General features: G+C 46.9%; 74 protein-coding genes and 2 non-coding genes across 76 annotated transcripts; 37 read left to right on the top strand and 39 right to left on the bottom strand.

Moving 5' to 3' along the window:
* Positions 1-7,982: 7,982 nt before the first annotated feature.
* Positions 7,983-8,147, top strand: F5147DRAFT_543483 (uncharacterized protein; the record flags this gene model as incomplete). Its single annotated transcript, XM_041430287.1, has 1 exon — positions 7,983-8,147. A coding segment is annotated over one exon (165 nt), but the record flags the coding sequence as incomplete, so codon positions are not given.
* Positions 8,148-8,749: 602 nt separating this feature from the next.
* Positions 8,750-11,182, top strand: F5147DRAFT_743657 (uncharacterized protein; the record flags this gene model as incomplete). The annotated part of the gene is made up of 7 exons (XM_041439615.1): positions 8,750-8,926; positions 9,052-9,178; positions 9,266-9,343; positions 9,400-9,404; positions 9,519-9,767; positions 9,930-10,008; positions 10,854-11,182. The coding sequence occupies 7 exons, from the start codon at positions 8,750-8,752 to the stop codon at positions 11,180-11,182; spliced, it is 1,044 nt and encodes a 347-aa protein (XP_041296882.1).
* A 10,039-nt stretch (positions 11,183-21,221) lies between these two features.
* On the bottom strand, positions 21,222-22,362 carry F5147DRAFT_820265 (uncharacterized protein; the record flags this gene model as incomplete). Its single annotated transcript, XM_041443664.1, has 5 exons — positions 21,222-21,535; positions 21,587-21,670; positions 21,729-21,876; positions 21,936-22,205; positions 22,261-22,362. The coding sequence occupies 5 exons, from the start codon at positions 22,360-22,362 to the stop codon at positions 21,222-21,224; spliced, it is 918 nt and encodes a 305-aa protein (XP_041296881.1).
* Positions 22,363-23,755: 1,393 nt separating this feature from the next.
* On the top strand, positions 23,756-24,757 carry F5147DRAFT_769617 (uncharacterized protein; the record flags this gene model as incomplete). The annotated part of the gene is made up of 3 exons (XM_041441052.1): positions 23,756-23,884; positions 23,912-23,940; positions 24,565-24,757. 3 exons carry the CDS (start codon positions 23,756-23,758, stop codon positions 24,755-24,757), a joined length of 351 nt encoding a protein of 116 aa, XP_041296880.1.
* A 24-nt stretch (positions 24,758-24,781) lies between these two features.
* On the top strand, positions 24,782-26,059 carry F5147DRAFT_649568 (uncharacterized protein; the record flags this gene model as incomplete). The annotated part of the gene is made up of 6 exons (XM_041433352.1): positions 24,782-25,115; positions 25,169-25,210; positions 25,257-25,539; positions 25,571-25,599; positions 25,653-25,742; positions 25,923-26,059. 6 exons carry the CDS (start codon positions 24,782-24,784, stop codon positions 26,057-26,059), a joined length of 915 nt encoding a protein of 304 aa, XP_041296879.1.
* A 1,327-nt stretch (positions 26,060-27,386) lies between these two features.
* Positions 27,387-28,166, bottom strand: F5147DRAFT_649567 (uncharacterized protein; the record flags this gene model as incomplete). Its single annotated transcript, XM_041433351.1, has 3 exons — positions 27,387-27,820; positions 27,898-27,976; positions 28,014-28,166. The coding sequence occupies 3 exons, from the start codon at positions 28,164-28,166 to the stop codon at positions 27,387-27,389; spliced, it is 666 nt and encodes a 221-aa protein (XP_041296878.1).
* Positions 28,167-33,187: 5,021 nt separating this feature from the next.
* F5147DRAFT_676458 (uncharacterized protein) lies at positions 33,188-34,485 on the top strand. Its single transcript, XM_041436031.1, has 6 exons — positions 33,188-33,209; positions 33,282-33,488; positions 33,543-33,743; positions 33,791-33,881; positions 33,944-34,067; positions 34,119-34,485. The coding sequence occupies exons 2-6, from the start codon at positions 33,282-33,284 to the stop codon at positions 34,159-34,161; spliced, it is 666 nt and encodes a 221-aa protein (XP_041296877.1). The 5' UTR covers positions 33,188-33,209; the 3' UTR covers positions 34,162-34,485.
* Positions 34,486-34,947: 462 nt separating this feature from the next.
* On the top strand, positions 34,948-35,844 carry F5147DRAFT_649565 (uncharacterized protein; the record flags this gene model as incomplete). Its single annotated transcript, XM_041433350.1, has 4 exons — positions 34,948-35,265; positions 35,320-35,520; positions 35,569-35,659; positions 35,717-35,844. The coding sequence occupies 4 exons, from the start codon at positions 34,948-34,950 to the stop codon at positions 35,842-35,844; spliced, it is 738 nt and encodes a 245-aa protein (XP_041296876.1).
* Positions 35,845-37,003: 1,159 nt separating this feature from the next.
* On the bottom strand, positions 37,004-38,994 carry F5147DRAFT_629902 (MFS general substrate transporter; the record flags this gene model as incomplete). Its single annotated transcript, XM_041432763.1, has 10 exons — positions 38,745-38,994; positions 38,672-38,691; positions 38,517-38,624; positions 38,382-38,467; positions 38,321-38,333; positions 38,049-38,270; positions 37,623-38,000; positions 37,461-37,577; positions 37,267-37,407; positions 37,004-37,202 (listed from the first exon to the last, which is right to left on the bottom strand). The coding sequence occupies exons 1-10, from the start codon at positions 38,904-38,906 to the stop codon at positions 37,004-37,006; spliced, it is 1,446 nt and encodes a 481-aa protein (XP_041296875.1). The 5' UTR covers positions 38,907-38,994.
* A 937-nt stretch (positions 38,995-39,931) lies between these two features.
* F5147DRAFT_676451 (general substrate transporter) lies at positions 39,932-42,129 on the bottom strand. Its single transcript, XM_041436030.1, has 6 exons — positions 41,696-42,129; positions 40,905-41,626; positions 40,533-40,838; positions 40,451-40,477; positions 40,335-40,403; positions 39,932-40,281 (listed from the first exon to the last, which is right to left on the bottom strand). The coding sequence occupies exons 1-6, from the start codon at positions 41,772-41,774 to the stop codon at positions 40,057-40,059; spliced, it is 1,428 nt and encodes a 475-aa protein (XP_041296874.1). The 5' UTR covers positions 41,775-42,129; the 3' UTR covers positions 39,932-40,056.
* Positions 42,130-42,209: 80 nt separating this feature from the next.
* Positions 42,210-47,204, bottom strand: F5147DRAFT_758606 (uncharacterized protein). Its single transcript, XM_041440408.1, has 10 exons — positions 46,792-47,204; positions 45,847-46,641; positions 45,448-45,798; positions 45,189-45,399; positions 44,060-45,140; positions 43,762-44,000; positions 43,450-43,704; positions 42,879-43,400; positions 42,729-42,824; positions 42,210-42,675 (listed from the first exon to the last, which is right to left on the bottom strand). Exons 1-10 carry the CDS (start codon positions 47,130-47,132, stop codon positions 42,490-42,492), a joined length of 4,077 nt encoding a protein of 1,358 aa, XP_041296873.1. The 5' UTR covers positions 47,133-47,204; the 3' UTR covers positions 42,210-42,489.
* A 224-nt stretch (positions 47,205-47,428) lies between these two features.
* Positions 47,429-48,431, top strand: F5147DRAFT_411617 (SFT2-domain-containing protein). Its single transcript, XM_041429667.1, has 7 exons — positions 47,429-47,656; positions 47,703-47,776; positions 47,831-47,886; positions 47,940-47,960; positions 48,010-48,099; positions 48,149-48,161; positions 48,217-48,431. The coding sequence occupies exons 1-7, from the start codon at positions 47,523-47,525 to the stop codon at positions 48,312-48,314; spliced, it is 486 nt and encodes a 161-aa protein (XP_041296872.1). The 5' UTR covers positions 47,429-47,522; the 3' UTR covers positions 48,315-48,431.
* Positions 48,341-49,774, bottom strand: F5147DRAFT_411697 (beta-lactamase-like protein). Its single transcript, XM_041429669.1, has 6 exons — positions 49,350-49,774; positions 49,264-49,289; positions 49,120-49,212; positions 48,957-49,066; positions 48,633-48,903; positions 48,341-48,585 (listed from the first exon to the last, which is right to left on the bottom strand). The coding sequence occupies exons 1-6, from the start codon at positions 49,638-49,640 to the stop codon at positions 48,510-48,512; spliced, it is 867 nt and encodes a 288-aa protein (XP_041296871.1). The 5' UTR covers positions 49,641-49,774; the 3' UTR covers positions 48,341-48,509.
* Positions 49,775-49,860: 86 nt separating this feature from the next.
* On the top strand, positions 49,861-51,389 carry F5147DRAFT_411676 (uncharacterized protein). The gene is made up of 2 exons (XM_041429668.1): positions 49,861-50,016; positions 50,071-51,389. The coding sequence occupies exon 2, from the start codon at positions 50,135-50,137 to the stop codon at positions 51,251-51,253; it is 1,119 nt and encodes a 372-aa protein (XP_041296870.1). The 5' UTR covers positions 49,861-50,016; positions 50,071-50,134; the 3' UTR covers positions 51,254-51,389.
* A 1,338-nt stretch (positions 51,390-52,727) lies between these two features.
* On the top strand, positions 52,728-55,485 carry F5147DRAFT_676439 (SRP54-type protein; the record flags this gene model as incomplete). The annotated part of the gene is made up of 13 exons (XM_041436029.1): positions 52,728-52,761; positions 52,812-52,999; positions 53,056-53,307; positions 53,360-53,435; positions 53,486-53,645; positions 53,695-54,182; positions 54,232-54,487; positions 54,542-54,693; positions 54,748-54,809; positions 54,864-54,887; positions 54,938-55,123; positions 55,172-55,237; positions 55,292-55,485. The coding sequence occupies 13 exons, from the start codon at positions 52,731-52,733 to the stop codon at positions 55,352-55,354; spliced, it is 2,004 nt and encodes a 667-aa protein (XP_041296869.1). The 3' UTR covers positions 55,355-55,485.
* A 137-nt stretch (positions 55,486-55,622) lies between these two features.
* F5147DRAFT_834274 (uncharacterized protein) lies at positions 55,623-59,569 on the bottom strand (the record flags this gene model as incomplete). The annotated part of the gene is made up of 7 exons (XM_041443903.1): positions 55,623-55,950; positions 56,007-56,087; positions 56,147-56,227; positions 56,284-56,364; positions 56,421-56,501; positions 56,565-58,265; positions 58,301-59,569. The coding sequence occupies 7 exons, from the start codon at positions 59,567-59,569 to the stop codon at positions 55,840-55,842; spliced, it is 3,405 nt and encodes a 1,134-aa protein (XP_041296868.1). The 3' UTR covers positions 55,623-55,839.
* A 578-nt stretch (positions 59,570-60,147) lies between these two features.
* Positions 60,148-60,219, bottom strand: F5147DRAFT_t40. The gene has a single exon. It is a non-coding gene; the product is annotated as a tRNA-Asp (tRNA).
* Positions 60,220-62,850: 2,631 nt separating this feature from the next.
* On the bottom strand, positions 62,851-63,212 carry F5147DRAFT_676428 (uncharacterized protein). The gene has a single exon (XM_041436028.1). The coding sequence runs from the start codon at positions 63,182-63,184 to the stop codon at positions 62,915-62,917; it is 270 nt and encodes an 89-aa protein (XP_041296867.1). The 5' UTR covers positions 63,185-63,212; the 3' UTR covers positions 62,851-62,914.
* A 2,489-nt stretch (positions 63,213-65,701) lies between these two features.
* F5147DRAFT_t43 lies at positions 65,702-65,783 on the top strand. The gene has a single exon. It is a non-coding gene; the product is annotated as a tRNA-Ser (tRNA).
* A 2,223-nt stretch (positions 65,784-68,006) lies between these two features.
* Positions 68,007-69,036, bottom strand: F5147DRAFT_569679 (cyclin-like protein; the record flags this gene model as incomplete). The annotated part of the gene is made up of 4 exons (XM_041430958.1): positions 68,007-68,286; positions 68,346-68,692; positions 68,749-68,830; positions 68,891-69,036. The coding sequence occupies 4 exons, from the start codon at positions 69,034-69,036 to the stop codon at positions 68,007-68,009; spliced, it is 855 nt and encodes a 284-aa protein (XP_041296866.1).
* A 100-nt stretch (positions 69,037-69,136) lies between these two features.
* On the top strand, positions 69,137-70,965 carry F5147DRAFT_676421 (uncharacterized protein). The gene is made up of 2 exons (XM_041436027.1): positions 69,137-69,799; positions 69,850-70,965. The coding sequence occupies exons 1-2, from the start codon at positions 69,151-69,153 to the stop codon at positions 70,590-70,592; spliced, it is 1,392 nt and encodes a 463-aa protein (XP_041296865.1). The 5' UTR covers positions 69,137-69,150; the 3' UTR covers positions 70,593-70,965.
* Positions 70,966-71,267: 302 nt separating this feature from the next.
* F5147DRAFT_676419 (uncharacterized protein) lies at positions 71,268-72,177 on the bottom strand. Its single transcript, XM_041436026.1, has 3 exons — positions 72,004-72,177; positions 71,541-71,947; positions 71,268-71,492 (listed from the first exon to the last, which is right to left on the bottom strand). The coding sequence occupies exons 1-2, from the start codon at positions 72,113-72,115 to the stop codon at positions 71,586-71,588; spliced, it is 474 nt and encodes a 157-aa protein (XP_041296864.1). The 5' UTR covers positions 72,116-72,177; the 3' UTR covers positions 71,268-71,492; positions 71,541-71,585.
* Positions 72,178-72,263: 86 nt separating this feature from the next.
* On the top strand, positions 72,264-72,731 carry F5147DRAFT_676415 (ribosomal protein L49/IMG2). The gene is made up of 2 exons (XM_041436025.1): positions 72,264-72,404; positions 72,454-72,731. Exons 1-2 carry the CDS (start codon positions 72,285-72,287, stop codon positions 72,607-72,609), a joined length of 276 nt encoding a protein of 91 aa, XP_041296863.1. The 5' UTR covers positions 72,264-72,284; the 3' UTR covers positions 72,610-72,731.
* Positions 72,732-74,637, top strand: F5147DRAFT_676412 (SOR/SNZ family-domain-containing protein). The gene is made up of 13 exons (XM_041436024.1): positions 72,732-72,892; positions 72,943-72,972; positions 73,020-73,055; positions 73,110-73,202; positions 73,252-73,341; positions 73,407-73,788; positions 73,844-73,882; positions 73,936-73,961; positions 74,023-74,064; positions 74,118-74,153; positions 74,208-74,248; positions 74,310-74,528; positions 74,593-74,637. The coding sequence occupies exons 1-12, from the start codon at positions 72,761-72,763 to the stop codon at positions 74,353-74,355; spliced, it is 993 nt and encodes a 330-aa protein (XP_041296862.1). The 5' UTR covers positions 72,732-72,760; the 3' UTR covers positions 74,356-74,528; positions 74,593-74,637.
* Positions 74,638-75,259: 622 nt separating this feature from the next.
* F5147DRAFT_834268 (ribonuclease H-like domain-containing protein) lies at positions 75,260-79,433 on the bottom strand. Its single transcript, XM_041443902.1, has 23 exons — positions 79,166-79,433; positions 78,944-79,116; positions 78,781-78,887; positions 78,621-78,722; positions 78,475-78,567; positions 78,366-78,425; positions 78,097-78,313; positions 77,793-78,044; positions 77,609-77,743; positions 77,396-77,552; positions 77,234-77,289; positions 77,054-77,185; positions 76,986-77,003; positions 76,879-76,934; positions 76,522-76,825; positions 76,349-76,472; positions 76,221-76,299; positions 76,130-76,159; positions 75,966-76,078; positions 75,853-75,913; positions 75,723-75,802; positions 75,654-75,661; positions 75,260-75,591 (listed from the first exon to the last, which is right to left on the bottom strand). Exons 1-23 carry the CDS (start codon positions 79,311-79,313, stop codon positions 75,436-75,438), a joined length of 2,661 nt encoding a protein of 886 aa, XP_041296861.1. The 5' UTR covers positions 79,314-79,433; the 3' UTR covers positions 75,260-75,435.
* A 234-nt stretch (positions 79,434-79,667) lies between these two features.
* Positions 79,668-81,009, bottom strand: F5147DRAFT_676406 (P-loop containing nucleoside triphosphate hydrolase protein). The gene is made up of 7 exons (XM_041436023.1): positions 80,858-81,009; positions 80,679-80,798; positions 80,499-80,511; positions 80,366-80,449; positions 80,183-80,313; positions 80,026-80,129; positions 79,668-79,972 (listed from the first exon to the last, which is right to left on the bottom strand). Exons 1-7 carry the CDS (start codon positions 80,921-80,923, stop codon positions 79,876-79,878), a joined length of 615 nt encoding a protein of 204 aa, XP_041296860.1. The 5' UTR covers positions 80,924-81,009; the 3' UTR covers positions 79,668-79,875.
* Positions 81,010-81,671: 662 nt separating this feature from the next.
* Positions 81,672-83,792, top strand: F5147DRAFT_820193 (aspartic peptidase domain-containing protein; the record flags this gene model as incomplete). The annotated part of the gene is made up of 6 exons (XM_041443663.1): positions 81,672-81,793; positions 81,916-81,967; positions 82,023-82,212; positions 82,262-82,926; positions 82,979-83,020; positions 83,070-83,792. The coding sequence occupies 6 exons, from the start codon at positions 81,672-81,674 to the stop codon at positions 83,355-83,357; spliced, it is 1,359 nt and encodes a 452-aa protein (XP_041296859.1). The 3' UTR covers positions 83,358-83,792.
* On the bottom strand, positions 83,280-84,137 carry F5147DRAFT_676400 (uncharacterized protein). Its single transcript, XM_041436022.1, has 5 exons — positions 84,039-84,137; positions 83,968-83,985; positions 83,852-83,920; positions 83,670-83,793; positions 83,280-83,613 (listed from the first exon to the last, which is right to left on the bottom strand). The coding sequence occupies exons 1-5, from the start codon at positions 84,049-84,051 to the stop codon at positions 83,502-83,504; spliced, it is 336 nt and encodes a 111-aa protein (XP_041296858.1). The 5' UTR covers positions 84,052-84,137; the 3' UTR covers positions 83,280-83,501.
* On the bottom strand, positions 84,133-85,544 carry F5147DRAFT_676397 (EF-hand). Its single transcript, XM_041436021.1, has 8 exons — positions 85,187-85,544; positions 85,153-85,156; positions 84,936-84,976; positions 84,853-84,886; positions 84,638-84,802; positions 84,489-84,591; positions 84,382-84,436; positions 84,133-84,333 (listed from the first exon to the last, which is right to left on the bottom strand). Exons 1-8 carry the CDS (start codon positions 85,466-85,468, stop codon positions 84,313-84,315), a joined length of 705 nt encoding a protein of 234 aa, XP_041296857.1. The 5' UTR covers positions 85,469-85,544; the 3' UTR covers positions 84,133-84,312.
* Positions 85,545-87,285: 1,741 nt separating this feature from the next.
* Positions 87,286-90,227, bottom strand: F5147DRAFT_569826 (uncharacterized protein; the record flags this gene model as incomplete). Its single annotated transcript, XM_041430969.1, has 8 exons — positions 87,286-88,828; positions 88,874-89,049; positions 89,099-89,124; positions 89,179-89,541; positions 89,598-89,779; positions 89,828-89,893; positions 89,946-90,044; positions 90,094-90,227. 8 exons carry the CDS (start codon positions 90,225-90,227, stop codon positions 87,286-87,288), a joined length of 2,589 nt encoding a protein of 862 aa, XP_041296856.1.
* Positions 90,228-91,540: 1,313 nt separating this feature from the next.
* Positions 91,541-93,274, bottom strand: F5147DRAFT_676389 (ribosome biogenesis protein Nop16). Its single transcript, XM_041436020.1, has 4 exons — positions 93,064-93,274; positions 92,827-92,887; positions 92,132-92,514; positions 91,541-91,911 (listed from the first exon to the last, which is right to left on the bottom strand). The coding sequence occupies exons 1-4, from the start codon at positions 93,158-93,160 to the stop codon at positions 91,709-91,711; spliced, it is 744 nt and encodes a 247-aa protein (XP_041296855.1). The 5' UTR covers positions 93,161-93,274; the 3' UTR covers positions 91,541-91,708.
* A 264-nt stretch (positions 93,275-93,538) lies between these two features.
* Positions 93,539-95,179, top strand: F5147DRAFT_676382 (HAD-like protein). Its single transcript, XM_041436019.1, has 9 exons — positions 93,539-93,706; positions 93,808-93,899; positions 93,962-94,110; positions 94,168-94,211; positions 94,275-94,347; positions 94,401-94,608; positions 94,692-94,778; positions 94,829-94,869; positions 94,998-95,179. Exons 1-9 carry the CDS (start codon positions 93,671-93,673, stop codon positions 95,105-95,107), a joined length of 840 nt encoding a protein of 279 aa, XP_041296854.1. The 5' UTR covers positions 93,539-93,670; the 3' UTR covers positions 95,108-95,179.
* F5147DRAFT_676376 (ubiquinol-cytochrome-c reductase complex subunit-domain-containing protein) lies at positions 95,180-95,739 on the bottom strand. Its single transcript, XM_041436018.1, has 4 exons — positions 95,616-95,739; positions 95,489-95,554; positions 95,379-95,432; positions 95,180-95,313 (listed from the first exon to the last, which is right to left on the bottom strand). The coding sequence occupies exons 1-4, from the start codon at positions 95,664-95,666 to the stop codon at positions 95,263-95,265; spliced, it is 222 nt and encodes a 73-aa protein (XP_041296853.1). The 5' UTR covers positions 95,667-95,739; the 3' UTR covers positions 95,180-95,262.
* Positions 95,740-96,663: 924 nt separating this feature from the next.
* F5147DRAFT_743639 (uncharacterized protein) lies at positions 96,664-98,710 on the bottom strand (the record flags this gene model as incomplete). Its single annotated transcript, XM_041439614.1, has 6 exons — positions 96,664-96,704; positions 97,514-97,877; positions 97,931-98,028; positions 98,081-98,149; positions 98,172-98,350; positions 98,409-98,710. 6 exons carry the CDS (start codon positions 98,708-98,710, stop codon positions 96,664-96,666), a joined length of 1,053 nt encoding a protein of 350 aa, XP_041296852.1.
* An 81-nt stretch (positions 98,711-98,791) lies between these two features.
* F5147DRAFT_545291 (uncharacterized protein) lies at positions 98,792-99,085 on the bottom strand (the record flags this gene model as incomplete). The annotated part of the gene is made up of 1 exon (XM_041430315.1): positions 98,792-99,085. A coding segment is annotated over one exon (294 nt), but the record flags the coding sequence as incomplete, so codon positions are not given.
* A 65-nt stretch (positions 99,086-99,150) lies between these two features.
* F5147DRAFT_676371 (peptidase M24) lies at positions 99,151-101,272 on the top strand. The gene is made up of 8 exons (XM_041436017.1): positions 99,151-99,221; positions 99,272-99,336; positions 99,395-100,033; positions 100,086-100,221; positions 100,302-100,414; positions 100,470-100,659; positions 100,711-100,820; positions 100,890-101,272. The coding sequence occupies exons 1-8, from the start codon at positions 99,203-99,205 to the stop codon at positions 100,992-100,994; spliced, it is 1,377 nt and encodes a 458-aa protein (XP_041296850.1). The 5' UTR covers positions 99,151-99,202; the 3' UTR covers positions 100,995-101,272.
* Positions 101,273-103,387: 2,115 nt separating this feature from the next.
* Positions 103,388-104,847, bottom strand: F5147DRAFT_676366 (uncharacterized protein). The gene is made up of 4 exons (XM_041436016.1): positions 104,525-104,847; positions 104,081-104,394; positions 103,781-104,026; positions 103,388-103,726 (listed from the first exon to the last, which is right to left on the bottom strand). The coding sequence occupies exons 1-3, from the start codon at positions 104,743-104,745 to the stop codon at positions 103,842-103,844; spliced, it is 720 nt and encodes a 239-aa protein (XP_041296849.1). The 5' UTR covers positions 104,746-104,847; the 3' UTR covers positions 103,388-103,726; positions 103,781-103,841.
* A 578-nt stretch (positions 104,848-105,425) lies between these two features.
* F5147DRAFT_834258 (major facilitator superfamily domain-containing protein) lies at positions 105,426-107,562 on the top strand (the record flags this gene model as incomplete). The annotated part of the gene is made up of 8 exons (XM_041443901.1): positions 105,426-105,701; positions 105,762-105,819; positions 105,869-106,154; positions 106,213-106,369; positions 106,432-106,677; positions 106,727-107,010; positions 107,064-107,180; positions 107,229-107,562. 8 exons carry the CDS (start codon positions 105,426-105,428, stop codon positions 107,362-107,364), a joined length of 1,560 nt encoding a protein of 519 aa, XP_041296848.1. The 3' UTR covers positions 107,365-107,562.
* Positions 107,563-110,520, bottom strand: F5147DRAFT_676358 (long-chain-fatty-acid-CoA ligase). Its single transcript, XM_041436015.1, has 15 exons — positions 110,354-110,520; positions 110,284-110,298; positions 109,939-110,211; positions 109,805-109,888; positions 109,746-109,752; positions 109,503-109,690; positions 109,372-109,451; positions 109,299-109,320; positions 109,131-109,246; positions 108,803-109,081; positions 108,634-108,745; positions 108,377-108,583; positions 108,219-108,322; positions 107,874-108,169; positions 107,563-107,823 (listed from the first exon to the last, which is right to left on the bottom strand). Exons 1-15 carry the CDS (start codon positions 110,442-110,444, stop codon positions 107,652-107,654), a joined length of 2,046 nt encoding a protein of 681 aa, XP_041296847.1. The 5' UTR covers positions 110,445-110,520; the 3' UTR covers positions 107,563-107,651.
* Positions 110,521-110,850: 330 nt separating this feature from the next.
* Positions 110,851-111,946, bottom strand: F5147DRAFT_629837 (uncharacterized protein; the record flags this gene model as incomplete). Its single annotated transcript, XM_041432762.1, has 5 exons — positions 110,851-110,985; positions 111,042-111,066; positions 111,129-111,211; positions 111,289-111,607; positions 111,668-111,946. 5 exons carry the CDS (start codon positions 111,944-111,946, stop codon positions 110,921-110,923), a joined length of 771 nt encoding a protein of 256 aa, XP_041296846.1. The 3' UTR covers positions 110,851-110,920.
* A 1,290-nt stretch (positions 111,947-113,236) lies between these two features.
* Positions 113,237-115,039, bottom strand: F5147DRAFT_606539 (zinc-finger of mitochondrial splicing suppressor 51-domain-containing protein). The gene is made up of 3 exons (XM_041432346.1): positions 114,536-115,039; positions 114,272-114,484; positions 113,237-114,220 (listed from the first exon to the last, which is right to left on the bottom strand). Exons 1-3 carry the CDS (start codon positions 115,008-115,010, stop codon positions 113,295-113,297), a joined length of 1,614 nt encoding a protein of 537 aa, XP_041296845.1. The 5' UTR covers positions 115,011-115,039; the 3' UTR covers positions 113,237-113,294.
* Positions 115,040-115,085: 46 nt separating this feature from the next.
* Positions 115,086-116,004, top strand: F5147DRAFT_676346 (IGPD-domain-containing protein). The gene is made up of 5 exons (XM_041436014.1): positions 115,086-115,267; positions 115,326-115,413; positions 115,470-115,567; positions 115,617-115,801; positions 115,857-116,004. Exons 1-5 carry the CDS (start codon positions 115,130-115,132, stop codon positions 115,951-115,953), a joined length of 606 nt encoding a protein of 201 aa, XP_041296844.1. The 5' UTR covers positions 115,086-115,129; the 3' UTR covers positions 115,954-116,004.
* On the bottom strand, positions 116,005-119,826 carry F5147DRAFT_834253 (Metalloprotease). The gene is made up of 17 exons (XM_041443900.1): positions 119,727-119,826; positions 119,127-119,671; positions 118,982-119,081; positions 118,589-118,924; positions 118,431-118,534; positions 118,078-118,382; positions 117,578-118,026; positions 117,314-117,524; positions 117,150-117,261; positions 117,054-117,103; positions 116,943-116,997; positions 116,727-116,891; positions 116,669-116,676; positions 116,488-116,610; positions 116,370-116,433; positions 116,209-116,319; positions 116,005-116,159 (listed from the first exon to the last, which is right to left on the bottom strand). Exons 1-17 carry the CDS (start codon positions 119,758-119,760, stop codon positions 116,118-116,120), a joined length of 2,814 nt encoding a protein of 937 aa, XP_041296843.1. The 5' UTR covers positions 119,761-119,826; the 3' UTR covers positions 116,005-116,117.
* Positions 119,827-119,958: 132 nt separating this feature from the next.
* F5147DRAFT_676334 (CDC45 family) lies at positions 119,959-122,596 on the top strand. Its single transcript, XM_041436013.1, has 8 exons — positions 119,959-120,266; positions 120,316-120,543; positions 120,592-120,771; positions 120,828-120,976; positions 121,028-121,351; positions 121,404-121,850; positions 121,902-122,258; positions 122,318-122,596. Exons 1-8 carry the CDS (start codon positions 119,997-119,999, stop codon positions 122,463-122,465), a joined length of 2,103 nt encoding a protein of 700 aa, XP_041296842.1. The 5' UTR covers positions 119,959-119,996; the 3' UTR covers positions 122,466-122,596.
* A 934-nt stretch (positions 122,597-123,530) lies between these two features.
* F5147DRAFT_676330 (uncharacterized protein) lies at positions 123,531-125,367 on the top strand. The gene is made up of 3 exons (XM_041436012.1): positions 123,531-123,796; positions 123,878-124,201; positions 124,260-125,367. Exons 1-3 carry the CDS (start codon positions 123,725-123,727, stop codon positions 125,118-125,120), a joined length of 1,257 nt encoding a protein of 418 aa, XP_041296841.1. The 5' UTR covers positions 123,531-123,724; the 3' UTR covers positions 125,121-125,367.
* Positions 125,368-125,795: 428 nt separating this feature from the next.
* F5147DRAFT_743629 (initiation factor 2) lies at positions 125,796-128,003 on the top strand (the record flags this gene model as incomplete). Its single annotated transcript, XM_041439613.1, has 7 exons — positions 125,796-125,937; positions 125,987-126,046; positions 126,098-126,188; positions 126,239-126,641; positions 126,697-126,911; positions 126,963-127,492; positions 127,543-128,003. 7 exons carry the CDS (start codon positions 125,796-125,798, stop codon positions 128,001-128,003), a joined length of 1,902 nt encoding a protein of 633 aa, XP_041296840.1.
* A 45-nt stretch (positions 128,004-128,048) lies between these two features.
* On the bottom strand, positions 128,049-129,491 carry F5147DRAFT_410571 (chord-domain-containing protein). The gene is made up of 6 exons (XM_041429661.1): positions 129,320-129,491; positions 129,178-129,264; positions 128,788-129,117; positions 128,710-128,733; positions 128,549-128,659; positions 128,049-128,489 (listed from the first exon to the last, which is right to left on the bottom strand). Exons 1-6 carry the CDS (start codon positions 129,407-129,409, stop codon positions 128,094-128,096), a joined length of 1,038 nt encoding a protein of 345 aa, XP_041296839.1. The 5' UTR covers positions 129,410-129,491; the 3' UTR covers positions 128,049-128,093.
* Positions 129,492-131,401: 1,910 nt separating this feature from the next.
* On the bottom strand, positions 131,402-133,234 carry F5147DRAFT_676310 (uncharacterized protein). The gene is made up of 6 exons (XM_041436011.1): positions 133,020-133,234; positions 132,873-132,964; positions 132,410-132,812; positions 131,732-132,355; positions 131,567-131,685; positions 131,402-131,474 (listed from the first exon to the last, which is right to left on the bottom strand). Exons 1-4 carry the CDS (start codon positions 133,153-133,155, stop codon positions 131,889-131,891), a joined length of 1,098 nt encoding a protein of 365 aa, XP_041296838.1. The 5' UTR covers positions 133,156-133,234; the 3' UTR covers positions 131,402-131,474; positions 131,567-131,685; positions 131,732-131,888.
* A 32-nt stretch (positions 133,235-133,266) lies between these two features.
* On the top strand, positions 133,267-134,705 carry F5147DRAFT_676306 (uncharacterized protein). The gene is made up of 6 exons (XM_041436010.1): positions 133,267-133,672; positions 133,722-134,035; positions 134,090-134,177; positions 134,230-134,262; positions 134,328-134,485; positions 134,536-134,705. Exons 1-4 carry the CDS (start codon positions 133,388-133,390, stop codon positions 134,260-134,262), a joined length of 720 nt encoding a protein of 239 aa, XP_041296837.1. The 5' UTR covers positions 133,267-133,387; the 3' UTR covers positions 134,328-134,485; positions 134,536-134,705.
* Positions 134,706-135,843: 1,138 nt separating this feature from the next.
* Positions 135,844-137,168, bottom strand: F5147DRAFT_676297 (uncharacterized protein). The gene is made up of 7 exons (XM_041436009.1): positions 136,981-137,168; positions 136,648-136,914; positions 136,582-136,593; positions 136,326-136,520; positions 136,192-136,272; positions 136,086-136,138; positions 135,844-136,031 (listed from the first exon to the last, which is right to left on the bottom strand). Exons 2-7 carry the CDS (start codon positions 136,756-136,758, stop codon positions 136,001-136,003), a joined length of 483 nt encoding a protein of 160 aa, XP_041296836.1. The 5' UTR covers positions 136,759-136,914; positions 136,981-137,168; the 3' UTR covers positions 135,844-136,000.
* A 73-nt stretch (positions 137,169-137,241) lies between these two features.
* Positions 137,242-138,879, top strand: F5147DRAFT_676286 (WD40-repeat-containing domain protein). The gene is made up of 11 exons (XM_041436008.1): positions 137,242-137,372; positions 137,425-137,453; positions 137,514-137,586; positions 137,636-137,748; positions 137,802-137,842; positions 137,896-138,002; positions 138,053-138,130; positions 138,177-138,298; positions 138,351-138,499; positions 138,560-138,637; positions 138,687-138,879. The coding sequence occupies exons 1-11, from the start codon at positions 137,268-137,270 to the stop codon at positions 138,722-138,724; spliced, it is 933 nt and encodes a 310-aa protein (XP_041296835.1). The 5' UTR covers positions 137,242-137,267; the 3' UTR covers positions 138,725-138,879.
* A 3,646-nt stretch (positions 138,880-142,525) lies between these two features.
* On the bottom strand, positions 142,526-143,963 carry F5147DRAFT_820148 (uncharacterized protein; the record flags this gene model as incomplete). The annotated part of the gene is made up of 8 exons (XM_041443662.1): positions 143,700-143,963; positions 143,566-143,646; positions 143,456-143,512; positions 143,385-143,403; positions 143,255-143,356; positions 142,979-143,132; positions 142,837-142,889; positions 142,526-142,611 (listed from the first exon to the last, which is right to left on the bottom strand). The coding sequence occupies exons 1-8, from the start codon at positions 143,712-143,714 to the stop codon at positions 142,526-142,528; spliced, it is 567 nt and encodes a 188-aa protein (XP_041296834.1). The 5' UTR covers positions 143,715-143,963.
* A 598-nt stretch (positions 143,964-144,561) lies between these two features.
* F5147DRAFT_676273 (uncharacterized protein) lies at positions 144,562-145,991 on the top strand. Its single transcript, XM_041436007.1, is given in 3 exon segments — positions 144,562-144,615; positions 144,631-145,426; positions 145,479-145,991. The coding sequence occupies 2 exon segments, from the start codon at positions 144,641-144,643 to the stop codon at positions 145,869-145,871; spliced, it is 1,179 nt and encodes a 392-aa protein (XP_041296833.1). The 5' UTR covers positions 144,562-144,615; positions 144,631-144,640; the 3' UTR covers positions 145,872-145,991.
* A 1,023-nt stretch (positions 145,992-147,014) lies between these two features.
* On the bottom strand, positions 147,015-147,452 carry F5147DRAFT_569415 (uncharacterized protein; the record flags this gene model as incomplete). Its single annotated transcript, XM_041430953.1, has 1 exon — positions 147,015-147,452. The coding sequence occupies one exon, from the start codon at positions 147,450-147,452 to the stop codon at positions 147,015-147,017; it is 438 nt and encodes a 145-aa protein (XP_041296832.1).
* Positions 147,453-150,254: 2,802 nt separating this feature from the next.
* F5147DRAFT_569402 (uncharacterized protein) lies at positions 150,255-150,764 on the top strand (the record flags this gene model as incomplete). Its single annotated transcript, XM_041430952.1, has 1 exon — positions 150,255-150,764. A coding segment is annotated over one exon (510 nt), but the record flags the coding sequence as incomplete, so codon positions are not given.
* A 1,755-nt stretch (positions 150,765-152,519) lies between these two features.
* F5147DRAFT_649531 (uncharacterized protein) lies at positions 152,520-155,210 on the bottom strand (the record flags this gene model as incomplete). Its single annotated transcript, XM_041433349.1, is given in 10 exon segments — positions 152,520-152,740; positions 152,796-153,349; positions 153,395-153,570; positions 153,623-153,752; positions 153,814-153,914; positions 154,055-154,255; positions 154,306-154,509; positions 154,529-154,761; positions 154,804-154,824; positions 154,883-155,210. The coding sequence occupies 10 exon segments, from the start codon at positions 155,208-155,210 to the stop codon at positions 152,520-152,522; spliced, it is 2,169 nt and encodes a 722-aa protein (XP_041296830.1).
* A 2,152-nt stretch (positions 155,211-157,362) lies between these two features.
* F5147DRAFT_547370 (uncharacterized protein) lies at positions 157,363-158,296 on the top strand (the record flags this gene model as incomplete). Its single annotated transcript, XM_041430345.1, has 3 exons — positions 157,363-157,593; positions 157,788-158,006; positions 158,057-158,296. Coding segments are annotated over 3 exons (690 nt in total), but the record flags the coding sequence as incomplete, so codon positions are not given.
* Positions 158,297-159,433: 1,137 nt separating this feature from the next.
* Positions 159,434-160,268, top strand: F5147DRAFT_649529 (uncharacterized protein; the record flags this gene model as incomplete). The annotated part of the gene is made up of 4 exons (XM_041433348.1): positions 159,434-159,492; positions 159,544-159,668; positions 159,715-159,854; positions 159,906-160,268. 4 exons carry the CDS (start codon positions 159,434-159,436, stop codon positions 160,266-160,268), a joined length of 687 nt encoding a protein of 228 aa, XP_041296828.1.
* Positions 160,269-160,672: 404 nt separating this feature from the next.
* On the bottom strand, positions 160,673-161,830 carry F5147DRAFT_769572 (uncharacterized protein; the record flags this gene model as incomplete). Its single annotated transcript, XM_041441051.1, has 5 exons — positions 160,673-160,828; positions 160,882-161,204; positions 161,260-161,301; positions 161,349-161,730; positions 161,777-161,830. The coding sequence occupies 5 exons, from the start codon at positions 161,828-161,830 to the stop codon at positions 160,673-160,675; spliced, it is 957 nt and encodes a 318-aa protein (XP_041296827.1).
* A 138-nt stretch (positions 161,831-161,968) lies between these two features.
* F5147DRAFT_769571 (uncharacterized protein) lies at positions 161,969-163,989 on the bottom strand (the record flags this gene model as incomplete). The annotated part of the gene is made up of 5 exons (XM_041441050.1): positions 161,969-162,201; positions 162,248-162,491; positions 162,552-162,635; positions 162,694-162,923; positions 163,587-163,989. 5 exons carry the CDS (start codon positions 163,987-163,989, stop codon positions 161,969-161,971), a joined length of 1,194 nt encoding a protein of 397 aa, XP_041296826.1.
* A 4,539-nt stretch (positions 163,990-168,528) lies between these two features.
* F5147DRAFT_649527 (uncharacterized protein) lies at positions 168,529-170,566 on the bottom strand (the record flags this gene model as incomplete). The annotated part of the gene is made up of 7 exons (XM_041433347.1): positions 168,529-168,630; positions 168,691-168,802; positions 168,830-168,851; positions 168,904-169,256; positions 169,301-169,606; positions 169,924-170,448; positions 170,550-170,566. The coding sequence occupies 7 exons, from the start codon at positions 170,564-170,566 to the stop codon at positions 168,529-168,531; spliced, it is 1,437 nt and encodes a 478-aa protein (XP_041296825.1).
* Positions 170,567-172,448: 1,882 nt separating this feature from the next.
* Positions 172,449-173,302, top strand: F5147DRAFT_649526 (uncharacterized protein; the record flags this gene model as incomplete). Its single annotated transcript, XM_041433346.1, has 5 exons — positions 172,449-172,500; positions 172,564-172,694; positions 172,744-172,945; positions 173,003-173,118; positions 173,171-173,302. The coding sequence occupies 5 exons, from the start codon at positions 172,449-172,451 to the stop codon at positions 173,300-173,302; spliced, it is 633 nt and encodes a 210-aa protein (XP_041296824.1).
* A 1,503-nt stretch (positions 173,303-174,805) lies between these two features.
* Positions 174,806-175,112, top strand: F5147DRAFT_522999 (uncharacterized protein; the record flags this gene model as incomplete). The annotated part of the gene is made up of 2 exons (XM_041429945.1): positions 174,806-174,921; positions 174,983-175,112. Coding segments are annotated over 2 exons (246 nt in total), but the record flags the coding sequence as incomplete, so codon positions are not given.
* Positions 175,113-184,509: 9,397 nt separating this feature from the next.
* Positions 184,510-185,447, top strand: F5147DRAFT_769565 (uncharacterized protein; the record flags this gene model as incomplete). The annotated part of the gene is made up of 4 exons (XM_041441049.1): positions 184,510-184,593; positions 184,664-184,699; positions 184,754-184,973; positions 185,035-185,447. 4 exons carry the CDS (start codon positions 184,510-184,512, stop codon positions 185,445-185,447), a joined length of 753 nt encoding a protein of 250 aa, XP_041296822.1.
* Positions 185,448-196,147: 10,700 nt separating this feature from the next.
* On the top strand, positions 196,148-197,317 carry F5147DRAFT_769560 (uncharacterized protein; the record flags this gene model as incomplete). The annotated part of the gene is made up of 4 exons (XM_041441048.1): positions 196,148-196,327; positions 196,388-196,513; positions 196,568-196,756; positions 196,805-197,317. 4 exons carry the CDS (start codon positions 196,148-196,150, stop codon positions 197,315-197,317), a joined length of 1,008 nt encoding a protein of 335 aa, XP_041296821.1.
* Positions 197,318-199,649: 2,332 nt separating this feature from the next.
* F5147DRAFT_676271 (uncharacterized protein) lies at positions 199,650-201,362 on the top strand. The gene is made up of 2 exons (XM_041436006.1): positions 199,650-200,511; positions 200,564-201,362. The coding sequence occupies exons 1-2, from the start codon at positions 199,729-199,731 to the stop codon at positions 200,918-200,920; spliced, it is 1,140 nt and encodes a 379-aa protein (XP_041296820.1). The 5' UTR covers positions 199,650-199,728; the 3' UTR covers positions 200,921-201,362.
* A 410-nt stretch (positions 201,363-201,772) lies between these two features.
* F5147DRAFT_676266 (uncharacterized protein) lies at positions 201,773-209,190 on the top strand. The gene is made up of 15 exons (XM_041436005.1): positions 201,773-202,564; positions 202,641-202,852; positions 202,906-204,289; positions 204,345-205,645; positions 205,697-207,390; positions 207,442-207,626; positions 207,678-207,738; positions 207,787-207,948; positions 207,998-208,212; positions 208,271-208,323; positions 208,372-208,446; positions 208,505-208,689; positions 208,741-208,820; positions 208,870-208,957; positions 209,011-209,190. Exons 1-15 carry the CDS (start codon positions 201,870-201,872, stop codon positions 209,062-209,064), a joined length of 6,444 nt encoding a protein of 2,147 aa, XP_041296819.1. The 5' UTR covers positions 201,773-201,869; the 3' UTR covers positions 209,065-209,190.
* Positions 209,191-209,352: 162 nt separating this feature from the next.
* Positions 209,353-210,878, top strand: F5147DRAFT_410261 (uncharacterized protein). Its single transcript, XM_041429659.1, has 5 exons — positions 209,353-209,657; positions 209,719-209,811; positions 209,862-210,122; positions 210,175-210,258; positions 210,316-210,878. The coding sequence occupies exons 1-5, from the start codon at positions 209,538-209,540 to the stop codon at positions 210,733-210,735; spliced, it is 978 nt and encodes a 325-aa protein (XP_041296818.1). The 5' UTR covers positions 209,353-209,537; the 3' UTR covers positions 210,736-210,878.
* Positions 210,878-212,202, bottom strand: F5147DRAFT_410266 (uncharacterized protein). The gene is made up of 2 exons (XM_041429660.1): positions 211,610-212,202; positions 210,878-211,545 (listed from the first exon to the last, which is right to left on the bottom strand). Exons 1-2 carry the CDS (start codon positions 212,084-212,086, stop codon positions 211,021-211,023), a joined length of 1,002 nt encoding a protein of 333 aa, XP_041296817.1. The 5' UTR covers positions 212,087-212,202; the 3' UTR covers positions 210,878-211,020.
* A 40-nt stretch (positions 212,203-212,242) lies between these two features.
* Positions 212,243-213,560, top strand: F5147DRAFT_676257 (RlpA-like double-psi beta-barrel-protein domain-containing protein-containing protein). The gene is made up of 6 exons (XM_041436004.1): positions 212,243-212,725; positions 212,771-212,856; positions 212,906-212,913; positions 212,967-213,095; positions 213,146-213,195; positions 213,256-213,560. The coding sequence occupies exons 1-6, from the start codon at positions 212,310-212,312 to the stop codon at positions 213,350-213,352; spliced, it is 786 nt and encodes a 261-aa protein (XP_041296816.1). The 5' UTR covers positions 212,243-212,309; the 3' UTR covers positions 213,353-213,560.
* A 167-nt stretch (positions 213,561-213,727) lies between these two features.
* F5147DRAFT_676252 (glycoside hydrolase family 55 protein) lies at positions 213,728-217,188 on the bottom strand. The gene is made up of 19 exons (XM_041436003.1): positions 216,865-217,188; positions 216,759-216,812; positions 216,669-216,701; positions 216,504-216,619; positions 216,402-216,453; positions 216,195-216,343; positions 216,124-216,145; positions 216,010-216,075; positions 215,908-215,948; positions 215,832-215,855; positions 215,295-215,785; positions 214,924-215,237; positions 214,857-214,867; positions 214,689-214,801; positions 214,513-214,627; positions 214,333-214,409; positions 214,147-214,282; positions 214,059-214,084; positions 213,728-214,005 (listed from the first exon to the last, which is right to left on the bottom strand). Exons 1-19 carry the CDS (start codon positions 217,122-217,124, stop codon positions 213,790-213,792), a joined length of 2,316 nt encoding a protein of 771 aa, XP_041296815.1. The 5' UTR covers positions 217,125-217,188; the 3' UTR covers positions 213,728-213,789.
* Positions 217,189-218,009: 821 nt separating this feature from the next.
* F5147DRAFT_769553 (kinase-like domain-containing protein) lies at positions 218,010-219,368 on the top strand (the record flags this gene model as incomplete). The annotated part of the gene is made up of 7 exons (XM_041441047.1): positions 218,010-218,051; positions 218,116-218,283; positions 218,309-218,527; positions 218,607-218,734; positions 218,775-218,844; positions 218,894-219,082; positions 219,135-219,368. The coding sequence occupies 7 exons, from the start codon at positions 218,010-218,012 to the stop codon at positions 219,366-219,368; spliced, it is 1,050 nt and encodes a 349-aa protein (XP_041296814.1).
* Positions 219,369-229,161: 9,793 nt separating this feature from the next.
* Positions 229,162-231,424, bottom strand: F5147DRAFT_649518 (uncharacterized protein; the record flags this gene model as incomplete). Its single annotated transcript, XM_041433345.1, has 8 exons — positions 229,162-229,258; positions 229,309-229,335; positions 229,534-229,734; positions 229,783-230,167; positions 230,218-230,843; positions 230,891-230,985; positions 231,035-231,215; positions 231,378-231,424. The coding sequence occupies 8 exons, from the start codon at positions 231,422-231,424 to the stop codon at positions 229,162-229,164; spliced, it is 1,659 nt and encodes a 552-aa protein (XP_041296813.1).
* A 600-nt stretch (positions 231,425-232,024) lies between these two features.
* F5147DRAFT_548443 (uncharacterized protein) lies at positions 232,025-232,267 on the bottom strand (the record flags this gene model as incomplete). The annotated part of the gene is made up of 1 exon (XM_041430361.1): positions 232,025-232,267. A coding segment is annotated over one exon (243 nt), but the record flags the coding sequence as incomplete, so codon positions are not given.
* A 1,354-nt stretch (positions 232,268-233,621) lies between these two features.
* Positions 233,622-233,870, bottom strand: F5147DRAFT_547294 (uncharacterized protein; the record flags this gene model as incomplete). Its single annotated transcript, XM_041430343.1, has 1 exon — positions 233,622-233,870. A coding segment is annotated over one exon (249 nt), but the record flags the coding sequence as incomplete, so codon positions are not given.
* A 2,465-nt stretch (positions 233,871-236,335) lies between these two features.
* F5147DRAFT_531693 (uncharacterized protein) lies at positions 236,336-236,539 on the top strand (the record flags this gene model as incomplete). Its single annotated transcript, XM_041430094.1, has 1 exon — positions 236,336-236,539. A coding segment is annotated over one exon (204 nt), but the record flags the coding sequence as incomplete, so codon positions are not given.
* Between the last annotated feature and the right edge of the window lie 7,254 nt (positions 236,540-243,793).

Here is a 243,793-nt window from a genome sequence, read left to right as displayed (position 1 = left end):
ACACAGGGAGGCCGGTGACAAGGTCAACAGAGACCTGGGAAAAGGGGCGAGTAGCAGAGGAGGGAATGGGGACAAGGGGTGGCGAGACAGGGTGAGTGTCGGCTTTCATCTGCTGACAGAGAGCGCATCCAGTGACATAGGAGCGAATGAAAGTGCCCATGGCAGGCCACCAGTAGTCACGTTTGACAAGTTCTTCAGTTTTAAACCGCCCGGGGTGACCGGCCGTGGGGTGGTCATGGTGACGGAGCAATATGGCCGTCCGTTGCGGAGGTGGGACATAGGCGCGAGACTTATAATAGAGCACCCCATCCGATATTTTCCAGTCTGAGAGGGCCGATTTCATAGGGGGCAGGCAAAGTCCATCCAAAGTGTTGCTGGCGATGGAGAAAATGGGATCATCCAAGGAATTCTTGGTGAGGGCGGCAGAGAGTTCATCGTCGATCAACCGTATAAACATGGAGTCTGGAAGGAGTACACGATCCTCATTGTCGTGTTCACCGAGACCGTGGTCCGGGTGTCGAGAAAGTGCGTCAGGTGCCGCAAGTTTTGTTCCAGGGACGTGATGCAATTTGAGATCATAATTGGATAGAACAAGCTGCCAACGCGCTTGTCTCCGAGAGAGTTTCTGTGCTTTTGAAAAGTAAAGGAGGTTCAGGTGATCGGTGAAGACGAGAATGGGGTGGGGGTTTCCTTCTAGATAATGGCGCCATTCATTGAGAGCGTGAATTATAGCGAGCAGTTCTCGATCGGAGATTTCGTAGTTGCGTTCAGTGGGGTTGAAGGACTGGGAAATATATTCACAAGGGTGATAGACGCCATTTTCATCCGTCTGGAGGAGTACGGCCCCGGTTGCTACCAGGGAGGCATCAGTAGCAAGGGCAAATTGGCGTGTGGGATCAGGGTTTCGTAGCACCGGTTTCGTTGTAAAACATTGTTTGAGGTTATCGAACGAGGTCTGAGCGTCAGGGGTCCAGGCGAAGACTTGATCTTTTCGAGTGAGATTGATAAGTGGTCGGGCGATATCAGAGTAGTGGGATACAAACGCCCTGTAAAAGTTGCAAAATCCGAGAAAGGAGCGGACATCTTTTACGGAAGTCGGGATAGGCCAATCCTTTATCCCGTCGACTTTGGCATGTTCCATTGCAACTTCTCCAGGACGAATAACCATCCCAAGGTACTCCACTTCTGCTGCGTCGAAAGTACACTTTTCGGGTTTGACGAACAGTTGTTCGCGACGGAGTATCTCCAATACTCTTTTTGTCCGTTCACGATGTTCTGCGAGGTCAGAAGAGAAGATGAGCAGATCGTCCATATATATGACGATCCACCCTTCGTTGATTTCGTTCTGGAAGCGATTGTTCATATAAGATTGGAAAGTAGCGGGAGAGTTGGTTAAGCCAAAGAACATTACAGTGGGCTCGAACAGGCCTTCTTCGGTAGTGAAAGCCGCTTTCCACCTATCGTCAGGGTGGATTCTGATATTATTATAGCCGGACTGTATGTCGATCTTTGTGAAATATCTGGCTTTGTAGAGCTGTTCTATAAGAGTTTTGGGGAGCGGGAGCGGGTATTGGTTGCGTATGGTCCAATCATTGAGGTATCGATAGTCCTGACAAGGGCGTAACTCTCCGCTCTTCTTTCCTACAAAGAAAAATCCACTGGCTTGCGGGGATTTCGAAGGCACAATAAACCCTTTCTCTGTGTTTTCTGTGATAAAGGTCTTTACTGCTTCCCTTTCCTTTCCTGATAGCGGGTAGATCTTGGATGTCCTTGGCATGAATCCAGGCTTCAGATCGATTCGATGATCAATACCGGGCCGTTCCGGTGGTAACTTATTGAGACCGTCTTTCGCAAAAATATCAGCATAGGTGTGCAGGTAGGAGGGAACGAGTTCTTCGAAACTCTTCTTCATTTTTTCTTTCTCCCCAGCGACAGCGAATTCCTGAGCTTTGTTGCTAGTTTTTGAATAGCCTTGCTCGTGCTTTGACGTACCGTCTCTGGTGAGAGGAGTGTCAAAAGAGACGTCGGAGATTATTCTGACTTGAGAACCGTCAGGGGAATATTCGATTAAGACGTCTTCATCATTCAAGGGATAGAGGGAGGGGTCGACTACCGGAGGTGCATAGTTTTCCGACCATACATCTTCCTTGGTGTCGTAATTCGGCTCATCTTGATCCGGTACGAGACGGGGAAGTTCTTCGTCGGTAACTTCTTCAACAGAAGCTCGTGGATAGACGGGTAAAATGGGGTTTTTCTTTAATTTGGAATTCTTCCATTCACGGGAAGGCTCTTTCTCTGCAGGGGTGGAAAGGGGAAACAGCAACGGTAGATTGCGTTGCTTTCTGAGATAGTCGATGTTCTTTTCGATCTCGAGTGATCGCTCGTTTGGTGCGAGAGACAGTTCTTTGTTCGTCCAGTCGATTGACGGGTTTAGTGCTTTCAACCACGGGAACCCAAGTAAAATTTTGTCTTTCTTCGAGAGTTTGGTTATGTTGAACTTTCCTATCATGGTTCTTCCGTCAATTTTGACAGTGAGGACGCAGTAGCGAGAGATGAGTCCTCCCCTAGCATCCGATCCGTCTGCGGTTATAACGGGAAACGGTTTCGAGAGTTTATGGGTTTTGATTCCGTGTAACTTGCAGAATTCCTCGCTGATGAAGGTTCCACTTGCTCTGGAGTCGATAACCATAGAGGTTTCGATGGTTTTGTTACACTTGGTGGAAATAATAGTGGCAGGGACGCGAAGCTCCTTTTTATTTCCAAGTGATTGTACAAGCCATATTGGGACAGGGGGTACTGACATCGATGCAGTCTCCCTTCCTAAAAATCCATCTCTACGAACCGTCGGTTTACCTCTTCGTCATCACTACTCTCTTCTTTCTCGATCTTTCTTCGGATAGGCATTTTCTGCTTCTTATCTTCCCTGGGGTGGAATGTGGTATCGTTGGCACGATGGCCCGTCTGGTGGCATTTGAAGCAGCGTCCTTCTTTGAGGTGTCTTTTTACTTCGGACTCGGAGAGCTGGTCTATCTCCATGGCATCGCTTCTGCGGGGGGTAAAGTGGCGATCTCCGTACTTCTTTTTCTTATGCTGGTACTGAGCGGGGTTTTCTCGTTTCTGTATGGCTCTCAATCTTTGGAAGGCGTTATCCAGATTGATGCACGTCGCGATGACGGTTTCAAAGTCGTCTAAACTTTCTCCAGTGTGGTAGAGGTTGTTGCGAAGTCCTACATCAAGACCTTCACGGAAGAACTCTACTTTGGTGACGTTCTCAGTTATTCCCGCTTTATGGGCTAGGAGGCGATAGTTGGAGATATATGTGTGGAGGTCTCCTTTTATTTCAAGGGCTCGTACTTTAGCCATGGCCGTTCCGGCAGGGTCTATAGCTCCAAAGGCTTCCTTGAATGCGACTTTGAAGTCGTCCCAGGTGCCGTACCCGATGATATTTCCGGCGGTATTCTTTCGTTTGGAGTTCTGAGCGGTCTCCATGAAGTCTTCTTTCCAAGCGGCTGCATTGCCCTTGGTCATGAACGAGAGTGCGAAGATTACTCTCTTCTTATCGCTGTCATAGATCTTCTTGTTGATATCTAAATACGCATTACAGTTCAGCATGAACCTGTGCGATTCGTCGCGATCTCCATCGAATTCGGGGGGAGAACCAATCTTAATTTCTACTTCTTTGGTAGTGGTCGCCATTGTATTTAACGGTGGTATTGGCGGTAGCGCGCCTAGGTTCAAAGCTCCGATCAAAGGAGTTAGCGAAGTCGTGGTGTCTGCTGACGTCGCAGATGGTGGCGTCTATGGTAAGACTTTAATCTTTTGTTACGACTGGGGTATGTCGAGCTGTCTTAGTCCGAGTGGACTGAGATTCGGCGAGACAGACGTGGTTCTTCTCTCGAATGAGAGGTCAGAGGTTTCTGGCTAAGGCAAGTATTGGCGACTTCCTTAGAATAATGGTTCTTAGATAGCAAGGTTGGGGACCTTGCTAAAGGACTAGTTCCAGGTAGAACCCAGTAGATTAAAGTGAAGAACTACATGTGGTACGCTATGTATCTATATAGCGAGAGTTCAAGCGGAGCTTGTAAATGTGTATCAAGATAGAAGGCGGACAGCCCGCTTGGTAGACAATAAGAGATAAGAGATAGGAGATAGTAACCATGGTGCAGACAGCCCGCTTTGATAAGAGATGATCGGCTAAACATAATGATGGTTACTAGCATGGAAAGTCAGCTTGGCGACGATATGAGTAAGAGTCTGGAAAGTCATTGGTCGTTCATCAACAGCTGTGTTTAAGTACCATTGTCCGGTAACAAAGGAGAAGCGAAGAGAATTAGTGTGCCGTAACAGGTTGGGAACGGAAACTACAGCTGCTCATAAGATCTGACCTCTGTCCTATGGGAGACTTTGTAGGGCAAATACAAGGCACAGCCATTATGTCTTGGATTTGGCTGACACATGGAGTCTCCAACAGCAATGCCAAAAGTTTGCAAGACTGTAGGTCTGCTTTCATTTTAACATGCTCAGGGCTAATTTCAGACTGCAGCACTTCATGTTGAGTGGTGTAAAGCTAGGGCACATCAAAACTAATGGTCCAAGGAGATTCAACTACTGTTGGAAGAGATGCAGTGAGTTCTAGCCTTTTTTGACTAGCAGGTGCAATGGTGGGAGGACTGTACAAGTTTGTAAATGCTGGCCAGGTCAGAGGAGATGGAGGGCCTGATTGCATATGCGAAGTGGCAGGCATTCATTTGACACAGTCTGTCAGCATCATTCAAAGAAAAGTGGAAGGATGTTTCTGTGTTGGTAGCCACTGGGATGACTCACTGACAATGAAGATGAACATCCCTGCCTTGATATTCCTCCTTGAGAGGATCTAGTAGATGATGATCTTTGTTGATAAATTAATACAATTTGCTTCTTACTTCCTTTGTTGGTACCTAAGTTATGGCCTCCTGAAAGCTTTGTCATTGTCATATTAAATTTTGAGACCTTCGTGTGAGGCAGTGACTAGATCTACTTTGCAATTCACGGGACCTCGCCCAGTGCAGCCTCCAATGAAGAGGTGCTCACCAGGCACAGCCACAGATGGATAATTACACAGGAGGGATGTATCGCATGCATGGTCACCTCAGGCATTAGTTCTTGGTATCAATAAAGGTCTCTTAGATGTAGGCATATGCACGGATTTTGAAAACCTGTGCGGGTACCCCTTGGGTATGGGTGGGGGTCCGCATTTTGGGTACCTGGACCCTCACCCACACCTGCGCTCGGGTTTGACCAGTACATTATCTAATCGAGAACTATAGTAATGCTTACACTTGTACTGCCTATTGCTAATGCTTACACCTGCCTAGTACTATAGTGTGCTATGCCCCTCCATCTTCTTCAACACAACACCTACCTTCAAGTAGACAAAGTGAGTGTATTGGTCCTCCTTCAAGTTTGAGCCATGCTGATCCAAGTCATTGCCCACCATTTGCAGTGAGTGAGTGCATTGATCCTCATTGGAGCTTGAGCCATGCTGATCCATGTCGTCGCTCACTGTTCACAGGAAGTGAGTCTGTCGATCCTCATCAGAGCTTGAGCCATGCTAATTCAAGTCGCTGCCCACTATTTGCAGGAGGTGAGTGCATTGATCCTCATTGAAGCTCGAGCCATGCTGATCCATGTCATCGCCCACTGTTCACAGGAAGTGAGTGCATCAATCCTTGTTGAAGCTCGAGCCATGCTGATCCATGTTGTCGTCCACCGTTCACAGGAAGTGAGTCTGTCGATCCTTGTTGAAGCTCGAGCCATGCTGATCCATGTCATTGCCCACTGTTCACAGGGAGTGAGTCTGTCGATCCTCATTGGACCTTGAGCCATGCTGATCCAAGTCGTCGCCCACCATTTGCAGTTTGCGAGTCTGTCGATCCTCATCAGAGCTTGAGCCACGCTGATTCAAGTTGCTGCCTGCTGTTCACAGGAGGTGAGTGTTTCATTTTTATAATTTCTAACTTCATATTTATATGTATTACCCACAGATATAGGTAAGGGTACAAACTTGCCATACCCCCCAAAAACCCATACCCTTTATGCAGGTGCAGGTGCGGGTGAGGTCTCTGATACCCCAGGGTTTACCCGTTGTGACACTCGGATCCTCCTTGGGCTGCAAATGGGTCATGTCCATATATGTGTCAAGGAGTATAGAGCACTATGAGTTTCCTTATCATTGTCCATCATTTTTCCAGCAAGTAACCTCTGTCCAAACCCAAACCCACTTTTCCCATGCTTTGCACATCCGCTTATCCGCACTTTCCCGCGCATCAGCCACATCAGACACGCGTTCCCACGCTTCGGATACCTCGGAAACGCATTAGGAAGGTCCCTTGTCTATCCATAGTCCATCCAAACCCCATTGGTATGTGGATTTCCTTACCTCGAGGCTTGTAAAATGTGTTGCAGCCTTATTACATGTCCTTACATATTTCCTATATTTCCTATCCCTTCCTTCTCCAAGTGAGAGTCTAGATAGTATAAATTGGCTACTTCTTAGTATTACTTACACACTTCCCTCATACTGGATACCTCTCCCTATAGGTTTACCTTCGAAGTAGTCCCTTGTAGTGCGCGCTTTTTAGCCACTATTAGGTCCCTATACCTAGTCTTTCCTTACCTCGCAATATACCTTTGCCCTCGCTCTCTCTGAACCTCGTTCCTTAACCTCCCTATACCCTGTCCGCACTTTCCCGCACTTTCCGCACCTTCGGCCGTGCATTCCCGTGCTTCGGATAGCCTCGGATACATTCCTACACCTCACACATACCTTGTCCACTATTTTCCCACGCTTAATGCGCCCTCGGGTCGCACATATCCTCCGTTGTACTAGTAGCAATTCCCTTTAGGGTCGAATGTGTCTGTATAGACATAGCAGGTAGGCATTAGCTTGACCCAACCTTTTCTTGCCACCCAGCAAGATTGTTGTTTCCACACCATGTGGATCCCTACTTAGATGGTATTATTATGTAGGCATTATATAGTCTCACAGACCCACCCTCGTGGATGTTCTATTTATAGCACACACATAATATGCCTTGCAACCTCTTGCGGCCCTCCCCAGCACCTCCCCATTTATCTTGTATATACCTCTACAATGTTTGCCAATATCCTGTCCCATCTCGTTGAGCCCCCAGATAGGCTCCATGCATATGGTGCACCCATCAGATCTGGCAGACCTCTACTATGCTCTGCAGCTGCTTGTCATTTTTATTTCCCAAGTTCTTTTTGTTGCCTCTTGTTTTACACCACTATGTCCATCACCATGCTGCCTGCCCGCCACACATGTGGCACTCAACCGACATCTATGGGGCTAGGACACCACTTTGTAAGCCCAAAGAAAGCTCGAGACCCTAAAAAACACAGACTCTTGTTCACATTCCTGGTGTCAACTCCAAGCATCAGTGCCTCCTCGACCAAATGGCTGTGTTGATGCAGCCCCAAGTTTTGACTACTGAAACCCCCACCTCTACTGAATCTCAAGCCCCAATGGATATTGACCATACTGTTGGTCACATTGACAATACCCTAAGTTCCAACTACAATGATAACAATTACATCACCGATGAGGTAGCCCAGCCTGATCAAGTAGCATCTTGCCCTACAAATGTGCCTAAGGTAGAGCTTGGGTGTTGCCGTCTCTTGCCCAACAAGATGGCAAACAATCTATATAATGCTTGGAAAGTGCTTATCCCAACCCTGGTAGATCCTCATCTCAAATATTCTACAAGGACACATGGGCATGCTCTTCCAGAAGTCCATCTGGTCATATCCACTTGCACAAGCCATAGTAATTGTACACATCAATTTTCCATAGTTGGTCTCTTTTTTGACCATAAGTAGTTTGTTCCTCATCTGCTGCCTTAATTGACAGTTCCAGGTTTCATTTCTATTGATGTATTGGCTTGCTGATGTTCAACACTTTCACAAGTCCTCCTTAACATGGCCTCTTTCCTACTGCTCCCTCCCAACCACGCATGGCCGTTTCTACAGACCTACTCACATTCTATCATGCTTTGTTCAAGCATTCATGCAATGCTATCCATGCGCTTGCTCACATCCTAAAGACCCATTATGCCTGCAGAGGCTTTCTCATGACCAATGCAGATGTGAGTTTTGACTTTTCAGGCTTTGACAATCACTCATTAGTAAAACACAGGGCCAACTTATTCAAGAACCATTTCGTTGTGGACTTGGCCAAGCTGTCTAGTGGTTCGACATCCTCCAGATTGAGGTTGAACGGCAGACTGAAGCGACACTTCAAATTTGTTGTGAACAAGTGTATGAGGCCCATAAACTTTAATCTCAAAAGAACCCTGGCGTAACCACCCCCATGTGATCTAGTACAACATTGATCCAAGGCCGGTGCACCTCCATTCTCATGCAGCATTGCCCAGCCTGCTTTGGAGGTGTCCTTTTTGGTAGACCTCTTAGTGAAGGTGGCGACATACACGTTGCAACAGATGGCAATTTCCATCATTGACATCGACAATCTGTGGGTGACTGTCCATGCTTTTACAACCCCATATATTTTCTTTCCAAGGCTCAAGTGGACAACATTGGGCGACACATCCTCTCACAGCGTAAATGTGCACCGAAGATTTGCACTTCTTTAGTACCAGATGAGGCAATTGACCAATGTGAGCACTCATATGAGGCCGTGGATGGTAAGAAGCAGAAGGCTGTGATGGATTCCTTCAATGATATGGGTGGCATGGCTCTGATATGCCGTCACGATATCCTGCTCTTCTTTGCTAACATTGATTTACCTGGCGAGCAACAGAAATACGCCATAGCACTCATCGAGCATCTGTTTACTCTATTGCTGCAGGAAGCCACTGTCATTGCCCTGTATGATGTTGGTTGTGTTCTCTCACGGTCATTATCTCAAGTAAGTGCTTCTTTAATAGATACATTTTAACCTTATATCTATCTATATAGTATGATATTCTCCCCAATTCAGTAACTTCGCATCTTTGATTTGCAACCATGGCTATGCATGCATATGGCCACAAGTGGGTGTGTCAGCTCAAGTATAACCCTCGCATGTGCAATGGTCTTGGCCTCTCAGACAGGGAGGGAACTGAAAGACTATGGTCAAGGTTCGTCAAATTAATTGGCATTCAAAGGTCATCATCGGTGAGTTGGTGCTAGTACTCTGATGATTATTTGTTGACTGTAGTTCATGGATAGCACCAGAAGTGTCTGTGGTTGATAGACCGGCAAGCAGGTGCCATTGGTCTTGAGATGCAAACAGATCTTGGCAATTTGATTAAACAGTGGCTCAAGCATGGAGTTAATGGTCAGGGTGCAGCAGCATAAGAAGTTTTAGATAATTGCGGCATCAAAGCTCAAGACCTTCAGGAAAAGTGGGTGGATCAGAAGAAGTCCCAACTGTCCATTTGTGCTCATAAGTCCACGGGTACCACTTCCATACTAAGATCAACATATCCCCATTGACAGATGCTCCTGCATGACTGAAGAAGGAGCTTGACATTGTCCTTACTTTGCAGGCTGATTTAGATGCATTGGACAGGGCATTGCAACTCACATGGACCATTGTAGAGAAGGGCTCGGCTACTGAAGAAACCTTAGATGCTCTGGAGAGCCTCAAGCACAGCCATGATCACTTGATGAGCAAGGTTGAAACATCATATTCCTCTCTCAATGTTCATGACAGATTTCCAGAACTTCAGGGCATTGATTTGGATTTTGTTCGAACCCTTCTTATGGTGTGTGATCTCAAAATAAATATCTGGAAGAGAGTGATAGGAAGCTTTTTTGAATGGGACAAACTTGACTGTGCAGTTGGCAGTGCAAATCAGGCACTTGGTAATGTATAATCCTTCTGTTTTTGTGCCTCAGAATATTCACTCATTCTACAAGGTACGAAGCTACATCAGCAGACACGTAAGGCTATTGCTAAGTGCCAGCTGGCCTTGATGACAGTGATTTGCAAGTTTAACTCCTATTGTGAGCATCTGGAGAGCATCTTTGACCCGTTGTAGCACTCAAGCTTGCATTGAGCACATATTCATTTATTTCCTGATACACGTCTAATGCCCATTACTTTCTGATGTAACCCGACGCTAACCCGCACAACCTGACGCAAACCCGACACTTTGACTAGTGGACCCGACGTTTCGGCCACATCAGACCCGATATTTTCCTGTGCACTTGTCCTATCCATGTCCCATCCCATCTTGCTAGCCCCACTAGGTGCGTAGTTGATTATTTCACACATTACTCACATCATAGCCAGCGCTATTACATGTTTTCCCATCATCCGCAGCGCCTTGTGTTCATTTACATGTACTTCAGACCCGAAATCGTCGGCCGCTACTTTTGCCTATAGGGTTCCGGATTTCTATGTACTCATATATATATTGGACTGACTACGAGTATTATCATTATCCAAGTAGTAGGGAGCCGTTTCCCGATACTTAGTGGTCAAAACCTGATAATTCGTAGTTCTTAGTTGGATTCTGCAATATCATCCTTTCTTTATCCGAAACATCTGACAGTAACCCACCATTCGCTATCCCCAACATTTGCTACATTCCTGACGCTAACCCGATGAACCTGCTAAACCGAAACCCGAAAACATTGGACCCGACGTTTTTGACATCGGACTCGTAATTATACCTTTGGACTTTGTTTCCCGTGCTTTGGACTATCTTCCTTTTGTTATAACTGATTATTCTAATACCATACAGCAAACCCCTCAGGTCGAATGCACTTGTCTTGCAAGTATAGCAGACTAGGCTGTGCACAACCACAACACATTTTTTATATTGCTGGCTACTTACTTCGTGTAGTGTCCAGCAATTGTTGTATCTCTACACCGTCCTGGGGTGTCCTGCTTCCTACTCCTCTCCCTACTAAGCTCACTGATCTTCGCAAAGATCAGACACTGATGGAGGATGTTTGGATCACTCCATCTGTTGAAGATGTCCCTCGTTGGATCAAAGACACTGATGTAAGAGATGGCATTCAAGTGTTGCTTAAACAGGAACGGTGCCATGAAGAGCAGCACTGCATTGGGCTCAAAGCAGATAACCTTTGTCAATGGTTTGGAGCTGAGCTCGCTGTGCTAGAACTTGCTCTCCACTCTCCTACAAGTAAGCAATTTCATTTACATCGATGATCATTACTTATTTCACAAGATCATACATACATATTCCCACTCCAACAACAACAGGATCACCTTCTTCAGTTACAGAGTAAATGGGTTACCCCACTAGCATCTGCTACTCATTTCAACAGCAGTGCTAATATGGCAATCAATCTTGCTATTATGCTTTCCAAGAGCACAGGACCATCACAAGCTGTCATGTACAGGCTTGTACCAATTTCATTGGCACTCACAGATACCTCCCCCGAGGATGATACTGACAAACATATTGCCCCTGCACTCAAAGAGATTGCTGAAGAGGCTGACCTCTTGGACATTTTACCTGACAATGCCACTAGTGATGATGAAGACGATGAACCCATAGGATTACCTGAATTTCCGATTAGTTGGCAGCTTCCAAAGGTATGTCCTCATCTCTCCATAGGTAGCTGTACTCATCTGGTGTAACAATACAACAATGGCTGAGTAGGGAACATGTGGATAAACTCTCAGCCAAATATATAATGTTGTTGTGGTCTTGCACAGCCTAGTCTGCTATACTTGCAAGACAAGTGCATTTGACCTGAGGGGTTTGCTGTTTGGTATTAGAATAATCAGTTATATGAAAAGGAAGATAGTCTGAAGCGTGGGAAACAAAGTCCAAAGGTATAATTACAAGTCTGATGTCAAAATGTCTGGTCCGATGTTTTCAGGTTTTGGGTTAGCGGGGTTCATTGGGTTTGCATTGGGTTTGTGTCAGGAATATAGTGAATGTCGGGGATAGCGAATGTCGGATGTTTCAAAGTGTTTCGGATAAAGAAAGGATGATATTTGTGGAATTCAGCTAAGAACTACTAATATTGGATGACCTCCTCCTACTTGGAGGTAGAAAGGCAAGTAAATAGGTAGGAGGTATGCGAAATATACAGTGTCTATGTAGAATTTTGGAGTGCTATAGGCGAAAGTAGTAGTGCTGATTTTCGGGTCCAATGTCCTATGTAATAAGACACAATGTACTGCAGACATGTAATAACATGTTCTACAATGTTAGCGATGTGAAAACAAGTAACTGCACACCTAGTGGGGATAGATACGACAGGACAGGACATAGGGAGGACAAGTGCATGGGAAAATATCGGGTCCAATGTGCAGGAAACGTCGGGTTTGTTGGACTAGTGTCGGGTTTGTTGGACTAGTGTCAGGTTTCGTCGGATTAGTGTCGGATTAGCAGATTAGCATTGGGTTTAACGGATAAACATCGGATTGAGCGGGTGAGAGTCGGATAACATCGGGAAGTGATTCATGTGCGATGGGCATTTGACATGCATTGGAAAATAGCTGAATATGAGCCTAGCGCAAGCTTGAGTGCTACAGCGATGGAGCCAAAGAAAAGCATATGTGAGCTGATGTGTGCGCATGAGCTGTGGCCATCAGCCAATGATGGAAAGGATGCAGGCCATGTTAGTGGTAGCGCACACTGTGTGAGGACCTGAGGGACACTGCAAGAATAGCCTCTATGAGGCTACAAGGACTCCAAGTCCTACAGCGGGGACCATGAGCATCAAAAAAGTTGGGGAAGCTAAACAAGGTATGTTTTTATTCAATTTCAGTCTTTGCCTGCTTACAATTGATCTTTTTATATAGCTCAAGTCCTCACTTCGGAGTGCCTAGTAGTGGAGGGTGCACCTCCTGCAGCAGATTCAATTCATACTGCAGGATGTCGCCTTTTTGTGAACAGCAAATCGGTGTAGGACTTGTAGTCCTTGTAGCCTCATAGAGGCTATTTTTGCAGTATCTCTCAGGTCCTAGCGCAGCGCACGCTATCACTACCACGGCGCGCACCCTTCCTATCGTCGGCCGACGGCCACGGCTCACATGCGCGCTTCGGTTCACATCCGCTTTTCGTCAGTTCCATCGCGCATCCTCCTCCGTCCTATCCATGTCCTTCGCTTGTTCATTGGTGCGTATTTTATCTCATTCGCGTTAGACTGATCATATTTTTGGAGGTGATATTGCGTATGTTTCGTTACTTGCATTATAGACCCTTAATACGTATTACCATTATCTTCTCGGTTCCGAACAGCGCTACGCGCGCTACAATATATACTTTAGACTTAGGAATTTTCATGTATCTTCTTTTCCCACTATCGAAATTATCATCTGTTTGCACGCAAACACTCAGACTCAGAATCAAAAAGAAACCTTCGGCCGACTACATCGCACGCTGTATTAACGGTCGCGCTATCATTCACGCATCACTCATCGCTTCTATCGTCGGAACTCTCCTCCCTCTTTATCGTCGCGTCACATCTTCCTTGCATAGCCGCTAGACGCACGTCTATATAAACCATCGGCTTTCCTCTGCACCTTCGCGCTCCATCAAACTTTCGGCCACTCGGTCGCACATCGTATCACACCCTCGGCGGCTCGCTCGCGCTCGCGTCGCTTCAAGCACAATGTCGCGCACTCTTCCATTCTCAGTTACTCTTACCAGTTTCTAAGTTTCCCCTCCATATTTTTACTTAGAGGAATCATTCTCAGTAGCAATCCCCTTGGGCTGAATCTATACTCACGTCCAGAGGTCTATTTGAGTTTTACCCTGCTTCACCCTTTCTCCCCCTTTCACCCCTTCTCATCTAGCTATCATTCCTCACACACAACTGGAGCCCACCGCGAGGGGATCATCTGAGAAGACTAGTAGAAAGCTGAGACCTACGAAGGACCGCACTGCGCGCCAAGAAGCGATCAATAGTTTCAACCGCGCTTTCCCGCACACGCAGCTAACGCCTATCAAAGAGTTATTCACGACGCAAAATAAGCGCCACCCACGCAACGTTTCAGAACCGACCCGCCCTGACCTGGATTTATTCATAGCACGCAACCGCGTGCCCGCTTTGCCAGTCATGCCTTCACCAAAGGATTCAGTACAAGGTGAATTGTCCGACGATTTTGAAGCACTAGATAATCCTAGGAATTTTCTACCTGGCGCATTCTGCGCGACGCCCGAACAACCGGCACTCATTAGCACACGTAACATTGATAACCTAAGCGTGCTAACGTCCATCAGTGATTTAGATCGAGAATTCCCAAGTATCCCAACAACCAAAACAACCGCTGCCTCTTCTTTGACTATCCCGCACTACCCAACTGCCACTCAAACTGCACCAAACTCCATCCGCACTGCAGTCGCTATCTTCTCGCATGGCCCATCACCCCTCATCCAGCAACCCATCTCTCAAACTCCGCCCGCCGCATCGCAAACCATCATGTCCACCACCCCTACCTTCAGAATGCCGATCCGTGGCACAGAAGGCGCGCTGAAGTTTGACGGCACAACCAAAAACCTCCTAGCGTTCATCGACAACTATGAGGTCCTCGCCAATGAGGCGCGCCTCCAACATGGCGACCGCATCAAAGGCATAATCCACTACCTATCAACAAGCGAACGTGATATGGGCAGAAATGCCCGAGGCGAAAGGTAGCGATTATGACGCCTACATCAAAGAGGTAAAAACGATGTATCTACGTTGTGAAGGTGATTGGCAGTATGCCGTCGACGACCTAGTGACCATTGCGCATAACCAAAAGAGCATCCCCATGCACTCAGTCAAAGAGCTGGGTGATTATCAGCGCGCGTTCCTCAAGATTGCGCGGGCACTCATCACAAAAGATTGGATAGGTAAAGTGGAACGCGACCGCATTTTCATAGATGGCTTCCCAAGTGATATTCAGGCGCAAACACTTACCCGGCTAATGATTAAATTTCCAGATCACCACCCGCGGGACCCATACCCATTCAGCGATGTCGTCATGGCCGCAACATTTTTGTTGCTGGGCATTGGTGTTACCAGCATGGTACCTTCGAGTATCCCGGTAATAGCATCGCCGTACGTACCAATGGTCCCATCACCGGCGCCAGTACAGCAACAAGCCGCACCCAACGTTGTGGTAAAACAGGAGTATTTTGCAAAGTGTGGTGGCAACTATGGCCCCAGCGGCTGCATATTCTGCGGCGGATCAGACCATTTCATGGGTCGGTGTTGCGAACGCGACCAGTACATTGCAGCTGGCAAATGCAAGTTCGACGTCACGATCAATAAGCTTGTACTTCCCAACGGCAATTGGATTCCCGGCCATCAGAGCGACGGCACGCTCAAAGATTGTCTAGATCGTTATCACAGCAATCAACAAGCCAATGAGGCATTGCCGGGCACTAGCGTTACCGCCAGTATGTTTTACCGCGCGTCACCAGGCATAGAAGTCATTGTGGATGTTGATTCATCTGCATTCATCCATACCATTGCTGACCCCAAATCCGACGAGGATGAGGATGATTTAGATGTAGCGTGCGCGGCGCAAGCACTTGCGCTAGCAACAGCTCGGCGGGATCTAAAGTGCGGGAGCGCCAAAGACGACGCCAAGAGCAAGACCGTCCGATTCAACGGCATTGAAGTCAGCAGAGAAACTTGTGCATGTCCCGGTCCTGCGTCCAGACTAATAGCCATGGCTGAGGAGATTGTCTCTCCGGAGGTCCAAGCTACGTCGGGCAAAGGCAAAGGAAAGGCGGCTGAGACTTCGAAAACCACTACCGCATCACCGCCAACAGCATCATTCAGTAAGGAATCCGCCAAATCAACGACCACCGCACCATCGCCAGATACATCAAAAACCACTGCCAACCTGCCCGCCGCTGCTGCAACATCAACCGGTCAATACCGATACTCCCATGCATTGGAGGATAAGGAAGCCGACAAGCGCGTTATTGAGCGCCTACTTGACACGAGTCTCAACATCCCGGTTCAAGAGCTGTTTGCTGCATCACCCGAAATCAGGAAGCAATTCCGCAATATGATGGCCTCTAGGTGAGTAACAGTTGGCGCGGTATCCGTCAATGAATTATCAGGACATCCCGCAATGGAAGAATGGCTCAGCGCATATGATGGTGTTCGCATGTGAAGCGACGATGGCAAAGTCGTTGCTGACCACTTTGCGCTGCTACGTTGTATTTGCGCAGTGACTTATGGCGGTCAAGTTTTAACCTGCGTCCTTGACCAAGGCGCAGAGGTTGTTGTCATGCCACGCGCAATATGGCAATCATTGGGCGTCGGCTTGCATTCGGATCACAAGCTCAACATGGAATCGGTAAATACATCGCGCGACACTATGCTTGGCGTCATCGAGAATGTCCCACTCGACTTCGGCGGCAGTCCAATGTACTTCCAAGTACAAGTGACCAACCGTGCGACGTTTGAAGTTCTGCTCAGTCGCCCATTCTTCAAATTATCATCATGTTGCACTAACGATCTCCCTAACGGAGATCAAGATATTGTTATCACAGACCCGAACACGCGCAAGGAGTTGCGCCTCCCAACCATTCCGTGGGTCAAGCGCTGCGACCATTGTCTCAATGGCGAACACTGCGCTGAGCACTCCGCAAAGGCGAAAGCCAAGGAGAAGGGTTTTTAGGTATCGATGATCTGCAGTTGCCGCAGGGAGACATCTACCCGCCATTGTTATATTCCGCTAACCATGTTTCTTCTTCACATTATGTCTCGCATTCCCGTTCAAGTCCCAAAGCGCTGCAATATGCATGCGCCAAGGGCAAAGCATTTCCGCTCTTAAGGAGCAATATTGCATCGTTTTCTGTATCATCGCATCGTCTGCCGCACCTGTTATCTGTTTCTCCTTCGTCTCCGCTTCAATTGGCGCATTATGCGCAACTAACGTCCACCAGATCTGCCATTAATAAGGTGAACATCGCCGCTTTCAATGAGTGGTATTATTATGACTGCGATTTGCACGCGCTGGTATATAAACCAGTCGCGAAGAAAGTCTGCACGGTACTGACAGCTATGCTGGCCGAGTATAGAATTGTGCAGCAATTGCCTGAAGACCCGCTCGCTGGCTTGCCAGAATTACCCGCTCACCCTCCTGATTTTGTCCCAGGTACCTGCTTCACGAAAGAAAGAGCCGACAAGCTCGATCTTGATCCCACCAAATGGCTATGGCCAGAGGAACTCAAGCTAGTACGATGGCTTGTTCTCGTACACGAACTCGTGTTCACTTGGTGCGCCACCGAGCACGGCCGCCTTGATGAAAAATATTTCCCGCCATATAAGATACCTACAGTCCCGCACACGCCTTGGAATCAGCGCAACATTCCGATCCCACCGGCTATCGTCGGCGAAGTCATTCGCATTGTCAAAGAAAAGATCTCGTCAGGCGTGTACGAGCCATCAACAGCCGCATACTGTTCGAGATGGTTTTGCATCATAAAGAAGGATGGAAAGTCGCTTCGGCTCATCCATGACTTGCAGCCGCTCAATGAGGTAACAATTTGAGATGCGTCACTACCGCCGTTCATAGAACATTTAGCCGCTGCCTTTGCGGGCTATGCGATCTACATGATCCTTGACTTATACATGGGTTATGACCAGTGAGCGCTTCATATTGATTCACGTGACCTGATGACCTTTGGGACGCCGCTAGGCCCCCATCGGCTAACCACATTACCGCAAGGACATACTAACGCCGTGCAGGTATACCAAGGGGATACAGCTTTTATTTTGCAGCACGAGATTCCAGAGTTCACATCGCCGTTCATTGATGATGTGCCGATCAAGTCAGTCAAAATGCGCTACCAGAATGCTGATGGCACATACAAGACTATACCCGAAAATGCCAGCATCTGCCACTTTGTCTGGGAGCACCTCATCATAGTCAACTGCATCCTTCAGCAGCTGGAAAACATTGGCATGACAGTATCCGTGACAAAGTTTGTATTAGCCGCGCCATCGGCGGTAATTGTCAGGCATAAATGCACGTTCAACGGCCGAGTCCCAGAAGACTCCAAAGTCGAAAAGATTCATAATTGGCCAGAGCCAAAAACTCAGTTGCAAGTGCACGGGTTCTTGGGCACATGTGGTGTCCTCCATATATTCATCCATGATTTCGCGCACATCGCGCGACCGCTTACTAACCTCACCAGGAAAGATGTACCATTCAAATTCGAAGACGAACATCGCGAGGCAATGGACTTACTCAAAGCCGCTATCGTTAACTTGCCAGCATTGCGCCCGATTGACTATGAGAGCAGCCAAGAAGTTATCCTATCGGTTGATATGTCCGCCATTGCCATTGGCTATATCCTGCTGTAAGTCAGCGAGGATGGCAAGCGCTATCCAAACCGCTTCGGCTCTATCACGCTCAGCGAAGTCGAAAGCCGCTACTCGCAAGCGAAGCTCGAGTTGTACAGACTCTTCCGCGTGTTGCGCGCCGTGCGCATCTTCATTTTCGGCATCACCAACCTTACGGTTGAGGTCGATGCAAAGTATATCAAAGGTATGATTAATAATCCGGACTTACAGCCTAACACGACCATAAATCGGTGGATCGTGGGTATCCTTTTGTTCCCTATTAATCTCGTTCACATACCCGCCGCAAAGCACAAAGGCGCCGATGGTCTCTCAAGGAGACCGGCCGCTAAGGATGATGTTCCTGAAGTTGATGACCATGAGGATTGGCTAGACCGAGCCTATTCTTTTGGTTTGACTTTGCTTAATGACCGCTGTAGGGATTCATTTCTGGCTAGGCTTGTAGAGACTGTCTTTACCTTACCTTATGTTGGCACTTTGTAGCTTACATAATCAAGTTACCTTTTCACCAGTTACCAGTATGAGTCTGAGTATTCAGCAAGTTTCTATCATATTTCCTCTTCTCTGAGCCTTGAGCCTGGTCCACAAACCCTTTAGGGTTGAATAGCAGCTAGGTTCTGCAAGACCCAACATTGTTCAGACTCACCATCTGAATTGTTGTACCTTCACCGCGCATTCACAATAGAATCTGCTGGGGCACATATCACACGAGCAGCGCGCCTAGCGCCGATCGTGATGCCGCCAAATCACTTACCTATCCTCTGTGTCTTCCTAGATGTTGTCGCTCCGTCAACCGACGAGCAAATCATTCCGCGCTCGGAAGCTGCCATCATGCTAGACGCAAAGCTCCTGACCCTCAAACAGTTCCTGATAATGCGCAAGCGCCCATCAGGATTGTCGGACGAAGATTACACCATGATGGTCAACCAAGCAGCACAATTCTTTGTACTCGATGGCAATCTATGGCGCCGCAAGCGCCATGGTAAACACCAACTCGTCTTGATACTGCCGAAGCGCTATAGCATTCTCAAACAAGCGCACGATGACCTAGGTCACAAGGGAGTATACGCGATTCGCATTCGGCTAATCTTATGGTTTTGGTGGCCATTCATGATGAATGACATCAAATGGTACGCACGCACATGTCACGAATGCCAGATAAGGCAGACACGCAAGCTTCATATCCCGCCGATGATACCGACACCCGGTGGTTTGTTCCGCAGAGTGCATATTGACACTATGAAGATGCCCCAGGTGGGCGGCTTCGAGTATCTTGTCCAAGCGTGTTGCGTGCTAACATCGTATCCAGAATGGCGCATGCTACGCAAGGAGAATACCAGGTCGCTAGCAGCTTTCATCTACGAAGAGATCCTCTGTCAATGGGGTCCGGTGACCGAGCTGATTACTGATAATGCACCCGCTTACAGACTCGCCGCTGATATGTTAGCTGAAAAATTTGATGTCCATCCGATACATATTTCGCCATATAATTCACAAGCGAACGGCATAGTCGAGCGGCGCCATCATGACGTTTGCGAAGCTATCATGAAGACATGCGACGGCAATGACCTACAATGGCATCAAGTTGTTCATTCCATTTTCTGGGCTGAGCACGTCACCATTCACAAGTCTACGGGTTTATCACCCTACTTTATGGTGCACGGCATAGAGCCGATATTTCCTTTTGACCTTGCTGAAGCTATGTTTCTAGCGCTGACACCTGCGCGTGGCGTATTCACCACCGCTGATCTTATAGCATGGCACGCTCGCCAATTACAAAAGCACATCAAAGATCTTAGTGAGATCCAAGACAAGGTAGTAAAAGTGTGCTTCGCGTCGATCCGCGACTTTGAAAAGCGCTTCCGAAATACCATCCATGACTATGACCATGCGCCCAGCACCTTAGTGTTGGTGTGCAATTCCAAGGTCGAGTACGAGTTGAGCAAGAAGACAAAGCCGTGGTACTTGGGACCTATGATCGTAGTGCGCCACACGAAGGGAGGCTCATATATCCTGGCCGAGTTGGATGGCACTATATCACTCTTATGCTACGTGGTGTTTCGCGTCATCCCCTATCACCCGTGCAATGGTGAGTGCGTTATGGTAACAAGCATCACCGGAAAAGACGACGAAGCGCTAGATCAGCTAGCCAACGAGGACATTGAGGAACCAGACGAAGACGAACCAGAACGTGCGCAAGATGACTAGTGCATACACCCCTTCCCGCATACCACCCAACACTCTACATGTAAATCACCACTCCCGCATCGATAAAACCGAAAATACCAAAAACATCAAATAACAAGAAAACCGCAAAAACATACCGCTATAGTACATACTCTCTGTTTTACCCTGGGTTTCGGCCGGCGACCATTTTCTCTCATTCTCTCATATAACCGCACATAAGCGCATTGACCGCACATATTCAACAGACTCTATCGCTATCGCACCGCAAAACAATAATAAAGAATCAAGTATATATAACGCATATCATTTCAGTAGACGCGCGCACATAACTAACCCCCTAGACCATTCTCCTTCTAACGTGCCGCGCACATTTTACTATAGACTTACAGATCTCATCTCTAATCAGCCGCACCATCAGCGGCCAAAGCAGGAGTAGACGCAACAGCCGCACGAAGAAGACAAGTCGGGTGCGCAACCCGCAAATGTTCCGTATTCATTTCCAATTATTTTCCTTGTCGCTGCACTCAATTAATTATTACCATTTTAATCCATCTATAGCCCAATGGACTTAGCGGATTCGGACATGGACTTAGGATCGGACAAGGAACAGAACACGACAGGACTAATCTATTGAGCGCACCAGGCGCCAGAAGGAAAAGAGAGATGCTATAGTACAGGGCGCTTTAGTGCCGGCAAGAAATTCTAATCTAAAGAGTACTCTAAAAATCCCTCTACTCCTCCAGGATCTCCCCAAGCTTTTTCTCCCAAGTTCCCCAGTCGCGCGCAAAGGCATAAAGCTGGTTGCTCATATGCATCAACTCGGACTCTTGCGTGCAAGAGTGCTGGCGGATATCGGTCAGCGCGGTGCAGTACTTATCGTTTTGAGCGCGAAGCTCGGCATTCTGGGCGCGAAGTCGCGCAGCTTCTGCGCGTGCCTCTTCCAACTCCAGGTCGGCCTCCAGACGAGGACATTTCGCCGCAGGAGCAGCATCGGGGGCGAGTGCACGCTTGGGGCGCTGCACAATGATCTCCTTAGCAGGAGCAGCTACAGATTCATCAGCCAAAGCCTCACCCACAATCTCCACTTCCGACTCACCGGTGTCCGGTGCAGTCGTTTGCACGGAGGGTGGCGCCTTGCACTTGGGCGCAGCCGGCACGCGTCCCTTGTTCTTAGCCGCGACTAAAAAAAACCGCATCAGTATAAAGTGTAAGCAAAAGGGGGGACAGCACAGACTCACCAAATGAACAGCCTTTCTGTGCCTTGATGCACCCTTCGCACCTCCCACCCGCATGCACGACGACGCACTTGGCGCCGGACACGGCGCAGCGTTCACAACGCTCAGCAGGATGGGTAACCGAGGACACGGTCATCCACCCACCCAAATGCTAGAAGGAAAGTGTCAGCGCAACTGAAAAGTCAGAAAGAAACAGGAAGTAAGACTCACCGGTTGCCCCATATCAGTCGGACCAGACCCCGCCACCTTCTCAACTGCCTTCTCCTCTGCCGCAATGACTTCCTTACCCTTCCCCTTGTCGGCATGCGCTGGGCGCATGGTTACAGCAGACTCTTCTGCCTTCTCCTTCCAGCTCTTCACGGCTCTCGTCAGCGTCCTTGCGGCAATTTTGCCCTCGGCCAATGTCACCGCATCCATGTCGTTAAGAGACACGTGCAGCGAAGCTGCACGCGCCCGCTCGTATACAGCGGTCATATCAGACTAAAAGCGAATCATTAGCAAAAAAGTAAAGCACAAAAAGAAACACACCACTCACCATTGCGACATTCCAGTCGCGAAGCCAAGACTCCTGCTCCTCCAAGAGCTCTGGCTTGGAAGTAGGAGCAGTCTCAATGCAAACGCGGACAGTGTTAAGCATGGCTGCCCACGTGCGATCGATCCGGTGAAGGTTCAACGATACAGCTAGGCACGAACAGTGCTCCTGACTGTATCTATAATTGTTGTAAGGTCGCGCGTTGCCTAGTCTGCTATACTTGAGACAACAAGTGCGTTCGACCCTAAAGGGGAAGCGAGTGCAGCAAGGATCTAGAGGTATGCGCTGAAAGCGCTACTGGTTGGCCAATGCGAAGCGCGAGAAAGCGCAGGTGCGCGCGAGGCGCGGGAATGCGCGCGTGTATGGCACGAAGCGCGGGAAAGCATGCGCGTGTATACAGATATGAGAGAGAGTAAGAGTGAGTTTGCTTAAGTGATGGTATGATGTAAGACAAGAGAAGAGAGATGCGAGGTGTAAACAAATAGATTTCTACTATGTTCTGCTAGGTGAATAGTGGGTAGTAACCAGTAAGTCCTCTGTCGTTCTGGTGGGAGAGTAAGTTTTTTTTTTGTAAGTATGTACTGCTGGCGCTTAAGTATGGCGCCTAAGCGCTGTCATGCGGAGCCGAAGCGCTACCGAGTAAGGTATGTAAAGATATATGTAAGTAAGGGTCCATGATAAAAATAAAGATGGAACGATATGCAAATGTGAGAAATGGAAATATACGCACTAGGGAACTTGGTGGACAGTGGATGGATGCTTCTGGATGGCTGGCGCTATAGGGCGCTCAAGCGCGGGAAAGCGCGCGCGCATATACATCGTGAAGCGCGGGAAAGGTACGCGCGCATGGCACGCGTTGCGCGGGAAAGCTGCGCCTCATATAGAGATAGCTGCGGGTAGCACACAGAGTGATGCTACAAGTTCGTGCCATGTACTCCCCAGTGAAAACTGCCATATTGCACAATGAGAGGCATGAGTCTCTACACCGGTCGGATTCGGATTCCTCAGGCTCCTTTGGAGCCGCATCATCGAGAGTGGCATCGTCGATGGACGCGTTGCCACCCTCTAGCAGGCGCTCCTCAGGTTCGGGTGAGGGAGAGGGAGAGGGCGAAGCAGTAAGCATTGAAGGGTTAAAGATGACTGATGACATGGTAGATGATGGAAAAGATTATTGCGAAGTGGCGAATGAGAAGTTAAGAAGGAAGAGAAGCGCAACACACGACACGTTTTAATACATCAAAATTGGCCACAGTTCCCACGGTTGACGCTCCACATATCCGCGGTCCACTATTGTGCTCCACATCCAGCGCGAAACACACACGATCACATGACTTATCTCGTCAAAATTTCGCTAAGTCCCTCCGCTCTATAGAGGCTGACTGGGGACAGTCAGGATTTAAAGTTTGTATGTGATGTAGGACTTGTAGTCCTTGTAGCCTCATAGAGGCTATTTTTGCAGTGTCTCTCAGGTCCTAGCGCAGCGCGCGCTATCACTACCATGGCGCGCACCCTTCCTATCGTCGGCCGACAGCCGCGGCTCACACGCACGCTTCGGTTCACATCCGCTTTTCGTCAGTTCCGTCGCGCATCCTCCTCCGTCCTATCCATGTCCTCTGCTTGTTCATTGGTGCGTATTTTATCTCATTCGCGTTAGACTGATCATATTTTTGGAGGTGATATCGTGTATGTTTCGTTACTTGCATTATAGACCCTTAATACGTATTACCGTTATCTTCTCGGTTCCGAACAGCGCTACGCGCGCTACAATATATACTTTAGACTTAGGAATTTTCATGTATCTTCTTTTCCCACTATCGAAATTATCATCCGTTTGCATGCAAACACTCAGACTCAGAATCAAAAAGAAACCTTCGGCCGACTACATCGCGCACTGTATTAACGGTTGCGCTATCATTCACGCATCACTCATCGCTTCTATCGTTGGAACTCTCCTCCCTCTTTATCGTCATGTCGCATCTTCCTCGCATAGCCGCTAGACGCACATCTATATAAACCGTCGGCTTTCCTCTGCACCTTCACGCTCCATCAAACTTTCGGCCGCTCGGTCGCACATCGTATCACACCCTCGGTGGCTCGCTCGCGCTCGCGTCGCTTCAAGCACAATGTCGCGCACTCTTCCATTCTCAGTTACTCTTACCAGTTTCTAAGTTTCCCCTCCATATTTTTACTTAGAGGAATCATTCTCAGTAGCAATCCCCTTGGGCTGATTCTATACTCATGTCCAGAGGTCTATTTTAGTTTTACCCCACTTCACCCTTTCTCCCCCTTTCACCCCTTCTCATCTAGCTATCATTCCTCACACACATCGGATCGCCTGGGTGCTCTGCACCTGAAGCCGAGCACAGCTACTTCCGTAATCAAAGGCAAGATATCAAAGAAAGCATCCACATTGCCTCCTTCTGCGACATCTCTTGCTGACAAGTCTGATGATGAACCAGACATAGCTGCACCTGTCCACCCCCAGCCTCCCCCCTCCTGAGAATTCAAAGTCATTAAGTGCCCCATGGGCCAGAAGAAGGTCGACAAGGAGGTCATTTCCTTGGTGTCTAGTGATACTCTGTCTGGCTCAGAGGACAACCTGGAGGAATCAGTGGTTCTCAACTCCAATTACCAAGATGATATTTCCTCCAAGAAGCGAAAGGCAAAATCTGAAGGCACCTTGCGAGCATCCAAGAAGAGGTCACCATCTGTTGTGCCTGCAGAGAAGGCAGTCTTGGCAAAGAAGATGAAAGGTAAGGTACCCGTGAGGCCTAAGGCCAAGGTGCCTGAGAGGAGAGCACTGTCAAGGACTGCTGAGTCCTCCAGTGATGAACATATTCAAGATGTGATGGTACAAGGTATGTTTTTTCCCCTTTCATTTTCTTCTATAAGGCGATTGATGTATGTTTAGCTCAACCTGCTAAACATCTGCATGATGGTCTGTCAGCCCAAGGTATAAATTTGTTGACTGAATTTCCATTCACTAACACAATCCTTAGGGCATTCTGTGACTGCAGTCGATTTCATTGTGGATAATGATGCCACTGCTCCTAGTGGTAGTGCCATCACAAGCAACACTGATGCTACCAACAGCGTCCCCACACGTCCCTTGCCTCCCTCACCAACTCTTCATCATGCAGGATCTCTTGTGCCAGCTTCTAAGTTGCCTGTTGTGCGACCTCCATCCCTGCAGCGTGAAGAATGTCTGGTGCCAGCAGCTCAGGCACCTGTTGTGCAACCACCTTCCATCCAGCATGGGGCATCTCTTGGACCAGCAGCTAAGTCAGCTATCATGCAACCTTCATCCCTGCAGCCTGCAGCAATTCAAGACCAACCCATTGGGTGCAGAGAGCCTGTCATGGGGATGCCATAATCCTATCCTGACCAGCGTACAGAATCCGAGATGGTGGCTGCACCCAACGACAGAGACTTTGATGTCAAGAGTCACCCCATGACACGGGCACATGATGCAGACATGAGACCAGGTATGTATGGTCCACACCCAAGGGGTCCAATTCCATCATGCTATGGACAAGGCTTTGCCCATTACCCGCCGCCCAAATATTACCATGATTCTCATATGGCTCATGCCCCTCAGCCCCCCCATGGTCCTCAGCCTCAGTCTCACAGTGATTACCATGACACTCCCTACCACAACTCTCAAGATGGATACGACAGTTATGTTGAGACTTATTGGCACCCTCCCAGCAGTGCCTATTTTGGTCCAGGAGGCAGATATCAGCATGGGTATGGGTGTGAGTATCATAATGAGTACCCTAAGGACCAGGAAGATGGAGAATGAGCTCCTTAGGCTCGCAGGCCTCATTTTGGATCAACCATTTGGCTGCATTCAGGTGACTGCCTTGGCCGCGTATATATCAAGTTGTTTTATCATTTCTATCGTTTTTGGTTGTCATGCTTGCCATTGAACATTGACATATCTACTGTGTCCTTTTGTATCTACCATAGTATCAATGCATTATTTTGTATGTGCTCAGGCTAGTGCTGCCACAGTCCGGTTCAGTCCGGTTCAGGCATGGAGGGCGAATGCTGGACCGGACCCTTATGAACGTGTTCGCAAATGTTCGGTTTGAGTTCAGAATGTGTTCAAACGTCTGAACGCAACATATAAATTTCAAAAAAATTTAGCTGCTAAGTGTAAGGCATGCTCCATGCAACTGAATAGATGATAGACATTAGTAACATTGAATTGAATAAATAAATTACTTACCGCACACGGTGCTCGCCTGTGATCCATTTTGTACCGGAAGGGTCAATAGCATCTGTGACAGTCTGGATTGCAGTGTCATTGTTGGTGGCATTGTCGGCCGTAAACCAACCCACCTTGTTGCGAATACCATAGTCATCAATAGCTTTGATTAGAATTCTTCTGATGTTGCGGCCACTATGATTACTGTTGATAGTGGTGAATGCGAGCTGCTCAGACTTCAGCTCCCACTCCTGAGGTTTCCCAACCGGGGAGTCAATGTAATGTGCTGTAATCAAGAGGAAAGGGACACCAGGTTCTGAAGTCCATGAGTCAAATGTCATAGAAATATTGCTGTCAACTTGCTTGAGCTTCTCTTTGACACGCTGGACAGCAAGCTTGGCCCATTCGAGAATCTCATCGCAAGTTTTCGTGCGATGAGGAATATCTCTCTCTGAAAGGGAGGGCTGGAGGTATTGAAGAAGGCGGTGGAATGGTCCCTTATCAACGAGTTGGAATGCCTACGTATATGGCATAAGTGTAAGTGTCTTAATTACATGGTCGTGATCACATACCTTGTCCTCACAGACAATCAGCTCAACAATATAATCCATGAGGCCAGACTTGGTGGATTCAAGCACTTTAGGTGCAAGAGAGCCATCTAACATTTGTTGTGCGCCATCAGTCGATTTGCAGTTAAGAGGTACAGCACGATCATGCATCGGGATACCTCATTGCTTACAACTGTCTCAGTAGAGCAGAAAGTGACACTTTGGATTGCGAGCAATATGGGCGCGGCGAGTTGAGACACTGCCTTTGAAAAAACATTGGTTGGACGGTACATCATTGGCTCTGAAATTCATGTTAGTTATCAGTGTGATTGGTCTAACATCATTGAAACTTACTTGCATATCTTGCACCACTAGCCGTCTTCACGTTCTTGGGTGTGAGGGTTAACGCAGCCTTTCTCCTGCATAAATATTCCCTTTAAGTCTGCACTGCGCTCATCTTTCTTGGTCTGCTTGCGATCCTCGTCTCCAAACACCTTGGTCCTTTGGTAAGCTTCCTCTTCCTCTTCCTCTTCCTCTTCCTCTTCCTCTTCCTCTTCCTCTTCCTCTTCCTCTTCCTCTTCCTCTTCCTCTTCCTCTTCCTCTTCCTCTTCCTCTTCCTCTTCCTCTTCCTCTTCCTCTTCCTCTTCCTCTTCCTCTTCCTCTTCCTCTTCCTCTTCCTCTTCCTCTTCCTCTTCCTCTTCCTCTTCCTCTTCCTCTTCCTCTTCCTCTTCCTCTTCCTCTTCCTCTTCCTCTTCCTCTTCCTCTTCCTCTTCCTCTTCCTCTTCCTCTTCCTCTTCCTCGTCATCTGAAAAATCTTCTAGCACAGGCAGTTCATCATTGTCATTGCGGTGACGGACCAGACGAGAGCCAGTTTGCACTCACTTGGGTGCAGGCTGACTTTGAGGAGGCACTGGAGCTGATCGTTTGGCAGGAGCTGCATTGGTAGCCACACAGATTTTTTCTGTCAGTTTGAGAGCTGGACCTGAGTGACAAGACACAAAAGCAGTCAGCATGCCATTGGATGCAGGAAGCGGAGGTGGAGCAGGAAGCGGATGTGGAGCAGGCATGGGGGTGTCATCGTCCGGGTCATTGTACCAATCAATGGCATTAGCGTCTTTGAGTTGGCCATCGGATCCAAGGGCACACGACATTCTCACAGCCAGAAGGGTGAATATTGTACCTGTAGTAGCTCATTTATACCAGAATTTGTGGTAAGAGATTAGAAAAATGTGATGCACCTTGAACATATTGTTGCCATGCAATGACTGCGACAGTTGATCAATGTTGAAGCAAGTACCTGAACGAGCATCCCAAACATATGTTCTGAACATAAATTAAATTATAATCCTAATAATGATTAACATAGGGCTTACCAAAACGTCGAATAGATCACAGAGGAAGTCAGATGTCACTAACAGAAATGCATTCAGTCTTTTGGTCGTGAAGTAAGAGCCGTTCTGGAGATCAATGCTCCCAGAACTGCCAATGGCCATATGAGTTTGTTGCCAGGTGATCAGAGAAAATATTAGTATAGATGGATAGCAATAAGCTGAGGACCTCAAGTGGATCATAGACAGAAGGAAGAACAGTTCGAACACGTCTGGACGGGTTCGGTACTTTCAGGCATCAGCTGAATGCCAAACATAATAATGTGTTTGGTCCTGAGAGTATGTCAAATGTTGGACCAGACCAACGGTCCGGTTCAGAAGGGTTCAGGTTCGAACCAAAGTTCTGAACCAGACTCCGGCAGCACTAGCTCAGGCCTCACTCCACTCCTCAAGACATCCATGATCACAGAGGACTGGGTGCAGAAATGAAATAAAACATTTGAAGTGGAATATGGAAGTATGTTACGCACTCAAATAGGTCTGTTATGCGGAGCCCTAAGAGGGGCGTCGTCCGCTAACGGTCGTTGACGTAACCGGAAGGATCTGGTATGGCAAGTGAGACTGGTGATGATGAGTCGGCAGTGTTCACAGACACGCGTGTCACGTGACTTCTAAGATGGATGTCTGTGAAGTCACCAGGCTCAAAGTGAGGACAGTCTTGTCCGAACGATGAGTGTTGATCGAGGTGGACTTAGTCGCGATGAGCAACTAAGAAAAGATACTAGAGACTGAAGCCTAGGGGCGTTCAGAGAGTAGTATGTTCCAGGGAAGATTGAGTAGATTCAAGTTAGAGAATCTAGTACAGGGTGACCGACTACTTATACTAAGTGGAAAGGGTTAAGGGCAAGGCTACCATACTGTAGGTAAGGGCAAAGGGGAAACGAGAATGGTATAGGTGTGTTGGCAACAGAGCCAGATTAGTGGTGGATGGTCAAATGTGGAATGAGACCGAGAAATGTTGGAACAGTCCAACGGTAAGAATACAACGTGCGGGAATCCGCAGTCAGAAGGGAACTGGAAAGGAAAGCCACATTGGTGGCATGAGTCAGACCGAGTCATAGGTGCGGGACCACATTGGTGGTCGAGTCAAAGGAGGAACGTGCGTGCACGTGCATAGAGGCGGGCGATGCGAGGGATGGGAACGGTCCCAAGGATCCGGTCAACAGAAAGTTGGTAAAGGAGGATGAGCCGGTAGATGGTGAGGGCGAGGATGAAGGGAAAATGATAGGGGGGCCACATGACCGATGTTACTTGTAACAAAGTATGGAAGTATGGATAACATACAGATAGTACGGGAGGCTCTAGAAAACATCTGCTATCACACTTGCTGACATCATGGGGATATGGAGATGCTGACATAGGGAGGCAGGCAGGGAGCATCTGGAGAGGCTGATATGTTGAGGCTCTCCAGGGAACATACCAGGAGGTTGCACTCACCCTCTGTGACGAGGTTCTGGTTACATGCTCGCGAGGGATAGTCACACATCCTGGGAAAACTAGGGAGAAGCCTCCTGGAGGAGGGGGTCTCTTAGACTATATATTTGCTACATAATAATAGGGTCTGACGGTACATGGGAACATCTTGAAAGTGCTGCCAAGGGTGTGCATGGTTAGCCAAACTGGAGGATGTATCAGGGTTTTTGGCTAATAAGCCAGTTAGATATATCTTTCCCCCACCAACAGGTGTACTTACCCCGTATTACGGCCGTACAAATATGGCAACATATGGTACTTTGATATCCGTACACCGTAACCGTCAACTGAAGGCCAAAACAGCCAACAGTACGGATATGGAGACCGTATTACGGCCCTGTACAGTTCCCGACGACCAGTCCGGGTTCTGTTTGCAGCAAATGTCATTTTCTCTACAAGAAAAAGTGTGGGAACATTTATGTCAGCTCTTATGTCAGCTTGTGTGAAACTGCCTCTTTGTCATGCGCTGCCTGACACCAGCGGCCTTATCTTTAAAAGATTTCTGTGGCTCGTCAAAAATCTTTGCGAGCACACAGCACAGACTGGAGGCTCAATCCACATTGAGCCATGTACATAGTTTCAGGCACAATCTAAGGCCATTTGTTTGGGCACAATGCATGGCCAATCCCGCGTGCGGTCACTGTTGATCTGCTGCTCCTGAAGTATACTTTCCATCTTGGCAGTCTGTCTCATTTCCTTGTGATGTTCCAACTTCGAAAGAAACTCTTGGCTGAGTGAGTTCATGATGGGAACACCATACTCATATCAGTACTTTCATGAGGAAATCATCGTCTGAAAAATGGTCTGAGGGCGCAATTTGATGATATGTGAGATATACATCAGCAACATGAACTGGCCCACTGGCAACAAGAAATGCTGCGCACCTGCGGAGGAAATCGATCACACTATTACAGGACTTTTGCAGAGACCTCTTGTTCAGCGAAGGACGACAATCAGGAGGAAGGTGGGCGATGGATTCCGTAAGATCATTGATGGACAGGCGACGTATCCATTTGACTAGTGTCTCGATTGGGAGTGACAACCAAGCTAAAGGAGGGGGCAGCAACGAATGATGCAAGGAGGAGTGTACTTCTGAAGATATGCCTGCGGGGGGCATCCTGATGAGTTTACCAATGTCATTGCCATAGATATAGTCAACATATGAACAAAACGACTGGACACGAGTTGTCCCCTTGAAAGTATTGACACCCCATCATCAGCAGTAACCATCAATTTGGAGCGCATCCAATCAATGTGATCCAGAATGCAATCAACATACCCGGATTTATTTCGGCGTATCTTTGTGGATCGTTCTGCCAGGCAAGTAGCCAGTGATGAAAGGATACTTGAAACCAGTACCTGGAGACGAACTTTGAGAATGTCCAGGGGTGTAAACAACCATAACTTTGAAAGGATTCTCATGCTAGCGTGTCAGTACAAGTTCGCCAACAGACCGCATATGCTGAGAATAAAACCTTCGCAATGAATGTGCAGTGGTAATAACTGGCACACTGAAAGGACGAAATTGAACAGTGTATTGCAACAATACCTTGACAAATTATAATTGACATTCTGTCATAAGCGACCGCACCACCAAAGGGAGTTGAAGTGCAAGGACAGGCACGATAATGAGTTGACAATGATAATTTGAGCCTTGCACAGAAATTTACAGGACATGAGAACAAGGATGCATGATATTCAGGGTAATAGAGAGCATCATAATAATATGGATATTCAGAGACATCATGACATGTATCAAGAGGTGGACAAAGTCAGCTATCGAGCACACGAGAAACTGTGCAAGGCTCTTTGACCAAGAAAACCCTGATATGATAATTAAGCTCACTACACGCAATATTACAAACATGATGCTCACATATTTTTGTACACAGGGTGGGAGATTAGTATCACAATTTGTGGCCTGCTCTGTCACTTGGTGGTTTGAGGGAGATATGCAGATGGGTACTCGAGATAAGGAAACAGCACTATTTAATGCCGAAAAACAAGTGAGACAAGACAATGGACAACGATGCGACGTGAGACCAAACACCATTGAAGGTGAGAGATTCAAAACCGAAATGAAAGGAGAATAGGTATGTACGAAGGAAACATTGAGGCGGCAATTGAGGAAGAAAAGTCGAACCAAAACAGCATGTGATGGTGTCTGGCGTCGTCAGGAATTGGCGCGTACGCGGCGTTATGATTCCGTAATACGGTGTACGTCAAATAGCCCCACTAGATGTACCCGAGTGTTCGTGCATTTTTGACAGTTTCATGTATTGCTCTCGATCCACAACACAAAATAAATATTGGATAGTTATAGGTAGATAGATTACCATCTCAATAATATGGCCCAAATTTTTTTATACAAAAAAGTTGATGAGTTGTGTTACTGCAGCATGACCAAGCACCCTTAGTCTGTCTCACCTAGTGTTCGTGCATTTGTCACACTGTGTCACACGTTGCCGACGTTGCCGATTAAAAGTCCGCTGTACAACACGCAAGGGGATGTCCAGTGCTTTACTTGGTGCCATGAAAAATCTGTTGCGGCATGGCGGGATTTTAAAATGATGTAACGTCTTGTGGTAGATTGTCACGCCAGATAACATATCCTTCACTTGTGCATCAGTAGTCTGGCAAATCAACCTTGTATGTTGTCATTTTAGCTAGATATCTGTCAGAACTAATGTTCCAAGCACTTCCGAGGTCAAAATTGGTGTGAGTTTGCCTTCCCGACGCTGATCAGTGTGCCAAATTGTCTCCAAACGGTATATATTGTATCATAACATTTGCACAACACAATCATTCAAAAAATAAAAGACATAGAAATACTCATTGACAATGCAGGACCATTTAATTACTATAGACCAAAATGATTCGTGATGATTTGCGTGTGCTAGCTCAAAAGCACGAACACTAGGTGAGCACGAACTCGTGGGTACATCTAGTAGCGCTGAGATGATGTCGCTAATATAAGACAAACCCTTTCGGGTTTTGCCGTTATTTGCGCATAATTTGCAGGTCACTAGTATAGTCTATATGACGGTCCTATCTCCGGTGACCTTGCAAGTAATGTATCAAGCGCTCAGGAAGACCGGCGCCCGTAGGTTTGAGCGCAACTCCTAAACTATTATCAGAATTTGATTCACCAGTCAACTAGGTCTCCCTACAGCAGTCAGTCCGACTCAGGCCTCGTGATATGCGGCAACATTCCATTCTTGCGATCTTTCTGGACACGAGTTTTGCATGCGGTGATCTAGTGTTCTGATCCGGGTCGTTCTTGCAAAGTTTTCTTCTGGTCTGTGGAATAGTACATTGTGCATAAACGTTATACTAATAATATATAGTCTTATGGGTGCCCTCTTCTGGATGCCAGCTTTCAAAGCAGCTTGAGTCTTTCCCGCCATGACTCGGACGTCTATCCCTGTAAACTCCTCCCTTGAAACCGGCTATCAAGCTCCCAATAATCCTATCCTGAGGCTGGCGTTCAAAGTCTTGTGTGTTATTGCGGTCTCTCGGGAGTCTCTCGACCATTGGGACGATACAGAGAACAAAGAATGGAAGGACCATGTCTCAATAATGGTCAATCGATTTCAGAACACAAATATCACCGTATGTTTGATATGATCCGATGTTTATGGCTAGCGTTCAACAACTGGACTTCAGGCCGGGCTCGTACTCGCAACTGCTACTCTATTCCTGTCGTCCGTCCCTCCAATCGAGCATTTGATGGCTTATAACTTCTCAATATCGTACATCTTCGCCATGGTTTCATTTGGTGCCGCATTGCTCAGCGTGATATCCGGATCTGCTGTGCTGGTTATCTATGAAACTAGCACCGCTCACAAAGACATGGGCACCCTCAAAGTGAGTCTGTTTGTCCGTACTGCCTCACAATCTGACACACGGCACAGCGCATGCCACGACACCAAGTCATCGCGCTGCTGCTATGGTTGGCATATCCCTCAGTCTGTCTGTCAATCGCTACTTGCTGTTTGTTTATGTGTGAGTGAGGCACTAGATGTTGTTTAGATCTGCTGACGAGTATGGCGTTTGCTTTGGTGCAGCTATCTTTATCGCTTGCTTTTGGTCTGGCAATAGTGTTGTCAGCACCATAACCGTCTTGGCTTGTTTGGCCTTCCTTTCAAACGGAGGCCTTACTCTCTACGTTTTCAGCGTTGTGGGCGAAAAGTAACGTGGTAGCACTCTTGTTGGATTCGCCAGTCTAATTATACCTTACAGGCGGGTCGATGATCCAAAAAACCCCACCCACACAAGTTGCTGACAGGCATCATGCTAGTATAGGTGCTGCATGTCTTCGGCTCTGACAGGGATGACTGGGCGTGATAATTGTTATAGACCACTCAGGGTTTGGATGTTTCGGGTTGTACGTATCGGTCCGTGGAGTAGCAGCATCGCTTTCTCGAAGAACTTGTTACTTGCCATGTCTCGACTCTCCTTAGCCTAGTATCCGAGTCCATCATATGCCACACCACCTCCTGATCGCCCATGCGAACTGTTCACACAGCAAAGTACGTTAGAAAATAGATGCCTAGGGTCCACATATACAATCTTCAACTTGAAATTTATGTACTTGTCAATGATTCACATATTTGAGCTTTGAGTTTTTTCAGTGAAGTTTCTGTGCGCGATGTTCGAGTTGTGGTTGCTGGTAATTGTTCTCCAGTACCCAGGCAATTTATGCTGCGCAATACTACTCGGCGTTATCATCGCATGATTGGAATGATACATAATGTCGCATCAGTGGTTCCCCACAGTGTGCACAGGATAAGACAACGTTGCTGTCCAGCCACTCGATTTCGACGGACAAGGACGTCGGACACAATGATCCTGGGTCAAGGTCGCTTTCTTAGGAAATTTTGGTGGGTTCTTATATAAAAGCGGTGATGTCGCAGACTTCCAAGTAGCGCTCAAGCGAGATTCTCATTGGTGGAAGCTCAGCGCTCAGCGTTCATGTACATTGTCATGTACTCAGCATGGTCACTGATCCTGCAGATCGGCTTCCCGATGCATTCTTGCAAGCATTGCCCCCGAGTCTGGAACCACGAACATGTGCAAGTATAAGGGTCGTCCTCAGGCTGTACGGACGGTCCATTCAATAACGTCTCAACCTCACAACTTGAACACTCACGTTATGAGCTCCACCATCGATGAAACGATGTCTAATGATACTTCTAGTAGCTCAGCCTCTCAAGTCCTGAAAAACTTTCCGCTTCCCACTCATCCCATTCTGAATTCAGCGTTCAGAATCCTGTGCGTTGTTGCAGTCTCTCGAACGTCCCTCGAACACTGGAGGCACACAAATAACGAAGAATGGAAGGAGCATGTCTCAGTGATGGTCAATCGTTTCCAGAACTCAAACGTCACCGTGTGTTTGATACGATCTGGTCGTTATCACTAACATTAAACAATTGGAATTTAGGCTGGGCTGGTACTCGCAACTACTGCTTTGATCCTGACGACGAGTTCTCCTGTAACTAGCTTGATGGTTTTTGACACTGCAGCCTCCTACGTCTTCGCCATGATTGCATTCAGTGCTGCATTGCTCAGTGTAATATCGGGAGCTGCGGTCGTGGTCATCTATGAAACTAGCACTGTTCATAAAGACATAGAACACCTCAGAGTGAGCTCTGCTTATTTGGGGTGTTGCATGGTTTGACGCTTGCTGCAGGACATGTCACGATGCCAAATTATCTGCCTGTTGTTGTGGTTGGCATACCCCTCAATTTGTCTGGCAGTCGCCGCGTGCTGTTTGTTTGTGTGTAAGTGAGTTAGCAGAAGTGTTCCTGTCGATGATGCATGAAATTCTTTTGGTGCAGCTCTCTTTATCGCTTGCTTCTGCTCTGGAAATGTCCCTGTCCAAGTCATAACAGCCACAGGTTGTTCGGCCTTCGTTATCAATGGAATGCTTACGCTCCACGTTTTCAGTTTTGTGCGCGAGCCGTAAGCGAATAAAACCCTTGTTTCGACCTGTCTCAATTCGTTTTGTAGGGACGCCGCAGAAACCCGCCGACGGCTCGGGTGGAATGCGTTCTGCATGCATTGAAGGTGCATGATGACTTGGTCTGGTGTAGATCAAGGTTTGGGTGACACGGCTAGTACGATATATTAGCTAGTAGACTCGCAACGGATCGTCTTTTGCCATCGGCTTAGTTTCAGTATGCGGGCCCACGTTATGAATCCAGACTTAAATGAGCAGCCTTTCAAGTTATATCGGAAATTTCAAAATACAGACCATAATAATGTCATGCAAGTCGGTGACTCGCACGAGGGTTTGTTTGACCTGGTGCACGGTCACTCTGCTCGGATGTTACTCATGTGACTTGTGGGATTTCCTTCGGTACAGCTCTCCTTATCGCTTTACGAATATATCCTTATTCATGTCATGATGCCACCTCGGGGATCTTGTCTCGCCGAGTCTTTAAGACGCTCATCTGTGCAACATCTGTGGGCAGGCTACGGCAAGGCCACGGTAGGCTTAGCAAGGGATCCCCCAGGCCAAGTCCTTGAGGCTGTTTTGTAGACGCCAGCACCAGTGCCCCTGCCAGCCTGCCACCGATGGCCAAGATTAATATTAATTAACATTAACCAAACATGGAAGGACAGGATTTGCCCGAGGTCGAACGCTGCCACTGGCCGCAAGCTCCCCCAAACGAATATGCATATTGGAACTTCCCGTGTATTGGATGGTGCGTTGGGAAGATCCACGAGAGATCAACATGCATAGTCGATCGACGTTCTCCGCGACTTCGTGTTCTATACCATCCCTGCCACATTTGCCACAACCTGCTGTTAATCGTCGGGTAATCGCGAGATCTTGTTTACCCCTGCAGCCGATGAGGTGCGTGGTTTCCGACCCTTACTGTGGTACTTTTCATAGGAACTGTTTAGCCCCTTTATGTTCCCAGATGAATGATCCATCCGGGCCAGGGAAGTGAAACCCACTAGAACGCACACCATGAACGCTTGAGCATGACCATATCCGCTTTTCCAGCTTCTAGATCCAATGACTTTTACATTTCAAAAAATAATGTCTAAGATAGGCCCCCTCGCGCTTCAGCGGACAAAGAGCAAAAAACGCGCGGTCAGAAACGATCTGTCCTCAACTACACCAAATATCTAAAACCGACTGGGCCCCGAAGCTCTTTAATACCTTTCACATTCTCGTTCCTCTCAATCTGCTCATTCAGATGCTTCAAATAAAGATGCATCCCACCAAACATGGTGGTGGAAACCCCAATTGCTGCGATGCTGACGGCATAGGAATAACGATATGTTGGGCCCCATTTGGACGGCCATGCGTACCTATTAGAAAAGTGCAGTTGTGGATAATCAGCAAGAGCGAGGAATCGATGACAATGTTACAGACGGTCCAACAATATTGCCTATCTGCCCTATTGTGTTAATCAAAGCAATAGCAACGGCTCGCTTCGCAGGTTCTCTGGCGAAAGTGTTGTTGACCCACCCCCAGAGCACCAGATATCCAGCGATGAGCTGAGCCATCAGGAACCTGTGTGTCTCTTAGTACAACAAGTAACGCTTCATGAGTAGGGGCTTAATTACAACGAAATATAGCGCGCAGCTTTGTTCATCGTAAAGATCGATATGGTGAATGCAAGGGTACCGAGTGCATTTGAGGCAGCAAAGTATTTGTAACGCCTCTGCTTCTTGTCAGAGTACCTGATCCCCATGAGATGTGATTTCCGATAAAAATGGTTGACGGACCATGTAAGAGCAAATGCCACTATAGTCGCGAACGCCCACGGAGGAGCGCAGAGTAGCAACGTTGTAGTCGTGTCATATCCCAGTGTTGCGCATAGCGTCGGGAAGTAACCCATAAAAGAATGCGCTATGTACTGGAACATGAACGCAACTGAAAACCACCACACCTTCCAGTCAAATACAGCATCCCACAGTCCTTGTATGGTCGTCTGTTTCCCACTTTCGTCAGCCTTACCATAGCCATCTTCCAGAAGGCGAGAAATGGCAAGTGATCTTTCCTCTGGGGTGAGCCACCTAGTATTGTGCGGGAAATTAGGGAGTATGAATATCGCGCAAATCGCGATTAAGATAGTGACGCCGCCTTCAATGTAAAATAACCATCTACAGATCATTCAGTTCCAAGGAGTGACAGAGGCTATCGTTGCTTACCTCCATGCAGCTTGACCAAGTTTGCCCTGCATGCCATGAAGTATACCAGATGCAAAAAGCGATCCGAATGCAGAGCTGAATAAAAATCCAGAAAAAAGAAGAGCCGTTCTCATGGCGAGCTCGTCCCGTTTGTACCATCCAGATATAAGAAATAGGACGCCAGGGAGGAAGGGGGCTTCGACAAAGCCGAGAAAGAACCGTGCGACCAAAACTCCGGTATAGCTTGGGTCTGGCTATCAGAGATTAAAATGATGCGAGACTAGAATTTGTACTTCGTTGTGGTCCCTATGCAGAATTAGCAGCGATATTCGTAAACGATCAGCGTCGACAAACCAATTAACACTGATATTCCGCCCCATACTATCATACAAGACGGAATGAAGATAGCAGGTCTCTCCAGCCAGTGCAGAAACATGTTCCTAAATCAAATTCACGTTCACCTGTCCCTCGATGAAGGAGAAAACTCGCCCTGGCACTTGCATGATAAGGAATCCAACATATAGGATGGACAAGACCGTGGCGTATTGTTGGCCCCGCAGGTGCAGGTCTTTTTCAAAACCTTGTAGCCGAGCATTGCTGTGGATGTCATGAGATCAATACAAGTTCGACGATATTCAACGTACCTAACATTTGATCTGTCGATCTAAGATGCACGGCAAGTATTCGAGTAGAGTTTTACAAAAACCTCAGACTCACCATGTTCATGGTATACAAAACCAATATCACGGACATACGTAAATCAAGTTTCCTCACCAATCTCCTTTCGAGGTCATCACGGCTATGACAGGGTACGCCAGTGGGCAAGTCGTCGACCACACCGATAGCGCCACCCGTTTGTGTATCATTGAGAACGGGCATTGTCAGGAGGAGGGAGGTAAACGCAACACCAGGCTTGCAAATTATCTACTTCGCGACACGTCAATCATCAGGGAACCGATCTGAGTCCTTTAGGCTTTGGGGTATTACATTACGTTGTTGACGTCGTAATATGTGATGTTAGCTACGAAAATAAATTGTCATGTGATGGTATGTAACTTCCTCACCAGCCCTCTGAAATCAGTGAATCCACCGGTCCTAGGTATTGTAGCCCCATGCTAGGTCACATCTGCCAGGGTTATTAATTCATAACACTGGTAGCACCGTCAATTGTCCATGACTGGTAATTTGGTTTGGCTAATTGTTTACGCTGGAGGATGGACTCGGGAGAGGGATGTCAATAACGTTGCAGCGAAAAGCCAGCAGACGGCGGGCTAGGGTCAGAGGACATACAATCTAGAATGTGCATGGTAGACTGTAAGTCTATAAATATTTCATGGATATAAACACACCCTAAAAATGTAGTCATGTACATACAGCTTGGAAGACTTTCGAAGAGTACGGCTGCTGTCACAGTACTTTGACATAATTCTGCACCATCATGGTGCACCGCCACGAAGTACAGTTTCCTGGTACGGTCACGTCGTGACAAATATTGCGCTTACACTCTCCTGAGGCCTGAGTCCTCGCTCAACATTCTTGGCATCCGAGATACTGAAGCATCACTGCCTTTTGGCGTAACGGTTGGGCGACGACAGTCTTGACTACTTCAGTTTCACGACTGTCTGGATCCAAATATGCCGTGAACTCTAGTATCTCCCGTTCCTATGCAGCCCATTCCGAGTTGGTAGCTTCCTGATAGCGTCGCATTTGCATCATCCGTATTTACCATGACCTGTCTATGTTATGCAACGCATCGCTCCTTCGTCCCAGCACCCTGTATAACATCAAGTGTGATGTGTCAACAACCTAGACCTGAATGAATCTCTTCTCGCGGTAACATTTTTGTTACAGGTGCCTGACCGTTCGCGATTGACAAAAACTGACATTAATATCGAAGTCGGGGAGCCGCTGGCACTCTATCACTGTTGCGCTGTCATTGATAGAACATGTATGTGGCATACTGAGCGTTACCAGAATGATATGGAATACAGAACGAAGATGCGTAACGCAATTCACAAACCAGAGACAATCACGTTATTATCGATACAGAGTGACCCACCACCTGAGGTGTCTTCTCAAACAAGTCCTCGATCTCTTCCAAGCTCTTCCCTTTAGTCTCCGGCATCAAGAAATGGCAGACGGCTGCGGTGAACAGCGCTGCTGATCCAAAGAGGAAATATGGACCGCTTGGAGAAGCCCGTAGAAAAAGCGGCGTAGTAAGCGCAACAGTGAAATTGACGAGCCAATTACTGAGCTGATAGACGTCAGATATCATGTGCGGGCAAGCGAGAAGAGTACGTAACCTACCTGCTGGACAGCACATGCTTTTGCGCGAAGCCGTGTGGGTATTATCTCGCATGCGTATATTTTAATAATCTGGAGGAGTTAACTCGCGCGTGGTGAATGACTCTGAATCAACCTACCACAGCCCATGAGCATGAGAAACTCGCCTGGTGTACAGCTCATTTAGTACTTTATGTGTGGTTTGACATGCGCGATACATACCACAAACATGTATATGAGTATGATGACGGCCCATTGCGGCCCTCTGCCACTCAAGTACACCTGTCCATCGGTTTTTCCGCCATAGATCGCATACAAGGTACCGATGGCCATGAAGCAAGTAGCAATAGAAACACCGCCACCGATCAGAGGAAATCTTCGTCCCCACTTGTCGACCCACAGTTGAGCAGGTATCGTAAATATCAAATTGATTATTCCAGAAACACCAGACGCAAGGAATGCTGCCCGAGTTGATGTAAAACCAGCTTGAGTGAACAGGATCGGAGCGTAATAAAGGACCGCATCGATCTACAGACAAGGGTGTCAATCGAGACTCCTCAGGCCTCATCGTCGGTCGTACAGGACAACACATACCCCACATAACATTTGGGAAGACATCAGAAACACACCGAGAATGCTCCGTCTGATATAACGCTTTTGGAATATCTCACGATAAGAAGCATCTTCCTGGCTCTGCTCCTCGAGACTGCCTTTAATAAGACGCAGCTCGTCTTCTACAAACTCGCTGCTAGCACGGAGCGTCTGAAGAACCGCACGAGCTTCATCTATCCTCCCCCTCTGGATAAGCCACCGCGGAGAATACGGCATGAAAGCCATCCCGGAGACGAAAACCGCAGCCATACTCGCTTCCAAAATAAACGGTGTCCTCCAAGCCAACTCACCCCCAATTCTCGAAGACGCATACGCAACAAAATACCCCAAAGCGATCCCGACAGTGATAAGCAACTGTAGCACCGCCGCAACCGTTCCTCTGATCTCTCCTGGAGAAATCTCGCAGAGGTAAATGGTAACGACGGAGATACTCTGACCCTGTCCGATTCCCGTTATCAGCCGTGCGCATACGAGAACAGGGAAAGTTTTCGCAGAGGCGGAGATGATCGTTCCTAGGAGGACTATGATACCTCCTGTTAGGATCCCATACTTGCGAGATAGCAAGTCAGCTATATAACCGCTACATAGCGAAGACAAGGAAGCAGAGAGAAGAATACACGCGACATAAATCCCGAGGATGCCTGAGGAGAGATGGCCGATAGAGCTGGAGAACTGTTCCATCTGGGTAATAGGACCAATTGAACCTGGAAGAGATGACCATCATGATTGATTAGAGATGCCCGTCAACCCAGGTCCGAAATAAAACTGCATACCGGTATCCAACCCCCACAGCATCCCGGCCAAGGATGTATGAAGGGCAATCAAGTATATTCTAGTAGTTGCAGATACCATTGCTAAGATGGGGGTCTTACTGACAGCGCAAGCCTGCAGCTGTCTACCATAGTCAGTAGCAGAGCGGCGCCCGTACGTACAATCAGACGTAACCGAGCTGCAGGCAGAAGACTCCGACGGCCTATCTTCTACTAAGGGGGAAACGCATCGTGATCATAAGACGCGTTACTTTTGGTCATGGCCATGACCGAGATGAATAAACTTAATATACGGCGGCGCACGACATGTCATGGGACGCCCATACATAGCTGAGACGAATACAACACGGCGCCGCGTGATCGATAGGCAAATATTCCCTTGGCCAGACATGTGCACGGCTTTTCGGAGCAAGGAACGAATTGGCACTAGTTACGAGTAGCCGCATCGAAAATTAGGTTCGAGTGACTAATTACGTTTGGATTTTGAATTTCATATTTGGCTCACATAAGCTCAACAGAATTATCATGACATGTGATTCAAATCTGCACTACAACAAACGAAACACAAAGTATGTATGATAGTATCATGAAGAGCAGTCAAACAGTCAGTACCAAAAAAAACATGCGCAAGAAAAACTCATGAGCCTAACAGCATTCGTAACATTCATCATCGCTAGGGAAAAAAAACGGAATAAAAGGAATGGTGGTGTGCATCGCGTTGGAGTATGTTTTCATGTTTTTATTTGCATACGAATAGAGCAGTCCTCAGGACAACCCTCAGAGACAGAAATCAACCATCAAAGACCCCCCTGCGGTGCAGGCACGCCCTTCCGACCCAGAATATCCAGAATCTCAGAAATAGTCCGCGCCGCATCCATTGTTTGAGGTCCACCAGGGAGAATCGTCAATCGCTGCTTGGTAGTATTCAGCGTAGCCTTCACATTCGGGACTACTCGCGCGACGTATGGTGCGATCAGAGGTTCCTGAAGTCCACAAAAACGTCAGTACCTCAGCCACACAATGCACGGAGACATACATTAATGTTCAAAACAGTAGCAGTGCGTTGCATCCACCACAAAGAAGACTTGAAAGCTTCATCCACAGGAGGCGTCTCCGCAATTATAGTAGCCAGCTAATAATAATAAAATCAAAACCAATCAGCAAAGAATTTTCAAGGGATACGCACCCGATGCAAAATTGACAAAATAACAGCCATAGACAACGGCCCCTTCCTGTCCATAGGCATCACAACCTCCGGGCTCGATCTCGCAAGGAGCTCCCTCAGCTGCTTCGGATCCTGCGTACCCAGAACCGCCATATAGGTATCTTCCCAAGCATCATGTTGAACGGGAGGAGACCGCTGGGACAACGGTGGTGGGGGAGGGGGTTGGGGAGGCGCGATGGGGTGAGACGCTTGAGGCGCAGCAATCGTTGAAGGGTACCACGTAGCGTGTGTGTGCATCTGCGATGGCTGTGGTTGTTGGGAGAATGAACCGAGAGACTGAGAGCCGTATACTGGAGCCTGCGTCGTTGCAGGAGGGAGGTTCTGGGAGCGGTGCATGCCTTGACTCATAGAACTCATGTTTGAGACGCTAGGAACAGGAGAACTGCCAGTTGTTATCCGATGATTAGCAGCTGAATTCAACGACAAGAACTTGACTTGGTCGGACAGCATCCTGACAGAATGCTCGAGATCCCTGATTAAGGACTACCCAATTCATTAGAACGATCTCAATCTTGAGAGAAAGACCGCTCACCTCCTGGCTCCGTGCAGCTTCAGTCTGCCATGACATAGAATCCTTCTTTACATTCAAAATCTCCGCCCTCATCTCTCGAAGGATATCTTGGTGCATAGCCGAAGTCTGCTGAGAGTACGTAGGGATGATGTTCTTTGTGACGGCGTCCTTGATGTACCGCTCGATCAGAGGGTTCAAATTCGTCGAGAGGATACTAGCGAAATGGCTCGAGATATCAGGGCGTAAAAGCAGTTTCTCGATCTCATTCGGAAGGCTCTGCACACATCCAACAAAAGTTGAGTCAGATCAAAAACGGAGAACAGCACAACGTACATTCTGGATAAATTCTGTCAACCCTCTCCCAACATGCTCATTAAGAGCAGCCCGAACTTCCGTCCTCGTGATATGCTCCAGCGCAGGTAAAACCGAGTTCTGGACTTCAGCTTTAACGGCCATCTCAACAACCCTCGTCGTGTTTCTTGTAAGCTCCGTCGATATTAGCTTCAGAATCTTCTCCTGTCGATTGAAATCCTCAGCCTGCTCTTGAACGCGCGCTTCTTCCATCCGTTGGTCTGGGAACCAAAACCAGGATCAACGTCAAAACACCGCAAAAGGTACATCAGCCACTTACGTTGTTTATCCATCTCCTTCCCAATTAACCGTCCAATACGCGTATGCAAGCTCTCCTCGCTCTTTTTGATCTCCTTGGTGACGACTAGTGCAACCCCATTGTCAACACTAGCGCCCGCATCGCCCTTGAAGCTCGTTAATTTCTCAGTCTCTTTCAAGTTCAGATTCGCAGCTTCGCGATCCCTAAACGCCACATTCTTCCCTCGGATGTTCTTTCCCTTGCCTTCATGTGTACGGACTTCGTCGCGCGCGATATCACCCTCAAGTTCTTCAGAAGGAGGGGTTCGAAGTGTACGAGGTGGGAGAATGCTTCCAGACCCGGACCCAGAGGACTGCATGGCTGGCACGGAAGCAGGCCCAGGCCCACCGATGTTCACAGGCGCAGGAGGCATCTGACGCCCTGTACCCTTTACTTCCGCGGGGGCCGCAGGCATATAAGGTGGGAACTTTCCAGGCGCGTTTAACACAGCCGTATCATACCACTCTTTCCTGATCAGCACCTGATCAACACCGGTAGAATGCACAGAGAACGCGACGAGCGCGAGGTCTCCCGGGGGGAGCTTAGCAGCGACGCATGCAGCGTGCGCTTCGTCACCTGTGGGGTCTGCGTCTGCTGAGAGTATCACAAAGTGGATAGTCGGTTTCGGCCCGGAGAACTCGACGACTTGCTCGAAGAACCCGCCACGGACGAGTTCGCCCGAAGGCGAAGCGCTGACATCGAACCCGATGCGCAGGGAGATGAGACTGTCGCGCCGGTTGTTGGCAACCCAGAGCGTCTGGATTCGGGAGTCGTAGTTGACGTGTCCGAACATGTCGGGGTCTTCTTTGTTTCCGTTGACGAATTTGAATGTGGAGAGGACGTTCTTGGTGATGACAGAGAGGAGCTGGAACACTGTGCCGTTCTTCCTCCCGATGACGATGCCGTCGTCGATGAATGTCAGAGATGAGGGGACGTCGTCGCCGCGAACGCGGTGCGTCCAGAAAGGCATCTTGTCATGGACGTTCCACAGAGTAAGAGTGGAGTCCTCGGAAATAGTAGCCAGTGCAAAATGAGGAACATCAAAATCAAACGCGACCAAGCGCTGTTACGAAGGATAAGAACACACCAAAAAATGAAGCGATGGACTGACCGATGGCACGGAAAATACTTGAGAAATACGGTTCAATTCAACTTGTGGCAAAGGCTCTCCTCTAAAAGTACGCGCAGCGTCTGCTAGATCAAGTAAATACATTTTGGTCTCCGAAGCCACTGCCAGAGTGTCGGGTTGCTTGGGATGCCACTTTACGGAGTGAAGAGGGTCAGCGTCAGCACTGGGGACGATGCACAACAAGAGTCGCCCGCTGCAAATATTATTAGACCAGGAATATGTTGAGCACCGAGACACTCACGGTACATCATCAGTGATAACCTCAGGCAGTTCCCACACGACAAACCCGCCATCGGAAGTGACACCTGCGAGCCTGTTACCATACACAGCCATGTCAATGACCGAGGTGGAAGGTGCAAAGACTGTCGGCAGCTGAAGCAGAGTGCGATCACCACTCGACCGCGAGATAACACGAACACGACCCTTTGTCATGGCATACGCAATCCAATGAGTAGCGCCAATGGTCGTACCAGGTAAGAATACAGAGTCCTGCTTGACCAGAGCAATTGCAGTAGATTTGACGGCATCCCTAGGAGCCTGCACATCGTCCAGCGGCTGTGATACATCGAATACGATAGTTTGAGGTTGCGAGCTAAAAAGGAATGAGTGAAGGCACATTTTGAAAATATGAAAAGCTTGCCTCGGACTCGTCTGTGGCTTTCCTTTAGCAGTACCTTTGGCTCTGGATTCGTTCTTCCAGGTGTTGCGAGGACCGGGTGATCCATCCTTGTCTCGCCTCGCAGGTGGAGTGGGAGCCTGACCGAGAGGTGACTCGACAGGGCGTGGCTGTGGACGCGACTGCTGTGGAGCAGGCTTCGGAGGAGAGCCCCTAGGGGGCGACACACGGCCAGGTTTGGGAGGAAGAGGAGGGGGCGGGGGCATGGTACGAGGTTGGAGGGGTTGCTGCTGAGGGGTCGGCTGTGATTCAACCTGGGAATACTCGTCTGTAGTGCTATAAGGGTCATAGGCAGGGGATGGAGGCTGTGCAGGGGGGTAGGACTGCTGGGACCTAGTCAACTGGTCCATTAGGTTCTCGACAGACTTGCGCTTTGGGTCATTGAGAGAGCCTAGGGAAGCGGATGTCCAGGAGTCCTCGTTTGTGCTGGATGCACTTGCAGGACCTGCGATAACAGGTTTCTTCTTTACGGTTGAGGTGGAGTCAAGAGCATCGAAAGGAGAAACAAATTCAAACATGGACTTGCGGGGAGAGGGGGTGAGCTGCTGGGGCTGTTGAGGCTGGGCGATGGGGGGTTGTGTATCCCTTGGCTGCTCTTGTTGGATGTAAGAGCCCTCATTAAGATGGTAGGTGTCTCCGATGGAAGACTGGACTATGGACGACTGTCCCATGGAGGACTGAAACTGGGGACTAGCGGCAGGGGGTAAAGTCGACATTGGTTGTGGAGCAGGCTCTGAAAAATTTGAGCGGGAGGCGGTACTATCATAAAGATCAGCATAAAATGTATCAAGGAAATCCCAAGAGGTCATGGTAGAAAGAAATGGGAGGCGGAATGAAAAGAAATGGAATAAAAGGATTTTTTAAAAGAGCCTCGTGTATGAAGTGAGGCAAGAATGAAAGTTGACTGACCCCATGAGCTGTTCTAGGAGGATCTTTCCTTGAGTTTCACTGTTATTTGAGGGTGATTGACCTGATCTTATAGAAGAAGCAGGAGGAGACTGTTGAAGTGGCCTGATAGCAGGTATTGAAGTTGCGGCAGGATATAACAAGGAAAGGAGAGCGCTCTGCCTATCAGCTGGAGATGTAGAGACAGCTGGAACTGAAGTATCATCCATGCTTGGAGTAGCAGGGGCTGAATTTCCGTGAGATGCGGCAGATTGAAACAACGAATCAAGATAAGTTGAAGGAGGAGGAGGAGGAGTTGCGCTTCCTCTTGAGAAAAGCTTGTCATGAAGATTGGACTGTTCCATTATCAACCCAGCTAGAAGAGAATCGTTCGTTGAACAAAAAAACTGAACTCAGTCGGCCTCGTTGAACACACGAGGCGTGTTATCCAAATAAACACCAACTGAGCAACTCCGTAAGTAATAAGGTATAGCCTCCTCTCGTATCATTCCCTGCAGTACCAATAAAAATACACTTCATCTGATGGTCCAATGGGTGATGTTATATTTGGTGAATATCTACTACACGAGGAGCAATCTGAATGAAAATTGGTGAATATGAAGCCTCGTCTACAGGAGGACATGTATCAGATCTGAGTGACTTTACTACCAGTTCCCTAACCGTGGGAAAGCTGCGCGGGCCTCAAACACCTCTGAACCCTTAGCGCTTCAACCTCAACATCATCCTAATCCAAAATGCCCTCCAAAGGATGGTTCAACCTCGAATCCGCGGGTGGCATGATTCCCGAGACTCAGTTTTTCGAGGGCGACTCTGCTTTCAAATTCCTCGGCTTAACTCGTACACAAAGATTATACGGGTTTGTTGGCTGGTGCGTGCTCTAATTTTCCACTTATCCGTAACTGAACCTTTCCCAGTCTCATCATAGGGTTCGCCCTTAGTTTACTAGGCAGCATATTGCTTTTCTTGGGTCAGCTCGGTAGTTTTGCAGGTCCGTTTCACTCATTCTTCATCCAAGCACCACTATGACAACCTATTTCAAAAGTTTTGTACACTATTGGTATCATGGTGTCCCTCGTGGGCACTGGTTTCGTCATTGGAGTCAGTCCTCCCCCCCCCCCCTCTTTGCTATCATTGATACTGACGTCTCCTAGTTTGCCTCCCAATTTAAGCTTGTATGTTTCATGTCTTCTACCTAGCACAACTCAAATACTTTCCCCATAGATGTTTAAACCCGTACGAATTATTGCCACAATCGTATTCCTCGGCTCAGTGGGCCTCGTCTTCGTCGGTGCCTTCGTACTTGGGAACGAGGTTCGTCCTCCCTTTCCTGTACCTAGACTACGCTAACCCTTATCTCCAGGTACTATGCATCAGTAAGCCCTAGAACTCTGGAACTTGCCGACCCACGTAACGTTTTGATCCCATCAGTTTTTGTCGTCATCGAATACCTCGCCTACACCTGGTATAACCTATCATACATTCCATACGCCCGATCAGCGGTGCTCAAACTCGTCGGAATGAGTTAATTATGTGTATGTTTACGAGACCATCATTAATAATGCCTCATGGACTCGCACTGCTTTGCAATGTTATATCAATACATCTGTTGAGTTTGTTCCCTACCAGACGATCAATAAACACTTTGCTGTTCTTACTACCCGCACTAAAGCCTTGCTCTAACCCTATTCCTCAGTCGACTCAAACTACAGAAACGTGCTTCCTCACCCCCTAAAGTTGTTCTTCAACTCACGCAACTTGTTCATAACTGCACCAGGTTCCTCTGCACCAGTAGCCTTCCTGTACAAAAATCAGCATCATGGCTATGACCAACAAACACTGCATACATTATCGCAACTTTATCCAAACGCATAAACACATTCCACTCCTTCTCATCACCGATCGTCGACAGACCAGTGGTAACCTTGTTCTCTTGTGCAAGCTTGAAAAGCCGATCGATGGCCGGGTTCTCGGGCTCAATAGTCTTCGCGAACGCAACATTGCCAGCTGTATATTCGTGACCGTTGTATACGACCGTGTCGTCTGGGAGCGTTGCTAGTTTGGAAAGAGAGGCGTGCATTTGCTCTGCCGTCCCTTCGAAGAAACGACCGCACCCGCCTGGGGCGGTGTCAAGAACGTGACGAGTTACGGGACTACTAGCGCATACATACCTAAGAAAAGAGTATCACCAGTGAACACACCGCCGGACTGAGACTTGATGGATGTGTCCGTTGCATGGAAGCAAATAGAATCCTTGGTATGGCATGGGGTTGCCAAGCACCTGTCGTCGACATTTAGCTATGAAAGGAAAGAGGCGAAGTTTAATGAGCCCACCGAACATGTATATTATCACCGATAGTGAACTCGCCACCATCCTCGACGAGGTGTGTTTTAGCAGGCACATCAAAACCTCCATAAACGGGGATACTAGGATACGTAGAAACCTTACGTGGAACGAGGGTAAACCATCAATCGTACATATTGGGCACGTTACGCACCAGTGTCTAGTATAACATTTAAACCGTTAGTGGCCAGCACATCAGTGATGTCGGGAATAAACATGCCTTGTTTCCACCACTATGATCTTGATGGTGATGTGTAGTGATGCCAGCGACGATGCTCACGCCTTCTTTATCCGCTACAGCCTGTACTTTTTCTACGTCTAATACATCCACCACCGCCGCCTTCCTGGTTGGCTCGTCGATGAGGAGATATGCATAATTATCTGCGCTGACGAGAACAGGTACAACTCTCATCTTGAACGCTTTGACGGTAGACGCAAAAGTCCGGATACCGATAGGTGTCCGGCTACTAGTACATATAGTACTACAGCTACGGAAAGCGATGGAAAGCATGTGTCAGCTCACCGCAAAACTGATGCTGATGCGGAGCTCCAACGGGTTGACCTTGATTATTCTTAGCCTTGGGTACTGGAGCGTTTGTAACAGAGGCGAAGCTGATCACGCGTGCCGGCCACCTCGCATCTGAATCTGGTACAGCCTCAGATAAACGTCTGATGTGATGAGTTGGGCCACTCTCACATGTCAAAGCGGGTTGTTTTTACTCCCCCCTTGAGCGCTTTTTTTTCTTCTTTTTTGTCTCTTGCTTCTTTTTTTTTGATTGCCCTGGTGCTATTCGTTTCTTCCTCCCACCAGCCTACTGGGGTTCGTACTGAACATCTTGACTTTGGATGCAGGGCAGTACTTGTATTTGTGCCGGTCTTTGTTGATTGTGAGTGTTCGCTTGGTGTCTTTGAACGGGTGTTTAATATAGGTTGGGTTTCAGCAGTGTATCCGTGCATAACAACTCGCGCGCTATTAACTTCTCGACGTCGACTCTGCAGTGAAAGATGGTTAGACCAAGCCAAAGCAAGTCAGGGGGTGCTTTCCTTCCAACTGCCAGCACTAGTACTCCCACCTCTTCTCCATCACCCACCAACACCGGGTCCTCTTCTACACCCGACACCGCTGGGTCCTCTTCTGCATCTGACGCCGGTGGGACCTCTTCAGACTCTTCTACACCCGACACCAATGGGGCCCCTTCTATAACCACAACTTCTTCTACAATCGACATCTCCGGGACCTCTCCTATAATACCAACTTCTGCAACCCCCACAGCCGTGGTGACCCCACCGACATCACCCCAATCTTCCGCTGAACAAAATACATCATCATCATCTTCAACAGCTGGGGCAGCATCAACATCATCGGGAAATACGACCAGCTCGTTAGCAACTTCCTCCACAAATGTCAATACCGGCGCCATAGCAGGCGGCGTTATCGGTGGAGTCGTTGTCCTAGTATTGCTCGTCCTCGGACTCATCCTCCACCGTCGACGCAGAAAACATGTCGCGCCCTCCTCCGAATTCGCAGACACCATTAAACGCGGAGAGATGCCCGTCCTCCGCCTAGATTCCGGTGTAGAAATCGTTCCTTCATGGGCACGCAATGACGTCCCTCTACCACTACGACAAGACTCGTATTACACGAGTCCTGCCATGTCGAATATGAAACTCCTAGATGGGATGGGGATAGGAGGATCAGATGAGCAATCTACGCGTTTCAGTTTAGAAAAATCGTTGCAGCCTCTTCGACGCTCAGGTCAGCAGGGTTCGGATGAATCCATGATGATGGGCAACACGGCGCACAGGGTATCCAGTATTGGCAGCTCACAAGAGTTCTGGTCCCGTGACACAGGAAAGTTTGATACTCGGAAAGACTACAGATCTATATCCCCCCTTCCTACCGACACTAACTACGCGCCCTTGATGCAAAACACGTACCCCATGGAGCCTTCTCGCGCAGTGGAGACCTTGCAGAACGCATATGCTGATCTGTGGGAGCTCTCCGTTGTCCCGTTGACGCGCCCACTGCCAGATTTCGTTCGTAACGGTGCGGATACACAGCCTTTACCCCCGTTGAGACCTGTACGACCTAGTGTGGACATTGGGATTAGGAGGAAGGTTTAACGTTATTATTATTTTTCATATATGTTTACTGAACTTTTATTTCGGAGTCGGATTTTTGATATTGGTACATGGTATTCATCCACGAGGGTTTATGTACTGGTAATCAACCTTCTAGACTCTGAAGTTATGCGGCGAGCTTAAGTGCGTTGTTCTCCCTCCGTGTCGCCAAAGTCCGGCATACACCCATAGGGGATATGCTTATGAACAATTATTCAAGCTTTACGGAAGCTTCTTTATTCACTGAATAGCAACATCGCCTCCAGGAGATACGCAGGAAGCTAAGTGCTCGAAGCATATTTGCCCCTTCATCTCCTATCGTATGGTCATAGTAAAGCGGCGTCAGATCCAGTGTACCCTATACCACCTTATGGCCATACAATAGCGATGTTCATGGAGTGAACTCTTTCTATTCCGCTAGGTTTGTATCACGTGACTCCTCATCTCCCATCGTATGGTCATAGTCAACAGTTGGTAGATGCATTATGATTTCCACGACTTATGACCATGTGATAGCGATGTTGGTAAAATCGGGCGAATCCATCTTCTGCCTCGATTCAATCAACGGCAAAAGGGGCTGCTTCAGTAACTTGCTGTGACCAGTTCCTAAAATGGGTTATAGCACGGTTGTCCTATCCAATTATGCAAAGAAAAGCCCATAGCTGCCAGTTCCACGCTCTAGCATGGCACTGTGGTGCATAGCGAAAGCCAAGAATGGGCTTGAGGATGATACATCATGCATGACATCAGCCCGTGGCGCCACCGTATCACGGCAACGGTGCCTGCGGAGGTGGCATCCCTATCGACGTACTGTACCTTGCACTATTATTTATGGCTGGACTTGATGATATGGAGTCCTGCCAGTAGATGTTGGAATGAGCACATGCAAAACAAGCTCGTAGATCAGGAAAAGGAGTGGACTTAACGGTATTTGGTTAGCATTTGCATAGTGTCCTCGGACAATGAATGCTGACCTTGGAAACTAGCGGTGCGCAGGATGGGATGTACACTGACCAGGACGTGACGCAGGGCCTTCAGTGATCAGGCTGGATCAAAAAATGAAGTCCACGGCAAATGCACACACCGGATCGCAGAGATAGCCCAAAACATCCACATTGTCTGCAGGTACTGCGATCCATGAGAACGTCAATAATAAAAATACTAAGCACCAGGTGAATTTCGCATGGGCATGATAGAAAGGCAAGCTAGTTATAAGCCGAAAAACAAACTAGCTTCAAGTTGCATCTTATCCGCCGTTTTAATTGGCCCATCAGAATATTCCAGGCTGTTGTCGCGGCCACTTGGCTACTATTGAGCGCTGAGCAGTGAGCTGGGCGAGGTTGGGGCGAGGCTTCAAAACTTCCTTGTCGATGTACATATAGTGGCAAAGTCCATTTCCCACGCCAAGACCAAACCTCGCTTATGTAATCAATTGAAGTTATGATGCGGTGTCCGTAGTAAGTAAGCATTGCTTTCGACCATGCTGGACCATTGCTCAATCTCGCACAAAGGTCGGTCTAATAATCGTTTTGAAGCAGATGAACCTCACTATCAGTTCCAGGAGGTATTGTATTATGGTCACGCTCCTTTACCCCAGAGGCATCTTACTTGGCTTCTTCTCCTTCGTCTCCCGTAAATTCTCTCATACGTGAAGCCTTGATCGAAGGGCGGACAGCCGAGGAGAAATACGAGAAGGACGGATACGCAGTGAAGTGGACATTCTTTAATGATCTGGAGCTAATTTTTGTGGTACGTCCGCTGTCCATGCTGCCGGAGTAACTCTCGACTGACATTCAGAAATGCAGGTTGCATATCACCGCATTCTTCAACTAACTTATGTGGATGATCTCCTAGCTGCTCTCAAAGCACTGTTTATAAAACTATTCGAGCCATTCCTGGCTACTTTCGTCGCTTCGCTGCACGCAATAAAAAGCGGGAAACTCGTGTCAACTGCTGCGCGCGACTCTCCCAAGGCGTGGAACTTTGCAAAAGCATTTGAAGGCTGGGATGGTGTCTTCGAAAAGCTCTTGAAGGGATTTGAAGACAAAGCTGCCCAGGTGCGTGCTTGTTCTCGCACATACGTCGTACTTGCTCACACTAAGCTTGCAGGAACGGAAGTCTCGCTATAGACAAGTGGCTCCAGCTCTGCCCGACTCCAGTCCTCCTTCCGATGACCTCAGTACGGGTGAGTCTTCTATTTAATACATTGCGGATATATACATGAACGGCCTTCAGTCCCCTCCGAATCGTCGATTGCAGTGCAGGATGAGCAACAGATAGCTCGGAATGTACAAGCACTCAAGAATAGACTGCGTGGCCGGGGTGGCCGGAGGGGAGGACGAGGTGCGACGAGAGTGGACTCAGAAAGTGGCCGGGACAGCATGCCAACTTCAGAGTAAGTGTGCAAATCATTGTAATTCAAACCAATGTTTTATGTCATACAGCTCCGAGTCAACGAGCAAAAGGGCGAAAGGGAAGGCGCAGCGGAAATGGGGTGAATCGGCCCCGTCAGAAACAGAAATGGCCTCTTTGGACTTTAGCATCGACAAGCCTGACTCCGGCGCAAGTGGTCATTTATCGCACGACCTGCAAGCCCTTGTAGACAAGGCTTCTCTCGGAACTAGGACAAGGGATGGCTTTTATGAAGTAAAAGATTGGGACTTTGGTGGAAAGGATGACGAGGCGAATGGCGCTATCACTCGTGCTTTGAAGAACGAGGCTGCAAAGCAGCCAACAGGCTCATTGGGTGCTCTGAGTTCTTTGTTCTCGCGTTTGACAGGCTCCAAAGTTTTAACCGAACAGGATTTGAAGCCTGTATTGGAGGGAATGAAACAACACCTTATGAAGAAAAATGTCGCCATGGAAATTGCAGACAAGGTCTGCGAAGGTGTCGGAGAGAGTCTTGTGGGGAAGAAAGTGGGAGGATTCCAAAGTATGTCGTGTTTCGCATCCTTAACTCTTGTATTCTGACGTAGATTCAGCCACCAGCAATGCTGTTCGGACGGCACTGTCATCTTCGCTCACACGTATTCTAACGCCCAAGACCTCAACAGACCTATTATTGTCAATCAGGACTAAACTTTCTTCTCCCCTACCTTCCGCTCAACAAAGGATGCCTTATAGCATTACCTTTGTGGGCGTGAACGGCGTAGGAAAGAGCACAAACTTGTCAAAAGTCTGTTTCTGGCTCATCCAGAATGGCATGCGAGTGCTCATTGCAGCCTGTGACACTTTCCGGTAAGAGAGCCTGGTCAGTAATACTAGTTGCACTTATTCTGAACAATCGTGTAGGAGCGGCGCGGTCGAACAGCTTCGCGTACATGTGCGCAATCTTTCTATGCTTGGCGTCAACGGCGCAACGAATAGCAAAGGCCGTGTTGAACTTTATGAGAAAGGGTACGGGAAGGATGCTGCGGGCATCGCTAAAGAAGCCATCGCATATGGTAAGGAATTTCCATATTTCGAAGTGCATCTTTAACTCACGAATCCGTACCCAGCCAAAGATAATGACTTTGATGTGGTCTTAATCGACACAGCTGGGCGTATGCAAGACAACGAGGTATGCAACCCGGTACTATCATTGTCACAATCCTGATGGATCATTTCCGGCTAGCCTCTCATGCGTGCACTTGCCAAAGTATGATACGCCGTGGAAACTTCTTGGAACTCCGCTAATGAACTCCACAGCTTGTCTCCGCAAATAACCCAGACAAAATAATCTTTGTCGGCGAGGCCCTCGTTGGCAATGAGGCCGTCGACCAGCTTACTAAGTTCGACCGCGCTCTTCGTGACTTTTCGTCTGCATCCGGCTCGGGCAAGGGGCGTGGCATCGATGGCATGCTAGTGACCAAATGGGACACAGTGGATGACAAGGTGCGTGGTTTGCTTGCCGCAGCGATGATATCTAACACTCCCGCATAGGTTGGTGCAGCGCTCTCGATGACATATGTGACAGGCCAGCCAATCATTTTTGTCGGATGCGGCCAGGTTTGTTTTTATCTCTACCACTAACAAATAGCCCCATTCTGACTGCTTCAACAGACATATACAGACCTCCGGCAGCTGAGAGTTGCGAACGTTGTACAGGCGATACTAAGCGATTGATATTTTTGATGTAATTTTGCTATCTACTTGCTCTCTATATTGGATCAATACCAGTGTTGAAAAATTTTACGGCTGCCGAACATACACTGGCTATGTGATGAGTCGGAACTTTGAATCCTTTTCCTTCACGCATGAGGTTGAGAGACCACGTAGGTACTATACTATGTAACGGTCACCGACGCTGCCCAACAACCCCTATGCAATATACCTTCAATCCACTTGTTCCCATTCAGGTCTACTGGCTGTACTCATAATATTGGCTTATTCTTTCTACAGTTACTGTGATGCATTGAAGTTCACTCGGATGTGCGTACAATCCTGATTCAGACGTACCGCAAACTGGCACTTGCGGTGTAACTTTGTTTTACATCTTCAAAAGCACAACAGTATCAATACATAGTATAGACAATCTATGAAGCAAAGTAATCGAAAAAAGTAGCGGGCTCTGCAGCACATATGGCCTTACACGACTTATCACATGTTGTTTAACATTTGAACATGCGAAGAAAGGTGATACAAGACTGTACGACACGCTGCATAAGCCCGACAACTTCAGACTGGTCATTGAGATGACCCGGGGTTTGGAGAAGACATTCCTGTGTAGGTAGGTTAGCTTGTAAGTCTAAGAAGAAACCACTGTAAGTACACGGACCTTTGCAGGTTTCTCACCTTCGGAAACCCCGACAACTTCGGACTGGTTATTGAGACGATCTGGGGTGCGGAGAATATGTTCCTATATGCGTACTAGGTCGGCTTGCGAGTCTAGGAGGATACCATTGTGAACACACGTACCCTTGCAGGTTTATAGCCTTCGGAAACCCCAACAGCTTCAGATTGGTTATTGAGATGATCCGGAGCGGGGAGATGATGTTCCTGTGTGCGTAGGTCAACCTGCGACTCTAGGAGGATGACATTGTGAACGCACGTACCTTTACAAGTTTCTCGCCTTCGAAAACCCCAACAACTTCAGACTGGTTATTGAGATGACCCGGGGTGCGGAGAAGATGTTCCTGTATGTGTGGGTCAACTTGCGAGTCTAGGAGGATACCATTGTGAATGCACATACCTTTACAAGTTTCTCGCCTTCGAAAACCCCGACGACTTCCGACTGGTTATTGAGACGATCCGGGATACGGAGAAGATGTTCCTGTATGCGTAGGTCGGCTTACGATACTAAGAGGAAATCATCGTGAACACAGTGCACACACACCTTTGCAATTTTCTCGCCTTCAGCTAAAATGGTTAGGCAAGACTGTAGATCCTTCACACACCACTGTCTCTCGAGCCAGTCGAGGAGATGACGATCCCAGAAAGACTTAAATATATGGGCGAGTTTCTCGTCCCATGGCTTCGGAGCTCGCGAGGTATGGACAGCCCAGTTTTGACATGCGTAATTGAGAACATCGGAAGATGATTGACTTCGTTCGCGTGCTTTGTTTGCAAAAACAGAAAAGGTCTTCATTGCATGGATAATCTCCAAGTCTGGTAGGAGGTGGGGGTCTTGTGCGAATGTAGAGGTGGTGGAATGATCCTGGTGCCTTAACGCCAAGAACACAGGAAACATTAAGAAGTCCGGCAAGCTCTTAAACTGCTGAATGACTTGAAAAGCTGGCTGTGAAGACAATTCCGGGACGATCATGTGATGTTGTTTAATTGCTTCCAATGTGTTCGAAAATTCTTCCATTGCCACCCAAGCAGTCGTCAACCGCCACATTTGACCTTGTGGCGTCTGCAACCAGTCTCGCCCGTCTGGGGTTTGCAGCCAGTCCCGCGCACTCCGAGTCTGCAGCCAGTCATTCCCACCCCGAGTAGGCAGCCAGTCTTGTCCATCGTGGGTTTGCAGCCAGTCTTGCCCGTGCTCGCTTTGCAGCCAGTTTCGGCCGCCAAAGGCCTGTAGCCAGTCTTGGCCACCGAGAGTCTGCAGCCACTGTCGCCCGCCCTTGTTTTGCAGCCAGTCCGGTACCCCATGGGTCTGCACCCAGTGCCTCCCTCCCTGGGTCTGTAGCCAGTCCTTCCCCCCTTGGGTTTGTAGCCAGTCTTGCCCCCCCTGGGTCTGTACCCAGTCCTTCCCTACATGGCTCTGTACCCAGTCCTTCCCCTCCTGGCTCCGCAGCCAGCTGTTCCTACCCCGAGTCGGCAGTAATATTTTCTTGTACTGGGTCTGCGGTGGGTCCCACACAGACTGGCTCCGTGATCCCTCGGAATGTTGCATCTGCAATAGGTCCGGGATGGGCCCCATGTCAGAATGATGTATCTGCAATAGGTCCTGGGTTTGCGATAGGTCCCGGACCGGCCCCATGTCAGAATGCTGTTTCTGCAACAGATCCTGGGTCTGCGATAGGTCCCGGACCGGCCCCACGTCAGAATGCTGTTTCTGCAACAGGTCCTGGGTCTGCGATAGGTCCCAGATCGGCCCTATGTCAGGAAGCTGTATCTGCGATAGGTCCTGTGTCTGGGGTAAGTGTCGCAGAACTAACGACGGTATTCTTGCCAATATGGTTCGAATACGGGAGACTAAGTGTTGCCCACGCTGGGTCTGCAGCTGGTTGGAGATGTCCATCCAGCTTTGCGCCATCTCGATCTGCAGCCAGTTCTTCCCTTCCTGAGCTTGCAGCCAGGCACGCCCGTCCAGACTTTCCAGCCAGGCATGCCCGTCCTGAGTGCCTAGCCAGAATTGTAACTCTAAACTGCGAATTCCCCGAAGCCAGAGGAGAGTTACAAGCACTTGCATTGGTTCCGGCGGCTGGACGATGAAAGATAATGAGTGTGTTAGATTTTGGGGGTTGTGGGCTTCTATAACTTCTTCAATGCTAAGAGCGCATCCAACAGGGCTGAGCGGCCTGGGAGTTCTTGCACCATCAAGCGGAGAGAAGAATGTGCGAGTAGGGAGTGAGGTGAAGTGATATAGAGACTGCAGTTTGAGCGATGGGAAACATAGTCACGAACAGACGAGTGATAGATATTCACAGGGAGACTGCTGTTGGGAGGAACATCTATGACAGAGCGCAGTTGCACCAACACTTTCTCCACATCCCTGCCCTGACCAGGGCCAAGAAGTTCCGAGATTTGTGAGATCGGTAGAGGATCTGTAAGGGCAGTAACAATGGACAAGTGCAGGTATGCCAGCTTCGGATCAGCGCATGTGGAGAGGATGCGGTCATATAACTCGTACACCTCCGTTCCTGGTAGAAGTTCACTTGTGAGCTCAAGCATGAGGTGAAGCCGGTCACGGGGATCGTTGTGTCGATCGTCAATAAACTTCATCATTGTAGACGCCACAATGAAACGTCTGCCCGCTCGGATCGCCAGCTTCTCAATTTGATCCTGCGTTGGTTGTGGGAAGGTGGGAGAGCGATTTTGCAGCTTTCTGAATGAATGCTCCAAGAAACGATAGATATCTTCATCAACATCTGCGCCATCTAGCGAGATGATAGGAGTAACACCCTCCCCAGAAATCTTCACTGGTATCTCGCACAGCAACGGTCGCACATCTTCATTCTGCATGGCTTCACAAATATGCGCTTCCGAGCGACTCGTGACTAGAATATGGATCGAAGGTAGATCAGGATCGCGAAGAACTTGGGCGAGCAGGGAAATGAGTTCGGTAAGCTCGCTTTCAGATTCGTCTTCATCCCTGAATTCGGATGAGTATTCATTGGGGGATTCGTGTGTGCATTCATCAAGGGCGTCAACAACGAACGTCAAAGGCGGACACTCGCGTAGTCTGTGTTGAAGCTTCCGCAGAGGTTGCAGAAACAACCTCTCCATCTGCTTGCGAAGTGACTTGTCGGGGTCTAGAAGGGTGGGGTCCTTGAGGATAGCTCTGTTCACGTCTGTCTGAACGCTGGGAAAATTTTGAGCAAGTTGGTAGGCAAGTGTCATAAAGAAATAACCAGTCGTGCGGCGTTTCGTGTGCTTGCGCGAGAAAAAGAATGTTCCACCGAGCCGCGTTTCTACTTTCGTCTCCTCTGTCATTTTCAGACCTCTCATTCTTTCAGCTACAGTGAACGCTACAGCAGACTTCCCAACGCCGGCTGTACCATGCAACCAGATGAGTCTATTCATCTCTTTGGTATCGGATAATCCATAAATGTGGTTAAGAAGGACCACTCGGGTCCCTTCCAAACATTTCGGATGGGGCCGGCGTTCACGAGAGTCATGTTCAGCACCCTTCACAGCGACCTGGGAAAACTTCTCCCAGGTTCCTTCAGACATATCAAAGATCTGTTGATGATGTTAGAGAACGGGAGGGGGGGGATAAGAGATGGCCATACTGATGTTGGTTCTTTGAAGAGGGGGTGGTAATTATGACGATACAGATAAATGGAATGAACTTCGAGAAGTACTAGTGGGTACGACAGTTAGAAATCATAGAAGTATGGGTACCTCGCAACTTACGAGGACGCTGAATCGATGATTACAGGTTGACTGAGGTCGAGAAACAATATTTTGGCGTAGCTTACTGTGGAGTGATAAAGATTTCCAGGAGATGAATGCTAGTTCTAGCGCTGTGGAAAGCTCGCTGGAATCTGGTGGTGGGGTGTAGTGGAAGTTTTGAAGGACGACTAGGCGCTCGTCCGGTTTGCACGAGCGTCTTGCTCATCGGAGTAATCCCCTGACCAGCCTAGCCTTTGGCGCGGCACGCTAAAATTTTAGAAACATAAGTCGTGTAAATTGCAGCAGTTGGTTACAATAAGCTAGTAGGAGTCACAGAGCAATCAGAGACTACCCAGTGCCAGTCGCTGGGCGATTACTAATTTACGACGCGGTTTCGAGTCTAAGATGAAAAAAATCTCTCTGGCGGGGAGTCGAACCCCGCTCTCCCGCGTGACAGGCGGGTGTACTATCCGATATACTACCAGAGATATTTTAGGGCTCAAAACAAAATTATATAAACAGTCACGTCAATGAGGCTGAGCGGAGTTCGATCAGACTTCAATTCGATGCATGAATGAATGTGTGCTCAACAATATCCGCAGTCATCCTACATCCGAAAACGCTGCAACTCTTAAACTCCGAAAGTTTGTGCCCTCGCGTTCTCATTGTGGTTGTCCTATGTAAAAAAGGACTGGGGAATTACTACAGAAGGCAGATGGTAACACTACTTCTGCTAGGGAAGCACAATGATATCATTAGGTCCGTGGTTTTAGGAAAAGGATATCAGGCACGAAATACTACGTCTACTACGATCGTCCATCACAGTACTTCATCCATAAAGTGATCCCTAGCAAGCGCGGAGGTTATATTATCATGATGCGTAAGTTCAAGCCACGATTTCGGTTCTCACCTTTCTTGCTTCGTACTGCCATGCTAGTACTCACAAGTTCTGTACTGCTCGACTACGCTCCCATTTTGTCGCACCCAACCCCCTTCTAGTAGCTGCGTCTCGTTATTGTCTCTAAAGATTCATCATCCTGTTGCCGGTGAAACGTTACTCAACACATTACTTTCGATTCTGGCAGAATTGTCAAAACAGTCCGAACTGTGCTACGAGTTACTGTGGCCCCACCTGCCTATCAATACATTACAGTTCATGCTGGACTTTCTGCACATGTTCGAGACGATGCCTCGGGTCGCAAACCCTTCGTGTTGGAGCCAAAATCGCCTTACAACTATTGCTACTATTTCTAAAAATCAGATATCATTCCTGGGCGCTGATCTATAGATCTGATTTTTGCTTGGTAACACGAAAACTGACAGTAACACATAGAATAGCATCGGTAGAGAATGAAGGGAATTGGTTCTCTCGATAGAGCGATCCCAGTTGCAACGCGATAGCCACTACTGGTCTTGGTAACGGAATGTTCTGAAGACTGAGCCTCAAAAATATCTCGCCCTTTGAACATATGCAAGAAATTTGTATTCATAGGAGGGAACAATATATATCAATGAAGTAAACATAGATCGCATAGGTCCATAATTTAACTGACCGGACAGTCTATAATCGTACCAATGAAAGAGAACACAATCGAAATAACTCTATAGTATGGGCAGTCAATGTGTAGTAGTACTAGTGAAGGAAATCCGAAGGGATCAAGTTGGCCTGCCAGACATGCTACTAGTGTGCGGACTCTAAGACTGTAGGCGATGACCTTCAGCTTCCGAGTCGTAGGGAGCAGTGAAGGAGGCCGTTGTGCCGTATGGCGCGTCGTCGAGATATGGTCGTAGGGGACTTCTGACTCATCGAAGACTTACGGTATGTTGAGTGCGTAGTATGTGTGGGGGGGCCTGCAACCTCGTGGACAATGTGATTCCATGTCGTAGGGGACAGCGAGGGAGGCCAGTGCCATTAGGCGTCATCCGGATTGGTCGTAGGGGACTTTGACACCGGAGACATGTTAGATGCATCAACATCTGACGTTTTTGGTCATAGGAGACTCTAATAGTAAGATATCAGCAATGAAAGAAAGAGCATGAGTAGGCCACTCACTATCCGTAGATGTCGTGTGGAGTTCAACGGCTAGTACGGTATATTGTGACGGAAATTTTGGCGACTGCGAGGGGGTGCCGTCAAGAATAATGAGTTCCACATTTCGAAGTACGGTATCGATAGCATCGTGGTGTAGGGTGAGTCGTAATCGAAATTCCGAGGACTAAGAACGACTATCGTGAGTAGTAAGAGGTGCAATATTTCGTAGTATGATGGTGATGTCATGACGTAGGGAGTGTTGCGGTGCAAGTGTCGAGGGCCGAGACTGTGATTGGGACTGTCGTCGAGAGTAAACACTTGGAACTTCTGAAGTAGATTGTTAATCGTGTCATCATTATCATGTAGGGTGTGCTGCGGCTGCGACTGAAAGGGATCGTTCTCGAGGGAAAGAGCATCCATGTTTTGTAGTAGCATCTCGATAGTGTTATCGTGTAGAGTGGACTGCAGCTGAAGTTCTGATGACTGAGATGGACCATCGAGGGGGAAAGTATTTGTGTGGTGGAGTAGCGTGTCAGACTCGTTAGTGTTGACCTGTAGCACGTGTTGTAGTAGCTGAAGTTCTGATGCTTGAGAGGCATCGTCGCCGAGCGTAAGAGTTTCTGATTGTTGCAGTAGAGCGTCGATAGCGTGATTGTTGAGAGCAAGAGCGTCTGTGTTATTGCGCACCATGTCGATATCGTAGTTGTCGTCGAGAGTAAGAGTTGCTGATTTTTGTAGTAGAGCGTCGATGGCGATAGCATGGTTATCGTCGAGAGCAAGAGCGTCTGTGTTATTGGGTAGCACGTCGATATCGTAGCTGTCGTCGAGAGTAAGCGTTGCTAATTTTTGTAGGAGAGCGTCGATGCCGATAGCGTGGTTATCGTCGAGAGTAAAGGTTGCTGATTTTTGTAGTAGAGCGTTAATGGCAATGGCATGGTTGTCGTCGAGAGTAAGAGCGTCTGCATTTCTTGGTAGCGTATCGATAGCGAGGCCGTCGTCGAGAGCAAGAGCTTTTGTGTTATTTGATAGCGTGTTAACAGGGTGACAGTGTAGAGCAGGATGTGGCTGAAGTGTCAATAATGGAGATGGAACATCGTCGAGAGAAAGATCTAACATTCTTCGAATTAAGTCATCGATAAGGCAGTCGTGTACTAGGGTGCGTTGTGGCTGACATTTCGATGACTGAGGAGAATCGGGAGAAAGAGTTCCGAGTAGGTGGGCGATATTGTGATTGTCTGGGGTATGTGTTGACCGAAGCTCCGAAGGCTGAGATGGATCAGGTAGGGTGTCGATAGTGTGGTCGTATAGAGTGTGATGTGACGGAAGAGTTGACAAGTGAGAGGGTACATCGTCGAGAGAAAGATTTGAAATAGTAGAAGGTACACTGTCGAGAGAAAGGCTTGATAAGTGAAAGGGTACATCGTCAAGAAAGTATGATGAGATGTGAGGGAGTACATTGTCGAGAGAAAGAATCGATACATGAGAAGGTACATCGTCGAGAGAAAGAGTTGAAATGATAGGTACATTGTCGAGAGAAAGAATCGATACATGAGATGGTACATCGTCGAGAGAAAGAGTTGCCATTCTCCGGATTAGATTGTTGATAGTGTGAGAGTCAAATTCGGCATGCAAGGTGTGTTTCTGTTTGTCGTCCGTAAGGCACTGCGTTGTAGCCTGACAGGCATCCTACATACCCAAACTTTAGTTGTTAGAAGTTCAATCAATCGCGCCGCTTCTTACCTCGTAGAAAGTGCTTTCGTCAGAAAGCCACTCCGAGTCAAGGTCTGTGGTGTCTGAGACGCGATGACCTAAGAGGACGTCCTTGGCTAAGTCCTCATCGCGGGCTATGAGCGTCGTGTCGGAATCAATCATCGATAAGCCTTCGGTTTGGCCATCAAAGGCGGGCTGACTTGATTCAAGCATTGAGGATGACTGAGCTGGTGCTCCGAAAGCCTTGGTTATTGAGATAGCATCCACGATGTTGTCGCCAGAAAAAGCTGCGTTGGGCTCAGTGGTATCATCGACGTCCTTGTGAGCGGGGACGCCTTGGAAATCGTCGCTGAGGAATTGTCGAGCAGCTTTAGCGGTGGCTAGAAGAAGGACAGTTGTCGAGGAGTAGACAGTGGATGTGACAAGGCTTATGGAAACCTTCTCCGATCTGGACACGACCTGAATAGTGCGGTCGATGACGATTTCTTTGAAGAAAGCGGCTGTAAGATAACCTTGGAGAGCAACACGGGCGGCACGGGTTAAGGTAGTAGTAGAGATCATATTGGTGAATGAATGAAGGATCGTAAAGATATGCTGGCGGGCGTGAAATGATGGTAATGGCGGAACTGACTGAGGGATATCATTGCGACGACAAACACGATATATTTATACTCCAAGTTCAAACCTTAAGTTTGCACACCGATAAACAGAGCCGATCGCGACGCGGGGTCAGTCACGTGTTTGAAAAATCAACATATATAAGTTCGGGGCACTGGACAATAAATACCATGTCCCCGCCCGCCCACTGCATAGTAGGATGAGAACACAATCTAGGCCATCTTGAGATTATTCAGTGTACATAAATACCGCCAAAATCTGGTACACCGAAGGTGCTTCGTCAAAAGGAAACCGGATCATTACGATGACTGAGACTGGACGAGATCAACGTACCGCCGTTTCATATACCATGGTTGCAAGTATCTTCTTTCATGCCAGGCTTATTGCGAGAAAGTAAAACTGAGTCACAATATTCTTGTGACAAGTCCTTCAACCCTCGATACAAGGTGTATGGTACTCCATAGCACATAGCACCCGCTTTTTGTAGTTCCGGCAGTCCTGGAGCAACTCAGGGATGTCAAGGTCAAGATACACCACGATACAATGAGGTCTTGGAGGCCTCAGGCTTTAAACGTCCTTATCATAGTTTATGATCAACCCAGCAATGGAAGTACAACGTACCTCCTGAAAAACAGAGACTGAACTAAGTTTTTCTTTGTTAGTGAGCTGCTGCACAACCATTCAATCACTCGAAGAATCTCTATGACAATGGCATAACTCACCAGGTCAGAACGATGGACACAGGCCAGTGTGCCAACCAAAAGGCGTTGGTTAACCGGTGAATACTGACTCGCGAACAAGTCTAAGATACAGTCTAAGGAGTTGGGATAGGAATTGGATGGGAGGCTCACTCATGATGCATTGAATGAGCATGAAGAGGCGAGAACAAAATGATCCAGAAGGTATTGCCGAAAAGAAACAGACGGCGTTTGTGTAGACTCAACCCAATGCCCAAGCTCCTCGTAGATGCATTCACAGATAAGGCAGCTGCGTACTTTTCCATGTAGGTGATTTTTCTTTCATTCTGGGTTGTACATCGTCGAGCTTCGGGAATATAAACAGACAGGACATATTCCATCGGTTCCATAAAGACAACGGCCAGCTCCACAACATTAAGGTGACGGTATTGCTAGTCAAAAAAGGTGCGACGAGGGACAAGGCAAAGGTTGTGGAACGCATTCTTTTGGGACACCCCAAAGGTTAGATGGTCCAATATGCGGTCTCGGCGCATTCCCGCAGCTGGAAAAACGGAGAAGTGGTATGACCGTTTTTCGTGACTGAAGGTGCCAGAATCAACCGGCGCAGAAGAAAGGAAGCCTGTGAGCAATATTTGCAGGTCTGACCTTCTGCACAAAATTGGTTTCGAAGATCTCAAATAAAAATACTTGATTTCTTGAAAACCACGATTTGAGCAGGGGTGACTTTGAGGAGCGTTCATGTCGGAACACACACAACACGAGAACCTCCAACCTGCACAAAAATTGTATATTAGTTCAACAGTTTAGCCTTGGTGCTCACCTTGCCCGGAGGAATCAGGATGCAGTCAAGTTTTCGAGTAGAAAAAATTCAAAGAAAGATAATCATTTACAAGTCACTGTATAACCTCCTAGGGCGTCATAGCCAAGTGGTTACGGCGACAGATTAGAAATCTGTTCCTCTTTGAGGGCGTAGGTTCGAATCCTGCTGACGTCGCTCATCTTTTTCTCGGTGGTGGATCGGAATTTGGTCCTAGCACTGGCTTTGATCATTATTCATCATGGTCGTGGACAATACATGACACAAGATGCCACTGAGTCAGATTGAAACCAAGCACGACGGCAATACCGTGTTACCAACTACCGGTCCACCCATTTGAGACAAATGTCGGAGGTCGGATTTTATTTGTCGTGATCAATACGTAGCGGACATAAGCTTCTTTCAGATTCCAGAGGAGCCGAGCACGCCGCAGATACGTGGTGAAATCAGATGTAGTACCAGAGGGCTAATACGCATCGACATTCAGAAAATTGACGATTACTGGCCCCACTCAACCACTCCGTGAACTAGGCTAAACAGGGACTTCAACAATTTAATTGTCACGGCTGCCGCTTCTGATCAGCAAGGGCGATGTGACAGGCAATCGGACCCGCGATCACGGAAACCGTCTTCCTAATTTTCTATCAACCGAGTCGGGGTCGACAGAAAGCATGCGGCATACGATCGTGTTAAGGATTCCGTGGTTCTGAAGAATGATTGCGATGTACGTACAGCATGCTATTCGCTTTGACCTGATATGACCGCTTCGGGCGCTCCGGGGCTGATTCTTTCCGGACTCTTCTGTCAATATAGCCGCTGGGCAGACGATCCTGTGCAACGTGCATGAATATTTATTAATTTTGTCACAAGTACTCCATGAGGACACTTTGATGCTTCTTTGGAGGAAGCGGCCGGCAATTTGTGAAGTGACGTAGTAGGGGAATACTCTGATTCATAACCGATGTCAATAATAAATATGGAAGAATGTGTAAGGAAAATCATCATACCGCAGGCACGCAAATATCTTGACCCCTTCTAGCTGTGTGAGCGGTGATCTTCAAGTTCACAGGGAGTCCGTCCAAGCCCGGTGTAGGCTATACGTCCTTAGGCCATCCTCTCGGTAATTAGCCTAGGTGTCGGTGGTTGAAAACTTGCAAGGGCTCCACGCTGTCAACATTGTCCGAGGGAGTAAGCTGCAGTTCATCAAGTCACATTAGGAGGCCCTAGAACACACATAATAAGTTTGATGAGCCACACCCATGTTTGATTGGACGGTCTGACTTCCAAACCATAGTCTAGAAGAAGTTCTTTCATGACTCAAAACTCCGTTAGCGAGGAAAAGGGAAAAAGGTTGACTCATCGGCAATACCCTCACCTTACGTCGACCATGATTTTTTTTTCATGAGAGCGAATCACTACTGCCAATCGAGTACTAGCCTCTCACAATTCCCTAGAAGCTCGCATAGAGTTGAATCGTTTCTGCAAACATGATCATGATCAGGGATGCGACCCTAGGGAACTAATCAAAAAAAAAGTTTGGCTCTTCACAGACCAAAGGAGCATACAGCGGTTGCAAACCAGAAGAGAGTTTTTTCCTTTTTGTATCCTTGTTTATTGTCCTGTGGGGAGAAGTCCTATTATGGACACTACTGTTCAGCTACTCGATGTAGAACGATTAAGTTCACAGCTTATCAGTAAATATACCTACTGGCACATATGCTGCGACAGATCGGACGTGCTCCGTGAAAAAAAAGGCTTGAAAGGGACAACAAGGAAAGAGTTGCTCACATATGTCGAGTTAGTCACCCCTAAGCAGACAATGAAGATGGTCGTTAGCGTCATGTGTGGAAAATAGGCGGACATGCTTTTGGAATCGTCGTCGAACAGTGCAGCTGCGAGAAGTGGAAGTGATGGGAACAGAAGTGCGACTTCACCTCGCCACTACAATGAGATTTGCAACCCATACAACATGCAACGATTTGGAACAAAATCCTCAAATACAGGGGTGAACTGCTAATCGGTGTAGAACTGAGGCATTCCTGAATGTGGATGCTGAGAACAGGGGAGGAGAAACGAAGGGCCGATGAGAAAAGAGGAGCATGATAAAGCCTGGGTATGTGCCGAGCACACACAGTGCAAAGCCTCCATTCAGAAGCGTCTCGGCGAAATGATGCCAGCGCCATCCTCAACGCGTTTGTGGAGCGGGACTATGATTCACAGAGGCGACAACGGTTCGTCAAAGGAAATAGCGATGCTGCGGTGACCTATGAATTGATAGGTGCATAGAAGTGCATGATCGCCTCGGACCATAAGGCTACTGCAATGTGCAGATCAGCAAGAAGCCGCACAGACCAAACCACATCCGCCCGGAGCCCAATCGCTAAGATCGCGCATCAAGATTCAAGATTGCACAGCAGCATTCTCTTCCAACCACCCCCTCACATCCTTCTTGCTCACCAATCTCATCACCCTCATCCTCTCCTCCGGCGTGCGCTCGCGATACAAACGCATAACATACCCACAAACGCTCCACACGTCCTCCCAAGGCGCATCAAAGAGGTCCCACCAGCAATGAGGTGGCGAAGAAGGCAGTGATATGTCGAGATGACGAGAAGCAAGGAGAATAGCTGCGCTCACTATCGTTGGGACTGCGTATAACGCGTAAACGGGCGTTTGCAGGCTACGCTCCCATCAGAACGTGCGACGCAATGCATCATATAGACCATAAGAATCACTCACGCATCATTAAGGTACCCCCACGCCCTCGCACAAGCATCCTTCCGGCTCGTCAACCCCAAAACGCGGAGATAGTTTATGAGCGTGCCATATGGCAGGACCACGTGGACGTTGAACCCCAGTCGCTTGAGGATCTGCATCTCAGCTACGACTAGTGCATCTTTGAGATCATAGAAGGTGTTGCCAAAGTAAGACATTGGTGCGTATTTGAATGTGTCTTTGTTTTGGGGCGAGGAGAGGGTGTGGGATGTGCGTTGGAGAAGAAGGTCGTAGATGTTGATGAGGTCGCGCATCCGGAGCGGACATTCTTCAAGTTTGGATGCGAGGTATAGGGCTCCCATTCCGATGTCCTGTGTGATGAACATGGGTGGTGGGTTGTGGGTGGGATCAAAAGCAGAGGACTTACACCGATACCGAACTGTTTCATGGAAGTCACATACCAGAAACGTTGGAACAGGATTTGGGCAGTGGCTACAGCAACTTGCTTTCTGTCCAAGGGTTTCATGATTGATTGACTACAAACGTTGCACTGGGGTATGAAGACGTACTGTTTTAGCAATATACCGGCTTCATGAATGAGCTTGCACCCAAATGCCCTCAGATCCTCCTCCAATTCCGCAGGTATACCATCCCCTCTAGAAGGTGTGCGTTCTATCTGAGACGTCGAAGCTAGTGGCACCAGATCGACATGCATGTCTAATGCTCCTCTCAAGCGTTGCACTGCCAACGCAGACTGGAAGATTACTGGATTCAATCTCCGCGGCACTAAATACACGCACAACTTCAGAAACCACAAAATATCTGAATCATGCAACTCCCCATGAGCGGTCTACCTCCCAAACCAGAAGTTAGCAGAACAGCAAATAGTTGGCCTGAACCTACAGACGACAGGAGGTATGTAGGTCGACCGGTGCCAATGGCTGCACCAGACCATTACCGTCCCCGACGCGACGACAGAGACAGAGAGAGAGACCGCGACCGTGACCGCGAACGAGACAGGGATAGAGACAGAGAACGAGATAGAGACAGAGACAGAGATAGAAGCTATCACCCTCCCAGGTCGCCACCACCACGTTCGCCTCGAGGAAGAGACACCTACACCTCACCTTCTCGAAACGACACCCATCGCGAGTACTACCACCGTGACGAGCGCCACAGGGGAGAGAGAGGATGGGAACCAGACCGAAGGGCTTCGGAGCATAGGGACGACAGGGCTTGGACGCGCGATGAGCATACAGGGAGGGGACGAGGGCGCGGGAGGGGTCGTGTTTCGCCGCGCAGAGGGAATACCTATCGTGGTGGAGGAGGAAGTTGGCGAGGCCGCGATTCGGAGCGAGATAGGGACTATGGAGGGAGGGGAAGGAGTCGGGAGTATGACAGGAATAATCGTGATAGACGAAGATTCGATGATAGGGAGAGATCGAGTATGCACAGAGCTCCGTATTCTCCACGTCAAGGTAACGCCAAAGTATGTTGTGCTATTGACTCTTAATTCTTGACTTTGTAGATTCAAATGAACGCCGTCGGGAGCACTATTCGCCTGCCAGGTCTCCTCGTCGTTCATACTCACCCAGGCGATACAGCAGGCCACCTTCCCCTGATGGCAGCACTCATCGACATTCATCGAGATCTCCGGTAAAGCGCGATCTAGGACATTCTCCCCGTCCACCTTCAGCGCCCCGAAGTCGCTATTCAGACCACCGCGGTGATGACAGGCGACGCGGGAGTCAAACTCCCAGTCCCCGTCCCTCAAAGCGCTCCTTGTCTCGAGATGTCAAGCCCGAGCCTACGCACGAAGAAACGCGTCTCCCGGCTTCCCCAACACACTCCCAACGCTCGCTCCGCGCCCCAGAAGAAAAACCAGCCACCAAGTCTGCCTCCCCACATGTCAAAGCTGAATCTAACGATGACCTACGCCACGTTCAAGATCTCAAAGTCGAGTCAATCCTTGAAGATGTTCGCTCTCCGGCTTCAAGCCCAAAAGCCAAGGAGGAGTCAGCAGACCAAGATGCCGAGGGAGACTTCAAAATGCGCGACCGTTCCCCCCATCCACCGTCCCACTCATCTTATCACGCTATTAAAACGCCTCCAACTCCAGCATCTCCCGCTCCATCCTTTAGACACCCAATACCGGAAGACCCCTCAGGTGATATGCCTAGACCCCCCACAGCACCTTTCCTCCCCCCCTTCACGCGCCGGGAAACTCTCAAAGACCGCCTAGGCCAAAAATATAAAGACGAGGTATTGTAAATTCATTCATTCCTATCACATCGCACGTTTAACACAGCACAGCTATCCCAAATCGAAGCTATCGAAGCTAGCCGTTCGCGTGCAGCATCCGAACAAGTGCAAAACTCCAAAGCCGTCCGTCGAGCGTTGCACGAACTGGATCTCACAACTATAGACCTTCGTGCTGCTCAGATACGACGCGAGCATGCGGAGAATCACCGGAAGAAAGCTGCGAGTGCGAATGGGTTTTTTGATTTTGAGGCAGAGTTCCCTATAGCTTGAGCTCCGAGTACTAATCCCTACTAGACCACTATCACGAGCTGTGTAACGTAACTGGAAGGCTACTGCTGGCTACCGCCACCGATGCTAATAATAACTGCCTGACGTACTATCTTGTGGGAGATAGTGGAGTGCCCTTGCTTCTGCACCGTGGTGAGCTGCGTTGATCGTGGAGCGTACATACCTTGAAGTAGATTGTATTTATTTTGAAAATGTGGTAGGGGATAAGGCGACAGTCACTGAAAGGATCCGGTTGTTTGATGTATTGAAGGCCGGGCTGTCAGGGACGCGCGCCATAACTTACGGAAATGAACGGTTGGCGTCGTCCACGTCGGAATGTGGCTGAAGACTAGTTGGCATAATGTTGGCAAGATGAACGTTGCCGTTGAAAAGCGGTAATTGTGTGGGGCCATGGCATGAGGTGATCATATGCTACGATTCCACTATCTGAAAAGGCTCAGATGACATGCTATGTAATAGTATACAGTGTGGAGTTAATGCTGGTAATTATGAATCTAACTTGCTGTGCTCTGGGTGTAGAGGAAACGTACTGTGCGAATTAAGCGGTGTGATGGAAGGGCGGCAAAATATGTGGCAAACATCAGGTGGCGCTATACATAATCGGATGTATACATATACTCGCTGAAGGCATGTTAGAAAGGGGTTGAGGAGGGGAGATAAATAACTGACGAAAGGGAAAAGCCGGAGTAGAGGATGGTGTTAATAAGGATGCCCCTAAGATGGGCGATCAGGCCGGGTGGCGGTATATACGTGAGAACGACCCTGTGTGTCGGTATGGTGGACACCGGCTGCCCAGCGTTGTAAATCGGCGTTGCGGCGTTTTACACGCAAATGATCACGGTTGTGGTCGTCATTGTGATCACGTTTCCGCTTGGAAGGTCTGTGTGTGTAGGGTGGATGTGACAGGTCTTGGTCAGGATCGGGTAAATCGAATTTGAGGAAAGTAGGAGAATGATACGGAAGCGGACGAGGAGCGAGCAGAGGAACGTCGCAAACTACACGTAGTGTGACTGGTTCTGGAGAAGGTGATAGATCGGTTGAGAAGGAAGAACATGTTTCAGAAGGAGACGGAGGAACTGAGAAGATGATATAATTAGGAGGTGAATTTGTTTGATTAAGAATAAGGACTTACAGTAGGTATTGTGTTTGTCGAAAGTATTCCAAGGGAATAAGTCAGACCAGCAATAATCATCTAGAGGGAAAGTTGCCGATGACCAGCAATCAGGCGATACTAGTAAAGACATGATGGTGAGAGAGGAAGAGGGAAGGATGAGGCATGGGTCTTATATGGAGAGGTGAGACCTTCTGAACGCGATATAAGGGGGTTTCATCATTACATCAATTTGATATTCATATTTTAAAGTCCGATCAAGTACTCATAAACTAGTTGGTCGGTATCACTCACACAGGAAAATGTCGCTCAGATACCTCATTCGCCGCAATTCTCGTGGTTCCTTACCTGTCTATACTGACATTCGTAATGGTGGCACAAGATACCTCGTATCAATCCGGAATGTTCAAGGACAACTCAGTGTAATTGTCTTTCTTTCCTTTTGTTTCATTTTTTTTGACACCCCTTTAGTCTCTTGCCAACGATTTAAAACAATCTCTATTCAGCCACAATTCTCCGGAGGCTGCTCGACTTAAAGTACAAGTCGTAGCACAAAGGCACCTTGTCATCTCGGGTGGCCGTTGGAAAAATGATGTGATCAATTGGCTCACGTCCAAGGGTTTTTGACTAGTCACATGTTAATCGTCGCGTACTAGCTAGTATTTACATGTCAGCTTCTTCCGTCTCCGGATCCGTTCCGTCCGGATAATCTCAAGAGATAATCATCATCATCTGTTTTTTTTCCATAACCACACACCTCTTACACTCGTCTGCCTAAATGTCTACCCCTCTCCCAACCACAACTGCCCCTCAACCAACACCAGCCGTTGTTGCTGCTGCTGCTGCTGCTACTGCCATCCCTCGATCAGCACAGCGCGATGCTGGAAATAGCAAGTTGGGAACATTTGGGGTTCGCCATCCAACATTTTACATTATACACCAAATACTCACCATTCCCAGGTCAAATCAGGCTTGGCTCAAATGCTCAAGGTAACACCACCCCCAAACACATACTCATTCGTCCTTATCTCTTCCAGGGAGGTGTCATCATGGATGTCATCAATCCAGAGCAGGTGCGAATTATCATTTCCTACCCCTGACTTTTCACTCACCATGTCTCATTTCAGGCACGCATTGCCGAGGAGGCAGGGGCATGTGCTGTCATGGCACTCGAACGTGTTCCTGCAGATATTCGCAAAGAGGGGGGTGTTTCACGCATGGTACACCTTGATTCCTTTTTCAAACATGTTTCATTGATCCACCCTCCAGAGCGACCCCGCTATGATCAAGTCCATCGTTGATGCGGTAACCATTCCTGTCATGGCAAAAGTTCGCATCGGTCACTTTGTAGAAGCCCAGGTCAGTCCCTATTTTCATCTTGATCCCAACTCGCCTAATTACATTCCTTGGCACTGCTATCCTAGATCCTACAAGCCATCGGCATAGATTACATCGATGAGTCTGAAGTTCTCTCTCCTGCAGACGACGAACACCACATCAACAAGCACAATTTCAAAGTGCCTTTCGTATGCGGCGCCCGTAACCTCGGCGAGGCCCTTCGTCGCATCTCAGAAGGAGCCGCTTTCATCCGCACAAAAGGCGAGGCAGGTACAGGTAACGTTGTCGAGGCGGTTCGCCACCAGCGATCAGTCATGAGTGAGATCAGAAAGGCTAGCGTTATGAGCGAAGAAGAGCTGTATGCATATGCAAAGGAGATACAGGCTCCGTTCCACCTTCTCAAGGAAACAGCCCGCCTCAAACGGTTGCCGGTCGTCAATTTTGCTGCTGGGGGTATCGCCACGCCTGGTATGTCCATCCGGCGATGCTGTAAAACAAGACAACTGAAATTCACGGATCTTAGCTGATGCTGCGCTTATGATGCAGCTGGGCTGTGATGGAAGTGAGTTGTATGAAAGCCTCCTTGGCCTTGATACTGATCCAAGCGGTTAATAGTTTTTGTCGGTTCGGGCATTTTCCACGTAGGTCCTCGTTGACTTGCGGCTAATCTCTATTCACTATCTCTACTCATTCTCTTTCCAGTCTGGCGATCCGGCTAAACGGGCGCGAGCCATCGTGCAAGCAGTAACTTATCTCCTTCCATCGATCATATCATCTCAACTGACACGACGCATTAGGTGACTCATCACAACAACCCCAAGATGCTTGCTGAGGTGGGTCTCGTTATTTCATCACGACTACGTGTTTCACCCTAAAATCAAAATTAGGTATCAGAAGATATTGGTCCTGCTATGGTCGGTCTCACGATGTAAGTTTCATGTTTATAATTACTCTTGTTGGAACAGATGTTGATGTCCATCATTCTTTAGCGATGCAAATCTAAAGGGGGGGAGACTCGCTTCCCGCGGGTGGTGAACCAAAACAAGAGCAAAAGGAAGCGATTCCACTACGCGATTGTGATTGTGCGTGGTAGACGTAAACTTATAGGTCTATGTATATAAACTAGATTGCGTATGGCGCAAGATGTTCGCTTCAATGTGTTTCTCCAAAAACGGCCAGTCGAGCGTCCATTCCATATACGTATTGGGGTAGGTCTTGTGTACACCTTTACTGGAAAGTCTGTGAGTGGCACTTATGGCTAACCGATTTCAGATAGACTCTGATTTTAAAAGTCCGCCTGTGGAGACAAAGGCCTTGACGTACTTCCCCACACAGCTCACTTCTTACCGCACGTCTTGATTGATACGGCAAAGGTTACTGCAGACCTTGTAGCGCTTTACCATGTCAACCAAGACTCGAGAGAAAATGTAATGACAAATCGGTTTAACTTGTCCGTTCTGTCGACGAACTCCAACTTGACACCTGAAGGCCTGATGCCATCATGATTTCGGTCGTAGTAATGCCTCATGACTTCAACGATGCTGTCACAAGCCAGACAACTGATACGAGTTTCTTGAAGGATGACCGTTCCCCTGAGTTCGGTCTGGACTCTGGGCTTGTCACTCACCACACGGACCTTTGATTCAGTCCGAATCCAGGTCTGTCCATGATACGTGGCTTTTTATCTAAAGGCACGATCGCAGGCCCAGGAACTTGAAACCATGCGCGAGCCTGAGGAGCAACGAGAATTAATAGTTCATTGTTGGTTCATTGGTTTCCTTCGAACAACTGAACAAGCAAACAAGACTGCTGATGCCATGCCAATGTTCTACATATAAACAATCATACACATCACTCTCATTCTACGAGCTCCAGAAGACGAACTTGAAGCTTTGGATTTGTCGCTTACGACCTCCCGAGCTGGGCTTAGTCACTTTGTCCGTGTCTATTACGTAGTTCTTTGTCTAAAGGCACGATTGCAGCCCCGGAGACAACACCGAGAGAAGACCACGAGTTCATTAATTTCCTTCAAACAAAAACTGCTGTGCTATATCCTACATGCATCCAACTGAGTCATTCATCAAAAGCGTTACGCAAATGTACTTCCACATCCTTTCACATGAAATGCATCTTCTTGGCCAGATTAGCGTGTTTGTCTTTAAAATTTTTCCTCCAGCGTTCAAGGTCGAAAGCGTCGTCATGGCTAGATATGGTAGCAGCGTCGAAACCCATGGCAGGGTTGAAATGGAACGCGCCACGCGCACAAACGATCTGTTGAATGGTTATAGTTAGTTGTGGATGCTGGGCGGCACGGGATGGGATGGGATACTTGCATCGGCGTCTTTGGGCGAGAAAAAGAACGTGTCAGACGCATGCACTGTAGATAAATAGATATAACTCACAATAAACGGGAGCCGGAATAGAGACGGAACGCGTCGCACGCGCGTAAGAATGGCACAACGTAAACGCGAGCTCTTGCAGGCTAAAGAAAGGTGAGGGGGTATTATGACAAACGTTAGGCTGCGGACTTACTCGTCTGTGTTGTGCTTATACACGTCATCCCTTAGCGTGATGTAATGACTCGGCCTGCTAGCTGTACAAGCAATCAGCGGTCGAAAAAGGTTGAGTAACTGTAATAAACGAACTTCCGAGGAGACCACCGTGCGATTGCAAGTAGAAGTCGCGCACTGCTGGATTTCCCACTCCCTGATCGGCAACAAATCCTGCGGGACAGTTACCAGACTTGTCCCCATCGTTCCTATCCATTCATAAATCGACTAGAAACGATGGTAACAACCGAGCGGCATACCTATTCCTTGGGAAGAATCGGACATGGTGTCTTGAAAAAACACAGCGGATGAGCGACAAAAGCGGATGCATAGAATAGATCGCGGACTTACCTTTTGCCTACGACGATGAACGTCAGTTCAGGTTTTGCGCCCTTTATGCCTTTGTCCCGCCAGATGTCATCAATCGCCCCTAGTAGACATGGTGAAAACAAGAAATGGCCGTCGCTGAACTAACTCACCTGTGATATCCTCAATCTCCTCTTGTCCCGTGAGCGCATATTCTCCTTCGGAAAGGCCATCTCGGAAGAAAATGATGCGTACGGGTGCGGCCCTGTTACGCTCGCCAAACTCGAAGATCGCACGCTTGTGATAGTTGAACCACGTGTACATATGACAGACGGAAAGAGCTTACATATACCAATTTGCGTAATTCGTCTATTTTTTCTTGGCGGGGGTGTTGAACCGACATCATCGATTCGTACCGTGCAGCATACCGATCAAACGAATATACGAGAGATGCCACAGAGGGCTGGTTGATCATGCCAGGTGCGGGATGCCCTACATCGGCACCTGGTGCAGGATGAACCAGCCTTCGATGAGTCTCCAAGGCCAAACAGGAACGGTACATACCCATAATCATGAATGGAGCGCTCATGAGCTTCTCCAACGCACCTGACCTTGGTAATGAATTGACGCCTCCAAGTTTGGCGTTGATCCTACCAAACGAGTCAGGGGTGCACATCGAGACAGAGAACAAAATTCAACGCACTTCATGCCTAGATTCGCACAGTACTGATCATTTGCTCTCTCGATCTTGTTCTCTCGCTAGATGAAGGAGATTATAATGGAGGTCGCAAACAACGCGACATGACTTACGACACACTGTGTTGGGAACTAGGCAAGATGTAAGCATCATTCGAACCCAATCAGGCAAGAACACATACACCAGCAATAACATCACCAAACGATTTGATGGCGTGATAAATGTCCGTTGAGCTTGTGGGCAGTATGGCCAATACCATCTCCGGATCTTTGCCTATCCTGCTGCTGACGGCATTTTTAAGCGATCTCATGTCCTGCTTAACATGAGCACGTGTTAGTGGATGAATCGATGTAGCACTTACGTTTACCACAGACGACGCGCCAGCACAAGATTGACTCGCCGCAGGCGGGGATACATCTGCCAGATAACGATCAGTAGCTAGAAATGAAATTCGATATCCCATTTACTCATTCCTAAGATAGACAAGGTTAGTTTGAGATACATAGAAGATAGAAACACTGATGCATACCAAGTTTCTTGCATGCGTTGAGCAAAGTGTTGACGAACCGATTAATCGTCTGGTCGTTGACCCTTGAGTAATTAAGAATGCCCCAGGACGATAGACCCTTCGGTTCATGGAAGATCTGGTCAATGACATTCCATGACCCATTTCGCGGTTGCTGTAATTCAAGAATCAAATCATTGCGCCTCATGCATGCTGACATCCTGGACTTACCACCGGTCTACTAGCGGCAGCATTGCCGTAGTGGATTTTCGGCGTGGGGAGGACACGTCCGGTGACTAGGATAGGGTCGGGAGATACAGTGATCCCCGCGTCTTGCAAGAAAGGAGAATTCTGATAATCTAGGGCCTGTACAAGCAGTCAATCAAACGCATGCAAAGATGAATGTGGCACCTACAGAGCGTTGGTCGGTCGTAATGGCGTTGCTGATGCCAGCGCTGATGAGTGCCAGGCGTTCGTGAGGGTTCTTGGAAGAAAATTTAACCATCGCCGGTGAGAATTCGGGAGGAAGTTTTCGCGTGTAACGTTGGTCGGGCGCGATAGCACACATTTCCGCTGGGATGACTTCATCCCGGTCCTTTGATCCAACTTGAATGCCGATGATATTTGGATAGTTTAGTGGGCGACTCCAAGCTTTCTTGAAGTAGTCCTACAATCGCGCTGAGAGAAGCTGTTATGGTGTGATTCGTATGAAAACATACCTTGACCGTCGTATTCTCGAACTCGAAGTTTCCAGCGTTAGCAACCAATCCCCGAATCTTTTTAAGACCCGGCCGGTGAACGAGCGTGACAGAAACGCCTTTGAAGAAGTTCTTCAACTGCCTGAATTGTGGGGAGTCTGGGCGGAGGTCCAGTGCACGGACGTCGTTCTGCTTGAGAACAGCAAGAGCGGCGGTCTGAAAGCTACCCTGCTTGAACCTAAGATTTACATGAGTGTTAACGTATAGTAATTGAGAGATAGCTTGCTTACATAACCGCTGTCGACACATCAATGTTCACCAAAACCTTCCCTATAGTAGGGCGAACGCTCCTATTGTATGTTAGTCAAATGTGCGTCGCCACAGGGATCCTGAGCTCACTGAAAGTATCCGCGCCACAATTCTAGACCTCCACCTAGGGTCTGTATCCCGGCGTCTTTGGTGAAAAACGCCCGCGTGTTGTTCGGATATTTCCTTTGGAAAACAATGAGCATCGCTACCCGAATACTGATAAAAGCCAAACGGACAAATTTGGTGCCTGGCGGATGATCAGCTGCAGCACGTTAATCGCAGTTAGAACTTGAGGAGTCTGCTTGGTCTGTTTTCCGTCGATGAATGCTTGCAAACCGCTGTAATTCGGCAGTAAGCGGAGGTTGAAAAAAAAACTCGCTCGATAGAAGTACACACCTGAAGTCGATCGGGTCGGCAGCGACCTTCTTCAGGTATACCTGCACGATCCCGCGTGTCGGGGCAGAGCCATCCGTTCGGGGTTTGTTCGACATGTTCACTTCGAACTTAACCAAAAGCAGATATTGATAAGTAGCTCCGACTTCAACACCCTGACTCTTACGGTTTGGGAGTCCCCGCCAGATAATGGAAGCTCACGGGGACAGTACATAATAACGGCGCCGTCGAAGATACAGCGCGGCGTAAATAATTTGGGGTCGGTGTGGTTTTGAAGGCGCTCGAAGACCTCGGTCCTCCTCCGAGGGTTCTTCATATCCTTCCCGCTACCGGAGATCGCTATACTCGAGTGAGATGCCGTCATTGGCCATCAGGTACAGATACTCACAAACTATATGAAGTTCAACCGCTGTGTCATTGTAGTAAGAGTGAAGCTTACCTTCATACTGATAATACCGCGTCCTAGTCGGCAGCTTGGAAATGACAAACGAGTTTGTCAAGACCTGTTGAGGAACACCTCTGCCTCGAGTAGACATTTGTGAGTAATTGTGGGTAGGTGATGTAAAAAAGAATTCGATTGAATTGACTGGAAACTGAGCGCAGGAAAGGGGGGTATATATACCTGTGGATTATCGATGATGATTTCACCAGGAGTCCAGCGTGTCAGCTCAATCCGACCGATATGGACGTGATCATTGACATACTGATCAGATAAGTTGATTCCTGGGGTGCTCTGATGGGCCGCATTGCGATAACGTAGGATAACGTTCATCTTTTCCGTGACGATCGGTGGGGTCAGGGCCGTCAGGCAGCAAGCAGCTTCTGATCAGTACTCAAGGCGACTCAAGGGGGATATGAGCACACTCAAGCTTCTCAGATCACGCAGAATAGGAGCAGAGAAGCCTAGAATTAGGACGAAGAAATTTGATAAAGCGCAAAAGAACATGTCCAAAGTAGCAGATGATATGTAGAAGGGAATATGATAAAGAACCCGCTCCTGAGTATTGGGTCATCATACAATTCTTGCAGCCACGAGACATCACGAAGGCGTACAATCTCAGCGGCGTGACCCCACCCCAAGCTGATCACAACCCTCCTTCAGCAGCAAGGGCTCGACTGCTGTTGCTGAACAGATTGACCTGGTGTGACTGTTGACGATTTGGCGCCACCAGCAGGCGTCGAGGTCGATCCCATTCTTTAAACAAGTCAGACAAGCTGCATAAGCGCTGGGTAATAAATTTTGCGTACCTATCCTTGATCTGTTTCGCCATCGTCAAAAATGATTGTTCAACGTTTGTCGCATTCTTTGCGGACGTCTCCAGGAAAGGAATGTTAAGCTGATCGGCAAATTCCTGTTAAGGTGGTTAGAATATCCCTAAACGAAATATTCTAAGCAAATACTCGCCTTCGCCACACTGTACTCCACCACCTTCTTACTGGTGAGATCACTCTTATTCCCAACCAGTAGCTTATTGACGCCCTCGGAGGCGTACCTATCTATCTCCTGTAGCCATTGCTTGACATTCGTAAAGGTGTCTTATTGTCGTTGGTAAGTGCTCAAGTCCGCGTTTCAGGCCAGCATTCTTACCGTTATCAGTAACGTCGTACACAACAATGATACCATGAGCACCTCTATAATACGACGACGTGATGGTGCGGAATCGTTCCTGGCCTTCTCACATCAGCCCCACCATTACACAGAAGCTAGCGCACGGACGTACCTGCAGTATCCCACTGTGACGCGTATACGAATGGTATGTAAGCAACAAGTCAACGTAAAAATGAATCAGGCGACTTCGCGAAGCAATGCATGTTGACCGCACTGGCGCACTCCAGTGCACGTAGTGGTAGCGTCTGGCTGCAGTACTCCAAAGGGAAGTCGTGAAAGACACCCAACTCACAATTTGCAACTTGACAGTCTTGCCTTCGAGTTCAATAGTGCGGATCTTAAAGTCAACACCAATAGTACTGATATAACTCTCAGTGTACGTGTCGTCTGCGAAACGGAGGAGAAGACAAGACTGTTGAATGACACGACGTCAGTGGATACTTGAAACTGGTGGCCGCAGTAGCGACGTACCTTTCCGACACCAGAGTCACCGATGAGGAGAAGCTTGAAAAGGTAGTCGTATTCGCTGGTGTGCATGGTGAGCTCGAGTATGAGATGGACGGTGGCAACTAAGGGAGACGAGGCAAGAAAAGACTTGGGACAAGGTGAATTGGCGGTTGGTGCTGTGTGACGCGTGGTGCGTGAGGCGTGACTCTGACAACACACCGCCCGAGCACCGCCACTCTCATTGTGCCCCTTCTCTGCCTCACAACAATAAATGGAGATTTAGCAGGCTTGTCTGCCTCTCATCGACATCTCCCGAATTATTGCACATTTATCTGGGCAACGAGAAAAATACCACTGGTTCTGGACATCCCCTTTTTGGCGCGTTCAGTATGTTTTGTCAGCGTGTTTCAAGTTATTAAACCTTGAAAGCCCCTACGCGTAAACGCCTAGAGCATTACCGTAAATAATGCCAGGGTAGCATGGCTGTAGTCCTTGATCATGATCAGAATTTCCTCATTGTGGACTACCCATTTAGTGAAGATGCGTATTTCATCAGTTCTTCTAGTAACGTCACACGACGCTGGCGTAGTCCATACTTATCGTGATGCGGCCGACAGTATTAAATCATGACCGATTACATTGACATAATGTTGGGCGTGGCTTACGGTCATAATGGATTCCCACTGGGACTAGTTCAGGTCAAATTCCAATCCAGACCGACCAAATAAGATTCCAGGGGACTTAGAATCGTCAGTGATGGAGAAACTTCTTAGGCCTCTTCCAATCTAAATCATCGCGTTTACTCATCATCAACTGTTCTCTCGATATAGCGACCATTATGAAGAGGTTAGACCGTCGAAGTGGCCCTTCCCAAAGGATGCAGCTCCGCTTACAACGTGGGCTCCATCAAGATCCATCTGTCTTGCTTAGTGATGTTTCGGTGGCCAGTAGCCAAGAGTAGTGGGTCTCGTGTTCTCCCACCTGCGTAATTTAACTGATGGCACCTTAGTGCGTATTTGATTCGTACCGAGTACGTGTGCTGGTATTATCCTACTAGTCCCCTCTCATACCGCCGATTATAGCATTGGGGGACAAGAATTTTGGATCACATTTGATACCGGCTCCTCAGACCTCGTGAGCCTGCCGTTATCTTTGTACTACACTTAGAAAGCCAAATTTTATCCCACAGTGGGTAGTTTCATCAGATTGTACAAATCCAGATTGTCAGGCCATCACGAGATATTCCTCCTCGTCATCTAGCACCCTGACATTATCAAATCAGTCTTTCGAACTGACATATCTGGTGGGTTCAGTGCTGGGAACAGTAGGCACAGAGACCGTAACACTCGGCCCGTATGAAATATCCTCCCAAACGTTTGGTGCGGTCCCCGTTTCATGTTTGTTGAAATGCTCACGATCACCACGCAGCCTTGGCTAACCAGACGAGCGGGCTTGCTCTTTCTTACACAGGAAACTCGGGAATTTTAGGCCTGTCCTTTCCACTCGTCGCTTCCATCCCCCTAACGTCTGGGACACCCATCCTGGACAATCTGTTCTCTCACTTTGACGACCAACACCGGTTTTTCGCGTTCAAATTAGGACGAAACGAGTCACAGGATATTTCGTATTCAGATTCATCGCTCACCATTGGAGAACTGGACTCCTCCTTGACAAATGATACGAGTCAGTTCGCGTTCACTCCGGTCTTCGCATCGACACCAGACGAGTATGACTTCTGGAAGCTTCCGATTCAACAGATTACTATCAACGATCAGGTCCTTTCTCTGTCGCGTTCGCTGGTCCGCGGTGCACCGTCTCCGATCGCTGTGCTTGATACCGGGACGACTCTCATTTTAGGTCCGACTGCGGACGTTAATGCGTTCTGGTATGCTATAGGAACGGGTGGGTCCACGAGGTACGACCAGCAGACAGAAACATGGCAAGTGAGGTGCGAGAGGGCTGTGGATGTGCGCATCAAACTTGGCAATTCCGATACTGCAAAGGAATATCCACTCCATCCCGAGGATGTCAACTGGGCTGAAGTTGAAACGCAAGACGGCTGGTGTACCGGCGGAATACAGGCGAACAACGGAGTGAGAGTGCTCTCAGACCGAATCTTGGTTGTGTTCTGACTTCAACCGACAGGTCGACTCTGGTGATTGGCTCCTCGGCGCTGTGTTCTTGAGGGTACGTTCAGGATTTTTCCTTCGATCGTACCTCCCTAATGCTCTTGTAGAACGTCTACGTCATACACCAGGGCAGGACGACTTCCAATCCACCGATGATTGGGTTGTTGAATACGACAGACCCGTCCGCTGCTCTCGCAGAGTTCACATCATCCAGAGGACAAGACCCAGCTCCCCCGCCTTCCCTACTACGCGCCGGTTCTTCAGCTACAGAATTGAGGGATACTCTCGCGACTTGTGTGGTATGCGGCGTGTGCGGATTTTTGATCGGAGCCATTGGAATTATGATCTACCGTCACCGACAGCGAAGGAGATCGCAAGGACAAGTCCATATATGATACAACTTGAGTAGATATCGTATCCAGCGCTACAGTGTCCAGCGTCCAAATAATAGTACAAAGACGCCTAGTATCGTACCTATCATCCTACAGGGTAACTCTCGCAAAAATAGTTAATGAGCCCTGACACGCTCGACATCCGGGTCACTTCTGAGGTTGGGTATACCCAGGCTCGTATGCAACGCTCTGAGACGGCCCATACTGGCCCTGCAACTGCGGATGCTGATACCCCGGTTGAGCCACCTGAGGCTCCCACCTGCCATCAAATAACCATCAACGACCCTCGCACATCAAAAAAAGAAACCTCCTCACCCAGGCTGCACATTCACCTGCAGCTGACATATCCCGCACATCCAAACATGCTTCGAGTTTAGAGGAATGAGCGGGACGAAACAGAGCTCGAACCAGGTTCTGGACTTGGCGGAGAACATCGCAGCTTAGACAGATGGGCTTTCGTTAGATCATTTTGGGGATGACCATGTCATGCGACGCACCGTTATGGCACCGAGGACATATTCTGGCTCCTTGGTTTCCTTCCGGCTTGATTTTTGTGGGGCAGCCGACTGTAAAGGGTGTTATAGATATCGAGTAGGCGAGAAATCCCACGAACATATGATTGGTAGACAAACTGTAGGGAAAGTATCAGAAACTGGTCGGTAGAATGTATATGTCTTGTCTTACAAAAGCAATCCATGCTGGTGTCGGCAGGGACGAACGATGGTGATGGGTAGCTTGGAGAGAGTTGTTGCGCAGTCGGTGGTCACAGGGGTCCAAATGGGGCTTATAACGCATGCAAATTGAAATTACAAGCGGTGGCGAGGCTCATATACATACATACAGAACGGTGAAGGTTGTATATACATGAAACATCGTATTTCAAAAGGTTATCATACATTTCCAACGTCCGCAACGAATGCAGAGGTTATTTATCGCATTGCATCACAGTCCTCACCAGTTAAGGTGCACTCAGCGAAATCTGGGGTGTCCAAGTCAGATAAGTGCGCCACAATATCGACCCGCTCACCTTCAAGAAATCTTCATAGTTGAGTTGAATCCAGCCGTCATTGTCACGGTCCTCCCTGGATAGTCGTCAATAACCGCGTGGCGTAGATGGATTTTTCCACATCATACCTTTGGAATGTTTCGGACAAAGTCTTGACGGTCACACACGCTCTCACGAAGCGGTCGAAAGTAATACCAGGAGGGGGGCCATACGCACTAGGCGCGCCAGATGCTATCGGACAATTTAGATTTTTAGTTGCAAAAGAGAGTTTCCATACCATATCGAATTTCTAGCGCTCGCAACAAAGGAGGAGATAGGTTGTAGCCAAAGTTGCGGAGGGCTTCCGCAAGTTCACGTCCGTCGATAGAACCAGAATGGTCCCTGTCAAAGTGCTTGAAGACTCGTTGCCATTCGGCGATATATTTCCATAATCCAGCAAATTCTGGGCCAGATCGGCGTCAGTGATGGTTGAGAATTTCATATATGGAGTACCATTGAAGCCGATGGTTCCGCTTCGATCAGTATCCTGCAGGAAGTTATATATGTTATTTCTTGCAGGGTGAGGTCATACGTACAAAGATGTTCATGAGCATCTTGACCGTATCGAGATCAAACTCTAAGCATGGTTTCAGCAATCAGTTAGAACGGGGTAAATGGAGAAAGAGGCTAGTCTGGGCATGAGCAGGATCGCTCAATGTCCTACCAGAGTTCGCGGTACAGTATTGCCAATCGCATAAAATCAAGATATCAACGAGGGGTGTACTCACTTGTCCAATTTCCTGGAAATACCAGTTGTAGCACGACTATCACCCGCAAGATCGCAGTGCCACTTACCGTTCACCAGGGCATCTTGAAGTTCCGTGACGCTGAGCGCGCCCGATCGATCAGTATCGACAGCGCAGAACCACTGCCAGAGCTGGGGATCAGCGCCAGCTGGAAGACCCTGTTGCTGAATGTACTGCCTGGGTTGGGAACTGGGGTATCGACCGAGGTTAGACGCGTAGGCATTGGGAGGGTTTGATCCATAGGCACCAGGAGGGTTTGATGTATAGTTATTGGGAGGGTTCGATGTGTAGGCACTTGGGGGGTTAGGGGTATAGTAAGACATGTGGGGCTAGATCTGTTGTGGATGTGGGTCAAGGAAAGAGTACGATGCCATACAGCATCGTGACTGGCGTCACTGAGTGGCAGGTGGCTGTGCCAAGTGGCGGTCATGACTTATGATTTTGATTTCGTTCAACACAGCTGTTGAAGATGCTCTTACATTGTATGCGCGGTCATCAAGTCACCCAGTCCAGACCAGATGATATACGAATAAATTGATATTGGACGGCTCAAATGAGTGATATTTACCGCGGAGGTCCGAGACTTCTGACATGTGACGAAGAACAGCCCAAACGGGTTGGTGCCGCAACGGTGATGTCCAAGGTTCCAGGGACGAGCGTCCAGGCAAGTAGAGTATACGATTCTCCCGTGAAGGTTCTAGCTTGGCAGTGAAGGTTATGCGTCCCCAAATGCCAAGTTGGTCTAGGTCGTGTCATTCATCAGGGACATTGATGGTCAGGCTAACCAGTATCGTACGCAGGAAAAGTTGCGGGATTTGCAAAAGTGGCGCACATGGTGCCGCCAAGTGACTTACGTTTGTTCGTACTCACATATTTGCAGAAATCTTTAAAGCGAGACAACCGGAATGATGATGTTGACAGCGGGGATCTTCGGACAGCAAGGAACAGTCCGGTGCAGAGAGTGAAGCCGCAACATGGCCAGCCAATGAGGATGCGAAGCTATGAGGAGTTTGCTTCGCTCCGGAAGACTTCTATTTGTTTTTATCGCAAAAAAGAGAACAATGAAAGCTGTGCGGCAGACGATTGTAGCCGCATCCCGGATCCGAGGTTGTGGTAGTTCAAGGGTATCGACGACTTACCACTTCAGCCTAGAATTTAGAACCCTGTAAGGATGGCCAAGCTTTGGTATCTGGAGTTCGGAGATAGGAGTCCGCATTTCGTAATGGCCTCACGTTATTCAAGTCCCCGTCTAGCGATATCATCATCATCATCATACTTGTTCCAAAGGCCTTGCTAGTATACATACGAGGATCATAATGGTTATTCCCAAGGATTATCCCCTTCGAGCTGTTAGCCGACCCTGGAATAGCGTGCATTCGTATTAGACACGAGGACAGGAGCTCATAATCAACGTGCGGCGGGATGACATCACTAGGACTCTGATATACTAGTCCTACATGGGGTACAAGAAGTTTGATACGTATCCGCAGTGTTCCTTTGTTGGAGGAATGGAAGTTTTTCTGCGGGATTAATGTGTCGTCTCACAGTTGCCGGCCGCCACTCCATGAACCACATGGCTAGATAAAACAGTAATTTAGAAACGTACCATCGGAGACTACTTGTAAGCGCCAAGCACTAATAGAAAAAAAAGTTTGATACTTGTAACACGATGCAGGTATACATAATGAGGAGGTCGACTTGAGGGCGTCGTCAATGCGCCCCTTCTTTGATCGGAGCCTACGACGATGTTGCTTCTAGCACAGATAGACAGGCGTCAGTGTCAAAAGTCATGATGGCATTTCAATTGAATTATATTCTAAAATGAGATGCATACACAAATGAAACTATGCTGTATATCCATCATATCTCCTCAGATCTTCTCATCACGTACTCATTAGAACCACCGATTTACATTCTCATGCATAATGATAATACATCTACTTGTCTATGATAATGAATGTTGAAAACGGGTATAAACAAAATTCTAATACATCCAGTGATAAAGCGGTAATATAATGGCTATGAAATGAACGTGAAGATGATGGATGCGCTCCACTCTCTGATGTAGAACTTAGAAATAATCAAAACTAGATAACATGTGACTCTCCAATAAAAACGTACACTAACGGCAATTACTTCTTTAGTGGTAGAATGTTTGGCAGTCTGCTCCAGTAAAGATCACGCTAGGGTCCAGATACCCGCTACCAGGCCCCACTGGATGTTGATATTGCGATGTCCATCCATGAGCGCCTCCAACAACTCCCGGGCCTGTCGCCCCGTCCACAGAAAATGAGAATGGATCAAGGTCCCCATTGTAGAATGAATCATTCTCCGTTTTCAGCGAGTGCTGTATAGGTGGCAGATGTTTTAATGATGACAGTGTGTGAGGCGATCCAGAATCCGGTGGCGAGACGCTGCGGTTGGTAGTGGCGTTGCTTGTCATTGAACTCGACGTCGTGGGTGGCGTATATGTGGACCAACTGCCACTACCATCGTCCGTGATAGCGGTGTTGGGTGAGCTCTCCACCGGAGAGAAGGCAACTGACAGTGGAGGAAGATGAGGACGAGACTGACCAGCGGCTGAGACAAGTGAGAGCGAACGAGGCGTCGCTCCCTGACCCCGAGCGGACGGCGGCAACGACGGTTTGTTAATCATATATGGGGAATGATCCTGCGAACGTTGTCCTGAGTGATAAGCCTGAGCACGTTGATCCTCAAGATAATCACGCTGACGGTTGCGTTCACGACGGCGCTCATCATCACGGATGACCCGTGCCTCCCAAACCATGCGAACTGTCTTCTCCCGCTCCTCGCTATTGGCGTAGATCCACCCAATCTCTCCTAGTGCGCGCAGACACACGTCAACACCGTCCTCGGCGTCGGCGTCCCAAGCGAGTCCGTCATCGCCTTTCAGATCACCATCTGCATCATGGTCAACGTCGCCTTGCGCAAGTAGCAAGGCTGCATAGTAGCATCCGTCTCGGATGAGCCCGGCATCATGAGCGAAGAATCCGCTCGAGGGAACAGCGAGGTGACGCTTCAAGATAGCGATGACGCGGGGAAGCACAAGGCGGCAACGGCGAGTAGCTTGGGCGAGCATGCGGCAAAGGGCACGATCAGCGGGAGGGGAACGACCGTTCGAGTCGGGGCTCCCCTTGGTTTGATTAACGATGCGCTGTCTCAAGGCTTCCCGGATGATGTTCAAGCACTCAAAGATGAACACTTGCCATCCGCTCACGAAACGCTCGACGTCCTCTCCACGAACAAGGCCACCACCCACGGTGCCGATGCCGCCTGCTCCACGACGGAGAGACTCAAAGTCCTCCCAGCATCGCTCGAGCCCATCCCAGATCTCCACGAGGGAGTCCTCGCGGATTGCAACACCAGCATCGGTGCGACGACGCGCACGAGGTCCAGTGAGCACCGCATGGACGGCACGACATACACCAGACACGGCGAGGGCGAGCGAAAAATAATGGGACGAGAGCAGGTAAGAGAGCGAAGCGCGCGAGTGACCACGAGGATCCTGCAACGAATTGACAGGGATATCGGACGATACTGGAGAAGTGGCGGTAGGAGAGGAGTGCGATGAAGCGGACGTAGAGGAAGGAGCGCTGCCAGATGCAGATGCACAGTATTGAGGAGGAAGTGTGCTTTGGAATGCAACAAGGTCGTCCTCGTCACTGGAAACAATCAGAGAATGTCACTCGGGGATGGCATGTACGTACAGATATAGCCGACCGCCGCGCAAGGCAGTGCGAACACCTTCGTGTACGTAAGCGTACCAGAAAACTCTGGCACGGACAAGTGCGTCACAATACGATCCTTGGCCACTTTGTAGCACAGAATGATTGCTCGAGCTGCAGAGCGTGTAAACTTGGGCAAGCGTTGCCTCATACATAGCCTAAACAAGGACGATCAGTCAATGTCATGAATCAAGCGCTGGCACTTACCCCTCTGTCCATGGAACTTTGTATACCTGGCGACGAGTGCGTCAGCTGAGGGTGCCCTGGAATTATTAATGGACACAAACCCTGAGTTAATGGAAGGATGAGCAAAAGAACCCTGACGCCGTCCCAAGTCGGGCGTCGCAGCACGGCATGAATATCGATGAGGTGTAAGATCTCCCTGATCATGGACTCTGTACGAAGAGTGCGAACGCGACGGTTGGAGTCAGAGTAATCATCATCGCCATCTGGAGAGAACTTGGGTCCGTCGGGTATAGTGGGGGAATGGGGCTCTGCTTCTTCTTCCACACCGTATTCATCGACGCCAAATGAGGCAGCCCAAGTGACAAGTAGCATCGCAATCATCTGGCCCTCGATACTGAGAGCGGAAGTGCCCTTAATATGAGCAAAGTATCTTGATGTGAATTCAGTGGGTTCGATTATAGGACCTAGATGAAGAAAAAATGGATGGGTGATAACTATATGACGGCAAATGAAATCTTACGTTGGATGCTAAACCTGCGGAAGAAAGATGAGCTAAGGAATTCTAGCTTGAGCAGGGGGATAGTGGTTTGTCTGGGTGCGGCGATCCCCGCGGAAAGCGTGGTTGGGATCGTGGGGTTTGATGGTGTGGACATGGCAGAAGACGAGTTAGATTCGTCATCCGTAACTTTGCCGTAGACAGCCCTAATTGAAATTAATTGAAATGGGACTAGTAGTGGGAGGACGACTGACTCTACTTGTTGTAGACGGCGGCCGCGTCTTAAAAGTTTCACAGCTTTGACTTCAGCAAATTCATCGCTAAAATAGACATGATTCAATTGTCTAAAGTGACATGCTAAATGTTACGTACACGCATTTGATCCCACGTTCTTTGCAGTTTGAGCATGAGGGATGCTGGACACCACTTGTAGTTTGTGTCATTGGGAGGTCTTTGAGGTCACATCGAACTCTATACGACAATTGAGATGAGTGTATGAGAAGAATGATGGGAGGCATACCTTCGCATGCGGCAAGCACCACAAGCGGAGAACTGTTGCCTAGAAGACTTTGGTTGACCAGCGGCTCGTCGTGGATATGGAGCGCTAGCGGCTGAAGCGGTTCTCGGTGCAGAGGAAGATGCTCTAGGGGACATTATGGTAGAAGAATGGGGAGTTGAATGTGCGGACAAGAAGGAGATGAAGAGTTTAAGTAAAGGATAACAATGGTGGTGAGATTTATAATAAGGTCGGAGAAGGGCCGATATTCGATGATGTGAGGGTAAGGGAAGATTAAATATGGTTTGTTTGACGTCGATATGCGGAAGTTCGATTGGCAGTTCAGACGGCTCGAACAGAACGCGGATAAAAATGGAAAAAGTGAAAGACACGAGAAAAGCGGATGTCGTAAGTCGAAGTCGATCTTTCGGGAACACCAGATTTGGGGCGTTTACCTTCGCTTGAACTTGATATTGATGCTGTACCTTCGGCGACCTTGTGAGCGCAAAAGACTCTCGTCATTTAGTGGCGTTGATCTGGATCATCACAATAAATCCAAGAACGCTATCAACTCGACTAACCCATTTCAATCCACGAGGTCTCCGTCGTAATCAACGTTTGTTAGATAAATGTACCTCATAGGCTGTGCGTATACCAATACATTCAGGACCACGCCAGTCTAAACGATTTTCTTGACTCCTTGCGGTTATACAGGCACTCAGTAAAGTCTCTTTTCCGCCAATCGGAGAGAAATCCATCATACCTGCCGTGAGTGTCACAACGCCGCCCACTCATTAACAGAGCAACCCTGACAGGTGTCGTATACCTTTTTCAACTTTGTTTGCACCTGACTTGCGTGCGCTGATAGGCCCGGTCTTGGCCACTTTGCCGTCTTAGAAGGTCGAAAGCTACAAACAACTTGTCACAACAACTTATTCAATTTCGAATTCCGACCTGCCGGATTTATTTAATTAGCTCAGATCTCAGATTATTGATCCCTTCGTAAGCTTTACGATGCCGCATGCGCGCTATATGTTTTTTCTATGATGGAAAATGTCACAAATCGTTACACATTCATGACTCAGGCCAGGGTCCTATTACTCTTCAACATCGCGCTCATAACTGGTATAACCTCGCACTCGCAAACTTGTTAATTCAACATGCGATTATAATATGGCAGTTTCCAAAATATACCCATGCCTAAACATTCAAGGCGTCACCCGCGTCGCCACATATTACTACAAGCAATGGCCGCTTCATGTCACCTGCTCACCGGAGATATCTTGACTCAAAGACTTAGTGATTTGCGTTGTGATATCACCCCTGACCCTGTTTAACGAGATTCATTCACGCGTGCTCCATGCTAGTCTTATACGTATAATCAGAACTTTCCTCCGATGTGCGTACACAGCCTTGCGTATTTTCGAAGCTCCGGCGTGACATATCATGACATATGTGACAGTCACACATGGTCAGTTCTTAATATCGGTGTCGGTTGACCCCACTTAACCGGGCGCTCGTCAACAATACTGAGCCGCCCTCCAGGTGCAGTGCTGGAGAAGTAATACCCACAGGTTTTTACAGACATGTATTGCATTTTGAACATGTCAATCTGCGATGATGCGCGCACATCCATCTATCAGAATGACTCCACCCCGCCCGCTTTACCGACCGCCCTTTTTAGTTCACCCACTGTCTTTTGTTCAGGATTTAGACGGCGATCAATCGCCATCCTCTCGTAGTTATCGCCATATTTTTGGATCAAGCGCGCCAGGTATGATCTTTCTCCACATGACGAGTGTCGCACAACCACCCTCCCCGAAGTCGACAGTTGCTCCAACACTATTGTTTCAAACAAAATTAACTAGTCAGTAATCGAAAAACACCGAATGTCATATGAGCCATAAAGAAGCGCTAGTGCCGTAGGCACCACACGAATAGATTCCAAGAACTCATCAACTATAGTAGGTACGTCGACGGTCTCTCTAATGGAGAACATGTTTGCGCCAGAAGGCATTGAACTTCAAACCGCGAGAACATTTATTTTGATAGCGGCACTCACCGTCAATAGGATGTGTTCCCTGCGCACACGATGAAGATAATTCTCGTGCATTTATGGTGCGATCTGGATGGTGTATTCTATTGAGACAACCGACCCAATCACCCATAGCTTTCTCATCTACATCTGCTTCTGCGAGCTCCGTCTTTTGTACAGTATTTTGAATTTCCTCGGATTCAGGTAGATCGATTCGTATCACATTACCAGATTCGTCTCGGATAATTCTTCCAAACCCCTTGGGTATAGTCGAAGGGCCAGACTCAACTGACTTGAGGGTAGCAGAGACTGACTCGACATCAGCTGAAGCTTTTGGAGGGATCAATGTCCGTTCGACTCCGCCTGATTGCGTGGGGGTCAAAGCAAATTGAAGTCCCAATGCAGCATAGCTGTAGAAAAAGATTTGTTCAGAGATTTAAACGACCGGTCAAGGACACAATTCATTGAATTAATTGCGAGCCGCGGAGCTGATGACAAGTCTCGCGGGGGTTGGCAGGAATCAAGACGTATTCCATTGGGACAGTTGTCCACGTGTTATGACCTGTCTCAGATATCTTACCACTAGAGCGGATAATCGACCAAGTCTGATGATTGGCAACAAAGTCCGCATCGCCGTAAGATTTTGATAAATTCAAAAACACCAGTCCCACCGGAACTCCAAGAGCGAAACAAATTGGAAATTATTGCGGAAGTAAACTCACTTTTGGTGAACCGTCTTTGATTTATCCCAAGCGTCCTGCAAGGCTTTTGGACCTCGTATCACTAAAAGGGAACTTCGTCAGCTAGGCACTTAGTCAATCACAATTATAATCTTCCACAAGCATAACGACAGCACGAGGCGAATCAGATACACCAAACAAGAATCCGCGAGTATCCGATAAATGAGCACATGAACGTTCATGTATCATGGATATAATTTAATATCATCGGAAACTCACCTGGCATCTTCTTCAGGAGTCTCTGTGCACGCCGTGAGTGGGATACGGTTTTATGCGTTGATGATTTGGCTTTACGACGTTGCCGTGGATTAGCCATATTCGGTCTTGCGAGTTGGTAACGATCAGATACACGGATGAACGCTTTGAACTGGCAGAGATGGAAGCTTCACTAGTATCTCGAAAAAGTTGTACAAGCAGTCAAGCAAGCAAGAGATATTTTCAAACTCCGATCGGCATAAGCAACAGTAATAATACCACGGATAGGTAGCCCTAGATGCTGATGCTGATACTCTTCGTTCTGACAAGTTATGGCATTGTGACATTTACTGACATATGGACACTTGATGAGAATGTTTCGCGGCACGACTATTAACTCAATTCTTCTCAGACTTCAAGCGTTCAGGATTGTGTCGAATTTGCCGCCGGGATGATATATGAACCGGTAACTTGTATGTTTAGATGCCGTACCTTCCCAGTTGATTCTTCTTCTTCATCGTGTCTCCTGCAGCAGCTTGTTCGGTTTGACAAAGCTTCGTGTGCTGCGGCAGCGATCATAGTCGGTTACCCATTCTGCCAATCTGAAGGAGCCGCCGGGTTCGCTTAACCGATGTCTTCTCCCCATCTGAAGGCCATTATTTTTGATGTACGTCCCGTTGGTACCGACGCGAACAACGCATGCGGTGCCGTCTGTCGCTCGTCATGGCTGCGGCTGATCATTGATCATCCTCGGGTAACTGTTCCCAGATTGGCGGCGTCGTTCTTCATAGCCCGTTCATTGCGATCGATGAGATCGAGTCGGAGAAGGGTCTACCCAAGAATTACCTGAATGTCTCGATGTCCGTCTGTCTACGCTATGTTCATCTGCGTATTGTGTTTCTCATGTTTATTCCGTGGGTAGAGCCTCTCGGGGGCCGGGTGGGGCCTGGGAGAGATTCGAACGTGGAGAGCTATCGCTCTTCCCATTCTACGACGAGTTTGGACGTGACTTGTCCGACACAGAAAATGGTAACAAATGGTATACGGAATACTGTGCTCGCAAACAAATAGGTATGGCATCATGATGGTACGTTTCTTAAGCAACTATTTTAATCTCTGTCGAGTCAGATCTCCCGGCTTTACCTGTGATGCTTGATATTGACGGCCGCGAGGTCAGTGTTGGAAACACCTGATGCAGTCGCTGCTCTGATTATTAACTCCGCCAACGCCACAAGGTTTTTGGTAGGATGATGCGACAGTCTACGGCCTATGATTGTCACATCCTGCGGGCCATTCACCGGATAAGAGGTGACTCTATCGCATCACGGTACACTCCGAACATACTCAGTGCCTTATCTTAGCGTCTCGAAGATGGCTTATCATCGCTCTTACTAATAATTACTCGAAGCACATCACAGGCTCTTCTTCTTCGATACCCCTGACTGCAGCACAACCTCCTATAGGAGTTTCCGACTCGGAGTTGCGATTCTTAGGGTGGGAGGATGAGGCAAAGCTTCATCTCCGTGCGTTATTCGACGACTTCTGTGACTCCAGCGAGTTAGGTATGCGGTACGTTAGGAAAATTTCAACCAAGATCTTCACAAGGTTCAGCGATAGTGATGTTGCTTATACTACTTTCAACCCATCAACAGGAAACCTGATCCCGAATTTTATCTTCTTGCCTGTCAGCGAAATGACATTCGTCCCGGAGAAGCCGTCTTTCTTGATGATATAGGAATGTGAGGACTGCGCCTACCACGTTGCTGGTGAAATTTTTGACCATCAACAGGAACTTGAAGGCCGCTCGCGTTCTTGGCTTGGAGACCATCCGTAAGTCGCGTATTCTAAGTACATCTGATCTGTAGATGCGTCCGCGGCTGCATTATCTTTGGCAGCTTAGACACCATGCGGCGCCGATGGCAAATCCTGGCAAACTGTCCTGACGAGTCTTCTTTTAGATGTTCCGATAGGTGGCACTCTCAATGCAGTCAAACAGTTGGAAGGGAAATTAGGCATCGACCTTACTAGTGACCTTGACCATGACAACACAACATCTGCTAAGCTTTGAAAGCCATGGTTACAGTTTGGTGGTATCGCAATCTGTATAGACACCTCCGCGGGGGATTTAGATAATCGAAGATGTATATTCTGGATGGCCGCATTCTACATTAAACGAAATACTGGTATCCCAAAGGGCGGTATGTGTCTATAATTGCGGACTGTTTAGAACGGCTTGTCCGAAGCAGGTGTTTTGTCCTCGTAGTGATTCCCAAGCTAAAGTCGAATCCGTCACGCGCGAGATCAGCAGAATGAATGTACACGAGGACCTAAGACCTCACCAGCGGAACATTTACGAGAAGACCCTTTTTCACAACCGGGGTAACAGACAGCAACTATTTAGTGAATCAGAAAAAAGGGTAAGAGAGGAACTAGCACTATCTGGACGCACAAAGAGAGCAGCGGCGCCGGCACCTACGCCCCATATGCCTAGCGTTGGACCCCATTGTTTGGCCAGCTGAATCACATCAAAAGCGGACTTCAATAACCGAACCTTGACTAGAAAAGATAATACACACCGTGCTGGCAAAACGAGTTGGCGAGGTCGGTTGGAACGATACACGGGCCATGGCTTGATAGATACTGAGAATGGCGAGGGTTTGAACGTTGAACTCTAAAGGTCGGGTGAGAGCGGAGAAACAAGCAAACGCCGCAGTGCACGTGACCTGACTCGACACGTTATAATAATACAGGCCGTCTCCCCTAACCTATTACTGGTATACATAATACCGCGGAGGATTCAATCTGTGATGCCCGTACGTAGCTGCAGCACACAGTAACGGTGATGGTGATCATGGATTCAAACATCCAGAAGACGGATCTGTCTCTATCAATAACTTCGTCGATGTCGGGCAGTTATTTACATCCGGCGGGTGTTCGAGATCTTGCACGATTGTCGCAGGCAAAACGTATCCAATGTGTACACAACAAATCCACAGTCAACCATCGATACCATCACACCGTCATGATCGTGAAATAGATATCCAAGAACACAACTAGCCAACCGCCCGGAGGGACTCGTTCAAATTGGGAAGCTGAATGCATGAGATAATTTTACCCAACTTACGATACAACCGCATCAAGTGAGGAACGTTCAATCTAGATGTCTTTTCTACTACTCAGGAAAGATGATGGCCTTGGCTAAACTCCCAAGATATGATATGATTGCGATCCCAGGATATCCGACTCTCCGACCCCATCTAGCATTTGCGCCTGGTGGCTTAGCGCGTGTCTGGTACAGCCTCAGGTTATTCAATTGGACTAGCGCAGAAGCATGATTATGGAAAGGCCCATTACATTCAGATAACAGAGAATTTAGTCAACAGAACGCTCTGAGAGCTTAATATAAGCGCCACAAACCCGGGGCTTTATGGCGGCTTTTGGAAGTAGTAGAATGTTCATAGGACTTGCACCCTGAAACGAGGACACAATGTCGCGTCGTGTTCTTCATACTGAGTACTCTGCTTCAGACAGATTTGGAAAGTGATTGTTTGTTGTGCAATGTGAGGTTTCAGAAGTTTTGTTGGCTCAAGTCCCTGTCTAAGACTGTGTAAGGATAAGCGCTAATCAGGGTGTGTTAATATGGCGGTGAGCCGGAGATGACGTCCCTGATAAAGATTGAATACTCCGTGTCAGACCCCCTTCCAGGAAAGCCAGTCGAATTGAGACATGGTAACGTGAACTAATTCAATCGAATTTGAGTGCGCCAGTTCAATTGTCAGAGCTAAGGATGGTCAAGACCTTACCTCGTAAACTCACCTGTGACTCGATCATGCCGTATGCTTCTTTACGTCCTGATCGACCGGTGGTCAATGGAATCCACAACTGTGGGATGAAAAACCGCGTGCTCCATTTCTGCCACCCAAACAACAAAGTCACTAAAGGTGTTCACACGTGCGTTGTGATGGCTGTGCTACAACACTCTGTGAATGGCCTCAAGGGTTCGTCTTCAAGCTCCCATGCGAATGTCGAGTTATATTTATGTATGATCCTGCGGGGATACCGTAGGAACAATATTATGATGTGGAAGCTTACCCGCGAGTTCTATTGCAATTCTATCACCAGGAAAGAGTCTGGACGTTCTTTGATGAGGTTACTGGAGCCTATGGCCGGCGAGTTCTCGTGCAATCTTGATATTACCAGAACACTATGGAATCCATCATCATTACCACATGCTTGGACTGATGGTCACTCCAAGTTCACCGCTCGAAGCCTCGGAGGTTTGAGAGAACTGGCTTCACGCTCAGCATAAACTAGTGATACATTTGACCTGTTGTTCCCGAAACGCCGGCGTTGTAAAATTTTCAACCCTTTCCCATACAATGATGCAACGAGAGTGACGTACCAGAACTTATTTGTGGATAAACTTCAGCGCACCCTTGGTACTATTCACGTTACCGTTCATTGCACCCCAAACCAGAAATGGTTGGCCCTCGGCCCTCAGCCTTCATGTCCATGACCTGCCAGAACGAGCACCCTTTTCCTTCGTTCTGTGCACCAGCGTGGCATGTCCACCAGTATTTGTCCGTCTGACCGTCATGTCTATTTTTCATATCTGGACGCAAAATTGTTGGTACACCGCAATTGCAACGCGGGATGCTTTGCGGCCTGAAGTCTGGTCGATAGAACCGGAAGGTTATATTGATACGACAATTGGACGGTTCTGATGGATGTTCCAGGCGAGAATGGTGAGGGAAGAGAGGCCGATAGAGGTCAAGTGTAGATTGAGGAGGAATTGAATGCTTGAACCTTTCCTGGGTGCTGGCATGCATAATGATCAACTGGATGCACGTCTGAGTATAGTTCTACATGGGTCACTAGCGCGAAGACCTACAGAATTATGAGGTAAAGGAATGTTAAATGTTTGTGCCCTCCGTGAGTGCATCTCTTCACTTGGCACGACCTCCCGGAGGCGAAAGTTTCTTGTCGTCCCTGCGAATGACACGGTATGACTACACAGGACAGCGAGTTTAAAGGTGCTCACCGAGACTCAGCGAGGCAATAGTTGGGTAGGGTCCTAGATATGTTAAGTGGTCTGAGTGAAATCCAACACCTGTCCTTTGCGCCTTCGTAACAATTTGATGCTGCTACATTGGCACGCCAGATTTGACCTTCTGAGCCCCTACCTGCCCATTCAAGGGGGAGTCGAGGTCGCATCTGCATCTCTTTGTTGACCATATTTTCTACATACAAGCAGGCTTCTTCCATCATGTCAGGAAAGACATTAGGTGAGTCTGTTTGTCGACCATTATACCTTTGGTGCGTCGGGTTAAATATCCATCTCTAGAAGACACAATACTCTTTTATCTCACCAATATTGTGCGGCCTCCTGCCACGAGTTATCAGACTCCACACCATCTGTCCTTCGAGCATAGAACGATGTGCGGTGAGGGCTCTCAACGACACGATCAAATAGCCACCATTTGTTCCTTTTCCAAGATTCCGACAGATCGAGCATGGTGTAGAATAATTTACATGCAAGCTCTGGTGGCAATATGGATAGATGCATCGTGCAAGGTGTGTGCTTGGCCACCATCGGGGGGTTCGTCAACGTCAGGGGAAGGAGGCGCGGTACAGATCGCGTACTCGATGGTGGTTGGCGTAGAACCGACATCAAGTCTACTTGGGGTTTGGTCGGAGGGCTGCTGCATACAGTGGTATCCTTGATGATCGCTTTGACAGGAGAGAGACTGGATTCCTTGACGTCTCGTTTCTTTCGAGGAGGACTGTCAAAGACAGTGTTTTCGACTTTTGAGTTGCCTGCATTTAACCAGCCTTGAAGACCCACAGAACGATCCTTTCTTTTTGAAACGCTGCTCACTGGCTTAGACCTTGTCTCATCGCCAGAATTAAGTAGTTTGGCAGTGGCATGAACATCTCCATCGCACGACAAGAGCGTGTCGAGAAGGATATCCAGTTCTGGAAATGGGACGGTCAGTAGGCTGCGGACCAATGCTAGCAAAGTTTCCGTGTCCTCCATGATGTCAAAGGAGGGATTCGTTAATTGTGTTAAGTTTCAAGTTGTGCACTGCCACCGCCCAGATGCAGTAGTCTCAGGTTACCACTTAGTTGGGAGCACCCATACTAGTAAGCGCCAATTCAAATTATGAAATCTGACAGTCATGGTTAGTCGCTATATTCTGTATTGCCTAGCAAACACTGAAAGATGAGCAAGTGGACAAGGAGATCGCTCAAACTTTTGTTACCTCCAAAGTAACACGGACTCGGAGCCTATCAAAGGTAAGCTGCTCACACTGCCACTGAGAGTGTTGCCATTCATCGGGACATAATCTATCAGTGGAGGCTTTTCTTCAGTCTTGCTATTTGTGCAACCATCTTCTACTTGCAGTTTCTCACTAATGACGGCCCCGAATCCTTATCAGTCGACTACGACCGCTGGACAGGCCTAGCAAGCCACTGCTCCGGTGCGCAGCCCATAAATGGTTCAGAAATTCTCCAACGCCAGGAAAACTTGGCAAAGATATTGTATGACAATGGCGCATCAGCATACATCGCAGAGCCTGGTGCAAACGCGCAGTACTTTGGTAACATTTCCGAGGCGACGTGGCACCTTTCAGAAAGACCACTGTTACTTATAATCTCTCCCATACTCGAGGAGGCCAGCATTGTAGCCAAAGTCACTGTTATCACACCAGCATTTGAGGAAACGCGCGCCAGACTTTTACCAGTACCCGGAATTGATGTTTCATTTGTTTCCTGGGCAGAAGACGAAGACCCATACACTGTCGCGCTTTCCACCCTTGAACTTGAACCTGAAAGGCCCATCTACGTTGATGGTATGATGAGATACTTTATTGTCGACGGTCTCCAGAAGGCCGCTCCTGGCGTCCGCGTTATGTCGGCCCCACTCGAAGTCACCCAGCTCAGGGCGCGCAAATCTCAAGCAGAGCTGGACCTTCTAAGATGTGCGAACGAGGTCAGCGGATGTGTTTGCATTTGAACGTGGCTAGCTCATCGCAGTCAACAAGGTCACCGTTCTTTGTATCCGTGCTGTACAAGCCCAGATGTACATCGGGATACGGGAATCACAAGTTGGAGTGATGATAGATGAGGCACTCGCTGCTGCTGGTCTCGCCGAAAGATGGGCGTTGGTACTTTTTGGCGGTGAGACTTTTTTTTTCAAAATTTGACAATCGAATTATAGGTGCCTGTGAGTGCTGACTTGTTGATCTCATTTGCTGTAGAGAACGCTGCTCTCCCGCATGGAAGCGGGAGCGATCGCGCACTGGGCAAAGCGGACTTTATTCTCATAGATGCTGGTGGCACGTTGCTTGAATACCACAGCGACGTTACACGTGTAAGCATTCATGATTCTGTCGTGAAACCACTCAGTTGGCTGAGGTTCTGCATAGACATTCATGCTGCATGATAGCTCCATTCCACCGGAACATACTAGGATCTGGTATGATGTACATGCCGCCCAGACCTTGGCGCATACAGTAGCTCGGGAGGGGGCAACTACATCTGCCGTAGACAAGGTAGCGCGTGATTGGCTGGACGGACGTGGGTACAAGGGATACTTTACTCATAGACTGGGTCACGGTGAGCACTAAATTACAGCAGACTTATAGTTTTAGGACTGAGTGTTTGAAGGAATCGGGCTTGAAGATCACGAAGCTCCGTACCTCCGTGGAGGAACCGACGACATCATTCAAACAGGGAACGCCTTCTCGAACGAACCAGGCATATACATTGAAGGCAAGGTATGGTAATTACGTGTGGAGCCACGGAGACTCCTGTTTAATTGGATGAATGTTAACGGTTATGAACAGGTCGGCATTCGCCTTGAAGACTGCTTCTATATCGACAAAGGCGGAAATTCTGTATTTCTGACCAAAGGGATTGGGGGACAAGCATCCAGCCCGCTCCACCCTTGAACCTTTTCCTCTGATGGGGTTTACGGATATGAATTTCTGGAACCGAAGTTACGTATTGATTCAGATGCGCTATCGATCCATCCTACTATCTTAAATCCAGAGTTTATGATCTTAACTATTTCTGGACAATAGCGGGAAGGGGTCTGTATATAAAAATAAGCCCTTAGTCGGACATGAAGCTACTACGTCATTGTACAGATTAGAAGCGTTCCGTCATGCCATACTTTGCACTCAACAAATAATTTTCATAGGGACGCCACCAGGGTCACACTCACAAATTATGATCGAACTCGATGGGAGGATAATTAACATACGTAAGCGGTTGACTTTATCTGCTATCGCCCCGGAACTTCATAGGCGACCACCAGTACATGCTGGAAAATTCAACTATGACCAGCAGAAAGCTATGCGACATCCACTGCTGGCATGTCCGTTAGAACGGCATTCGACTTGAAACCAATCCAACCCCGCATTGGAGATAGCACCGGCCATCGGGGTGGGAACCGGACCAGGAGTATGGCTCCATAGCCCGCCATGATTCGTAACAGCACATGGCACTATGTGTTTGCGCAGGAAAGACCATCATAGTACGAGACTAATCGAACCCTGCTTTAGAGATCTACCGGCCATCAGCGATGGGAGCGGGCGCCGGACCAGGGGTGTGGCTCCATAGCCTGCCATGATGATTCGTAACAGCACAAGGCACGATGTGTTGGTGCACGAAAGACAGGCATAGTGTCGGTCTATACGCGGAGAAACCAGAACGCAAAGAGGAATATTGGCAAAAAAACGAAGGCAAGAAGCACACACCTGATTGTGCGAACAACTACAAAAATACTATCGACATGAGCGAGCCCTGGGCCTGAAGTCGACTCGACAGGTACGCCATTGTGATTGGAAACAGAACTGATGCTATGCAGAGATGACAACAATACGGTCGAATCAGGACTCGAATCGTTGACACTGATGACAGCAGGAATTTCAGCGAGGACATCCAGAATTTGAAGACGCCGATCACAGAGCATGACATCATGTATGATTTAGTATCTTACCGGACCGCCAATCATAGTAGACCCACAGTGAACATTTCGGCCCCTCGGCCAGTCGACATGCTCACAAAAAGCAGTCTGACAGTCTAGTACTTTTCGGCGTGGACCACAATTTGACACACGACGTCATGCAGGGTGTTTTGTGAGAAACATCGTGGATCATCTGCGGTAGATAGATCAACAATCATAGTTGCAAGTATGATATCAGACCTTGAAGAACAGTCATTAATCATTCCTTTTTGAGAACGCTCTTTCGCACCTTGATTCTAGTCTCGTGAACCAGCCGCCTTGTCTGAGAAGGGAATGTGTAACAAGGCGCTTCCCTTAGAAGCAGTAGAGTACACTTTAAAGCCCGCATCATGTAGCAAAGAACGGTACCGCGTTGTGCGTCCTAGCTCATGAACGCGTCACGTCCTCTCCATCCTGCAAAACATACCAGACACAAGGAACGAGGACACAAACATGGAGCGTCGCGTGATGCTCCGCACGCGAGAAGGTAGATCATAGTTTGGAATTCGTTAGAATGTTCACTACGACTTTGAGCAAGCATGCAGAGTATAGATGTGAATATCTGCATAAGATAAACGAGGCCTGTGCATGATATATCAAAGACTTAGACCTACCAGTCCATGATTACGGCGTGTCGAGGTGAGGCTCTCATCGAACTCTCCCTGCTTCAACAACTTGCATAGAGTTGGTGCTATGTCTTGGGCTCTCGCCTGTATTCTATCCAAAGACCACCTGCCTAAAATCTCAGAAACATCTTCTCCACGAGACGGTCGCAAGAATTCTGCTAATACTTTGCCCTCCCTCGCCGAGTCGCAACCATGTCAGCAACAAAGTTGATAGCCCATACACGTATCACATCAGGACAACGTTGGTGCATAAGCGCGAGATTTTTGCCTCCATGTGCTCCGAGCATTCTTGATAACACGAGCAGACTGTTGCTGGTCTGTTGTTGACAAGAGAAGCTTGAATAAAGGAGTGAAGAGTAGGAAAATGTGAATCTACAGCGAGCAAAACAGCTTGAAGGTGTCCTTTGGATAGCTCGCTTGCTTTGGCGTTGGCTTCGGATTGGAGTTCGTTTTTTGTGCTTCGTTTTGCTTCCGTTCTGCTAGAGGTCTGAGTTGCTCAACCTGCAGCTCCTGAGCAGATAGCTTCACCAAACACGCCGGGTTCTCTTCTGTGGGGGTGCAGATGTGTCGAGAATGTTGAAGACTAGATTTTCATTACGTGTTTGCTGCACTGATTGTGACAAATACAGACGGAGAGGCTTGAGGCGGCTGGCTCACGGGACTACCTTGATTGATAACTTATAAGCATCGGTGACTTCCACGCATGAAATGATAGACAACAAGACTTTTTTTTTCTAGCGAACTCTCTGATACAGAAATCAACGGGAATTCGAGTAGTATACAATGCGATTGTGCTGAGAGTTCCTTCCTAGAAGGACTGACGCACACCGGGTAACACATGAAAAGCAAGTGAAGACAAACTTGGAAATGATCCTTCGTGATGTATAAATAACATGGTAATGAACGTAGGCAAAGCGAAAGAACTAGAGGGGGCATCGATGTGGAATATAAGTATGTGGTGAAACAAGATAGAGTAGTAGTGCGATGGAAGAGTAGACCAACAAATCAAAAGTGGTATCTTTAATGTAATCGGAGAACTGGTCTAAAGCTGAGTACCAGCTCGCGAGATGAGAAACCTAGCTCACAGTATTGAAGGACATACCATATATAACGGAGTAACGACAGGACGACGAGACGAGGATTACTGCGATAGAGGGCAGGATTCAGTAAACCTTGACCAACTCATCAGGGGTTGGAACAGGAAGAGGGACAGTCGCAGGAGACATAGGCGTTGCCGTTGCCGAAGTGATCGGAGGGGATGATTGGGAAAAATTCGAGATGCCAGAAAGGGCGATGTCATAAGAAGGGTGGCGTAAAAATGGATTGCGCGCACGAGATATTGGAGATGCTGCTCGAAGAATACTAATGAGCGGATTTTAGGAGAACAATTATTAGCGCTCACAGAGAGTGTGGGCTACGTTCCACCTTTGGGTGTCGAGGTCTTGAATGTCAAGGTTCTCAAGCTCGTCTCGCTCATAAAGGGTTTGAGGAGATCGTGTGCGAGGGACCCATTCACTCTCTTCGGTGAGTGTGATGCTGGAGATGTCACCCTTGGTGTGAATAAAATCTACTCTGCTCCTAGACCTGTAAGGGAGGCCAAATGTGGGCAACGGCATGGTACCGTTACGACGTGATCGCAATACAGGAGATGATGGGCATTTCCAGCCCATGCAGATTGACAGGAACTCTTCAAGCGCTTCTGATGGAAGGCTGGACCTGTGATCAGGGAAATCGATGAAATTAGTAAAAGAAAAGGTATTAAATGGGATAAGGTGGCAAGCCAAGGCGAAGAGTTGGTGCTCAGCAGACAAATACAGTTAGGATTAAACGTAACATAGATACCTACCGAGGTGATGCACGCGGAGAGGAGAGATCCTTATCGGACGAAACCGAGTCGATACGGGCGGGCTGTTTGTACTCGTCGACGTTTTCAGCGTCTTCGGACAGCTTTACATGATCAACTTGAGAAGCGACAAGTTTGAAATGTGTAGAACGAGCAAGGTGGGTGGTGATGCGAACGGGACGGGGAGCGACGAGAAGAGGATTATCGTTGACATTAAAATTCATGGTTGATAAGAGACTGATGCGAGCAAGTTAAAAGCAAGTAAGAGTAGATATAAAGCAAAGCAGATGAATGTAGTGGATGACAAAGTTTCGTGACTGCAATAGAGGAAACAGTTGGGAAGAACGTCTATCACAACGAGCTCCCTGTTTGTACATGTTATTTATCTCGGCATCGACCGAGTGACCAGACTCAGTCTTCTACTTGCACAGTATTTCGAGCCACTACATATATCAGATGGCAATACACCATATGCCCATGTCCCCCCCTCCCTACAACCACATAGGTATATTGAGGACAGGTGACACTGCCAAAAATACAGTAATATGCCTTTAACATGATGTAAATCGGGATCATCGGGCCTGTGTCCATAATTATACTCACGACCCTATCAAGTATTACTCTTCACCCTCAATTTCCAGACATATGTCCAATGACAAAGCTTGTAAGCCGTTCCATATGAGGCTTTTATGCGGATTACATTTTTGAATCAGTCATCCTTAGGTCCCCTTCAAAGCCCTTGCTTGCCATCTGGAGAATTAACATCGGCGGCAATGAGCAGTACACGTAAATTATCGTGTTCTATCTGTTGATCCAGAGAAATGTGACCCAGTGGAATTCTCGTCAGCTATCAATGCCGCATAAATATACAATTTGAATTCCCTTGCCTTTGTCATTTTCAACCATGACACCCGCCAATAGTATTGCCAACGACACGACCAATTATGATGAGACTTCTCCACTTCTCCGAACCACTTCCAATGCTCACAATGCTGAAGCTCAGATTGCTGAGAAACCCAAGTCTACTCCTCTACCAAAGGGTCAACTCACTGCACTCTGCATCGTTCGTCTAGTCGAACCCATAACGTTCACTCAGCTCTTTCCATATGTCAACGAGTTCATGAGCGATCTTCATCTCACAGATGACCCATCAAAAATAGGCTTCTACAGCGGGTTGGTTGTACGTCGTCTGATTTGATCCCACGATCAGATCACTCTTCTCACTGATCGTAACCACTAGGAGAGCGCTTTTGCTGTATCTCAATTGTGTTCCATCTACCACTGGGCTAGGTTATCAGGTACTTTTATCGCGTCATTCAGTCTACTTTTCATCTCACCTTGCTGTAGATGTTATCGGACGACGTCCTGTCATATTTCTCGGTATAATTGGGCTTGCCATCACCACGCTGATGTTTGGTTTATCCAAATCACTGGCAAGTGTCTTAGTGGCGCGTTGCTTAGGTGGGGAACATTCCATACCTGCACCTAAACTAATTTCTAATTCTGTAGGCGGACTATTTTCGGGAAATATCGCTGTCATCCATTCGGTTCTAGGAGAAATCACCGATTCCACAAACCAGATGGTGGCTTTCCCCATATACGGCCTCGCCTGGCCTATTGGCTCAATCATCGGGTACGCTCTTCATTTACATCTAATCAGATGTCAACGTTGATCACGTGTACACCCATAGACCACTTATGGGTGGAGCGTTCTCTCACCCGGCCTTGAAATATCCCGAAATATTAGGGTACCAGTTCCTCAAGGATTATCCCTATTTCCTGCCATGCTTCATTGCATCCACGTTCGCTATTATCGGTGTTTCCCTTGGATTCATTTTCCTTGAAGAGGTATGTTCCATTCTGCAGCCCACAAACCGTGTGTTATATCGAGAATCTCATGCCCATCTTAGACTCTGCCCAGCAAGCGCAACGGCAAGAAAAGCATTTCTCCTAATGCAAGTACCAATGGCGATAGCGTCACGACTGCACCAGCTCTTCCTGAGAAGCCTCTCAGTGTTTCAAAATTATTGTCGGTACCAATCATATCCGCTTTGGCACTATCTGGCTTTATGCTAAGCTATATTGGAACATCCTTTGACGTTGTATTTGTCTTGTTCTGCTACTCGCCAATTAAATCCGGCGGTCTGGCGTTCTCAGTGAGCTTTTCCCGCTCTGAACCAGTGTGATCAACTGACAATTGGAAAGGCATCACAAATCGGATACTCTCTTGCCATCGCGGGTGCTATCGGTGCTGCTATCCAACTTTGTATCATGTCCTACCTCCTTCGAACGTTTGACCCTGCGAAGATATACTGCTTCTGCATGAGCTTATGGCCTTATACTTTCCTCGTCTTGCCTGTTTTGAACCTTATCGCTCGTGCTGGCTTGGACGAGACCACTGGCGAACTTGGAACGACCGCTGTTGCTTTTCTATGGGTTGGTATCGCCTTCGTCCTCCTGTTGACCAAGGCCGCTTGTATTGCTTATGGGTACGTGTTCGTTTAGTTTTGGCTAGTCGTAGTGATCGACACATAATGTTTAGCGTTAGCATGATCCTTACCAAGGAGAACGCTCCGAATGCCGCATCACTGGGGCAGTCCAATGGCTTGGTTCAGTTTACGATGTGTTTCGCGCGATCATTCGCTCCCTTTGTGGTCAGGTATGTCTGTCCTCCTTTACATGCAGGATTGCCCTCATGTCCTTCTAGTGCTTTGTTCGCAACCTCTTTAGAGTACAACTTATTGGGCGGATACCTGTGGCTTGTCATTATGGTGATGGTCTCGTTCCTGGGCATGACGACATCGCGCAAGATCAAGCAGAGCAGTGTGAAGACGATAGGTTGATTGGTCCGTGTCCAACAAAAGACCTACCGCGATAGGTGGTGGGCAGTCACATTCTATATTCCCAAGGCATCACATATCACGACACCATCATGACTATCCACATCCATTTCAATCTTTGCTCATATACGTATCTCTCGTCGCTGTGATCCACAAGCTATGCTTTTCTTATAAGAACATCTCCATACCATCGAAACGTGTCTGTCCCGATAGAACCTGTATTCATTCCTGTATATTGACAAATATGATATACCACATAGGTGGATTGAAGGAGTGCTTAGGCACTTCAGCTATAGCTTGCTAGCATCGCTATTCGGTTCTCCAAGAGCGTATAGCGCCTGCAACTCCGTTGCATACTTTGCAAATGCGTCCTTGCGGCGGACCTTGAATGTCGGAGTCAAGGTATTATCCTCGATGGAAAACGGATCCAAGCTGATGTGGAGACGCTTAATCGTCTCAAATCTATTGAAGCTAGTTAGTGTGCCTTATCCAGAGATCCCAAGTCTTCTTACCCAGCCAGACGATTCTTCATCGCCTCTTTATTGAGAACGGTGAGGACCTGAGCTACTACTCGGGGGTCCTTGATAGCTTTCTCTAGTGCTGGGATGTCATCAGATGTTACCTTCTCGCCAAGAACCCTTGACACTAGTGGAGCCAGAGTCACTGGGTCTGGGATCAGCACAGCCAGCAGGTACGATTGCAATGAATCGCCATGGACAAAGATCTGCTGCACGAGTGGGCATGCAACGTACATGTTCTCGATTTTCTCGAGAGCGACATATTCGCCTTGTGAAAGTTTCATAATATTCTGTGTCATACAATGAGGTCAAGGCGATGGTGAATGAGAGGAAACTTACTTTAACACGGTCGACGATCTTGAATCGGCCTTGCGGGTCGACCTCAGCAACATCACCGGTGTGAATCCAACCGTCTTGCAAGGTGTCCCGGGTGTTTTTCTCGTCTGTCGTAATGCTGAGCATTTAACACCAATGCACGTGTTCGCACACGACCTCACCTTTATAATATCTTGTGAAACAATTGGGACCACGGACACAAAGTTCGCCTCGAGGATTGGGCTTGTCCTCGACCGTGTAATTCATAGATGGCACGTCGACCAATTTCAATTCGTTCACGGGCTGAGGAGGACCGATGGTTCCTCCACATTTAGGGTCCGCCTTGAATGTATGCGTGCAGACACCACAGTTCTCAGTCATTCCGTAACCTAATCCGTTCATCAGACGATAATTAACAATCGAACATGAGCGATCGTACCTTCTGTAATTTCGCAGAAGAGTGCGATCTTCAGGAAATCGATAACCTCGGCACTGATAGGTGCAGAGCCCGTGCTGACAAGTAGCAGGTTTCCGCCGAGCACAGCACGAACCTTTGAATAATATATCAGGTTGTAACTAGGAATGTGAGACGGTCGATGAGAACATACCTTCCGGAAGACAAGAGCATCCCAGAATGGGTGGGTACTGACACCTGTGGCATGATACTGGTCGAGTTTTGCGCGCACAGCTGCCCGGAAGAGAGCGCCCTTCAGTCCAGGGACATTGCCAGCAGCCATGGCAGACTGATAGACTCGATTCAATACACGAGGTACAGCAGGGAAGAAGTGAGGCTTCAGCATCTGCGCATCTTCAAGGAGACGCAAGTTATCGCCAGTGGAAAACCCGATACATCCACCAATGGCCAAGGTTGTGAGTTCGACCACACGCTGCAAGGAGGTCAGTATATAGAAGACGAGGTGATCAAGACCAACGAACCTCATAAATATGAGCCAACGGCAAGTAAGAGAGAACGCTGGTATTCGGAGAATATTCCATACCAAACATGTTGGAATATGCGGACGATGCAAGGTTCCCGTGAGTAAGTACCACACCTAACGAGCAAGAATTCAAGTGTCAAAAGGAAAGAGAATGGATGTCCCACACCTTTGGGTTGGCTAGTGGTGCCCTGAAAATACCTGGTTGATGATGCTTAAAATGTAATACGAAAGCTACGTACTGAAGTATAGCATAGGGATGCGACTGTGTCGGGTGAAACGGGAATTGGCGGCATCAATTGCTCTTCACCATACTTTTCAACTACGGAGCATGTAAATAGCAGGTAAGGTAGAAATCAGGTGAAATACTCACATTCCGAGAATTCTTTGACCTGCACACCGACAGTCTCTCCCCAAGCCACCAAGGCTTTGCGAGCATCTTGACTCAACTCGTCGAAGGACACGATCATTTTCATGACTGCAACCTTGGGAGCTAGTTTCAATAGCGCAGGTATGTGATCAACCGTAGTGAAAATGATACTAAGATGCGCATGATTGATACTAAACAATCACGAATGTTGAGAGGTTTAAATGAGATAGCGGCAACATTACATACATATATTCTGTAGCGAAGTCATCAGCACAATAGGAAATGGCCCAAGAAAATCAACTTGCCTACAGAATCCTTGCCAAGAGTATCGTAGAGACCAACCCCGACTTTGTTGTAAGCATGTAAAGCGAGTTCAACAAGTTGCCACTCTGTGGTGATTGGTGAGAACTGAACTTGGAGTGAGAAATGACATGCATACCTGGCCTATTTACTGACCATATACCAACGGTTTGGAGGTCCTCGCCCTGCAGTTCACCCTGCGAGAATAACCTGTGGAGAGCACTACCGATGCGACGCCTGCGACCATCCACCTGTTTGTACGTCTGCCACACATAAGGGCCGAATTTGAGCGGATTGTTTGACACTAACGGACGGTGACCGAGAAGTCTAGAGTCCGGATTGATGTTGTAACCATTGTCGAAAATATCAGGAAGTGTTGGTAGGACGTCGACGTCTACAAGACCATATAATGCTGAAGTGTCATGAGAGAAAATGAGCGATTAAAAAACACGCGATGCTCAATCCTGTACTAGATAGGACTCACCATTCCGATAGTGGGCTTTGAAAAGCTTCGATGTTAATGAAACGTCCGCTGACGAATACGTGGGACGTACCGGTTTGACCAGGACGTTTGGTGCCAGGAACAGCGATGGACTGAATGCTGTAGTCGAACTTGTCTGGAAAATCTATGGTCGTTACCGTCATTTTGAACTAGGAGATGGAAATTCAGGTTGTGACGGTAAGAAGACAAGGTACAAGCTGACAGTAAGACTTGTTGGATGCTTAACTTGGCAGACTCAATTAATATTCGGTTGGATTTCACCTGCAACCGGTGACGTAAATGAAGCCGGATTGCCGGGCGCGCAGTAGTTTGGTGTCAATGGCCGTTCATTCAAGTCAACTCGTACACCGGTCGTTGGCATCATCGCGTTCGCTTTGCAGATAACCAAATGCATAGTCTATAGATGCGGCTCTGGAGAAGTGTCGAAAGAAGTTTGACCGATATCGATAGACAACGATCCAGCCACTCGAGAATCACAGAATCACAAGCATTCGGACCGGAATCGTGGCTAATGCAGCCTATGCGCAAAATATCAGACGATATGTGTTGGCAGCATGTACGTATGTAGTGCCACTTCTACTTCTCAATTGTTTCCCATGTTCATTAAATCCGCGAAGCTCTAACTGGTGCTACCAAGATAGATATCCCCAAGTGTGTTAGGCTGGCCACTGACATCAAGAAGGTCTATGGTGATAGAAAGGTCATACTGAGACACGAGCCGCTTGAAGGGATGTTCTTACTGTAGTAGGAACCTGCCTCCTGGCGCTGCCATGATCATAAGTGCTATTAGCTCATGCTCTGCGGAAGCCGTGCCTGAAGATACTTACGTAGAGTGCAAACCAGGCATATCCTTCAATCCAATTCTGGCCATCAAGATAGGCTATTGCATTAGTGCAGAAGTCTTCCACCTCTATAAACGTAGGAGGTAAGTACCATCAATAAAAGGTACACGAAGCACTGATGCATCAGAGATCACAGACAACTCACCGTTAACGTTCGAAGAAGTAGACGCAAACTCCGTGACCCACACTGGCGATGAAAATTTGTCATAGAACAACTCGACATAGTCTTTGAAATTGTCGAGGCCATCACCGTACCAGTGAATAGGTATGAAATCAAACGTGCATTCAGTGCAGTTTCCAAAAAATTGAGATAACCAAGGAATTCCTGATGGTGCGCTGGACACAGCGGGACTACCGAGTCGGACGCCATGTGCCTTCAGAGGTTGAATATACTGCATCCATAATGACGCGGCAGTCATAGGTGTAATATCCGACTGTGAACTAAGGTCAGGTTCGTTGAAACCCTAGATTGTCAGTAGAAATTCGGCTGAGTGAGATATCTTCTCTCGACTAGGTGAACCTACTAAGATGGTCTTCGCATTCTGAGCCTGCACTTCGGCCATAAAATTATTGGCATTGTCTTCACCCCATTGCATGGGGATATAGGTCATGTCTGTGTTTTTTAGATAGCTTGGCGCGGTACTGCCCCAGTTATATACCCAAGAGACCTGAGTGCCATCAGCGACAGCAATGTCGCCAGTATTGTCGGAATCAGCAAACGCCAGACCGCGTTTTGTGGCAGCGAATGACCCACTCGCCAGTGCCACGACTACGCAAGACGTTGTAAAGGTGAAGTTAAACATTCTAGAGAAATGTGCTGGAAGCAGTCTGATCACGCCCTCGCTATTTGAATGCTCAGGATGGGAAGGAAGGCTATCGCATCTATTTGTAGTCTGCAGGCGATTCTCGATGGCTCGACCTCCCCTGTGTGAGACCATCCGTGCTGCTCAGGGATAGAAATGGAATGTTCTCGCCGCGTTGCCTGAGCTCGTCATGATAATGCATGACAGGTCGCACAACACACTGTAAAGTAAGATATGTATACTTGATATGGTCGTGAATCGATATGCAATGCATCCGGTGGGAGAATATACGCACCTACGAGAGCCTCGAGAAGGTCGGAAACTTGTTCAGGATCCGCGTCCACTGTCGCGCCCAAGTGGGTACAAATACTGCCTTTAAATCGAGTTCTTTTTGAGATGGCTGAAATGGCGCAACTCGCAAGATAGGTTTGGCCAAGAAAAGGTTCCACCCCTGCTCTATCTGAGGTAGGGCTCATGCACAACTTGAAATCACCTGTGTGACGCCTTGCTACTGAATGTGACCCGATGCCTTACTAATAAGTAAAAACGAAAAAAAAAAAGGCTGATCCCGCGGAAGCAATGCGCTTGACCTCCAGCACTCCCAGTGTCTGTGCGCTTGGCAGTCTGAGGCTGTCTTCCACTTTTTACGATGCGGAGAATAGAACCGCTTACTGGGACGGATCGATGCCAGAACAACGTTGGTGATTCGGATGAATCCGTCTATCCTTGACTCCACTTCCGAAGCTCCGTCTGAGTTTGACTGTTTGAGCAAGCTTACCCGGGCCCTCCAGGATCATTGCGCGCTTCCGCTCCCGTCTCTAGACCTCTGAAACTCCAATATACCCAAGTTCGTTCATTCCACGTCGGTTGTCTTCAGTAACCGGCCTATACTAACCACACTCCCCTGTTTGTTCACCTGTGCTGTTACCTCTTGACATAGAAGGCACTCGGTGATTATCACCGTTTTCATTTTCAACAGAAGACTCGGAAATGCGCCATGGGTATCTATTTTCTCAATTCTCGTATAATTACCGCAACTGATACCAAGATCAGAGTTAACTTCCTGTGGGCGAGATATATACTTCTCTTTCAATCCTTACACACGGTATGATGTCAGTACGACATTTGAACACTGTTTTGTAATCCATGGTAACGTCCCTTCGAATGTAAACGGGTTGCTTCTATATTTTTGTTCACCTTACATCGAACTGACGAGACGTAGTCGCTTGTCTTAAGGCTACTTGTAGATCATCAAATGTGATGTACCTCACCCTCATGAACGAGTTGCGATCCGCGATGAATATTAATGCATTAATGATCGATCGTATTGTCAGACATACGATACAATCTAGAATAATCTGAATGAGCTACGCTCCCTCACTTCTCGGCCCTTGCCCCTGATACCCCAAACACCCCAGTTCGTCTTCACCATGACTCTGGGGTCAAAGTCTGCGACCTCCCATTTTTCGCTCCCAAATGCATTCTCCCCTGGAGTAATCACCCATTCGAACTCACAAGCAACATCTGGTGCAGTCTCGATGGAACGAATGTCTCTCTCGACATCTGCAGGGGAAAAACCTGTTACGTAGATGGCACAACGGGTTGCGAGTAAGGCTGGCATGACAGGGCCCCACTCTGTTGGGGAAGTAATTTGCAAGTAGGGCTTGCCATCTAGTTCGGATACGGAGTTGGGCGACGGGAAGCCAAAACCAGGAGAGAACAGGAAAAATGCGTCTGTGTAGGGATCAAAGGTATCCTGAAACTGTGCGTGAACTTCAGCATAGTTCGCTTGAAGACCAGTAATGGTGAGCTGAGGGGTATAAGGAACGGTGTAAGAGGGAACGCCGTAGAGTTCGACTGATGATCGTGTTCGCTTAAGGGGCGCGATAGGTGCTGGTGTTGGAGGTTCATAGACGTTCGGCACGTAAACTGGTTTGTCCTCTTCCTGTTGCTTGACAGTGTCGGTAGATGTGTGCGTCGTAGATACATTTTCCGCCGCAGATTGGTTGGTGACAGTATCCTCTTTCGTTGCAGATTTATTGGGAGGTTTCGGAGGGGGAGAATTAGCCGGTTTCGGCAAAGATACTTGTGGCCCAATAAAGAAAAGGTGGAAGTGACAGGACGGGAACAACATGCAAAGTTGCTCCCAGACATGCGGTGGCAAAGAGGACTCAGCACGAGCGCCAAGTATGAATATACGAATCTGAGGTTTCGCGGCACCAGCCTCTTCTGTATCAGGTGCTCCAGGAGGGACATGCAGCGTGGTGCGCAGTGCTGGATGTGAATTGTGAGGGGAAGATCTGGAAATATATAGTACAAACTTACCTGCCAGTGAGCGACTTCCCTCAGGTGTAACTCTTTGATTGCTTAAAGTCAGTCCACTATTTTGATGAAGAATAGAACCAATAGTGAGCGGATAGGTGAGAATTCTGCTAGCGTGTCTTCTTGAACGTTCCGTGTCCATGGAGGGGAATCCACGTGTATACCAAAAGACGTCCCAATTTGCAAATGATATAGCCTCCTCATAAGCCTGTGGTCCTAGTGAGTGAATTAATTGGAATGTCCAAAGTCGAAGACCAAATAACGCACCGGGCATCTCAAATTCGCGAAACTTTCGACCACTTCGGAGATCATGGTCATCCTCGTTAACTTCTCGAAGTTTAGAGCAGTATTTTTTGTGCTCTTGATCAGCCATCCAATGCTCCTCTGAGCAATGTGTCGGGAAACCACAGTCGGGACATTCAAATTTTACTGCGAGAGACTGTGATTTCGTGTGCGCATGAGTGCTGCAATGACTTGAGGTGCACACTGGACATTTGGCCAGTGACTGTATAGCTTCTCCGCGAGCGCGTATTGCAGGAAATGGAGATTTCGAGAACGGATGAAATAAGTTGTCCTCGGTCAGCAACGGAACGGGTTCTTCTTGTGCTGGCTTGGCAGACCGGCGAAAGAAATTGAAAATGGTTCTAGCTCTAGGCCGATTGGCACATAGTGACCGTTGACAAGTCTGTGACCCAAGGACAGCTCGCAGTGCTGACCTTGAGCGAAGAAGCGGAGAAGCCATAAGTACATAGGTGTTTGTTGCTGTTGTTCAAGATCTTTTGGACGGTTGTTTGTTCTTGTTGTCCAAAGCCTTCTAAAGTAACCCAATTGGGTGACCGGTTCAGACTGTTCTAGTTGATCATGGCAGCACGAACAGCTACGATCTCAAGAAAGACCAACGAGACACAGATAGAAATATCTATCAACCTCGACTGTACTCCTGGATCTCAGAATGCTCAGGTAATCGAGATTTCAACGGGAATCGGTTTTCTGGATCACGTATGTACTATGAATGATATATTTGTGACACCAGACTCCGGCTGATTGAGTTTCCTAGATGTATCATGCCTTGGCAAAGCATGGTGGGATGTCTCTCACTATGAAATGTAAAGGCGATTTATGGATCGATGACCATCACACAGCAGATGAGTATTCTCACATGTGCTCAAGAATCACTGACCAATACATCCGCGGTATTTACAAGATAGCGCAATCGCCCTTGGAACGGCTTTCAAGCAAGCTCTTGGTGAAGTCCGCGGAATTCGTCGATACGGAACTGGATTTGCACCCTTGGATGAGGTGAGTGACCGATAGGCAGCGATGCATATGTCCATTTGACAATTTCCAGGCTCTCTCTCGAGCCGTTATTGATATCTGCTCTAGACCGTACTGTGTCACTGATCTAGGCTTAAAGAGGGAGAAAATAGGAGACCTGTCGACAGAAATGATCCCCCATATATTCTATTCTTTTGCCATAGCTTCTGGTGTGACTCTTCACGTCGACGTCCTACGGGGCGAAAACGATCACCACAGGTGTGTTTGCCCAATGCTCGTTAATCTAGCGACAGCACTCAGTCAACAGTTGCAGATCTGAATCTGCATTCAAGGCACTTGCCCTTGCAATCAAACAAGCTATCGAACGCACTGGTGGCGACGATATTCCGAGTACTAAAGGAGTTCTGTGACACGATAAATTTAGCATCAGTACGAACCCCGCGATCTTGATGCACAGCGGTATAAAAGGATAAAGAAGTGATTGCAATAGATAATGTACAGACTGCAGTGTTCAAGCCACATATTAACCAAAGGAAACGAATGTCATAGAAACAGGGCATTGAAAAACAACAGATCAAGACCAGAAGATACATCTTCTCTCTTGGGGTGGATTAAGCTGTCAAATAATGTGTTAGTAGAAGTCTGTGTTATGTGCTCGCACTTACCTTGGCATACTTTGAGCACTTGAAGGCTTCTGCAAACTCCGGAATGTTATAGACAGTGCCTTCAGTGCGATAACGGTTCGGCGAGTGAGGATCTGACCGGACACGTCGAACCTGTTGCAAGATTATATTGACATGGGTCTTGATATAGATAAAACACTTACTGCGTCAGCAGGACTGGTGTTCATCGCCCATGTACGAGCAAACGAGATGAAGAATAGCTGCTCCCTGAACTTAGCATCAGTGCCTGAATAGTTCACTCATAAATCTAGTATCGCAAACCGAGTGTAGCCAAGGCCGGGAAGCAGATATTCCGCTCCGGCGTCGTAGGAATCTTCGTATTGCGCCTTCCAAGCTCGATACGCCTGAATCAGACCCGTGTCTCCGATGTTTTCGCCAGAGGTACTTGGAAGTAATCAATTAGTAACGTTAACAAGATTAAACATCACGACCATAGACATACAGGTTTCCCTGTGGATCAACTGGTCAATCATTATACACAGGGAGCATAATGTACATACATTGACGTGGATGATCCCTCCTTTGCCATCCTCTACTGTATATGACGAGTATTGCTCCACGATGCAGTCCTGGCGAATTTGGTACGCGTCGCTAGTCTGGCGTGACCACCACTCTTCGAGTTTTCCTTGTTGGTTGTAAAGACGACCTGAGGAATCAAATGCGTGCTAATAATACTTAAACCAATGTTTATGGAAAATGCAATGCAACGAACTTACAGTCAATTCATGCGCGGCTACCATTCCAAAGGAGCCGTAGGAGAGGTATCCAGGCCTGTATATAGAAGTGTGTATGAGAAGGGGCTGCGAAATAGTGACATATATTTATACCAGCTCTCGGAGAAGAAAGGAGGTTGTAAGATGCCAGCTGGGAAGACGATCTTGTTCTTTGTCAGTCTAGCGCCTTGACAGTACGAATCCACTTACTTCATTGGCAGGGGGGTTATAGTATGCATTTACAGTTGCTGGTGTCATCTCCCACTCGTCAGGATTTCTTTCCTTGCCGACTTTCTGCCACATCTTGTACATGTCGGAGGCGCTGTACAATATACGGTCAGTAGTTGATTCAAGCAAGTGTCGGTGTTACATACGCAGCACTGAGCATATTTTCAAAGAAGGTATCCACATGTACTTTCACGAGGGTGTAGTAGGAGACAAGGGAACGTGGATCACGTGTGTCTGGGGATAGAGGGAAGCCGACCTTAACGCGAAGAGCTTCGGCTTTCTCGGCAGCTTTACGTGCAGACTCCTCATCCATCCATTCGATGCGGCGTAGGGATCTCTCAAAGGCATCGATGATGTCTGGCCAATGAAAGTTAGTAGCACTCCGAGAGCAACGTCTGTTCTTTGCTCACTATCAATGACCTGGGTCGCTTTCTCCCTTGATTCGCCAGGGAATGTCTGGTTCACAAAGTATCTTCCAGTACCGAAACCTAAAGCAACGTCGACCTTCGTCATGCAAAATTGGGAGCGTTCGCCAAATACACCAGGCTTGAGGCCATACAAGGACTCTTGCAGAGTTCTCACAGCCTTCCAAGCCTCAGTGGTCCGGCCCAGGTTGGGAGCATACTCCAACGATGCGCGCACAACAAGATATGCCTCGATGACATCTGCTGGCGTCTTTTTCAAGATTTCCGACAAGGAATTTGGGTAAGGTTTGTACGTGATGATAACACGGGTTGGGTAGGCACGAGGCGTGAACGTGGCAAAATAGTCTGGGAAGTTGATCTGCGAGAGCTCGGCCTTGAGGGTGTTGATGTTGGTTGGGTTATACGTGCCGAATGGATCTTGCTGCAGTTTGTCACTGATAGCGATATAAACGAGTTTGCCAGTGGTGGGATGTGAATCAACTTACAGGTCAAGCGTCGCATCCGCAATTTCAGTTTCGAACTGGACAACTTTCTGCGCAAGCTCGCGAGCGTTCTGGAAAGGATCTCCAGGGCTGCGTTCCCGACCATCGTCGTCGTCGTCGTCACCTTCTTCATCCCAAGGTGGCCATGGCCAGGGGGGCCAGACATGCTCGCTGTCTTCGAGTTCTTCTGTCTGGAGGATGATTCCTGGGTTCTCCTGACTTAGAACTCGGTCGTCTCTCAAGGATGATAAGAGGCGCTCAATGACGTCCTGGTATACGGTGAGAATACTCTTGTCCTTGTAATACTCCTAATAGTTGTTAGACGTATTGAAAATTCTAAGTTTTCAGGAGCTGACCTTGGATGGGAGTCCCAGGCTGGGTTGACTGAACCACAGAATCATATTGTTCGGGTCAGCACCAGAGTCGCCTTCAACGCTAAATTCAAAAAGTGCGTCGACACCTAAGTCATGATATGAGCGAACATGTAACATAAGGTCAAACGAACGACTCTTACCCCGAGAGTGCAAATAACCTAGGGCGTTGGATAAGCCCTGTCTCGGATTCATGGTATATCCTTGAGTAGTCCTCCCCCTGTAAAGCTTCCGAATCGTGTTGACGAATTTCTGCAAAGGCTCCTGGCCAAGATAATCAAGCCGCGTCTCATCCATGCATGAAGTGTACAGTATACGGATCTTGTGAAGTAGTTGATCATCCCACGCATTGTCTTGGATAGATGAGTCGCCCTCAAGTAATTTGAGAATAACGTGTGCGTTCTGTTCTGAAAGAACCGAAAAGGAATTGATGGCACCCTTGTCACCCGGAACGGGGTGCGATGCTATCCAACCACCGTCTGATATTGTAATTAAGCCATGCAGCAGACACGATACAAAACCACGTGCTAACTTACTTGCAAAGTCATAGAAATTTTCGCAAGGGTCTTGCGATGTGTCCAGGGAAGATAGAATGGAAGCAGCCAAAATAATGCAACTCGGAGTAAGGCACTTATCCTGTAAATGGTGAGGAATAGTTCGATAACATGTAGATAGACCTACCGATGGAGGCACCGGGCTGGGATTCTCGGGAGGTCCTGTGGGTTCTGGCCCAACGATCACCGTGTGCGTGTGAACATCTGTCGTTGTGTAAGTGGAAGTAGATACTGAGGTAGAAACTGATGTTTTTGTGGAAGTAGTTGTCGCAATTCTGGTCGCCGTGGTTGTGCCGAAGACTGTAGAAAGTTTCGTAGACACCGCAGTAGTGGTAGTCACAATACCAGAGATTTTTGTCGATGCAGCAGTAGTTGTGTGAGTCACTGTAGCTGTTGCGGTCTCGGTCAGGGTGATACTACCTCCACCTCTGTCTCCATCTCCACCGCCAGGGATACCATGTCGCAGGTTCAGTTTATGTTGTGCACCAGCGAATAGGCCAATAAAGACGGAACTTATGAGTAGCAATATGAGAACTTCAACAAGTAGCACTTTAGTGAGACCAGTGAGCGGTTCTTGGACGACGTCAGCAATCCTTCGGGACATAGATGGGTGGGGTGACTGGGCGCTTTGTGGAGGATCATCATCTCCACCTCGTAAAAGAGGTGCAGACTCTGTTCTCGAAGTAAGCAACAAGCGTGGATAATACTCGACCAACTAGAATCATACCTTGGTCAGTTGAGGGCCTTGGCTCGTACGCCATGGCGACTGAGAGTGTAGCCAACAAACGACGCAGGGACGGTCTTTAAGTACCTCGTGGATGCGTGCTAAACACGCGGCTAGAAATCTATTATATCCGTTCGGCAACCGGTCGAAACACTGTGACAGACCCACGGTGTGACGGCACGTGTTAACAATACGCGACGCGTCGCGTACGATGATTAACGTCTGTTTCGAACCCGAAGAGATTAGTCGTTCTCCCCACACTTCTTCAGTTTTATGGTCTTTCTTCCGCCACCGCACCTCGCATCTGCCTCACGACCTGCCTATGCTGAGGCCTACGCAAATATACTGGTAGCGCACCGCCGCTCCCCGCTCACATCTGCTTCGTCTGTCATAATCCTCGTCGCTCCTGATGTAGATGCCTTGTGTGCAGCGAAAATACTTGCGGAACTTCTCAAGCAGGATGATGTTATGCACAGAATAATCCCTGTTTCGGGTCTAGCTGACCTTGAACGAATGAAAGACGAGTTAGTCACATATGCGGAGGTGTGTCTATTGTCATCAAAGGTGCACCAGCTAGCTGAATACTCGGAAGCTACACACACTCATTCTGTTAAACATGGGTGCTATTCTTGACCTCTCATCCGAGAATTGGTTCGGCCAATTCAGCATGAAGCTCACGGTGCACATTATAGACTCAAACCGGCCACAGAACCTTGCAAACATGTTTGCTGGAGGTGAGAATGGCGAGAGATTTGTCGTATGGGATGACGGTGAAGCAGAGAATATGGGAGAGGAACGAAAGGCTTGGGAAGCTCTAACGGTGAATATGATGATCACTACACTGCGGACCCTGCTGACTTGAATGTAGTACGAACCCGAACCCGACTCTGATGAAGACTCGGAGTTGGACGATCAAGATGAGGTGCAATCAAATGAAGATGATGATCCTGACGATGGTGAAGAATTCTCTGAGCGAGGCCCTTCGGGCAAGAGGAGATCATTGGGAGACGGTGATCGAAGTCAAGAGAAGCGGCGGAAACTGGACGATGTGAGTCATTATCCAACCTTTACCCAATACATAGTCGCTTTAACATGATTAAGCAGTCCACTCGGCTGTCGCGAGAACAACGCGACGCATATCACGAACTTATCGCCAAATACTATGGGAGTGGGTCGTGGTATGGTCAAAGTGCGTCTGCAACAATGTACATTCTTGCCACTGTTCTTGAACGAGTGGACTGTGATTTTCTCTGGTAAACCCCTTGTTGATCTCCCATGGCTTGATTTACGACATCGTCCTTCAGGCTTGCGATCCTTGGACTTACGTTCCAGTATACCACCGCTCGAATATCCCGCGACACCTATGACAAATACCATTCAATATATTACGACGAGGTTTTCCGCCTGAACCCGCTGCCGCCAGATGTTGCTGCTAATACGACAGATGCCATCACAGCCATGAGCCCAGACGATCTATCTGTACGGGCAGCTGAAGAGTTGCGTTTTATGCTTTTCCGACATTGGACACTGTACGATGCAATGTACCACTCAAGCTATGTCGCGGGCAAACTTGGCATATGGAAAGAGCGTGGACGGAAGCGCCTCACCGGGCTACTCGCAAAGATGGGGTACACTTTCCTGTATCCTTTATTTGTCACGGCTGAAACTCTTCCTCTGTAGTTTCTCTATCCCGCAGACGCAGCAGCCCTATGCGCACATGGATCTAGACTTGAAGCACCAGCTGCGCGCGAAACTCGACTCAATCGCACCGGAATACGGCCTTGTTGAGTTAACTTATCCGTCTTTTGCAAGATGCTTTGGATACCGCGCTTCCCCTCTCAGTGCAGCGGATGCTGTGGAAGCAGTAGGCGCATTGCTCGACGTTGCAGGTGGCATCAGGATGGAGGTCGAGGTTGAAGGCGCACGGCACGGGGGTGAGTGGTTCGGTGGCGGGAGATTATGGGAAGGAGGGCGGAACGGAGAGGAGAAGCGGGAGAAACGGATAGAAGTTGGTAGCAGACAAAAGGATGGGGATGACGATGTAGACACGGATGTTAACGGCGAAGAGCGGAAAGAAAGGACATGGTGGGTGAAGAATTTTTGGGCTGCTTATGATGCTCTGTCAGAGTACGTGCTCGCTCCTCTCGTTGACATGTGTTCCGGAATAACTGTGTTTAGCATTGTACCCCTGAGAGATGCTTTGTCGCTTGCAATGTCGCTTCATCGTGCTATTATTCGGCAAGGGACGTCGATAATAGATAAGCAGGATATTCGAACGATGCGCTCCCATCGTGTCGTGGTGCTCTCAAAAGGGCCTGATCTTGCTCTATTCGCCCATCCTGGGGTTCTCGCACGCCTAGGACTTTGGCTAGTAGATGCGCTTCGTGACCGTCTCCCAGGGACAAAAATCGGCGGTCTCAAAGGAAGAGGAAAGAAGTCGCTCCCATTTGTTGTCGCTTGTCTAAATGAAAGGACGCAGACGTATGTTGTAGTCGGTATCATGGGGGCGCTTGACTTTGGGGACGTCAGGAGAAAGTAAGTCATACGTTCGCCCCTTCTTGTTAGTATCAACATCATGGTTCATCCCACTTCAGCGAGTTTGGTCTAGCATTCATTGAAGCAAAGCAACGCTGCAATGCACGGTCACGCCACAGTACCTTTGATGCAAGTGTGCTCGAAATCGAGCAAGAGGACCTGAAATTGTTCTTGGAGACCTTATGTGAAGTCGGGGAAGGGTATTGACATTCTCAGGTAGTTTTTTTGCATGTTGTTATCCTTGCCAAGCTCTCTTATATCATATTTGCATCAATAAACATGTTGTACTCTCTCAATGTGACCCAATAAAGCAGTACAATAAAATGAGCTCTACGAGTACCTTTATTTGCCTCAGTTCCACTAAATAGGGAACCCAAATCCCCAAGTAATCACAATCAATTTTCGCTAGTGGCCGCAAGCACTACATATCTATGATAGTTAATAGCGCGCAATGATTTAAAAGAATCGTACGATGGAGCCACTAGAAGTGATTCTTCATCACCGTGTGTCGCTGCGGTGTTGCATTGATATCGGATAGGTCCGGGCGTGTGGCGTGAAATATGTCCTAAGTTATCAGCCGCAGATCAGTATGATTGGCATCTCAGCGGTATGCAATCTGTCAGAACCTGTATCAATGAAAAACTGCGGAGAAGATCGTTGCTCCCTGACAACATTTCGAAATACGGATATTGGGTATACCGTTAACTTACCTTCCTTCCAAGCCGCGAAATGCCCTTAGGCACAAGGTGGTGAAAAGAGTGTACTTGGGCAGGTCTGAGCTAGCAGTTATCACATAAGTCTGAGTATTGACTCGGAGAATACTAACATTGGATTAACGTAAGAAAGAGACGCCAAACCGTCTTTGCCAAAGGTGCCACTCCTGCTGGACTTCGGCGAATGGTCCTCCTGGTGTACTTGTGGTTCGTGAAACTCTTTGGACAGACGTGAGCAGTGAACCTCCATGGTTTGAAGGATGTGGGTGACCGTATTCTGACTCGCTGGCCAAGGTGACTGACTACCGACCATGGACCGCACCCAGAGGATATGTGACCCATGGAGGCCCAAAACTAAAGCACGAAATGGACGATGTCCGGATCAGTATCATTGTCACTGTAGAAGATCAAAATTTTATTCAATGTTCGGTATACTACCGTAATAAATTACAACAATGCTACACGCTTTTCAAGTACTCGAGGATCAATCCGGAAGCACCCGGCCGGGCTTCGGGCGTTATTGAGTAATGATTGGGCATGCGGAACGGGCGCTTTCTAGGCTTGCTGCAATCGACCACAGCAAGCGACAATTCTTGCTACCTCCTCTTTTTCGTCCTCATCGTCATCGACGACGTCGACAAACATTATTTACATCGTCCAAGTCGTCAAGCCCATTCGACCGACTAGAATTAGTAACTGACCCCTAGTGCTCAAACTTCTCACTGTAGTCAGTTACTGATCGAATTGATCGCGATGCCAGCGCCAGTAGCGATGTACGTCGTTGCAGCTATCGCAGGTGCTGCTGCTGTTTTTGCTTTTAATGAGGTGACTTCCTGTTTTATGTCTACAAAAATCCTATTTCGTCCTCGCCCGTTTTCAAACACACCCTTCTAATATACTCTTCAGTTCGTCTTCGAACCTCACATCGCCCCTGCCATAGAGCGTTGGGCAGAGGACTTCATTGCCAGGCGTCGTGCTCGACGCGAAGGTGCTGTTCCTGTGCCATCCACCAGAGGATCTGGGGATGGAGACTCGGGTCCCAGACGTGCTGATCCGAAGAACAGGGCTCCTGCGAGAGAAGAAGATCCCATCGAACTGGAAGGCCTCAACCTCGGCCTCGTCGACGAATGGCGAAATAATGTACATCACACCGCCCAAGGCACGGGTGTGAGGCGGAGAGTCAGAGTAGTTCCTGATACAGAAGGGAGCATATCCACCTCAATAGATGATGTATTTCTTCCATTTCCCTTGTATCGCATCCTCTCGAATACTAATAAAACATGTACAGTCCTTTCCATCCCTCACGCACACTCCGCTCGCACCCACTCACGTCATCTCCAACGTCTCCTCCCCTTTCACAGAAACGCTAACTGTATCTACCAGCACGCCCAACCGTGCTCACTCTCGAGCCTCTTCCCACACCGCAAGTGACGATAACACTACTATTTTTTTCGCCCCATCTTCCCAGTCTTCTTCTCCCCCTCCTAGCCCGCCATTTGGCCCCATCCTCCCCGACACTCCCCGCACAAGCGCTGCCTACACCGCCCGCCCATTTTCCCCGGTTGTGCGCACGCCCGTGCGCTCCCGCACACAGTCGAGCTGGTCTTTGCACCACTCGGATAGGAATTCGCGTGTTAGGATGAATGTGCAAGGCAGACGTGTAGACGTCGGCGTCGAGGACGAACATGACAATATCAATATCAACAGCAACACCAGTGCGAGTATGCACGAGAATATGAGCGGGAACATCAGCGTTGTGGAATCACTATCAGAACGTTACCCCGCTGCGCCCACTCCGCCTGTCTTGCTCTCCCCGCCTTTATCACACAGTGTCCTCTCCTCCCCAAATACAGACATCCTGAGCCTTGGGAGCAGTGGTAGCCGCTCTGGCTCACCATTCGCCGTACTCTCCCCACCCGAGCAGCGCGCGTCGCTCTCAGGTGCTGCGAGCTCTCTGTCGCCCTCGATAACGAGCGAGGATGAGTTTATGTCGTTCGGCGAGGAGTCAGACGCGGATGGGGAAGAAATGCCGGTGCCGCGAAGCGGAAGTACGCGTTTGCATAACCCTTTTTCAGACTTTGAAGAGGGGAGTGATTTTGATAGTGGCAGTGAGGGGAGCTGGGGCCGGGTGAGTGCTAGTCGGGGCTGATCCGATCACGTCCTCTTGCCGGATTATCAGAACTGGAACGATGGTCAAATAGCGCACGTGTGGTATCGGGGGAGGGTTCTACTCAGTATACACGGGGTTTGTTAGTGCAGTATTTATGTGTTCTTTTCCCTTTGTCTCTCTATCTGGTTCTCTATTTTGCTCTCGTTTTGTACTCGTCTTGTTCTGTCGCTCTCATAAATTTATGTTGTACATCATTCCACATTTCGAACACTACATGCAAATCAGATTCGTGTGAACGTTAAGTCATTGGGATGATACCAAGAGCTATGTTATAAAATCATTATAGGGCACTGCATTACCTAATGGTTTTGTTTGACTGGACGCCGACCTTGACAAGCATCTCAGATGCATTGTCGCAAAGCAGGTAGTATTCTCCAGCTCACACAGCGGAGGTGTGCATCAACAGCAACTAAAGTTAAGGTGGGCACCACTATTTGTTCCATGACATGGTCATAACCTTTTCGCTAGCCATCGGAATGGCTCCCCGTTGATCCTGTTCTTCCTCCACAGCCAACCCTGAGTAAATGGGTCAGAGCAAAAACGACACCCCTTCATCACGACTGTAATGACTTCCGAGGCGCGTCTTTACGTGCTGGAAATACGCCCTCCGCTTCAAAATGGGCTCGTCCTGCAACTCCTCGATCACAACCTGGCATGAAAAAAGTGGCCGTTAATGTACACTCTCGTCCCGCAACTCCTCGATCGCGACCTGGCAGGAAAAAAGTAGCCGTTAACGTATACATTCCTACGACAGTTTCCGTTGGTCAACTAGCAAGATTATTAAATGTGCGGCAGAGTAAGTTACCGATGCCTTTATGAGGGTTACCTGGACTCAACAATTGCAGCACTACTTCAACGCAAGATGGTCGACGCGGGGATGGAAGCTGAGGCGTCATATGATCATGGTCCCGCTCCTTGCACCCCTTTCCCGCCGAATTACTGATGCTTTACTGTAGTGTTGACGTCTGATTATGCTGCCCTTCTTGCAGAAGAATTTGGCCGCAATCCTATCATTAATGATGAAGCTGCTTTTGATATATATCCCCCGTACGTAGTCTGAGATATCTGATGTGCTTGTATACTCATGCAACCTTCAGTGCTCCACATCCTGACCCAACTGCCCTTCCCACACGCCCACCTATCATCACTATTATGGGTCACGTTGACCACGGTAAAACTACTCTTCTAGATACCCTTCGTTCAGCATCTGTTGCTGATAATGAGGCTGGTGGTATTACGCAGCATATTGGTGCCTTCTCGGTCCCTGTCAAGGGATCCTCTAGTGGCACAATTACATTTCTTGATACACCCGGACATGCTGCTTTTTCTGCAATGCGCTCACGCGGTGCTAGTGTTACGGACATGGTCGTCCTTGTCGTTGCAGCGGATGACGGTGTTATGCCTCAGACAAAAGAGGTTATCAGGCTTATCAAGGGGGAGCAAGGCAAGGTTGGGGTCGTTGTGGCTATCAACAAGGTTGATAAACCAGAAGCGGATGTGGTGGGTATTTTCTGGGTCGTCTTGTTATGGTAGCTTAACGGAAGGGGGACTGCAGGAAAAAGTTCAACATGCACTCCTTGCTGAGGGCCTCCAGCTGGAGGCATTTGGGGGAGACATTCCATCCGTTGAAGTGTCCGGATTGACAGGACATGGACTGACTGATCTAACAGACACCCTGTCATTGATGGCCGAGGTACAGGATTTGCGCGCAGAGCAAGATGGGCCAGCCTATGGGCATGTCATTGAATCGAAGATGCACAAAGGTCTCGGGTAGGTTCAGAAGCGTGTTTCGTGCTAGATTGACCGCCCATTCATTTGCAGGCCCACTGCGACAGTTCTGGTCTTACGTGGATGTTTAACTCCCGGTGCTCACATCCTGGCAGGCACATCTTCCGGGAAAGTCCGTCTGATGTCGAATTCATCTGGTGCAACTGTCAAGGCTGCATATCCTGGAATGGCGGTCACCGTCTCTGGGTGGCGATCACTTCCGGGTGCAGGTGATGAAGTTGTGCAAGGTAGCGAGGGCGACGTAAAGAAAGCTCTTGCAAATAGAATTAGGAAAAAGGAAGTGGAAACGGTTTTAATTGACGCGGAGGCAATTAATATTGCACGCGCTGCAGAACGCGAAAGAGTCCGGAGGAAAGAGGATAAGAGTCAAGATATGAGGAATATATTAGATGGCGGTCCTAAAGAGCTCCGGCTGGTGATCAAAGGTGATGTAAGCGGGAGTGTCGAGGCCGTTGTGGGCGCGCTGGAAGGGATCGGGAATGAAAAGGCTCGTGTCAAGGTCGTATCCACAGGAGTGGGCGATGTCACGGAGGGCGATGTGATGATGGCCAAAGCTGCTGAGGGTAAGGACCCCGATTTATGTGGGGCCCAGATGCTGATACTGCGCATATAGGCATAATCGTTTCCTTCTCGGTCAAAATTCCACGTTCAGTGGAGACTACTGCGGCACAGAACCATGTCCCAATTTACTCATCCAAAATCATCTATCGGATCATGGACGAGGTCCGAGACCGCGTCACCGCATTGCTACCTTGCACCTATGAGACCAAAGTTACTGGGGAGGCAACTGTTTTACAACTTTTCGATATTCACCTCAAAGGGAAGATGACCAAGAAGATTGCAGGTTGCAGAGTCAGTAATGGCACCATCGAGAAGTCGAAAGGGGCTCGAGTTGTTCGCAATGGTCAAGTAATCCATGAGGGTGTCCTCGATGCACTTAAGCAGCACAAGAAGGATTTGCTGGAGGTGAAGAAAGGTACTGAATGCGGGATCAGTCTGCAGGACTATGAGGAATTGCGCAACGGCGACTTGATACAGATGTATCAAACGATTGAAATACCCGGCGTATTATGATCCGGGATGTTTCAAAGTTGAGACTATGGTATTTTTATCTTTACACTAGAATTTTAGACTAGACTTTTCCCATTGATCCCCCTCAATCTTCTAATTGACTCTATTTGTATTTTGCTCATCAAGCACTAGATCTTTGCTCCCAATGGTACCCGTTCGGCCACCTACACCGAAAGTCAAACTGATGTTGCCAAGATCACGAGTTGTCTTTTCGAGCAAAGTCCAACTCCTGGTATCAAGTTTCTTGAGGACCACTTCGACCTTCGTATTATAGAATTTGTACGAAGACCCATCGGGATTCACTGGACCGAAAAGAACGATTGTACGGCGGAAGCGCTTGGGTCCAGGGAGATAGAGGTCCAAGTGAATTTGATTGTCCTCTATCGCAACAGTGCTCTTTTCCTTGTCCACTTGTTTGGCAAACACAGAGATGTGGACCTCCTTTGGTGTTTGATAATGGTCGACACGGCAGTCAGTAAACTGCTCCACCTAAAATGACACATTAAATCCAGTCCTTCAAGTGATAAAGTGACAGAGAGAGAGCAAACCTGAAGTTCTGTACGCTGCTTGGGTGCAAACACGTGGCGCCCCTTTTTACACCCCTCAATCTTGAGGAACTCATCAAACTCCAAGACACGTCGTTTACAGCATATGTAACCCTGTGTGTGGGGATTTAGCCTCTCATCGGTGCGGTGCCCACATGACTGACCTTGCTTCCTTCATGAAAGATGGGCTGAAGTCTTGAGTCAGCCGACAGGCGAGCCCACCATTAATACCATCAACGTACAACAGCTGGGTGGTATGTGCAAACAGTTTCATCACCATCTCCAATTCGATTCACCTCATCACTGACAAAAGCAGTACCACAGCTTCTGCGTTTACACACAGTGCCAGGAGATACGGGCACGTCGAGATCATCTTCATCTTCCACAACAGGAGCTTCTACAGGTGGGGGAATGGATGGCTTAGGCGGCGCAAGCTTCGGTGTACTGGTCGAATAAACCTCCGCTCCGTCTTTTGCCTCCTTCACGATAAGATTGGAGGCGATCGAGGACGTCTTTATAGCAGGAGCAGGTACTTCTGGGGCTTTGTCTGTATGCGACGAGACCGTACATCCCTGGCGATAAAACCGTCAAGACACATTGCTGCGAAGACTGAGGACCCGCGAACTACTTACAGGTACTTTCATGAACTCGTCAAAGTCCAAGGCTGGCTTATTCACATCGGAACAACAAGACCACGATTTCAAGCCTTCATGGAAGACCTACAGGCTGGACTAAACTGCGATGATTCGACGTTAAGATGTTACAGCGGCTCACAGGTGCTCCAGAATGGTAGGTGCAGCTGGACGGATCATTTGTAGCTAAATCGAAATCCTGGCCACAGCCTTTTCGTGTGCAACGCGGCATTTCGAGTTGAATATGAGTTGCAATCAAAGTACTCGGGAACTCTGGGGTGTGCACGTTCAAATTTATCGCTGTTTCAAGTATCGATCGACCAATTGGTTCATTCTAGTTCATTCTGCTAAGTTGCTTACATAATCGTTTCAGATCAGTATCTCTAGTGATTCTACCAAATACCACATATTCTTGTCTTGGCCAGCCAGCACGACCCGCTACATCCGATTGTGCGTATTACACCCTTTCGGAAACTACTTATCGACGAGTATATTCTTGCTCTATTTAATACTGACTTTACAAATTTGTACACAATTATGGTGGCATTTTACTAGTATTTATGCAAAAGACTCCATGATTCAGAAGTGGTCTCCAGTGCAGGCCCGCTGAGCTCTGAGCGTTCATTATTCTCAGCGTTTCTTCGTGATGCCGAGCAGTTCTAACCCCGAGTACTCAACCATACACGCCTACCCCCGTGCCCTGACTGTTTCACGTTACCCTTATCGCTCCACACTCACACCCTCAGATGCGAGGCTAAATGGACTGTTTATACAGGGAGTCTACTACATTACTATTTACTATCTACATAATAGGGTACAGAACCACACGTGAATAATAAACGATTTCTCTTGCAGGAAAGAATGGCTCATAAGAGGTTGCATTATAATTATGGAAGGGTCGACGGAGACCTTGCCAATCAAAGTGGACAGCATCTTTTCACAGAAGTGTAAACGATCCTGTGGGACACTCATATTACCGCACCCTGCGGATCACAGCCATACGTTATGGCGGAGTCAAGATATCATGACTCTGACATTAAACCGAGTGCTCGGCGGTCTCGATACCATTCAATGTCGATAGAACGGAGGTCAATCACGAACAAGGTGATCCTATTCTGTGCTGCGATGACGAAATTTGCATTGGCACAAAAAGGGGACATGATCTATGCAGGCTCTTGATCATCGATCATAACGAGACGATTCACGTCATGCAGGATTCCCGGATTTCGCACCATAGACAACAAGTCCAGTGGCTTATCGGTAAAATGCAAGGATTCGACATATTTCTGATATGGGTAAGGCTTGGACTGATATCGCCACACGAGAGCAGGCCTGCCATGAAAGGTGTCATTAATTTGACGGAATGAACAACATTGCGGACTATAGCAAGCTTTATACTTAGTAAGCTGATTCACAAAGAAGGTCAAATGACTGAACGTTCGGTAAGCAGCAGTCACGCGGCTGTAAAGCCTACTTCGTAACCAAGTGTACGCGAGTCCTGGAGGCCTGGCCAGTGGCGATGTTACTGGATGCTTAAAGGTTCAACGATATGATTTAGGCTCCGCTCGTGTCCACTTGCACAATCTGTATGATATTATCAGTCTTTCGTGTGGTCCGAAGGTATGCAGAGCGGCCAGGAGCACGTCTTTATTTTGGCGCCTCGGTCATGAAACCAAAAACCATTACCAGGAACATGAACTTGGCCTCGTTAAGTAGCAGCTTTGCCGCCTTGAAGCAATCTATCGTAACTGTCATTGTTCCATTAGAGGTTGGAGTTCCATTGTCACAATGGAAGCATTTCCTTGAGCCGAGGTTCTCAGAGCTATAAGATCCAGGTGTCAAGCGTTCTCAGACCGTGCGGCAAGGGCCGCAAAGCGCTCCGATACTGCCATAACGCTCGTGTCGTGCCGATCAGTAGTTCGCCCGCACAGTTGTGGAAGCTCCGCAAATCGCATGGGAAAGGAAGTATCACGACCGAACAGCAGGAGCATGGAAAATTGGCAATGGCATGCTACGCCCTATGTTCCTGACTCGACAATCAGTGCGTGTTTACGCTCCTTGAGTGGATACTTACTTACTCCTCGGGGCGCAGCAGGCAGGGCTACAGAAAGACTGCCAGCGCCTGGCGATGCCCCTTGCAGTGAATTGTATTGTACTATTCAATTGACTTACTTTATATGTTTTCAAGTTTAGTGATATGGCTCAAACAACGCAAAATTTTCGCACCGATTTGCCCCCTTTGTTTGCAATGATGTAAAAGTGAATGGGAGAAAATTTGTGTCTTCACGAGTGAGTATCTGAAGTTCGGATTTATTAAGATAAGTTTCAAGGAGGGTCGCATGCTTTAAACGCGGTCCTGCGAACTCAAATAGCACAAGTCAGCACTCACTGATGGCAGTGCCACAAGTTGATGCAGTGCAGCCGCTAGTGCGAAGATCGTACGTACGTAAGACGATCGACCTTTTGAGTTGGAACTTCTCTTGGCTAGAAAACATCGTAGGCAGAATACTTTAGCTTATTAGCGTCTATCGGTAAAGTCTGCACATGAATTCACCTCTGCCGCTGGCAAACTGTATTGTTTATCACCAGAAAGGTACTCACTCGTTGTGAGAAATATGGTGAGAAAATGGGGTTACGTTGCACGATTCTAACCTGTCTGCATGGGATAAGTACCTGGGATACATCTTATCCACATGCCGATCGTAGTTCTGTCAGGATAAACCCGGTCCGAAAGCCTCCCATACCAAAAAGCCCAAACCCCATGGGCCGACTCGAGCAAGCGTTCGGACGCCGGAATATATCCGACGACGAGCGGTAGGCATCTCCGGCTTTTCGCTGCCCGCAGTCGAAGGATCACGGAAAAATTGTATTATCCCATCCCCACGAATTTTCTGCACAATCACGAATAGTGAATGTTTCAGAGTGGGATCAACGGTTCGTTCTGATTGAATTGTGCGCCTGGTTACGTCCCATGGTCTGCTGAGGATCTCGTATGCCAAACCCGCCGATGCCCCTCCTGCCACTAAGGTAATGCCATGAATGGCACGTGGAAAATGGCGGCCGAAGAAGTGTTCCTCTGGGGTCATGGATAAATTTTGGATAGTGCCTTGCGCTGCAGCTTTGGAAGCTAATGCCACTCTACGAGTGATTTCAAATATCATAAAGAATGCAGCAAAGCCTGGACAACGATGAAATCTCAGAATGTGCGGGTTGTGACTCATGGAGGTATTACCGCAAACATCTTTAGCACATCCCCAACCCCAACCATCCCACCCTCGACCAGCCATCTCGGAAACCTCCTTCATCCAATGCCTGACCTGTCTTATCTCTTTTATATTGTCCGCTCTACTGGCTGATCTTTGGGGTTCGGTTCCTCGGAAGACTTCTTGCCATGCATGAGACCATCCTCTACCGGTGCCACCCTCAATAATAAGGCGGGTATTCTCTACAGGAGCCGCGATCAAGGCTTGCGTACCCCCAGCAGCGGCACCCGAAAGCGCAGCGATTAAAGTTGGATGCGTCCCCAGACGCGTTTCCAGGTAATTAGATGATTCTGTGTAGGTGGTCCACAGAACAGTACCCAACATCGCATTTGCGACCATTGGCGGCACAAAATGTTTTGGAATCACCATGAACTGTCAAAGCCTGATTAAAATTAAAGTAAAGGTATGAAATAACTACCAAAGAGCACCTACACCTTGCTTTTTCACGAGCGTGGATATGTACTGGACACTTAAAGATGCCCCATGCTTATTAGCATGACCACGAAGAGAGTGCCAACCGCTCACTCAATGATGAGCGTTGTCAACGAGACTATTATAAAAATATCCAGACAGACAAACCTTTGGCTGGTCGGAATAATCGTACCGGGCGAGAAAAGTAAAGTGCTACTCCCCTTGTGGCCGTCCTGGCGAGTGCTGCGTACAACGAATTGCCTTGTTGTTCTTTGGATGTATTGTCCTGAATATTTGTCGACATTCACACCAGCTAAGTTGCTGAACCCCGAGAAGTACCGTCGGATAAGTTATCGCTTTCTGTGTAGTTGGTAAAAGGTAATATTTCATGCGCAGCGGAGCTCAAACTTCGACTCGGAAGAGTTGACAACCAAACTGGTTGACTCTGCTATTATCAATATCCATTCCACTCTCTTGTATGATTGACACACCAACTTTTCATCTTACATCTCTTGAAGTTCGTGGCCTGGTGGAAGATGTTGTCTGCCAGCTATAGACGATTGTTATGTGCACCGTTGTCACGCGAAATGCACACCTTACGAAGCAGGTCCGCTGGCCTCCCGGAAGGATTCAAATTTTTCCCGAAATTTCTGTCCCTCTCCGAGCAGCGCACACTGCTCTCCGCCGCACTCTTTAAACTCGACTCTACCGAAAGCAAACAAGCTCGGAAGCAACGGAGGGACTTCCTTGCCAACCACCCGCAGGAGCATCGTGTGATTGAGGACATTTTCCTTCCCGACGCATACTATAATTTCCAAGAGGTTGCATATCGTATTCGTTGTCAAGATTTTGGCTGATCAATAATCACAGGGCCATTATGATGGCGTGATACGACATTATCGTGAGATGCACTTGTCATCCTGGCCGGAGGATCAGAATCCGGGTCTTTCGCTCATTCTAGCTCGTTTGCAAGGGCTATATCCAACCTCGAACATACAAACACATCTTCTACACCTATCATCCGTAGGGGAGATTCTCGAGCATGTGGATAATATAGAAGCCAGTGGAACTTGGATTCTCGGTGCCAGCCTTGGGGCCGCCAGATTATTACGGATGGAGTCGACAAGCAACCCAGAAGAGTCCTTCGAGGTTCTACTCCCATCGGGTAGTGTTTATTTGCAAATGCAAGTGCAAGTGCGGTCGATATGCCTTCAACTTGAAGCTAAAAGTCAAAGTAGGGACAGCGTGCGGTATGACTATAAGCACTCTGTACTAAAAGCGGGCGGTGACATCAAGGCTGGCCAACGAGTCAGTATAATGATCAGAGTGAGTGGATTGTTCTTCACAGATATGGCGCATAATATTTCGTCACGCTCAGGACCGAAAGGAAGTGCCTACATTCAATACATAAGTGAGCTCGTTGCATTTTGAGGTCTTTACTAAGGGGGCAAGCACGCTTCCATACTGGTCTGTTAGAAGGTTATTTCTTCAGCAACGACACGCACTTGCCAATCCGGGACTGTGTCGTCGTATGGTCCGATAGACAGGCACTGGCGATTTTACCGCATATTTCATTCAACCAGCGCCTTTCCTTCGGGCTTCCGTCCTGTTTGGACTCAGCTTGATCTGAATATGTACTAGAACTATGACAATTACACTATCACTTATGCTTACTATCTGATAGGAACATACCAAGCTCGAATGAAATTGGTGCTCGCATAGCATTTTAAATCCAGCCTATAGTGTTTGTTACGGAGCATGCATTTGGGGTGGAATGGAGATGATATGTCACAGCAATGCCTGCGAAAAAGTGTGGCTCACAAAATTACCGGCACTTACGAATAGATCGAGGGGATAAGTTTGTGTTGATATATATATACACACATAGGCAGGAGCTCCGAGTCACTGAATGAAAATTACCTTATTTAGACCTTTGTGCACGTATCGCCAGATCTCAATCGCAGATATTGCCATGTATACCGAGACTTATACTATTATAAGTATCGAGGTGAGCTGTAGGACGGCATTGCGTCCCGTCGGTCCTCTCGCAAGACAAGAAGTGCTGTCACATCAAGATGTGTTTAGTGCACTGTGAAAGTTTTGTATGACCTCAAGAATAGTGAGTTTTTCCGACAGCCGATCCTTAAATCGACCGTCTAATTTATGTAACACATACACTTGCTCAACATTCCCACAGTCGATCTTGTTGGACATACATAATAATACTGCGCAATCGTGGCGCTACGTATTACTAGGATAAGTGTCATTGTAGCGGTCGTAGCAAGCACGTAGAATTAGATTTCCTGATGTAGCAGCGATTCTCTAACATAATAATGCATATGTAAATTACGTTAGAAACTTCTTCACAATAGTGATGTAGACGCAATTGAACCGTGTGTGTTTGTAAATTGAGCATGCAAGTTAAGCTCGAGCTTCTGCTACGTATCCGCTCCTCGATCGAGTGCCGTTCAACAACTGACATACAAATGACACACCCCCCAAATTTCTAGTTGTGTGTGTTTGCGACTTGATGCCCAAAATTTCTGCGAAGCGAGGAAGACGACAACGGCCAGAGTTTAAAAACGGACCATCCGGTTCTAGAAGGTCAGTTATTGCCACTTGCCAGGCCTAGAGGGTATATCATTTGATTCCAGATAGTATCTTTCCACGAGTCTTTGTCGAAGGAAACCCCCGCGAACCCCGATTTATCCTCGCTTTATAGCAATGACGTGGATGTTTTTTTTTGCTTCCGCGACGAAACCTACCCATGCTCTGTTCACTCTGCCTAGTCACCGGTCACCAGTAGTCACCCCAGTTGTGCGGGACAATCATGAACTGTTTATTGGAAAATAAAAGACATGCATTTTCTGGGGCTGCAAAATGCTCTCGCCGGATTTATCAGTTCCCAATCCCTTGGTAACTCACATGCCACGCGACCTTGGAAGGCAGATCCCAACAGATTGATTGATCCCAGGATCTCCTCGACTAAAGTGCAAGAAATCGATCGCAGATATAAACGGATGAGTTACATGTGCGTCGAGACGAATGAATACAGTACTAGTGATGCGATGATCCTGTAAGGTCCATGAATTGAATGTGGGATGTGCAATAAATAACTCTATGTGGGTGGGCTCTATAGGTTGTAAATCTCATTGGTTTACTTTTACAAGGCTGGACACTCTGAACGTATTATTAGAAAATGACATCACTTATGAATCAGCGGAGGACACCCACGGTAACTGTGCGTGGCCTTCTCCATCTACTTTCACCACCACAATCTGGGTGCCCTATAATATGACTCATGAGAAGAATGTCTTCTGAAATGATGTAGAATTCCTACATCGGCCATACGGTTGGTGGCCTGCACAGTACCGTACTTGATTTCACCACCAGACGCCCAGTAGAAGACTCGAGTGCCATTCTAGGAGTTCGGTCAGGATGAGTGTCAAAGTCAGGTAGGATGCAGCAGCTTACTGGGAAAGCGTTCATAGCCAAAACAGTAGAAACCGCACACAAACGTTGAGTGTGGAGAAGTTGGGGGCTGAGAGAAACATGATACCGTCCTCCTGTTTTATATGCAGTCTGTATGCAGATTACTTCAACGCCTTCGCTCGGTGATAGGGAATTCAGGCTAGCCCTTCTTTCTGAGAAACCTGAGGAGGGTCGTGTCTAATTTGTCCCATATGCCGCTGAATGGTTGGATTGTGTGGAAATGAGCGAGGTCGCTTACAGTGAAGGAAACCTATAGACACGTTAATTAGGTGGCAACCCAAGGAACAATTGCCGAAAGCTTTACTAATTTCATTTGGATTTGGATGGATGATATCGAGATTAGTCTCGCCGTTCGAGAATCCGATGAGGCTGAACTTAAAATCAAATGCGATGCCTGCCCGTTGAGAAGGGTCATGAAATTTTGAATGAATGAGGTCTAAGAAGCTGAGGTACAGACCCAAAAGACAACCCTTGCCTTGCGGCTAACACGTAACAATCCGTGCGCCGCGCACGCAGACTGGTGGAAGTGCACGGGCTCAATGTTATACCACAGCAAATATGCACAGCTAAACTGCCACATGTTGAATAGTTCCACTTCATCAACTAGTAGCGTAAATGACAAAGGGTCGCAACTCACCCTACTCCGGATCGTCATGTTGATCCTCGGAGTCGATCCGTCAGAGCTCCGTTTCATGAATATGAAGTCGAATATTGAGAACTCGGTGGACCCTCATCTTTGGATCTCCAGCAATGTGCCACGAAGAAAGTATCATGTCAGGCAAAGGTACAATTCAACCTTCAACCTTCAAAATATTGATACCAGCGTCAAACCAGTGTTTTAGGTAAGATGAGTAATAATTGCACTTCATTCGTCACAGGTCACGCTGTCACATCTTCAGCCCTTCTTTGTTCAAGAACGCCAAGATGTCTGTAATCCTTGTCACTGGATCTTATGATCATGAAATCAGGTTCTGGGAAGCGTGGAGTGGGATTTGTTCGCGTACTATAGCAAGATCTGGAGAGTCTGGCGTGAGCAAAATGTTTTACCATTTTACGTCGTCAAGACTTATACAAGAATTAGCAAGTGAATCGTCTTGCCATCTCACCAGAGTAATCTCAATGTCCTGTTTCTTCATGTATGAATTTACTGAGAGATTCATTTTATTTTAGCAAACGCCTTTTGGCTGCAGCAATTCACAAAAAGGTCTACATTTATGAGATTACCAGCACCTCCTCGACACCAGTGCGCGTCCAAATATTTGCTACCATCTCCATCTATTTATCCCCTTTAGCTAACGTGCCTAGATGCACATACAAATAATGTAACCTCCGTGTCCTTCCACAGCGAAGGTAAGTGGTTGGTGACGGGTAGTGAAGACGGCACCATCAGAATATGGGATCTTCGGTGGGCGGTCTCACTATGACTCTTAAAGCCTCAAGCGCATAACATCCACGCAGAAGTACACAAGTGCATAGAACGTACGATAACGGTGCCCCTGGCAAGTCTTATCCCTTCTTTCATGACTGTTACTGATACCCTCAAACTCCCAAGTGAATGATGTCTGTGTCCATCCAAATCAGGGAGAACTCATATCCTGCGATCAAGCGGGTTGCATTAAGCAATGGGATTTATCCGAAAATCTCTGCTCGCACGAGCTGGTATGTTCAGAACAAGGTTGCAGTCGTCATTGGTTGACATCCTGTCGGAGACGCCTGCAGGCGATGTTCCTATTCGGTCCGTCAGCTTGGCATCTGATGGCTCTTGCCTAGTTGCAGGAAATAATAAGGTACTATCTACCTTTTGATGATTCGTTGTTTACATTTTTGGCGTAGGGCAAATGCTACGTCTGGAAAATTAACGAGGAGAAATCAGACCTACCTCGTTACCAGGCAGTGACAAAGTTCAGCGCCCATAAGAAGTACCTCACTAGGGTGTTACTAAGTCCAGATGTGAAGTGAGCTCATTTGAGCTACCGATTTGGCAAAGTCTCTGAAGAGGAGAGGCAGATATCTTGCCACGTGTTCTGCAGATACCACCGTGAAGATATGGTCTATATCACAAAATTATGAATTCAGACAAGAGAAGGTTCTTCAAGGCCACCAACGATGGGTTTGGGATTGCGCATTCAGTGCTGATTCAGCTTATCTTGTCACAGGTGAGAAATTCATTCACCTGTCGACTCTATAATAGCCTTATGTATCCACTCAACTTTTAGCGTCCTCGGATCACACTGCCCGGCTCTGGGAGATGGCATCTGGAGAGACTGTGCGACAGTATAATGGCCATCATAAAGGCGAGTCATTGTGTCCCAGTTTACGAGGAAAGCTGAAGGACGCCTCCAGCGGCTGTTTGCTGTGCACTCCACGACGGTGCTGGATAGTTTTTGTATGTAGCAAAACAATATCTACATCGACCGCTCTGTTCCACCAGCCTACGAATCTACGAAATAGTCATATTTATCGCGATACTCAATTCAGTTTTTATCGGCGAGTACTCTTTTGGGTGCCGTCGGCCTGTTGTTTTTTTTACTCGATTTCCGAGTCGCCTGTAGAGATGTGACCGGTTTTTGAACTTCCAGAGACTTCTGCATTCGCTTCGACGTTCGGGCTTACACATCCGACTTCCCCGGGATTGATATCAAGTAAGCTGCAACAGGCAAGGCAGCGCTGGCGCTGAGCCATTCTCTCCTTTAATCCCTTAAGGCGTAATGAAGTAAGTCCTCGGTCTTGGTGATGCTTCTATGCTCCATATTCAGCAACGCGTGCCTCCTGGTAAATCAAATATTGCGAATTGCACATCCTCGAACATCAACCCAATCAGGGAAAGATGCCCACACCAACTCCGCGTCAGTTGTTTCTCTGATTATTTGATGAGACAGAACTCTGATTGACATCAAGCCCATCTGCATCCAAGATTCTGGAGCATGGCAAAACATGGTACCATCAGATCTACCAAAAGATGGGATTTTTGGTCAGTTCTTACCTCATGATCATGTCCGCAGAGCAGTGCTACTCCCCAAAATTTTAAGTGCTTCTCTCGGTCCTAAAGTGGATACGTCTTCCCCCAACTATCATCCGACCGGAAATAATCAGTTAACAGACTGGGTCCCATTATCACCGGCACTGTCACGAACCTCCTGTGTTGCGTCCCTTTCCCAAGCGTTTCTTATGCCTTCGACTTTGGGGTCGCAACAACCATGAAGAAGAACTCCTCGGTGTCGGAGAAGGAACCGATAGATCATATTCGTGTGACCATCGTACATCCCCTCTGGAGTTCCTTCTCGTCTTGCCAGCTGACCGCAGCTTGGGCTGACACCTGAGACCCAAGCAAATAAGAGTCCGCGACAGATGCTAATTGGGGGGACATATTCAAATTTAATGTATTCATAATATGTCTGGAGATATGGATCACAGCTGTCCATACGACTTTTCTGACCGTGTCTCAGGTGTGACCTGGTACTCGCGGCCCGCCTTCGTGCCGCTGGAAAATAGAAGGACTTGTTCGGCCGAGATGTCTTGAGTTGGCAATCAAAGTTCGCAGACTTCGACAGTTAAATCAGTTTATCTTTGCTCAGTGATCAAAGGTAATGATCCGTAGCAATAGCAAACGGATCGGCAACTAAGCACGGCTACTGCACGATTGTATTCATTTCAATATCCTATGTTGAAGTGATATCAATATGGTACTGCCGGTCAAAGTGGGATTCGAGTAATGCTCTTTGATCACGACGTTATAAGACTCCGTACAATCAAAGGTAACATCGTGGATTCATCTTTTGCTGAGTTTGGGCCCTGGGCCCGAGGCTTTGCTTGCTACTTACGTGCAAACACGAAGACTGTCATTGGACTTTGAAGTTGCTTCCTCAACATTTTCAATGCTTCGTTTTCGTGGTCTCGAGCATGGTCCTTCGATTTTCAACCGGACCGTGCACCGACATACGGTCATCATCAACCCCCGCGTGACTCATGAGCAAAGATGAGGCCTAGGTGTGAGCCGTACCACTGTAAGAAGTGTTTTTTTTCATGTTCATATCGAGGAATGAGCGGCTTAGCAGGATCCATTATTCACAGACGTGATTGTGCTTTCGCACACCGAGTTATCATGTCCTTCATAGTTTATTTCCGTGTCCACCAGGGAACATGACTCGTGTACGTGCAGCGGTTTTGCATACTAGGGAGTGCCGTTGGCCGAAACTCGCCCAAGGGAGCAGTCGAACAGATATGTATAGTCTCTCCTAGTCAGACTTATCAAAGGAGGATAGTCGTTTATTACGAGGTATCGTCGGTCCTTGGCGGTCAGTGCACGAACGCTCATGCCCAAGGCCGATCCAACGCTTTGAGAATATTGGCGCTGTCCGAGGACTTCTGTGTCCCCAACTCTTGGGCCATCATTTAAACGCAAGTGAAACCGTACTTGGAAGCTTGGACTCTGGATCCCAACCGATCACAACTACAGAGGCTTAATTGGCCTGCCTGCATTTCCCTCCACTCTCAGGTTCATCCGAGCACGGAAAACATGTTGGCGGAATTGATGAGAGGATGTAGCTGGGCCATATATATGACCATCCACATAAGATAACATGATGCAGGCGTGAACATGAATATCATCCTCTTGACCTCGTTTGAAGCCGAACTCGACTTCGCTGCATCACCACCACCGCCACTTCGCCTTCTGGGATACCTTTGTAGCAATTCAAAGCTTCGAATGGTAGTGATGAAGCATCCGACTTCTGATGGCTTCATATCATATACTTTTAAATGTGCTCGTGAAGTCACGTTTTCACAACAGGTATAGTCCTTTTTCTTGCTGTGAAGATGAAGATTGCTTCAAGATTTTCGAGGAAACAACCTATTCGTAACCCCCGGTTATTACCTTTGTAAGGGCTGATTCTCGTCATGCGCTCCATAAATCATCTGCAGTTAGAAAGCTTTGATGAAATTTTGCAGAGCTCAGATCTTCACCTCAGCGTGGCCCTAACAGTGATTGTACCGGTTAATCAAGTTCTTCGCCCGTGCCATCCTGTTCCTCGGGTTGATCGAGATTCGGATAGCCAAATTTTTTATCTTAATAGGCACATCGACTTGGAGTTGTTTGAGCGCTTGTCATGTCAACAAAGAGCCACACAAATCCAATGGAATACATACATGAGTGCACACTGACGCCAGACGTCGAAAAACTCTTTGCCGTGAAGCTTCGTGATGGGGAGGAGCTTGAGGAATACAACAAATCTAGAGCACGCGACTGCCCGTGGTAGGGTCTGGAACGCCGAGCGCCTCTCAGATGGCGGACGAGAGATTCGTGAACTGGTGGTGCCAAAACAGCTAGGGAATATTATGATCTTTTATGGTATTGTGCACCTTCGCAATCTCCTTAACCTTATCCAAGTTTTCCGGCTCGCTAGCTGAAGGACCATGTTGGTGACCCGTTCTTGTGACTCAGTCCGTAGTGCGTCACTCCTTCATCGTGGCTGGTGTGAAGTAATAGATCCACCGTTCCAAGGTCCTTGATATTGAATTGTTTCCCCTCAACTTGAATTGGGAGGAAGTGGTCCCAATTGTAAAGCTCGAAGCGTTATAAAGCAGCACCATAGATTGTGATGAAAAGACAGTCCGACCGTTTCCGGAACTAGCGGACTTTCAACTTGAGTTATCACGCATCCGTCGATAGTTCTGTCTCCTGTTTTCGACCTCGTTTATTCTACCATCGCAGTCTTGCAATGTAACCCAATTGTTCCGTTCTACGTCATTTTCATCAGAGCTATAACAACAGACCTAAGGTGTTGCTGACAGAGATCTTGACTAAAGTTGATGCCCGAGCATTGAATCAATCATAATACCCACATCACACCGCCTGAAGCAGCTGTGGCAAGTGCGCGACCAATCTTGACAGACGCAGATCTAAGGAACAGCTTTATTCTTGGGTATTGTAGGAAGCTCGAGCCTATGCCAACATGGGCATAGCGAAGAGATCATATATCTACAGTATTTAAGCACGAGATACCGTCGGGCGCAATTGTGTTGGACCACCACATCATGCTGTGTCACTGCGCGTTGATAGTTTGGTCTCCTTTCTGTTTCTTATTTGCTATTCTTTCATTCACTACTATGGCGACGTCCGCTTCATATCATGGCGTTGTTGGTCTTCAAAATTGAAGTCGGTATCAGATTGGCAGAAAGAACTCCTAGCGATATGACGGATTCATTGCTACTCCAGAACTTTGGGACATTCGTGTCAATGTGTTCACATTCGGTGCGAACACTGCCTCAGCTGAAGATGGTAAGTGTCATTGTAGCGGTCGTAGCAAGTAATTAGATTTGCTGATTTAGCAGCGGCTCTCTAACATAATAATGCTATGTAAATTACGTTAGAAACTTCTTCACAATAGTGATTGTAGACCCAATTGAACCGTGTGTTTGTAAATTGAGCATGCTGAACGTCCAAGTATGCTACGTATCCGCTTCTCGATCGAGTGCCGTTCAATAACTGACATACAAATGACACCCCAAATTTCTAGTTGTGTGTTTGGGACTTGATGCCCAAAATTTCTGTGAAGCGAGGAAGACGACAACGGCCAGAGGTTAAAAACGGCTCATTCGGTTCTAGAAGGTCAGTTATTGTCACTCGCCAGGCCTACAGGGTATACTCATTTGATTCCAGATAGTATTTCTCCACGAGTCTTTGTCGAAAGAAACCTCCGCGAACCCCGATGTATCCACGGTTTATAGCCAATGATGTGGACGGTTTTTTTACTTCCGCGACAAAACCTACCCATGCTCTGTTCACTCTGCCTAGTCACCCCAGCTGTGCGGGACAATCACAAACTGTTTATTGGAAAATAAAAGACATGCATCTTCTGGGGCTGCAAAATGTTCTCGCCGGATTATCAGTTCCCAATCCCTTGGTAACTCACATGCCACACGACCTTGGAAGGCAGATCCCAACACTTTGATTGATCCCAGGATCTCCTCGACTAAAGTGCAAGAATCGATCGCAAATATAAACGGATGAGTTACTATAGGTTGTAAATCTCATTGGTTTACTTTTACAAGGCTGGATACTCTGTTAACGTATTATTAGAGAATGACATCACTTATCAATCAGCGGAGAATACCCACAGTAACTGTGCATGGCCTTCCCCATCTACTTTCACCACCACAATCTGGGTACCCTATAAGATGACTCATGAGAAGAATGTCTTCTAGAGTTATGTAGAATTCCTACATCAGCCATATGGTTGGTGGCCTGCACAGTACCGTACTTGATTTCACCGCCAGATAGGCAGTAGAGGACTCGAGTGCCATTCTAGGAGTTCGGTCAGGATGAGTGTCAAAGTCAGGTAGGATGCAGCAGCTTACTGGGAAAGCGTTCATAGCCAAAACAGTAGAAACCGCACACAAACGTTGAGTGTGGAGAAGTTGGGGGTTGAGAGAAACATGATACGATCCTCCTGTTTTATATGCAGTCTGTATGCAGATTAGTTCAACGCCTTCGCTCGGTGAATTCAGGCTAGCCCTTCTTTCTGAGAAACCTGAGGAGGGCCGTGTCTAATTTGTCCATATGTAGTAAGGCACTTCGAATATTGTACAGCTGGGAGGTATCCCCGCCGACTCGACCTTGCAGAATCTGCTTACCTCAGTCGTATCAAAATATTGTCAGCTGTTCCTCAGGAACAAAGGGATCTCCCTGTTTTGGGGTGGAGTCAAGCGTGTCCTGCGGAGCGCCTCCGAGTTGGCTTCCTGCGTTGCAGCTGACTCTGCCAGATGACGTTACCGTATCAACTGTCGCTTTCTCCGTGCATCAGCTGGGTCATAATGCTTGTCATAAAACAATGCCCTGTGGACAGCATGTCATTGTTTCGTGACAAGCATTATGACCAGGGACCTAGTGATGTTCCGGCCCAGCTTAGCCCAAAAGCCGCGGCTTTGGCCTTGGAGGGTTTGTGAATCTTGGGCCGTGTACATTGATGCAGCATCTAATGCTGCCCTCGCATCTGGGACACGGCCTTGTCTGCAGAGAGCGATACCCTTGGAGATATAGCCTGTCGAAGAGGGCTGAATGCTAATGAACTATGTCATCGTCAAGTAAGTCTTTTGAAAGGGGGCGATGATGAGTCAGTGAATCTCACCTTGATTGCATCCTGAAGGGCGTTATCCCAAACGTAGGCTAGGTCCAGGGTGAGCGAGATGTGTGTCGGTGGTGCCGCTGAAGAGGGATCCAGGTGGAACAAAATCAAGCGGAGCATGAATTATTCTTGATACTCCAAATTAGTACTACATAGTGCTAACTTAAGCCCCTCATGCCGACTCCTAACGAGCTGAAGTTACCTGTTGAGCTGTGGCTCCTCGTTTTCTCTTTCGGCAAATTTTCCTCTAATGATCTAGCTGTACTCTGCAGAGTGTGCGCCGGCCTCTATCACGCAGTAGTTGACTCTCTGTATGAGTCCATCACGGTCGACAACTCGGACGTGTGCACCACGCTCGCAGAGTGTCCCCATCTCGCAGAGAAAGTCAAATCTTTCGTATTTACATATCCGACAATCATGGTCTACGACGGTCCCGAGGTGCACTTAGATAATCTCACGTCGGCCCTCAAAAATATGACCTGCCTCTCAACACTGAAGCTTATCCATTCCCAGAAGCATGGATACTCGTCCGTTCTTCAGTATTGTGATGCCGAGCTCCATGTTTTTCATTGCACCTATCGTGTCAACCGCCGACTCCTAAGCTTTTTGAATAGGCAGGATAGCGTCCGTGATCTTGCTCTCACTGGCATGCCCACACTCGATATCTATCCCGAACACGAGGAGATGTTTCTTCCCACGTCTCTGCCACTTCTAACAGAAATCTCTGCCAACTCTTGCTTTTTAAAAGCCCTTGTACCTGGACGCCCAGTTCACACTGTGCGTTTCAAAGGCCAACATGTACACCGCAGTGGGACGCGGCTCAGCGACTTCATCGACCCCTCCACAGTACCTGTCAAACATTTGGGACTTGATTTCATGATTTGGCGGCCGCGAGCAATATGCCGCACACCACTTTCCAAGGACATTGAGGAAATTACGCTGACAGGTCTGGTTACTAAGGTCAGCAATACTGGTTGGATTTATAACAGGGTTATGACTGACAGCCATATAGCGCCTGATTATCCGGCCTCAGAACTTCGGAATTCCTTTCTGGGGAGACTTTTTTGATCGCATGATAGCAGACGCACGGAATTTAAAAAGGCTGACGTTCTGGTTTGAGGGAAACCGCGAAGACGCTCGTTCATGGGCTCAACTTCTCTTCGAGGAGTTCCATGATACACTATCACGTTTGGAGCACGTCTCATGCGTATTTGCTGGACCAGACATTTCAACGTCATTCGACTTTTCGTCGGGTTGCCTCCCGATCTCGCATGAGGATCATAGAACCCGTGGCCATAGGGCCGCGAATGACGTTAGGGAGCTGATGCCGGTCCCGGTCCTCTGTTGCTGGAGTGAGGAAAACCTTTGCGATGTAAATTGTGAATTCAACATCACACTCACTTAATTTTTGTGTTCTCTCTGCCACAGCGGTATGCATTCATAATTCTAGTGGCAGGATTTTTTTTTAAATCCTATTTATTGTCTTTGGGCAACGCCCGATGTAGATTATATTTCTGTGTAATTGTGTCATTAAATTTTGTTTTCTGTTTCAGCCACTGGCTGACCATGTTTACGTGTGTTATCTTCCAGCCGCTGCTCAGAAAGTCTGGTTTTTCGACAGGCCGGCGTGCCAGGACGGCGTTTCGACCGGCGGCAGCTCGGCAAAATCATGCGGGGCTTGAAATTTTGCATCAGCTAATGTTGAGACCAATAGAATTTCACTGCAGAAACGAGATTTTAACCAGACCTGTTAACAGAAAGTCTAGGGAGACAGCACGATGCAACTCTAAACGTACCTAGCTTATAATCAGACAAAAATCCAACATGTCACAAATTTCGTTTCCTCGGTCTGAATTCCAACATGTACATGAGTAAACAAATGCTTTTCCAACTTCGTTAACATGTCCTTTCCGACCCCTGTTTATTCCCTTCAAATACTCGCTATTCCACCACATGCAAAACCAGCCTTGGAAATCTAACCTTTCAACATCTGTTTAGGTTGCACTTGAAGCAAAGTAGGGTTTTCCTTCATGTGGAGTTTGAAATGGTAAGTGTCTGGTTTGCAATAGATGATCACCATACTGATCACTGGTCCAAACCCCGTCCTCAAACACCGGTAATCTGATAAACCAGATGTCCTCCTGCTGCTGAGAGTGTGAGGGGAATGAGGTTGTGCTGGGTTTTAATTTTTCACGTGATTTCGGACAATTCCGCACACCTAGTATGCTGCCCTCAAACACTCAAAGCAGTGGCTGGTACATCAGGAAATCACACATTTCCTTTTCCAGCTTTTTCACACTTATTTAAGAGACTTATTGCTAATCATCACTTTTTCTCACTTATATTTTGGATGTAAAAAGCTTGTGCAATTAAAATAAGTAGGCAAGTAAAAAAGTAAGAAAAAGCGGAAAAGTAAGTAAAAGCAAGAGGATTGAAAAGACATAGAAAAAAAGTGAGTTATGTTACCAAGCTATTTCGAAGGCATGATGGTCGGCATATATGTTGACATAAAATAGGGTAAACATATTGAGAACATGGTGAAATTTGACTAACAAGGGAAGCAGTTCAGTACTGTAGACCGGAATAAGATGTGCAGAACAAAAATAGCTTCGACATGAATCACCACATAGTGTGCATGATTACCATTAAAAGATGGTGACACCATCCACATCCCAGTATCTTCATCTGGCGTGTCATCGATTCGGTTGAACCACCGAACGACTGCACATGGATAATATACTCCCCTTAATCGAAAGGAAAAAAATGTTAGTACCTGGGCAATGTCCATACCCTGCATTCCAGGAACGTTCAGGTCAGTAATAACAAACACGCAATCTTTGCATGCATATTCATTTCTCCATCTGGGGGACACGCGAATGTGCTCGCATTTCATCCCGCCGATTCCACTCAGGTTGCTTGGTGCAAAGAATGTTGAGGCTGTGGAGTGGAAAACTCGTATCCTCCCATTATAACGAGGGCAGTCCATAATACCTGCGGGAATTTGTGTGGGGTCCTTGTCTCGATACAGCTGCTTGATGAGGAATTGTTGAACAAGTTCAGCCCAGTCAGGGATGTGGAGCTCGTTAGCTAGTGCAGGAATGCTTTGTGGGCACTTTTTTCCCTCTGTTCATAATGATATTTAGTAGTGTATCAAGGTTGTACAAATGAAAAAAGACTTATGAGACATTCGAGCAAGCTCTACATGTGCAAGGACTGACATTGGCACATCAATATCCTCGGAGTCAGCATTGACATCCGGGTCGAGTATACTGGCGCTTTGGGACATACTGGGCAGTGGAGCGGGGGACCCCTAGGGAGGGGTTAGGTCATAGAGGTTGTTTGGCGGTGTTTGGAGCGCAGGCAGGGCGTTAGGTAGAGTTCCAGCAGCAGTAGCACGCATCACTTCGTTGTAGAGTCCAGCCCATGCATTTAGCAGAGCCCACTCCAACTGGTGAACAGAGCGAGAGCGTCCCAATTTTCTCCTTTTCCTTTCATTTTCAAGAGCATAGAGCAGAGCACCGAGCATAGAGCATAGAGCAGAACCAGAGCAATAGAGTCAAACTGAGCCCAGAGAATGTCGCACCTCGTGTCAGAACATGAGGAGAACGCACCAAGCATAGCCTTCAACAAGTATAAAAACCCGGTTTTTTCACTGACACCCTCAACCACAGTCAAACTAAATCCTCCACGAGAACCACCGCCTAGAGACAAGAAAGGATGCTTCATAAAGAAAACAGCCAGTTACCTTGAACTCTCCGACACCACATTCCCATCCTCAGATTCATCGCCCTTAGACACTCCAGAGATCAACCAATGAGCGCTAGAACACGAACACGAGGAATCAGAACACGAGGTCATACAGCAGCTAGCAGATGATGAAGAATCCTTACCAGGAGCGCCAGACCCCTCCACATCAATCTTCCACCCTCAGTCTCCTAAACACATACCAGTCGTCGCCCTCCCACCCGTACCGAATAAACCAAACAAGGTCATGACGGGTGTACCGTTACCCGCACTGTTCCACGGGAAAGAAAGCGAAAACGCGCAAAACTTCCTGCGAAGCACGGAAGCATACTTTCTGGTCAACCAAATCACAGATGAAGCCGTCAAAGTAGCACTATTCACTGCATTAATCTCAGCGGGATCACAAGCAGACCACTGGTGGACGAACCTCGATGCACAACATAAGGCAGTGTGGAGAAATGTTAAAGCGGCCTTCGAAGCAAAGTGGCCGGCAATAACGGTAGCAGGAAAGACTCAACTCGAATATCAGAAAGAGTTATTAGCATTACGGTTGAAAGAAGAAGATGTAGGAGAACACCTCACGTTAGCCGAAATCACCACCTGGTCCCACATCCACTTCCATAACCAGCTCACGACGTTAGTACAAGACGCAGGCGTAGCAAACGCACCAGTTCTAATACACCAGGTTTGAGACGCGCTCCCGCAAGTCTTACGAGACCTCACAGCACCTGCGCCAGCTGACTGGAATACATTCTTATCGGAAATCACAGGTGTCAATGTGGACATCCTGCAAGACAAGGCTAAATGTGAGAAAGAGAGAAAAGAAGTAGAAAGATCGCAAAACATGCATATCGCGTGTCTAGAAAGCCAGAGGAATGACCCAGTAGAAGTGCTACACCTACAGATGCAGCAGGCAACACTCGGAACGAATAATCCTATGAGAACAATGGGAGCAATGATGCCGCAGACGAGAGTAATGACAGGAAGTCCTACCATGCAACAAATGCAGGTCGCCAGAAGACAAGTACGCTACACGGCAGCCGGTCAAACGCAGCCAGGACAAAGAGCGGTACGAAGCGCACCTACGCAAGAAGAACAAGACCTCTTATGAGCTCGCATCAACGAGCTGCCGCATCATGTAGACACGGATGCAGGTCAGGCAGCCTACAACGAGCAACAAAGACAATGGGCAGTAAGATGGGGAGAAAGAGCAAGGTGCATGGAGAACACACCATTTCCGCTAATGCCAGGCACAGCGCAAATATGCTCTGGAGAGTGCTTCAGGTGCGGAGCGCACGGACACATAAGCCCAGAGTGTCAGTTACCGCCCGATGCACAACTGCCGAAGAACGAAACAATATGGCGAGGGATATGTACCAGAACGCTGGGAGCATTCAATAGAGCAATGGCTCCACAAGTTAACTATGTGTTCGAAGAAGTCTTCACACCGGAGGTAGCGGAGCAGGGAAAAGGCCAAGGGTCATTGGCATAGAGGACAGCTGAATGACCCTAACACGCAACAATACCTCAGTTCAAGGAACAATCAGTCCTTGCGTGCCAAGAGGAGGCACACGAGGACAAGCATCACACCTCCATCGAGAATCCAAGTCATACAGAATATGTCACTATGCAGTCTCAATCTAGTGAACAATATGACATTGTTGAATTGTACTCGATGGACGATGAGGAGACCCACTGTAAATGCCAACCGTTCATGCAGTACGTCTCACTCAAGGGAGCACAAGGAGAAACTATACGAATCAAAGCGCTCTTCGATGAAGGCGCCATGGTCAACGCCATGTGTGCAACAGAATTCGAGCTGATAAAACATCGGTTAGGAAGTTGGGGAACATCAACGAAAAGACTACGCATGGCGAACGGCACAATAGTACCCTCCAGAGCCGTATGGAGAGGCGAAGTCATAATAGAAGGAGTCAAGATGCAAGAAGAGTTCGAAGTATTCGGAAGTGGAGGAGGATGGAGATTTCTGTTCGGAAAACCGCTACTGCACGCATTTCGGGCGATACTCGAATACGAAACCGACATGGTACATATATCAGGAGAAGGAGGGTCAAAGACGATCTATAATCAAAGTCAAGCAGAGGACACGGCACAGAGAGAAGAGAAGATCCCTACAAGAACACACATCCCAATCTGCATCACATCAGACGACAAAGATGAAACCACAGTCTTTATGAGAACGACGAATCCGACAAACCCGAAACGAGTAGCATATGTCGTGAAGGCGGTACAGTATGGGAAGGAACTGACGGAGGAAGAACGCAAACGAGTTGAAGGCTTAGTAGAAAGATACGCAGACATATTTGCGTGCTCACTTTCAGAAGTACTCCCAATCCCAGGAGCTCAACATTGGCTGAACATACCAGAAAATGCCACGTTCAACCTACGCATTCGTCAACGAGCCCTTACGCCACCACAAGCCAAGTTCCTACACGGCCGAATCGACGAAATGTTGGCAGCAGGGATAATCGAGAAAGCACCAGCGGAATGGGTCAAATGCTGCGCCACTACAGTATTAGCGCAGAAGGCACATGAACAAGGCAGACTTACGCTGGAAGAGCTACAGTACAAAGTCAACGAACAATATGCGAAACATGGGCAGCAGCCAGCATTTACCTTACCAGAACGCAAAGTCCAAGAAGCACCTCGAGAAGCGGCAGACGATAAGCCGCAGAAATGGAGAATCTGTCAGAACTTTAACGAAGTTAACAGACATACCGTGATAGCGCCAATGCCACAAGGGGACATACGAGCCAAACAATTAAGGCTAAGTGGTCATAAGTACGTGTCAGTATTTGATTTTGCGTCCGGGTTCTATGCTGTCGAAGTTCCAGAAGAGTCCAGGCCTTACACGGCCTTCTATGTAGAAGGACGCGGTTATTTTTGGTATAAACGCATGCCGATGGGACTCACCGGAGCGCCTACCACATTCTGCGAAGTAACAGCCACTCATTTACATGACTTAATCGCCGATACAACCATGGAAATCTTTGTAGATGATGGAGGAAGTGCAGGCGATACATTCGACGACATGTTCGGGAAACTAGAGCACATTTTTCAACGTTGCCGAGACCAGAAATTATTATTATCACCTATGAAATGTCGACTCTTCATGTCAGAAACAACTTTCGCAGGAGCAACAGTAGGTCCAAAAGGAGTTCAACCTGATCTCGAAAAATTAACTGCTATCGTAAACTGGGAAAGGCCAGCAGACGCACTTAACTTAGAGTCATTCTTAGGACTAACCAGTCATTTTAGGGACTTAGTGCTTGGATACGCAAAACGAGAAGGACCATTGCGCAACCTAATAAAAGAAGCACCGTACTTCACGTCGTCAGAAATGTTCATGAGCGATGGAGGGAAGCACTTTAATAACACAGAAGTTCGAGAATATTGCGCTAAGTGGTCATGTAAAACACACGTCGTAGCAGCTTACTCACCATGGGTCAATGGACTTGTAGAAGGCACAAACAAAATCCTATTGCACGTACTCAAGCGTTTATGCGCCCCAAACCTTGGCGAAGACAAATATGAAGCAATATCGTGGGACACCTTGCCAAATAGTTGGCCAAAGCATCTGGAGGAAGCAGTCACGGCCTTGAATTATAGAATCTTGCCAGCTCTGAAGTTCTCGCCAAAAGAACTTTTGCTGGGACAGGTGATCAATACTCCAAGGACAGACATAGCTAACAGCACGTCAGCACTACGAATATTGGATGCCAATATACACATGGCGTACGTCGCACAGCAACATCTAGACGGATATGAGGCTACAGTACAGCACACTATCAAGAGGAAAGCGGCATTCGACAAACGTGTACTATCACGCTCACCAAGGGAAGTGATCTTTACGAAAGGACAACTCGTTCAATTTTATTATAGCAGTGCGCACAACACACTTGAAGCGAAACGAAAACTATTGCCGAAATGGTCACATCCTCATCGGATTACTGAAAGGATACGCAACTCATACCGTTTGGAGACCATACAAGGAGAACTGCTATCAAGTGAGTTCCACGCAAGACGGTTGAGAGTGTTTACACCGAGGGAGGGCATGAAGTTGTGGGAAGAGCAGAAAGAAAAAGAAGCACAATTAGCGCAAGAAGAAGAAAATGTCCAGGTCGATGAAACCCAAGTCGATGAAACCCAAGTCGATGAAATTCAGAACAAAGAAGAGCAGCAGATAGATGAAGAGGAGAGCGAGAATGAAGATGAAGATGTAAACGACACAGAAAGGTGCGACACAGTCGTCGCTGTTTTTAAGGGGGGCACATGGAGCGGGGGACCCCTAGGGAGGGTTTAGGTCATAGAGGTTGTTTGGTGGTGTTTGGAGCGCAGGCAGGGCGTTAGGTAGAGTTCCGGCAGCAGTAGCACGCATCACTTCATTGTAGAGTCCAGCCCACGCATTTAGCAGAGCCCACTCCAGCAGCTCAGGGTCATGTTGATCTGCATTGGTCTGCTCTTCCACATTGGTTTGTGCAGGCTGTGCACACTGTCTATCTGATGGTTCTATAGCAAAGGTCAAAAAATCTAACAATAAACGAAGTAAAAATGAATCACATACCAAGTGCCGCAAGAACGGATGATAGACATGTACCCGAGAGCATCCCGCAAGTGCGGAAATCCATGCATGACGCCACCAACTTGTCAAGACGCTGATTGGTCAGTAACATCTGACCCAGAGCCTTATATTGGCTGGACCATCTCCAAGGCTCCTTGACGGCCTTTATATGCTTTGACTCCGTAATAGAGGAGCAGAGGCTGTTCGGAGCGCCAAAGAGTCGGATAAGATAGATGTAGTGAGACATGGTGTATTGTCGGGGAAGTGAAAAAGTTAAGACTGTTCCGGTAGTCTTGAAAATCTCCCGATAGTGGTGAAAATGGGTAAGGGCATCTTGAATTTCATCGAGCAACTTCTCTGTGATCACATTGCGGCGGACAAGGTAACAGAATTTGAGGAAGGCATGGAATGCATGCACAACATCCAAGGGGACGTGACCTTCAATGGCCGGCAAATATACCTTCATAAGGGCCTTTGAATCGTCGCCAGTCCACTGTTTGAAGTGACATCCTTGAGGAAATCTATGAAGTCTAGGGAATGGAGGAACTGCTGCAATTCTATGAAAGGTTAGAGTAAATCAAAATGATGGTGCATAAACACACCTTTGGTCAATATCATCTAAAATTATGTTAGCCTGCATCTTTCCATGTGTGCGCAGTAGGTATTTCTCTACCCATGTAACTAAGTGGTCCTTATATGCCCCCTTGATAATCTGGTGAAGAAGATCAGGTGCGAGGAGTTCGTGGATGTTGGTGCGGGGAAAGTCATTCATAAATGGCTGAATATAAGAGTTAATTCTAAGTACAAATGAAACTGAACAACTGAATTACCACAAGCACGTTAATGAGACCATACTCTTTCCACAGTGTATCAAAATCGCACTCTTCGATGAGTGCATCTGCATGAGTTCTTGAACAAAGGAGACTAATCTCATCGAGGTCATCGCTATGGGCAAGACACCTAGTAATATTTAATATAAGAATGAATACAATAGATAATCAGAAAACCTTACTTGGCACACCAGTTCCGAACTATGCATGCAATATATGGCCCGAGTCCATATATGACACGGCGATAGTGGCCATCCCCAAAACGAACAATTTCAGGCTTTGTCATGCCTGGCTTCAGATTTTTGAGGATAAATGAGAGGGACGAATGAAAAATTTGATGTCAGAAGCTTCAAAAACCTGGTGTCTCGGCATGCTGTTTCGTGGCTTTGCAGGAGGGTAAGGACAGTAAAATGTGAACATGTGAGCACATACTTTTTGGCATTGCAAGAAATCCCACCACAGCAACAGCATTGCGGTGTGCACGGCGAACAGTATTCTGGACATTCCCAATAGATGTGTAGAGAGGTAGTAATCATTTTGCCCAGTTGCAACCGAAACAGTGGTTTTGTCACTCCTGAGAATGACAGGCATGAACATTGAGCCATGAGTATCTGGATCCTCGGAAATCTTATCCTGAAAATATCTCTCAAATCATGTGCATTAACGATAATGAACATACATACTGCTTGAGACCAAGCCCAATCTCCAGACATGGAGTCCTGCCATTGGCATTTGTCATTTTCGGTTGTGTACTCATGGTAAGGTTGGAGATCGATTTCCATAGTATAGTCCAGATTAGAAAGCATATTGTTAACAACGTTGCGTGGATCATGAAACCAAACATCATAGCTATCTGTCATCCAGGGTGTGACACCTTGTTCCAGAATCTTGCCAGTTTTTTTTTACTGAAAACGACTGCCATTTAATGTCTCCGAGGGGTGTATCGTCGATGGTCTTGTAAAGTGCACGGTGGTCGGGAAACAAAGTTGTTTTGCTACCCCCTTCAATCAATGAAGCTGCCCATATATTTAACAGCTGGTCGATTGAATGCATGGGGGTCTGATTTTCCGTAAATAGGTAGTCGGCGAGCTCAAACTCTACCCGACTCTTGTAAGGTGTCCAGTCATCTGACGCCTTGTCTGAAAGTGGTGGAGGCGGAGTTCCTTATGGAAGGAAGTTACCTTCACGATCACAGGGGCGAGCTTCATAGGTCACAAGCAATATATCAGTACTTGAGAATTATACCGTCCATAAACTTACCAGACAGAAGTGGATAATAATTTCTATACAACTGGTTGTCAGGCCCAACAAATCGAGTGGTTGGTTGCAAGGGATCTTCCGGTCCCAAGTCCGTGTTGTTGGCATCACCAAAATCCAAATCAAAGGACAATGCAGGACTTGGTGAATGAGGGACAGAAGCCTGAGTCACTGCATGTGGACGTAAGAACACGGGGTGCTTCGCATTCACATGCTGCATATACCCTGATCGGTTCTTGAACCAACGGTTACACCCCGGCTTTGTGCAAGGGATGTAAAGTCCACTGGCCTGGTGGCGCGGGTAGTTTCCTTGTGACCCAGTTTGGGACATGCTGCTTGATGTATTTGGAGTTGGGGAGGGTAGGACTCGTTGGTAGGATAGCCAATATCTGCTCTGGCGGATTGAGTTGATGGTATTTGGAGTCAGGAAGGGTTGAGCTTGTTGGTAGGATGGCTGGTATGAATTGGGTTGATGGTGTTTGGAGTCGGGGAGGGTCGAGCACGTTGGTAGGTTGGCCAATACCAGCTCTGGCGCGTGAGTTGATGGTATTTGGAGTCGGCAATAGTGCAGCTTGTTGGCAGAATAGCCAGTACTAGCTCTGGTGTCTGGTGTCAGCTTGGGGCAGAACTAGTTGGGATGATAGTCAGTACATACCGGCTCAGATGCTTGAGTAGAGTACTGGAGGATGCAGGTGGACTTGGGAAATGATGTGAATCGGTATTGAGGGTTACCCTTGGAGTTACAATGGGTTATTTGTTTGCATTTAGGAAATTTGCACAGTCTCCGACTAACTCTTACATACCTTTTATCAGGTCCTGCCCTTCGCTGCTTCTCTCTTCCTGCCTGTCACCTGCCTTTAATCTCCATTATGACACCTCCTGCCTCCCCTTGTCATACATGCCCAAAAAACACGACACAGCGCCCTGGACTCATTCTTCTTGAAGGCCAAAAAAAAACAATGCACCAAGGCCCAGATCGCAGAAGATCTACAGCATGCGAAAGATGCGCAGGCTGTCCAGGCAGCGACTGTACAGCGTGGAATTAGCCGCATTGCTGGCATCGAGGCTGACATGCAGGCAGAGCAGTCGACTCAGGCAAGTGGAAGGGGGAAGCTGCCTGTAAAGCCCCATCCTAGACCAGTGAAGAGTAAAAAAGCAGAAGTTGTAGCAACTAATGAACTTACTTTGGAGAGTCCTATTGTGCCTGCAACACAGGTCAAGGCCAAAAGCACAGGCAAATACAGCACCATGGGTAGGGATGCTGAGGGTGTGGATGCAGGAGATGGTGAAGTGACCGGGAATGAAGTTGAGAAGTCAAAGAAGACGAGGAAGCTTAAGAAGACCAACCTCATTTCGCGCGAGGTGATCAGTGCTGCAATGAAGCATATCATCAATCAAGGGAAGGCACCTGACAGTGACAAGAAAGGAAATCTCAATCTGTCAGTCATTTCTCTTCTCTCACCATCATGATGTTAATGCTCACAGAATCCACGCTCCACTTCATGATGCTTACATGGGCGCTCAGTAGTAGAAAACTTAACATTGCTGGAAAGATCGATAACTGGCGAACTCTTGTCAAACCTCAGGAGGTAGTTCATTCCGAACTTCAAACGACCCAAAAAAATCCTGTTTTAGGGGCCGTCCAATCTGTTTCGGGCAACTCTCTGTCGGGGACAACTTTGAAAACAAGTCAGACTGCAGCAACCACGGTATCAAGTGCAAAAGAAACCCCCCCCCCCCACCTTGATCGAATCTTCAGACGGACTGGTATCAGAGGAGGACGAGGAAGAAGATGAGGAAGAGGAAGCAGATGAAGAGAAAGAGGAATTCCCAGAGCAGTTGTATGGGTTCACGGCTGACAGGAAAGATAAGGCGGCAATGCAGGTAAGTGTCAGACTTGATCCAATCATCGAAATCGCTCAATTTGGTTGTAGAGTGTTGTAGTGATCTCTGAATTTTCGGATGATGAAGTGGCCGAAGCACCGGCCATCACTCCATTCAACTTATTACCATTCACACAGCAAGCAGATATAGTAAGATTTGCTTTAGAACAACCTTGAGTTCCAATCAGTACCTCCAAAAGGAAAATTGAGGACCTCATTGGATATTACAGCTCATCCGAAGAGGACATTGCCCCTGTTGTTGTTGATGCAGATTTGGATTTGCTTTCAGCATCTGAGGTCAAGATTGAGGATGTTCCCAAGCCAGTGTGCACCACTGGCACCGCAAAGGTGAGTATTTTTAAAAATTCTGTTATATAACGACACTGAGGCGCCTGCTTATAGATGAGTGTATCGGTCTCTGTGAATCTGAACCCATCCAAGAAAGCCAAAGTCGAACCAGCTTTCCAGGACCTGTCCAAGAAGGTGAAAATGGAACCCACTTCCCGAAAGAAGGCCAAGGTCGATCTACCTTCCAAGGACACTAACATTCTGGTGCCCACAACCCCTCAGCCTGACTTAATGTTTGCGGATATGGCAACAAAGCCCAAAACTATAGGGCAATGGAGAAACACAGATCTCCTGTCGATGATGTTGGAGGACAGCGCATGGCACAGAAGTTTTATACCAACAGTCTTTCTATGGGCTGGCGTTCAGCCAAAATTTTGGACCATTGAGACTGAGCAGTTACTTCCAGCACTACAATCTATCTTTGACGTTGCTTATCCAGGAACAAATCACAATGTCCAACCAAAGGGCCCTATCATAGGCTTGGTACGTCTCACTTTTGTTTTTACATTTGAAATATTTTTTCTAATGTCATGTTATCCCAACCAAAGGTAAATCAGAGTCTATGCTCCTGGTGCAGTAACTTCAGATCTACAGCCATCACCCTTGTTACTAACTTCCTCGCGGCCTCCAAAGCTGATGAGGATGATGAGGGTGAGGACGACACCAGTGACTTTGAGCAAGTGCTGGCAACTAACCTTCTCGAGGACTATGCCTTCCTCTACGAGGATCCAGAGACCTGTGACCCAGACCAGATCTACTGGTCCATATTCATGTTGGAAATGATTGAGGCTGCCCACATTAATGCCATTGCTGGATTCCTTGATGTACCTGCACTCAACACTCATGGTTTGCATTTGATGGGAATGCAGGCTGTAATTGCTGCATGCACTGCTGCAGTAGGTCCTATCTCCAGATTCTGGCTTTTATTAACGGTCCATTTCTATAGCTCGAACGTGCCTTTTCTTTTGCCGCAAAACCAAAAACCTCTGCTGACGACCAAAGCACTACTGCCGGCAGCACAAATGGCAGCAGTAAGCCTCGCAAAATGCCCCTGAAGCGCAATAAATCCTCGGGCAAGGACAGCACTGCAGCGTCGGCCTTTTCAGAAGCGAACTGTGGGTTGGTGATGTCTGAATATTATGATTCCTTGCAGAGGCGTAGGTCGAAGTACACAATGGACATAATTGCCATGGTACGTCAGCAGCAGGCAGCATCCCCAAACACTGCTGCTGAGGAGGTGAAACCCAAGGGGGTACGTGCCCTGCTTTGTAAGTATTTTTCACTTGTCATGTGCTCTACTGACACGTCTGACAGAATGTTCTCTGTTTTTGATGCTTGTATCACTGTTTCCACTCGCTTTCCGCTGGTGGTACTACTACTACTATTACTACTAGTAGTAGTATGCTCCAGACACTTATGCACTCCAAGTTCCATCATAATGATCCCCTCCCTGTCTACTAGTAATTTGAGCCATCTTTTTCTCTACTAGTCGCACATTTTCAATACCATTCATCATTTTGGATCACTTATTTCACACTTTTGAACTACTTTTTTTTGACTTAATGCAACTTTTGATCCCTAATATCGTGCGTTTTTGAGTGGGTCTCACCAAAAAAAAGTTGACAATAAGTCAAGCATAAGTAGAACATAAGTAGAATTTGAGTAGAGAGATCTACTGAAAAAAGTTGGTTCAACTTTTTTCGACCTGACACAACTTTCCTACCAAGTCATGCAAAAAGTTGGACATAAGTAGGCAAAAAGTAAACTCATGATTTCCTGATGTAAGGCTCCAACTGTTTCAGTTTATGTCTATTTACTCCCGCCAGCATAGACAGTAAGTATGGTATATATAAACTGTTTACTAGGGTACCTGATTTTGTGACACGATGCTGAGATATTAACTACTTGGTGTCAAAAAAATATCATATGAGATGTGATTTCAGTTTGTTGACAGGACCCAAGGTGTTGAAAAAAATCCAGGCCTAAACATATCGTTCCCCCACCACACCAAGGCATGTCCAAGTGTCATAATACCAGTGAAAGTCTGGAAAAAATTTGTGTCTTCATTGAAAATCTCCCTTCACTATGTGATGCCATCCCTAACACAGTCCTAGAGGCAATAGAGGGAGACCTTATTCACTATGTTACTACAACAGTGACTGGTGAGGATCCCTGGCATACCTTTAACCATCATTTTGATATTCTCTTTGGTGAGGATTGTTGGGATGACAAGGGTTGTCTTCATCACCTTTGATGAGGACCGCTAGGCATGGGTGCCATCTGTACATATCTGAAAAGCCTCCAACTTAGTGATGTATGCTTCATGTATGAATTAATGGAGAAGAAACTTACACACCTCATTCAAGAAATCATTTACCTGCTGTATGTGTATGAGCATTGTAGCATGAGTACACTGTTTCAACTCACCTGCAGGTCTTCAGGAAACAAAACAGCAACTAACAATATGCATGGACCAAAAACACTGCCAGGACCAGCACCAAAATCTGCAACAGAACTCATGGTACTAGTGCCCACCAGAGGCACAAAACAAAACAAGAGTAAGTCAAAGCTTTTGGTTTCCTCCAGTTACAAACATTTGCTTAGCTTTGAGTGATGATGACAACGACAAAGACTACATGCCACGCAAGCCCAGACAATTGTCAGAATCACCAATTCGACAATACACTATTGATGCAGATGGACATGAGATTATTGAGTCAGGAGATGACTTACCTAGTCACAAAGTGAGCTCACACCCATATGACAATGAATCTACACTGAGAGGGATGTTCCAGAAAAAATGGAAGCTTGTGGGATCAGACTCAGAATCAGCTGCAAGTCCAAGTGTACCAGCCCCAGTTGGTAAGAAGTTATCCAAGAATCAGACAAAAGGGGGCCCAAAGCAGAAAAGAAGTAAAAAGGCTCCGAGTCACATGGCTCCAATGACACTTTCAGAACTTGTCAAAGTCCCTTCAGAAGAGGAATCTGATGGTCAGAGTGCCCTGCAGGCAGTTCAAGATGAGGAAATAAGGGTTGGTGCCAAGCGAGGGACTCAGCATCAGCAAACTACTTGGTTCTGTACAGAACTGTACAGCACGAGAGATGGACAGCTTGGTCCCTTCTGTACACTTCACTACAATAATACATCATTCTGTTAGTTCCTGTACAGACCACCACAGACACCACTGAAAATTGCATTATGTACAATATTTCGGAACTGTGACAAAAAATATCATGTGCTACTGTCCAGTAGCACATTGTCGTACTGTTCTGTCCACACATGTAAAAGATGCACACAATCACAAAAATATATTAAATCACAGATAATGTGGAAACATGGATGCAGACGCTAGCACTACTAGTAATAATGATGGATGCTCGAGAAAATGATAGTTGCAAAATAGCGGTCCAAATCCAATCAAGCACAACCTGCAAATGATGCTTTGATGTGTCCTTGCCATCGAGTTTGCAAGACTGCACCCTGCATGGATTTAATTAGTGAAGACTTCCATTTAATTATAAAAAAAACTCCTTGCCATCCTTCTGCAGCCCACTCATGAAGCTATTGTGTCAACCTAGGGCCGTGATACGCGTCCTTCAAGACATTCTTGAGTTCAGCAACCATTGTGAGGTAGACAGCGGAGTAGTCTTTGGTGGTAAACTTCAGAAAATACTTGCCACTGCCGTTCTTGACTAGCCCATCAAAGACACAATTGTACTACAAATTTGGTGTCAGCGCATTATGAGTAGGATGAAATATTAAAAAAGTACCACAGTGCAAACCAAAGCTAAAGACTGCAAAGGTAACTCCTGTTTGAAGATATCAGGTCTCCTGTGAGTGATGTGATAAGAACCAGTGTAGAAGAATGTGATGGTGGCAGCCTGGAGTGCAGGATGGGCAGCGTTATTGGTTATCCAAAGCTCATCCACACTGTTACAAAGAAACAAAGACTTGTCCAACAGTTCCGCAGCAGCATTCTCAACCCAGGCAGTGTGAGCTTGAGGAGGTACTTCAGCTGAGGGGATGAGGTTATACATGGAGGGCATGATGCTGATAGCTATCTTCTTGAGGTCAGAGCGCCAGGTTGATAAGTCTTTGTATAGCCAAATAATACTGCATGAGGATTGAGCAAGTGACAATGGGCATACTTACCAGCTTGGCCATATTGGCCTTGTGATCAGGCCATATACCTAGTCGACCTTATGAGTGAGATATCTCAGGGAAAATAAGCACATACCCACTTCAACCTCGTTACCTGCTTCAAGCCATTCTACGAGTGACGTCATGAGTGCTTCGGTGACTGAAAGAGGTAAATCCTTGACGGAGTCCAGGAATGCATTCTCAATTGCGTGCTGGGCATGACACTCTGCCTTCGCCTCCTCAAGAAAAGTCTTCCACCATGGAGGATACCAGCCGAGTTGTGTTGGCTTAGGGCCTTCGGTCGGTTCCTTAGGCTTGGCTGATTTGACCTTCTTGGCTTTAACACCTGAATTGTGTGACTTCGCATTGATGGCTTGAGTCTCCTGGCAATGGATAAGATCAAGGATTGTGGGGTCAGGGAGGTGTGGATGTCCATTTTTCTTGTGATGATGCTGTAAGACATCGTCCGGCTGGGTAGGCTTCAAGGAATGGTTAATGGACTCTGCGAAATCAGAAAGGACATACCTCATTCATAGCATCATTGCTACTGGAGGTCTCGTCGGCTGCTAATGATCCCATTGTGACATTCTCATCTTCATCTCATGAATGCTGGAATTCAAAATCAGAAGGCAGAGCGATAGCCTGAGGTTGGGGCACTGATATTCCTTCCTTTGAAAAGCCTGTAACTCATTAGTGACAGATATAATTAGTAAATGATCATGTACTGGGATGCACACTATGACACCCATGGTCTCCTCCCCAACCAATTTCTTTATCATGATCATCACTCTCTTCATCAGTGTTGCTTTCGTCAGTATCATCAGTAGGGGGAGTGTCATCCTCGGATGTTGTAACTTCAGCTTGAGCTTTCTGGCCAATTGACAGGAGGGAGGCGCCACAATAACTAGCTTTACCTTGTGATTCCTGACCGATTGGCCAGAGAGAAGGATCTATATTTGCATGGAAGTCAGCTTGTGATTGTGGCATCATGTTAACTGAAGTTGTTTTTGAAAGATCTTGTTGTGATGAAGTGTGAAAGATCTTGTTGCGATGAAGTGTGAATGCTCGTAGTAGTGAGCTTCTGACTGGTGCTCTTGGCAGTTATCAAGGAGTTGTTGAGAACTTGCTCCATGCGAGGAGGGACAATTGGTGGATAGAACCCAAACCATTCACCATATTTGCATTGTAAAAAGCTTGGTTGATTCAGTGCCTCGACGCTGGAGGCAAAGGCAGCAGCGTTCTTCATAAGAGAGTTAAAAAATGAAATAGTTTGTCTACAAAATTACAAAAAGAACCTAACCTTGGCTTTTTTGCCTTGTTTTCTTGAAGGTGGACCGCTGGAATCTACCACTAGCTGTGAGGCGCTATATGGTGGAGGAGCCTTCTACATAGTGTCATACTACTAGTTAGTAACATTGCTTATGGAGTACAACAAAAGTTACCTTTGAGTGACTCCTGCGACCTGCTGGAGCGAGAGGATTCACAGGAGCATTGGAATCAATGGTGGTTGTGCCTTTGGGTTTGGTTGCCCGCCCAGGCGCATCCAATAAGGCACCAATTCTCTCAAGTTGACTATTCCTACCCCCCTTCCCAGCACCTGCACGATTAGTATGTCGAAGGTTCGAGTTGTCAGCCACATCTAAGTCAGGGGTCGACTGTGGGGGCTTTTCTGCTAGTGATATGTCAGCCTGTGATCACAATCACTTTGCTTTCCCTTCGGGGAGTGCCTTTCCAAGATCAGAATCCACAGCTTTACACTTTGTCTTCAGTTTCTTGGGACTGCCACCACATCGTGCAGGCATAGAACTAGTAGTAGAGCTGGGAATATAACAAGAGTAGGGAGCCCCCGAGCATATAACATTCAAGAGCACTCACTTTTATCCTTGGACTTCATGTTGTAATTTAGTGGTCATTGCAGGTAATTTTTGGATGCCGAGTTGAGTTGCTTGCAGGTAATAATGTGTTAATGTGTAAGTTCAATAGATTAAAGTTTGAAACTTACTAAGTGACTCGAGAACTTGCCGAGAACTGTGGGAATCTCGCACGGATTGACTCATAGACCCTGATGTCCTGACTCGGTGTGGATGATTCTAACATATACAGTACATATGGAGACATACATTGTTGCTACTGAGTAATTATGTAGGTACAAAGTGTTTCAGAACAGAAAATCTATGGTCACAGCATACCATGTATTAATATCATGTAGATCAAATCTTGTTCCGCTTTGACGGCCTGATGAGTACTGCAGCTTCCATCATCATGTGGCCTCCAGCTGGCCTCATGTGTGCGGTCACATCATTAGGTAACTCAGTATGTCCCAGATCTACTGCACCTGCAGAATCAGGAGCATTTCCAGTTGACCGTTTTCGCTTGAGGATCATTCTGGCAAATAACAATTCAGGGGATGGTTCGTCCTTTGGAAGCTCTGCATGATGCCTATCCAACATCTCAAGCACAGCATTAAAGGATACCGAATCTGGGTTGTCGTTGTTCCTCATCAGGCCATACCATTCCTTTGCAAGTGGAATGAGACTCTTGAAGTAGGGATGGATCTGCATTTCAAGCTTCTTAATATCCTCCAAGTGGAAAAAGAACCCCATCTTGGCTTGGTCACACTCTGCGTAAGAGTCAGTGGACCATGCACGTGGTAGCCATTCGGATCTATGGTCCCTTGGCTTGAGAGTCCATTTCATCCCGAGGGGACCTCTGAATTCGATGCAGATCCAGGCAAACATGTAAAAAAGGGACTCGAGATCATCAGCAAAAGTATGTTTGATAAATGTAGTTGGTTGCGGTGTAACAATACAACAATGGCTGAGTAGAGAACTTGTAGATAAACTCTCAGCCAAATATATAATGTGTTGTGGTCTTGCACAGCCTAGTCTGCTATACTTGCAGAGCAAGTGCGTTCGACCTGAGGGGCTTGCTGTTTGGAATAGGTCTGTAGTTAGTGAATTGATATATGGTCAAAAGTCTGAGCACAGGAAACAAAGTCCAAAGGTATATTTACAATGTCCGACGCCAAAGTGTTGGGTCTGATGTTTTCGGGTTTTGGGTTAGCGGGCTTCAGGTTCAGGTTTAGCGGGTTAGCGGGAATCATGATAGCGATGACCTGCACCAAACTGGTTTGGTGCATGGACCAGTAGTACTTTCCTATGAGTCTTATACCCCAGAAATCACTATGAACATTTTTTTCTCTTGATCTGAAGTCAAACTGAGGCTCAGGGAATATTTTTCGCATTTTTTTTCATTTTATGAGTTTGTATGCGAGCAGACTGAATATTTTTGTACATTTGATTCTGCTATGAGTTTTGCTTAGTCAGCCATGAAGATGACTCAGAAAGATTCTCACACATATCAGGTGACTGTGAAAAATACGTTCGCATAAGGTTACCCTGTGGGAAAGCTTACAAATCGCTAAATACACACCCTATGTCATTATGCTACCAAATAATTTATCAGCCACAGATGTCAAACATATATGCACACATTATGTAATCATTTCTCACTCTTTTCTAGCTGAGTCATCAAGGGATCACCTGACCCATGGGCCAAGCACAGCTCTTGCTGACTCATCATTATAGTTATGAATATTTACTTTTGACTCAAAGATACTGTGTAACTTGGTACTATCAAACTAAAGTTACAACTTTAAGTGTGAGAAACTAGTAGTATAGCCACCTAATTTGTCTATATAAGGAGCTGCTTTTTGCCCAATAAAACAAGCAGTTCCCCACTGTTTTACCCTCTCAGAATAAAATTGTGCGTGAAGTGTGAATCAGCATCCAGCAAGTGTAGTTCAAGGTTGGAGCTCACTATGCTCAACAACCAGCAGCACACTTCTGAGCTCACTGTGCTGAACATCTAGCACGTACCTTGAGCTCTCTGTGTCTGATGACTAGCAAGAGTAATTCTTCTTTTTCTGTTTTTCTCTTGATTGTCTGTCTGAAATTCTTTGTTTCTTTTTGTGTCTTTGTCTGTGTCTCATTCTCTGTGATTGTGTGTCTGAGTGTCTCAGTTTCTGTGCCTGTGTGTTTGTTTTTCTCTCTCTGTCTCTCTGAGATTGTGTCTGAGATTCGTGACTGAAACTCGTGTTTCTGTTTCTTTATCTCTTTCTCTCTCTTTGTCTCAAGTGTGTTGGTGACTAACTGTGTTGGTGACTAACTGTGTTGATCATTTCTCTGATCGCTGTCTCTGTGTGTTGTGATCGTTGTTGCTAACAGTCTTTGAGAACATGTTAGTATTTCTGTTGTCGCAGTCTTGTTTGGTTGATTGTCTTGACCTATCAACTTTCTCTCAAGTACCAAAGTTTCAGTCTCATTCTTACCCAGAAGTTTGGTGTTGTCTCTTTTTGTCCACTGAAGACTTAGGATAGTCTTGTGGGGAGACTTAAGGTGTTGACGGTGATACCTGACCTCATACATCTGTATGTCATACTGATCGAGGGTAGTCATTGCAAGTTAGACTTTAGCTATTGAAAGGGGACTTTGTATTGAAGTCCAAGGTCGCCCGTTCCTGAGTCTGTTTGAATACTCATTGTGAGTTCCTTGACAGCAGGTCCAATATTAGGCCAAGAGTGCTACAGAGGTTTGACTAGGCCTGACAGTAGTTTCACCTGTTTTTGTAACTGAGGGGGACTCTCATTGTAACTCCACACAACTTGCTGCACTAAGTTTGTGTATGAATCATTGTTGCTGTGTGAAGTGTTAGGAAAAGTATCTGTGTTTTTGTTGTCATCTCTATATTGCTAGAGTGACTGTGTCTTTGATATTTTTGTTGTTGTGTTTTTGTTGTTGTTGTTATTGATCACTGTGTTTCATATCCATACTGTTGGATCAATTGTTGATTACTGACCTTTGTGCAGAACTCATTGTACTGACTGTACTTTAGGAGCATAAGAAAGCCACCCACGAATGACCACATTATCAGTCATTGGTATTTGTCTGAATCACTGACCATGGAGATATTTGGTTTTATAGGTGTTTATCTACAGATCATCTATCTAAGAAGACAGCAAATGTCGGGAAAGCAAGCGGTATGCAGATTAACAATGAAGACTGGTATTTCGGATAGAAAGAGTGGTAATATTCGCAATGTCAACTAAGAACTATGAAATATCAGGTTATGACCACAAGGTATCGGGAAACGGTGTGTGTGAGGAATGATAGCTAGATGAGAAGGGGTGAAAGGGGGAGAAAGGGTGAAGTGGGGTAAAACTCAAATAGACCTCTGGACACGAGTATAGATTCGGCCCAAGGGGATTGCTACTGAGAATGATTCCTCTAAGTAAAATATGGAGGGGAAACTTAGAAACTAGTAAGGGTAACTGAGAAATGGAAGAAGCACGCAACGTTGCGCTGATGCGACGCAAGCGCGAGTGAACCGCCGAAGGTGTGATATGATGTGCAACTGAGTGGCCGAAAGTTTGACGGTGCACAAAAGTGCAGAGGAAAGCCGAAGGTTATATGAATGCGCCCTTTAGTGGATATGTGAAGGAGATGTGATGCGATGATAGGGTGGGAGGAGAGTCTGACAATATGCGCGATGAGCGAAGTTCGAATGATTAGCACGACTGTTAATACAGCGCGTGATGTAGTCGGCCGAAGGTTTTAGATTTAGAGTCAGAGTGCTGTGTGCAAACGGATGATAATTTCGATAGTGGGAAAAGAAGATACATGAAAAATCACAAGTCCTAAGTATATATGATAGCGTGCTAAGCGCAGTTCGGATCCGAGTAGGTAGTGGTAATACATATCAAGGGTCCATAATGCAAGTAACGGAACATAAGCGATATCACTTCAGGAATATGGTCAGTCTAACATAAATGAGATAAGGTACGCACCAATGGATGAGCGAAGGACATGGATAGGATGGAGGAAGGATGCACAACGGGGCTGACGAAAAGCAGATGCGAACCGAAGCACGCGCATGAGCCACGGCCATCGGCCGACAATAGAAAAGGTGCACGCCATGGTAGTGATAGCGTGCACTGCGCTAGGACCTAAGGGACACTGCAAAAATAGCCTGTATGAGGCTACAAGGACTCTAAGTCCTACAACAGCTCCCTACTACTTGGATGATGAAAATACTCAAGGTCAGTCCAATATATATGTAAGTATGTAGAAATCTGGAAACCCGTAGGCAAAAGTAGCAGCCAAATATTTCGGATCTGAAGTACATGTAAACAAACATGAGGTACTGCGGACGATGGGAAAACATGTAATAGCGCTGGCTACAACATGAGTAATGTGCGAAATAATCAACTACACACCTAGTGGGGCTAGCAAGACATAACAGGAGACGGATAGGACAAGTGTGCAGGATTTCAGGTTGGCCAATGCGGCCAAAGTGTTGGGTCCGCTAGTCAAAGTGTCGGGTTGAGTGGGTTAGCATCAGGTTGTGATTAGTGCGTGACGGGCATTGAACGTGTATCGGGAAATCACGGGATACATGCTCAGCGCGAGCTCGAGTGCTACAGTGGTGTAGGTTTACAACTCAGAGTGGTGCTATAGGCTCCAAACTGATATCTTTATGTTGTAGGTTGTGCACTGCCTATCTGCTATACTTGTGGGACAAGTGCGTTTGACCCTAAAGGGGAAGCTAGTGCAGCAAAGGTCTAGAAATGGACGCAGAAGGTGCTGCTTGTCGGCCGATGCGAAGCGTGGGAAAGCGGCGGGTGCGCGCGCGTAGCACGGGAACGTAGCAGCGGGCGAAAGCCGAAGGCGCGGGAAAGACGTGGCTGCGAAGCGGCCAATGCATGAGGGGTTCGGATGATAATAGAGATGATAGAAAATAGAGATAGATGTAGAGCCAAGTGATAACTGATACAATGTGAGCGGTAAACGGATACTGATTACCAATAGCTACCAACTGTAGGCTAATGGGAGTTTGCTACTGGAACGTCCTGGAAAACAAGCTACTGAATGATATGTACTGCTAGTGCTTAAGTATTGCGTTAAGCGCTGTCACGCGGAACCAAGCCGACGCGCTACCGAGCTATGTATGTAAAGCTATATGTAATAAAGGTGGTCCGATGCGAAAATGGTCTGATATGTAAATATAATCATGAAACAATGTACCATTGGGTTGGTTTTGGACTATGGATGGGTGTGGAGCGTCGGCTGATGAAGTGCGAAAAAAGCGGCCGCTAAGCGCGGGAACGTTGCGGCCGCTATGCGCGACTCGCGGGAAAGCTGCGCTTCATGTAGGAAAGTAATAGGGTGCTGAGGGATACCACAAAAATAGCCTCTATGAGGCTACAAGGACTCCAAGTCCTACAGCGGTCTTGATTGTGAAGTTTTCTTCTGCACAGACACCGCAGGAATGGCATCCAAGAGTTGGTGAAGAAGCTTTTGCGACATGAATGGCACTGTGCCCTGATCATTTTTTGTAAGCAGGCATTCATCAAAAACAGAACCAGGAAGTTAAATACTAACTGTACCACCAATAGGGTAGCGATTGCCCTGAAGAATATGCATGGCAAATTCCCAGTCTATCAATGTGCCATGGGAGCCATTGCTGTTGTCCTCGATCATAGTGTTGTTAAGGCTGCAATCTCGATGCAGAATACCTCACTGTTCAACTGCTGTCTTTGGAACTGGAAAGGGGTAAGTCATAAATTTGGATATTATGGCATGGCATGTACTTACTGACAACGATATCCCAGATCACACTTACTAACTCTGCCTTTGTGCAAAACATTTGCAATGGTCGCATATGGGGCTTCAAAACTAGCCGGACATGAGTGTGGAAGGTACCTTCTGTACTCTCCATTATTGTGTAGCGATACTTCTCTGTTTCATCGACCTCCCCAGGTGCAATCTCGATGAGCCAGTATTCAATAAGCTCAGGTATGCCATAGACCCCCTTCATGTTGTTCAACATGATGACCTTGTTCAGCATGTCCTCCTTACTTCCTAGAACCCAATGATCTTTTATGATATATTCCTTGTCACCTCTCCTTGTCAAGTAGCACACAGTACCATGACTGACAAGGCCTTGGCTGGAGAATATAAGTTCCAGGATATCATAGTGGCTATTGTTGACCCAAATTTTTCCGATCGGCTCTGGAGGAGGAGATCTGCAGGAAGGGGCATAGGGAGACCTTCATGGAGGAGGTCTTCAGGATCTTCAGGTAAGGTATCTTCTTCAAACAAAACCGACGGCTCAGGACCCTCTGATATGGGACCATCTGTGCTTTCTACTGGCATACTCTCGAGGATAACAGGTGCACCACTCTGATTCTGTGGGTTGGGATCATATTCGGTGGCATTATTGGTAGCTCCAGTGGTAGGATGAGTAAAGGTAGAGGATTGTTGGAGCTGGCCAGGCTGAAGCATCTTAGTAAAGATACTAATGGTAGGATCATACCCAATGCACTTGAGGCCACAGAAAACGATGCATGAGAAGGTATGTAAGAATCTGTCCAGATCCTGGTCGATATTGATGCAAGGGGTTACAATACCACCCGAGTGGTTATACAGGTGCACATGAAGATCTCGATATCCATTGCAAACTGAGAGGAGCAAAAAAAAGCATCTCCAGGGCTGGCACCTTAAAAGAAGGTATGCCTTGCTATCAATAGTTTTTGCAATAGTAGAGGTAGGATGGTACCTTAGAAATGTCAGCTCACAGTTTTTGCATAGTAGGTAGATCAATAATTGACATACCTTTGGGATGTCAACTCGCATATCGCTTTGATCGTATCCCACCTAGCCTCCACGTCATCTAGTAAGGCTAGGTTGGGTTTGTGCTTGATTTCCTCATCCTTGACTGGGTGTGTGGAGTTCACACCGCTCCATGTGCATATCACTCCACTGGGATTGAACTTGGTGAGATTTTCATTCACTGCAGCGAGGGCAACAGCGACAGTGTTGAAAAACCCTGTGAAGTTCATTTCATCTGAGTCATTGGTTGATGATGGCACTGTGCCAACATCAGGTGAAGTCTTGCCGAAGTCTGCCAGTGAGTCCTCATATACATTGACAGTCACATCATCGTGCTCGTCATCTCCTTTGTCTTCTTCCTGTTCTTCATCCTCTTCATCGTCCTCTCTAAAGTCCTGCCCACTTTTGTCAGGTGACTTGCTAGCATGCCGCTCGCGTGTTGGAAGCGCCCAGTTCCAACAGTGATTCACAGTATCGTACAGTGACACTGACTCATTTTCACCCTTGTTGGTGAAAGTTTGATTAATCCTGGAATTATGAAGGTAGAGGGGAATTTTATTTAAAGAAACAGTAAGTGAGTTTGCAAGGGGAATTGTAGCGCTAAAGTTTCTGAATATCAAGGAAAGTACATGACTGAGGTGCCCATTATTGACAGGATCAGGTCCCTGTACAATTAAACCATCGAGTTCCCTTTCGGTGAGTACATCCATGGTAGGAACATCATTGATTTTGGGAGTAGACATCAGAGATGACAGCTTCATCCTGTAGTCTACAGACTGAGGCTGGGCACATGCACATGGCATAGTTGTAGAGAGTGAACAATGACATGCTAGCAGGCACAGCACTTCGCTGTAGCACTCAAGCTTGCGCTAGGCTCGTATTCAGCTATTTTCCAATGCATGTCAAATGCCCATCGCACACGAATCACTTCCCAATGTTATCCAACACTCACCCGCTCAATCCGATGTTTATCCACTAAACCCAATGCTAATCCGCTAATCTGACACTAATCCGACAAAACACGATGCTAGTCCGATGAAACCGACGTTTCCCACGCATCGAACCCGATATTTTCCCACGCACTTGTCCTCCCTATGTCTTGTCCTATCGTATCTATCCCCACTAGGTGCACAGTTACTTGTTTTCACATTGCTAACATCGTAGAACGCGTTATTACATGTCCGCAGTACATCATGTCTTATTACATAGGACATCGGACTCGAAAATCATCGCTACTACTTTTGCCTATAGCACTCTGAAATTCTACATAGACACTATATATTTCGCATACCTCCTACCTATTTACTTTACCTTTCTACCTCCCAGTAGGAGGAGGTCATCCAATATTTCGTAGTTCTTAGCTGAATTCCGCAATATCATCCTTTCTTTATCCGAAACACTCTGAAACACCCGACATTTGCTATATTCCTAATGCAAACCCGATGCATACCTGACACAACCCGACAAAACCCGCTAACCCAAAACCCGAAAACATCAGACCTGACATTTTTGACATCGGACTCGTAATTATACCTTCGGACTTTGTTTCCCACGCTTCGGGCTATCTCCCTTTTCATATAATTGATTATTCTAATACCATACAGCAAACCCCTCAGGTCGAACACACTTGTCTTGCAAGTATAGCGGACTAGGCTGTGCACAACCACAACATTTTTATATGGCTGGTTACTTAGTTCGTGTAGTGCCCAGCAATTGTTGTATCTCTACACCATAGTGATGAGCTTGAAATTGGAAGACACTGACCATTTCAAGGGCTAGAAATGATTCTATCTTCCCCATGCTTAATCCTGAGCGCAGAAGCCATGATGCAACTTGCCATTTTTTCTGACAGCTAAATGGATAGTAGAGGTTTGTCTTGCGATATGTACTGTTCTCGTCGGAGTCGAAGAGGCTCAAAAATGTATAGCCTTCCTCGAAGGCAAGCAGGGGATTGGGAAAATGGTCTGTTACTTCGCTGCTCTCATCCTGTGTTTTGTCCCAAGGAATACTCCCTCTGTCACTAAAGAAGTCACCAAAATCCATTGATCCCACTGGTTCATAGGACTCGGATATGTAAGGTTCAGTGTCATCTGCTTCCATGGGATGATCCTCCAGTGGGGGGCGGCTGGATTGCTCGAGCTGGATTAGGTCCTCAAGCCAGGTATTACATCCAGATAAGGGCTGACTCATATGGCGAGCGACAGATGAGTGATCTTTGAATTTATTTCTGCACGAGGGACAATAACTTGAGGCTTCAGCCTGCATGCTGAGTGCACTGAGGTTAGAAAGTCACATTATTATGTCACACTAGTATGCGTTATCACAAAGGCCCAGCATTTTCCAATAATCATTCTTCACATGACACAGAGCATGATGACTCTACAATTCTTAAGGTAGGTCTCAAGCGCATTCATCAGACCTCACGTGACAAATCATGACAATAGCGTTACAAGTAGATAAAATATACATCACAATTCAACTACGATACATATAAAAAATATTGCATTGCACAACGACACAGAAAAATAATGAAAAATTACGAGCACTTTCCATTTTCCAAGATAACAACAGGAAGAGTTGGTATGTTGAAATTTCAAGTTGGAGAGTACTTATTTGCCGAAAAGTACTGTGTATGTGCTGCAGCGGAGCTTGTAAGTAATTCTGCCATGAGCATGGCTGGGCGCAAGCGCAAAGTGATGGCCTGGATGGCCAACTTACCATGGAAGAAGAGGAGAGTCAGTACTGATTCATACAACAAGGAAAATGAGGACCAGGTAAGATCATACCTTAATCTTTGTGGAACTGACATGTATAATTTGATAGACATGCGCAGATGGTTACCATGACGTCGCATTGCCGGCAGATGCATCAAATGGCCATCTAAGTGTCAGGACATGTGCCGGAGGCACAGAATTCTGCACACCCCAACAAGTCAGACATGCTCTAGATCATTGGTTTGGAGACTTCGAAGTAGAACAGGATACTCACCATGTTGCACCTTTCTTTGGTTTCAATGATATTTCAAGTTCCTTGAGCCATAACACTCCGAAATGACAAAGTGTTACATGCGAAGATGTTACAGGAGACGAGGATGACATGATTGCCATCCAAGGTATTTGTTGGCATGAGACTGAAGGCCCGCAGCCTCTGCATGGGATTATTGAACAGATGGAAAACGAGAGGGATGTGCATATTTCAGTCAGTCAAGTTGTTATTAGTTGAGAAATGATACGCTCACTGCAAATAATAGCCCACTGCAAGTCCATCCAAGCCGTTCTCACCCTCTGCTTCTGTTGATCTTGATGGTAGACAAAATGAGATGGATGACGAGACTGATGACGAGTATGGTGGAAATAAGGAGGGCGAGAATTCAGATGTTTGAGTGGGTACCAGCTATGCAAGCCATCTACCCCCCAATGTGAATGAAGCACGAGAAGCGCTAAAGGATCTTCGTCTCCTTTTGAAGCCCCCCTGAGGTCATAAAGGATATAAGCCATCACCATTTGAAGGGATGATGAAAAGGTGTCTTGAGTTCTTGGAGATATTCCTGGATCAGTACACCAACTTTAATGACACCAAAAATACTGCCACTGGGAACTGGACAAGAGCTTCTGATGACACCGCACTATTTTTTATGAAAGGACCTTGGCTTGGTTGAAATCTTTGTTCGTGGGGCAGGGCATATATTAATGACCGTGAAGCACTTCCGACTCACAAATATGGGTTAAATGTATCACGAATCGAGGATGAGGCCCTTGCAGCAGATATCAAGACTTATCTGCAAAGTCTTGGTAAATACATATGAGCCAAAGATATTGTTGATTACCTCAAGAATGCGGACAATCAGAAGCGTCATGGTTTCTCGAAGCCAATTTCATCAGCTACAGCAAACCGATGGATGAAGAAGCTTGGTTACCGGTGGAAGATAGAGGGAAAGGGCATGTACTCAGATGGGCATGAATGGAAAGATATTGTTGAGTATCGACAAAAAGTTTTCTTGCCAGCATTGGCAAGCATTCAATCTTGTATGCGAGTTTGGAAGCAAGGAGATGTGCTGGCTGAGGATGTCAGCTTACAAACACCCAGTCGGCATGTTGTAGTCTGGTTCCACAATAAATCAACATTCTATGCCAATGATTGATGGAAGTTGATCTGGGAGCACACCTCGAAAGGGGCTGTGCCACAGCCAAAAGGGGAGGGGGTCTCTTTGATGGTTGCAGATTTTGTCTCCGCTGATTATGGGTGGCTTCGATCAAAGGATGGGACACAGTCTACATGTGTCTTCTTCAGAGCAGGCAAAGCACGTGATGGATACTACACCAATGAAGATATTTTGCAGCATGCTAAGAAGGCAATGTCAATTCTGGAAAAAGATTTTGCCGATGAAGATCATATTTTGGTTTTTGACAATGCATCAACACATCTTAAACGTCCCGATAACACTCTTTCTGCCCGACACATGCCAAAAACCCCTATCAAGGATTGGGGGATCACAGTGACAGCAAAGGATACAGATGGGAAGCCACTGCATGGCCCAGACGGCAAACAGCTAAAAATGAAGGTGCCGATGGTTCCTGGACATCTTCCAGATGGGTCCGTGCAGCCTCTGTACTTTCCTCCTGGTCATCCCAAAGCTGGCTGGTCCAAAGGAATGGCTACAATTATTCGAGAGCAAGGATTCCAAGATGAAGCTCAACTGAGATATGAGTGTCCAAGCTTCAAATGCTTGCCTGAGAAGGAAGGCAGATGTTGCTGCCATCGTTTTTTGTACAACCAGCCTGATTTTTCTGAAGGGAAGTCAGCACTGGAGCTGACTTGTCAGGCACGTGGCTTTCAGGTTTTGTTTTTGCCAAAATACCATTGCGAGCTTAATTTTATTGAGCAATGCTGGGGCAATGCAAAATGCAGATATCGTAAATTTCCGCGTTCATCAAAGGAGTCTGATTTAGAACACAATGTGATCAAGGCCCTTGACTCAGTCACACTAGAATCAATGCGCAAGTATGTTGTCTTTTGGAAACTATTTTTTGTCTTGTACTGACTAGTATCTATCATTCTACAGATATTCTATTAGATTTCAGAGGTTCATGGATGCATATCAGAAGGGTCTGAATGGACAACAGGCAGCATGGGCTGCAAAGCGCTACCACGGTCATTGTGTGCTCCCTGATGCCATCATGCATGAGTTTGATAACGAAACCATTCAAGTTTGATGGTATCAAACATATACTTACATCCTTGGCTAACAGTCCTTTACTCTAGACAGTTTATATTCACCCACTACAATACATTTTCTTTAGTGTAATTAGTTGTTACTATCACTCAGGTTTCAGACGAACAACTTCGCTGTAGGACTTGTAGTCCTGGTAGCCTCATAGAGGCTATTTTTGCAGTGTTCCTCAGGTCTTAGCGCAGTGCGCGCTATCACTACCACGGCGCGCATCCTTCCTATCGTCGGCCGACAGCCGTGTCTCACGCGCGCGCTTCGGTTCACATCCACTTTTTGTTGGTTCCGTCGCACGTCCTTCCTCTGTCCTATCCATGTCCTCCGCTTGTCCATTGGTGCGTATTTTATCTCATTCGTGTTAGACTGATTATATTTCCGAAGATGATATCACTTATGTTTCATTACTTGCATTATGGACCCTTGATACATATTACCGCTATCTTCTCGGTTCTGAACAGCGCTACATGCGCTATCATATATACTTTAGACTTATGATTTTTCATGTATCTTCTTTTTCCCGCTATCAAAATTATCATCCGTTTGCACGCAACACAATGACTCTAAGTCTAAAAACCTTCGGCTGACTTTAATGGTTGCGCTAACGTTCACGCATCGCTCATCGCATCTATCGTCAAAACTCTCCTCCCTCTTTATCATTGCGTTGCATCTCCTTCGCATATCCGCTAAAAGTGCGTTCATATAAACCGTCGGCTTTTCTCCGCGCTTTCGCACTCGGTCAAACTTTTGGTCGCTCGGTCGCACATCATATCGCACCTTCTGCAGCTCGCTCATGCTCGCATCGCATCAGCACAATGTCACGCCCTCTTCCATTCTCAGTTACTCTTACCAGTTTCTAAGTTTCCCCTCCATATTTTACTTAGAGGAATCATTCTCAGTAGCAATCCCCTTGGGCCGAATCTATACTCGTATCCAGAGGTCTATTTGAGTTTTACCCCACTTCACCCTTTCTCCCCCTTTCACCCCCTTCTCATCTAGCTATCATTCCTCACACACACCGCCTTTCGGCTTGTCCAGTATCGATTATCCTTGCAGTCGTCACAGACCTGTCACATCACGTGAGGTCTGATGAACGTGCTTGAGAACTACCTTATCTGTCAGTGCATCTGGCTCATACTTGCAAAATCATCTCCAGGCCTACCCCAACAGTGATGGAGACTCTCGCAAGCCATGTTATTCGAATCTGCACACTAGTTGTCATGGTAGTTGTTACGGTACATTCATTCTCTTCGTTTCTCCTTCATTACCGGACAATGGTACATGGACACGGCTCTTAACGAGCGACCAATTACCTTTCAAACTCTTACTCACATCGTTGCTAAGCTAGCTTTCCGTGCTAGCAACCATCACTATGTCTAGATCATCCCTTATCAAAGCGGGCTGTCCGCACCATGGTTACTATCTCTTATCTCATATCTCTTATCATTTACCAAGTGGGCTGTCCACCTTCTATCTTGATACGCATTTACAAGCTCCGCTTGAACTCTCGCTATATAGACACATAGCGTACCACATGTAGCTCCTCACTTTAATCTACTGGGTTTTACCTGGAACCAAGTCCTTTAGCAAGGTCTCCAACCTTGCTATCTAAGAACCACTATTCTAAGGAAGTCGCCGATACTTGCCTTAGCCAGAAACCTTTGACCTCTCACTCGAGAGAAGAACCACGTCTGTCTCGCCGAATCTCAGTCCACTCGGACTTAGACAGCTCGACATACCCCAGTCGTAACAAAAGATTAAAGTCCTTTTTTTAGACGCCGCCATCTGCGACGTCAGCAAGACATCACGACTTCGTTAACTCCTTTGATCGGAGCTTTGAACCTAGGCGCGCTACCGCCGATACCACCGTTGAATCCAATGGCAAACACTACCAAAGAAACAGAAATTAAGATCGGTACTCCACCCGAATTCGACGGAGACCGCGATGAATCGCACAGGTTCATGCTGAACTGTAATGCGTACCTAGATATCAACGAGAAAATCTATGACAACGACAAGAAAAGAGTAATCTTCGCACTCTCGTTTATGACCAAGGGCAATGCTGCCGCTTGGAAAGAAGACTTCATGGAGACCGCTCAGAACGCCAAATTAAAGAATACCGCCGGAAATCTCATTGGATATGGTACCTGGGACGATTTCAAAGTCTCATTCAAAGAAGCCTTTGGAGCCATAGACCCCAAAGGAACGGCCATGGCTAAAGTACGAGCCCTTGAAATGAAAGGGGACCTCCATACGTATATCTCCAACTACCGCCTCCTAGCCCATAAAGCAGGAATAACCGAGAACGTCACCAGAGTAGAGTTCTTCCGCGAAGGTCTTGACGTAGGACTCCGCAACAACCTCTACCACACCGGAGAAAGTCTAGACGACTTTGAGACCGTCGTTGCGACGTGCATCAACCTAGATAATGCCTTCCAGAGGTTGAGAGCCATACAGAAACGAGAGAGCCCTGCGCACTACCAGCACAAGAAGAAGAAGTACGGAGACCGTCACTTCACCCCCCGCAGAAGCGACGCTATGGAGATAGACCAACTCTCCGAATCCGAAGTAAAAAGACACCTCAAAGAAGGACGTTGCTTCAAGTGCCACCAGACAGGCCATCGTGCCAATGATACCACATTCCACCCCAGGGAAGATAAGAAGCAGAAGATGCCTATCCGCAGAAAGATTGAGAAAGAAGAGAGTAGTGACGACGACGAAGAGGTAAACCGACGATTCGTGGAGATGGATTTTTAAAGAAGGAGACTGCATCGATGTCAGTACCTCCTGTCCCAATACGACTTGTACAATCACTTGGAAATAAAAAGGAGCTTCGTGTCCCAGCCACTATTATTTCCACCAAGCGTAACAAAACCATCGAAACCTCTATGGTCGTTGACTCCGGAGCCAGTGGAACCTTCATTAGCGAGGAATTCTGCAAACTCCACGGAATCAAGACCCATAAACTCTCGAAACCATTTCCCGTTATAACCGCAGACGGATCCGATGCTAGGGGAGGACTCATCTCTCGCTACTGCGTCCTTATTGTCAAAATTGACGGAAGAACCATGATAGGGAAATTCAACATAACCAAGCTCTCGAAGAAAGATAAAATCTTACTCGGATTCCCATGGTTGAAAGCACTAAACCCGTCAATCGACTGGACAAACAAAGAGCTATCCCTCGCACCGAACGAACGATCGCTCGAGATCGAGAAGAACATCGACTATCTCAGAAAACAGCGCAATTTACCATTGCTGTTCCCTCGTCCCGCTCTTGCAGAAAGAGAACCATCCCGTGAATGGAAGGATTCCAAACTAAAGAAGAAACCCGTTTACCCACGAGCTTCTATAGAAGAAATTGTTGACGAAGAACTCCCTCACCTCGCACCAGATCAAGATGAGCCGGATTATGACACTAGGGAAGACGTATGGTCAGAAAACTATGCTCCTCCAGTGGTCGATCCCTCCCTCTACCCCCTGAACGACGAAGACGTACTGATCGAATATTCCCCTGACGGTTCTCAAGTTAGAGTAATCTCCGACGTCTCCTTCGATACTCCCCTTACCAGAGATGGTACATCGAAACAGGAGCAAGGATACTCGAAAACTAGCAACAAGGCTCAAGAATTCGCTGTCGCTGGAGAGAAAGAAAAAATGAGGAAAAGCTTTGAAGAGCTCGTTCCATCTTACCTGCACACCTACGCTGATATTTTTGCAAAAGATGGTCTTAATAAGCTGCCGCCAGAACGACCCGGTATCGACCATCGAATCGATCTAAAGCCTGGATTCATGCCTAGGACATCCAAGATCTACCCATTATCAGGGAAAGAGAGAGAAGCAGTAAAAACGTTTATCACAGAGAATACCGAGAAAGGATTCATTGTACCCTCGAAATCCCCGCAAGCCAGTGGATTTTTCTTTGTAGGAAAGAAGAGCGGAGAGTTACGCCCGTGTCAAGACTATCGGTACCTCAATGACTGGACCGTACGCAACCAATATCCGCTCCCACTCCCCAAAACTCTTATAGAACGACTCTACAAAGCTAAACACTTTACAAAGATCGACATACGTTCCGGCTATAACAATATCAGAATACACCCCGACGATAGATGGAAAGCGGCTTTTACTACCGAAGAAGGCCTGTTTGAGCCTACTGTGATGTTCTTTGGCTTAACTAACTCCCCCGCCACCTTCCAATCCTACATGAACAACCGCTTCCAAAACGAGATCAATGAAGGGTGGATCGTCATATATATGGACGATCTACTCATCTTCTCTTCCGACCTCGCTGAACATCGTGAACGAACAAAGAGGGTGTTAGAGATACTCCGTCACGAACAACTATTCGTCAAACCCGAAAAGTGTACTTTCGACGCAGCAGAAGTAGAGTACCTTGGGATGGTTATTCGCCCTGGAGAAGTAGCAATGGAACACGCTAAAGTCGACGGGATAAAGGACTGGCCTACCCCTGCTTCCGTAAAAGATGTGCGCTCCTTTCTCGGATTTTGCAACTTTTACAGAGCATTTGTATCACATTACTCCGATATCGCCCGACCACTCATCAATCTCACTCGAAAGGATCAAGCCTTCGCTTGGACACCTGATGCTCAGACCTCGTTCGACGAACTCAAACAATGTTTCACGACGAAACCGGTACTACGAAACCCCGATCCTTCACGCCAATTTGCCCTCGCTACTGATGCTTCTCTAGTAGCAACAGGGGCCGTACTCCTCCAAACGGACGAAAATGGCGTCTACCACCCCTGTGAATACATTTCCCAGTCTTTCAACCCCGCCGAACGCAATTACGAGATCTTCGATCGAGAATTGCTTGCTATAATTCGTGCGCTAAACGAATGGCGTCATTATCTAGAAGGAAACCCTCACCCCGTCATTGTTTTCACCGACCACCTGAATCTCCTTTACTTCTCGAAAGCACAGAAACTTTCTCGGAGACAAGCACGTTGGCAGCTTGTTCTCTCCAATTACGACCTTGAACTGCACCACGTCCCCGGGACAAAGCTCGCCGCACCTGATGCGCTCTCTCGACGCCCGGATCATGGTCTTGGTGAACACGACAATGAGGATCGTGTACTCCTTCCTGACTCCATGTTTATCCGGTTACTCGACAACGAATTCTCCGCCGCCCTCGCCAAGAACTCCTTGAATGACCCTATTTTCTCCACTGCCAGTGATGCTTTGGACGGACTTTGTCTGCCCCCTATGAAGTCGGCACTCACTGACTGGAAAATATTGGATGGAGTTCTTTATTACAAATCTCGCGCCTATGTCCCGCCTTCGCAGCGACTGGACATTCTGCTCCGTCACCATGACCACCCCACCGCCGGCCACCCCGGAAGGTTTAAAACCGAAGAACTCGTCAAACGCGATTACTGGTGGCCGGCCATGGGCACCTTTATTCGCTCCTATGTCGCTGGATGCGCCCTATGTCAGCAGATGAAAGCCGACACTCACCCTGTGTCGCCACCCCTCGTCCCCATCCCATCCTCCGCTACTCGTCCGTTTTCCCAGGTCTCCGTTGACCTTGTCACCGACCTCCCCGTTTCCAACGGTTTTGACTCTCTCATGGTCGTGGTAGACCATGGCCTTACGAAGGGGGTGATTATTTCTCCCTGTAACAAGAACATCTCTTCTGAAGGAGTAGCTAAACTATTCTTCAAGAATGTATTCAAAAGATTCGGACTCCACGAAAAAGTGATCTCTGACCGTGGCCCTCAGTTCGTTTCAAAGTTCTCTAGAGAATTGGCACGCCTCCTAGGATACCAGATCGCCGCCTCTACAGCATATCACCCTCAGACCGACGGTCAGACCGAACGGCTCAATCAAGAAATAGAAACGTACCTCCGAATATACTGCAGAAGTAACCCCTACGAATGGTCAGACCATTTACCCCTCGCCGAATTTGTACACAATCACCGAAGACACGAAGCAAGGAACGCATCGCCATTCTTCATCATGATGGGATACGAACCTCGCGGCATTCCCCACGTATTATCGTCATCAGACACCCCTGCCGTGGAAGAGAGAGTTCGCACTCTGCAGAAGATAAGGGAAGAAGCCATCTCCTGCCACAACATCGCTATGCAACGAATGGCGGAAAGAACGCACAAGAAGAAGTACCTACCATGGAAGATAGGAGATAAGGTCTGGCTTTCCGCAGCTAATCTCATGACCACCCTCCCATCCAAGAAGCTTGCACCCAAGCGGCACGGACCGTTTCCCATATCCGCAGTCCTATCACCAATCACATTCACTCTAAAACTTCCCGAACAATGGAAGGTTCACCCCACGTTCCATGCTTCGGAACTATCTTCCTATCAGGAGACAGAAGTTCACGGACCGAACTACGAAGAACCACCTCCAGATATAGTCAACCAATCAGAAGAATACGAAGTAGAAGCAATCCTAAGTCACAAGGGAGCGGGTAAACGAAGACGCTATCTCGTATCCTGGAAAGGGTACTCTTCTGGAAGTAACGAATGGATTCCAGCGGAGAACATGGAAAACGCCGAAGACCTACTTTCTGCCTATAAGAAGAGGCACAAGTTGACCTAGGACCGACCAGCCTCCCCACTATCATAAAGCATGTCTTCTCAAGCAACGTCCCCCACTGAATCCAATGCCTCCTCCATCAGCCTTTGCGAATCCCCCTTCGCTGACAACGTCGTTAGCATCGAAGACGACGTCATCGTCGAAACCACTATCCTCTCCGTTGCCCATGCCCTCGAAATTGAAACCTATCTCAACAACCAACCAGCTGTGCCAGCTGGAGTCGCTGCCACATATATCCATATCATTAGAGCCACCCAACGCCTTGAAGAAGAATTTGCCCAGATTGAAAACGACGCCCTCCGACTCTCCTGCAACCACGTTCAGCGGCGCATACGCTCGCTTACGCTTCAGTTATTCCCTCTTGGTTTTAGCACTATCTGCAGGGAAATTATACAGACTGTTGCTGATCGAAACTCCTTCCAAGTCGGTCGCCCGCTGCCTCCTATTACTCACAATCCCCCCGCTGTTCTACCTGATCCAACTTCAGTTGGAGGGAACTTTGCGCCGATACCTGTACCCGTCCCAACACCCAGCGAGGTCCAAAGAAGAAACCTCCGCGGCGGAGCCGCCATTCACGGCGTAACCAAGAAAAAATCATCCAAAGGAAAGAAACGCGAGGTCATCGACCTCACCAAAGAAACCTCCCCTACCCCATCCTCTAGCATCGTTATCAGAACCCCCTCATTGAAACAAGTAGTCGGCACTATCGCCGACGCCAACTTTATCTGCCGAATCTGCAAGAAGCTTGGTCACAAGCACAAGAACTGCCCCCTGTACTATTGCCGCGTTTGCGGCGACACAAGACCCGGGCATTTCTCCATCTATTGCCCCTTCACCACCACCAAGATACTATTCCCGTTGGTTTATACCGACGAAGGCTTCTACGACGCGTTAGCCGCGTGGGAAGCGGAGAAAGATAAGAAAGACGAAGAGGACATCGCACATGCCGATAGAGAGTACTTGGCACAGCCGGAAGAATTAGAATTCCACAATGCCGACGCCGACCCCATCTACTACGCCAACCAGGACAACTAGTGATGTCGATGCCGGTGACATCGACCATAACACGGGGGTAATGTTACGGTACATTCATTCTCTTCGTTTCTCCTTCATTACCGGACAATGGTACATGGACACGGCTCTTAACGAGCGACCAATTACCTTTCAAACTCTTACTCACATCGTTGCTAAGCTAGCTTTCCGTGCTAGCAACCATCACTATGTCTAGATCATCCCTTATCAAAGCGGGCTGTCCGCACCATGGTTACTATCTCTTATCTCATATCTCTTATCATTTACCAAGTGGGCTGTCCACCTTCTATCTTGATACGCATTTACAAGCTCCGCTTGAACTCTCGCTATATAGACACATAGCGTACCACATGTAGCTCCTCACTTTAATCTACTGGGTTTTACCTGGAACCAAGTCCTTTAGCAAGGTCTCCAACCTTGCTATCTAAGAACCACTATTCTAAGGAAGTCGCCGATACTTGCCTTAGCCAGAAACCTTTGACCTCTCACTCGAGAGAAGAACCACGTCTGTCTCGCCGAATCTCAGTCCACTCGGACTTAGACAGCTCGACATACCCCAGTCGTAACAGTAGTGGTATGTCTGATCTATTGGAAGTTGTTAACAATTTCAATGCTATGGTGAGTCAGTCTTCTTTCAATGTTTTTGTAAAGTCTCAAAAGGAAACAGTCCATCAAAGATTCATCTGACGGTGAAGCAAACTTAATGATGGACCTCCTAAGAGCAAAGCACAATGTTTTTCAGGCCCAGAAGGCCCTCGCAGATTCGATACTATGAGAAAATGAGGTTTTGTCAAGCTTGTTAAAATTCCAAGCTGAAACTGCAGGGAAGAGGTTGGATGATGTGGACCTTGGACTTGGATATATGCGAGTTGTCTTCAAGAAGCATGGTTGGACTCATCAACCTCTATCCAGACAAGGATGTCTGCATACTGGTAAGCTTGCTATACTGGTATCTTGGGATGAACCAGTGTCTGAACACATCACAGACAACTTAGAAAATGGACAGCACGTCACCATCTGGCTTGATTAATTTTGTTTATTGGCATGTTCCTTTGAGTCATTTTGCTTATGTTTGACATATGTACTATGTGAATTCTTGTTTATATGCTCAAATTATACTATGTTGTCGCATTAGTTCATAATTTTCAGTGCACTATGAGTGATGTAAATAATTACAGTGAGCCGCTGATCAAGAGTTTGTTTTGAACTTTAAATATATACTACTAGTAGTAGCAGTCAAAATCCATAAGAAACTGTGACTCTGTGAGTGACTGGAGATAAGTAGTACTGTAGCTACTGTAGCTACTGTATGCTGTGAACTTTGTGTGAACTGTGGAGTTCTGTGGTTGGCTGTAGCTAGAATGGAAATTTAAGACTTCTGTAGACAAAGTTGGTAGTTTGCTGATGAGGGCCATACCTGACTTCATTGGCATGTTCCACATACAACTATTGAGCATGGAACAAAGTCCAAACATTGGCTATTTAAATGTCAATACTGTGATGCACAAGCTGTGACAAAATTCAAATGCAAAGACTTACACAATGTGTAGGACATGCTTTGTTTCACAGACTGCTGGGTGCACAGATTTCAAGAATGAGAAACCTCAGCTATGTCTTGGAAATTTGTCAACACATACTCACCAGGCACATGCCGATAAGTGGAAAACATTCACTTTGATTCCTGTGAAAGATTCAGCAGCCATCAGTGTGAAAATTATGGATGGCTATTTTGCACAAGGTACAAAACCAATCTTCGCAATGAAAGATGGTTTCTTGCGCCACTTTGTTGCCTGGATTATTGATGATGACCTGCCTTGGACTACTGGTGAAACCCCTGGCATTGTACAGCTCTTTTGATTTTTGGAAGTCAGATGGCCACTCCCTAGTGATACCACTGTCTGAAATATGGTAGCAAAAATCTTCACCAAGCTTTGTGAAGGAACTAACAGTAAGTAATGTACATTGATCCAAGCTCAGATACCAGTGCTAACACAATACATAGGTTGTCAAATCCAAGATATCATACTCGACTGACAACTGGAAAACCAAACAGATGGTGTTTACCTTTGCTGGTACAATAGCTTCCTTCATCAACGATGACTGGGAGTTATGCGAGCATCTCATTGACTTCCATCATATCAAAGACAAGGAGCACAAGGGTATTCATGCTGCAAAGGCATTCATCCAGACTGCTGTGATCCATGGGGGCTTGAAGAAGATAAGTCCAGGACTTTGTCTTGCATTTGCATGTTCTGACTGTATGTCATCAATACTTTCTTGCAGTCTGCCTCAATAATGCATCATCATGTGATACATTTACCCATGCAACTGGCAAATTGCTTCAAGATCATTACAGTATTCAATTTCATGAAGGCAATGCACAAATCCAGTGCATAGCATATGTTGTCAACCTTATCATCCAAGCCATGCTGGCAAGTCTGGATAAAGCAAAGAACCATGAAGAGGACTACTTTGTCCTGAATAAGCATCTTCCTTTTCATTATGATCCAAACAATGACAGTGGCTTACAAGAGTTCAAGCAGGAGACAAACAGGGATGGTGGTGATAAAGACTCAGATGCAAATGGCATCCTTGAGCTTGAGGATCCCGAACTTGATGATGAGGCTAAGAAACTTTTGAACGTGTTTGCTGGATTGAGTCCTGTAAAGAAGATGAGTACTGACCAGTCCAACTAATTGTTTGACAATATCTAACTTATTGTCCTACCAGCTTCATGAAATCATGAAGAAAATTGTGTCATCTCCTCAGCGACGCAAGAGGTTCTGTGATCTTACAAGTGAGGCCTTTGGAAGCACAAAAGCACCATCAGGGAATATGCTGTGCACTCTAATGGTCATTTGTGATGTTGCAACTTGATGGAACTATACCCATGCTATGATCTGAAGAGCTATCATGCTTCATGAGGTGTGTTAAACAGATTTACAGACTTTACATATATTGACTTCAGCTGGTTGAAGGCAGTTGAGAAATGGGTCTTCAAAAAGAAAGAACTTCACAATGAACTATACTTAACTAACCAAGAGTGGATGTTTCTCAAGCAACTCACAAACATTCTTAAAGTGAGTGCATGTCATATTCCAGGCTTTTAGAAACTGAAAGATGATATCTCATAGGTATTTACAAAGGTGACATTGTACATGTCTCACTCAAACACTGGTCCATTCTGATGTATCACTGGATAGAGTCAGCCCTGATATCAGCTATGTCAAACACTGCTATCAGCCAGAAACTGTGACTGGCTTGCACAGTTGGCTTACACAAACTTCATCATTACTTTTGCATATCTCAGAACAATTATTTTAACGTACTTGCAACAAGTTAAGTGGTGTTCCCTTGACACTAACACATTACTGAGCGTGTGCCCTGTGTACTTTAGTTTGTCATCCAGCACTCCATCTCGAGTGGTTTCATAACCTCAGCAATGATGCATACAATCAAGCAAGAATCATTTTTGAATGTTTCATTAATGAATATAAACTTGCCACAGCAGCAGCAGCTCCCATAAAATTTAATTTGCCACTACCATCAGTGTCTCTTGATGATGATGATTGTTTTCTCTTGTCAATCATCAATTTGCGTCCTGATGGCCAACATCCCACAACTTTGATGGTACCTATCTAGTTCAAATTTGAGCGCTATGTGATGCTTGCCCAGGGTGCCAAGGACATGAATGCCATGAATGCACCTCTTACATGGTGGAAGATACATTTTCATTGTTTTCTAGTAGACTTATTAACTTACTGTCTGTGAAGGATCATTCTCATAAATTTCCAATAATTTCACACATCACATGTGACATTCTTGCCATTCCAGGTGCTATCTTTCCTGTCGAATGACTCTTTTCAAAGTCGCAGCACCTGTGTACTGACCAGCAGTCTTCCCTTGCAGCGGCCACTGTGACACAATCAATGTGCACAAAACTACGGATCTGACAAGGCCTCTTTGATTTCAACAAGTAGACACTCAAATTTTTGTTGTCTATAAACTGTTTACAGCAGTTTGCATAAGTAATGGTACAGCCCTGTGTGAGAATGTACTTATCGAGATACTGGACTTAGAAAATTCAGCTTGATTTTGGCTTGATTTGACTTGTTGTGTGATCCATTGTATGTTGTTCCATTGCTCAGTACTCAGTGTTCCATGTCATGCATCATGGGCACACACAAAATTCAGTACAAGAGTGCTGAGTTCATTGACAGCTCCGATGACGATGATACCATTGAACTCATGTCCTTGAGCTCAGGTCTATCAGAGTCTGGAGATACTAGCTCAAACTCAGGGTCATTCATGGCAGCAGACAGAACACTAGTTACACTTCTTCCAGCAAGAGATAGCATCAACAAAGAACTTGATGCAATGGAGTATATCCCAGTCCCCTCTCAGCCTCAACGCAAAGAACTGAAACCTCATAAACAAGCAAAAAAGGTGCATATATCCAAGTTTACATGTACTGACAATACAGATGACATACTATTCACATGGCAGACAAGGCCCTAGACACAGTGCAAGAACTGGTCCAAAAACCCAAGACTCTGGTCCCAACGATCACATACAACATATCCTTATTCCCTGCAGCCGAAATGAGAAAAGACTTGAAGAGACAACGAGGCCAGGGCACCTACCTGAAACTCACCGCTGATGAGCCTTTTGTTACAACTGGGATAAGTTGAGCTGTCTATGTCTGAGTGGACGATCTGCTATAAGCAAGACAGATGTGGATCTTCTCTCTAATGAGAGGTTGAAGGTATCTGGCTAAGGCGAATGTAGACAACTCCCTTAGAATAGTGGTTCTTAGATAGCAAGGTTGGAGACCTTGCTAAAGGACAAGTTCCAGGTAAAACCCAGTAGATTAAAGTGCAGAATACAATCGGTACGCTATGTGTCTATATAGCGAATGTTCAAGTGGAGCTTGTAAATGGTGTATCAAGATAGAAGGCGGACAGCCCGCTTGGTAAGAGATAGAGGAGATAAGAGATAGCAAACATAGTGCAGACAGCCTGCTTGATAAGAGATAAGGGCTATGCATGGTGATGGTTACAAGAAAATGTAGGGGTGTGAGTATACCGTAACATTACCCCTGTATTATGGTCGATGTCACCGACTTTGACATCTTCAGTTGTCCTGGTTTGCATAGTAGATGGTGTCGGCGTTGGCATTATGGAAGTCTAGGTCTTCCGGCTGTACCAAGTACTCCCTATTGGCATGCTCAAGCTCTTCTTCCTGTTCCTTATCCTTCTGAGCCTCCCACTTGGCTAATGCTTCATAGAAGCCTTCGTCGGTGTAGACCAACGGAAAATCTGGTTTGACTGTGGTGAAGGGACAGTAAATGGAAAAGTATCCGGGTTTCGTGTCACCGCAGAAGTGGCAGAAGTACAACGGACAGTTCTTGTGCTTGTGACCAAGCTTCTTGCAGATTCAGCAGATGAAATTGGTGTCAGTGATGGTACTGATGATGTGCTTCAGCGAGGGGGATCTGATGGTGGAGGTGGATGGGTCTTTAGTGAGGTCAATGACCTCATGCTTCTTTCCTTTAGATGATTTGGCTTTAGTTATGCTGTGAACGACGGCTCCATTGCGGAGCTTTTGCTTGTAGACTTCATTGGGTGCTGGGACAGGTATCGGTTGAGCGTTCCCTCCAATTGAAGTTGGATCAGGTAGAACAGCGGGGGGAGTGTGAGTAAGAGGAGACAGTGGGCGGCTGACTTGGAAGGTGTTTAAATCAGCAACAGTCTGTATACTTTCCCTGCAGATAGTGCTAAAACCAAGAGGGAAGAGCTGAAGCATAAGCGAGCATATGCACCGTTGGATGTGATTACAGGATAGCCTGAGGGCATCATTTTCTATGTGGGCGAGATCTTCTTCTAAGCATTGGGTGGCTCTGATGATGTGAATATAGGTGGCAGCGAGGCTGGCTGGGACTGCTGGTTGAGAGTTGAGATATGTTTCGATTTCTAGGGCGTGGGCGATGGAAAGGATAGTGGTTTCAACAATGACGTCATCCTCAATACTGATGACATTATCGTTAAAGGGGGATTCACTGAGAGAGAGAGAGGAGACGTTGGATTCAGTGGGAGAAGGAATCTGTTGGGAGGACATGTTCATTTGTTGATTGTGGAAGTGGGAGCTGGTTGTTTCAATTCAACTTGTGCCTCTTCTTATAGGCAGCTAGAAGGGCTTTGGAACTCCGCAGATTTCCTTCAGGGATCCATTCATTATCTCCGGAGGAATATCCGACCCATGATACGAGATAGTGTCTTCGTTTATCCATACCCTTGTGACTGAGGATGGCTTCTACTTCGTATTCTTCTTCTCCTTTGACTATATTGGGTGGTGGTTCGTCGTAGTTCGGACCGTGTATCTCTGTTTCATGATAGGATGATAGCTCCGAAGCATGGAATGTGGGGTGAACCTTCCACTGTTTCAGGAGTTTCAATGAGAAGGTGATGGGAGATAAGACAGCTGTGATGGGAAACGGCCCGTATCATTTGGGTGCAAGTTTCCTAGACAGGAGTGTTGTCAGGAGATTGGCGGCGGAAAGCCATACCTTATCTCCTATCTTCCATGGGGTGTATTTCTTCTTTTGCGATCTTTCCGCCATTTGTTGCATGGCGATGTTGTGGCACGAGATGGCTTCCTCTCTTAACTTCTGTAGGGTTCTGAGCCGTTCTTCAGCAGCTGGTGTGTCGGAGGAAGGAAGAATGTGAGGGATTCCTCTTGGTTCGTAACCCATCATTAGAAAGAATGGGGTCGCATTTCTGGCCTCATGTCTACGATGGTTGTGAGTGAATTCGGCGATGGGAAGGTGGTTGGACCATTCCAAGGGGTTGGTTCTGCAATAGATCCGTAGGTAGGTTTCTAGTTCTTGGTTGAGCCGCTCGGTCTGTCCATCAGTCTGTGGGTGGTACACAGTGGAAGCGGCGATCTGGTATCCAAGAAGGCAAGCTAATTCTCTAGAGAATTTGGAGATAAACTGTGGTCCACGATCGGAGATTACTTTCTCATGAAGTCCAAAGTGTTTGAAAACATTTTTAAGGAAGAGTTTGGCAACTCCTTTGGAGGTAATAGTTTTGCTGCAAGGAGTAATAATTACCCCCTTCGTAAGGCCATGGTCTACCACAACCATGACAGAATCAAAACCATGGGAAAGGGGAAGATCCGTGATAAGGTCAACAGAGACCTGAGAGAAGGGCCAGGTGGCTGTCGAAGGAATGGGAACAAGGGGTGGCGTGGTGGGGTGAGTATCGCTCTTCATTTGCTGGCAAATAGCACAGCCATTGACGTATTTACGGATAAAGGTACCCATTGCTGGCCACCAGTAGTCACGCTTAACGAGTTCTTCGGTTTTGTACCGGCCGGGATGACCTGCAGTGGGGTGGTCGTAGTGATTGAGGAGGATATCATGACATTGAGCAGGGGGTACATACGCTCGATTCTTAAAGAAGAGCACTCCGTTAGTAAGTTTCCAATCCAACAAGGCGGATTTCATTGGGGGGAGACAGACCCCACTAAGAGTGTCGGATGCTGTCGAAAAGATGAGGTCTTGGAGGGAGTCAGCAGTGATGGCGGTGCTTAACTCATCGTTGAGCAACCGAACGAACATAGAATCTGGCAAAAGAATACAATTGTCGTTGTCATCCTTTCCGAGGTCATGATCAGGCCGACAGGAAAGGGCATCTGGTGTGGCGAGTTTAGTGCCAGGGACATGATGGAGTTCAAGGTCGAAGTTAGACAGAACTAGTTGCCAGCGTGCTTGACGCCTAGATAGCTGTCGAGCAGTGCGAAAGTACAGTAAATTCATATGGTCGGTGAAGACGATTACAGGATGAGGACTTCCTTCAAGAAAATGTCACCATTCGTTGAGAGCATGGATCACTGCTAGGAGTTCGCGATCAAAGATCTCATAATTTCGTTCAGCAGGATTGAAAGATTGGGAGAGGTATCCACATGGGTGATATAATCCATTTTCGTCCATCTGGAGGAGCACCGCTCCAGTTGCTGCCAGGGAAGCTTTGGTAGTGATGGCGAACTGCTTGGTAGGGTCTGGGTTTCGTAATGTGGGGTAAGATAGGAAGCATTTCTTAAGAGAATTGAATGAGTCTTGACAGGCGGTGACCTGCACCAAACTGGTTCAGTGCATGGACCAGTAATACTTTCCTATGAGTCTTATACCTCAGAAATCACTATGAACATTTTTTTCTCTTGATCTGAAGTCACACTGAGGCTTAGGGAATATTTTTTGCTTTTTTCATTTTACGAGTTTGTACACGAGCGGACTGAATATTTTTGTACATTTAATTCTGCGATGAGTTTTGCTTAGTCAGCCATGAAGATGACTCAGAAAGATTCTCACACATATCAGGTGACTGTGAAAAATATGTTTGCATAAGGTTACCCTGTGGGAAAGCTTACAAATCACTAAATACACACCCTATGTCATTACGCTACCAAATAATTTATCAGCCACAACATATATGCACACATTATGTAATCATTTCTCACTCTTTTCTAGTCGAGTCATCAAGGGATCACCTGACCCATGGGCCATGCACAGCTCTTGCTGACTCATCATTATACCAACTAGAGTTATGAATATTTACTTTTGACTCAAAGATACTGTATAACTTGGTACTATCAAACTAAAGTTACAACCTTAAGTGTGAGAAACTAGTAGTATAGCCACCTAATTTGTCTATATAAGGAGCTGCTTTTTGCCCAATAAAAAAAAAATTCCCCTGCTTTTATACTCTCAGAATAAAATTGTGAGTGAAATGTGATTCAGCATTCAGCAAGTGTAGCAAAAGGTTGGAGCTCATTGTGCTCAACAACCAGCAGCACACTTCTGAGCTCACTGTGTCTGACAACTAGCAAGACTACTTTTTCTTTTTCTGTTTTCTCTTGATTGTCTGTCTGAATTTCGTTGTTTCTTTTTGTGTCTTTGTCTGTATCCCATTCTCTGTGATTGTGTGTCTGAGTGTCTCAGTTTCTGTGCCTGTGTTTTTGTTTTTCTCTCTGTTTCTCTGAGATTGTGTCTGAAATTCGTGACTGAAAACTCGTGTTTCTGTTTCTTTCTCTCTTTCTCTCTCTCTGTCTCAAGTGTGTGGTGTGTTGGTGACTAACTGTGTTGATCATCTCTGTGATCGCTGTCTCTGTGTGTTGTGATTGTTGTTACTAACAGTCTACGTGAACATGATCGTGTTAGTGTTTCTGTTGTAGCGGTCTTGTTTTTGTTGTTTGTCTTGACCTATCAACTTTCTCTCAAGTACCAAAGTTTCAGTCTCATTCTTACCCAGAAGTTTGGTGTTGTCTCTTTTGTCCACTGAAGACTTAGGATAGTCTTGTGGGGAGACTTAAGGTGTTGACGGTGATACCTGACCTCATACATCTGTGTGTTATACTGATCGAGGGTAGTCATTGCAAGTTAGACTTTAGCTATTGAAAGGGGACTTGGTATTGAAGTCCAAGGTCGCCCATTCCTGAGTCTGTTTGAATACTCATTGTGAGTTCCTTGACAGCAGGTTCAATATTAGGCTAAGAGTGCTACAGAGGCTTGACTAGGTCTGACAGTAGTTTCACCTGTGTTTGTATAGAGGGGGGCTCTCATTGTAACTCCACACAACTTGCTGCATTAAGTTTGTGTACGAATCATTGTTGCTGTATGAAGTGTTAGGAAGAGTATCTTTTTCTGTTTGTTTTGTTGACATCTCTATATTGTTGGAGTGGCTGTGTTTCCTGATACTTTTGTTGTTTTTGTTGTTTTGTTTGTTGTTGTTGTTGTCAATCGCTGACTGACTGGTTCTTTGTTTCTCTGATCGCTGTGTTTCATATCCATACTGTTGGATCAATTGTTGATTACTGACTCTTGTGCAGAACTCATTGTGCTGACTGTACTTTAGGAGCATAAGAAAGCCACCCATGAACGACCACGTTATCAGTCATTGGTATTTGTCTGAATCGCTGACCGTGGAGATATTTGGTTTTATAGGTGTTTATCTATAGATCATCTATCTAAGAAGACAGCGGTGGTCCATTGAAAGGCATGATCCTTTTTGGTGAGTTCGATGAGGGGTCGGGCAATGTCAGAGTAATGGGCAACAAAGGCGTGGTAGAAGTTGCAAAAACCGAGGAAGGAGCATGTTTCTTTTACATTGGTAGGAATCGGCCATTGTTTAATCCCTTCCACTTTTGCGTGCTCCATTCCTACCTCTCCAGGATGAATAATCATGCCTAGATACTCTACTTCCTTGGCATCAAAGATGCATTTTTCTGGTTTAATGATTAACTGTTCTTTCCGTAGGATTTCGAGGACTCGCTTTGTATGCTGGTGGTGTTCGTCTAGATCCTTGGAAAAGATTAGAAGATCATCCATGTAGATAACCAACCATCCTTGGTTGATCTCCGATTGGAAGTGGTCGTTCATGTAGCTTTGGAAAGTAGCGGGGGAGTTGGTAAGGCCGAAGAACATGACCATTGGTTCATATAGGCCTTCTTCAGTTGTGAACGTGGCCTTCCATCTATCACTTGGGTGGATCCTGATATTATTGTAACCAGACCGAACATCGATCTTAGTGAAGTATTGCGCGTTATAGAGCCGCTCAATGAGAGATTTTGGTAGAGGAAGAGGGTATTGGTTGCGCACTGTCCAGTTGTTGAGGTACCAGTAATCTTGACACGGGCACAACTCTCCACTCTTCTTTCCTACAAAAAAGAATCCACTTGCTTGAGGGGATTTTGAAGGAACAATGAATCCTTTCTTGGTGTTTTCCTCGATAAACATCTTCACTGCTTCTCTTTCTTTGCCGGATAGTGGGTAGATTTTGGACGTCTTGGGAACAAACCCTGGTTTCAGGTCGATACAATGATCTATGCCTGGTCGTTCCGGAGGGAGTTTGTTGAGACCATCTTTCGCAAGGATGTCAGCATAAGTGTGTAGATAGGATGGAACAAGTTCCTCAAAGCTTTTCTTTTTCTTTTCTATTTCTCCAGCTACAGCAAATTCCTGGGCTTTGTTACTAACTTTCCTGTATGCGTGCTCTGCTTTCGATGTTCCGTCACGGGTAAGTGGTGTATTGAACGAGGCGTTCTCGAGTATTCTTACTTGAGAACCGTCAGAGGCATACTCAATGAGGACGTCGTCATTGTCCAAATCATAGGCGAAGGCGTCATCAACAGTTGGAGCAAAGTTGTCGGACATACATCTTCCCGGGTGTCATAGTTGGATGGGTCCTCATCCTGGTCAGGCATGAGAGGGGGAAGGGTTTCTTCGTCAATGACCTCCTCTATAGAAGTTTTCCTAAGCGAAGGTTTCTCAGTAACCACCTCTTCAGAAGTAGCTTTCTTTAGTTTGGAATTCTTTCAGGTAGCAGGTTTTTCTGTTTTGACAGGGTTTTGTCTTGACGAAAATAGCGGTGGAAATCTGTTGCTTTTCCTGGTTTCGTCGATGCGTTGTTCAAGGGCTAGCAAGTGTTTGTTTGCTGGTAGTGACAGTGCTCCATTTACCCAATCGATGTTGGGATTTAAGTCCCTTAACTAAGGGAATCCTAATAAGATTTTGTCACGTTTCGCAAGTCTGGCCACATTAAACTTTCCTATCATGGTCCTTTCATCAATTTTGACTGTAAGGATGCAGTATCAGGAGATTAGGCCACCGGCTGCATTTGATCTGTCTGCAGTGATAACCAGAAATGGTTTGGAAAGTTTATGAGTTCTAATTTTGTGTAGTTTGCAGAAGGTGTCGCTTATAAATGTTCCGGATGCCCTGGAGTTGATGACCATGGATGTTTCGACAATTTTCATATGCTTTCCAGAAATAAGAGAGGCTGGGACTCGAAGTTCTTTCTTATTTCCAAGTGATTGTACAAGTCGTATAGGAATGGGAAGTTCTGACGTCAAGGCAGTCTTCCTTTCTAAAAATCCACATCCATGAAGTGGCCATTTTTGACTTCATCATTGCCACTTTCTTCTTCTTCTTTCTCAGTCTTCCTTCGAATCGGGGCTTTCTGTTTCTTGTTTTCGCGCGGGTGGAAAGTAGTATCATTGGCACGATGTCCTATTTGATGACAATTGAAGCACTGTCCTTCTTTCAAGTGCCTCTTTACTTCCAGCTCAGAGAGTCGGTCTACTTCCATGGCATCATCTTTGCAAGGGGTGAAGTGGCGATCTCCGAACCTCTTCTTCTTCTGGAAGGACGGGTTTTCTCGCTTCTGGATAGCTTTCAACCTCTGGAACGCATTGTCCAGGTTGATACATGTAGCGACGACGGTTTCGAAGTCATCTAGGCTTTCTCTGGTGTGGTAGAGATTGTTGCAAAGGCCTATGTCCAGTCCTTCATGGAAAAATTCTACTTTGGTAATGTTCTCGGTTATTCCGGCTTTATGGGCAAGAAGGCGGTAGTTGGAGATGTAGGTCTGGAGATCTCCTTTCATAGTGAGAGCTCGGATCTTGGCCATGGCTGTTCCTGCTGGGTCAATGGCTCCAAAGGCTTCTTTGAATGTGACTTTGAAGTCAGCCCAGGTTCCATATCCGATGATGGTTCCAGCCGTGTTTACTCTTTTATTATTTTGAGCGGCTTCCATGAAATCTTCTTTCCAAGTGGCAGCATTGCCCTTGGTCATGAATGATAGCGCAAAGATAACTTTCTTTTTGTCACTGTCGTAGATCTTGTCGTTGATGTCGAGGTATGCATTGCAGTTCAACATGAACCTATGCGATTCATCACGGTCCCCGTCGAATTCAGGAGGGGTACCGATCTTGATCTCTATTTCTTTGGTAGAGGTAGTCATGGCGTTCAAAGGTGGTATAGGCAGTAGAGTGCCTAGGTTCAGGGCTCTGATCAAAGGAGTTAACGAAGTCGTGGTGTCAAGGGACGTCGCAGATGGCGGTGTCTAGAATAGGACTTTAATCTTTTGTTACGACTGGGATAAGTCGAGCTGTCTATGTCTGAGTGGATGATCTGCTATAAGCAAGACAGATGTGGATCTTCTCTCTAATGAGAGGTCGAAGGTATCTGGCTAAGGCGAGTGTAGACAACTCCCTTAGAATAGTGGTTCTTAGATAGCAAGGTCTCCAACCTTGCTAAAGGACAAGTTCCAGGTAAAACCCAGTAGATTAAAGTGCAGAATACAATCGGTACGCTATGTGTCTATATAGCGAATGTTCAAGCGGAGCTTGTAAATGACGTATCAAGATAGAAGGCGGACAGCCCACTTGGTAAGAGATAAGAGGAGATAAGAGATAGCAAACATAGTGCGGACAGCCCGCTTGATAAGAGATAAGGGCTATGCATGGTGATGGTTACAAGAAAAGGTAGGGGTGTGAGTATACCGTAACACCTTTTGACACATTCAAGGCACAATTACTTGTCAAGATCGACAACGAGATGAAGCCTGCAACAGTTAGCTTTGACAACTATAAAGGTTCCTTCACAATTCCACATCTTTCACCTTCACCTCTTGCAATCACCAACCAGAAAGATTACGAAGAACTCATTGGTCGAGTCAAGAAAGCAAAAGACCTCACAGCAACTGTTTATGTGCAAGAGATGCAAAATATGAAAAAGGTATGTTGATAACATTATGTCTGCTTGACACTCAACCTTGTGGCAATGAACTATGTACAGCATAAAGAAATTCAATCAGGAAAGGAGAACAACTCAGCAACCAGTGACAGATCCAGCAGTGACAATTCCTCCGACAATAATGGAAAGAAGAAACGGAAATGCAAGGACAAATGGAAAAAAACCAGAGTAAGTCAATAGCTACAGTGTATCTCTAGTGATGACATACTACTCTATCAAAAGGCACCAAAGGCATCAGATATTGATGAGTCAAACCAGCCTGTCAACAAGAACACTCAGGACCTTCGCAACTGGTGGATCTACCACAAAAAACCTGGTTGCAAGAGTGAGTTCTGCTTTGTCAATCCAGCAGATGGCAGATCTCATATTACACTGACATTTCCTCAACTCGAATGTTGGGCATCAGCAATAGTAAGTACCGTTCTCTACTATTTCATCATGTTCTGATCAAGAAAATAGTTGAAAGGACCTGCTACAGCAACACTTGAAAATCCACCAAACCATTCTCACTTCAGCATGATCCCTGAGGAGCTCTTGGGTCAGCAGTCAGTTCTCGCATTACGTCGTCAACAGCTTGATGAGCAAGCACAATTGAAAGCTTCGAGTACTAGCAACACACCTGTTATCAATGTCAACTTTCCTCCAGAACTTTTTCAATCTCTCCATGCACTAGAACCTGCTCTCACTCAAGCCCACGCTGCTACTCCCATTCCTCACCCTCCTGCCTCTGTGGTTACTACATCTTTATTGTCTCTAGCTCAGCTTGCAGCACCTGGCCCTCAAATGTCTCTCACTGACTTTTGTGTTGCCTATGAGGTATCCAAAACACTTCAAGCCAAGCTTCTTCAGAATGGCTTTTCTTCATCGCACTCCTTCTGTTTTACCTTATTGGAAGATCTGGAGTCAATTGGGCTACTTTGGGGTGAGCTTGCACAGCTCAGAGATGCTGTTTCACATTGGTTTGGCGAGTAGTGGTATCTTGCTCTTTTTTCATTTATTATGCTAGCAGGACAGTCAAGTCTTATTTGTCTTTGTGGTAACTCAAGTCGTGTATTGCTGTTTCACTATGTATTATTACAGCAGTGCAATCCATCAGTCTGTATACTAGAAATACCCTGAATGTCTCATGTAGCCTTGTGCATCCTCCGGTGTAATGATATCTAGGGCCTTACGCATGTCATAAAACATACCATCACCAGGTGTTGCAAACAGATCATAGTTCCGACGGATCCATGACTTGATTTTTGAGAAGGCTTCTTCGATCAGATTCAAATCTGGTGAGTAAGGTGGGAGAAACACGATTTGAACACCTGCATGGGTGTGAGTGATAGTTCATCAAATATACTGAGACTTACCGAACCGTTGTAGGACTTGGAGTCCTTGTGGCCTTGTAGAGGTCTATTTTCCGATGCATGTTGAATGCTAATCATTACCCAGATCATTCCCTATCATATCCAACTCAATACGCACCAAACCTGAAAACATCGGACATCAGGTTTTGCATCGGCCTATTGGATATCGCGCACACTCGTCCTATCTATGTCCAGTCTCATTGTGCTAGCCCCACTAGGTGTGTATTTACTTGTTTTCACATCCCTAACATTGTCAACCACATTATTACATGTATTCCCATAGTCTGCAGTACATCATGTCTTATTACATAGGACATCGGACCCAAAATATTGTGCTACTACTTTCGCCTATAGGGTTCCGGATTTCTATGTATCTACATAAATATTGGACTCCCCATAGCATCATCATCATCCAAGTAGAGGAGAGTCGTCTCTGACACTTAGGGGTCAAACCCAATATGTCGTAGTTCTTAGTTGACATTGTGAATATCATTGTTCCTTCACCGTCTGTATCTGTCATCGTTATTATTGCGCACACCACTCGCTTTCCCGACACTCACTATCACATCACTATTAGTTTCCAATACACCGAACCTGAACCAGATAACCCAAAACCCAAAAAACATCGGACCTGATGCTTTTGCATCGGACATCATAATTATACCTTCGGACATTGTTTCCTGCGCTCAGATTATTGACCCCACATCACTCACTGACCCCCAAAACTATTCCCAGACTGCAGACCCCTGGGTCGAATGCACTTGTCTCACCAAGTATAGCAGACTAGGCAGTGCAAGACCACAACATAAAGATATCAGTTTGGAGCCATCTTTGTATAGCGCCACTCTGTGTTGTATACCTACACCATTCTGCAAGCTCACGAACATCTGCACCATGGTGGATCTGAGCATTGTCCATGACCTAGACACTGTTCTTGCCTGGATATGCTTCACAGTGTGGAAGCTACACAGCGAAAATGATAGTTGAAATAAGGACTGCCAGCATGGATCAAGGTACTCACTACAGAGTGCTTGAGAAAATTGAGATAGCCATTTCAACACAAAGATCCCTCCACAATGTGACCGGCAATGATTCCATCAACTGTCAATGCTGCGACAGCTATGATTCGCCGTCCTCACACAAACACCCCTCTCATGCTTGCCCATCGACTTTTTTTTCGCCCGACCACACCTCTGGAATGGTGTACGATCATCCTTGGATGTCTCATCAATGAAACAAAGCTCGTCAGATGTGTAGTGTGCCATCCTTCACATGAAGTCAGCCTGAACATCCTCGATACGTTCCTTGGCAACTTTGCGAAGCTTTTTGAGTGAGATACCAGCACAACAAAGTTCATGATGAATTGTTGTGTAGTGGAGTGATATGAAACAGTTTCATTGTATGAGGCCAGCTAATTCATCGAGAAACCAATCAGGACAATGCTCAATGAGCTCTGTAAGGTATGCAACATCTTCAAGGTTCAAAGCCCTTGGCCAGCCGATGTATTCACTACATGGCTTGACAACATCACCCGTTTCACGATAGAGCTTGCAGATTCGAAGGAAGGTCCATCTTGAAAAACCAACACAATCAAGTATTTCATGAGTGGTGAGAATTCCCCACTCATGAAGGTGGATGGCAGTGAGCTTGAGGTCAGATGAAATTTTTCTATTACCCATAGTTGTGATGAATGAGTTGTAGACTCTTTGTGTTTGTCTGTAGTTACTCCATCACTCGAAATTTCTCTAAGTCTTTCAAGAGTTGTTATATGTTGTGACTTATGTGGTTGTGCCATTAGTTATGCAAACTGCTGTAAACCGTTTAGTATATGTTTACCTACTGTTTATGTCTATTTACTCAAAAATCGCAGACATAAACTAAACAGTTGGAGCCTTAGTGGCTGGGAAGGAGCTTCTGCCGATTCCAGAGAATGATTATGTAAGTCAATAATAGGTGGAGCAAAATCAAGCGGAGCGTGAAATCAATTATTCTTGATCATTACTCCGCCCTCATCGGAGTACTAAGCTCCTCATGCCGACTAACGACTTGAAATTACCTGTTGAGCTGTGGCTCCTCGTTTTCTCTTTCGGCAAATTTTCCTCTAATGACCTAGCTGTACTCTGCAGAGTGTGCGCCGGCCTCTATCACGCAGTAGTTGACCCTCTGTATGAGTCCATCACGGTCGACAACTCGGACGTGTGTACCACGCTCGCAGAGTGTCCCCATCTCGCAGAGAAAGTCAAATCTTTCGTATTTACATATCCGACAACCATGGTCTACGACGGTCCTGAGGTGCACCTAGATAATCTCACGTCGGCCCCCAAAAATATGACCTGCCTCTCAACACTCAAGCTTATCCATTCCCAGAAGCATGGATACTCGTCCGTTCTTCAGTATTGTGATGCCGAGCTTCATGTTTTTCATTGCACCTATCATGTCAACCGCCACCTCCTAAACTTTTTGAATAGGCAGGATAGCGTCCGTGATCTTGCTCTCACTGGCATGCCCACAATCGATATCTATCCCGAACGCGAGGAGATGTTTCTTCCCACGTCTCTGCCACTTCTAACAGAAATATCTGCCAACTCTTGTTTTTTAAAAGCCCTTGTACCTGGACGCCCAGTTCACACTGTGCGTTTCAAAGGCCAACATGTACACCGCAGTGGGACGCGGCTCAGCGACTTCATCGACCCCTCCACAGTACCTGTCAAAAATTTGGGACTTGATTTCATGATGCGGCGGCCGGCAGATATGTGCCGCACACCACTTTCCAAGGACATTGAGGAAATTACGCTGACAGGTCTGGTTACTGAGGTCAGCAATACTGGTTGAATTTATAGCAGGGTTGTGACTGACAGCCATATAGCGCCTATTCACATGGCCTCGGAACTTCGGAGTCCCTTTCTGGGGGCATTTTGATCGCATGATAGCGAACGCACGGAATTTAAAAAGGCTAACGTTCTGGTTCGAGGAACAACGCGAAAACGCTCGTTCATGGGCTCAACTTATCTTCCTGGTGTTCCAGGATACACTATCACGTTTGGAGCACGTCTCATGCGTATTTGCTGGACCAGACATTTCAACGTCATTCGACTTTTCGTCGGATGATTACCTCCCGATCTCGCATGAGGTCCAGGACGATAGAACCCGTGGCCATAGGGCCGCGAATGACGTGAGGGAGCTGATGCCGGTCCAGGTCCTTTCAACTTTGTTGCAGGAGTGAGGAAAACCTTTGCGATGTAAATTGTGAATTCAACGTCACATTCATTTAATTTTTGTGCTCTCCGTGCCACAGCGGCATTAGTGGCAGGAATTTTTTGAATCCTATTTATTGTCTTTGGGCAACGCCCGATGTAGATTATATTTCTGTGTAATTGATGGTGACATTGGTGTAATTATGACCATCAGTGGCAGCATTAGGCCGTTACTAGGTGCAATCGTACTTCCAGCTGCCAAGACTGTCAGCCGCTCAACCGTTACTACTGAAAGCTCGTGTTTCAGTATCGCGGACAGTATTTTGGGAATTCTAGTAAGCCAACGTGCTTCCGATGAGGACATTCAAAGAAAAAATGGCTGGTTCGGCCTTCATCTTATGCTCGAGGAGTCAGATTGGAGCGGATGTGGCGATCTAGGCGGTGTCACTGTCAAAGGACGGTCTCCCGTATCCTCCTCACGGAGGCCTATTCCGTCGAAGCTTACCGCATGCGGAGACTGAACTTCATCGAGGTAATAAAGGGTGAGAAATCGTCCCTGACCTTGCTCGTGATCAGCAGCGTAGCACTGTCGAAGCAGAACCTGAAACAACTTGAACGTTCTGAACATCCACCATATTTACGCGCACGATATGTCGCATCGTAGCTCTGCAACTTGATCAAGGTTTTATATCCTTTGCGTGAGTGCCACCAGCGGGGCGGGGAGACAGACAGGCTTTGATTGACTTCCCCGTAGCCATCGGAATGAATCGGGAGTTTTCGGCTCGTCTTTCACGTGTGCCCCCTAATTTTGGTAATTTGGTCTGACTCCTGTCACTAGTGTCAAGCTACAAATTTGATCATTTTGCTCTCTGACTCTGACTACCATCTTCCTGTCCCCTTCAGCGTCTTTGATCAAAAACTCAACAAACTTTCGTCTTTTCTTGCTCATTATTGTCATATACGTCCGCTTCCTTTCCTATGGCAAGTCCCCCTGTTCCTTTCGATCATCATCATCACACAAGTTCTCTACCCCTCGTTGCTGACGAGACGTCCACGGCCGATAATGGCTTTCATGCCGTAGAACGTGATCCTAACTCCTGGGCAGGATCTCTTCCTGCGAGCCAGGGTTTATATTCCAACGAAAATGAGAAGGACTCATGTGGTGTGGGTTTTATCTGCCATATCAAGGGCGAACATAGCCACAAAATTGTCTCTGATGCTCGTCAATTACTTTGTGCAATGACGCACAGAGGCGCCACTGGTGCTGATAGTCGTGACGGTGATGGTGCTGGTGTCATGACTGGAATTCCACATCAGTTTTTCAAGCGCGAAGCAGAACGGGATATTGGATGCACTCTTCCTACACCAGGCGAATATGCCGTCGGCAATGTTTTCTTCAAGGCAAATGATCCCATTCAATTGCAAACAAACCAATCTGTTTTCGCCAATATTGCCAGTCAACTGGGCCTTCGGGTTTTAGGCTGGCGTCAAGTTCCGACCGATGGCACGATCCTTGGTCCTGCTGCAAGCAGCAAGGAACCTGCGATTTATCAGCCTTTTATCGTCCTACGCAACCATTACGGTGATGGAATCAACAGTCAAAATGGACCTTTCGATGCCAAGCATTTCGAGCGACAACTGTACGTTTTGCGCAAGCACGCAACGCACACCATGTTTGTGACTTTAATCTGTTTAGTTCATGTACCAAGCTTAACACTCGTTTGCGAATCTTCTTTTTGTTGTATGAAGTACGCTTGCCAACGGCTTTTACGTCTGTTCTTTGTCCTCGAAGAACATCGTATATAAGGGACAACTCACTCCCCCACAAGTATACAATTACTACCATGATCTCAATCACGTCCTGTATCGTTCGCATTTTACTTTGGTGCATTCTCGATTCTCGACAAATACGTTTCCCTCTTGGGATCGAGCTCAGCCAATGAGATGGGCTGCTCATAACGGTTAGTGATCTGCACTTGACGCTGCCAGGTAAGCCCTGACGTAGAATCCTTAGGTGAGATCAACACCGTGCGCGGCAACAAGAACTGGATGCGAGCTCGAGAAGGCGTACTTTCTTCTACTCATTTCGGTGATCAACTCGACTTGCTCTATCCCATCATCGAGACCGGTGGATCTGACTCTGCTGCATTTGACAATGTGCTTGAGTTGCTCGTCGTCAATGGTGTTGTCACATTACCCGAAGCTGTCATGATGCTTATACCCGAAGCCTGGCAAGGCAACGAGAGCATGGATGTACAGAAACGCGCCTTCTACAATTGGGCTGCTTGTCTTCAGGAGCCTTGGGATGGTCCTGCCCTGTTCACCTTCAGCGACGGCCGATACTGCGGTGCGAACCTTGATCGAAATGGTCTAAGACCATGTCGCTACATCGTCACCAATGATGATATCATGGTCTGCGCTTCTGAAGTTGGCGCAGTATTCATTCCTCCTGAGAAGGTAGTTCAGAAGGGACGTTTAAAGCCTGGCCGGATGCTGTTGGTTGACACGCTTGAGGGAAGGATTGTCGATGACAAGGAGTTGAAGCGCAATACTGCTGCTAAGCAGAATTTTGCTTCGTGGGTTGAAAGCCACGTCCTTCATGTCCCTAATATCATCAAGCGCATTATTCGTAGCAACACTTCTCTAGACACGGTCATTGACGATTCGCCTCTAAGCAGTGACCCTAAGCTCCTTGCGTTCGGCTATACCGTAGAGCAACTTAGCCTCCTAATGCTGCCTATGGTAGACACTGGCAAGGAAGCGTTGGGTTCCATGGGCAACGACGCTCCATTAGCAGCGATGGCTACTCAGCCTCGTCTCATTTATGATTATTTCCGCCAGCTCTTCGCCCAAGTCACCAATCCTCCTATCGACTCCATTCGGGAAAGCATTGTCATGTCACTCGAAGCATACGTCGGCCCTGAGGGCAATCTCCTCGAAATGAAGCCGGAACAGTGCCACCGCATTCTTCTACCTTCTCCTTTGATTTCCTTGGAGGAAATGAACGCCATGAAGAATCTGAAGCTTGCATACACAGGGTGGCCCTCCATCACTATTGACATAACGTTCCCAAAAGAAGGGGGGCTCCCAGGATATCAGCTCGCATTGCAACGTGTCTGCAGCGAGGCATCCCAAGCTATTGAGGATGGGATCAAGGTCATCATCCTTAGTGACCGTGCCACAGGGCCAAACCGTGTCCCTCTATCCGCGCTGGTGGCATGTGGTGGCGTACATCACCACCTGACACAACAGAAGCAGCGTGCCAAGGTTGCCCTGATGGTAGAGACTGCGGAGGCTCGTGAAGTCCACCACATCTGTGTCTTGGTTGGGTATGGAGCTGACGCGATATGCCCATGGTTAATGCTGGAAACGATTCACAAGGTTGCACGGGAGGGTCTGTAAGTTGGATACGTCTATCGAGTTTCTTCTTGCTAATCAAGTAATGTTTCACAGTGTCAAAGGCGAGAAGACCGTGAAGGACCTCCTAACCAATTACCACAAGTCCATCGATAATGGTATCCTCAAAGTGATGTCGAAAATGGGCATCTCGACACTTCAGTCGTACAAGGGCGCTCAGATCTTTGAAGCGCTCGGTCTTCATAGTGAAGTCGTGGACCGTTGCTTTATTGGTACTGCATCTCGCGTACAGGGGGCCACGTTTGATTTACTTGCTGTGGATGCCTTCGAGCTTCATGAGCGTGGGTGGCCTTCTAGGGAAACTATCTTACCTCCAGGAATGCCCGAATCGGGAGAGTATCACTGGCGTGATGGAGGCGAAGCACATATCAATGATCCCGCTGGCATCGCCAATCTGCAAGATGCTGTTCGTGAGAAGAACCAAACCGCCTATGATGCGTACGCTCGTAATGCAAATGAGCAAACAAAGAGTGTTCATCTGCGTGGACTTCTTGACTTTTGCTATGAGAAAGCTACCCCTATCCCTATCGAACAGGTCGAGCCTTGGAATGAAATTGTCCGTAGGTTCGTCACAGGTGCTATGTCATATGGGTCAATCTCCATGGAGGCCCACTCCACGCTTGCTGTCGCGATGAACCGTCTCGGCGGTAAGTCGAACACTGGTGAGGGTGGCGAGGATGCAGAGCGCTCTCAGATGCTCCCAAACGGTGACACTATGCGTTCTGCTATCAAGCAAGTGGCATCTGGTCGTTTCGGCGTCACTTCCAATTATCTGGCGGATGCTGACGAGCTTCAAATCAAGATGGCTCAAGGTGCCAAGCCGGGCGAAGGCGGCGAACTTCCAGGACACAAGGTTTCTACATCTATTGCTCGCACTCGTCATTCTACAGCCGGCGTTGGGCTTATCTCTCCCCCACCCCACCACGACATTTATTCCATCGAGGATCTGAAACAGCTCATATATGACTTGAAGTGCTCTAACCCCCGTGCACGTGTCTCTGTAAAACTTGTTTCCGAGGTTGGCGTTGGCATTGTTGCAAGCGGTGTTGCAAAAGCAAAGGCGGATCACATCCTCATTTCTGGTCACGACGGTGGTACTGGTGCATCCCGCTGGACTGGCATCAAGTATGCTGGTCTGCCGTGGGAGCTTGGCCTCGCAGAAACGCACCAGACACTTGTCTTGAATGACCTCCGTGGTCGCGTCACCGTCCAAACTGATGGCCAGATTCGTACCGGTCGTGACATTGCTATCGCATGTCTGCTTGGTGCCGAGGAATGGGGTTTCGCTACCACACCACTCATTGCCATGGGTTGTATTATGATGCGCAAATGTCACTGTACGTGTTGCATCTTCCTGGCATGTGCCGCAACTAACCTGTTTACTTCAGTGAACACTTGTCCCGTTGGTATAGCCACACAAGACCCTCAGCTTCGCAGCAAATTTGCCGGACAGCCAGAGCAAGTCATCAACTTCTTCTATTATCTCGCTGAGGAACTTCGTGGTCACATGGCCAAGCTCGGTTTTCGCACCATCAACGAAATGGTTGGTCGCGCTGATATGCTCAAGGTTGATGAGAAGCTACGCACCATCAAGACCGCCCACCTCGACCTGTCCGCTGTTTTGAAGCCTGCTTGGCAGATGCGGCCTGGCGCTGCAACTTACCGCGTTCGTCAGCAAGATCACAAGCTGTACATCCGCCTCGACAACAAGTTCATTGACGAGTCCGAACCAGCTCTTACCAAGGGTCTTCCAGTTCATATTGAGTGTGACGTCACGAACACTGATCGCGCCCTTGGCACGTCGTTATCACATCGCGTCTCGAAACTGTACGGGGAAGAAGGGTTACCGAAGGATACTATCCATATCCGCATGCGCGGTTCAGCAGGACAGTCCTGCGGTGCCTTCCTTGCGCCCGGCATTACAATCGAACTGGAAGGTGATGCTAACGACTATGTCGGAAAAGGCCTGTCTGGTGGGCGTCTCATTGTTTACCCCCCTAAACAATCGACTTTCAAGGCAGAAGAGAACATCATTATTGGCAATGTTTGCTTGTACGGCTCTACGTCGGGCGAGGCTTTCATCCGAGGTGTCGCTGCCGAACGTTTTGCTGTTCGCAACTCGGGGGCAAACGCTGTCGTTGAAGGCACAGGTGATCATGGATGTGAATACATGACCGGCGGTCGCGTTGTGGTCCTAGGAACTACTGGGCGCAATTTCGCTGCTGGAATGAGTGGTGGCATCGCATATGTGCTCGATACTGCTCACACTTTCGCATCGCAGGTCAATATGGAGATGGTAGAGCTCGGAAAGGTCAGTGACCCGCGTGAAATCGCTGCACTGCGTGGCCTCATCGAGGACCATCGTCACTACACTGGCTCTGAGGTTGCCGATCGCGTCCTCCATGACTTCCACCATCTGCTCCCGCTCTTTGTTCGTGTCATGCCACTTGACTACAAGCGTGTGTTGGAAGAGCAGGCTGCCAAAGAGAAGGAAGAAAAGATGAGGCTTAGTGTTATCGACTTAGTCCCATCTCGTACCGCTAGTCAAGTCGATCTTGCGTCGGAGGGACTAGAAGATATCCTCCTCCCGAAGGAACCAGCGACGATCCATACTCCTCCCAAACGCCATGAGCCTGCAGTCACAGATCTAGAGGATTCTACTGTCGACGACTCGACCACAAAACAACGTCTTCACAAATTAGACAAAGCCCGAGGCTTCATGAAGTATCACCGACTCAACGAAGCATACAGACCCCCTAGAAAGCGTGTCAAAGACTGGAAAGAGATCTCGATCCGCTTGACTGAAAGCGAGTTGAAATATCAATCTGCTCGATGCATGGACTGTGGCGTTCCATTCTGTCAGTCTGACACGGGATGCCCGATCTCAAACATCATTCCCAAGTGGAATGATCTCGTGTTCAAGGGCCAGTGGCGCGATGCTCTTAACCGACTACTTTTGACGAACAACTTCCCCGAGTTTACTGGTCGTGTCTGTCCTGCACCTTGCGAAGGCGCGTGTGTACTCGGTATTAATGAGCAACCTGTTGGTATTAAGAGCATCGAGTGCGCCATCATTGACAAAGTATGTTGGCTACACACTTCATTGTTAATATCGCTTATTTTGAACAATTAGGGCTTCGAGATGGGCTGGATGACCCCTAATCCGCCGAGCTTCAGAACTGGGAAGCGAATCGCGATCATTGGCTCCGGTCCTGCTGGTCTAGCATGCGCTGATCAACTTAACAAAGCAGGACATCTCGTCTCTGTATATGATCGCAATGATCGCATGGGTGGTCTTCTTATGTATGGTATTCCAAAGTGAGTCGATCATAATCAGATCATCATGTCGACAATCCTGACATACATTAGCATGAAGCTCGACAAGAACATCGTACAGCGCCGCTTAGACTTGATGGAAGCCGAGGGGATTGTGCGTTTTCATAACCCGTGTGATTCAGTCTCGCTAATCGTTTGAAAGACCTTCGTACCAAACGCTCATGTTGGGGTCACTGTTGATGCTCACGCTCTCCGAGCAGAGAATGACGCAGTTGTTGTGTGCACGGGAGCAACGTGGCCTCGCGATCTCAACATTCCAAACCGCAATGCAGACGGCATTCACTTTGCCATGGAATTCCTTCAGGTTCGTGTATCGCTTAACTTTAATTGGAAATTTCGAACGCCTTCTTTAGCTGAACACCAAGTCCCTCCTGGACTCAGAGCTGCAGGATGGGTCCTACATTAACGCAAGGGGTAAAGATGTTATTGTCATTGGTGGTGGTGATACCGGTAACGACTGCATCGGCACATCCATGCGGCATGGCGCCAAGTCTGTGACAAACTTTGAACTTCTGCCCCAGCCTCCAGGTTCGCGTGGCAGAGACAACCCTTGGCCGCAATGGCCTAGGTCAGTGCTTCCAATTTTCGCGACATACAACAATCAATCTCATTCAATCTTCGATCAGAATTTTCCGGGCCGATTACGGTCATACCGAAGTTGCTGCGCACTTTGGCAATGGTGAGTGATCTTTGCCGTCGGTTGAGGTCTTTCCTCACTCTGCCTTAGATCCACGGGAATACTCTATTTCCACAAAGGAATTCGTTCTTGACGATGCTGGGAAGCTCGAGGGCTTGAATACTGGTGCGTCGTGACTTCCCGAAGACTGTACTTGATACTAATTCCTCGCATCTCGGAATAGTCCGAGTTGAGTGGACCAAGGATAGTAGCGGGCGATGGAAGATGGAGGAGGTGCCTGGGTCTGGGAAGTTTTTCCCTGCGCAATTGGTTTTCTTAGCTCTTGGCTTCCTGGGTCCACAGTCACAAGCTCCCGAAGCCCTGGGTATTAAACAAGATGTCAGATCGAATATCCAGACACCTCCAAAGGTTTGTTCTGCAACATTTATTATGCTTTCCTGAACTTAACGATCCTTGCAGAAATACACGACAAATGTCGAGGGTGTCTTTGCGGCCGGTGACTGTCGCCGTGGTCAGTCATTGATTGTATGGGGTATCAAGTAAGTGGAAATCTTGCCTCAAATTCGAGTAATAATGAAGATATTCCAGTGAGGGACGGGGTGCTGCTGCCGAGGTTGATGCTTGGTTGAGCGCAGGGTCCACACGTTTACCTAGTGCCGGCGGTATTAAAACCAGGGTGAGGACTTACCCACGATCATCGTGATTGTCTGCTGATATTCATTGCGCCAGACTTTCGTGCCTCCTCCTAGCAATGTCACAAAGACGGTCGAAGTGTCTGCTTGAGCGCCGCGGTGGACGGCTTCGCATTTTCGTCTGATAAATTTATAGGAATCTTTGTATCCATCTATATCATTGTACAGTATTCCCTGGCAGTAGATCCATCAGCAATCTATTTTCGTTCATAGCTCACAGTCTCTCACAGAGGGTCACCTCCTCAGCCTATGCGTGGTGGAAAAAGCACCGTATGCTGGCCTTGAACTTCTAAAGTGTGACTCGATGTGACCACTTCGACGAAAAAACGTTGCATCAAGGCAGGGCACGATGCATGTCGCATGTCTCCTTTAACCCCTAGTAATTCAGTCGGCTTCAGATTATTACCTGATTTGACGACCTTTGTGATTATCTGGTGTGAACTCCTCTGTGATCTGGCAGAGGTCAGATAATCTCGAAGTCCCTCCAAACGATAAAAACCTACGGGCCTGAGTGCAATCAAGAGTATATCTTCAACCATTGCCAGCGTTCTAACACTCTCAGAAATGCCCAAAGTTGTAGGAACCAGACTCATGGTCAAAGAAAGGGGAGGAAAAACCCAGTTGGCTTTCCGCAGAGCACTAGGTATACGCGGGGATCAAGACGTCCAGTTTCAAGAGATCAAGGTCAGTGATGTCGACCACATGCACCGCACATTGGTATCTTGACAACTGACTTTCCGAACAGCACCGCGTACGAACTCTCGCGGTCAAGCACTTTGAGATCGGTCGAAAACCTCGGGAACAGGATCAGATTATCAAAGAGCGATTCTTAGAGGATGTACGGGCGTCTACCAATGATAGGAACGCCACTCATGATTGATCACTCAGGTTCAAAAAGCCTTTCCGATTTTCGGAGATGACGAGTGCGCAAATGCACATCTACTCAGATACGTCGATAGATATCTTGGTGCCAAAGCGGTGCCGAGTTCACGCTTCTATCACATGGTGCACGGTAACGACATTGCAGATCATGATGGAGATTGGCTACTAGGGGACAGTGACAAGTCCGACAACGTCGAAGAACACCGTGATACGCCAGCGAATTCTGAGCCACCGGCGGGTCTTACAACTCTCCACAACAGATCCCAGGTAAGAAAGGTTTTATCATCTCCGACAGCTTCCGCATTTCATAATAATACAGGCGATCTCTGAGTTGGACGAGGCAAATGAAGGAGCTTCTCGTATGGTTATCTCTGATGGTATCCAAGGTAGTATGGTGCAAAAGGTGATTGACATCCGTTACATTGAAAAGCATACTGCAACTCACTCGACTTTGATCAAGTCACCCATCTCAAATTCCCCGAGTCCTACTCTAACGGATTCTCGAACCATGAATCAGTCACCATCTCCAGATCCGCTGGTGGCCATGCCAATAGACTATGATACCACCTCGCGCAAGCACAGCGATCAGCCAAGGCGTGCGTCATCCGCGAGTACAGTATCGGCGAATGACTCCTACCACACAACACCTATCAGGAACTTCCTCAGCCGTGCAGCGCTTGACCATTTACTGGAGGAACTTATGACACTGGGCATCAAGAATCAGTCGCGTCTTCTTCTTGCAGCAACATGGTCAGAGGAGGACGTCAATATCCTTTTGCGTGATTCTGTGCGAGAAAGGAGGATCGACAAATTTGAGGCGCGGCAACTTGTTATTGCCTTGCGTTCTCTCCATCAGCGATCTATGCAAGTTGGTAACTGACTTTGATGCTTCAACATAATTTCGAGCCAGTCACATCACTTCTGCGCATGTACATGTACTGTAAGTCTTCTTTAGCGATTAAGAGTTTACTATGTCAAAGATACAGTACGGTACTGTATCTTTCGTGAGTAGCTTACAAAAGGTATTCAAAGTGTTGACAGTAGTTTCTGGTCGTGCGTCTATGACAGTGCCCTGCAATCCCAATCTTACATAGTTTTCGCCGCTTGCTCAGAGCTCAACGTTGCCGGGGGTATGTCATAAAATGTACACCTTTTGATCAGCATGTTACTCCTCATATATTCTTACACCTCCTCTGCCCCAGTTTTGCATAACAGCGTGCCCTCCTTCGGTCGGTTGAGTAAACGCGACATCGCCATTGACAGGGTCTAGTGGACAACCGTGGATGAATGTCGCAGCCGCAGCTGATAGCAAGCGGCTAGCAATACCTTGCCGTCGATGTGCCGACGGGACAAATAGACGTGGTATACCGAGGGGGGTAGGCAAGGCCTCTGGATTGCAAAAAAGCCCCGAGGTCGTGTCGACTGTGACCAGCCTGTGAGTCGGCGATGAAGGGGGTAAGTCACGGTCAGTGGCTTGATTGGAATCACCCTTAAGTAAGGTTTCTGAAGGAGTGGCGACAGTCATGGCGGTAGATATTCGTTGAGCAATGACGCATCCTACTATCTTCTCTCGGTGTACATTGGTCAGTGATGGTATCAGATAGAGGTATGCTTTCGATGATTGTAGAATGTCGGTTGATAGCGGAGGAGATGAAAGGGCAAGATTTATCGTCTCGAGCAATATCGCAAGCTTCGGAAATGTCAGTCAGAGTCCATAGTACGTGTGCGCCGTAAGCATAATGCGGTCTGCTCACCTTAGATCCAATTCTTCCACCGACGTTCGCCTTGAAACAAATGATGCGACCTTTCTTTCCATTTTTCAGCTTCACTGCAGATTGTATTTCTTCTACACCGACTTTCCCTGCTTCCCGCTCTTCTTCCCTACCCCACTCCATCCCCCTTTGCACACGTGAGCAATGGGCACGATGCAATGACTCGTCGTCCGGTGCGCCTCGCGTATATGAGAGGCCACAAATTGTGCAAGTTCGTAGGACCGAGGTTTCTATAGAAAAATGGAGCTGCCTTAGGACGCGTTGTTTTGACTTCGTAGACCTCTCCGAAGGCGAGGTTTTGTTTGTTATCCGTTTCTTTGTTGGGGGCTCGTTCTCGGCGCCTTCCCCGAAGTGCTTGCGCTTCGTTGTCGACGGCGGCGACGATGATGGTGAGGAGGACGGCAGTGACAGCCGCGACCGCGAGCTGTAGGTACGTTTGACTTTGGTCATCGATTGCATCTGTTGCAGGCTCTGCAGGTGATGAGATCAACAGAAGTTGCAAACCAGTGTGGCGCGACGCGTTTACATGCTCGCGCACACGTGACCTCATCACGTGTGTTGCAGACATCGCGATGTCTATTGAATGGGTCAACGTCTGTAAACAACCTTTGTACCAAGTGTTTCAGTGCAGGCTCTCAGGCAGCCCATCCCTCTTTAACTATTCCTTTTAAACCCCTCAAAAATGCTCCCATGGAGCAACTTTAGTGCGACGCCCTGGTCGCAACTTCTGTCCTTCATTTTCATTTTCCTCTCCTTTCTACCACATATATCATGGGCTTCAGAGTGGATCGACTATTCGCCAGATGGATATGCTACTATGACACACTACAGCCTCCCCGAAAACTTTATTGCAGCATGCGGGTGTACATCCACAAGCACAAATTATCCAACTGCTGCAATGAATCAGATGGCATACGGCAGCAGTACATCTTACGGCCCCGCTTGTGGACAATGCTTTAATCTCACCCTACTAAATTCTTTCCTTTCAAATCCCCCTTTCTACCCCAACGTCACAAAATCAGTAGTCATCAAAGTCACTGACTTATGTCCATTATCTCATTCCGGCTGGTGTAATGCAACTACTCATGGGCCGAACGCGTAAGCACACCTTTTTCGTTGTTCCAACATCTGATCTTCGCATAGTGGTAGTCACTACTTGAATTTTGACCTCGCATGGCCCTCATCTTCGATTCCAAATGATTTCTTTCCATCAAATGAACCACTTTATGGTAAGCACCCGAGATCGCTGCCGCACGCACAATTGATTCGAGTTTCTAGGTTGTACTGTGAGGCTACTTATTGCCGTTGTGCTTGTTTATATAAATCATCGTGCAACCAGGACTTTGGCGTCTGGAATGTCAGTTACCAGTCGGTCTCCTGTACAAATTGGAAGGGCTGGAATAACGCTGCTGCTCTCGGGAGTGTGGTTAACCTGGGATACAGCGCATGCTGTCCCAACAATCCAGCTGTTAGTCAGTCACTATCCTACATCTAACTGTTACCACACTTTTTCCTCAGGGAAGTACTAATGATACTTGTCCGTCGTATTCTGACGACAGTGGCATCCCGTATGTGCCTTTTCGCTCATTTCTTGAAGACATTACTGACGGTGTGTGTGCGGCCAAAAGACCTGACACGCAAACATCTGGATTTACTATATCCTCACCGATTTCGCTCCTTCCTATCGTCACACTCGCTGTATCGTTACTATCCCACGTGTTGTAATTTCTTGGTTTTTCCGGCTTCATGAATTTTTTTGGCATACCCCGAATGCATTGCAGTGGCGCGTACAAGAACGATGGCTACTCCATACAGCATGTATTCTTCACACTCACGACTTCCATACTTATATTTGGACATCCACTGCTGGCATAAAAGCTAGCTCAGAGTCAGGTGCCCAAGTACCTCGATGGCTCAGCTACATATACATCACCTGAATTACCAAGAAGACCATAAATCCAGTAATAGATGAGTCATAGTAAGTGTAGAAGTTGGGACAAAGGATGGACGTACAATTCCAAAGATCGCACGGTAGGCATTCAAGAAATAAGTTTCAAGTTGCACATACGCGTTTGCAGAGAAACGTATGTTTATAAGAAATCTCCTCCACTAATGGTGGTCGGGAAATAAATAGGGGGCGTATAGACTATAGGATACAAATTTTATGGGTAGATAGCTGCTGCAGGGCTCCATAGCGTCACAGTGGACGAAAAGCCTTCCGAGTCGTTCGCAAAATAAATGATCCCGTTCTCTTCGACGCTAATTTGGTATGTTGTCCCCACGGTTGCCAAACTGTAGATGCTGACGGAAGAGGCCCAGTCCACGTTGACGATCTGTGTTTGGCATGTAGTGTTACCCTCACATGTCGCGCTGTAGTTCTGGTGAGAGGCAAAGGTTAGGAACGACCCAATTTGCTTCAGCTGTGCCTCACCTGGAAGAAACTGTAGTGACCGGCACCTTTGGGGAAAATGCATAGCACGTAAACGCAAGCATCACATGAGCACATGATTAAGACGAACCAAACACGATGATATCAGTGGATGATTGCACCCAGAGACCCCAAGCCATAGTTGTGCCATCTGCAAATGTTGGATCATCGTAAACATTTGAGATATCGAATGGCCCTGGCGGTGCAGGATCAGGTTGGAAGTAAGGCTATACAGAGATATCAGAGGCAAACTCATTTCGTCTTTGGATTAACCTACCGTCTCAGTCTGGATTAGACCCATGTAATGGTTTTTCGCCCCGACTAAACTATACTGGTAGAGTATATGATGTTCCGCTATTGAGGACATCTATGAATTCATGGGCATCACCCAAGGTACAATACTTACAGGCTATGCGAAATCAGTATATCTGTCTTGTGGACATAAGAGCAAACTCACATGTACCAATCATCCAGACAGGACCCTGAGAGTGGGACAAAATTCCTCTTCCGCTGAACAAGGTTAGCTGGTCAGAGCCGTCGAGATCGTGATCTGCCAGCCAAACCCATGTTCCCTTGGCGAAGGACATTTGAAATCAGTGCGCTGAAACTATTGCTAAAGTCATAACGCCACACCTCAAGGTAAGCTGATGCACCATATGTGATGTGTAAACCAAGGAAAGCTGCAAAACATTCGAGATTAAAGGATCCCGCGGGGCACTCTGCGTCTTGGAGGTGGGTCCCATTAGCTAAAATAAAGAGTAATAAATCAACGTCCTGCATGCGATAAAACTTCAAACTTGCCTCCCCCGAGCCTATCACAGATGCAGATAAGATAACGGACTCCAAATGATATTAAAAAGGGACTCACCGGATGTGCGAATCCCACATTCCTGCAGCTCCTTGGAGACCAGGGGGATCGCGGACGTTCCACTCCACGACAATGGCGCCTGCAGCTGGTCCTTGCGTCGTGAACACGATATCTGTAATCTCCGTAATGCCCTGCGAGCCTGGTGTACCGACCTGTACAACAACGTTCGGGTTTTCCTGATTATTGAAATTAAGGCCGGCGCCCATAATCTGGGTCCAAGCCTCTCCAACAATTCGTGTTCCTGCCGGAACCTGTATAGTAGAAGTAACCTTATAGATGCCAGCATCGAAATATATGATATAGCATCCAGCGTACTGCCCCACATTTCAATCAGTATAAATATATATTGTCAAACTATCGTGTAAAGATACCTTTGTGAGTACAGCTTTAATAGCTTCAGTGTCATCCGCTATCCCATCTCCAATGGCCCCCAATGACCTGACGCTCTTGAACTGATCGACTGAATAGTCAGCATACATGGGATGTCCTTTGCTGACAATGAAGCCATTGTGGTCCAAAAGGACCGAGTCCTTATGCGCAGAGTGTATCTTGCCCTGTGTGAACGTTCCGTTCGCGTGCGTTCCTGTATAAATGTTACCCTTGCCCCACGATTCAATGGTCCTTGTTCCACCAGCAAGGATAGTAGTGCCGTTTTCCATGACAGCGGTGGACACGTTATTGAGTTGGATGTTATTCAATACGAGGGATCCTGCAACGGAGACATTTGTCGGCGTAGGGGTCTTGATGAAGACAGGAGTGTTTGTGATCACTGCGTCAATAATGGCCTCTCCTCCATTCCCGCCACCCGAAAGATTGAAGCCGATTTGACAGTCATTAATTATGACGCGTTGGTAAGTCCATCCTGTACCTCATCAATTGCGCGCTCACAACAAAAGAACAGTTATTACCCCAGTTCCACGATCCAAACACAGCTTGGGACAAGTGGTATAGGTTCAGTATACTGACATACATCGTAGACCTTACCTGTGTTTGCATTGTTGATAGTGATATTGCGCACGGTAAACCTGTAAGCGGACACATCATGTACCACGGAACTCGGAGAGTAACATGGACGCAAGCACTTACTGTTGGTTTCCGACCCAGATACCATACTTTCCACCGTTGAATACGAGATCTCCCATAAAGCCACCACTTCGCTAGTGTTCATATATGTCTTTCGATGTAACAATATTTATTTACCTTCCAACTTCCATATATATGCCTAGGAGCATGAATAAATAAGCATACCATCATTCATAAGAATGACATACCCTGGTGATTGTTTCCAGGTTCGGTAGACATGTTGACTACCACGTTGACCAGAGACGTTGACTGTGATACTTCCCAGTGGATACCAGTGGCCGAGGCATTCGCAGGCATTCGTGTGAGGTCGATAACAAAATTACGCGCCGACCGGTAGCTTTCATAATACAAGGCCATCGATGTCATGCATACAAGGATATTCGAACGACACATACAAGCTGTCTTGGTTGATATACCAATTCTGATTGTTGGTGTACGGGTCGGCATCTGATCTCGTTGTTAGTAGGTCTTCTTAAACTAAAGAAGCCACTCCGCACCAATTATAGCTAGTCCCGTGAAGTTAGCACTGGCAAGCAACGTCGGAGGTGTTCTTGCGTCGCCCACCATGACTGTGTAATAATATGCTTGGAGTGGAGTAGACACCAGGTAGGTTCTGATTAAACGCGTCAGAAACGAACCTGGCATTATACACACATACTTACCCTGCTGGGAAGTAGACTACTGCCGGAGTGGTTCTAACGAGCCGTCGAGCCTGAGAGTGCACTGGATATCTTGGAAATTTTGTGACTTACGTTGATGAACCGCAAGTCAAGTTACCACATCTGCTACCGGTGGAGATTGCAGCACTGCAAAAAATAAGCATTATGATAACGATCATCGATGCAATGGACTATGCACTTAATAGCAGCAGTGTCATCATGCACACCATCGCCCACAGCTCCATAATCCTTCACGTTCCGAAACACTTTGTACTTCGTCGCATTAGGTGCGAACGGTGCTACACCCTGATGGTGAATGTTTTCGAGCCAGTAAGGTTCTCCCCACAATGCGTTTCCTGTAGTAAGAGGCACACCACATGCTGATCCCAGTGCGGCGACATGGGTGGTCTGGCTCACGATCGCGCCGAGGGCGAGCAAAAGTAAGCTTGCGAACACCATGCCTTACCAGCGAGTGAGATCCGCAGAGTACAACGGAGAAAACGCTGGCACCTGAAAAAGTTGCGTACCCACTTTATATTTGCCTGAAGATAGAATGGAAGCGTACCAGTTTTATTTATTTATATAGATGGCGTCCACATTGTGCGACGGAAGAATATCGCCTTGATAACAAACCCAAGAATGAGATTGTTGGCACAATCATTCAGGTGACCCGTGCGTGGAACTCGAACATTTGATGAGCTGGCCCCCCGGGGCATTCGACGGTGCTAGTGGCGTAAGTAAAGTTAAATGCCATATAGTGACTTACGTGCCAATGTACATATGTAGTTAGTACCTTTGCTGAACCTGCACTCGCCGACTAGCGCCCATTTGGCCCGTTTAGACCAGCTATAGGCTTCGAAAAGGCTGCATCCCTTCTATCTCATACGTCATGTAGCAATCGAAGAGTCGCATGAGCCACAAAGATGTTCAGTTATATTCGTCGGCGTCGACGATATACAGGACAAACGAACGAACAAACGACTCTACTAATCGCACGCACTGCCAGTGACACACTGATCATGGCAGTGACATAATATTGCAGTTGAACTTGCCTCTCGGAAACGTCCGAAGTGGGACCCCGTAAGCATTAGGGTGCTGGAGCACCTTCAGCATGCCGCAACCCACACTGAGTCTCCCTAAATTTAAAAGCTCGCATACCTGTTTCTCACCGATGCGGACATCCCGTCGCAAGTATCTCGGTGACACTTGTATATAAAACTATCCACCTGACTCGGACTGCCACCATTGCATCTCAATGCAAACAATGCACATGGTGGCAAGTGTCCTAACCTCATTATCGATGTCAATGCGTTTCTCACTGCTATCCTTCGCCGAAATCCCACCATGGACTGGACAAGCTACAATGGGAATTATGGCCACATCGTGGTGCGTATCTGTAAACACACTTCTTCTCACCCTGCACACTGGTAGGCTACATTACAGCCACAAGGGTATCCCTGCTCGCGTGCTCGAGCGAGATGAAGAACGACGTGCTATCTTCATGAACCATATCGCCGAGACAGCTTTGGACCCGGAAATGCTGATGTTTGGTGACGAGCGTGAAGCTGCGAAAGATAAAAGGACACTGATTCGTCGATTTGGCGAAAATTGGAACAGGGTTTTCTTCGTTTATATCTCAGTAGCAGTTGAAGTGTACCGTCCCTTCTCATATCCCCCTGAATTTCCATCGTCTATCACACCTGAGTGCTGAGCCTTGGTCTTCACTATCCGACTACCCCCATCCCACAACATCCGTGTCTTTCTCGTCCAACACTTCCTCGCATGATTCAAATTGCCCTGTGAAAGGCGGAATACTGTTGGAGCGCTTGAATGAGATGCTGGGCAGAGGTTCGAGAAGCCCGGTATGTCTATCTGCCATTGTCGAGCCTTCGCGAAGATTTCTACGATGCGTTCCTACTTGGCTTACACTTGTGTTTCCAGACTGGAACGCGCGTGTACTTTGTCATGGAGTACGTTAGTGGAGGTGACCTCATGTTGCACATCCAACGCGAACAATTCTCGCTTCGTCAAGCCAAGTTTTACGCGTCGGAGGTCCTTCTTGCTTTGGAGTACTTCCACGCGAACGGCATCATCTACTGTGATCTGAAGCTTGATTAATATGTGGTATGGCTCAACCACGAGCACGTTCTGCGGTACTCCTGAGTTTATGGCTCCCGAAGTACTTGTTACATCTCCTTGCTGTGAGGATTGAACTGATGTTGATGCAGATTCTCCTGGAACAACGATACGGCCGCGCCGTAGATTGGTGGGCGTTTGGTGTCTTGACGTATGAGATGTTGCTTGGACAATCACCTTTCCGTGGTGATGACAAAGATGAAATCTTTGATGCCATCCTGGAGGATGAACCTCTATATCCCATCACCATGCCGAGAGATGCTGTTTCCATCTTGCAACAGGTTGAATGTTCCTGCACTCTACTTGTTGTGCTTGCTGATGGTGATTTTGCAGCTGTTGGCTCATGATCCCACCCGACATTTGGGATCTGGGAAAGCTGATGCCAAGGAGATCCGAGTTAAGAGACATCCCTTCTTCAAGGATGTGAGCTTTGATGATGTCTTGAACAAACACATCCCACCGCTGTACTTCTCCACTATAGTAAACCCTGATGTTTTAAGGAAAGGGAACAATGTTGATTTCATTTGTTTCTTCTCGATAGATTGGTTGAAGTTTACTGCTTCATGACCCAAGATGACACTCTTGGCAAAATTTGTTGCGTGATGTCTTTGGAAAGATTGTGCAGTAGACTGCTCAGGTGTCCTTTTCATCAGAGGCTACTCTGAGACAAAGAGCTTTTGTGAGTCGCCAAGCTATCGTACTTTGTACATGAATCTTATGCTATTATTGTAGGGAAGAAACTTAGAAAAACCATTCTCTTGGAAACTGGTGTCATCATTAAGTAGTACAGTGACACTGTGGACGGACTCATGCAACAATTCCAGGATCAAGTTGATCGAGACGGATGCATGATGTTGAATATTCTTGCAAGATATCAGTGCCTATGGATGGCTGATTCTGAATCGGGTTCAACAGTACTCGCATACTGTGTGTCCATGAATGACTGTGTGATGACAGAGATTTGATGACATTGAGTATATAAAGTATGTTCAAATAGTTTTTACTGTATGTTATAGCAGTCCATTTGGGAAAGGCTTTGGAAAGCTTAAAAAAGCTCAAACAAAATTAAGGAAGAATGAAAATAATTCCAAATATTTTGGGAGGTGTGCTACAGCTTCTTGTCTGCTGCAAGAGTGGCCCATTACAATTTTGTCATCAAGTGTACTAATGTTATTCTAGATACATTGACCAGTCCTAAAGGGCACTTTCCATGGGAAGGTGTTGCATAATCTTTTAGTTGAAAACATATATAATGAAAAAGGAGAACATTAAAAAGGTATGAGAGGAGTGTGCTGTCATCCCCTGTTGATCTTCGTGGCCACAGATCATAAATTTGCTATGAAGTCCTACATGATTCTACATTCATTGATTAGTGCCTAGGGATCCACATGGGTAAACCCGCAGGTGTCCTGAGGTCAACCCATACCCGTACCCACCACAGGTATGTACCCATGGACATGGGTATGGTGTAGCACTCAGATTGGCATTGGGCCCATATCCTGCCAATCTCATAGGTATCTCACATCATACTCCTTGACACTCCTTTTACCTTCCGAGAGTTCCGTGCACTCATCCGAGTCATCTGAAGGTCATCTGTTCCCTTCTGAGGCCTGTATACACTTCTGATCCTCTGTACCATGTCCTGTCTGTGTCTGTTTGACTTCGCTGGTGCTTTTTTCACTTGTTCATCTGTTATTGATTATGTCTTAGGGGCACATACATTGTCGGCCCATTGAAACCATTGGTTAATATGTATAGCTGTGCACCTTGTGTGCTATTACATGCATATCTCTGTAGCGGCTCACCTTAAGTCTTATTACATTTTGGATAGCTTATCTCGCTACTGTTTTCGCCTATGCAGTTTCTGGACTTTCATGCTGTAGGATATAATCTGCCTCGCTAGCTAACTCGCACTTCACTTCACTTTCCCTGCTACAAGTCATAGTTAGTAGAGTCACTTTGGATAGTCGTACCTTCGCACAATTGATTTTTGTTCATTCAGAATGATTGTTTGGCCTGGCCACTGCCATTTTGCATCTCGCTATCTCTTAGTTTTCCTGATAGACTTTGCTTAGTCGCACTTTGCAAGTCTTATACTTCGACATACACGCCATACTTCTACCCCAGAACCTTCGCTGTTCATTGGAAGCTCTTCGGACGCTTTGTGCAACCTTGGACCTTCGTTTCTTGACGTCAGACCACCTTTGGACCACATCAGACAAGTGCTTTGGTACTTCGGACACATCTTCGGAACTTTGATTGCACTTGGGTGACCTTTCTGTTCTTTCTACTTCGATCTTGACTAGATATCCCTTGCATTTATATCAAGGAGTATTTCTATAGGCAGTCTCTTTGGGACGAGCATTACACTCACGCATTGAGTTCTGAAGGTAACACTTTTGTAGCGCCTACACAGAATCAACTCTTTACAATGGGTATGTATGTGGGTACATACCCATGGTGGGTGTACCCACCCCCACCCAAATCCAACAGCCACCAGTGCTTAGCACACATGCCTGGCACACATCAGCGAATGCTGATGTGCATCAGGAAATTGCTAAGGCGATGGTTTTCGTAGTTGTAGTTGGTAAGATCAGATCAAAAAGTCACGCAATTATATGTAATGACAAAAGTAGACAAAATAATATATAAGATAAGCAAATTGGTAGTGAAGGATAAGATATGGCAAAAAATGTATAATTCTGATGAAAATAGGCAAGTGTACCAGCATTTCTTGACTGCATGGTCACCTATGGTCACCGGTGACCAAGAGGCTTGGCCCTATAGGATGCTTATGTAAGTCCGAAATTTTTCAAAGTTCAATGTCTTCTTACTAGTTCCTTCTCTCAATGCTACCACCACCACTTAATTACTCTGAACTTGCCTCAAACTCTCACTCTCTTTGGCCTTCCCTCTTGGTCCCTCCCTTATGGTTCCTCCTCCTTGGTTCCTCCTCCTTTGTGATTCCTCCTTCGCAGACCCTCCTTTGTGGACCCTCCTTCCTGAACCCTCCTTCCTGGACCCTTCTTTGCGGACCCTCCTCCCTCTTATACTTGTTTTCTGTCTTTTGTTGTGTTATATATGTATATATGTACTTACATCTTGTTTGTTTAATTAGAAAATGAATTTTTTTTGGAATAAAATGTGTACAAAGGTCAAAAAATTAGCTTTTGTTTGAAGCCACCCAACATTATCAAACTTTGTCATGGCTGCCAAGTGTTGGCAACATTTGCCAGTTTGGTGAGAAATGGCAAGTAGTTGCAGGTAGACTATCATGATTGTGCTTTTGGTAGTTTTCATCCAACTTACTCCAGGTATATAAAGCATTTTCTAGTGAAATATCATTTTGATAGATATTAGAGTCACTCAGAGTAGCTTTCGTAAACCTTGCTAAGATTCACTAAGGCCGGCTAGAGTATGGCTAGAGTACAGCCAGAACAGGCTGTAGGCATGCAGCACACTTCGGCACCCCAGCGGAGTTCAAATGACACTTAGGATTTTTCAAAGCATTGCGGGGAGTCATACACTCAGTAGAATAGAATTTGAAATGACGAGTAGCTATACTAGATATATGAACTTTGCAATATGTATCAACTGAACAGAAATCAATAAAATTGTAAATAAAAAAAAGTCCCTATGAGATCACAGCGCTAGGGGGAGGAGGGGATGCCAAGCGTTAGGAGAGGAGGGGAGGCCATGCGTTAGGAGAGGAGGGGAGGTCAAGCGTTAGAGGAGGAGGGGAGGCCAAACACTAGGAGAGGAGGGGAGGCCAAGGTCTGGAAACTAGTGTCAGTGCGAGAAACCCAGTGAATATGAGATGCTGCTGGTCAGATGGGATGGTCATGTGTGGGGGGAGAACTAAAATAGAATTGCTAAGGGTGAAAAGTTGTGGGGTGCGACTCTTGGGAGGTGGAGGAAGAACATACCTTGTGCACATCGCCCCCAACAATTTCATGCTGACTGGTTGGACGCTGTTGGCGGTGGATTGTGAGGTCAGTGTGGATCATGAGCCTGGAGTCCAAAGGTGCGATGAGCATGCCAACTGGAAAATCCTGTAATTTTAAACTGCACTACCAACTACGTCACATATGCCAACGGAATAGGAGTTTTGATCCCCCCTGAATCATCCTCACTATACCTCATCAATCTACATGTGTACAGATGCTGAATGACATTGACCAGGCTGCCCTTGCAGTAGCCAGGGCAAAATATCAGCACATCATGGAAGATGATGACTCTACAGACTCTATCTCAAGCTTAGACTCTTTAGATCTTACTCGTGACTTGGATCTTGATATTTTCTTAAATATTATGCTTTCCCCTCCTTCACCTCTATCTCCAGTCCTCTCTGACTTCTCTGATTTTTTGGATTTGGACGACTCATCAGACGATGATAATCATGTTCTTGCCCACTACAATTGCCTCCAAGATTCCATTGCAACTCTCCAGGATGAAGTTTTGAAGGCTCGTGTACTTCACAGGCCTGATGTACCTCTCCCAAGAGCCCCTCAGCTACACCTTCTAGTTCATTTTGGGGAACATCGCCCTCTCCTATTCCATCACAAATTATGTGTCGACCCAGAAATCTTTGACAACATCCTTGATCAAATCTCAGGTCAACCTATTTTTCACAACAACTCAAATAACTCCCAGCTTCCCATTGCTATTCAACTTGCAATTTTTCTCAACCGTGCTGGCCACTATGGCAACTCCATCTCTCTAGTGGATGTCTCTCAATGGGCAGGTGTTAGTGTTGGTTCAGTTATTAATTGCACTAATCGTGTCATGGTTGTACTGCTTGACCAGCATGATGCTTTCATGGGCTTTCCTCCCCATGATTCAAAGGATTTTGAGCTTGCTCGGAGGTATAGTGCAAGGGCTAGCACTTGCCCTGAGTGGCAGAATGGGGTCCTAGCAGTTGATGGGACAACAGTTGATTTATATGCAACACCAGGCTTTTTCCACCAGGCTTTTTATGATAGGAAATCAAAGTATTCTCTTGGCTGTCAAGTGAGTTATTTTATTTTTCTATGGTTAATAAATTCAAGGCAGTCATCATGCTCCATAATCTTCTCATAGTTGATTATGCTCTTGGTCATCCTGGAAGTGTCCATGATGCATATGCATCTTGATCCACTTGTATCTATCAGGAGCATGACACACTTCTGCCAGCTGATCACTGGATCTGGGCAGACAGTGCTTATCCACTAAGCACTTGGTGTATCACCCCTTTCAAGAAGCCCTGCAATGGACACCTGACAGCGAATCAGAGGACATTCAATTATCATCTTTCTACAGTCTGTACCATTTTTTCTTCCTGATTTTTCTGAATTTACAATTTATTTAGGTCCGTGTTCGCGTCGAACATGCTTTTGCTGCATTGAAAGGGCAGTTTTAATCCCTTTGAGATCTCCAACAGAATATCAATTCAGCCAATGACTTGCAGGCAGCTGTCCACTTGATTCAGTGTTGTCTCATTCTTCACAATATGATCATCCAGTTTGAAGAAAATCGATCTCTTACAGAAACTGGTGGCTCAGTGAAATGGGCCTGTCAAGAGGACAATAATCCAACTCATGGAGCAGAGAATGAAGGACCTGATGGTGATGAACAACTGGGAGATAGATTGTATGAGGGGACTCCTGGACATGCACAACGCGAGAGGATGATGGATATTTTATTTGACAGTCCCCACTCAAGAGCAGTACACAGAGCAGACAGAGGATAGCTACAAATTCCATTGGCAAGCAAGTACACAAGAACATCAGTATGTAGTAACACTAGTACAAAATAACAAGTGACATATGGGCAGTACAAACTATAGTATGAGGGTAGCATGAAACAAGAATGAATAAAACATATACTCAAGATCCAGATCCAGAACTAGAGATATGAGCATACTCAATCTTGAGGCACAACATCGCCACCTCCTGCTCATGCGCATGCGCCGATGCAGTGTGCATTTTCACCTCTGCCTCACAAAGGCAAATCTTGGAATTCCTAGCCTCCAGGGAACGTTGATGTGCGGCAGCAGCTTCAGCTTGAGTATCTGTGTGCTCAGCTTGCAGGAATCTGTGTTCATTAGTTTGATGCACGAGATTGTACTTAGCCATGTAGCACTTGTTTTGAAGTTCTTCCCGAGTGATCTTGTCCGATTGCACGTTTGCGATTTCTTTGTTGAGCCTGTCAACCTGACTCTGAATATCCGACCGCTGCTTCTTCACCTGCCTCGGTTTCCCCGCAGATGAGGAATTGACTGGGGATGTCATAGACATTGACGAAGGCACTGACGACGCCGACACAACTGACGGAGGCTTGGACCTCAAGGACCCTGAAGAGCGACAAATGGCCGCAGCTTTGAGCGACTTGGTGCTGGTGCGTCACTTTGGATCGGACATCCCGAAGGAAGCACAACTGTCGCGGTGGAGAGTCTGTGATGCGGGGGGTAGGGTGAAGTTAGACTGAGGCGTGGGAGTCAAGAGAGGTGAAGGGCTTGAGGGAGGAAGCAGCCGTTTTGATGTGGTGGGTCTGGGCCTTGGAGGGCTGTTGAGTATGGTGACATTGGGGTCGTTACGGTAATCATATGGCTCTGGGGGAGTAGGGCACAGTACATCATCGAAAGATAAGTCCATCAGCTCGTCGTCACGATTGAGGGGGCTAAGATAGTCAGGGAGGTTGATATCATCATCATCAAGGGGAGAATTGGGAGCACGACAAGGGAGGACGTCAGAGTGGGAGTGAGGGGGGTGTTGGCTATATTGAGGGTGCTGAAGAGGCAGGGGGTTGTAGTAATGTCCGCCGTAGTGAGTGGGATAGGATTGGCTCGTGGAGGGAGCAGGATAGGGTTGGCTCATGGAGGGAGCAGGATAAGGTTGGCTCATGGAGGGAGTGGGATAAGGTTGGCTCATGGAGGGAGCAAGATAAGGTTGGCTTGTGGGGGGAGCAGGATAAGACTGGCTAGCGGAGGAAGCAGATGCGCCAAATTGAGCGCTCCCAGAGTGCTGACCCTCAGAATACGAGCTGCCTGCCATATGCAATATTGAAAAGTACTTAGCAATGTGGTCTACTCCCAGGCGTGATGAGACCGTCTGGAGAGACAGTGCAGGATTCCCCCCCATGATGCGCACAAGGTCATCATACCAGGGGAACTCCTTTAAAATTTGCGCTGTGAATTAAATCAGTTAGATTATGTGATAAAATACAAAGAAAAAATGTACCGTGCAGATTCTCTGTGGAATTTGTATCATCTGGCATGATACCAGTGCCCGTCACATGTAATTTGTTGTGGCATTCACAATATCTTTTTTTGAGGCTTTGAACCAAATGTTAGTACATCATAAGGACAGCCAAGAAAACATACTAGTTGATGTGATTAAGTGTTGAATCTTGATATTTATCCTGTGCAGCTGGATAGTGTTCTGCATAGTCTTTGTCGTCCTCAAAGACATACTTAGCGATGACAGCGCATATGGAAATCTTGTCTTTGCCAGTGGCACGTTCACCATCTGTATGTGACTGCTTGCTGTCAGCATAGAAAAGAATACAGCAGTCAGCTGGGTGGTTGAGGAGGTGTTCGATGACCTTCTGGGTGCAGAAAGGGGCAGATAACCAGTGGACCTGGATTTTCACCAGGTCTGAGCCACTAGCTTCGGTGGGACTTCATGCCCATTGAGACCTGCCACCCCTACCGTGAGTGACAGGCCCTTGCATGACTTCTACAATTCTTTTTCTTTCTATGGTTCTCCTAGAGGGTGTTTCTGAGACTCATAGTCGTGCAGAACAACGACGAGATGGTGGTCAAAGGGCAGGCATAATGTTTGAACTCCGCTGGGGTGCCGAAGCATGCCACATGCCTACAGCCTGTTCTGGCTGTACTCTAGCTGTACTCTAGCCAGCCTTAGTGAATCTTAGCGAGGTTTATGAAAGCTACTCTGAGTGACTCTATTATACAAATTTTAAATCAGGTAAAGCTTGACAAAACTTTACCATTTTCACGTCACTTCCCTGATGTGGCTTGAACATATGCGGAGGACACTGGAGAGTGCCAGAAGAGTGGAAGGAGGGATGAGACAGGAAGAACAAGATGGAGGGTAGGATGCAGTGTAGGGTGCGAGTGGTGGTAGTAGCACACTGCAAGGTTAAAGATAGTAGTAAACAAGAAAAAAACATGTGCACCTGGAACAAGCAGCGAACGACTGAGAGCAATGAGCGAATGGGCGAATGGGCGAGCAGTGAATGACTGAGATCAGCAAGCAAAAGAGTGAGAGCAGCGAGAAACACACCTTTGCCACTTAGAGCCTCAACTGCACCTAATGCCATCAACCTCCAGTGAAATGTCAGACCTCATTCCAATCACTACACCCCTGCAAGAGTTAGCTTGAAGGCTGTGAGTTGGGTGCTGATCATCCGCAGGTTGGATTGTGCTACAGAATGCTACAGAGCGGTCTGTAGCATTCTGTAGTGAATTACATTTCCCTGATGATATTGGTGGTTGAGATCTAGAGTCAAGTAGTGGTGAAAGTATGAACACAAATATTGGTAAGCATGCTCAGCAGTACCTGTGTGGGTAACAGGTACTCAAGACTCTAACCCATACCTGTACCTGCTAGGTACCCATACCTGTGACCCACGTGGGTTACCCGTACCTGTGTGGATCCCTACTAGTGCCAAAGGTACTTCCCATGAGAAGGCCTTGGATGAGGCTGTAATTAGGCAATGACATGGGTTTTGAAAACCCACATGGGTCATGGGTATGGGTACCTGTGGGTTGAGTAGGGGCTGACCCTTCATATACCCATACCCATAGGCATGGGTTCAATGGTTGGTGGGTATCTTGGTATCAGTTGAAACTTATTGAACTGTACAGTTCCATCCCCATATGGTGTACTATATTGTAAACTTTAAAACTAAATACTGACACTCTGGGAATCTTCTATTCTAAGTGGTGCTTCTATATCAAACTACAAAATAATCTCTGCATCAATAGCTAACAAATAACAGTGTAAGCCTACTGAGAAGGCTCGAGAGTTCTTAATAAGTTATCAAATGTCAAAAAGATCATCAAGCAAAAAGCAAGTCATGAGCTCACCTTTGGAAAGTCTGCAAAGTGTCCCACAACTGTGGTGTTGGATCCCAAAGACTCAGACACTCAATAGTTCCTAGGGTAGCCTACAGCCTCATTGTCAGGAGTGATGGTGTCTGGGTCAACAGGAGGAAGAGGTAGAAGATCAGCCATGTGAGTGGGTGTGGACACAATGGGTGCTGGGGCAGAGTTGATGCTATCAGATGGGGGAGGGACACCATTGATCCGGGCAATGTGAACTTCATGCTGATGTGCAAGCTGGGACTTATTGACTGCAACACAGTTCCTGAAGTTCTGGCCCTTCTCGATTGGAATGGGTATTCAGCCTGAACGTCGAATGATAGTGGCATGAGGAGGGTCAATGGGAGGTGCAGGAGTCACAGGAGATGCAGCGCACGTGGTTGGGTTGTGACTGATTGCTGGAGCAAGTACATCGTCATCTTCATCATCACTGTCTGGGAACTCATGATTCATCAGACTCTCATTAAAGATAATGTCATGTGAGTTAAAGAAGGCTCCAGTGGCAAGGTCATGGCACCGCCATGCTTTCACTCCAGGGGGATACCCCATGAAGATGGCTTCATGAGAGCGAGATCTGAGCTTCTGTTGCAGTTCTGTGGGGATGCGCACGAAACAGCGTGCACCAAAGATGTGAATGTGGGATAGATCTGGCTGAACACCATGAAGCATCTCATAAGGAGTCTTCCTCACTGGCAAAGTACATGACTCAGTCCGGTTAAATAAGTAGCATGCGGTGAGTGTAGCCTCTCCCCACAGTAGTCTTGGCAGATGAGCGAAGTCCAGCATCACATACATACGACCTTCAATCGTATGCATCACCCTCTCTGCCTTCCCATTTTGCTGATGAGCATAGGGGGCAGAGTGTTGATGCCCAGTGAAAACTGACTATGACAGGAGGAGTCGTGGTGTGACAATAAGTGATTTTGTCAGCAGCTCAGTAGAAAAACATATGAGAACATGATAAGACACATAGTGAGCGAATCCACACATTTCAATATATGCAGGTGTGGGTTTCCTCATGCACATAGGTGCTTTTTTTAATGTAAAACATATTTGCGCATTTGAACGCATATACTCGTTCCCCTTGCCAGATGGTTGAAAATGTGCGCAAATATGCTCGAATAATATTAGGCACTGTAGGAATGGTGGTACAAAAGTGGTACAAAAAAGCTCAAAAACACATATAGCGGCTTGAAAACATGATGTGCGTGGACAGCAGCTCGAAAGCACTCGAAAACATTGTAGGAAATGTGTATGTCAAATTGTGCAGGGTCGGATCATGCTGAAGCGGATCATGCTGAATCTAATAGTGACATCCTTTGGAGACAGATTTGGTCCATGTATCGGAAGCAACCTAGTAGACAATAATTTAGAAGGTCCATCGAGAGAGAATCAAGGACTTACAAGTGTAGCTGCTTCCTCATTGTATCCCTACCGGTCAGTGTGAATGAATCAACTCAAATACAAGAGATTATATCACTTGCCTTTCGTTGCTCTAGTGTCAGATTCCCATAATAAGCACAAAATTCCTCTGTCGTCCCGCCAATTTTGATTTGCTTCAGCCAACAAAGAGCACATAGATTACTGCAACCCATTAGTAAAGGGAAAGTCTGAGAAAAAAACACGTACCATCCATTCTTAGTAGGGCTCGGGCACATTTTCAAGCTCTTGCTTCCTGCCTTGGCTGCTTTGCCTTTCTGGAGGTTGGAGTTGGCTCCATCGGATGGGACAGACACTTTTTCGGTTGGAACAGGAGGTGCTTGCATAGGTACAGAATCGGAAGGCAGTGGAGGAATTTTCACACCAGCGGCAGCCAGCGCGAGCAATGAGCTAAAGAAAGTAAGTAACACCAACAAATAAAAGCAATGTACAACCAACATGGGATTGGATACAGTGATTTTGATTGGTGCAGGTGTAGCGGTAGGTGGCTGTGGTGGTGGTATATTTTCCTTTTCCTCAAGCGGATCGCCAGCAGGATGAGATGACACGGTGATAGGGCTTGGAAGAGTAGTGGGAGATTCGGACTCTTTGATGGGATGGGAAGGCTCTGCAATAACAATAGTAGGAGTGACACTCGCACTCTCCAGAGACTCTTCGATGATGGTATGAGAAGGCTCTGCAGTGTCGCCGTTGGTAGTGGGAATGCTTGCACTCTCCGAGTCCAAAAGATCCAGAGATGGTGATAGCACTGGGGAAGGAAGTACTGCTGGTGGTATCGAAGGAGTTGGAGGCAAAGAAGGGGGAATCAACACATTTGGAGTAACTACAGTATGGTATTATTAGTAGGGTAAAGCAACTTGAGTGAGAACCTACATTTGAGTTTCTTTTCTGGGACCTTGGACTTTGAGCACTTCACTTTCTTGCGCTTCTTACCTTTTGCGTCCAAGGAGTCTCCATCGTCGCTGTCATCATCACTGACGTCATTGCCATCCTTCCTTGATTTCCAGTTGCCATTGTCATCAAGGTGGTTCCTTCGCCATGTGGAGTAAGACGACTTGCACAGATAATCTAGTTTCCATCCATCGTTAGCGAGAGTAAACAGTGGGTACGATTTTTCCATGAGTGAATGAATGAATTGGTTTCCCGTCGAGGACAACTTGCCCCACGACTTCAGAGCAAGCTGGCGATTTACAAGTTCTGAACATCCTCCATGCAGGATCTTGTGAATAGCTTTGACTGTTGCTTCAGGGACCAGTTCTCCTTTTTCACCTTCAAGGTAAGGAATTTTCCCGCAATGAAGCCCTTGTGCGCTAGCTCGTTCTGCCCAATCCAAGAATGCGTCCTGGTTCCAAAATTTGACCTTGGGATGTGTCTCACAAGTCGGCCGTTTGATGTTACTGGTGCAGGGTGCTGCCAGTGATAGGTGTATGCCTTTGGAGCTGAGAGACTCCACAGCTTCATCAAGGCACACAGAAGAGGCGAGCTGGTGAAACATTGCCCTATCATTACATTAGAGAATGCACATGAAGTACATACAAAATCTTACTGTATAGTATCACATTCAATGGAGAGTTTGGTGACCTGTGCTTCCAAGATTTCACAATGCTCTTGCAAGGCTTGGTTTTCATGCATATATGCTCCCTAAAACATACAGTAAGTTAATAGAAACAGTAGCAAGTGACTCACTCACCTGCTGAAACAAGCTGAATTGAGGCTGTGGGACTTGCACTGGGGGTGGTGAGAATGAATCTGCCTTGGGTGACGTCATATTTGCCAAGGAGGGTCCAGGAGAAGGTGTATAAGACCCTGAAAATGCACTGTTGTTCCAGAGGCTAGAGCCTCCCTCGCCAGCCATACTGAACATACTAGAACTGTAAGAATTATAAAGTCAGTGATAGGACAGACTGACTCGATATAAACTACAAGCAAGACTCATTAAGTCATCTGTATTCAATATTCTGTCTCCGATGGAAAATACCGAATCAAGAAACTTGTCTTGGTCTCGACACGGTACCTTTCATTTCATGACTTACCACACATTGATGTCTTCCCCAACTATCATTAGCTCATCCAACGTCATGATGCTCGGGGATGTTGTTGTTGTCAAGATCGATGGTTTAGACGTGTCGTGGGCTACTTATGTCTTGTCTTTAGACATGGAATCTCCTGGATGAAAGGTGCGTGTTTTTTGTGCTTATTTGCTGATCCCACATATATAATTGTATAGAGAGTTGTTTTTCGCTTCAAAGACCTTCGTCGCAATGAGGATCAAAGCCGGATGAAGACATGATGCCAGTGGTTAAGTCTGAGGAGGAGAACATCAAAACCGAGCCTGAGGAAGATCTGACAATTAAGGTTGAGGAGGACCTTCCTGAACTTCTTCTGGCAATGTAAGTACAATATTTGTCTGTATTGTAATATAACTTGTTCATTTATAGTGCTTGTACAGTGTCTCCATGTTGTCTTCGAAACTGTCCAGCAACTTTAAACTATAATGAGTTAGCATGTAGAAGATGTTTTAATAAAACAAACAAACCTTCACATTGTGTGACATTCGCACTTGCTCACGCGCTTTGGTGGTCTCTCTCCAAGCTGAGGGAGCAACCTGCTTATTGGGTAACAAAAGTCAGGCCCATTTCTTGATGTGAGGAAGCATGTGACAAGCACCAAGAAAATTGGTGATTGCTTGTGCATCTGCACCGTCTGGGAGTTTCGCATATCGTTCTCGTTTGCGAAGAAGCACATACCCATCTCCTAAATCAACAGAACCATTTGGAAGGCCTTGGTGTAAATTGTCGAGCTCAGGCATTATGGAGAGAAGGGTATTAATGTGGCAGCGTCGAACTACTTCTTGTGAGAGGTTTGCAAAAGGATTCGAGGGCTGACAAATTTCTTGACCCAAATTTCCAATCATTCGTTCCATAGTCCACTGTGCATAGCATATTGATGGGCCTTTCTGCACTGTTTCTGAGATGAGGTGGTTGGTTTGATGGACACATGGATGAATGAAGTGGATGCGATCTTCTCGGCGACGATAATACAAGAGTTCAAAGTCCCGTTCCCAGCAGCATAAAAGTGCTTGGGCATGGACAAGTTCCTGGGCTGTGATGCGATATTGACACATCAGCTGGAATCCACGGATGAGTTGGCAGTAGTTAGACCAGTATTTCTGGGGTAGAATGTCGTAGAGTAGTGTTACAGGCATCCATAACACCTACAGGAGCCCCAGCTCTGCCTACGCCTGCCCCCGCTCTGCTAGACTCTAGACGCGGCGGAACACCGCCTGCACTTAGAAAGACAGCGGTCTGGACCACTGTGACACCGCCCCTGGCCTAGACGGCCTTGTACCTGATCCATGGAGGCTGTACGTCTCATGGTCACCCTAGATCAGCGCATGTATACCGCATGTCGCTTCATGAAGATCTGGAGCGCCCTTGGCGCCTCATGGTACTTATGCGCAGTCGCACTTGGCGCTGCATGCTTAATCAGAGGTTAAAGCCTCATGTACCTTATCTGACCTCATGTCTTGTTATCATAGATCCTAGATATACTATAGATTACAGACTGAGCTAGAATACTTATATGTAGCACATATAAGTAGACAGATTATAGTACTTAGACTTTACTTTAATCTACTAGGTTCATCCCAGAACTTGTTCAACTAAGCCTCTCAGCTTTCTTGTATAAGACCGCACTTCTAAGTCGCTCCCCGCTTCTTAGCCGTATCCGCTAGCCCTGTATCTCGATGAGCGCCGTCTTACCGAGATCACTGGAGGAACCCTTGACGTTTCGTCAAGCCGAGAACCACCCTCAGCTTCAGTAGACTCACTCGAGTCGTCGCTGAGAAGACCTATCCTAGTTCGCACACGCCGACCGACGGTCAGCGTAACAAGTAGTGCAGGTGCAAGGCCAAACATGTACAGTTGAAATTCCCATGTTTTATAGCCGGTGTTAAGCTTCTCAGGAATATTACAAGGCTTGCGATCAAATGAAGTGGGAAGGTAGGGTCCGGCATTCTCAACTGCTGCTCCATATATAGTCCAGGTACCCTCGTCTCTAAAGACAGCCCAGTCCCAAGTTTTGACATTGTCTGATGGGCCGCAGTCTAAAGTTCCGTGCCAGAGACTCAGTAAGAGATTGCTAAGATTTGCTGCGAGGTGCATGATGTCCGTCGTCATGCAGAATGGGACTCCAAGACTGCGTGAAGGACTTAGGCCAAGGATTAGAGGGGGCTTTGTTATACCTGTCTCCGTTTTCCTGAGGTCGAACTGACGTTGATTTGGAGAAGTAATGAGGCATTTTAAGTTAGTTTTGTAGTCATCAGATCCTCCGAGCGGAATTTTGAACACATCAATATCTGGATGGTTGCTCCCAACGACTGAATGATCAGTTGGCTTCAAGAGTGCTGGGTAGTAATGAGTCCCACAAGTTTTTCTTCGGCCCTGTACTCCACAATAGATCCAACACCCATTCTTCCCACTGTGCCCCACCATTCCATCCCAATACACAAGTCCAGGCCCATCAGCTGTCGTGAATATGAGGTGAATGTCCGATATAAATGTTGCATCACGGGATGCATCCCACACGGTAAGGCCTTCGTTTTGGATGGCTGCAAGGTGGTGCATTCCAACAAAGAGGAAAGAATCGACATTCTTTGGCTTGTTTGGTCCAGGTATAAAGCCACCTGGATGGACATGTACTTTGCGGTATTGTTTGTTGGGGGAGAGGTTTAAAACAACCCACATATAAATCCAGCAGTCTGACTCCTTAGACTTGTAGAGTTGCGCACCATCCAATGAGACCATGAGAGCAATGTCTCCTTCCTTGATATCCCCATCGATCACTGCAGTAAGATAGTCCCATCCCATCACGATGTCATCAATGACAGGAATAGTACCTGTTGCCCGAAGCTCTGTCAGTACTTCCTGTGTGCACTCGTGAAGATAATGCATGTCGCGTGCGCTGTCTGGATTACGGTAAAGAGCCTGGCCTCCACATCAATGTGTGGCCGTTCTCTTTGCTCAAATTCTAACTCATACTGCGGCAGATGCGCATTTGCTTGTGGAGGGTGGTGCTCGTGCAAGTCTGGTTCTGGAGGGAGATGATGGGGGATGTCTGGCTCGTCCAGTACTGAGGGAGGTCTATACTCAAGTGCATCTGGTTCCGGAGGTGGTGCTGGTGCATATCCAGTTCTTGGGGCATATTCAGTTCATCCGGCACTGGGGGAGGTCTATGCTCAGGTGCATCTGGCTCCAGAGGGTGGTTTTGATCATCATAGTACTGTAATATGACTATTGAAAAATTTAGATCATAACAAGGCAAAGAAACATACCAGATTGTCATCCATCTCAAAATCATTGTCTGTGTTATTATTTTCATTAACGTTGGAGGTGGATGGCTCAGAATTCCGAGCACGTTTGTGATGTCTGACAGCATGATTGTTACTCTCATCAACTTGTGCGCGCTTAGCAAGTTCCCGCAATGCAGCAGTATGACGAGCACTACTGGTAGACAGCACCAGGAGGATCAGGGACACAGTGTGCTGCAGGCTCAGAGTCTAGTGGAAGATTTTGGTCAGCTGGAAGAAGGGACATGTGTTCTGGTAGTGCTCTGCACAGACGAATACTCTCTCTCTCATCTTCTGGGGCCTCTTGTAGATGTCGGCGCCAAGTTGCTGTCGACACGCTATGTGGCCTCCTGAAGTTGTATCTTGAGCACACACAGAGACTGACATTTTCAGTGGACTCATTTGTAGGCATGTTTTCTATAGATTGAAATATGGCTATGAATGCAAAGACTCCAATGTAACGAACCTACATGCTTGGCAAAGTGCGATGGAGAAGCAAAGCAAAGCAAAGACTAAGGAAATATATGAAGTTAGCGCTTCGCAACGCAACATTATGAGCACGACGTATGCAATGAGTCGGATTATGATAAATGCATATACCAACATGTAACTAAAAAGGAAAATCATTTCTAAGCATGTGACGACTCCTCCCATCATAGTCAGTTTTCACTGAGGTTGATGCTGGACTCCAGTCTGCTCGAGATCCTTTGTGAACCATGGACATTGCTTCTTGGACATGAACCAGCACCCTGACTAGGACCTCAAAAATCCTCATCAACACTGCACCTAACAGTGACACCCATGCCTTTAGGCGACCCCCAACCAGTTCCCAGTCCCAAGAAATGGCTCCAACAGGATCCACAAGCCCTGCACTGGCAGCAATGGGCAACACCAGATTGAGAAAAACTATGGCAAACAAACCTCTACTAACCACAAGCAAAACAATAGAAGAATATATAGAAGGTGCTGGCATCAGAACAGATATAACTAATACTACCACAGTGAAGAAGCTCTTAATCACACATGGCCTCATCCTACCAACAGCAGGCACCATGCTAGAAAAAAATTGTAGTGGCACTGTTTAAATTCAACATTTCAGCAGGCCTCAGTTCTACTCTCACAGAAATACTGAGAGTACTAGTCATAATGCTACATGATTCAGAATGCTCAATGGACATGACTAACATCATTAACAGAATTGAAAATCTTACAGGAGGTCTAATGACAATCATGGTGGAAAAGGCAGAAGGACTTGCAAAGACAGCTGATGAGCACAAGAATGCACTAGAAGAAACAGTAAACAAGGTATGCACTAACCTCAACAACTCTCTTGAGGGAATAGATAAGGCAGCAAAAAATGCAGCAATCACAATAGACCAGCATGCAACAGCGCAGACCAGGTCTGAAGGACTGAGGTCCTACACTGCAGTGGCAAAGTCTCCAACTCCTGGCTCACTAAGAAAGCTCCTTTCATGCAACAAGGGCTAATCCAGGCAAATCTTAATAGACAGAAGATTATTTATAATACCAAAAGACACAACAGCACAGCTAATGGAAGCCCAACTGGTATCCAAAGCGAAGCTGGCCCTAGAGATGATGGACAAGGATGACATTCCAACCCTCAAGGACCTATCCTTTGTATCAGCATGCACACTCCCCCATGGAGGCATACTATATAAGCTAAACTCCAAGGAATCAGCAGAATTGTTCAACACACCCACAAACCACAGCAACTTTCTGGAGAGGTTCAGCACCAACATCACCATAAAGGACAGATTGTTCCTTGTTCTAATGGAAAACGTACCACTAGCATTCATCCTGGAATCAACCACAGCCATTGCAGGTTGAGGCTTGGGTGCTTAGGCTTGGGTGCAGGATGAGAAGCAAGCAGCCTCTTCGTGCACTAGACCACAATAGTCCTAGGACCATCAGCAACCTCCCCACTAGTAGTTCCATCCACCACAATGTCAGATGCACTAGCTTTTGACATGTTTTGAGATCAATGCAGATGTCCGATAGCTTATCCTGTGCATTGCCAATGCATCTCCATCTCCATCGATCATCTGTTATATCCCATGTTATGGACCTGGACCGATCATGCACTCATCTCCAGATGTCTGGATGTCTGGATCTGACCCGCTTCTTACTTCCGCTTCTGTCCCCTTTCATACATCCCTTTTTGGTTAGCCCCTTTTACTGGTCCCCCAGTTATTTACATATCTGACTGTACTCATTTATCTGGACCTTGTTTTATCTCTGACTTCATTTTATTATGTTCCATTATACTATTGATAAGCTTTCCACATGCCTCGTACATAGCCTTGCACTGTGCTGACTGATCTTCTGTTATGTTTCTGTAGTATATAAACCTTGTAAATTCTCTGTATATCCTCAGTTTGAATATCATATTGGATTCTGCTCATTCCTGCCTCCATCCGACTTGAGTTTCTCCTCTCATCATCCTCCAATAGTCTTAGGATCGATTCCTATTGACTTAACATCTCCGCCTCTACCTTTGGTAGTCTTCCGCTGTTTCTTTCTAGTCCACACAATGTCCAGATTAGCCTTCCCTCTTGTTTCCGAACGTCCACTGGAATTCCCGTGCATCAGACTTCGTCCTATAGCCTTTGGAAGTTAAGGGCACATACTCGGGTAAGGGGCGCAGTGGATGAGCTGAAGCCAAGCCCTTTGGATCCGAACCCTTGAGCACATTCTTAACATTATTGCAAGCTCCCTTGTGTAAATATGCGGGTCGGTCATGTATGTATGAACTAGTACTATGTAATTGTAGATGGCGGTGAAGGTACAACAATTCAGATGGTGAGTCTGAACAATGTTGGGTCTTGCAGAACCTAGCTGCTATTCGACCCTAAAGGGTTTCTGGACCAGGCTCAAGGCTCAGAGGAGAGGAAATGTCATAAAAACTGCTGAAGACTCAGACTCATACTGGTAACTGGTGAAAAGGTAACTCCCTTATGTAAGCTACAAAGTGCCAACCTAAGGTAAGGTAAAAACAGTCTCTACAAGCCTAGCCAGAAATGAATCCCTACAGCGGCCAAGATGATTCATAAGTGGTAAGGTGGTTGGCATGCATTGTGAGGGCATGATTGGGTTATGGAATGTGATTGGCAAGTATCAGCCAGTATAAGATTCATCCCTGCACACTATTTAGTTTAGAATGTTCTACATAAACCAATGACTTACCCTCCGCAATGCTGATCTTAGGTGTTGGATAAGATGAGCACAAGTGCGTGCACTGTTACACATCAACCACCTTAGCAGGCACAGTGTTGTGGGGTTAGGGGCCTTGAGTCCGTAAATCAGGAACTGCATGAGTGATGTAGTACTGAATACATTACCACCGTGACCTTTGCCATGAGGTATTCGAGTTGTGTCTGTGAAATTGGGTGTATTGTGGCAGATGAGATTCACATGCGATAAACTTATGATATTGTCCACGTTGATGCCAATGTGAGGTAAATTCAAAATGCAAGACATGTTTTTGGTCTGACATTGAGATATAGATGGGTATGTTTAAATGATAATCTATTTTTCTTACTGTAATTGCTCCTTTTATAGCAGTTGTAAGTGGATGATTAAGATGACGATTGAATGGATCAAACAACCATAAACAACCAATAGAAACAGATTTGGATTCTGTTATGATAACCACTCGGCTAGACACAGCTCTGATTTGCTTGCAAGCTGACCGACCATAAGCATATGTTAAGGTGTGCTTTCATAGAATAAAAATAAAAAATGTTATCATCGGCAGGTTTCAAACCTACACTATTCAAGAGAAACAGATTTTGACTCTGATGATCACTGGATCAATTTCATCTTTAGCAGGTTTTGAATCCACACAGACAGATTTAGATTCTGTTGTATCAACTGCTTGGCTAAGACCAGTTAGATTCACTTCTGATGAACCCAATGATTCAGAAGTGAGTCCTCGAGGTACATTTATCTGCATTTTGTCAGTTATTTCAATAGCATGATTACTGTTGATTATTTTATAATGCTCTTATGGCAAAAGACACAGACTCCTGCTAGGGCTCTTAACTTCAAGACCTGTTTATCTAACAATTGTCCTAAAAAAGTGCTGATGACAGACCCCCATGGTGGGCCCATGAGTGAAAACTGACATAATCTGTATAATGATGTGTATTTTGCATTAACTTGGGATTCATTATGTTCCACCATTTTGGATGTCATAGAATAAAAACATTGTTATTGGCAGGTTTCAAACCTGCACAGTTGAAGAGAAACAGATTTTAAATCTGGGGATAACTTAACCAAGATCAATGAAGATCAATGTCTGAGATGCTGTCCATGAGCAAATATTCAAGACACATATTCTTAGAGAAAAAATGCAACATTCAACAAGTTTCAAACTTGTTGCACTCTGATGGAAACAGATGTTGATTCTGTTATGACAGCCACTTAGCTAAATACAACTGTGATCAGCTTGCAAGGAAACCGACCATGAGAAAATTTCAAGGTGTGTTTTCATAGAAAATGAATTTTATCACTGGCATGTTTCAAACCTGCGCAGTCCAAGAGAAACAGATTTTAACTCTAATGATCACTTGGCAAATTCATCTTTAGCAGGTTTTGAACCCACACAGACAGATTTAGATTCTGTTGTATTAGCTGCTTGGCTAAGACCAGTTGGATGCACTTTCAATAAATTTATTTAGAAGTGAATCCTCAAGGCACATTTATCTGTTGGGTTCCCTTTCCAAGCAAGTTGTAGTGCTGCCAGTGAATTGAGGTGTGCCAACCAAAATTAGAAATTTCTGACAGAATACTCAAAAATGTCTGACTGTCCCCATTTGTATTTGCTTGCACTTGGACCTCTGAGAATCTATACACTGCAAAAAAATTATGAGCAGGTTTTAAAGAAACATATTTTGATTCTGTTGCAATATTAACAGGTTTCAAATTGGTGTCTGAGATACTGTTTATGAGCAAATATTCAAGGCATGTTCTGATAGAAAAAATGCGACATTCAATGGGTTTCAAACCTAAGTGCATGAATTCATTGGATGCTGAGCTTTCATATTTTTGTACTGACATCAGGAAATGTTAGGGTGTAATTGCATAGAATAAAAATATTACCATTGGCAGGTTTGAAACCTGCAAAGTACAAGACAAGCAGATTTTGACTCTGATGATAACTTGACTAAGGCTAATGAAGATCTATGTCTGAGATACTGTCTATGAGCAGATATTCAAGGCATGTTCTTATGGAAACAATGCAACACTTGATAGGTTTCAAACCTGTTGCACTCCAATAGAAATAGATTTTGATTCTGTCAGGACAACCACTTGGCTAAAACACAACTCTGATGAGCTTGTAAGCAAATTGCAAATCGACCATGAGCATGTGTCAAGGTGCGGTTTTATAAAAAATGAATATAATCATTGGCAGGTTTCAAACCTGCACATTCCAAGAGAAACAGATTTTGACTCTGATAATCACTGGCAATTGCATCTTTAGCAGGTTTTGATCCCACATGCACACAGATTTGAAACAGATTTGGATTCTGTTGTAGCAACTGTTTGACTAACACCAGTTAGATCCATCTTTAAAGAAAACATTCAGAAGTGAAGCTGCAAGGCAAGTCTACAGTTCCCTGTCACTTGCAATGTTTTCCCTCAGCTGAACAGATGAATTGAATACAGACTGCAATACTACAGCACTTTCAAAAAGTGAAAGGAGAGAAACATGATGATGAAAGGTCTCAAATACAATGCACTTCAATCTTATACATAAGTGAATAATGGCTGGATGGCTCTTTTGAATCTCAGCCTTGACAGATGTGTATTCTTTCTCATTCTCCAGGTCATTAGGATCAAACTTGAAAGTTTGATGTATAATCTGCTCTTCTTCTTCAACCAAGTTAAGACCTTTGGAGAGAATTAAATTGCTTTTGTACTTATCATTCTGAGTTTACATCAAAGATACTTACATTTGCCTCTGGTAATTTTTTAGGAGAAAAAGCAAAATAAAAGACTCAACAGTGACCATGCTATTAAAAGAACTGACAAAATGCAGATAAAATGTACCTTGAGGATTCACTTCTGAATGAGTTCATTGGAAGTGAATCTCACTGGTCTTAGCCAAGCAGTTGATACAACAGAATCTAAATCTGTCTGTGTGGGTTCAAAACCTACTAAAGATCAAGTTGCAAAGTGATTATCAGAGTCAGAATCTGTTTGTTCTGGACTGTGTGGGTTTAAAACCTGCCAATGATAATTTTCATTTTCTATGAAAATGCACCTTGACACATGCTCATGGTCGGTTTGCTTAAGAGGTCATCAAAGTTGTATTTAGCCGAGTGGTTGTCATAATAGAATTCAAATCTGTTTCCATTGGAATGCAACAGGTTTGAAACCTGTTGAATGTTGCATTTTTTTCTATTAGAACATTCCTTGAATACTTGCTCATAGACAGTATCTCAGACACTTATCTTCATTGGTCTTAGTCAAGTTGTCATCAGAGTCAAAATCTGTTTCTCTTGGACTTTGCGGGTTTCAAACCCGCCAATGATCACATTTTTATTCTATGAAATTACACCTTGACATTGACTCATGCATACTTTCCTGAGAGCTACATTTCACTGGTCTTAGCCAAGTAGACATTGAAACAGAGTCAAAATCTATTAGGAGGATAATGGTGTATAAACTGAGCCTAAAAGTGAGTTGTAAATATGGATCCTATGAGCCTACAAAGATATAAGTCTCTACAGCAGAATAATTTTTTTCGCCAGCTGATAGCTGAGGCATGAGGCTAACCTAGAGTTTAGTCTATGAACAAATTAGGTGAGGTGATGTGGAGCCCAGAGATATTCTTGAACACAGAAAAGTACATCCACAAACATCATATAAAGCAGATGTTTGGGAGCATGAGCTACAATGTGAAAGTACACATGAGTCAATGTCAAGGTCTGATTTCATAAAATAAAAATGTTATTATTGGCAAGTTTCAAACCTGCGCTGTCCAAGAGACACAGATTTTGACTCTGATGTTCACTTGCAATTTTATCTTTAGCAGGTTTTGAACCCACACAAACAGATTTAGATTCTGTCATATCAACTGCTTGGATATAAGACCAATTAGATGCACTTCCAATGAGTTCATTCAGACGTGAATCCTCAAGGTATATTTATCTGCATTTTGTCAGTTCTAACATTAATTTCTAACATCCTCCTTGAGTCCAATCATATATGATTCTCCCATTGTCAGTTGTCACTCACGACTCAGTTGTTAATCCAAAAGACATCACAAACATTATCGACCCACTGTGGTGGTCTGCCATCAGCAATTTTTCAGAGCAATTGCTAGATAAACAGGCCTAAGAATCAATCATGGTGATCATACTATTGAAAGAACTGCCTTGAGGATCCACTTATCAATAGGTCCATTGGAAGTGCATCTCACTGGTCTTAGCCAAGTGGTTGATATGATGGAATCTAAATCTATCTGCATGGGTTCAAAACCTGCTAAAGATGTCATTGTCAAGTGATCATCAGAGTCAAAATCTGTTTCTCTTGGACTATGCAGGTTTGAAACCTGCCAGTTGCAACATTTGTTTTCTATGAAAACACACCTTGAAATATGCTGATGGTTGGTTTTCTTGCAAGCCAATGCAAGTTGTGTTTGGCCGAGTGGTTGTCATAACAGAATCAAAATCTGTTTCTATTGGAATGCAACAGGTTTGAAACCTGTTGAATGTCACATTTTTTCTATAAGAACATGTCTTGAATGTTTGCTCATAGACAGTATCTCAGATATTGATCTTCATTGGTCTTAGTCAAGTTGTCACCAGAGTTAAAATCTGTGTCTCTTGGACTTTGCAGATTTGAAACCTGCTGATAATTATGTTTTTGTTCTGTGCAATTACACTCTGATATTTTCTCATGGATAGTTTTCTCCAAAACCCATCATAAATACTCTTTTCCACATCATTGCAATGATAGATTCAAAATATGTTTCAATCAAAGCATACAGGTTTGCATATTTTACATTAGAGGAATTGTTCTCAGTAGCAATCCCCTTGGGCCAAATCTATACTCGCATCCAGAGGTCTATTTGAGTTTTTACCCTACTTTACCCTTTCTTCTCCTTTCACCCCTTCTCATCTAGCTATCATTTCTTGTACACACCATCTATGAGCAAATATTTGAGGCATGTTCTTATAGAAAAAAAAGTGATGTTTCACAGGTTTCAAACCTGTTGTGCTCTAATAGAAAGAGATTTGGATTCTGTTACATACAACAACCACTTGGCTAAATATAGCTCTGTCATATCAACTGCTTGGCTAAGACCAGTTAGATTCACTTCCAATGAACCCATTCAGAAGTGAGTACTCAAGGTACATTTATCTGGATTTTTTCAGCTCTTTCAATAGCATAGTCAGTGTTGATTTTTTATCCTACTCTTATTGAAAAAGACACAGACTTCCTGCTGGGACTCTTGACTTCAAGACCTGTTTATCTAACAATTTCTCTGAAAAAGTGCTGATAGAAGACCACCATGGTGGGTCCATGAGTGAAAACTGACAATGAAAGGATCACACAGTGTATTTTTGACACAGAGTTCAATATATGACCAAAGTCTTGATGCGAACTTGGAAGGATAAGTACAATAACAATATAATTCTTTCTAAAGGTCTTGACTTGGTTGAAGAAGAAAAAGAGCAGATTACACATCAAACTTTCAAGTTTGATCCTAATAACCTGGGGAATTAGTAAAAATACAAATCTATTAAGGCTGAGATTCTTTATTTTGCTTATTCAAGTGATTGCCAGAGTCAAAATATATTTCTCTTGAACTAAGCAGGTTTGTAATCTGTATAATGATGTATATTTTGCATTAACTCGTGATTCATCACATTTCACCATTTTGGATTTCATAGAATAAAAATGTTATTATTGGCAGGTTTCAAACCTGCACAGTTGAAGAGAAACAGATTTTAAATCTGGTGACAACTTGACCAAGACCAATGAAGATCAATGTCTGAGATGCTGTCCATGAGCAAATATTCAAGACACACATTCTTAGAGAAAAAATGCAACATTCAACAAGTTTCAAAC

The sequence above is a fragment of the Suillus discolor genome (assembly GCF_016758755.1).
Source record: "Suillus discolor strain FC423 chromosome Unknown F5147scaffold_8, whole genome shotgun sequence".
NCBI classification, from domain to species: Eukaryota; Fungi; Basidiomycota; class Agaricomycetes; order Boletales; family Suillaceae; genus Suillus; species Suillus discolor.
Note: the sequence above shows the minus strand (reverse complement) of the source record. Positions and strands in the feature narration are given on the sequence as shown.

Excerpts from the sequence above, each read along its gene's own strand:
- F5147DRAFT_676428 (XM_041436028.1), bottom strand. The coding sequence starts at position 63,184 with ATGTACCCTTTCACTTATCAAGCCTTTCTCTCGACAGTGTACCTTCTA.
- F5147DRAFT_676415 (XM_041436025.1), top strand. The coding sequence starts at position 72,285 with ATGTCGCTCAGATACCTCATTCGCCGCAATTCTCGTGGTTCCTTACCT. Across the intron at positions 72,405-72,453 it reads ATGTTCAAGGACAACTCAGT|TCTCTTGCCAACGATTTAAA; the intron begins GTAATTGTCTTT and ends ACACCCCTTTAG.
- F5147DRAFT_410571 (XM_041429661.1), bottom strand. The coding sequence starts at position 129,409 with ATGCCGCGTTGCACACGAAAAGGCTGTGGCCAGGATTTCGATTTAGCT. Across the intron at positions 129,265-129,319 it reads CCTACCATTCTGGAGCACCT|GTCTTCCATGAAGGCTTGAA; the intron begins GTGAGCCGCTGT and ends TCCAGCCTGTAG. Across the intron at positions 128,490-128,548 it reads AGCAGCGTACAGAACTTCAG|GTGGAGCAGTTTACTGACTG; the intron begins GTTTGCTCTCTC and ends GTGTCATTTTAG.
- F5147DRAFT_676451 (XM_041436030.1), bottom strand. The coding sequence starts at position 41,774 with ATGGTATCTGCAACTACTAGAATATACTTGATTGCCCTTCATACATCC. Across the intron at positions 41,627-41,695 it reads GCTGTGGGGGTTGGATACCG|GTTCAATTGGTCCTATTACC; the intron begins GTATGCAGTTTT and ends CATCTCTTCCAG. Across the intron at positions 40,478-40,532 it reads TACTCATATACATGTTTGTG|GCGAGTTTCTCATGCTCATG; the intron begins GTATGTATCGCG and ends GCTGTACACCAG.
- F5147DRAFT_411676 (XM_041429668.1), top strand. The coding sequence starts at position 50,135 with ATGGTTAGACCAAGCCAAAGCAAGTCAGGGGGTGCTTTCCTTCCAACT.
- F5147DRAFT_676257 (XM_041436004.1), top strand. The coding sequence starts at position 212,310 with ATGCTCCCATGGAGCAACTTTAGTGCGACGCCCTGGTCGCAACTTCTG. Across the intron at positions 212,726-212,770 it reads ACTACTCATGGGCCGAACGC|TGGTAGTCACTACTTGAATT; the intron begins GTAAGCACACCT and ends ATCTTCGCATAG. Across the intron at positions 213,196-213,255 it reads TCTGACGACAGTGGCATCCC|ACCTGACACGCAAACATCTG; the intron begins GTATGTGCCTTT and ends TGCGGCCAAAAG.
- F5147DRAFT_676286 (XM_041436008.1), top strand. The coding sequence starts at position 137,268 with ATGTCTGTAATCCTTGTCACTGGATCTTATGATCATGAAATCAGGTTC. Across the intron at positions 137,587-137,635 it reads CCAGCACCTCCTCGACACCA|CTAACGTGCCTAGATGCACA; the intron begins GTGCGCGTCCAA and ends TATCCCCTTTAG. Across the intron at positions 138,131-138,176 it reads TAGTTGCAGGAAATAATAAG|GGCAAATGCTACGTCTGGAA; the intron begins GTACTATCTACC and ends TTTTTGGCGTAG.
- F5147DRAFT_676273 (XM_041436007.1), top strand. The coding sequence starts at position 144,641 with ATGCCGACTCCTAACGAGCTGAAGTTACCTGTTGAGCTGTGGCTCCTC. Across the intron at positions 145,427-145,478 it reads TGACAGGTCTGGTTACTAAG|CGCCTGATTATCCGGCCTCA; the intron begins GTCAGCAATACT and ends ACAGCCATATAG.
- F5147DRAFT_676376 (XM_041436018.1), bottom strand. The coding sequence starts at position 95,666 with ATGGCCCGTGTATCGTTCCAACCGACCTCGCCAACTCGTTTTGCCAGC. Across the intron at positions 95,555-95,615 it reads CAACTCGTTTTGCCAGCACG|CTGGCCAAACAATGGGGTCC; the intron begins GTGTGTATTATC and ends GATGTGATTCAG. Across the intron at positions 95,314-95,378 it reads TTCTCGTAAATGTTCCGCTG|CTTGGGAATCACTACGAGGA; the intron begins GTGAGGTCTTAG and ends ATTCGACTTTAG.
- F5147DRAFT_834253 (XM_041443900.1), bottom strand. The coding sequence starts at position 119,760 with ATGGCGTACGAGCCAAGGCCCTCAACTGACCAAG. Across the intron at positions 118,535-118,588 it reads AGGTTATTTGCACTCTCGGG|GTGTCGACGCACTTTTTGAA; the intron begins GTAAGAGTCGTT and ends ATCATGACTTAG. Across the intron at positions 116,434-116,487 it reads CCCGGCCTTGGCTACACTCG|GGAGCAGCTATTCTTCATCT; the intron begins GTTTGCGATACT and ends TGCTAAGTTCAG.
- F5147DRAFT_410266 (XM_041429660.1), bottom strand. The coding sequence starts at position 212,086 with ATGCAATCGATGACCAAAGTCAAACGTACCTACAGCTCGCGGTCGCGG. Across the intron at positions 211,546-211,609 it reads GTGGAAGAATTGGATCTAAG|CTTGCGATATTGCTCGAGAC; the intron begins GTGAGCAGACCG and ends ACATTTCCGAAG.
- F5147DRAFT_676334 (XM_041436013.1), top strand. The coding sequence starts at position 119,997 with ATGGTCTTTCTTCCGCCACCGCACCTCGCATCTGCCTCACGACCTGCC. Across the intron at positions 120,267-120,315 it reads AGTTAGTCACATATGCGGAG|CTACACACACTCATTCTGTT; the intron begins GTGTGTCTATTG and ends AATACTCGGAAG. Across the intron at positions 120,772-120,827 it reads AGCGGCGGAAACTGGACGAT|TCCACTCGGCTGTCGCGAGA; the intron begins GTGAGTCATTAT and ends ATGATTAAGCAG.
- F5147DRAFT_676400 (XM_041436022.1), bottom strand. Across the intron at positions 83,794-83,851 it reads ATGTCCTCGGTGCCATAACG|CTGCGATGTTCTCCGCCAAG; the intron begins GTGCGTCGCATG and ends CATCTGTCTAAG. Across the intron at positions 83,614-83,669 it reads CAGGTGAATGTGCAGCCTGG|GTGGGAGCCTCAGGTGGCTC; the intron begins GTGAGGAGGTTT and ends ATTTGATGGCAG.
- F5147DRAFT_676458 (XM_041436031.1), top strand. The coding sequence starts at position 33,282 with ATGACTCGGACGTCTATCCCTGTAAACTCCTCCCTTGAAACCGGCTAT. Across the intron at positions 33,489-33,542 it reads TTCAGAACACAAATATCACC|GCCGGGCTCGTACTCGCAAC; the intron begins GTATGTTTGATA and ends ACTGGACTTCAG. Across the intron at positions 33,882-33,943 it reads TACTTGCTGTTTGTTTATGT|CTATCTTTATCGCTTGCTTT; the intron begins GTGAGTGAGGCA and ends GCTTTGGTGCAG.
- F5147DRAFT_676346 (XM_041436014.1), top strand. The coding sequence starts at position 115,130 with ATGGCAGCACGAACAGCTACGATCTCAAGAAAGACCAACGAGACACAG. Across the intron at positions 115,268-115,325 it reads GAATCGGTTTTCTGGATCAC|ATGTATCATGCCTTGGCAAA; the intron begins GTATGTACTATG and ends TGAGTTTCCTAG. Across the intron at positions 115,802-115,856 it reads GGCGAAAACGATCACCACAG|ATCTGAATCTGCATTCAAGG; the intron begins GTGTGTTTGCCC and ends CAACAGTTGCAG.
- F5147DRAFT_676306 (XM_041436010.1), top strand. The coding sequence starts at position 133,388 with ATGTTGTCTGCCAGCTATAGACGATTGTTATGTGCACCGTTGTCACGC. Across the intron at positions 134,036-134,089 it reads GGTAGTGTTTATTTGCAAAT|GGACAGCGTGCGGTATGACT; the intron begins GCAAGTGCAAGT and ends AAGTCAAAGTAG. Across the intron at positions 134,178-134,229 it reads GAGTCAGTATAATGATCAGA|GACCGAAAGGAAGTGCCTAC; the intron begins GTGAGTGGATTG and ends CGTCACGCTCAG.
- F5147DRAFT_676366 (XM_041436016.1), bottom strand. The coding sequence starts at position 104,745 with ATGAATTTTAATGTCAACGATAATCCTCTTCTCGTCGCTCCCCGTCCC. Across the intron at positions 104,395-104,524 it reads TCTCCGCGTGCATCACCTCG|GTCCAGCCTTCCATCAGAAG; the intron begins GTAGGTATCTAT and ends CCCTGATCACAG. Across the intron at positions 104,027-104,080 it reads GAACGTAGCCCACACTCTCT|CATCTCCAATATCTCGTGCG; the intron begins GTGAGCGCTAAT and ends TTCTTCGAGCAG.
- F5147DRAFT_676419 (XM_041436026.1), bottom strand. The coding sequence starts at position 72,115 with ATGTCTTTACTAGTATCGCCTGATTGCTGGTCATCGGCAACTTTCCCT. Across the intron at positions 71,948-72,003 it reads CGACAAACACAATACCTACT|TTCCTCCGTCTCCTTCTGAA; the intron begins GTAAGTCCTTAT and ends TCATCTTCTCAG.
- F5147DRAFT_606539 (XM_041432346.1), bottom strand. The coding sequence starts at position 115,010 with ATGGCTTCTCCGCTTCTTCGCTCAAGGTCAGCACTGCGAGCTGTCCTT. Across the intron at positions 114,485-114,535 it reads TCGCGAATTTGAGATGCCCG|GACCACAGGCTTATGAGGAG; the intron begins GTGCGTTATTTG and ends TTCACTCACTAG. Across the intron at positions 114,221-114,271 it reads GGGAAGTCGCTCACTGGCAG|CACTGCGCACCACGCTGCAT; the intron begins GTAAGTTTGTAC and ends ATTCACATCCAG.
- F5147DRAFT_676310 (XM_041436011.1), bottom strand. The coding sequence starts at position 133,155 with ATGTCGACAAATATTCAGGACAATACATCCAAAGAACAACAAGGCAAT. Across the intron at positions 132,965-133,019 it reads ATTATTCCGACCAGCCAAAG|TGAGCGGTTGGCACTCTCTT; the intron begins GTTTGTCTGTCT and ends CTCATCATTGAG. Across the intron at positions 132,356-132,409 it reads ATGTGCTAAAGATGTTTGCG|GCTTTGCTGCATTCTTTATG; the intron begins GTAATACCTCCA and ends ATCGTTGTCCAG.
- F5147DRAFT_676397 (XM_041436021.1), bottom strand. The coding sequence starts at position 85,468 with ATGTCTTACTATACCCCTAACCCCCCAAGTGCCTACACATCGAACCCT. Across the intron at positions 84,803-84,852 it reads CGGAACCATCGGCTTCAATG|AATTTGCTGGATTATGGAAA; the intron begins GTACTCCATATA and ends GATCTGGCCCAG. Across the intron at positions 84,334-84,381 it reads ACTATGAAGATTTCTTGAAG|ATTTCGCTGAGTGCACCTTA; the intron begins GTGAGCGGGTCG and ends TGGACACCCCAG.
- F5147DRAFT_676412 (XM_041436024.1), top strand. The coding sequence starts at position 72,761 with ATGTCTACCCCTCTCCCAACCACAACTGCCCCTCAACCAACACCAGCC. Across the intron at positions 73,789-73,843 it reads TGGGGGTATCGCCACGCCTG|CTGATGCTGCGCTTATGATG; the intron begins GTATGTCCATCC and ends CACGGATCTTAG. Across the intron at positions 74,065-74,117 it reads CGCGAGCCATCGTGCAAGCA|GTGACTCATCACAACAACCC; the intron begins GTAACTTATCTC and ends ACGACGCATTAG.
- F5147DRAFT_676358 (XM_041436015.1), bottom strand. The coding sequence starts at position 110,444 with ATGACGGTAACGACCATAGATTTTCCAGACAAGTTCGACTACAGCATT. Across the intron at positions 109,082-109,130 it reads CGTTGGCTCATATTTATGAG|CGTGTGGTCGAACTCACAAC; the intron begins GTTCGTTGGTCT and ends ACCTCCTTGCAG. Across the intron at positions 108,170-108,218 it reads AGATCGTCGACCGTGTTAAA|AATATTATGAAACTTTCACA; the intron begins GTAAGTTTCCTC and ends TGTATGACACAG.
- F5147DRAFT_676297 (XM_041436009.1), bottom strand. The coding sequence starts at position 136,758 with ATGACCCTTCTCAACGGGCAGGCATCGCATTTGATTTTAAGTTCAGCC. Across the intron at positions 136,273-136,325 it reads TGGCTATGAACGCTTTCCCA|AATGGCACTCGAGTCTTCTA; the intron begins GTAAGCTGCTGC and ends CCGAACTCCTAG. Across the intron at positions 136,032-136,085 it reads GAAGGCCACGCACAGTTACC|AGTGTCCAGCCTTGTAAAAG; the intron begins GTGGGTGTCCTC and ends TAATACGTTCAG.
- F5147DRAFT_676252 (XM_041436003.1), bottom strand. The coding sequence starts at position 217,124 with ATGGTGTTCGCAAGCTTACTTTTGCTCGCCCTCGGCGCGATCGTGAGC. Across the intron at positions 216,702-216,758 it reads TTGACTTGCGGTTCATCAAC|AACCACTCCGGCAGTAGTCT; the intron begins GTAAGTCACAAA and ends ACGGCTCGTTAG. Across the intron at positions 214,410-214,512 it reads TGTCTGGATGATTGGTACAT|CGGAACATCATATACTCTAC; the intron begins GTGAGTTTGCTC and ends TGTCCTCAATAG.
- F5147DRAFT_411617 (XM_041429667.1), top strand. The coding sequence starts at position 47,523 with ATGCCCTCCAAAGGATGGTTCAACCTCGAATCCGCGGGTGGCATGATT. Across the intron at positions 47,657-47,702 it reads TTATACGGGTTTGTTGGCTG|TCTCATCATAGGGTTCGCCC; the intron begins GTGCGTGCTCTA and ends AACCTTTCCCAG. Across the intron at positions 47,961-48,009 it reads TTGCCTCCCAATTTAAGCTT|ATGTTTAAACCCGTACGAAT; the intron begins GTATGTTTCATG and ends CTTTCCCCATAG.
- F5147DRAFT_676382 (XM_041436019.1), top strand. The coding sequence starts at position 93,671 with ATGTCTTCTCCCCATCTGAAGGCCATTATTTTTGAT. Across the intron at positions 94,111-94,167 it reads CTGTGCTCGCAAACAAATAG|ATCTCCCGGCTTTACCTGTG; the intron begins GTATGGCATCAT and ends CTGTCGAGTCAG. Across the intron at positions 94,348-94,400 it reads GGCCATTCACCGGATAAGAG|CGTCTCGAAGATGGCTTATC; the intron begins GTGACTCTATCG and ends GCCTTATCTTAG.
- F5147DRAFT_834268 (XM_041443902.1), bottom strand. The coding sequence starts at position 79,313 with ATGTCTACTCGAGGCAGAGGTGTTCCTCAACAGGTCTTGACAAACTCG. Across the intron at positions 78,426-78,474 it reads TTGTGGCGCGGATACTTTCA|GAGCGTTCGCCCTACTATAG; the intron begins GTGAGCTCAGGA and ends AACATACAATAG. Across the intron at positions 77,186-77,233 it reads GCGCGTCGTCTGTGGTAAAC|GACATGAGATCGCTTAAAAA; the intron begins GTAAGTGCTACA and ends CATGTTAAGCAG.
- F5147DRAFT_676266 (XM_041436005.1), top strand. The coding sequence starts at position 201,870 with ATGGCAAGTCCCCCTGTTCCTTTCGATCATCATCATCACACAAGTTCT. Across the intron at positions 207,391-207,441 it reads AGTGCGCCATCATTGACAAA|GGCTTCGAGATGGGCTGGAT; the intron begins GTATGTTGGCTA and ends TTGAACAATTAG. Across the intron at positions 208,213-208,270 it reads CCTTGGCCGCAATGGCCTAG|AATTTTCCGGGCCGATTACG; the intron begins GTCAGTGCTTCC and ends ATCTTCGATCAG.
- F5147DRAFT_410261 (XM_041429659.1), top strand. The coding sequence starts at position 209,538 with ATGCCCAAAGTTGTAGGAACCAGACTCATGGTCAAAGAAAGGGGAGGA. Across the intron at positions 209,812-209,861 it reads AAGAGCGATTCTTAGAGGAT|GTTCAAAAAGCCTTTCCGAT; the intron begins GTACGGGCGTCT and ends TTGATCACTCAG. Across the intron at positions 210,123-210,174 it reads CTCTCCACAACAGATCCCAG|GCGATCTCTGAGTTGGACGA; the intron begins GTAAGAAAGGTT and ends ATAATAATACAG.
- F5147DRAFT_676330 (XM_041436012.1), top strand. The coding sequence starts at position 123,725 with ATGCCAGCGCCAGTAGCGATGTACGTCGTTGCAGCTATCGCAGGTGCT. Across the intron at positions 123,797-123,877 it reads CTGTTTTTGCTTTTAATGAG|TTCGTCTTCGAACCTCACAT; the intron begins GTGACTTCCTGT and ends TATACTCTTCAG. Across the intron at positions 124,202-124,259 it reads TATCCACCTCAATAGATGAT|TCCTTTCCATCCCTCACGCA; the intron begins GTATTTCTTCCA and ends AAACATGTACAG.
- F5147DRAFT_676371 (XM_041436017.1), top strand. Across the intron at positions 100,415-100,469 it reads ACCACAGCGACGTTACACGT|ACATTCATGCTGCATGATAG; the intron begins GTAAGCATTCAT and ends GGTTCTGCATAG. Across the intron at positions 100,821-100,889 it reads GCATATACATTGAAGGCAAG|GTCGGCATTCGCCTTGAAGA; the intron begins GTATGGTAATTA and ends GGTTATGAACAG.
- F5147DRAFT_676271 (XM_041436006.1), top strand. The coding sequence starts at position 199,729 with ATGCCGACTAACGACTTGAAATTACCTGTTGAGCTGTGGCTCCTCGTT. Across the intron at positions 200,512-200,563 it reads TGACAGGTCTGGTTACTGAG|CGCCTATTCACATGGCCTCG; the intron begins GTCAGCAATACT and ends ACAGCCATATAG.
- F5147DRAFT_411697 (XM_041429669.1), bottom strand. The coding sequence starts at position 49,640 with ATGCTTTCCATCGCTTTCCGTAGCTGTAGTACTATATGTACTAGTAGC. Across the intron at positions 49,213-49,263 it reads GTGCGTAACGTGCCCAATAT|TATCCCCGTTTATGGAGGTT; the intron begins GTACGATTGATG and ends TACGTATCCTAG. Across the intron at positions 48,586-48,632 it reads TTGGATAAAGTTGCGATAAT|GAAGGCTACTGGTGCAGAGG; the intron begins GTATGCAGTGTT and ends ATTTTTGTACAG.
- F5147DRAFT_676421 (XM_041436027.1), top strand. The coding sequence starts at position 69,151 with ATGCAACTCCCCATGAGCGGTCTACCTCCCAAACCAGAAGTTAGCAGA. Across the intron at positions 69,800-69,849 it reads TCCGTATTCTCCACGTCAAG|ATTCAAATGAACGCCGTCGG; the intron begins GTAACGCCAAAG and ends TTGACTTTGTAG.
- F5147DRAFT_676406 (XM_041436023.1), bottom strand. The coding sequence starts at position 80,923 with ATGCACACCAGCGAATACGACTACCTTTTCAAGCTTCTCCTCATCGGT. Across the intron at positions 80,314-80,365 it reads GTACGACGTTACTGATAACG|ACACCTTTACGAATGTCAAG; the intron begins GTAAGAATGCTG and ends AACGACAATAAG. Across the intron at positions 80,130-80,182 it reads TGGAGTACAGTGTGGCGAAG|GAATTTGCCGATCAGCTTAA; the intron begins GCGAGTATTTGC and ends CCACCTTAACAG.
- F5147DRAFT_676389 (XM_041436020.1), bottom strand. The coding sequence starts at position 93,160 with ATGGCTAATCCACGGCAACGTCGTAAAGCCAAATCATCAACGCATAAA. Across the intron at positions 92,515-92,826 it reads TCAAAGACGGTTCACCAAAA|CTATGCTGCATTGGGACTTC; the intron begins GTGAGTTTACTT and ends CTTTTTCTACAG. Across the intron at positions 91,912-92,131 it reads GGGAACACATCCTATTGACG|TGTTGGAGCAACTGTCGACT; the intron begins GTGAGTGCCGCT and ends TTGAAACAATAG.
- F5147DRAFT_758606 (XM_041440408.1), bottom strand. The coding sequence starts at position 47,132 with ATGGAACAGTCCAATCTTCATGACAAGCTTTTCTCAAGAGGAAGCGCA. Across the intron at positions 45,400-45,447 it reads GTTATCACTGATGATGTACC|CGGGCGACTCTTGTTGTGCA; the intron begins GTGAGTGTCTCG and ends TAATATTTGCAG. Across the intron at positions 44,001-44,059 it reads GAAGGAGATGGATAAACAAC|ACCAACGGATGGAAGAAGCG; the intron begins GTAAGTGGCTGA and ends TTTGGTTCCCAG.